Source organism: Callithrix jacchus, chromosome 22 (genome assembly GCF_049354715.1).
Source record: "Callithrix jacchus isolate 240 chromosome 22, calJac240_pri, whole genome shotgun sequence".
Classification (NCBI taxonomy): Eukaryota; Metazoa; Chordata; class Mammalia; order Primates; family Cebidae; genus Callithrix; species Callithrix jacchus.
Window position 1 is genome coordinate 7,163,547 of NC_133523.1, and position 274,598 is coordinate 7,438,144.

The following is a 274,598-nucleotide window of genomic DNA, read 5'->3' on the forward strand; positions in this document are numbered from 1 at the left end:
GGTCATCACACCGCTGCACTCCAGACTGGGTGACAGAGTGAAACCCTGTCTCAATAAATAAATAAATAGAATTGCTATAGTAATTCCACATAGTGATTTTAAAGCTGGGCTCATGTTCTTCATGCCTTTTAAATTCCTTCCTGTAGGAATAGATTTTTTTATTTTTTATTTTCACTTTCTTGGAGACAAGGTCTCGCTCTTTTGCCCAGGATGGAGTGCAGTGGTGCGATCACAACTCACTGCAGCCTCCAACTGCTGGGCTCAAGTGACCCTCTCACCTCAGTCCCCTGAGTAGCTGGGAAACAGGCTTGTGCTACCATGCCCAGCTAATAGACTTTTTAAATAACAGTGTTAAATTTTCAGAAAAATTGGGCCAGGCGCAGTGGCTCACACCTGTAATCCCAGCACTTTGGAGGGCCAACGCAGGCGGATCACAAGGTCAGGAGTTTAAGACCAGCTTCGTCAACATGGTGAAACCCCCATCTCTACTAAAGATACGAAAAATTAGCTGGATGTGGAGGCATAGCCTGTAATCCCAGCTACTCAGTAGGCTGAGGCAGGAGAATGGCTTGAAGCTAGGAGGCAGAGGTTGCAGTGCACTGAGATTGCACCACTGCACTCCAACCTTGGCGACAGGGTGAGACTCCATCTCAAAAAAAAAAAAAAATCAGAAAAATCAAGCAGATGGTACAGAGAGTTCGAGTACACTCATTCTCCCCCAACACATACACAATACAGTTTCCTCTTTTATTAACATCTTACCTTGGTATGGCACATTTGATACAATGAATGAACCAATTTTTTTTTTTTTTTTTTAAGAAGGGGTTTCACCATGTTGGTCAGACTGGTCTTGAACTCCCGACCTCAGGTGATCCGCCCGCCTTGGCCTCCAAAGTGCTTTGATTACAGGCGTGAGCCACCGCGCCTGGCCCAATTTTAAATTTTTTATTTATTTTTTAAATTTTTTTAGATGAGTCTCCCTTTGTTGCCCACACTGGAATGTAGTGGTGCGATCTGGGCTCACTGCAACCTCCACAACCCAGAATGAAACAATATTGATACATTTTTAGTAACTAAAGGCCCTTCTTCATTCAGTTTCTTCAGCTTTCCCTTACTGCCCTTTTCTGTCTCAGGATCCCATGTAGGATTTCATTCATTCATTCATTCATTTATTTGAGATGTCAACCAGGCTGGAGTGCAGTGGCGTGATCTCAGCTCCCTGCAACCTCCACCTCAAGGGTTCAAGCAATTCTCCTGCCTGAGCCTTCCAAGTAAGTCGGATTACAGGCTTACATCACCATGCCTGGCTAACTTTTTGTACTTTGAGTAGAGACGGGGTTTCGCCATGTTGGCCAGGCTGGTCTCGAACGCCTGACCTCAAGTGATCTGCCTGCCTCAGCCTCCCAAAGGGCTGGGATTACAGGATGAGCCACCACACCCAGCCTCACATGACATTGAATCTTCACATCTCCTTCCATTCAGTTTCTCAGGCTTTTCTTGTTTTTGATGACTTTGACTGTTTTGAGGACTGGGTGGGTATATTGTAGATGCCTCTTTATTGGAACTTTTCTGATATTTTTCTTATGGTTAAAAACAGACCATGGATTTGGAGGAGGAAGATCACAGTGGCAAAATATAGTTTTCATTGTATATTTTCATTGTATACTAGGCTGGGCACAGTGACTCACCCCTGTAATCCCAGCACTTTGGGAGGCTGAGATGGGTGGATCACCTGAGGTCAAGAGTTCGTAACCAGCCTGGCCAACATGGTGTAACCCCGTTTCTACTAAAAATACAAAACCTCGCTGGGCATGGTGGTGAACATCTGTAATCCTAACTACTCAGGAATCTGAGGCAGGAGAAGTGCTTGAACCCAGGAGGCAGAGATTGCTGTGACCCGAGATTGCACCATTGCACTCCAGCCTGGGCAACAAGAGCAAAACTTCATCTCAAAAAAAAAAAAAAAAAAAAAGTACATACTAGCTAAGAGCAGTGGCTCACACCTGTAATCCCAGCACTTTAGGAGGCCAAGGAGGGCAGATCACTTGAGCCCAGGAGTTCAAGATCAGACTGGGAAACATGGTGAAACCCCGTCTCTACAGAAATTAGGGCCAGGCTCGGTGGGTCACGCCTGTAATCCCAGCACTTTGGGAGGCCGAGGCAGGCGAATTACTTGAGGTCAGGCATTCGAGACCAGCCTGGCCAACATGGTGAAACCCCATCTCTATTAAAAAGACAAAAATGAGTCAGGCGTAGTGGCATGCCCCTGTCATCCCAGCTACTTGGGAGGCTGAGGCAGAAGGATCCCTTGAACCCAAGAGGCGGAGGTTTCAGGGAGCCCAGATGTTGCCACAGCACTCCAACCTGGGGGACAAAGGGAGACTTTGTCTCAAAAAAAGAAAAATTAGCCAGGTGTGGTGACACCTGCCCATAGTCTCACCTACTTGGGAGGCTGAGGCAGGAGGATCACTTGAGCCTAGGAGGTGGAGGCTGCAGTGAGCTGTGATTGAACCACTGCACACCAGTCTGGGTAACACAGCAAGACCCTGTCTGAAAGAAACAAAAAAGCACATACTAATACGCAATTTCTGACTGTCAAGGTTGTCTTTGACCGTCAGCTGGAGTAGTGTGTTAGGTTTCTCAACTGTAAAATTGTTTTCCCCCCTTTTCTCCTTCTATACTGTATTCTTTGGAAGGAAGGCACCCCATGTAACCTACACGTAAGGATTAGGGAGTTAGTTCCACTCCTTGAGGGCAAAGCATCTACATGAATTATCTGAAATTCTTCTGCAGGGGAAGAAGTCCCTCATCCCCTGTTATGAAATTATGTGCTCTTTTATTTTTTGAGACAGGGTCTCTCTCTGTTGCCCAGGCTGAAGTGTACTCATTCAAACACAGCTTACTGCAGCCTCCCTGTCTCAAGCAAGCCTCTCACCTCAGCCTCCTGAATAGCTGGGATTACAGGTATGCACCACCATGCCCAGCTAATTTATTTAATTTTTAGTAGAGATGGGGGGCTCTGCTATGTTGCCCAGGCTGATCTGGAACTCCTGGCCTCAAGCGATCCTCTCACCTCAGCCTCCCAAAGTGTTGGGATTACAGACATGAGCCACCATGCCAGGCCTGCTCATTTCTTTTTTTTCTTTTTATTTTTTTTTGAGATGGAGTCTTGCTCTTGTTGTCCAGGCTGGAGTGCAATGTCACAATCTCGGCTCACTGCAACCTCTGCCTTCCAGATTCAAGCGATTCTTCTGCCTCAGTCTCCTGCATAGCTGGGATTACAGGTGCCCGTCACCATACCCAACTAATTTTTGTATTTTTAGTAGAGACTGGGTTTCACCATGTTGGTTAGGCTGGTCTTGAACTTCTGACCTCAGGCAATCCAGCTGCCTCAGCCTCCCAAAGTGCTGGGATTACAGACATGAGCCACCATGCCTGGCCTGCTCATTTCTTGACATCAGTATGGAGTCACAAATATTCATTTTATACTTTGAATTAAAATCATCCAATATCTTTATTGTTTTTTTTTTTGACAGAGTCTCTCTCTGTCACTCAGGCTGTTATACGGTGGTATAGTTGTAGCTTGTTGTACCTTCAAACTCCTGGGCTCAAAGGATCCTCCCGCCTCAGCCTCCCAAGCAGCTGGGACCAGAGGCACGCACCACCACACCTGGCTAATTTTAAAATTATTTTATCAGCTGAGGCAACATAGTGAAACCCCATCTCTACTAAAAATACAAAAATTGAGCCAGGGTGTGGTGGCATGCACCTGTAGTCCCAGCTACTCGGGAGGCTGAGGCAGGAGACTAGCTTGAAATCGGGAGGCAAAGGTTGCAGTGAGCCAAGATCGAGCTACTGCACTCCAGCCTGGGCAACAGAACAAGACTCTGTCTCAAAAAACCAAATACAAAAAAACACACAAAAAATAATAAAAGCAAAAAAATTAGCCAGTATGGGTTTAAAAAAGAAGAAGAAGAAGAAGAAACAAAATACAAAAACATACAAAAAAATTAGCCGGCATGGTGGCGCGTGCCTATAGTCCCAGCTACTTGGAAGACTAAGGCAGGAGGCTCGCTTGAATCTGGGAGGTGGAAGTTGTAGTGAGTCGAGATGGCACCATTGCTCTCTAGCCTGGACAACAAGAGTGGAACTCCGTCTCAGAAAAAAAAAAAAAGTGGTCCTTCACCAGGGAGAGTTTGGGCAGCAAAAAGCACCCTCCAGCATCTCCTTCCCTCACTCCAGGGATGGTAACCTCCCTTGAGCACCAGCTTGGTCCTTCCCCAGGGCCTTTGTCCTTGCAGTTCGCTCTGCCTGGAATGCTCTTCCTCCACCTGCTTCTTTTCCTCGTCCCATTCCCTGTCCTCCCTCTCCCTCCTCCTCAAAGAAGCTGGCCCCGACCACTGCCCCTGAGAAAGTAGCTCCCACCCTGACTGCCAATAGTGCCCCTGCTGGACTGTGTGATTGTCCCACTATTTCATCCCTAGCTGAAATGATCTCCTTCATCCATATTATTTTATTGCATCTAAAGAAAACTCCTGCAGCTGTCAGGAGGCACAGGGACAGGGCTGGCCCCTGGCATGCAAGCTATTTGTTTTTTTGTTTTTTGTTTCGAGGCTGACCTCAAGCAATCCTCCTGCCTCGGCCTCCCAGAGTGCTGGGGTTACAGGTGTGAGACACTGGGGCCAGCATGTTGGGTTGTTGGTTTGGTTTTGTTTTGAGACAGGATCTTGCTCTGTTGCCCAGGCTGGAGTGTAGTGGTGTCATCGTGACTTGGTTCACTGCAACCTCAACCTCTGAGGCTCAAGGGATTCTCCTGACTCAGCTACTCTCCTACCTGTGTAGCTAGGACTACAGGTGTGGGCCACCATGCCCGGCGAATTTTTTGCAAGTTTTGTAGAATTGGGGTTTCTCAGGCTGGGTGTGGTGGTTCATGCCTGTAATCCCAGCACTTTGGGAGGCCAAGGCAGGCAGATCACCTGAGGTCGAGAGTTGGAGACCAGCCTGACCCACATGGAGAAACCCTGTCTCTACTAAAAATACGAAAACTGGCCGGGCGTGGTGGTACATGCCTATAATCTCAGCTACTGGGGAGACTGAGGCAGCGGAATCCCTTGAACCAGGACCTATAATCCCAGCCTGGGCAACATAGCCAGACCCATCTCTATGTATTTCCTGGGTTCAAGCGATTCTCCCGCCTCAGCCTCCCGAGTGGCTGGCACTACAAGCTCGTAACACCAAGCCCAGCTAATTTTTTGTCTTTTTAGTAGAGACAGGGTTTCACAATGTTAGCCAGGATGGTCTGGACCTCCTGACCTCGTGATCTGCCTGCCTTGGCCTCCCAAAATGCTGGGATTACAGGCGTGAGCCACTGCGCCCTGCACACAAAATATTTTTTATTTTTTATTTCATTTTATTTTATTTTTAAAGATGGGGTTTCACCCTGATGGCCAGGCTGGTCTTGAACTTCTGATCTCTGGTGATCCACCCACCTTGGCCTCCCAAAGTGCTAGAATTACAGGTGTGAGCAACCGCACCCGGCCCAAAATATTTTTTAAATTAGCAGGGTGTATTGATGCACACCTGTAGTTCTAGCCACACAGGAGGCTGAGACAGGAGGAGGGCTTGAGCCCAGGAGTTCCAGTGTACAGTGAGCTATGATCACACCACTGCACTCCAGCCGGCAATAGAGCAAGACCTGATTTCTACTATATACATATATATTTTATATACGTATAATATTTACATATATTATATATATCTAAAGATATATAAATAATTCTTTTTTTTTTTTTTGAGACAGAGTCTCCCTCTGTTGCCCCAGCTGGAGTGCCGTGGCACGCTCTCAGCTCACTGCAACAACCTCCACCTCCTGGGTTCAAGTGATTCTCCTGTCTCAGCCTCCTGAGTAGCTGGGATTGCAGGTGCCCGCCACCACACCTGGCTAATTTTTGTATTTTTAGTAGAGATGGGGTTTCACCATATTGACCAGGCTTGTCTCAAACTCCTGATCTTGTGATCCACCTGCCTAAGCCTCCTAAAGTGCTGGGATTACAGGCATGAGCCACTGTGCCCGGCCAAAGAATTCTTTTGAAAGATTTCAGACATGTGTCCCTGAAGTCCCTAGGATGTGCTGATAATAAACTCCATCCTGGCCAGTCCCGGTGACTGACACCGGTAATCCCAGCACTTTGGGAGGAGGAGGTGGGCTAACCACTTTAGGTCAGGAGTTTGAGACCAGCCTGGGCAACATGGTGAAACCCCCTCTATATTACAAAAATTAGCTGGCAAGGTGGCAGGTGCCTGTAATCCCAGCTACTCGAGAAGCTGAGGCAGGAGAATTGCCAGCACCTGGGAGGCAGAGGTTGCAGTTAGACAAGATTGCACCACTGCACTCCAGCCTGGGCAAAAAGAGTGAGACTCCATCTCAGAAATAAAGAAATAAATAATAAAATAAACTCCATGCAATGATGCTGAATTTCAGAGGGGCAGGCCAACATGCGTCACTGCACAGATGCGGTGCTCAAAGCGGTGGCTCTCCCAAATCCCATCACCATCACTCACTTTGGGATAAAGGTTTGGAGAGAGGACCTCATCTTTCCTGTGCTCTGAGATCTCCACAACTACAGGCCTTACCCCATCCCATTTGAAAGTCATAGATGTTTTGTTTTTCTTTCTTTATTTTTGAGACAGAGTCTCACTCTGTTGCCCAGGCTGGAATGCAGTGGCACGATCTCAGCTGACTGCAACCTCCGACTCCCAGGTTCAAGTGATTCTCCCACGTCAGCCTCCTTAGTAGCTGGGATTGCAGGCATCCGCCACCACGCCTGGCTAATTTTTGTATTTTTAGTAGAGATGGGGTTTCGCCATGTTGCCCAGACTGGTCTTGAACTCCTGACCTCAGGTGATCTGCCCGCCTTGGCCTCCCAAAGTGCTGGGATTACAGGCGTGAGTCCCTGTGCCCATCCTGAAGGCTGTAGACATTGAGAGAAGGGTGAGCCAGCCTCACAATTGAAGGGCTGCAAAGTGGCTCAGCTGGTGGACCCTAGATCCTGTGACTTGGGCTCAAAACCTCCTTCCATTCTCCTTGGAGTATGGCTCCGTGTTCCTGTCTGTAAAATGGGTACAATCGTCATGATGCTGGCGTTGGCGTGAGGATTAACGAGATGCTGTCAGGCACATAACACACTCAGACATTGTCATCTGTGAGTGTGATCGCTGAACTGCACACACAGGCAGAATTCTGCAGGTAATTTTATGGGGTTTCATATACTCCCCCAAACCCAATCCTCAACTCCTGACCTATAAACCCTCTAATCCATCCCCACCCTCAGCTTAATAACCAGGCTCTGTCTAATGAGTTAGGAGGCGTGAGAGCCCAAAGAGCTCCAGGTGTGGGAGGAGGCGGGAGGCAGGGACTTAAGGTGGGCTGGAGGGGGGCTGAGGGAGGGGCCGCCCCACCATGCGCACAGGACAGCCAGTGTGTCTGAAGCTGCCTGGGCCGTAGAAACAGGCCCCCAGGGGCAGGTGGGATCTTGATTCCAGCTGGCAGTGTGTGGGTGGGGCAGTCTAGACCAGCCAGGCTTTCCAGTCTGCCCAGTGTGGGGGCTGGGCCCATGGAGGCTCCTGGAGGCAGGGGCAGGAGCACTCGGCCTGCACCGACACCTCTGGACCTGGACGGCCCCCCACCCATCCTTCCCAACCTGCAGCCCCTTCCCTGGGTGGGAAGCTGAACCTGTGCGTCCACCCGACATGTCCCTGGATTGTGTGTGAGCAAGTTACATTTGCTGCCTTTGCTGGGTCTGTCCTCAGGGTCCACAAGGTCATGGGAACCATCCCAGGAAAAGCAAACCCGCGTGTGAGCCGGCAGGACACGCCAAGATCACAGAGAGGCAGGAGGTGGCGGGCACACTCTTTGCTGCTGGAAATGCTTCCCGGTACCGGGAGGCCCAGGTCCCCAGATGGGGAAACTGAGGTCCAGTGGGGACAGGACCTTGTTTAGGTCCCTTGAAGAGGCTGGGACAGGAGCGGGGTGTGCGTCATCCATATCCACACCTGTGTTCCAACACATAGACTCTGGCCCTTTGCGTACCCACACCCACTCCTGCATGGGCACATCCTGACAGGAGGGCCCACGCCCCAGCTCCCCTCCCTTGGCACACCCACACCCATGCCTGCTCACATGCTCTAAACCATGAGACCCACGTCCCAAACACACGTGTGCAACATATGGTGGGGGACCCTGCAGTTTCAACAAAGAGCCAGCTCTGGGACCACCATCTGGGGTCAGGGGTCTTGGGGACCTGCATGCCACAGCGTCTTTCCATTTCATAGCTTTTTTTTTTTTTTTTTTTTGAGACAGAGTTTCACTCTTGTTACCCAGGCTGGAGTGCAGTGCTGTCATCTCAGCTCACTGCAACCTCACCTCCCGGGTTCAAGCGAGTCTCCTGCCTCAGCCTCCCGAGTACCTGGGATTACAGATGTGTGCCACCTCGCCTGGCAAATTTTGTATTTTTAGTAGAGACGGGGTTTCTCCATGTTGGCCAGGCTGGTCTCGAACTCCTGACCTCAGGTGATCCACCCACCTCAGCCACCCAAAGTACTGCAATTTTTTTTTTTTTGAGATAAAATCCTGCTCTGTTGCCCAGTCTAGAGGGCAGTGGCACAATCTCAACTCACTGCAACCTCCGCCTCCTGGGTTCAAGTGATCTCCTGCCTCAGCCTCCTAAGTAGCTGGAATTACAGGCACACGTGACCATGCCCAGCTAACTTGTATTTTTAGTAGAGATGGGGTTTCATCATGTTGGTCAGGCTGGTCTTGAACTCCTGACCTCAGGCAATCCGCCTGCCTTGGCCTCCCAAAGCACTGGGATTACAGGCATGAGCCACCACACCTAGCAGAAACAGGTATTCTTGCACTTACACTTGTTTTCATGCTTACACAATCTGTCACTCTCAGGGGATCACCAAATATTCAAATCCACAAAGATACTCATATGTAAACACACGTACAGGCACAAAAATATAGTCAAGAACTGCTCATCATAGATCACACGTCCACAGCCACATTACACACTCAGATACAGACCCACTGAGACACACACATCCTCACCTCCAGAGCCATCTCCCAGCTCATGCTGCAGATACCGGACGAACACACAAAGACAGTTGCAAATACACCCAGTACTGCCACACAAGCACACTCAGAGACACAAATAGCCACACTCCTGCAGAAATAGACACACTTTTTTTTGGAGATACAGTCTCATTCTGTTGCCCAAGCTGGACTGCAGTGGCGTGATCTTGGCCTCTACCTCCCCAGTTCAAGTGATTCTCCTGCCTCAACCCCCTGAGTACTTGAGATTACAAGCATGCACCATTATGCCTAATTTTTATTTATTTATTTATTTTTAGTAGAGCCGGGATTTCACTAAGTTGGCCAGGCTGCTCTTGAACTCCTGGCCTCAAGAGATCTACCCGCCTCAGCCTCGAAAAGTGCTGGGATTACAGGCCTGAGCCACCGAGCCTGGCCTGAAATACATTCTTTTTGTTGGTGGTGGTTAATTTTACTTTAAGTTCTGGGGTCCATGTGCAGATCTTGCAGGATTGTTACATAGGTATACACATGCCATGGTGGTTTGCTGCCTCCATTCCCCCATTACCTACAACAGGCATTTCTCCTAATGTTATCCCTCCCCAATCTCCCTACCCCCTGCTATCCCTCCCCTAGTTCCCCACCCCCCAACAGACCCCAGTGTGTGATGTTCCCCTCCCTGTGTCCATGTGTTCTCATTGTTCAACACCCACTTATGAGTGAGAACATGCGGTGTTCAGCGTTTGGTTTTCTGTTCTTGAATACACACATTCTTAACGTCTCTCCATACTCCTGCAATGACAGAGATGTCAAGCACTCCCTTATAAAACACACAAGTAAGTTTAGATGCACAGAGAAAGGCAAACTCACATGCACTCCAAAAACAGACACACACACACACACATGACTTCCATCCACCTATATAATACAGATCCTTGTACACACAACAAATTAAACACACACAAACACACTCACACGTGCCCACATACCCACACCCCTAGACATCCCCCAGTACACTTGGTCACCACCCAAATGCATTCAGAGATACACAGATATGAAGACACTCATACTTTTGTGCCTTCACCAACACAATCAGAAGCAGGTGCACTCAACCACACGCTGCCTGCCGGCCCGGCCTTCTTTGCAAGCACGTGCAGGAGCTCCTACGCCTAAGGGTAGCCACTGGGGCTGGCACACACAGAGGGTCCCTGATTCTCTCCAGTGCGCCAGGCGCGCGCACGCGCGCGCGCGCGCACACGCACACGCATACAGTCCTCCGCAAGCTCCCTCCACCGTCGCCGCAGTTTCCAGGCGCCTCCCACCCTGGTTGCTCCTTGCACTGTGCAGTGGGGGGGTCCGGGCGGGGCGCAGGGGTACGCCGCGGTCCAGGTGGGCGGGGCGCACCTGGGCTCCTCCCCGGGGGCGGGCCCGACGCAGCGTCGCCCGCGCAGGCGGCCGCACCTGGCTCAGCAGCGGCGGCGGCGGCAGTGGCAGCGGCAGCGGCAGCAGCGGCCCGGCCAGAGCGCGAGCGCGGCGCAGCCCAGCCCAGCCCGAGCGCGGACCCGGCGCCCGCAGCCCCGGCGCCGCCATGGTGGAGGCGGCGCCCCCCGGGCCCGGGCCGCTGCGGAGGACCTTCCTGGTACCGGAGATCAAGTCGCTGGACCAGTACGATTTCTCGCGGGCCAAGGCGGCGGCCAGCCTGGCGTGGGTGCTGCGGGCCGCGTTCGGGGGCGCAGGTACCGGGCTCGGGGGACCGGGGTGGGGGGCGGCGGGACGGGAGCGGCAGGTGCGGGGGGGGGGGCGGGGCGCCGGGCCGGGAAGGCCCGGGGCCGTGGGAACAATAGCGCCGGCCGCCGGGGTCCCGGGGCCGCCGAGCTTCCTGCTCGGCCCGGGCGGTGGACTTTGCCCCGCCGGCTGCAGGAGCGCCGTGGGGGTGGGGCCAGCGGCCCAGCTCCGCGCGGGGGTCCCCGGCGTCCCAGCCTCCAGGTGCGCGGGGCGGGGTCTGCGGGCCGGGTGGGGTCTCCCCCTGCTGGCCTCTGGTTCTCTCCTCCCGCACCCTCTGGGGCCTTCCCTTGCACGCCTTCCTCTCTTTTACACACATCACGCCCCTGCGAGGATATCTTCTCGGTCTCTTCCCCCGCCACACACCCTGGAGACCCAGACCTGGGCCTCGCTGGGGGGACTTAAGCGCTCAGGTCTCCACCACCGCACGCCCCCCAGGCCCAAGACAGACACCCTGCGTCGGCCTGCCTGCGCTGTGGGCGGCGACCGGGGAGCTCAGGGAACCCCCTCTTTCGCCTCCATAGCCCCCTCCAGCGCCCGGCAGCTGTGACTTATGGCCCCATTTTACTGGGGAGGTTAGTGAGCCCAGCCGAAGGGAAATGGCTAGTCTAAGATCGCCCGGGGCGGGGCCCCCCTTAGCTGCGGGGCCTTCTCCTATTAGGGCAGATCATTCACTCCCTCCCCCAGGCCCGCAAGCCTGAGAACCCGAGCCACCCGAATGGGGAGGATGCTGTAATCCCGGGTCCCTAGGATTAGAGGCCCTGGATACTCTGTCCCAGCTTTGGGCAGCTCCACAGCCCCAGGCCAGAGCTGGGATCAGGGCCTGGCCTTGGGGAAGACAGGGGTTATTTAAGGTCTGGGCCTTCCAGGGGGGAGTCGTGGGGGGAACACGATTTCCTCTCACTGGTTCTGTCCACTGGTGTTGGCACAGCCCATCCCCCCTCTCCGTGGCCTTCCCAGATCAACCTGTTCTGGGTGTGGGTCTCGGTGACAGCTGTCCGTCTCCTGGTTCCACCCCAGCCTGTCCCTCTTCCCTCTTTCTCCCAGTCTCTGCCTCTGTCTCTCTTTCGCGTTTCCAGGCATGCATGGCCCACTCTGGAGTCTGCCTGCCTCCAGATATTTGCTTGAGGAAGAAAGAGATTGGAGATGGGACAGCCTCAGCCTCTCACACGTAGGGTTACCAGGCTGTAGAGAACTCAGTGTGGAGAGTCAGAATTGAGTGTGAATCCCAGCTGCACCAGAATGCGCATTACCCCAATTATCTGAGCTTGTTTCCCCTTCTATTAAAGAAGGCATTTGCTCGCTGCTTTATCCGTTTTGCAGATGTTTGTGGGGCAGAGGCAATATGTGCAGGGCACTGCTTGGGTGATGGAGACCCCAGTTACCTCTTTGCAAGGTTGCTGGGAGGCATAAAAGCCACAGAGACCACACCTTCAAGTGGCACAGGGCACTTGATACATGCAAAACAGATGCTCGCTGCTGGTGTGATTGGTGGCGGGATATTTTAATGAATAATATTAACGCTATCCATTATCCCCTGGCCAGGATTCAGAGTAGAAATTACCATCCCATTTCGAAGTGAACTCTGACGAGGGGTGTTGATCCCAATGACCTGACTCACCCATTTCTGTTCTTGTTGACCTAGCTCCCTCTGCTGTGTGACACATGGCAGTGGCTGTCACTACCCTGAGGGTCAAATCCAATCTGTTCCCTGTTCAACTCCCCTAAAAAGAGGACGGGGGGCTGAAAGAAATGGGAGCAGAGTTCTACAAGATTCATGAGCTCTGGGACTCTTGACAGTATGATACCTATCAGGTGCGGGGCTGGGCGCACACGGTGTAAAGGAGATGGCAGGGGATGGATACAGGGCATAGGGGGATGGGCAGGAAACCAGATCTTAGGGAAGCTTGCAGTGGGGCCTCGGAGAGGAAATTCTTGAAACCTTCCAGAGAGGTAAGAGAGCCCACAGGAGGAAAGATTTGAGCCTGGAAGGATGAAGGATGCACTGAAGTGTGACACGGAGAAGAGGTGTGTGGGCAAAGGCTCGGAGTGTGGACCAGCAGGGAACTCTCAGAGAAGATGCAGGTCTTCGGGGTGGTGGTGGGAGGTACGGGAGGCTGCTGAGACTGAGGAAGGCCCTTCAGGCCCCTGGTTGTGGATCTGAGGGCACTGGGGAGCCATGGAAGGTGTTGGGAACTGACAAGGTCATGTATGCAGCGGCCCCATGGGAACAGTGATGGCTCAGAGGAAGGGATAGCTCTGGCCACTCCAAGGCACAGGTGTGAGAAGGCTGTGCAGAAATAAAAATGGAGCCCAAGTTCAGAGATTAGATAAGAAAGGGTTCCAAACCTGGCCAACACGGTGAAACCCCGTCTCTACTAAAAATACAAAAAATTAGCCTGGCATGATGGCGCATGCCTGGAGTGCCAGCTACTTGGGAGACTGAGGCAGGAGAATCTCTTGAACCCGGGAGGTGGAGGTTGCAGTGAGCCGAGATCCAGTCACTGCACTCCAGCCTGGGAAACACAGCCATGCAGTTCCTTATGCCTTCAGAACAGCTGTGTGATGTGTGAGGAAAACTGAGTTCATGTTGGACATTTTTATCCTGGGGAGGTTATCTCAGCTCTCCAAGCCTTGGTGTTCTCGTCTTTACAAGGGGTATAAGAATAAGCGTTGTAAGGATTAAATGACAGGGTACAGGGAAGGTCATGGTATAAATAAATAGGTGGGCTTGGTGGCATGCGCTTATAGTGCGAGCTATCTTGTAGTCCCTCCTGCCCTGTGCCCAGGAGTTCCAGGGTACAGTGAGCTATGATCATGCCACTGTACTCCAGCCTGGACAAGAGTGAGAAGACTCTGTCTCAATCAGTCATCCATCCATCCATACATACATATTTCTATCCATTCACCGATCCATTCATCCATCCATCCATTCATCCATCCATACATACATCTATCCATCCACCCACCCACCCATACATACGTACATTTATCCATTCATTCAACCACCCACCTACACATACATACATCTATCCATTCACCCACCCATCCATCCATCCACCCACCCACCTACCCACCCATACGTACGTACATCTATTTATCCACCCATCCATCCATACATCTACCCATTCACCCACCCATTCATCCATCCACCTATCCATTCATACATCTATCCATTCACCCATCATCCATCCATCCACCCATCCATCCATACTTCTACCCATTGACCCACCTATCCATCCATACATCCATCCATTCACCCATCATCTATCCATCCATACATCTACCCATTGACCCACCCATTCATCCATCCATCCACCCACCCACCCATATGTACATACATCTATCCCTCCATCCACCCATCCATCCATTCATCTACCCATTCACCCACCCATTCATCCATCTACCCATCTATCCATACATCTATCCATTCATCCACCCATCTCTACATACATCTATCCATCCATCCACCCATCTCTACATCCATCCATCCATCCATCCATCTTAGCTATGCTGTAGACCTGTGTTATTCAGTATGGTGGTCACCAGCCAGATGTGACTACTGAGTCACTTGAAATGTGGTTGATCTGAACGAAAATGTGCTATAAATGTAAAATATACTCAGAGTCCCAACGACTAGGTACAGAAACAAAAACTAGTGTAAAATATCTTATTAATACTATTTTTATGTTGATTACATGTTAAAATGATGAGTTGGATCTATATTGGGTTAATAAAATATATTATTAAATTCTTATTGTTTCTACATATGTAATGTGGCTACTAGAAAACCTGACTGCCTATGTGGGCTTGCATTATATGCATTATATTTCTTTTTTTTTTCTTTTTTTCTTTTTTTTGAGACGGAGTTTCACTCTTGTTACCCAGGCTGGAGTGCAATGGCGCGATCTCGGCTCACCGCAACCTCCGCCTCCTGGGTTCAGGCAATTCTCCGGCCTCAGCCTCCTGAGTAGCTGGGATTACAGGCACGGGCCACCATGCCCAGCTAATTTTTTGTATTTTTAGTAGAGACGGGGTTTCACCGTGTTGACCAGGATGGTCTCGATCTCTTGACCTCGTGATCCACCCGCCTCGGCCTCCGAAAGTGCTGGGATTATAGGCTTGAGCCACCGCACCCAGCCTCTTTTTTTCTTTTTGAGACAGCATCTTGCTCTGTGGCCCAGGCTGGAATGCGGTGGCATGATCTTGGCTCACCTCAGCCTCCATCCCCCAGCTTCAAGCGATTCTCATGCCTCAGCCTCCTGAGTAGCTGGGATTACAGGCACGCACTACCACGCCTGGCTAATTTTTGTATTTTTATTTTTCCTTTTTTTCTTTTCTTTTTTTTTTTTTTTTTTAATAGAGATGGGGTCTCGGTATCGGTATGTTGCCCAGGCTGGAGTGCAGTGGCTATTCACAGGCACGATCCCACTACTGATCAGCATGGGAGTTTTGACATGCTCCGTTTCTGACCTGGGCCGGTTCACCCCTCCTTAGGCAACCTGGTGGTCCCCCGCTCCCTGGAGTTCACCATATTGATGCTGAACTTAGTGCAGACACCTAATCGACATAGCGTACTATAGCCCAGAACTCCTGGGCTCAAGTGATCCTCCCACCTCAACCTCTCGAGTAGCTGGGACTACAGGCACGTGCCACCGTGCCCAGCTAATTTTTGTATTTTTAGTAGAGATGGGGTTTCACCATGTTGGCCAGGGTGGCCACATTGTATTTCTATAAGACAGCACTGTTCTGCTGTAAATAATGCTCAGTAAACCCTTTAGCCAAGTGTGGTAGCACATATCTGTAGTCCTAGCTACTAGGGAGGCTGAGGCGGGAAGGTCCCTTGAACTCAGGAGTTCAAGACCAGCCTGAACAACATAGTGAGACCCCATCTCTAAAATAAAGTAAGTAAATGGATAAATACAGTGGAGCTAGGTGTGGTGGCTCAAGCCTGTAATCCCAGCACTTTGGGAGGCTGAGGTGGGTGAGTCACTTGAGGTCGGGGTTGGAGACCAGCCTGACCAACATGGTGAAACCCTATCTCTACTAAAAAATATGAAAATTAGCGAGGTGTGGTAGCACATGCCTGTAACCCCAGCTACTTGGGAGGCTGAAGCAGGAGAATCGATGAACTTGGGAGGCAGAAGTTGCAGTGAGCCAAGATGGCACCATTGCACTCCAGCCTGGGTGACAGAGAGAGACTGTCTCGAAAAAAAGAAAAAGAAAATAAAAATTTTATAGTATAGGCCAGCATGATGGCTCACGCCTGTAATCCCAGCACTTTGAGAGGCCGAGGTGGGTGGATCACAAGGTCAGGAGTTCGAGAGCAGCCTGGCCAGCATAGTGAAACCTGTCTCTACTAAAAATACAAAAATTAGCTGGGCATGGTGGCAGGTGCCTGTAATCTCAGCTAGTCGGGAGGCTGAGGCAGAAGAATTGCTTGAACTCAGGAGGCGGAGGTTGCTTTGAGCTGAGATTGAGCCACTGCACTCCAGCCTGGACGACAGAGCAAGACTCTGTCATGAAAAAAAAAAATTATAGTATAAGGAAGTGGTTCTCAACTGGTGATGGTTTTGACACTTAATTGACATTTGGCAGTGTCTGGGGACATTTTCGGTTGTCATTCATTGGAAGGAATGTACTACAGGCATCTAGTAAGGAGAGACCAGAGATTTTGCTAAACATCTTACAGTGTACAGGACAGGACAGCCCCCCTGAATACAAAGAATTTTCCAGCCCCAAGTGCTGGAAGTACCAAGGCGGAAGAACATGAGTCTGTCGTAAGTGCCTGATAAATGTCAGGGTAGTCCTCGCTCAAGGTTTTGGTGTTTGTTTGTTTTTCTTTTTTTTTTTGAGATGGAGTTTTGCTCTTGTTGCCCAGGCTGGAGTGCCATGGCGCAATCTCAGCTCACCGTAACCTCTACTCCCGGGTTCAAGTGATTCACCTGCCTCAGCCTCCTCGGTAGCTGGGATTACAGGCACATGCCACCACCCTGGTGGATTTTGTGTTTTTAGTAGAGATGGGGTTTCTCCATGTTGGTCAGGCTGATCTCAAACTCCTGACCTCAACGATCCACTCGCCTTGGCCTCCTAAGAGGCTGGGATTACAGGCATGAGCTACCATGCCTGGCTTTTTTTTTTTTTTTTTTTTTGAGACGGAGTTTCGCTCTGTTGCCCAGGCTGGAGTGTAGTGGCATGATCTCGGCTTCCCAAGTTCAGGCGATTCTCCTGCCTCAGCCTCCTGAGTAGTTGGGATTAGAGGCACCCACCACCATGTCCAGCTAATTTAAAAAATTTTTAGTAGAGATGGGGTTTTGCCATGTTGGTCAGGCTGATCTCAAACTCCTGACCTCAACGATCCACTCGCCTCGGCCTCCCAAAATGCTGGGATTACAGACGTGAGCCACCTCGCCTGACCCTCTTTTTTTTTAAAGACAGAGTCTCATTCTTTTGCCCAGGCTGGAGTACAGTGGCACAATCTTGGCTCACTACAGCCTCTCTGCCTCCGAGTTCAAGGAATTCTCCTGCCTCAGCCTATTGAGTAGCTGAGACTACAGGCACATACTGCCACACTAATTTTTGTATTTTTAATAGAGACAGGTCTTCCTCATGTTGGCCAGGCTCGTCTTGAACTGCTGACCTCATGATCCACTGCAGCTTCCCAAAGTGCCAGGATTCCAGGCATGAGGCACCGTGCCCAGATTTTTTTTTTCTATCTTCAAGGCCCTGAGAAGTTCTGCAGCAAAGAAACGTGTGATTTTGCTGGTGGGAGCAAGACTTGCCCAGTGCCGGGGCTGGGGAGGTAGAGAGGAGGGTTTGGATCTGGGAGACATTAGGAAGTTGAAACCGAAGGACTCAGTAGATCTGGGGTGAGGGTGTAAAGAAAGGGAAGGAGGGTGATTTCTTACTGCCTTGAGGGCAGGGAGGAGGAGAGGTGGGTAGTAAGATGTTGAGCATTGTGGGAGATGCCCAGGGCTTGGTGGGGATCTCCGCTGGCCGACAGGCTGCAGCAGTTGTAGTCCTCAGGTGGCCCTGGATGCTGTCTCAGGGTAGGGTGGCCTGGGGTGGGTGTGGGGCTTGTCCATTTACAAGGAGACGCCAGTGGGAGGAAAGCTTCTGGAAGGAGGCACTGGGCAGAGAGCCCAGGCGAGATACGGGCCCGCAGATATGCTTTGGAGGCCCCTGCCGGCCTTGGGGAGGCCAGAAACCATAAGGGCAGAACCGAGCTTAGGGAAATTGAGGGAGAGGTGGAGTGGGGCTGGGAGGGCAGAGAGGAAGTGAGCCTGAAATATCTCTTCTTTCAAGGAGCTGAGCTGAGGGGCAGAAAGAAGGCCCAAGTCTACATGTGGGTGGCTCATTTTCTTTCTTTCTTTTTTGAGGCAGAGTTTTGCTCTGGTTGCCCAAGCTGGAGGGCAATGGCATGATCTCAGCTCACCGCAACGTCTGCCTCCTGGGTTCAAGTGATTCTCCTGCCTCAGCCTCCCGAGTAGCTAGCATTACAGGCACGTGCCACCACGCCCAGCTGATTTTATATTTTTTATTAGAGACTGGGTTTCTCCTAGTTGGTTGGGCTGGTCTCCAACTCCCGACCTCAGGGGATCCACCTGCTTCGGCCTCCCAAAGTGCTGGGATTATAGGCTTGAGCCACCGTGCCCGGCCCTTCCTTCCTTTATTGATTGATTGATTGACTGATTGCAACTGAGTCTTGTTGTGCAATGACACAATCTCGGCTCACTGCAACCTCTGCCTCCCAGGTTTAAGCGATTCTCCTGCCTCAACTTCCTGAGTAGCTGGGATTACAGGCATGTGCCACCATGCCCAGCTTATTTTTGTATTTTTAGTAGAGATGGAGTTTCACCATGTTGACAAGGCTGGTCTTGAACCCCTGACCTCAAAGGATCCGCCTGCCTTGGCCTCCCAAAGTGGTGAGATTACAGGCGTGAGCCACTGTATCCAGCCCCCACCCCATCTTTCAAACACACATACAAAACCCCAATATACAAAACAAGGCTGGGCACAGTGGCTCACACCTGTAATCCCAGCACTTTGGGAAGCCAAGGCAGGCAGATCACTTGAGGCCAAGAATTTGAGACCAGCCTGAGGAACATCATGAGACCTCCATCTCTACAAAAAATTTGAAAATTGGCTGGGTGTGGTGGCATGTGCCTGTGGTCCCGGCTACTTGGGAGGCTGAGGCAGGGAGGATCCCTTGAGCCTGGAAATTCCAGGTTGCAGTGAGCCATGATCATGCTACTGCACTCCAGCAAAAACTCAAACAAAGAAAGCTGTGCAGGCTGGGAACACCTGTAATCTCAGCACTTTGGGAGGCTGAGGTGGGCAGATCTCTTGAGACCAGGAGTTCGAGACCAGTCTGGCCAAAATGGTGAAACCCTGTCTCTATTAGAATACAAAAATTAGCCAGGTGTGGCAGTGTCACCCCTATAATTCCAGCTGCTCAGGAGGCTGAGGCCTAAGAATCATTTGAACCCGGGAGGCAGAGGTTGCAGCGAGCCGAGATTGCACCACTGCACTCTAGCCTGGGTGACAGAGAGAATTTTGTCTCCAAAAACCCCCACAAAAGCTGTGCAAAGTAGAACAAGAGCTGGACAGGCGACCCACTGTTGATTTCAGTCACCTCCTCCCCAACTCCTTCTTCTCTCCACTCTTGGTCCTATCTTGGGGGTTTCTGCCCCCATCCCCCTGTCCACCTGGGGCTTCCTCACACCTCTTCCCACTGTCCTATTCAGGGATCTCAGGCTGCCTATATGATGTGCCCTAACCATCCCCCTAAGCCCCAGACTCTCAATATAGTCTGCCTCAAGGATGTCCCCAAAGCCCCTCAACGTTCAGTTTCACCCCTTTACCTCCCTCTCCTCCTACACCCTACCTCATTCATCACCCCTCTGTTCCATCTTCCCCCTTAGACCCAGCAGGGCCCTGGCCACCTCCCTCTCTGTCCTTTGCCTCCCTTCAATCACTAGGTTTGGGTCACTCAACTCCCGACGTGCCTGTGGTGTACCCACCTCTGCTTGCCCGTGTGCCCCCGGCTCATCCCACCCTGCCTGCAAGCTGAGAGAGGGTGTCCAGTTTGCTATGTCTAACCCCGATCCTGGTGTTGAAGAGCCATGTGACCTGGGGCAAGGGACTTCCTTTCTCTGTGCCTCAGTTTCCTCCTCTGTAGCATAGAGGTTGCCAGTTGGGCCCTGGCTGCCTCCTAGCATTGACGTAAGGCTTCGGTAAGTCTACACCAGCAAGTGCAGGGAGGCTCTTACCATTGGGATTGCCATTGTTACTGTCTTTCCTGAGACCTACAAGAGCTAGGGGTTGTGGCCTGGGGTTGTGGGAAGCCTCCCCTCCTTTCCACTGTAAGCGCCCATCAGCTCCCTGAGGCACCGTGTTCTCTTCCACCCACTGGGCTTTGCATCTGCAGGCCCTTCTGCTGCCTACACCATCACCCTTTCCTCTAGCAAACTCCGGCGCATCTGCACTCTCAGCCCAGATCCCCTCTCTCCCTTCCTGATGCCATCCTCCCTGGTCCAGATCCACTCTTAATCTGGGCCATGTGATCGCGCGTGTGTGTGTGTTTCTGTGTATGTTGTATCTGCTAACCCTGACCTCCGTGTTTCCCCTCTATGCCCTCACAGAGCACGTACCCCCGGAGCTGTGGGAGCCCTTCTACACTGACCAATATGCGCAGGAGCACGTGAAGCCCCCAGTGACACGGCTGTTGCTCTCAGCCGAGCTCTACTGCAGGGCCTGGCGCCAGGCACTGCCACAGCTTGAAACACCCCCCAACCCCTCTGCACTGCTGGCCCTGCTGGCGCGGAGGGGCACTGTGCCTGCATTGCCTGAGCGTCCGGTGCGCGAAGCCGACCTGAGGCACCAGCCCATTCTCATGGTAGGCCCCGCCCCTGCCTGTTAGACCATGCCTACCATGCTAATCTCCTCCCCTCAAGCTCCTCCCACCAGGCCTGGCTTCTCCCGAGTTCCGTCCACCAGTCCTGGCTCCTCCTCTCAAGCTCTGTCCATTAAGCCTACCTCCTCCCATCAGGCTTGGCCCTCCCCCAGGTTCCTTCCACCAGGTCTGGCTCCTCCCCTCTAGCGCTAGCCATTAAGCCTAGATCCTCCAATCAGTCTTGTCACCGTCCCTTAAGCTCTGTCCATCAAACCTAACTCCTCCCACTAGTCCTGGCTCCTCCCCTCAAGTGCTGTCTATTAAGCCTAGCTCCACCCCCAGCCCTGGCTCCTCCCCTCAAGTGCTGTTCATTAAACCTAGCTCCTCCCCCCAGTCCTGGCTCCTCCCCTCAAGGTCTTCCCATCCAGCCTGGTCTCTCCCATGGAACCCAGCTTCCCGAAAAGGCCATACTCTGGCCCTTGAGGGTTTGCATACACAACCTATTCTATCTTTAGGCCTAAATCTGACTTCAGAGTCTCACCTATCATGCGTGGCTCTTCCAGGATTCCATTTCTGGTTCCTTCCCTTAAGGCCCCACCCATGAACCACTGGCCCCGCCCCTGCCAAGTCCAGGTTCTTCCTTTTCTCAGGCCCTTGGGGGCCAAGGCGCGCCTCAAGCATCTCTCGGGTCTCACCCTCCAGCCCTTGCCCCCACAGGGAGCCCACCTAGCTGTCATTGATGCCCTCATGGCTGCCTTTGCCTTCGAGTGGACAAAGACCCTGCCAGGTCCCTTGGCCCTCACGAGCTTGGAGCACAAGCTGCTTTTCTGGGTGGACACGGTAGGTGGGGTTGGGCCCAGGGTGGGTTCTGGGACCAGCATTGTCCAGTGGCCAGACCACTGACCACTTCCCTGCCCTCCAGACCGTCCGGCGGCTGCAGGAGAAGACAGAGCAGGAAGCGGCCCAGAGAGCCTCTCCAGCAGCTCCTGCAGACGGGGCGGCCCCAGCGCAGCCCTCGGTGAGGCCAGGGCATGGAACGGAGGGAAGGATGGAGGACGGGAGAGCTGGGAGGGCAGGGTGGCGCTGTGTTTCCCAGCCATTCCTGAAGTGGGGGGGAGGGCTAGAGGTGACACACACTCTCTTTCTTCCCCTCTCTGTCAATCTCTCTGTGCCCCGCCTGTCCCCTGCGCCGGTACCCGCTGCCCTCCTCTCTGCCTCTCTGGCCTCAGTGCCCTACGCGCTGGTACTGGAAGCTGGTTCCTGTAAGTGGGGCTGTCTGTCTGCCCCGTCTGCCTGCCCTGCTTGTAGCTCTGTCTGTCTGTATGTCTGTTTCTGCCTGCCTGTCTGCACGCCCTCCTACCTCCCTAAGTTGTGAGCAAAGGAGGTTGGACCCCAGCCCTGGGAGACAGGGAGAAACCCCTCTGTGAACCAAGAGAAGAGTAGAATCTTGGCCATTAAGAGGGCGGACCCCTCACCAGCGAACTGATGGATAGATGAACTTTTCCTCCAGTTTAGTCAGAAGGACGAACACTCCCCCTTCCCATTAATGAAGAGGGTGGGGCCTCCTGAGCCTGTCCCCTTAGCGATTGTGGGGAGACCACAGAAATTTCTGAAGAGGGGACCTGCAGACCGTCACACACGTGGATCCTGACCCTAGCAGGCAGGGTACCCTCTAGCCCAGAGGAAGGCCCACCAACCCAGAAGACAGAATAACCTTCCTGAGATACCCCCAGCTTCCCTCAAAAAAAAATCCCAGCTTTGAGGAGGAGGCCCATCCTTGAAGCTGGAAGTTGAAATGTCTCTCTTCCCTGACTGAGCTGTGTGACCTTGCAGAAATATCTAAACTCTGTGCTTCATATAAATTCCTCCCATAGCAGATAAACAAGGGGGACATGGGGGGGGTTTGGGTTGGCTGGGGTCCCCACTTTTGCTCACTCCTTCCCCCGACCCTGGGGCCTGGGTTGGGAGGTTCCCTTCCTGCCTACCTGCTTCCTTTGCATCCTTTCCCTAAGCTGGGGGCCTGGGTCTTTTGTGGGAGGAGGATTCCCCACATAGGAGGCTACTCTGTGGGGTCCCCTGGGGCTGGGAGGAGCTCGGGTTCTCAAAGCCGGCCACAGCAGTCAGGACCAGGGCTCAGGACCAGGGTCAGGGCTACCCCCTCCCCCCAAGGTGGGCTTGGGGGCCCAGCAGGTCAGCGCCCCTCCGCCTTGCTGATGGCTGCTCCTCTCCCCCCCAGCACGCAATTGCCTTCTGTTTGAAGGAGTCGGGGAGCAAACCCCCCATGGTAATGTATCCCCCGCCCCGGGGTCCCAGGAGTCCCTGTCCCCAGCCCTTGCTGCTGGCCTGGCTGCTCGAAGACATCTCCTCTGCCTCTCGCTGCTGCCCCTCCCCTGCTCCAGGCTGGCCCCCCACTCTGTCTCTGGGACCCCCAGCTTCCCGCCCCCTCATGGCGGAAACCCCAGGCCTCCCCGCCCAGCCTGCATGACCGCTGACCCAGGAGGCCAGCCTGACCACTCACCTGACCTGGCTCCCATCCACAGATCCGATACCGCAAGGACCGGGTGGTGGCACGGCGTGCCCCCTGCTTCCCAACAGTGACCAGCCTCCAGGACCTGGCCAGTGGGGCTGCACTGGCCGCCACCATCCATTGCTATTGTCCCCAGCTGCTTCGACTTGAGGGTGAGTAAATGGATGCAGACTAGACCTTGTGCAGGGGAGCTGGGCATCCTGAGTCCCAGCCCGCAGGTCCCAGCTCTAGGTCTTCGAGACCAGTAATGACACAGTGGTCTTGAGTGCAGCTTCCAGAATTGGCAGGCCTGAGTTTGTGTCTCTCTCTTTCCCAGTTAGCTGTGTGACCTCACAAAAGTGTCTAAACCTCTCTGTGCTTCCAAGAATTCATTCCTGCAGCAGATGAAATGTATGGAGTGTGGACTGTGTGCCAGACCTTGTTTTAGGCACTGGGGATCCAGCCAGAATAGAAACACACTCCCAACCTCACGGATGGCTTTAGCTGGGGGAGAAAGATACTAAGTTTATCCAGAAGTACTTTTTTTTTTTTTTGAGATGGAATCTTGCTCTGTTGCCCATGCTGGAGTGCACTGGCGCAATCTTGGCTCACTGCAACTTCCACCTCCTGGGTTCAAGTGATTCTCCTGCCTCAGTCTCCCAAGTAGCTGGGATTTCAGGCTCCCGCCACCATACCCAGCTAATTTTTTATATTTTTAGTAGAGACCAGGTTTCACTATGTTGGCCAGGCTGGTCTCAAACTCATCCGCCTGCCCCTGACCTCCCAAAGTCATAAGCCACTGCATCCAGCCATTGACTTTTGTTTCCCCTTGAGACGGAGTCTTGCTCTGTTGTCCAGGCTGGAATGCAACAGCATGATCTCAGCTCACTGCGACCTCCACCTGCTGGGTTCAGGCCATTCTCCTGCCTCAGTCTACCGAGTAGCTGGGACTACAGCCACATGCCACCACTCCCAGCTGATTTTGGTACTTTTAGTAGAGATGGGGTTTCACTGTGTTGGCCAGACTGGTCTCAAACTCCTGACCTTACGTGAAGCACCTGCCTTGGCCTCCCAAAGTGCTGGGATTTTGGATGTTGGCTATTCCTAAAGGCAATGCGTGGTCAGAAAAAGCCTTCTTTTTTTTTTTTTTTCCAAAAATTAAATTACAAGTTATAAATATAATTGTTTAAGTTATAAATTTAAAAATTTATAAAATAGAGATGGGGTCTTGCTATGTTGCCCATGCTGATCTTGAACTCCTGAGGTCAAACATCCTCCCGCCTCAGCCTCCCAAAGTGCTAAGATGGCAGGCGTGAGCCACCACACCTGGCATGGAAAAGCTTTTTGAGTTGGGGTCTTGTGGGAGAGTGTTCTAGAAAGATGCAAAGGCCTAAGGCAGAAGTCACCAACCTTTTTGGCTCCAGGGACCACTTTAGTGAAAGAGAATTTTTTTATGAACAGAAGCAGGGAGGTGGTTTTGGGATAATTTAAGCACATTCTTCTTTATTATGTACTTTATTTCCATTGTTATTCTCTTGTAATATATACTGAAATAATTCTACAACTCACCATCATGTGGCATCAGTGGGAGCCCTGAGCTTATTTTCCTGCAACTAGATGGTCCAGCTGGGGCTGATAGGAGACAGTGACAGATCATCAGGCATTAGATTCTCATTAGAAGCATGCAACCTGGATCCCTCCCATGTGGGGTTCACAGTAGGGTTCCCGCTCCTGTCAGAATCTAATGCCACCGCTGATCTGATGGAGGCAGGACTCAGGTGATCGTGGGAGTGATGGGGAGCAGTTGTAAATACAGATGAAGCTTTGCTCACTTGCCCTGGCTTACCTGCTGTGCGGCCCAGTTCCTAACAGGCTGCTCCACCACAGGGGGTTAAAGACCCCTGGCCTAAGGATGGTCTATCATAGAATTCAACTCTTGCCAGTTATGGTGGCTCACATCTGTAATCCCAGCACTTTGGGAAGCTGAGGCAGGTGGGTTACCAGGTCAGGAGTTCAAGACCAGCCTGGCCAACATGTTGAAACCCTGTCTCTACAAAAAATAAAAAATTAGCTGGGCATGGTAGTGGGCACCTGTAATCCAGCTATTTGGGAGGCTGAGGCAGGGAAGTGCTTGAACCCAGGAGGTGGAGGGGAGTTGAGATTGCACCACTGCACTCCAGCCTGGGCAACAAGAGTGAAACATGGTCTCAAAAAAAAAAAAAAAAAAAAAAAAAAAGCTGGGCTCGATGGCTTATGCCTGTAATCCTATGTAATCCTAGCACTTTGGGAGGCTGAGATGGACGGATCATGAGGTCAGGGGTTCAAGACCAGCCTGACCAATATGGTGAAACTCCATCTATAAAAATAAAATAAAGAATTCACTTCTCGAAGGGCACCTGGTAGAAGCTTGGCTCACAGGAGGTCTTCTGTGTGGGGGGATGCTCCTCCCTGGCTTCCATGGGGCCCCCATCCTCCTCCTCATAGAGTCGGGGACCCACTCCTCCCGTTCCCACAGAGGTATGCCTGAAGGACCCCATGTCTGTGGCGGACAGCCTGTACAACCTCCAGCTGGTGCAGGACTTCTGCGCTTCCCGCCTTCCTCGTGGCTGCCCCCTGTCCCTCGAGGACTTGCTCTACATCCCCCCGCCGCTCAAGGTAAGACCAGCCCAGGCATCTGGGGTTGGGGGTCCCCAGGGGTCCCGTCCACTGACTCGGCCTCCCACCTCCAGGTCAACTTGGTGGTGCTGCTGGCTGAGTTGTTCATGTGTTTTGAGGTGCTCAAGCCTGACTTCGTGCAAGGGAAGGACTTGCCGGATGGTCACGGTGAGGCCCTGGGGGCCAGGTGAGGAGGGGGCAGGAGAGCCAAACCTCACCTGACCCTCTGCTTTGTACCGCAGTCGCCTCCCCCAGGGGCACGGAGGCCCCCCCACCTCAGAACAACAGCGGCAGCAGGTACGGTCCGTGCACGGGATGAGTCTCCGGCATCATGGGTGGGGGGCTCCTGGTCCGCCCTGCTGGGCACTGGGTCGCAGCTGGGCGACGCCACTGTCTCCACCCTGGGGAGAGGCGGAGGACGAGTGGGGGTCCTGTGGCTGAAGTACGTCTCTCGGTACAGTTCTCCTGTCTTCAACTTCCGCCACCCACTCCTGTCACCTGGCGGCCCCCAGTCCCCACTCCGAGGATCCACAGGTGAGGAGGGGAGGTGGCTTCTGTCACGGGGAAACGTCCCACCCACAGACTGCCCCAGTGGGCCTCATGTTGTCTCCTCCTGGGCCTTCCAGTAGCCCCTCCATCAGGACCCCCTTGGGCATCCCAAGGTGACCCCCAGAATGGCTTCCCCAGAGGTCCCACAACACTCTGTAGTGACAGTAAATGGTCCCTGGTATCTGTTTTTGGAAACCTCTGGTCTCACTAGACACATAATGAGCCCTCAGTGACTCACCCAATGACCTTGTAGAGTTTGTCCCCAGATGCTGGCTGACCCCACCTGGGGTCCCCAGGGTCAATGTAGTGACCACTTACCACCTCCCCCAGGCTCCCTGAAGTCTTCCCCGTCCATGTCCCATATGGAGGCCCTGGGCAAGGCCTGGAACCGGCAGCTCAGGTGAGCGTACCTCACAGGCCAGGGTGCAGGGTGGAGCATGCTGGGCCCGGGTGGGGCCGAGGCTAGTCCCAGGGGCTGACCCCACCCTCTGGCCGCCCAGCCGTCCCCTCTCCCAGGCTGTGTCATTCAGCACCCCCTTTGGCCTGGACAGCGACGTGGATGTCGTCATGGGAGACCCTGTGCTCCTCCGCTCTGTGAGCTCGGACAGCCTGGGGCCCCCACGTCCGGCGCCAGCCAGGACCCCTGCCCAGCCCCCCCCGGAGCCTGGCGACCTGCCCACCATTGAGGAGGCTCTGCAGATCATCCACAGTGCCGAGCCCCGGCTGCTCCCAGATGGGGCGGCCGATGGCAGCTTCTACCTCCACTCCCCTGAGGGGACCTCCAAACCACTGTCCGACAAGCCCACCAAAGCACTGGTGTACATGCCACACCCCGAGACCCCCTCAAAACCATCTCCCTGTCTGGTGGGGGAGGCATTGAAACCGCCGGCCCCATCTGAGGGGTCCCCGAAGGCAGTGGCTTCGTCCCCAGCGGCCATCAACTCCGAGGTGAAAATGACCAGCTTTGCGGAACGCAAGAAACAGCTGGTGAAGGCAGAGGCTGAGGCTGGAGCAGGGTCCCCCACGTCCACTCCGCCCCCACCAGAGGCCCTGAGTTCAGAGATGAGTGAACTTGGTGCCCGGCTGGAGGAGAAACGAAGAGCCATTGAGGCTCAGAAGCGACGGATTGAGGCCATCTTTGCCAAGCACCGCCAGCGGCTGGGCAAAAGCGCCTTCCTGCAGGTGCAGCCAAGGGAAGCTTCTGGGGAGGCGGAAGTGGAGGCCGAGGCCGACCCAGGCCCAGTCCCTGGTGGGGAGCGGCCGGCGGGCGAGGGCCAGGGTGAGCCAACTTCACGGCCCAAGGCAGTGACCTTCTCGCCAGACTTGGGTCCGCTGCCCCCCGAGGGGTTGGGGGAATACAATCGAGCGGTCAGCAAACTGAGTGCTGCTTTAAGCTCGCTGCAGCGGGACATGCAGAGACTCACGGACCAGCAGCAGCGGCTCCTGGCTCCACCGGAGGCCCCTGGACCTGCCCCACCCCCTGCTGCATGGATCATCCCTGGCCCCACAACGACGGGGCCCAAAGCCTTGTCCCCCAGCCCCGCCCGGCGGGTCCCCACCACCCGGCGCAGCCCTGGGCCTGGGCCCAGCCAGTCACCCCGAAGCCCGAAACACACCCGGCCGGCGGAGCTGCGGCTGGCGCCCCTGACCAGGGTGCTCACACCACCCCACGACGTAGACAGCCTCCCCCACCTGCGCAAGTTCTCCCCGAGCCAGGTGCCTGTGCAGACGCGCTCCTCCATCCTCCTGGCAGAGGGGACGCCCCCCGAGGAGCCAGCCACCCGGCCCGGCCTCATCGAGATCCCGTTGGGCAGCCTGGCAGATCCCGCCGCTGAGGAAGAGGGAGACGGGAGTCCCCCTGGTGCTGAGGATTCCTTGGAAGAGGAGGCGTCTTCAGAGGGGGAGCCCCGAGCGGGGCTGGGATTCTTCTACAAGGTGAGTGCCTGAGCAGGCGGCTGGAGGGTCCTGGGCCTGGGTGGACGTGTGTGGAGGGAGAGGTTGACAACTGTTGGGCAAATAGGACTTTACTAAAGATGGTGGGTGGGTGGGGCCAGGTGTGAGTGGACAGAAGAGGTATGAGTGGCTAAGGTCTCCATGAGTTGGGGGAGAAAGGGAGAGGGACATTTATTTGCATGGTGTGGGACCTGCCTCCATCCCGGGCCATGGGATGTGACCCTGTCTGTTGGGTCAAGATTTCCACAGGGGCTGTGGGGGTGCAGCGGGCTGGGAGGTCTTCCTGTGGCTTAATGAGAGGCCCTTAGGTATGTCTGGGGGTGAGGGTTTTCCAGTGGGGGCTGACCCAGTCGAGTCCCTCCCAGACAAGGTATAGGTGACCAGACCGGGGGGACAGATAGATGTAGGGAACGGTGGACAAACAGGGAGGGGAGATGGATAGATGGGCGAGTGGCTGGTTGCATGGGGCGGACAGGACTAGGATCTTCAGGTTACCTCCTTGCTCATGCTCTCCTTCCCCCCATCGCCCCCAGCACAATCCTACCAGCCCTCTTTCCTGGTCTTTTCCCCACATCCACTGTCTCTCTATTCTCATGGCTCCCCCAGCTGGGGCCACCACCGTGTCTCACCTGGACACCTAGGGTCACCTTCCGACTGGTCTCTGCTACCCACCTCCATCCCAGGCCATTTTCCACTGAGCAGTTGGGGACATGGACCGCTGTCCTTACCCTTGCTTTTAAAATGAAAGTCAGCTGGGCGTGGTGGCTCATGCCTGTAATCCCAGCACTTTGGGAGGCCAAGGCAGGTGGATCACGAGGTCAAGAGTTTGAGACCAACCTGGCCAAGGGGGTGAAACCCTGTCTCTCTTAAAGATTAAAAAATTAGCCAGGTGTTGGGGCAGGCACCTGTAATGCCAGCTACTCAGGAGGCTGAGGCAGAGAATTGCTTAAATCCCAGACATGGAGGTTGCAATGAGCTGAGATCACGCCACTGCCCTCCAGTCTGGGTGACAGAGCGAGACTCTGTCTCAAAATAAATGAATAAATAAAAATAAAATGAACTTCCTTCCCAGGCCTTTGGGCTATGCTCACTTTCTTTTTTTGTGATGGAATCTCAATCTTGTCGCCTAGGCTGTAGTGCAATGGCGTGATCTGGGCTCATTGCAACCTCTACCTCCTGGGTTCAAGCAATTCTCCTATCTCAGCCTCTCAAGTAGCTGGGGCTACAAGAGCTTGCCACCACACCCGGCTAAATTTTTGTTACTTTCACTAAAGATGGGGTTTCACCAGATTGGCCAGGCTGGTCACAAACTTGTGACCTCAGGTGATCCACCAGCCTTGTCCTCCCAAAGTGCTGCAATGCAGGTGTGAGCCACCACGCCCAGCCCGTGGTGACTTCTCACTTCTGACTTAGTCCTGTGTCACTGTCCTGTGTCCCAGCCACACTGGCCCCCCTGCACTTCCACGACACCCCCAGTAGGTTTGCTCTGGCCTCAGGGCCGCAGCAGTAGCTGTCCTTTCTGCCTGGTAACACTCTACTCACCCTCAACACCTACCTAGTTAGGTTCTTGTCATTCTACAGGGTGCTTCATCCAGGAAGCCTTCCTAGGTGTCTCCAGGCCAGGCCAGGGTCCTCTCGAAGTGTAGTGGCTGTGCCCAACATGAGCTTTTGCTGGTGTTCACTGCTATCTAGTACCTGTCTTCCCTGTTGGGTTCAGCACTGTGTGTGAGCAGCACCCACCTGTACCCCCTCCTTGGCATGGGGCTGTGTATACAGTAGGCACCAACTAAACGCCTTTAGAACAGTGATCAGAACAAAAGCACAGGTGGCTGGCAGGCAGGCTGGGTGGACAGAAGATGGGCCTCCAACCATGCCACGGAAGGGGTAGCTGGCTGAACTCAGCATCTGTCCCCAGGATGAAGACAAGCCTGAGGATGAGATGGCCCAAAAGCGGGCCAGCCTGCTGGAGCGGCAGCAGCGGCGAGCAGAGGAGGCACGGCGGCGCAAGCAGTGGCAGGAGGTGGAGAAGGAACAGCGGAGGGAGGAGGCTGCAAGGTGAGGCCAGGTCTGCCCTGAACGCTGGCTCCTGGGCCTGTCTGCTGCCAGGGACCCCATGAGCGGTTGTGATGTGGATTTTCTGTGATCTGTAGGCTGGCCCATGAGGAGGCCCCTGGCCCAGCCCTAGCCGTGTCCACAGTCCCTGCAGCCCCCATGGCCACCCCGGCCCCTGCTGCCCGGGCTCCAGCCGAGGAGGAGGTGGGCCCCCGGCGGGGGGACTTCACGCGGCTGGAGTACGAGCGCCGGGCCCAGCTGAAGTTGATGGACGACCTTGATAAGGTGCTGCGGCCCCGGGCTGCTGGGTCCGGGGGCCCGGGTCGGGGCGGGCGGAGGGCGCCCCGGCCTCGCTCAGGTTGCTGTGACGACTCGGCCCTGGCGCGAAGCCCAGCACGCGGCCTGCTGGGTGAGGACCCTTGGGGGATGGGGCCTGCCCAGTGCCCTTTCCGGGGTTCACTGGGTGAGGCCCCCATGGGAAAAGGGAAGCAGGGGAGATGTAAGCAGGGGTACCGGGCAGGGATGAGTATGTGGGGTGACAGGAGGCCTCAGATGGGATTGGATGCTGTCTCTTGGGTAAAGACTTACATAGAGCACTATATGCGGTGGCTCATGCCTGTAATCCTGGCACTTTGGGAGGTGAGGTGGACAGATCACTTGGGATCAAGAGTTTGAGACCATCCTGGCTAACATGGTGAAACCTCATCTCTACTAATACAAAAGTTAGCCGGGCATGGTGGCATGCACCTGTAGACCCAGCTACAGGGGAGGCTGAGGTGGGAGAATCTCTTGAACCTGGGAGGCGGAGGTTGCAGTGAGCTGACATTGCGCCACTGCCCTCCAGCCTGGGGACAGAGCAAGACTCTCTCTCAAAAAAAAAAAAAAAACCACCAACAAAACCTTTGGGGGTATGTTTGGGGTGAGGTATTGCCAGTAGGGGCTGACCCAGTGCTGCTCCCTACCACCTGCCGGGCAGAGTACCCTTCCCCATAGATGTGTGGGAGGTGAGATTCTAGGGGGTCTGCAGAGGCCTGAGGGGTCTTGGGCAGGGCGGATTCCTGCTGTGTCCCCCCAAGCCTGCTGGACTGGGTGTTTGTGGAGGGCAGGGGCTTCCCGTGGCCACTGACCTGCACTCTCTCCCCAGGCTCTCGGCTGAGCAAAATCTATTCCCAGTCCACCCTGTCACTGTCCACTGTGGCCAACGAGGCCCCCAATAACCTCGGGGTGAAGAGGCCCACGTCTCGGTGAGTTCAGCCTGCACAGGCAAGGGCCGTGTGCTGGGAGCCTCCCAGAGCCTGGGAGGGGTGCAGGCATCTGGGTGAACCTGGAGGGCTGTGTGACTTGAGTGTGTGGCTAAGCCATGAAGAGATGGAGGGACGCGGGTGGGCACATGCACACGAGGGAGACCATACCTGGCAGACAGGACCCAAGCCTGGGCCTCGGTGTACCTGAACGCAGGCTGTCCTGAGGGAGGAAGGGAGGGCACTGCGTAGACTTGGGAGGGAGTTTTGCTTGTCACCCAGGCTGGGGTGCAGTGGCACAATCTTGGCTCACTGCAACCGCTGCTTCCCAGGTGCCTTAGCCTCCCGAAGTGCTGGGATTATAGGCATGAGCCATGATGCCCTTCTTTCCCCTGGCCCCTCTGCACATTGGGAGGCTTCCCCACCTCTGACCCCACCTCCATCCCATCCTTCCCCCACTGCAGGGCTCCCTCCCCGTCAGGCCTCATGTCCCCAAGCCGCCTGCCTGGCAGCCGTGAACGAGACTGGGAGAATGGCAGCAATGCCTCCTCCCCAGCGTCGGTGCCCGAGTACACAGGTAAGCAGGGGCTCTAGGTGCTGTGAGGAGCAACAGGTGCCCTCCTCCATGGCCCCTGCTCATTCCTACTATCCCACCCCCACCTCACCCTTTAGGTCCACGGCTGTACAAGGAGCCTAGTGCCAAGTCCAACAAGTTTATCATCCACAACGCCCTGTCACACTGCTGCCTGGCGGGAAAGGTGAATGAACCGCAGAAGAACCGCATTCTGGAGGTAAGCCCACCTACACATGGGAGTTACGGGCTGGTGGGGGGGTGGCCCGGCTTGGCCGGCTGACCATGTCCGGCACACCCGCCAGGAAATTGAGAAAAGCAAGGCCAACCACTTCCTGATCCTCTTTCGCGACTCGAGCTGCCAGTTCCGGGCGCTCTACACACTGTCAGGGGAGACAGAGGAGCTGTCACGGCTGGCGGGCTACGGGCCCCGGACCGTCACACCTGCCATGGTGGAAGGCATCTACAAGTACAACTCGGACCGCAAGCGCTTCACCCAGATCCCCGCCAAGACCATGTCCATGAGCGTCGATGCCTTCACCATCCAGGGACACCTCTGGCAGGGCAAGAAACCCGCCACGCCCAAGAGGGGCGGCAGCACCCCCAAATAGCCCCACTCGGGGCTGGGCCCCGTGTGCTGCGGCCACCGTCTCCCGGAGGACAGTGAGTGGGTGTTCCTGGGTCCTGTCTGTCCCCAGCCGTTTCTGGGTGGGGCTGGAGCCTCCACCCTCTGAGTCCAGTCCTGCTGTGGGGGCTGAGCTGGGAGGTTCAGGGACTCAGGGCTCAGCTCAGTCCCCTTGTCTGTCCTTCCCCACTTCTTGAATAAAATAATTTAAAGAGAAGTTGAGCCTTGTCCCCTCCAAGGCTGGCCGGGGTCCCACACTCCCTGGGCGTGTTTCCGGTCTCCTGTTCTTTCTCAAACCAACTCATGTTTTCTACCCCTATAATCTTCTAATGCAGCTGCTGCCACAGGGTCTGTGAGGGCCCTGCCTCCCTGCCATCACCCCCAGCCCCCACCCAGGGGTGTTTCGCTGGCCCTGCTTGCTGGATTCTGCGTGGCATTTGTTACTGGCCCTCACCGGCATTTGGTGTGGGGCCAAATTCTACGTCCACCCTGAGCCAGTGATTCTGGGTTTCTCTTCTCTGAGGATCCCGTTGCCCCTTGGCATGGCCTGGGCATCTCAGATGCAAGGCCCACCACACAACCCAGGCTGGCACTGGCTGCCCAGCTTCTGCCCAGTCCCACATAGCTCGGCTCTCCCGCTTCATTCACTCCTCTCCAGCCCCATCACCTCTCCACAAAGTCCAAGCCAACAGACCAAGCCGCCCCATGTCCCCAGCTGCCTCCTGCCGACACAGCAGCCTGTGTGACCCAGTCCAAGCACAAATCTGATTATATCCCTTGATGCTTAAAACCCCTTAATAGCCTAGAGCCTGATAATGGCTTCCCAGGCTTAGGACTAAGGACCACGCCCTGGTGCTGGGCCGTGCAGGACGTCTGGCACCCAGCCCCCCTCCAGGCACAGAAGAGCCTTACTAATCAGTTTCCAGAGCTGGGCCAGAGCCTGCCTGACTCCAAGGCTCGCTCTGACAGTGGGTGCCACCCTGGGAGGTGGCAGATGCCTGGGACAACAGAAGGGCTCTGAGAGGCAGGGGCTAGTGAGACCTGGGCAGCCAGGGACGGGATCACCCTTCCACAGCCATAGAGTCTCAAGGAGGTTTCTGGGCAGGACCCACTCCAAGGCCCCAGGCAGCGGAGGGACTGGCTGCCCGAGTCCAGAACTGGCTCTGCCGGGTGGGGCTGGGTGGTGTCTGGCCTGGGGCCCGGCCGCCCCACCTCCCGCAACAGCCAATCCGGGCCCAGGGCCAGGCACTCCTGAGCTGCAATCCCTCGGGCACCTGGGCAGCAGGAAGGAGGCTCAGACCATGATGTACAAACACGGCTGTATTGGGGGAAGGGAGGAGGGATGGGTCAGTCTTCTTTCAGGCTCCCGAACACGGCAGCTGGCACGCTCTGCTGCTCTAGCCGGACCTCTGTGGAGGAGGTGGGAGCCAGTCACCCTCCGGGCAGTGTCCTATCCTGAGGCCCGCCCTGCCCTGCTCCCCGCCAGGCACTCACCGTTGGGCTCCAGGTCCATCTCGTCCTCGTCCTCATCCTCGCCCAGCTGGATTTCCTCGGGGTTGACCTGCTGCGCCAGCTCTGCCAGCTCCTCCCTGGAGGCGTCGCTCCTGGGGACAGAACAAGCTGCCTCAGTTCCCCACCCCAGGACCCCGTGGGGCTGTCCCTGTCTTGTCCCCTCCCAGGACCTGCCCTCACCTCACGAACAGGATCTTGCTCTGGGCGCGCAGGGGCTGGTCTCGCTCTGCCTCGGCTGCCAGCTGTTCTGCACGCTGCTCCAACAGCTTCATGTCATCCATGCCGCTCTGCCCAGGGGCCAGGTCGGACACTGTGGGGTGAAAGCAGGGGCAACGGTGCCATGGGGGCCCCTCCCACACATCAGATGCCAAGCTGTCCTGGTCCCCCAGGCAATGGCCCTGCCCTCAAGGAGGTTCCCATGAAGCCCCAGGGCTCCCAGATCCAAAAAGGAAGGCCAGGTCAGGCTGAGATGCCCCAGCCGGCCAAGGTGAGCGATGGCTGCGTGCTCACCAGTGCCCGTGGCGCTGCCGGAGACCTTGAGCATCTGCGAGGCCATGAAGTTGACCTGTGTGTTGTATGTGGCCTGCACACTCCGCCGGATGCGCAGCATCTCCTTGACGGTGTCCTCGTTGCCATGCCGGACCTCAAAGTCCTTCCATGTCTGCCAGAACGCCCCGGTCGTCTGTGTGGGGGGCAGGGCAGGGCAGGTGCTCATGAGCTGGCTGGCTCCACCGTAGCCCCCAACCCAAATACCTGTTCTCCCACAGCCCCCAGCCCTACCCGGGGGTCGCAGATCTGGGAGCAGAAGCTGTAGATGGCCCGGGCGCGGTCGATCTCCCCCAGCTTGCACTCCATGTCTGCGAACCGCAGGCACATCTCACGTGCATGCTCATCGGACAGCACCTGCGCACGACGACGGGTCGGTGGGGGGTGGTTAGGGAGGCCAGGAAAGGTGAGGCCACGGGGAGTGAGGCCGGGGAAAGAGCCTGGGGGAGTGAGGCCTCAGAGAGTGAGACTGCAGGGAGTGAGGCCGGAAAGGGAGGCCAGGAGTGAGGCCACAAGGAGTGAGGCCTTGGGGAGTAAGGCCAGGGTGGAGTGAGAACAGGTTGGGCTGAGGCCAGGGGAAGTGAGGCCTCAGGAGAGTGAGGCCTTGGGAAGTGAGGCCAGGGGGAGTGAAGCCAGGGAGGAGTGAGGCCTCAGGAAGTAAGGCCAGTGGGAGTGAGGCCACAGGGAATAAGGCCAGGGGGAGTGAGGTCGGGAATGAGGTGCCGGGAGTGAGGCCTCAGGAAGTGACGCTGGGTACTGAGGCTGGGAGTGAGCCAGGGAGTGAGGGGGGCAGTGAGACCTAGGGTTGGAGTGAGGCTGGTGGGAAGGAGCAGTCATGTGGGAGGGTTGGGGGGTGAGGCTGCAGGGAGTGAAATGAGGGGGGTGAGACAGGGAGGGGGAGTGAGGCTGGGAGGAGTGAAGCCTCTGGGCAGTGAGGCCACAGGGACTGAAGCCACGGGGGAGTGAGGCCAGGGCGGGGGAAGGAGTGAGGCTGGGAGGGAGTGAGGCCGGGGGGGAAGAGTGAGGCTGGAGTGAAGGAGTAAGGCCTGGGGCAGTGAGGTGGGGTGGAGTAAGATGGAGGGGGAGTGAAGCCAGTGGGAGGGAGTGAGGTGGGGGAGTAGCTGAGGAGGTGAGGCTTTGAGGGGTGAGGCGGTGGCAGGGGGAGTGAGAGGCTGTCGGGGGTTGAGGCCGGGGGGAGTGAGGCCGCAAGGAGTAAGGCTGGGAGGCCTTGAGGAATGAGGCTGGGGACCTGGGGGGTGAGGTCTGGGGGTGTGTGGCCAGGAGGGATGGAGGGGGAGTGAGGCCAAGTGGGGTAAGACGGGTGGCATGAGGCTGGGGGGAGTGAGGCTGAAAGGGGTGAGGCCAAGAATGAGCCTGGGAGTGAGGCCGTGGGAGGGGGAGTGAGGCCGTGGCGGGGAAGGGAGTGAGGTGGGGGGCAGTGAGCACAGAATGCACAGGCAGTGAGGCAGGGGGAGGGTGAGGCGAGGAGGGGGTGTGAGGCCTTGGGAAGTGAGATGGGGTGGGTGAGACCAGGAGGCGTGAGGCCTAGGGGAGTGAGGCCACCGGGGAGTGAGGCCATGGGGGATAGTGAGGCAGGGGCGGGGAGGAGTGAATCAGTGTGGGGGGTAGGGGAGTGAAGTGGGGAGGAGGAGTAAGGTGGGGAGGCAGTGGCCATGAGAGATGTAAGCAGGGGTGACGCTGAGGGGGAAGGAGTAAGGTCGGGGGAGTGAAGTGGGGGAGAAGAAAGTTCAGGGGAGTGAAGCCAAGGATGGGGAGGGGAAGTGAGGCCAAGATGGGGTGAGGCCAGGGGGAGGGGGTGAGGCCGGGGGAGGGGGTGAGGCCTTGGGGGGAGTTAGGCCAGGGGGAGGCAGTAAGGCTTGTGGGGGTAGTGAGGCCAGGGTAGGGGAGTAAAGAGGGAGGCTGGGGGGAGTGAGATGGTGGCAGTGAGTCAGGGGGTTGGGGGAAGGAGTGCTGCCTCTGGGAATGAGGCCAGGGGCAGAGGCTGAGAGTGAGGACGAAGGGAGTCAGGTGGGAGAAGTGAGGCTGGGAGGCCTCCGGGAGTTAGGCCTGGGTCAGGGAGTGAAGCGGGGGAGGAGTGAAGCAGTGAAGGAGAAGGGCTATTCTAGGGGAGTGAAGGGAGGAGAAAGCCAGAGGAGGGAGAGTAGCCAAGGGGCATGTGAGGCCTCAGACGCTGAGGCCGGGTGGTAAGGCCATGCAGGGGAGGCTGAGGTGAGTGAGGCAGAGGGCTGGGGGAGTGAGGCCGGGGTTGGGGAGTGAGGCCTTGGCGGGGAGGCTGGGGTGAGTGAGGCAGGGGGATGGGAGTGAGGCCAGGCTGGGGGTAGTGAGTCCATGGGGAATAAATGAGGGGGTAGGCTCGGGGGCTCCCAACCACACCACAGCTATTCCGGAAGGCCCCTCCCCAGCCCCTCCCACCAGCCCGGCCCCCTTCGATGGGCACCTCGATGGCCTTCTGGTAGATGCCTCGGGTGTGGGTGACTCCGTAGATCTCGGCCGCCCGCTTGATGTAGATGTTGAACATGTCGTACTGCTGCGCAGGCTCCACGGCCCTGGTGGCGCGCTCGTACACGGCCATGGCATGCCGGGCCAGGCCCCACTCCTCCTCCAGCTGCGCATACAACAGGTACAAGGCTGTGTGGGGCAGCGGGGAGAGGGGAGCGTGGTCGGCCGGGGCTAGTCAGAAACCTGGCCTGCCTGCCCACCGCACTCCCTCTGCCCGCCTCACTCTTGGCATATTTTGGTGGGCAGCCATCCAGAGCCTGTTCAAACAGGTCCCGTGCCCGCTCCAGCTTGCGGCCCCCATAGCGGGCGATGAATTTGGTCAGGTAGGTGCTCCAGATGTCCGACACATTGGGCCACTTGAACAGCGAGATGCCGCGCTCATACGCCTGTTGCCAGAGGGGGAGTCACACGTTAAGAGTCTGTAGGTAGAGACCACTGGGAAGCTGGGATGTCCTTGGGTCACACCTGTAGGGAGCCTGCCAGGGTCTCGCTCAGGCCCTTCCCTGTCCATGCCTCCCTGTGCCTAATGACATTTATGGGGGTCTTTGCTCTGCACAATCTCCCTCTGAGAATCAAAAGAACAGGGGTGCCATGAGACCTGTGAAGCAAAGTCTGGTCCCATAGGAGGTGACATTATGGGTGACGGTGGGTGGCTCCCCAGCTCCGCTGACACTGGCTGCCAGTCCCCAGGGAGAAGGCCACACCCCCCCAGGCAGATGGGCAGGCAGCAGCATGTAGGCGCATGTACGACCTCCCCATTTGTGTATCTGCGTAAAGCCCACACGATCCATAGAAACACACAAACATGACCACTCTGGCCTCGGGACAGGACCTCAATATGGAGACATGCGCCTTGGGACAGGACCTTGACAAGGAGACACGCAAGACACCCCATGGCCCCCCTACAGGCCATCTCCTAAACTGTGAGGCAGGCAGAGACCACACACATTGGCACCAACACCCTCCCCACGAGTCATGGGTGTACATGGAAGCAGGACCCTGTACCCCCACAAAACATTGGTATGCTGAAATCTTAACCCATAGTATCTCAGGAGGTAGACTCCTTTGAAGACGAGATCATTAACTTAAACTGAGGGCATTAGGGGCTGCCTAATTGGTTATGACTGATATCCTTTCAAGAAGAAAAAATTTTAAATTTTAAATTTAAGAATTTTAAAAAGAAAAAATTTTGCTGGGCGAGGTGGCTCACACCTGTAATCCCAACACTTTGGGAGGCCAAGACAGGTGGATCACGAGGTCAGAAGTTCAAGACTAGCCTGACCAACAGCATAAAACCCCGTCTCTACTAAAAACACAAAAATTAGCCAGGTGCGGTGCCGCGAGCCTGTAATCCCATTCAGGAGGCCAAGGCAGGAGAACTGCTTGAACCCAGGAGGCAGAGGTTGCAGTGAGCAGATATGGTGCCACTGCATTCCAACCGTCTCAAAAAAAAAAGAAAAAAAGGAATTCCACAGTGACATACACAAAGAAAGAGCCACACAAAGCCACAGGGAAAAAGCAGCTATGTGTAAGCTGGAGAGAGAGGTCTCCGGAGGAACCAGCCCTGCCCAGGACTTGATCCCAAACTTCCAGCTGCCAGGACTCATAGAAGCTGGGTCTCTGCTGTTCAAGCCACCTAGTCTCTACTGTGTCTCAAAAGCCCCAGCAAACTTGTAAGCTGCTAAGGCCCCTGGGAAGAGACACGGCCATCCGGGGCCTCTGGGTCCGCCCTGGCCCCTCACCTTGAAGCTCTCCTCGAAGTATTTGTGCTCTTCCAGGAACATGGCATAGTTGATGACGATCTGGGGTGTTGCGATGCGCAGGTCCAGGATGCGGTCGTATACGGCCTTGGTGGACTGCAGGGATGGGGAGGGGACAGGTCGGAGCTGGCTCTGGAGCCAAGTCTGGGCCCCGGCCCTCCCTGGCCACAGGCAGCTCACCTGGAAGGTGCCGAGGCTCTCCTCCAGGTCAGCGAGCATGGACCACACCTTCAGTGACTTGTACACACGGTTCTGCACGGGCTCTGAGCCGTCAAAGTACTCAGCCCGGCGGGCAGGCAGCGCCGTGGCCTTCTGCAGAGGGAGAGGGTGGCTGGGGAGCTCAGGGGCTGTTCCCGGCCCTGGCCGTACAACCTGCAGCCCCCACCCCAAAGCCCAGGCCCATTCTCACCCGCAGCAGCCGCAGGGCCTCGTCATAGTTCTCGTGCCGGAGCTCCAGCTCCCCGCACTGACACCATACGCTTGCCAGGTCATCCACCTGCTTGAAGTTCACCTTGGTGGCCTTCTCCAGGATGACACGGGCCTGCCAGGGAGGACAGAGTCCAGGCTGAGACACATGCATGCACACACACACGTACACACAGGCACATGCAGCAGGGTGCTCACATCGTCCAGCTGCCCGTTGTCCTCATAAAACTTGGCAAATGCCACCCACAGTGTGTGGGGCTTGCCTGTGGCCTTGAAGGGGTCCACCGTCTGCACAGCCTCTGTGTAGGTGTTGATGATCTGGGACAGGAGGGAGGAGGAAGTCATATGGGACTCAGGACTCTGCAGGTGACTGGGGGGGCAGAGCTGTGGCTCTGAGGGGCAGGGCCTGGAGGGTGCCGTGGCCCCTGGGGGAAGAGGCCAGGAAGGAACAGTAGCTCTGAGGGGTGGGGCCAAGAGGGAGCTGTGGCCCCCTAAGGGTCGGGGCCAGGGCCAGGAGCACTGTGGCTCTGGGAGCAAGGCTAGGGCAAGACAAGAACCCCAAGATCAGAAGTAGAATAAGACCTACTAAGCACAGGTAGGCCCCTAGGAGGTGACATTATGGGTGAAGGTGGGTGGCTCCCCAGTCCTGCAGAAAACTGTGGCCCCGAGAGGCCAGGCCCCCATGGCCCTCAGGGGCAGGACTAGGACAGGCTTCACACACCTCCCGGGGGCGGCCCTGGTGCAGGGCAACACGCTTATGCCACTCGTGCACGTGGTGTGGGTTCTGGCGCAGCAGGACGCTGTTGAGGAGCAGGGGCCGCCGGCTGATGAGCTGCTCAAAGCGGGCTAGGCGCAGCTCCAGGTCCACATCGTCTGGGAGTCACGGACATGTTCATGAGAGGCAGAGGCCCAGGACGCAGATCCCCGCATGCCACCACCTCTGCTCCCAACCCTCACTCCACTCCAGACCCTAGCCAAGTTCTCTGGGCCCTACACACTCAGCTTGGGGATCTACCTGAGCCCCGCCCCTACCCCAGCAGATACCCCATCCTACTCCACTGTTCCCCTAGCCCTCTTGCCCTGCCAGGCTCTGACCCAGGCCTGAGACGTGACCCCATTCCTGGCTCCTCCAAGACCCCCACACCCCCTGCCTCCACCCAGCTTCCTTCCCGGGGCTGCTCCACCTAAGACATGCCCTGCCCCCACCTGCCAACGTCCATTCAGCTCTCTCCCCACCAGCCGGGTCCCCCAGAGGCTGACCCTCCTCCTCACGCCCCAGCTCTGAGGCGGTCTCCATCTTTGCAGCGATCATGCTCTCCTCGAACTGGGCGTAGCTGTCAAACACCTGTGTGAAGTCCCGCACGGTCATCACTGTCCGGATGGCCTCCTCGTACACGTCCCGAGCCTGTAGCGACCCAGGGAGGGGGAGTTAAGAGGAAACTGACACAGGGGACAGGCAGCAGCACCCTCAGCAGCAGCCCCACTCTGCAACCCCTGAGGGCCTTCCAGGCCCCCCCGCAGCACCTCTGGGCAGTGATCCCAGCACAGAGCCTCGGAGTCAAGTCTTCTCACCCCCTACGCTGCTGGGGTGATCCTGGGACCTCCTCAGTAAACCGGGTGACTGCCCTCTGTGCAGTGACCTCAAGGCTTGACTGAGACATGTGTGTGAAGCACTCGGCACCCAACAGGTAGCCAAAACCCCCCAGCGCCTATGGGTCCACCCTGCAGGGACCCTCACCTCAGCTCATCCTCGGAGAGCTCAGACTTTGCTCCAAAGCGCCCCTCTCCCCTGCCTGACCCTCTTCCCTAGTTCACCCATCCCCCTGCTGCTCACCGACCCCAGCTCAGGCCCCCCCTCTTTACCCAGCCCTGACGGGTCTTACCCTGCTGCCTCTGACAGCCTTGGCATACACATGTCCCTGGAAGGAGCGCTGGGAAATGCATGCCTGCTCCCACTCCACTGGTGGACCCCAGTCAGCAGCATTGCCAGCCCCTCTTTGGCTCAAAAGGCTCCCAACCTATTGTCTCTCGGTTCCTGTGATTCCCTGCTCTTGGCTCCAGCCCCATTCTGCTCCCACTGCCCCAGAGCTTCCTGCTCCAATGCCTGACAAGAGCCATAGTCAGCTGACCCCTGAGGGACTGGCCCTCACATGAGGTACCTACTCAGTGCTCTGCCTACATCACCGTGCTGACTGGTGACAGGGAGGGACTGCCACCTTGATTTTACAAATGAGGACATCAGGCTGGGTGCAGTGGCTCATGCCTATAATGTCAGCACTTTGGGAGGCCGAGGCTGGTGGATCACGAGGTCAAGAGATCGAGACCATCCTGGTCAACAAGGTGAAACCCCGTCTCTACTAAAAATATAAAAATTAGCTGGGCATGGTGGTGCGCACCTGTAGTCCCAGCTACTCGGGAGGCTGAGGTAGGAGAATTGCTTGAACCCAGGAGACGGAGGTTGTAGTGAGCCGAGATGGTGCCATTGCACTCCAGTCTGGGTAACAACAGTGAAACTCCGTCTCAAAAAAAAAAAAAAAAAAAAATGAGGACCTCCATCCTTAGTAGGGGCAAAGCCACACAGCCAGAGGGGAAACTTTGAGCGCAAGTCTGGCTGACTCTAGGGTTGGTGTGCTTGCGGGAAGGAATCGCCCCCTCCACTCACTCGGATGGCAATTGTGTGCAGGGACATGCATGTCTGTCACAAATACTATGTTTTCTTTTCCTTTTTTTTTTTTTTTTTTGAGATGGAGTCTCCCTCTTGTTGCCCAGGCTGGAGTGCAGTGGCGCCATCTCAGCTCACTGCAACCTCTGCCTCCTGCCTGCCTCAGCCTCCCAAGTACCTGGGATTACAGGCGCCTGCCACGCCTGGCTAATTTTTGTAATTTTGGTAGAGACAGGGTTTCACTATCTTGGCCAGGCTGATCTTGAACTCCTGCCTCAGCCAGGCTGACCTTGTGGTCCACCCGCCTCAGCCTCCCTAAGTGCTGGGAATACTGGCATGAGCCACCACCCCTGGACTGTTTTCTTTCTTTCTTTTTGAGATAGTGTTTCACTCTGCTGCCTAGACTAGAGTGCAGTGCTGTGATCTCAGCTCACTGCAACCTCCACTTTCCAGGTTCAAGTGATTCTCCTGCCTCAGCCTCCTCAGTAGCTGTAATTACAGGTGCCCACCACCATGCCCAGCAAATTTTTGCATTTTTAGTAGAGACGGGGTTTCACCATGTTGGCCAGGCTGGTCTTGAACTGCTGACCTCAAGTGATCCGCCCCCGCTCGGCCTCCCAAAGTGCTGGGATTATAGGCGTGCACCACCACACCTGGCCACACATGGCACATTTTCTGCCTGTGCGTGTGTCAATGTATGCCCCCGAGTGTCAGGAGTCCCCGGCCTGAACCCAGAGCCCCACGCGCCGGTGTGCACCTTCTCAAAGTGGCCGCTGCGGATGTAGTAGTCGGCGAGTGAACACCAGAGTTTGCCCAGTTGGTCAGTGAAGCGGGTGAGGCCCCCACGGATGATGGCGTCCACGTTGAGGGACTGGACCTTGTCCGGGTTCTGGGAGATGAGGTCGCACAGCTCGTGCCACAGCTGCAGGGCATGGGGTGGAAGGAGTCTCGAGCTCAGTCACAGAGCAGGCAGCCCTCCCACCCAGCTCCCGGTTCCCGGGAGGCCCACCTGGTAGTTGGACTTGCCGGCCTTGGACACGAAACGCTCGTCGTTCACCACTGTGGCCAGGCGCTGTGCAGCTTCATCCAGCCGGTCACTTGACTTGAGGTACTCGATGTACTCCTCTGCGCTCTCAGGACTCAGCTGGGGACCGACCCACCTCTCTGGCAGTCAGTGAGGTGGCAGGGCCACACCCACATCCCAAAATTCAGTGGCTCTGGGGCGCCCCCCACCCATTTACCACTGTCTTGGACAAAAGCAAGCCCTGTCAAACCAGCCTCAGCCCCACTGGTCCAGCCCTGGTTCCTACTGGTCTAGCATCAGCCCCATTGGGTTAGGCGCTTAACCCCCTATGGGTCCAGCCTGACTAGACCATCTTTGGACTTTCTGGGTTAGCTTTGACCCACAAGAACACAGCCTTGACTACAGTGGTCTAGCCTCAGTCCCAATGGTCCAGTCCTGGTCCTTTTGGGTTCGACTTTACCTTCCACCCATAATGGGTCCAGCCTTGGCTCCAATGGTCGAGCCTCAGTCCTGACTGGCCTAGCCTTGGCCCCTTTGGGTTAGCCTTGATCCCATGGGTCCAGCCTTGACTACTACTACTACTAAGAGACCTTAGGAAACAGGAATTGCCCAGGTGCAAGTCTCAGTTTAAGAGAATACGTGGGGCTGATTACTTGCAGCAAAGAGAGGCGACCCATGGAAGACACCACATTGGCTCTCAAAGCTTTTTCAAAGCACATGAGGCCTAAAGTAAGTGGGAGAGGTCCCATCAAGGCTTGGAGAGGGAGTGAAAGTGTTGGGAGGTCCTCATTCTTGGGTAGATGAGTGGGAAGGACACGGGCAGCCTATCCAGGCCCAAATCAGGGCATGGCATCTATGGCCAGGTGGAGACAGCACTGTTCTGTGATGATAGCTTCTCCTGGAAAAGCTGAGCCCAGCACCAGTGTAGTCAAGCCCAGGTGTCCAGCCTGGGCCCCATCGGTCTAGCCTCAATCCTGACTGTTCCAGCTTAGACTCCAAGTGTCACAGAACAGATACTGTAAGTTTGAACAAACCATGCCACACTCTCCACCCTGCCTGCTGTACATCCCCACAGTTCTCTCCACCTACTATTCTTGGCCCTCATGGCTGTGGTTTTATTCTGGTTCATGCCATCAGCTCATATGCATCTGTCTTCCTAGTGAGACTAAAAGGTACGTGCAGACAGGAAGTGTCGTAGTCACATGGTCCTCAGCACCCATCTCTATGCCTAATGCGAAACTGGTATAAGCAAACTGTTTGGAAAATAAACACAAGAATCATGAACAACAAAACACAAGTGTCTCCAGGAGCCTCTTCCCACATACTGTCTGTTAGGTGGCATCCTACACAGAGCTGGTGTCCCAGTGAGGCTGTTTCTGGAAACTCTAACCTGGGGAACTAGCACACCTGCTGGGCTCACCTTGAGGAAGCGCCGGTAGCCACGCACAGCTGTCTCGGGCAGTGGGTGTGAGCGCAGGAAGCGCAGATACAGGGGCCAAATTCGAGAGTGCTGTGTGATGGGCAGCGCCCGGAGGGCACGGTCGAAGGTGCGGCGGGTGTGTGTGACACGCCCCTGGTCCATCAGGAACTGGCAGTAATCTAGCCACAGACGGGGCATCTGGGGATATGGGGAGAGGCGGCTGGGGCTAAGCCATGGACTCCTTGACCTAGCCACAGACACTCGATGTCCTGTGGCTGAGCCACACCTAGGGCCACCACATAAATGCAGGGGGACCAAGAAACCCCCAGCTCCAGGACTGAATCCAACCCAACTTCCCATGCAGAGAAGCAACAGGACTCCAAGCCCCCATCCCTATTATACTGAGCCAGCCCCCACACCCACCCCACCCACCACCATGGACTGAGCCCCACCTCCCCACTCATCCCCTTGCCCAGGCCCAAACCTTGTGCATAAACACAAAGGCCCTCTCATGACAGTTGTTGACATCTTCATAGGCGGGGTCGGTCACACAGCGATGCTTCACCTGTGCCCGACGTGCCTTCAGGTATCGGTACCAGAGTTTGTAGCTGGGGAACAGGAGGTGACAGACGCTGATTGGTCAGCTTTATGGACCCTCCCAGAACCGCCTGCCCTGCCCCAGTTGGCAACTGTGAGAAGAAGGGGTATGGAGTGGGGGTGGTGGCATGTCTCAGCAATGACGGGACAGACTGGGACATCAGGGAAGGTGTGCTGACCCATCAAAGGATTTACAAGTCATCAATGGAACACAAAGCAATCACCTGGGACCTGTCTGCCAGTTTTGTTATAATGGGACCAGGTGGTGTGGGGGCTGGTGGGCAGGGCAGCTGGAGCCATTCCCACCTGCAAGGCAGGAGCTTGAGTGCCCGCTCGTACAGCTGATTGAGCCTGGGCTTCGGGGAGCCCTGTTTGAACTCAATGTAGCGAAGCCAGCATTTGACAGAGAACTGGTTCCGCATGATTTCTTCCTCATAGGGGAGGTCCTCTTCCTCCTGCCAGGGCCAGGGAATGGGAAGAAGAGAGACCTACCCTCAGAGCCTGTGTGCAGCACCACCCCACTACTAGGGCTCAGGTCCAAACTCTGGACTTTTACCCGGACCCCACCACCCACCAAGGAAGTCAGGTCACTGGATGCCCAGACACCGAGACACTGGTCCAGAACTTCACCTTCAGAATTCGACTCCCCACAACTGAACCCAAACCATCAGACTTCTGGTTTAGGGCTCTGGGCCAGGCATGAGTTCGCATCACCACCTGCTCTCTGCCCCAGATTATCTGACTCCTTAGACAGCAAGGCCCTGGCCCAGATGCCAGGCCTCTGTCCTGGACACCAGACCTCAGTTCTTCAAAACATGCCTCTTCAGCTGGGCACAGTGGCTCATGCTTGTAATCTCAGCACACTGGGAGGCTGAGGTGGTCAGATCACCTGAGGTCGGGAGTTTGAGACCAGCCTGACCAACCTAGAAAAACTCTGTCTCTACTAAATATACAAAATTGGCTGGGTTGCAGTGGCTCACGCCTGTAATCCCAGCACTATGAGAGAGCAAGGCAGGCAGATCACCTGAGGTGGGGAGTTCAAGACTAGTCTGACCAACATGGAGAAACCCTGTCTCTACCAAAATTACAAAATTAGCCGGGCGTGGTGGAACATGCCTGTAATCCTAGCTACTCGGGAGGCTGAGGCAGGAGAATTGCTTGAACCTGGGAGGCAAAGGTTGCAGTGAGCTGAGATCGTGCCACTGCACTACAGCCTGGGAACAAGAGGGAAACTCCACCTCAAAACAAACAAAATTAGCCGGGGGTGGTGGCACATGCCTGTAATCCCAGCTACTCCGGAGGCTGAGGCAGGAGAATTGCTTGAACCTGGGAAGCAGAGATTGCAGTGAGCCGAGACTGTGCCATTGCACTACAGCCTGGGCAACAAGAGCAAACCTCCGTCTCAAAAAAAAAAAAAAAAAAAAAAGTGCCTCTTCCCAGATACCAGGCCTTCTGCCTCTCAGGCTCCCCTTGTCACCACTCCAGGCCCAGATAACCAGACCTTTATCTCAGCCACCAGGGCTCTCAGATCCAGGTTCCAAAGCACTCTGCCCCAGAAGTTAAAAGCTAGGCTTTTATCTCATAAGAGGAGTTATGGTCCAGAAGTCAAGCCTGTAACTCTGGCCACCAACAATCTGATGAAGATGTCATGCCTCTACTCCAGACAGTAAATAATTCACTGGCCATCGCCTCACAAGCTCCACATCACCAGGGTTCTTCTAGCCTGACCCCCAAATCTTTACCCCAGAAACTGTAATGCTGCAGTCCAGGCCTAGACCGCTATCCAGAAAACCAAGCCTTCATCCCGGAAACCAGAGCCCGGGGTTCGTAATCACGCCTTTACTTCAAACACCGTTCTTTACCTCTCAAGATTCAGTTATGCCACCTCCCTCCTCACCCATTCCCTGAACGCCTCCATTTCCGCCCCTGGCTTGGGAAGCTAGACGCTTCACTTCGACAGTAGTTTTCTACTCAGGCCCCAAAATACACCACCATATCTTTACTCCTGGCCAGTCCTGTGCGGACATCACCATACGGTTTCTGTCCCGTTAGGGTTCCCAGCCCCGCCTGGCAGCTTTGGCCTAAATCCCCTTGGCGAACAGGCCTCGATCGCCTGCGGCGTCCAGGTCCCAATGCCCCAAGGCAGGCCACCCCCGGCAACTCTGCGGACTCACGAAGACAAGGTCCGGCCGCTCGGGCCGCGAGAGTCGCGCCATCACCACCATTTTCCTGGATGCCCAGGCACAGGCGAGAGTCGCGTATTTATGACGTCTAAAATTACGGCCCGCCTCTCCACGCCAGACCCATTTTCTATTGGTTAAATCCTTCTTGACTGACAGGCTCGCGTTACCGGCCCTCGTTTCGACGCCGCCAGCGACCGGAAGCAGATATCGGGCGCCCGAAGACTACGTCATGAAGACACACATTGGCCAATCAGCTTCAGTAGTGGAGCGTGCGAAACACCAATGAACTTCTGTCTTGCTGGAGTGTCGGCTTTGGGCGGAAGTGGCTTTCTTGACCGGGAGAAACGAGATGGGGGTGAAGGTGGAGGTATTTCGGGTCAGTGAACACAGGAGTGGGTTGGGAGGCTGGGCAGGGGATCTTCCCGGATCTGAGGATGAGGCTGGAGATCGGGGACTTTTCAAACGAAGAAGGCGCTCCAAGGAGAAAGCTCTTGAGATTTGAGAGGAACTTTTCTGGCTGGAAATCCAGGAGAGGGGACACTAGGTTGGGGGTTCTCGGATTTGGGCTTCTGGGTTTGGGGGCTGTGAGAGGGCTGGTGTGAGGAAGGACCTCAGAGAAGGGTGACCAGAGAAGGGGGCTCTAAAGAAGGAAAACTTAAGATCCTGGGGCAGCTCTCGGGCTCGTGGTGGGTGGGTGTCTCTGATAGGAAGACTCCTCTAGACTTAGAGAAGTAGAATTGAAGAGTGAGGCCTCCTGGGCTTGGGGGTGCTCCCGCGATCTTAAGTGTGGAAGGGTAATGAGATCTCCAGGAGATGCTTTTGAATGTAGCTGGGGCGGTGTGCGTGTGTGTGTGTGTGTGTCTGTCTGTCTGTCTTTGAGAGGAAGACTCCATTTCAGAGGGGACTTTCAGGAATTAGGCCTCCTGGATTATAGGAGTTACGCTTTAGGGCGTGAGGCTTGGGAGTTCTGGAGTTCTTGGGGAGGCCCTGAGGAGGAGCTCCTGGTTCCTGGACTCTACAGTAGAATGGGTCCCCCAGGCTCTGAGCAGCCTCTGCATGTTGCTTGTGGGGGGGGGGGGGGCGGGGAACTCACCTCACCCACCCTCTGCTATTCCAGATGATACTCTACCTCACTTTCCCTGTGGCTATGTTCTGGATTTCCAATCAGGCCGAGTGGTTTGAGAACGATGTCATACAGCGCAAGGTGGGCATAAGAGGAATGTCCAAGGGTTCATTGCAGAGGTGGGAGAGGGTGCGGGGCACCAATCTGCTGGGGACCCATGTCTGCCTCCCATGAGCCTACCTTGCCCTGGGTGTGGGGCTCTGGAGGCTCTTGACTCATGTCCCAGTTGTGATTTTTCCCTACAGAGGGAGCTATGGCCACCTGATAAGGTAAGCAATCTCCTGTTCTTCCTACCACAGGGATGGAGGAGGCTGGATTCCTGTGTCCAGGATGGGTTTCAGATGAAAATTTTAGGCCGAGTACAGTGGCTCATGCCTGTAATCCCAGGGCATGGGAGGCTGAGGCAGTGGATCACTTGAGGTCAGGAGTTCAAGACCAGCCTGGCCAACATGGTGGAACTCCATGTCTACAAAAATATCAAATTTAGCCAAGCATGGTGGCGGGCGCCTATAATCCCAGCTGCTCGGGGGGCTGAGGCAGGAGAATCACTTGAACCCAGGAGGCAAAGGTTACAGTGAGCCCAAGATTGTGCCACTGCACTCCAGCCTAGGCGACAGAGAATTCATCTCAAGAAAGGAAAGTTTTATCCTCGGCCATGAGTAGGGAACTGAGCAGAGGAGTGGGTGGTTTCCTTATTGCCTTCTCCTGGAAGAATGAAGCGGATCCCACTTGGATCCTGTTGTAATTGGCAGGGGACTTCCAGTAGAGACACTGAAACTTGAAGCCGTGGTCTGGGCAGGGTGGTGAGAGAATGGGAAAGGGATCTAGTCCCTGAGGTGTGCACCCCTCCACCCTTCCTGTCCCCCTTCACCCCTACTTCCCCGCCCCTAGCGTCAGGAGTTAGAAGAATTCAAAGAGAGGATACGGAAGCAGCGGGAGGAGAGGCTCCTTCGTGCTGCCCAGCGGAACTCCTGAGGCCTCCAAGTGGGCGTCCTAGCCCCTCCCCTGATGAAATATACACATACTCAGTTCCTTTTGCTCATGGAAGTGTTTTATTTCTTTTATCAGCTTTTGGGGGCCAAGTGAGGCCCAAGATGGCTCAGGCCCTCAGGGGGCTTGTGTTGGGGGTTGAGGGCTGCTGTTCCGACGGAAGCCAAGAGCAGTCGGGTCCTGAGGGGTGAGCAAGGGTTGGGGACTGAGGGTCCCAGCTCGTTTCTGTGCTCCGTCCTGTGGATGAAGAGGGGTCAACCAGGCGGAGGGCTCAAGAGCAGTGCCAGCCAGAGGTGGCAAACATTGGAGAGAGAGTGCTGGTGGGCACATGTCCCACCTCATCCTGAGGACTGGTCTGTGTCTGCCCTCAATATCTGCCATTTAGGGTGATATGTGAGTGTGAGGTGGCAGGTCTTGGGGTCCTCGCTGGGGTCTTGATCAGAACCCGAGCTTCATGTATGTATGACATCAACACATGTGAGTATGCAGATATATGTATCCTGTGCGTGAGCTCACATGCCCTCCTCCCTGGGATATCTTCCTAGAAAGGGGTCCTATTTTCTCCCTTTGGCCTCCCCAGAATCTTCAGACTTGGGGGCAGGAGCCACAGTTTCAGCCGTGGGTCTGACACTGGCATGGCCCCTGTATAACCTTGGGTCCCCCTACCCCATGCCTTGGCCTTGGTCCCCCTATCTGAAGTCAGGGTGGAGGATGGACAGGTGGGGCAGTCCCTATTCCCTCCTGGCTGGGGTGGGGGGCAGGATCGGAGAGCATGGCCTGGCAAGTATCTCCTCAGCACCGACAGAACATCACCTACCTTGGGCCCCACGGGCTGGAAGCCAGGCAGGTTGCTGACTGTCACACGTTGGTCATCCATGCGGCGGCCCTGGGTGCTGGCCAGCATGTCCATGAGGCTGTCCATCTCGGGTGTGGGGCCGCTCTCTGTGTGGATGTATACAGACTTCAGAGGACACAGCTGGACTGGCCCCCAACCCCACCCCTTCGCCCCATGCAGATGCTTCAGGGTGCACCACCACCTCCCACATGCCGTGCCCCCAGGCCTTCCAGATGACCACTCGCCCTGCACTCCCGCCCCGTTCATGCCCCATGGACAGCACCCCTGTGCCCACGCTCACCACTCTTGGTGGTCTGGCCTGGCCCGGCCTGCAGTGAACAGCGCTGCCCCTCCATCCGGTCACCCTGCACGTGGCTCAGCAGATTGAAGAAGCCCTCCTGGTCTGGGGAGCCCGCCTGAGGACAGACCTGCTCAGTCTGGTTGGCCCTTCAGCTTAGGGGCCCCTCCCCAGCCCTCCCAGCCCACTGGCTCCCACCCTGACCCCGGGGCCTGCCATCCCCTCTTCCTCAGATCTCACCATGGTCCCTGCCGATCCCCTCTGCAGAGCTGCTCTGAATGAGACATGAGTCTCCTTCCCAATCCCGGCCCCCACCCCAGCGGTCCCAGCCAGCAGTGCCACTTCACGTGGTGCCGCCTCAAGGGACAAGCTGCGATGCCAGCATCCCACCGTCCTAGATTGGGGCCTGAGGAGTGTGGCCTGAGAGCTGGGACACGAATCAGGGAAACACGGCCCAGGAGCCACCCCCAGGTCCCAGCATCTCCCATCAACAGGGGTCCACACGAAGAGCTCTGCCCTCTACCCTGGGGCCTGGCACTCAGACCTCCAAGCCCACCAGCCCCTGTCTGCAGCCATAAGTGGATCAGGGGGTCCTAGGAGACTCACTCGCTAATTAGGTGCCCTACAAACTAATTAGTCTTGTCAATTATGGGCTCTGAGACCTTGAGCTGGGGTTGGGGTGGGGGCAGGGCCCTCTCACCTCCGTACAGGGGCCTGAGCCTTCCTCTGTCTTCTCCTCCAGATCCATCATGTCACTGGACTCCAGTCACTTTCCTGCTGGCCTCTGTCCTAGCCCAGTGCCAGAGAGGGCCTTTTAAATGTCTGGGACGTGGGGGTGTGCCATCTCCAAATCCCTAGCTCATGCCCCATCTGCTCCCACCCAAGCTTAAGCCCCATAAAGATCATCCAGATAATTGTTTGCCCACAACGATGCCGGATCTGGCATGGGGGGTAGGGGGCAGGGTGACCTGAGCTTGGACCTCACTGGACCCAGCAGCAATGACCAGACCCCCAAGGACTGTCGGGTGTGGTGTCACAAAAGGCCTGAGCTGCATCCCGGAGAAGGCAGGATAGGGTAGTAGCCGGCTTGGGTGGGGACTTGCAGGTGTCCCCACCCAGCCACCCAGGTCTCCCTGCTGGCTCCTGGAAGGGCAGCTGCCACCTGCAATCAGTAGAGAAAGAGGAAGTTGGAGTCAAAGTCCCCTTCCCTGCCCCTCTCCCTCTCTATACCCTCCTCAGACACCCCCGGCCAGCCTAGCTCCAGCTCTGTCTCCTTGGCAGCAAGTCAAGGGGTCTCCCGGCCACCCTTCCCTCTACTCACTGTCCCTGGGGCCTGGCTGCTGGCCCAAGACCCCAAAACAAGAAAGTCTGGGATCTCTTGTCCCCATGCCACCCAGATGCCAAGTTGAGCTGTCTCCTCTAATTTATCACCCCAGCCCTAGGTGGGAACAGGAGGCAAATCTCCCTGGGGACAGAGGCAGGCAAGGAGGAGAGGATGTCCCTGCTTTCTCCCTCGAGCTGTTGTGGCTTTCCCTCAGTGCCCAAGGAGGGGATGTCACAGGGAGGTTCTCATCCCCTTCCCTGCCCTCCCCAAGACACCTTTACGGAAACCATCGAGAGTCTCACGTCAATGAATGGGCTGAGCTATCGCCACCTCTGCCCGAGGCTTCCCTGTTCCATCAAGGGCCAAGTTCACACCCTCTTCCTCCATGCAAGGAACTGTCCCCCTCCTCAGTGCATGTAGCTCTCTCCTTTCCTGGGACTCCCAGAGCAAAGTGTTACAGACCAAAAGGCTTAGAGCCACAAGGATTTGTTTTTATTTTACATACGTACATATACATATTTTATAGAGGTGAGGTCTCACTATATTGCCCAGGCTGGTCTCAAACTCCTGGGCTCATGTGATCCTCCCACCTGGGCCTCCCAAAGTACTGGGATTAGAAGCATGAGCCACCATGCTCAGCCTTTAAATTTTTTTTTTTTTTTTTGAGACAGAGTTTCACTCTTGTTACCCAGGCTGGAGTGCAATGGCGTGATCTCGGCTCACTGCAACATCCACCTCCTGGGTTCAGGCAATTCTCCTGCCTCAGCCTCCTGAGTAGCTGGGGTTACAGGCACACGCCACCGTGCCCAGCTAATTTTTTTGTATTTTTTTTAGTAGAGACGGGGGTTTCACCATGTTGACCAGGACGGTCTCAATCTCTTGACCTCGTGATCCACCTGCCTCGGCTTCCCAAAGTGCTGGGATTATAGGCATGAGCCACCACACCCGGCCTAAATTTTTTTTTCATGGAAAATGTATTGAGCCAACGTTCTGGAGCCCAGAAGCCTGAAATCAAGATGTCGGCAGAGCTGTGCTCCCTCTGAAAACTAGGTCTCAGGATCCCTCCTTGCCCCTCCCTGGCTTCTAGTAGTGGCCTGCTGTCCTTGGTGTCCTTGGCGTGTCATTGCACATCTTCAGTCCCTGCCTCTCGGTCACATGGCATTCTCTGTGTGTCCCAGTCTTCCTATAACCATCTTTTTTTTTTTTCCCCCAGCCACCTACACAGAATCAGGGAGACATCTGATGATCTTATGAGGACACCAGTGATGCTGCGTGAGGGGCCGCCTACTCCAGCATGATCTCATCCTCACCGCCAATATCTACAATGACCCCATTTCCAAATAAGGTCCAACTGGGAGATATTGGGGATTAGAACTTCATATCTTTTGGGAGTTGGGGTGGGATGGCTGGCCCTATCAACTCTCCCTCCCCGCAAGGGGTCAGGCTGAGAAGCTGGAGGTGATTCTGGCTTCCATCCTTCCCCCGCAGGACCTGGAGGGGCCCCTGCCTTCCCCTGCTCAAAACTCTTCCCTGGGCCCCAGTTGTTCTCAAGACAAAACCCAAATATCTTAGGGTTGTGGAAGTGTTCTAAAATGGATTGTGGTGATGAATGCACAACTCCAAAGACCCTAAAAGCCATTGACTTATGCACGATACATAGGTCAGCGAGTTACACGGTATGTGAATTATGTCTCAGTAAAGCTGTTTAAAAAGGGGGAAGGGGCAGGGTGCGGTGGCTCACACCTAAAGTCCTAACACTTTGGGAGGCCAAGGCAGGAGGATCTCTTGAGCCTGGGAGTTCGATACCAGTCTGGGAAACATAGAGAGACCCTGTCTCTTTAAAAAAAAAAAAAAAACTCAGCTGGGCAAGGTGGTGTGCACCTGTAGTCCCAGCTGCTTGGGAGGCTGAGGTGGAAGGATCCCTTGAGCTCAGGAAGTTGAGGCTGCAGTGAGCTATGATCATGCCTCTGCCCTCCAGCCTGAGCAACAGAGTGACATCCTGTCTCTTTACAAAACAAAAAACAAAAATGGGGAGGAGAGAGAAGAGGAATAAAGGAATAGGAAAGGAAGAAATAGCCACACTCCTTCCTAGGGTCGCCTGTGACAAAACCATCCTGGTTTGCCTGTGACTGTCCTGTTTTTAGCACTGAAAATCCTGCATCTTGGCACTGGGATGGGTCAGTCAGACCTCAACCTATAGAAGTCTGACCCCTACTGCCCCCACCCTCCCTCCAGCCTTCGTAAGTTCATGGCCCCTCCCTTCTCTACTGGACATTGCTATGGGGCTGCTTCTAGAATTCCTTTAGGGATAACACCTAAAGGCTCCTTCTTCAGAGAGGCCCTCGGGAGTCACCCTCAATAAAGTCCCCTCCTACCCCTGCCTTTCCTGGTACTCACTGTCACATCAGTTTATTTCCTTTAGGGCAGCACTGATCCTCTTCTTGTCTTCTTTTCTTTTCTTTCCTTTGAGACAGAGTTTCGCTCTTGTTGCCTAGGCTGGAGTGCAATGGCGCGATCTTGGCTCACCGATTCTCCACCTCCCAGGTTCAGGTGATTCTCTTGCCTCAGCCTCCCGAGTAGCTGCGATTACGTAGAGGGTAGATCCCGTAAGTGCTGGGGCAGGAGCCAAAAGCCTCAGCCTATTTCTATATAAATAATGAAGAAAGTAACTAGAAATATGACTGTAGTAGTTATTAGCTATTCACATGTGATCTTAGTTATTCATAGGTGATCCTAATTCTTTGACTAATGCCTCTCAGGTCGGAAGTGTGAACCTGGAGAGACACTGAAAGGAATGACCCAAAGGCAACACGCTTTAAGCCCTCTGTCCCGCCCAAATAAGGGCAGCTGGAGGGCGCCTTAGAGTCAGAGCTGGGAAAGTGCCCACTGTTTAGCCAGCTAGGGAAGGAGCTGTCCACGATGGCCGAGACGTCTCCTTCCCCAGAGGAGTTAGGAGAAAACTCGGCTCCTCCAAGCTCTTGCGGTAGGCCTGATGCTGTCAGGAAGGCCCACAGACATCTGGGGGCTTACCTGTCTCTATGTGATGCTGTGTTTCAGTGGTCACGTTCCACGTCCACTTTCACATTCCACTTCTGCACCTGGTTCCTTGTTTCTCAGAAGAGATAATCAGTAAAAGAATATGAATCTTAATGTCTTTGTTCTTTCCTAACAAGTATGGAAAAGTGCTGATGCATTAGGCTCCTTACCTCGTCTCGGCTACCCGAAAGTCTTGAGCCGCTACCTGTATGACACGTGGTGTACTTGACCCTATCACTGCCACGCCCTGTCTACCCTGCCCCCAGTCCCCGACCACCAAGACCACGCCCTACTTGCCCTACCCCAGTCACTGACCACCAAGGCTACGCCTACCTACCCTGCCCCCAGTCCCCGACCACCAAGACCACGCCCTGTCTACCCTGCCCCCAGTCACCGATCACCAAGTGCCAAGGTCTGGGCACTCAGGGTCACTGCAGGACTCTGCGATTTGGTTGGCAGTGGATCCCCAGGCCCAAACTCTCTTTCCTCTGTGTCTCATGTCTTCTATTTCTACAATTTCTCATCTCCACACCAGCAGAGAGGGGCTCACAGAACCCTATAGTGCTGGACCCTACAAGATTACAGACATGCACCATCACACCCGGCTAATTTTGTATTTTTAGTAGAGATGGGGTTTCTCCATGTTGGTCAGGCTGGTGGTCTCGAACCTGAGCAACAGAGTGACACCCTGTCTCTTTACAAAACAAAAACAAAAATGGGGAGGAGAGAGAAGAAGGAACAAAGGAATAGGAAAGGAAAGGAAAGGAAGAAATAGGTGATTCGCCTGCCTCGGCCTCCCAAAGTGCTGGGATTACAGGCAGGAGCCACCGCACCTGGCCGCATTAATCCTTTTCTATCTCCCTCAGGCCTCTGGGTCCCCCAGGCCCTATGTCCCATGTAAATGGCAGGGGCTTGGTACCTTTATCAACACGACCGCGTGAAGGAACCAGCTCAGACCACCAGGAGTCTATTTGCACACATACCTCCCAGCCACTGAAATTTCGAGTGTGGATGCGTGTGTGTTTGCCAGCATTTGAGGGTGTCACTCTCCCCATGTGTGTATCAGCATGTGAATTCGATTGTTGGCTCATGAGGGTAAATGTGGCTGCACCCGGAAGAGAGTAAGACTGTGACAAGCGCTCCCTGGGGACAGGCTCCTGGCTGGAATCCCAGGAGGCTCACTCGTCGTGGCCTTGGATTAGGGATCCCGCTAAGCCTCGGTTTCCTCCTCGGCAGCGCACTCCAGGTCGGGGGCACGGGCAGGACTGAATGACAATTACATCCAGGTGTCTGCACACAAGAGGTCTCCCATTCTCCTGAATCCATCAAAAGTTATCCAAGCTGCTGCTGCTTCTACGCTTTGAAGTACAGAAGGCAAGTGGGTCAAGATCCCAGACCCAGACAGTGGCGGCCTTGTGGCTTCGAGTGTGCACGGTGTATCTTGCCAACAAGAAACAGCCCGGGGACGCTGGAGGGGTTATTGCTCTGCGATTCTGCTTCGCACGCAAGCCAGGAAGTGTGTGTCTGAACTCCCATCTGTGAGCGTGTCGTCGAGGTGTGCCCCTCCAACGACTTCGTGCTCGGCAGCGCGGACGCACCTGCCCGACCTCCCCGCGGGAACTCAACTTCCTCGGCCTGGGCGAGAACCAACGGCGGGGTGGGGCCAGGTGCGCAGGGGGCGGGGCCAGGGCCCGCGGGGCGGGGTTCACGTGGGTGACGCGCGGGGCCACGCCCCCACCTTGGGACAGACCCGGAAGCGGCGGCGGCGCCCCTCTGGGAAGATGGCGCCCTCGGGGCTGAAGGCGGTGGTGGGGGAAAGTGAGTGCCTCTCCGGGGCCGGGCTCTGGCGTCCCCTGGGGGGCGGGGGGCGGGGGCACACGGGCTCTGGGACCCCGGGGTCGTGGCGTCTGGGAGTTCTGGGCCAGGCTGGGCGCTCCAGCAGCTGATCCTCGAGGGGACGGGCGGGGACGGGCGGGGACTGGGGCCCCAGTTGGACGTCCCTGCTCTGCAGTGCCGGAGCGGAACAAAATTGGGGGACCGGACTCCGGGGATCCAAAGGGGACGGGTAGAGAGTGGCGTAGGCTGGGGCTCAGACTCCTCAGCCTCCTAGAATACCTGCCGGGGCAGGAGGGTACAGCTTGATACCCACACTAGGATTTCTTGAGCCGGACAAAGCTCAGGAATTGGATTCTTGGGACCCCCCGGGACTCTGATCAGCGATCCCAGAGGCTATGAGCGCTCAGGGTACGTGTCCAGGCCCCACAGGGGTGATGTAGGGGGCGCCTTCCTCCTTGCCCCATCCCCAGGAGCCTCTTGAAGCTGGAGAAGCCAGTCGTCCAGGCCTCACGAGACCCGGTTCTTGGGGGAGGGGTGGAGGGCGTCTCCTTCTCCACCCGGGGAGTTCCGGCCTCAGCTGCTTCTTCCGCCCTGGCCGCCCTGATAACAGTGGACATGACACAGTGGACGTGGCTGGGCGGGGCCACCCCGTTACTTCTTTCCTCTCCCTCCTCTAGGCAGGGCAGTCGGTGGCTCAGACCCCCTTAATTGGGGGAGATTGGAAAAACAGTGATTTCATTTTACAGATGAGAAAACTGAGGCCGGAGGTCAGTGAGATAGCCACAGCTAGGCATGCCTCAGCTGGGAACCAGGGGTCCTACATTTTAGACCAGGGTCAGGGGACTGGCTGAAACTAGTGAGGACAGCAGGAAAACTTGAGATAGTAGGTGGAGAAGCCCATAGCCTAGTTCTAGAGGCAAATAGAGCTGTAGATGATCCTGGCTCTCCACTTTTCATGCATCTAAAACGTGTTATTGAGTGGCTACTTTTGCCCAGGCACTCTGCCATTTAGGCACTCAGGATGCTTAGGTGAATTGCATGTTGCCTAAGAATCTGTTCCCTGTCTGTGAATTGGAGGTGACCCCAGAAGCCACCTAACAGAACTGCGGGGTAAAAATACGTGTTTCCCATGCAGTGTCTCGTGTCTGTAATCCCAGCACTCTGGGAGGCTGAGGCAGGAGGACTGCTTGAGGCTAAGCGTTTGAGACCAGCCTGGGCAACATAGCAAGACCTCATCTGTACAGAAATAAAAATAAATTAGGTGTATGTGGTACACACACCTGTAGTCCCAGCTGCTCGGGAGGCTGAGGTGAGAGAATTGCTGGAGCCCAGGAGTTGGAGGCTGCAGTGAGCTATGATCACACCACTGTACTTCAGCCTAGATCACAGAGTGAGACCCTCTTCTCTTTTAAAAAAAAAAGTAGGCTGGGTGCAGTGGCTCACGCCTTTAATCCCAGCACTTTGGGAGGCCAAGGCGGGCAGATCACGAGGTCAAGAGATCAAGACCATCTGGCCAACATGGTGAAACCCTGTCTCTACTAAAATACAAAAATTAGCTGGGCGTCGCGGTATGCACCTGTAGTTCCAGCTACTCACGAGGCTGAGGCTTGAACCCGAGAGGTGGAGGTTACAGTGAGCCAAGATGGCACTACTTCACTCCAGCCTGGCACCTGGTGACTCAGTGAGACTCTGTCTAGAAAAAAAAAAAAAAGTAAATGTGAATTAAGATGGGGGTTCAGCCCCAAGGCTGAGAAGACTTAGGGCAGTGGTGGGACCAGAGAACCAGCATTCTGACCCCTCCCCTCCCTTCCCTGCAGAAATTCTGAGCGGAGTTATTCGGAGTGTCAAGAAGGATGGGGAGTGGAAGGTATGGGCAAGGCAAATGCCTCGGTACCCAGAGGTAGCCCCTGATCAGGCCCATGGGGAGCACCCTGAATGTGGAGACCCTGAGAACTGCCTGTCCACAGGGATGGAGTTGGGTGAATGGGTCCTGGGTCCTCCTGCCCAGCCAGCCCTTGAAACTGCCCCCCCACTGCCTTGGCCCCTCCTGGGGCCAGCTGTGGCCTCTTCCGCCTGCTTCTCCATCCATCTGTCCATCCATCTGGACAGGTGCTTATCATGGATCACCCAAGCATGCGCATCTTGTCTTCCTGCTGCAAAATGTCAGACATCCTAGCTGAGGGTATCACCAGTGAGTAAATGTGTCCCCAGTGAGATGGGACCTGAGTGTGGGACCCCCTGAATGTGCCCTGTTCCCAGGGTGCAGTACTGGAGTGTAGGATCCCCTCAAATCGTCCAGAACACCCAATTATACAGCTCTCTGCTGCACAGACAGCCCGGATCATGTGACCAAGTACATTTCCTAAATGTTGCAAGCTGACCTCGGGAGCCCATGGATTTCAGACCTCCCCTGCAGGACTCCTTGGCTGCAGTCCCTTCCTGACCATGCAGCCCCTGCATGGAGCCCTGTGTGGGACTCCCAGGGTGGACTCTGGATGTGGGGCCCCAAGAATGCAGAGCCTTCGATGGGTGATCCCAGGAGGTGCCCCAGTCACTTTGCCATTGAGGGAAAGGTGCTGAGGGAGCCTATCCTCCAAGAACCTCAGTTTCCCTGTCTGTAGAACCCCCAAGTGTGCAGAACCCCAAGTGTACAGAACCCTCCCGTGTGGCTCTTACTGGGTGACCCCCTAGGTGTGTTTCTCCTGCTGTCGCCCCTAAGCATCCAGCCCTCCTCCCCAAGCCTTCAACTCCCCACACCTGAGACTCCCCATGTGGCCCTGCCTGGATGCCACCCACCCGTGTCCCTTCCTTTATTCCTCCCAGTTGTTGAAGACATCAACAAACGGCGGGAACCCATTCCCAGCCTGGAGGCCATTTATTTGCTGAGCCCCACAGAGAAGGTGCCTACACGAGTGAGCGTGTGTATGTTCGTGCATGCGTGTGTATGTGAGTGAATGTGTGTGTGTGTGCGTGTGTACATGTTTGTGCATCTGTGTATGCGTGTGTGCATGTGTGCCCATGTGGATGCTGGTGTGCACATATGCATGACCCTGTCTATCCATGTTTGCATATGGTGGCAGATGGGCAGTGGCTGGGAGAGGGGGGCAGACAACGAGGCTGCGGGTGTAGGCTCAGGCCCAGAGAGTGACCCACCTTCCCCAGTCGGTTCAGGCCTTGATTGCAGACTTCCGGGGGACCCCGACCTTCACCTACAAAGCGGCCCATATCTTCTTCACCGACAGTGAGTGAGGGGAGCCCATGCTGTCAGGGGCTGGGGCGAGGAGATGTGGGGGCTGCTCTGGCCTGATGCCCCCCTCCTGCCTCACCCCAGCCTGCCCTGAGCCCCTGTTCAGTGAGCTGGGTCGCTCTCGTCTGGCAAAAGTGGTGAAGACATTGAAGGAGATTCACCTTGCCTTCCTCCCCTACGAGTCCCAGGTACGGCCCAGGCTCCTCCTGGGTAGGGGGTGGGGGTCTGTGACCAAATGTCTCGTTCCCTCAGAAACAGATACTGAGGCTGGGCGCTGTGGGAGGCCTGGGCAGGAGGATCACTTGGGGCCAGGAGTTTGAGACCAGCCTGGGTACAGAGCAAGACCCAGTCTTTAAAAAAAAAAAAAGTGGTATGCATCTGTAGTCCCAGCTACTCAGGAGGCTGGAGTGGGAGGATTGCTTGAGCACGGGAGGTCAAGGCTGCAGCGAGCTATGATTTCACCACTGTGCTCCAGCCTGGGCAACGGAGCGGAGATCCTGTCTCAAAAACAGATAAATGAGTGGAGGTTGGCGGGGCGCGGTGGCTCACGCCTATAATCCCAGCACTTTGGGAGGCTGAGGCAGGTGGGTCACGAGGTCAAGAGATCATCCTGGTCAACAAGGTGAAACCCCGTCTCTACTAAAAATACAAAAATTAGCTGGGCATGGTGGTGCACACCTGTAGTCCCAGTTACTTGGGAGGCTGAGGCAGGAGACTTGCTTGAACCCAGAAGGCAGAGGTTGCGGTCAGACGAGATCATGCCATTGCACTCCAGCCTGGGTAACAACAGTGAAACTCCATCTCAAAAAAAAAAAAAACAGATCAATGAAGTCCAAGGAGCACTTGCCTTGAGTTCTGTCCCGCTGGGCCCCTGCAGGGGGCAGCACAAAGCACACCACAGGGTTGTACAGCCCGCCTAAGGGATAGGGGCTGGGGTATTTATCCACTGACTCGCCAGTTCCTCCAGGCATTGGTTTGGGGGTCACCTGGGCCCCTGCCTACAAGTTAGCAAACCAGGCTTCAGGGACCAGGTGGCGGCAGCAGGAATTAGGGCAGGTGTGCACCTGCAGCGGCGACCCTGGCACATCTCTCCCCCTCCCCATCCAGGTGTTCTCCCTCGATGCCCCCCACAGTACCTACAACCTCTACTGCCCCTTCCGGGCAGGGGAGCGCATGCGGCAGCTTGAGGTGCTGGCCCAACAGATTGCCACACTGTGCGCCACGCTGCAGGAGTACCCGGCCATCCGCTACCGCAAGTGGGGACCCCATCCTGCCCCACCCCGATGCCGTCCCCCCCACCTTGAATGTGTGCAGCACCTAACCTTTAACCTCTCTTCTGACGCTAGCCCTCACCCTGGCCCCTAACTCCCACCTTAACCCCATCCTTGACCCCATACCTGATGATGTCCCCCCGTGTCTGACCTCCCCACCAGGGGCCCAGAGGACACAGCCCAGTTGGCCCACGCTGTCCTGGCCAAGCTGAACGCCTTCAAGGCAGACACTCCCAGTCTGGGCGAGGTGAAGGGGCATGCTGGGGAGGTGAGGGCACGTGCTGGGGAGGTGAGAGGCAGCTCCAGCTGGCTTAGGGTCAGTGGCTCCTTCCTACCCCAATGCCCACCCCAGGGCCCAGAGAAAACCCGCTCTCAGCTGCTCATCATGGACCGGGCAGCCGACCCCATCTCCCCACTGCTGCATGAACTCACATTCCAGGCCATGGCCTATGACCTGCTGGACATAGAGCAGGACACATACAGGTCTGCAGACTTGGAAGCCATCCCCACCCTTGCCACACACCTAGTTCCCGGTCAGCTCCCCTGACCCCCAGGCTCCCTCCTCCCTCCCCAGATATGAGACCACTGGGCTGTGTGAGGTGCGGGAGAAGGCCGTCCTACTGGATGAAGAGGATGACTTGTGGGCGGAGCTTCGCCACATGCACATCGCGGATGTGTCCAAGTGAGTGCACACGGGGACCAGGTCCCCCCATCCCCCACTGTGGGCCTGGTCGTGGCTCTGGGATCCCTGGCTGCTGCCAGGCATTCGGCCCTTGTGAGCGCCCCTCAACGTGACTCCAGACTGGCCTCCAATTTCACCCACCTCCCCATATGCCCCCTGAGTAGGCTTACCCATGGCCTAGTGCAGGGACGCAGGGCCCCTGGCTCCGGCTCTTCCCCCCGCTAACCTCACCCCTCCCCATCCTCATGGCCAGGAAGGTCACAGAGCTCCTGAAGACCTTCTGTGAGAGCAAGAGGCTGACCACAGACAAGGTAGGTGCAGACTGGGGTCACCACAGGTGCTGCTGGAGAAAAGCCCCTCCCCATGGGGGCAGGGACATAATCGGGATTTCCAGCCTGGAGTGGGTCCCAAGTAGGCATGGCCTGCCCCCCTCCCCCAGTCCCTGACCTCTTTCCCCTGCCTCCCCAGGCCAACATCAAAGACCTGTCCCACATCCTGAAAAAGATGCCGCAGTACCAGAAAGAGCTGAACAAGGTGCGCTCGGGTGGGCAGGCAGCAGGGATACTTTGGCCCCTCAAGCCCAAGCTCTGCGTTCTGCCTTGACTTGGCCTTCTAACCCCCTTAATCCCACCCTGCACCCCGCAGTATTCTACACACCTGCATCTAGCGGATGATTGCATGAAGCATTTCAAGGGCTCGGTAGAGAAGCTGTGTAGCGTGGAGCAGGTGGGGAGGGGCCGAACTGTAGAGATGGGAGACCTGGGGGAGGGGCAGGGCTTGTGGGGTGGTGGAGGGGCCTTGGAGAGAGGTGGGACCTGGGTGAGTGGTGGGGCTTTGGAGAGAGGTGGGACCTGGAGGGGAAAGGGGGTTCTGGAGATAAGTGGTCCTAGGATGAGGGTGTGGCCTGTGCATAGGTGGATAGGGCACTGGAGAGGTGGGACCTGGATGAGGGGCAGAGCCTTAGACAAGTGGTCCCAGGTGTGGCCTGTACATAGGTGGGTGGGACTTTGGAGAGATAGGCAGGACCTTGGACAGATGGGACCTGGGTGAGAGATGGAGCCTTGGGGAGGTGGGACCTGGGTAAGGAGCAGGGCCTGTGGAGAGACTGTCCCTGGACAGGGGTAGGACCTTGAGAGACCTGGTGTTGAGATGAGGTAGGACCCGAATGTCTTCTCACCAAGGATCCTGGGGACTTCCCTGGCCCGCCTACCCCCGGGGACGTCCCTGGCCCGCCTCTCCTGTCCCATTCCCTGACACATAGTGGCCGGTGGACGGCTGACCCCATGCCTGTAGGACCTGGCCATGGGCTCCGACGCGGAGGGGGAGAAGATCAAGGACTCCATGAAGCTGATTGTGCCGGTGCTGCTGGACGCGGCGGTGCCTGCCTATGACAAGATCCGGGTTCTGTTGCTCTACATCCTCCTTCGGAATGGTGAGTGGGGGCTGCGGGGCATCAGGATGCCCCCATTCGCCAGCATCTCCCACGGTCTTGGGAACCATTGAACCCCACAGCTCTCCCCGTGTCATTTCCAGTCACTGGCCTCACCAACCCCCCACAGCTACCCTCTGGACCCAGGGACCCTCCTCCATTGGCTTGGGGATTCCTCCACTGAGGTGGGGGCCCCCTGCTGATGCGGACACCCCCACATCTGTGATTCCTACAGATGTGGGGCTCCCTCGTCTCACCTAGAGGAGCCCGTCATCTATGCCCTCTAGGTTCCCCACTCTTGCTCACATTAGCCCAGGGTCTTGAGGCCCTCCCCACTGCAGGATTCACCCATCCGAATCCTGGGCGCTCCTCAGCCCACCCCAAAGTCCCCTAAACCCGGGAACCCACTTGGCCACCACCTCCACCCCACCCATCCCCGTGTCCCAGGCGTGAGTGAGGAGAACCTGGCCAAGCTGATCCAGCATGCCAATGTGCAGGCACACAGCAGCCTCATCCGAAACCTGGAGCAGCTGGGAGGCACTGTCACCAACCCCGGGGTATGCCAGGAGTGGGTGGGGGGGAGACCTCAGTCGAGGGTGCGGGGCACAGCCAGGGCCCTGCCAGTCAAGAGGGTGGGTGGTACACAGGCTTGGTGTGGTTCCTGGGGGACCCAAAGCAGTATGTCTGGTCTGGTCTGGGGCCCAGAGGATATGGGAGCCTTCCCCAATCCCAGCTCACAAGGTAGGCAGGAGGAGGGAGACGTGGGTGCTGCTGTGCTGGACTCCGAAGTGGTGCAGTGCAGGGCCGATGGTCTGAGTCCCAGAGGCAGGGAGTAGGGTCCCCAGCATAGGGGTGATGACACACTGTGTACCTTGGCTCCCGGGGTCTCCGAGGGTCCCCCCCACCCATCCACCTCCCACACACAGCCACTTCCTGTGCGTGCTTGACTCCGATGAGCCTCTCTCCTGTCTCTCTCTGGCCTTGTGTCCCCCACTTCCCTGACCCGTCCCCATCTCTCCACCATCTCTCATCCATCTCACTGTGTGCTGTTTCTCCATGTCCATCTCTCTGTCTCTTACCTTCTCCCGACCTTCCCCTTTCTCCCGGTTCTGTCTCGCTCCCCTCCCCTGTCCATCTTTCCTATTCATCTCTGGTCCCTCTCTGCCTTCATACCTTGTCCCACTGCGTCTTATCTCTCTCCCTATCTCTGTCTCTGTCTCTCTCCTCCCCTTCTCTCTCTCCCGCCTCCTCCTCTCTCTTTATGCCTCCTTCTCTCTCTTTCTGTCTGTCTCTCTCCCACCTTTTCTCTCCCCCCCACTTCTCTCTCTCTGTCTCTCTCTCCCTCTGATTCTCTCTCTTTGGCTCTCTCTGGCTGTCTTTCCCTTTTTCTCTGTCTCTCTCTCTCTGTTCCATTTCCCTGTCTTTGCCTGCCATCCCTCACCCCACCAGCCACACCAGGCCCAGGCCCTCTGTGACCAGCTTCCTTCCCCTCAATGCTCCCTCGGCCCTCCCTGCCCCACCCGTAGGGATCAGGGACCTCCAGCCGGCTGGAGCCAAGGGAGCGCATGGAGCCCACCTATCAGCTGTCCCGCTGGACCCCGGTCGTCAAGGACGTGATGGAGGTACTGGGTGGGCAGGTTGGGGGGGGGCCCAGTTCTCTGCATCAGTTGGTAGCTCAGCCTCCCCCTGCCTGAGGCGCTAAGCCTCAGGGCTTAAGGGCAAATCCTCATTGCTGGCATTCCCTTGGCACCGATCTGCTCTGCTGAGGGGGGCACCGAGCCCGCAGCTGAGGAATTGGGGCGACAGCAGGGCCTGTGCTGGGGAGCCTCACTTCCTTCCCACCCGCCTCCGCCCTCTCTAGTCTGTTCCCCTGCCCCCCAGGAGCCCCCCACCCCAGTCCTGGCCTTCCCAGGATCACAGGGCAGTAACATCCAATGGTGACTGGCTAGGGCCTGGCTTCCTGACGTCTTCCTTGTCCCTCTAAGAGCACCGGCCCCTCACTCTGCCAGAGACCTGGGCTGCATCCTCCCCATGGACCTTGAATACCTGGACTCCTGGGGCTCCAAGGGACTGAGGGCCCAGACTCTGGGGTCCAAAGGGCTAGGAGTATTGACTAATGGTCCCTAAGGGCCAGGAGGTCCCCAGGGAATTATGGGTCTAGATTTCTGGGTCCCTAAGGAGTTATGAGACTAGATTTGTGGGTCCCCAGTGAGTTATGGGTTTAGATTTCTAGGTCCTCATGGAATTATGGGTCTAGAATTCTGGGTCCCCAATGGACTAGAGGCCTGGACTCCTGGGTAGCCCACGGGTAGGAGGTGCAGATGGTGGTTGGTGTCGCCAGGATCTTGGCCCTGAATACCCTGTGGAGGCACTCCTCACCCTGGGCCTATTGCCTGGAGCTCCTCCCCTCACCCTCCCTCTTGGCTGCCAGGACGCTGTGGAGGACCGGCTGGACAGGAAGCTGTGGCCCTTCGTAACCGACCCCACCCCTGCAGCCAGCTCCCAGGCTGCTGTCAGGTGAGGTCTGGGGCCGCCCCCGCCCAGGCCCAGGTCCATGTTAGGTGGGTGGCCTGGCGGTGGTGACGGTCTCCTGCCTGGACTTTCTGCCCCTGCCCCACACAGTGCCCGCTTCGGTCACTGGCACAAGAACAAGGCTGGCATAGAGGCCCGGGCAGGCCCCCGACTCATAGTGTACGTCATGGGCGGCGTGGCCATGTCGGAGATGCGGGCTGCCTATGAGGTCACCAGAGCCACCGAGGGCAAGTGGGAGGTGCTCATTGGTAAGTCATCAGGACGGGGACCCTGGGGCTCTGGGGCTTGGGTTCCTGGGGGTTCGGGGGCTCTGGGGCTCAGGTTGCTGGGGGTTCGGGGGCTCTGGCGCTCGGGTTCCCCGGGGGCTCTGGGGCTCTGGCGCTCGGGTTCCCGGGGGTTTGGGGGCTCTGGGGCTTGGGTTCCTGGGGGTTCCCGGGGGTTCGAGGGCTCTGGCCTTTGGATCCCCTGGGGTTCGGGGGCTCTGGGACTCAGGTTCCCGGGGGTTTGGGGGTTCTGGCGCTCGGGTTCCTGGGGGCTGGCCTTGTATACTCAAGGCTTCTAGACTCGAGTCCTTGGCATCAGAAGCCTGGTTTGCTGAGGGACAGGGACAGATCTATACCAGCTGGGACCCTGGTGGGAGCCTGTCAAAGACTGAGGCAGCCCCCCGCCACCACCACAACATCCCCAAACCTCTGCTCCTGCCCAGGGTCCTCACACATCCTCACCCCAACCCGCTTCCTGGATGACCTGAAGACGCTGGACCAGAAGCTAGAGAATGTTCCCTTGCCCTGACCCCTGGCCCCTGCCCCCTACCCCTCTGTTTCCAGAGCAATAAAGTCTTCCTGTCTTTCTGCCAGCCAGCACCCACCTCACTTTCTTTCCACGGGAGCCCTTGGGAGTTGTGCTGAGCCAGGCCTGTGCCCCTATTATCCTCTCAGAAGGAGAATTTGCCTCCCCCTGCCCCCGAGGGCCTCAAACCCTCATGGAGGTTAAGAACTTGGACTCTTCCGTGCACTTTGAGAGGCCAGTGCTGGTGGACCACTCAAGGTCAGGAGTTCGAGGCCAACCTGGCCAATATGATGAAACCGCATCTCTTCAGATCTCATGAGACTTGAAATTTTAAAAAAAGAAATCCCATCTCTACTAAAAATACAAAACAACTAACCAGGTGTGGCTGCAGGCACCTGTAATCTCAGCTACTTGGGAGGGTGAGGCAGGAGAATTGGTTGAATCCAGGAGGTGGACACTGCAGTAAGCCAAGATCGCACCTCCACACTCCAGCCTCGGGGACAAAGCAAGACTCCTTCTCAAAAAAAAAAAAAAAAACAACTTGGACTCTCGTTTGAGTATCAGCTTAAAGATTTTCTAGCAGTAAGGCCCTGGCCAACATACGGGGTTCCCCATTAAAAACAGGGAGCCCAAAATAGCAGCTGCTTTGCAGAGGAGAGAATGGAGATGGCGCAGGAAGGCTGACAACGTGGAAGCGTGACGGCTTGACAGCTGCTGCTACTCCATTTTCGCTGGAACTAGTTAATATCGTTATTAACAAGCAGAATGGACCCTGGAGCTCCAACCCCCCAGAACTGTCCCAAGGGGACCTGTAGACTCCTGATGCCAGGAGTCGTGTTCTGCTTCTGGTGTATTCACGTGATGCACACAACAAACTCCCTTGCTTTCTCCTCCCAGCCCCACTGTGCCCGGCCTCCCTCCTAATTTTGAGGTTACAGATCTTTTTGAGAATTCAGGGAAATCTAAGGACACTCACCCCGGAAAAACTGCACACACAATTCACAGGTGAGGGCTGAGGAAAATGCAACCCCTCTGATTCAGCAATTCCATGATTAAGATTTATCCGAATTTCCCACCAGGGCAGAGATAGATGAGCAGAGTTGTGAAGGGGATGAGGTGTGGGAAAGAAAGTAGGTCGGCCGTGGACCCCTGGGGTCTGCCCGCCCTGGATATGCCTTGGCAGGGCCTCAGCAGGGACGTGTTTTAACTTAACAGGAGGCACAGGGAGTGGGAGGGAGGTGATTTTAATGTTTAAAACTTAAGCTCAAGGTCGGGCATGATGGCTCACACCTGCAACCCCAGCACTTTGGGAGGTTGAGGCCAGAGGATTGCTTGAGGCCAGGAGTTTCAGGCAAGCCTGGGCAACATAGCAAGATCCTAAATATATGTATTTTTGAGACAGGGTCTCACTGTGTCACCCAGACTGGAGTGCAGTGGCACAATTTCCGCTCACTGCAACCTCTGCCTCCTGGGTTCAACCGATTCTCCTGCCTGTCTCCCAAGGAGCTGGGACTACAGGAGCATGTCACCACACCCAGCTAATTTTTGTATTTTTAGTACAGACGGGTTTTCACCATGTTGGCCAGGCAAGTCTTAATCACTTAACCTCGTGATCTGCCTCCCTCGCCCCCTAAAGTGTTGAAATTACAGGCGTGAACCACTGCGCCCGGCCGATACTCTTTGTAAAAAAAATCTGAAAATGTAACCACGTCTAACTGGGTAGTTACTTGACACAAAAAAAATTATCTTTTCTAGATTAAGAAGAAAGAAAAAGAAAAATATTTAAACTTGGCTTCCTGGGAAGCCACAGTTTCGCTAGGGAACCAGCTTGTCTACGCACGCGCTGCGAGAGCGCCAGGGGGCGCTGCGGCGCAATTTCCGCGTTTCTTTGATCATCCGCGTCTGTAACTGGAGATGCGGTGACCCTAATTAGAGACGACAGGGAAGTAGGTCAGGGGTCATTCCGTGGTTCTCAGCAGAGATAAAAGTCTGTTGCTTAAACCGCCTCTGCCCCTACTTACCCAGATGATGTAATGTCTTAACACTAAAGGCAAATATTGAGTCTACAAATATTTATGTGTCCCTGTGGGCGGCGGCAGCTGACAATATCAGGCCCTAACAAGCATGAAATCAAGCCCCCTCAGCACGCGTTATTTAGATCATCAAAACCCTCCTGTGAGGATCGCTGGAGCCCAGGAGTTCGAGGCTGCAGTGAGCTGTGATTGTGCCACTGAACTTCACCCTGGGCGACAAAGAGAGACGTTGAGCTTAAAAAACAAAAACAAAAAAATACAAAAAAACGGCGTGGTGGCTCCTGCTTGCAATCCCAGCACTTTGGGAGGCCGAGGTGGGCGGATCATGAGGTCAAGAGATCAAGACCATCCTGGCCAACATGGTGAAACCCCACCTCTACTAAAGATACAAAAATTAGCTGGGTGTGGTGGTGTGCACCTATAGTCCCAGCTACTCGGGAGGCTGAGTCAGGAGAATAGCTTGAACCCAGGAGGTGGAGGTTGCAGTGAGCAGAGATGGTGCCATTGCACTCCAGCTTGGGATTTTGTCTTAAAACATAAATAAAAAATAAAATAAAATAATTAGCCAGATGTGGCGGCACTTGCTTTTGGTCCCAGCTACTTGGCAGGCTGAGGTGGGAGGATTGTTTGAGCCCAGGAGATTGAGGCTGCATTGAATTATGATCTTGGCACTTCACTCCAGCCTAGGCAACAGAGTGAGACCCTGTCTCACTTAAAAAAAAAAAAAATGTAGAGTAAAAAAGTTGTTAGCGGCCATCAATTATTTTGTTTGTTTTTGAGATGGAATTTTGCTCTTGTTGCCCAGGCAGGAGTATAGTGACACAATCTTGGCTCACTGCAACTTCCACCCCCCGTGTTCAAGCAATTCTCCTGCCTCAGCCTCCCAAGAAACTGGGACTACAAGCATGTGCCACCACACTGGGCTAATTTTTGCATTTTTAGTAGAGAAAAGGTCTCGCCATGTTGGCCAAGCTGGTCTTGAACTCCTGACCTCAAGTGATCCACTTGCCTCTGCCTCCTACAATGCTGGGATTATAGGTGTGAGCCACCACCTCCAGCCATCAATTCTTGATTTAATAATCTCTTGAAGGATTATGTCCAACGTTATCATTCCTTCCACTGGAATTAGCTATGGCTCTTCTGAAAAAAAAAAAAAAAAACTTTCTGCTTCCCCCAGGAACTAGTTGGTTTGTACAGAAAGTGACAATGTGATACATTGACTTCTGTATTCTTTGTGGAATGGCCTGAGGCAAGTGGTCACATGAGCTCAGCAGAGGAGCCTGGAGTGGGCACAGCCCTGAGGAGCCTGTGTGGCCACATTGGAAGCATATAGGAGGTACCCAGGAAAGATTGGCTGCCATAATAATCATGATCTAATTTACTATAGTAAAAGTAAATTTATTACTAATTATTATCATTCACGATTATGACTGCTGGGCGAGAACAATAGTGATCTCATGTATATGTGTGCATTACAGGGTGAGAGTTCTCCTTCCTGTGGTATACAGAAGATTCTACAAAAGAAACTCATTGAAATAGTGAGAGGAGGGCTGGCTCATGCCTGTAATCCCAGCACTTTAGGAGGCTGAGGTGGGCAGATCACCTGAGGTCAGGAGTTCAAGACCAGCCTGGCCAACATGGCTAAACTGTCTCTACTAAAAATACAAAAATTAGCTGGATGTGGTGGCAGGTGCCTGTAATCCCAGCTACTTGGGAGGCTGAGGTGGGAGAATTGCTTGAACCCAGGGGGCAGAGGTTGCAGTGAGCTGAGATCACACCACTGCACTCCAGCCTGGGCAATACAGTAAGACTTTGTCTCAAAATAAATTAATCAATAAAAAAAATACATGAGAGGACCGGTGCAGTGGCTCATGCTGCTAATCCCAGCATTCTAGGAGGCCTAGGTGAAATGATCATCTGAAGCTAGGAGTTTGAGACCAGCCTGGGCAACATAGCAGGACCCCTGCCTCTACAAAATTGTAGCTGCCCCTGGTGGTGCATGCCTTTAGTCCCAGCTACTTGGGAGGCTGAGGCAGGAGGATCACTTGAGTCCAGGAGGTGGAGGCTGCAGTGAGCTGTGATTGCACCACTGCACTCCAGCATGGGTGACAGCGCAAGACCTTATCTCCAAAAAACACAAGGGTCCAGGGTAAATTAAAGCTGAGGGCTGGGCCAGGAGCAGTGGTGTTAGCGACCCTGTCAGAGAAGCTGGGGAAAAAGGAAGCAGTGTTGGAGACCTGCAGAGGAGGCTTCATGGCCCCAGACAGGAAAAGGAGGTGATGTAACTCAATGAGCCAAGGAAATTTCATGGAAATAAGAAAGGTGCCAAAGAGAGGACACCCAGGGTGGGGTGGGGACCCAGACATGGAGGGGAGCTTCCCTTTAGTTTTTGTAAAGTTGCTCAAAAAACTTAAAACCCAAGTTGGCCAACAGCGCTGCAAGAACACTGTGAAAAGGTCTCTGGGTGAGGAAATGGCCTGCGAGAGCGGCGGGGCTCCAATCTCACTGGGTGAGGAAACAGCCTGCAGGGGGGGGGCTCCAATCCCACTGGGTGAGGAAACAGCCTGTGGGGGCGGGGGGGCTCCAATCCCACTGGGTGAGGAAACAGCCTGTGGGGGCGGGGGGGGGCTCCAATCCCACTGGGTGAGGAAACAGCCTGCGGGGGGGGGCTCCAATCCCACTGGGTGAGGAAACAGCCTGCGGGGGGGGGCTCCAATCCCACTGGGTGAGGAAACAACCTGCGGCGGGGGGGAGGCGGGGGGCTCCAATCTCACTGGGTGAGGAAATGACCTGCGAGCGGGCAGGCTCTGCTCTGCTGGGATCAGAGGCGACACTCTAGGGCTGTGGGTGGGCCGGCCAGAACAGCGAAGCCCTGGCACACAGAGGCTCTGTTTTAGTTCTTTCATTCCCTTTCTTTTGTTTTTTTTTTAGACAGAGTTTCGCTTTTTTGCCGAGGCTGGAGTGAAGGAATGTGATCCCTGCTCACTGCAACCTCCAGCCCCTGATTTCAAGCGATTCTCCTGCCTCAGTCTCCCAAATAGCTGGGATTACAGGCACCTGCCACCACATCCAGCTATTTTTTGTATTTTTAGTAGAGATGGGGTTTCACCATGCTGACCAGGCTGGTCTCGAACTCCTGACCTCAGGAGATCCACCCACCTCGGCCTCCCAAAGTGTTAGGATTACAAACATGAGCCATCGTGTTCATCCTCTTTTTCTTTTCTTTTCTTTCTTTTTTTTTTTTGAGGCAGAGTCTCACTCTGTCGCTCAGGCTGGAATGCAGTGGCACAATCTCAGCTCGCTGCAGCCTCTGCCCCCCGGGTTCAAGTGATTCTCCTGCCTCAGCCTCCCAAGCAGCTGGGTTTACAGGCAGGTGCCACCACACCCGGCTATTTTTGTATTTTTAGCAGAGAGAGGCTTTTGCCATGTTGCCTAGGTGAATCTCAAACTCCTAATCAGGCAGTCCACGCACCATCAGCCTCCTTCATTCCCTTCTGTGATGACTGTCTCTGTCTCTATTGGAGGGTGGGAAAGTCCTGGATAAAAGAACGAAGAGCAGGCTGAGCATGGTGGCTCACAACTGTAATCCCAGCACTCTAGGAGGCCAAAGCAGGGGGGTAGATCTCCTGAGGTCAGGAGTTCGAGACCAGCCTGGTCAACATGGTGAAAGCTCATCTCTACTAGAAGTACAAAAAATAGCTTCAGCCTGGGTGGGAGAGTGAGACTCTGTCTCAAAAAAAAAAAAAAAAAAAAGGCCAGGCAAGGTGCTCACACTTCTAATGCACTTTGGGAGCCTGAGGCGGGTGGATCACGAGGTCGAGTTTGAGACCAGCCTGGCCAAGATGGTGAAACCCAGTCTCTACTGAAAATACAAAAACCAGCCGGGCAGTGTCGGGCACCTGTAATCCCATCTACTTGGGAGGCTGAGGCAGGAGAATCGCTTGAACTGGGGATGTGGAGGTTGCCATGAGCACTGCTGCACTCCGGCCCGGCAACAGAGTGAGGCTCCGTCTTAACAAGAACAGCAAAAGAACCCTTTGTTCAAATAAGGCTTCAAGGACAGACGTATAGTGACAGAGGGGAGAACAAGCTGATAGCAGTTACGAATTTTCAGAAGGAAAACAGTTGCCGGGGAGGCAGAAAAATCCTCTCTGTGGCTTCAAGGAACAAAGAGGACATTTCCTTTGGGTCTTTAGGAAACCCCTTTCTTCCAACTATAATTTATTATTATTTTTGAGACGGAGTTTCGCTTTTGTTGCCCAGGCTGGAGTGCAATGGCGTAATCTTGGCTCACGGCAACCTCCGCCTCCCAGGTTCAAGCGATTCTCCTGTCTCAGCCTCCAGACTATAGTCGGGATTACAGGCACCCACCACCATGTCTGGCTAATTTTTGTACTTTTAGTAGAAATGGGGTTTTATTATGTTGGCCAGGCTGGTCTGGAACTCCTGACCTCGGGTGAACTGCCCACCTTGGAGTCCCAAAGTGCTGGGTTACAGGCTTGAGCCACTGCGCCCGGCCCATCTCTAATTTAAATTACAAGTATTTGGCCCGGCACAGTGGTGCATGCCTGTCATCTGTGCACTTTGGGAGACTGAAGAACAAGGATTTTGGCAACATCTGCCAGGATCAATTTTTTGAATTAACTGGTAGGGAGTGGTGGTTGCGTGTAGTTCCAGCTACTCAGGAGGCTGAGGCAACAGGATCTCTTGAGCTCGGGAGTTGGAGGAGGCAGTGAGCTCTAATGGCACCACTGCACTCCAGTATGGGAGACTGAGACTCAGTGAGACACCATCTCTAAAAAATAACGATAAATAAATAAATATGTATGTGGTGGTGATGGTTACAAGACTGTGCCGAATTTTACTATATATAAATGCTAACTTAATAAAACCTGATTTTTAGGAAACAATCCTTGGGGAAAACAAAATATAGAGCAAGCAAGTAGACAAATTTGCCAAAATGCATCAGACTCCATAACAGCAAACCAAAGACTGCCTGTTCTCACTTATAAGTAGGATCTAGGCTGGATGAAGTGACTCACGCCTGTAATTCCAGTACTGTGGGAGGCTGAGGTGGGTGGATCACCTGAGGTCGGGAGTTCGAGACCAGCCTGATCAACAAGAAGAAACCCTGTCTCTACTAAAAACACAAAAAATTTGGCGGCCGTAGTGGTGGGTGCCTGCAATCCCAGCTACTTGGGAGGCTGAGGCAGGAGAATCACTTGAACCTGGGAGGCGGAGGTTGCGGTGAGCTGAGATCACACCATTTTACTCCAGCCTGGACAACAAGAGCAAAACTCGGTCTCAAAAATAAATAAAGTAGAATCTAAACCTCAGGTACTCATGGATTTAAAGGTGGCAATAATGGACTTGGGACTACCAGGGAGCGCTGAAAAAAAGGGGCATGGGGATTGAAAAACTAACTGTTGGCCGGGCACGGTGGCTCACCTCTATAATGCCAGCACTTTGGGAGGCCGAGGCAGGTGGATCACGAGGTCAAGAGATCAAGACCATCCTGGTCAACAAGGTGAAACCCCGTCTCTACTAAAAATACAAAAATTAGCTGGGCATGGTGGTGCGCGCCTGTAGTCCCAGCTACTCGGGAGGCTGAGGCAGGAGAATTGCTTGAACCCAGAAGGCGGAGGTTGCGGTGAGCCGAGATCATGCCATTGCACTCCAGCCTGGGTAACAAGAGTGAAACTCTGTCTCAAAAAAAAAAAAAGAAAGAAAGAAAAAAGAAAAACTACTGTTGAATACTGTGCTCACCATCTGGGTGACAGAATCATTCATACCCCAAACTTCAGCATCATGCAATATACTCAGGTAGGAAACTCGCACAGGTGTCCACTAAGTGGAAATAAAAGTTGATACAAAGGGCCCTGGGCGCAGTGGCTCATACCTGTAATTCCAGCACTTTGGGAGGCCAAGGTGGGCAGATCACTTGTGGCCAGGAGTTCGAGACCAGCCTGGGCAACATGTCAAAACCATGTCTCAACTAAAAATACAAAAATTAGCCGAGTGTGGTGGTGGGTGGCTGTGGTCTCAGCCACTCAGGAGGCTGAGACAGCAGAATCACTTGAACCCGAGAGGCAAAGTTTCAGTGAGCCAAGATCGTGACACTGCACTCCAGCCTGGGCAACAAGAGTGAAATTGTCTCAAAAAAAAAAAAAAGTTGAAAAAGGAAAACAATGTATGAAACCAAATGCATAAGATAGGCACGTTCTACTGTATATAAATTACACATCAACAAAATGGATTTTCCAAAAATTACTGTTTCTGGGATTTTATGAGATAGCATTAGGTACAAAATTGAGGTCAGTAGAGCTCAATTTTACTGGTAGAAATCAGAGGAAGGATTTTCTTTCTTAGAAGCAAATTAAGCCGGGTGTAGTGGCTCATGCCTGTAATCCCAGCACTTTGGGAGGCAGAGAAGGGTGGATCACGAGGTCAGGAGTTAGAGACCAGCCTGGCCAATATGGTGAAACCCCGTCTCTATTAAAAATACAAAAATTAGCTGGGCATAGTGGCATGTGCCTGTAATCCCAGCTACTTGGGAGGCTGAGGCAAAAGAATCACTTGAACCCAGGAGGCAGAGGTTGCAGTGAGCTGAGATTGCGCCACTGCACTCCAGCCTGGGCAACAGGAGCAAGACTCTGTCTCAAAAAAAAAAAAGAGAGAGAGAGAGAAGAAGAAGAAGGAGGAGGAGGAGGAGAAGAAAATTAAGGGGCATATTGCCTTTTCCTGCTACTGAACCAAGAATTTTCTTTTTTTTTTTCTTTTTCCTTTTTTTTTTTTTTTTTTTTTTGAGACAGAGTTTCACTCTTGTTACCCAGGCTGGAGTGCAATGGCGCGATCTCAGCTCACCACAACCTCCGCCTCCTGGGTTCAGGCAATTCTCCTGCCTCAGCCTCCCGAATAGCTGGGACTACAGGCAAGCGCCACCGTGCCCAGGTAATTTTTTGTATTTTTAGTAGAGATGGGATTTCACCATGTTGACCAGGATGGTCTCAATCATTTGACCTTGTGATCCACCTGCCTCGGCCTCCCAAAGCACTGGGATTACAGGTGTGAGCCACCGTGCCTGGTCCACCAAGGGTTTTCAAACAGTGTCCCTAGGGAACCCTAGGGGTTCCATGGCCACTCTGCTTTCTCCTCAACCTGTAATCACAGCTGCCCACTTCTTTTGTGTCACTCAAAAGGTTTTACCCCAAGAGTTCTGTGACCAAAGGGTTTGAAAATCAGGGTTCTCAAAAATGATATTTTTTTCTTTTCCTTTTTCGAGATGGGATCTCGCTCTATTGTCCAGGCTGAAGTGCGGTGATGCCATGATAGCTCACTGCAGTCTCAGCCTTCCTGGGCTCCCGTGATCCTCACACTCCAGCCTCCTCAGTAGCTGGGACTACCAGCATCGACCACCACATCTAGCTGATTTTTTTCCATTTATTGATTGATTGAGAACGGGGCTCACTCTGTCACCCAGGCTGGAGTGCAGTGGTGCAATATCAGCTCACTGCAATCTCCACCTCCTGGGGTCAAGCAATTTTCCTGCCTCAGGTTACAGAGTAGCTCGGATTACGGGCATCTGCCACCATGCCCAGCTAATTTTTGTATTTTTAGTAGAGATGGGGTTTCGCCATGTTGGCCAGGCTGGTCTTGAACTCTTGACCTGAGATGATCTGCCTGCCTTGGCCTCCCAAAGTGCTGGGATTACAGGTGTGAACCACCGCACCTGGCCCTTTTCCTTTTATCTTTGTAGAGATGGGGTCTTGCTATGTTGTCCAGGGTGGTCTCAAGCTCCTGGTCTCTAGCCTTAGCTCCGACCCTCCTGCCTCAGCCTCCCCAAGCACTGGGATGACAGGCGTGAGCTACTGCACCTGGCAATAACATGGTTTCTGTCTCTTTCTGAGCTATGCTTTGTCCAGGGTGTGCCAAAGGGTAGCTCCAGGAAAGACAGATGTCCTGTCTTTTTTTTTTGAGACAGAGTTTTGCTCTGTCACCCAGGCCAGAGTGCAATGGCACGACCTTGGCTCACTGCAACCTCCGCCTCCTGGGTTCAAGTGAGTCTCCTGCCTCAGCCTCCTGAGCAGCCAGAACTACAGGCATAGGCCACCATGCCCGGCTAATTGTATTTTTTAGTAGAAACACGGTTTTACCATGTTGGTCAGGCTGTTCCTGAACTCCTGAACTCAGGTGATCCACGCCTCGGCCTCCAAAAGAGTTGGGATTATAGGCGTAAGCCACCACACCAGGCCCAGAAGTCCTGTCTTCAAGGAGGCAGGTTGAGTTGGGACTTGAGTATGGGGAAATATCTGGACAAGAAATGGACTTGAAAGTTCCTGCTGGGACCAGAGGAGAGGGAGAGCTTGTGGAATTCACTTTTCCCCTCCAGATTCCCCACCCCACAAATCTGCTTTCTCTTCCTCTAAATGGGCACACTCCACTCCATTCTGCCTCCGGGTCTTGGAACACACAGTTCTCTCCCTCCCCGCAGAAGGAGCTCCCTAACTGGTTCTCCTGGCTAACTCTTGTGCATCCTCCACCCCCCCACAAGACATCTTTTTCTCCCCGCAAAACGCTTTCTGGATTCTTCCATGTGGGGCTGATTGTTAGGTCAGATATTCTCACAGAAATGGGTTTTCTCCTTGGAAGATGGAATGGTCCTTGAGGCTGATGGCTGCGTGAGCATTCTATTTTTTTTTTCTTTTAGAGATGGGGGTCTTGCTCTGTTGCCCAGGCTGGAGTGGTGCCCTCATAGCTCACTGCAGCCTCTAACTCCTGGACTCAAGCCATCCTTCTGCCTCCACCTCTTGAGTAGCTGGGAATATGGGCAGGCACCACCATGCCTGCCTGTTTTCTTTTTCCTTTTTATTTTTTTTGAGATGGACTTTTGCTCTTGTTGCCCAGGCTGGAGTGCAATGGCACAATCTTGGCTCACTGAAATCTCCACCTCCCAGGTTCAAGTGATTCTCCTGCCTCAGCCTCCCGAGTAGCTGGGATTACAGGCACCCACCATCACGCCCAGCTCATTTTGTACTTTTAGTAGAGACAGGGTTTCTCCATGCTGGTCAGGCTGGTCTCAAACTCCCAACCTCAGGTGATCTACCTGCCTTGGCCTCCCCAAGTGCTGGGATTACAGGCATGCGCCAACACATCCAGCTAATTTTGTATTTTTAATAGAGACAGGGTTTCTCCATGTTGGTCAAGCTGGTCTTGAACTCCCAACCTCAGGCAATCTGCCCACCTCAGCCTCCCAAAGTGCTGGGATTATAGGTGTGAGCCACCACAGCTGGCGTCCTGCCTAATTTTTTCTTATGTTTTGTAGAGGGGGGGTGGGTCCTTACTGTGTTGGCCAGTAAGTACTGTGGTCTTGAACTCCTGGGCTCAAGCAATTTGCCCACCTTGGTCTCCTGAAGTGCTGACACAGGTGGATCACTTGAGGTCAGGAGTACAAGGCCAGCCTGACCAACATGGTGAAATCCCTTCTCTACGAAGAATGCAAAAATTAGTGCTGGGATTACAGGTGTGAGCCTGGCCATTTTATTGCTGTTTTGTTGCTGTCTGCCTTCCCCTGATTGACAAGGGCCAACTTGTCCTGGGCAAGGGCAGCAACCCTCAGCTTCCTGATGTATGCACAGTGCTTAATACAGCATATGGAACATAATAGTTGCTCGATAAATACTGCCCACACTTTGAACCTGTGTGCAGGTTGCATTTACACAGGGACAAAATTTTCATGAACCCCACCCCCTCCACCACCAGGAGCCTTTTATCATTACTATCTCTGATTCCCCAGGACACTTCCATCCTCATTTCCAACAGCATAAATTAGTTTTGCTTGCATTTCCTTTATTATTATTGAGATGAAGTCTCTCTCTGTTCCCCAGGCTGAAGTGCAGTGGCACGATCTTGGCTCACTGCAACCTCTACCTCTTGGTTCAAGCAACTCTCCTCATTCAGCATCCTGAGTAGCTGGGATTACAGGCATCTGCCAGTATAGTTAGCTAATTTTTGTATTTTTAGGTTGTTTTTTGTTTGTTTTTGTTTTTGTTTTTTGGAGACAGAATCTCATTCTTTTGCCCAGGGCTGAAGTGCATTGGCACGATATCGGCTCACGGCAACCTCCGCTTGCCGGGTTCAAGCGAGTATGTCTGGCTAATTTTTGCATTCTTAGCAGAGAAGGGGTTTCACCATGTTGGCCAGGCTGGTCTTGAATGCCTGACCTCAAGTGATCCACCCACCTTAGCCTCCCAAAGTGTTAGGAATACAGGCGTGAGCCACTGCGCCTGGCCTAATTTTTGTATTTTTAGTAGAGACAGGGTTTTACCCTGTCAGCAGTCTGGTCTTGAATTCCTGACTTCAAGTGATCCAGCCACCTCAACCTTCCAATGTGCTGGGATTACAAGCATGAGCCACCTCACCCGGTCTATTGTAATTATTATTATTTTGATACAGGGTCTCTCTCTGTCACCCAGGCTGGAGTCCAGTGTTCAATCATAGCTCACTGCAGCCTGAACCTTCCAGGCTCAATTCATCCTCCAGCCTCAGCCTCCTGAGTAGCTGGGACTACAGGTGTGCACACCATGCCTGGCTAATTTTGGTATTTTTTGGTAAAGACGGGGTCTCACCACGTTGCCCAGGCTGTCATCCTTTTTATTTTTTTTCGAGACAGAGTTTTACTCTTGTCACCCAGACTGGAAGGGCAGTTGCTCGGTCTCAACTCACTGCAACCTTTGCCTCCTGGGTTTAAGCGATTCTCCTGCCTCAGCCTCCCAAGTAGCTGGGATTACAGACGTGTGCCACCACACCCAGCTAATTTTGTCTTTTAAGTAGAGATGGGGTTTCACCATGTTGGCCGGGCTGCTCTCAAACTCCTGACATAAGGTGACCCACCCGCTTCAGCCTCCTGAAGTGCTGAGATTACAGGCATGAGCCACCATGCCCACCTGTCAATGTTTTAAGAAAATGTTATTTATGGACACTTTATGAAAATTATATGAATTTGAATTTTATATGATTTTTATTGTCACTAAACATTAAAAATTTTTTTGGTTAGGCACAGTGGCTCATGCCTGTAATCTCAGTGCTTTGGGAGGCTATGGTGGCAGGATCCCTTGAAGCCAGGAGTTTGAGACGAGCCTGGGCAATATAGTGAGATCCCACCACTACAAAAAATTTTTTAAATTCCTTAGGCCTGGTAGTCCCACCTACTAAAGAGGCTAAGGCTGGGGGATTGCTTGAGCCCCAGGCTTTGTCTTTAAAACAAACAACAAAAAAAAAGTTTTTTGGAGGGGGCAGAGGAGGAAAAAACAAAACAAAACTTTTTTCCCCTATGGTTTAAAAATGTGAAAACTGGCAGTGCCTCAAAAAGTTAAACATGGAATTACCATCTGATCAGTCAGTACTACTCCTGGGCACATGCCCAGAACTGAAAGCAGGAACTGCAAACAGACATTTGTACACAGATATGTTCACTCACAGCAGCCAAAGGCAGAAGCAGGCCAGCTGCAGTGGCTCGTGCCTGTAACCCAGCACTTCGGGAGGCCGAGGTGGGTGGATCACCTCATGTCAGGAGTTCAAGACCAGCCTGGCCAACATGGTGAAACCCCGTCTCTACTGAAAATATAACAAAAAAAAATTTGCCGGGTGTGATGGTGGGTGCCTGTATTCCTAGCTACTTGAGAGGCTGAGGCAGAAGAATCCTTGAACCTGGGAATTGGAGGTTGCAGTGAGTCAAGATCACACCACTGCACTCCAGCCTGGGCGACAACAGTGAAACTGTCTCAAAAAAAAAAAAAAAAAATGGCGGAAGCAACCCAAATGTCCATCAATGGATGAATGGGTAAACACAACGTGGTTCATCCATACAAGGGAATATAATGCAGCCATGAAAAGGAAAACAGTGCCTTTTTTAGAGGAAGTCTCAATCTTCGGCTAGGCTGGAGCACAGTGGCACAGTCTCAGCTCACTGCAACCTCCACCTCCTGGGTTCAAGCAATTCTCCTGCCTCAGCTTCCCGAGTAGCTGGGACTACAGGCACCTACCACCACACCTGGCTAATTTTTATATTTTTAGTAGAGATGGGGTTTCACTATGTTGGCCAAGATGGTCTTGATCTCTCAACCTTGTGATCTGCCCACCTCAGCCTCCCAGAGTGTTGGGATTACAGGTGTGTGCTACCGTGCTGGGCTGGGAAACAGTTCTGACACAGGCTACAGCATGGATAAACCTTGGGGACATTATACTCAGTGAAATAAGCCGGATACAAAAGGATTAACACTGTGTGATTCCACTCATAGAGGTCCCTAGAGTCGTCAGATCTGTAGAGATAGAAAGTAGGAGGCAGGCCTGGTGGCTCATGCCTGTAATCCCACCACTTTGGGAGGCTGAGGTGGGTGGATCACCTGAGGTCGGGAGTTCGAGACCAGCCTGACCAACATGGAGAAACCCTGTCTCTGCTAAAAATACAAAATTCGCTGGGTGTGGTGGCACAGGCCTGTAATCCCAGCTACTTAGGAGGCTGAGGCAGGAGGATCGCTTGAACCTGGGAGGCGGAGGTTGCAATGAGCCAAGATCGAGCCATTGCGCTCCAGCCTTGGCAATAAAAGCAAAACTCCGTCAAAAAAAAAAAAAGAAAGAAAGAAAGTAGGCTGGAGGGTGCCAGGGACTGGGGAGAGGGATAGGGAGTGAGTGTTCCATGGGGACGCAGTCTCAGTTTGGGAAGAGGAAAAAGTTCTGGAGCTGGATGGTGGTGGTGGCTGTACGCCAACATGCATGTGCTTAATGCTGCGGAATTGTGCACTGAAAAATGGTTACAGTGGGCTGGGCGTGGTGGCTCACGCGCGTAATCCCAACGCTTTGGGAGACCAAGGCAGATGCATCACTTCAGGTCAGGAGTTCGCCAACATGGTGAAACCCTGTCTCTATTAAAAATACAAACAATTAGTCGGGCATGGTGGTGGACACCTGTAGTCCCAGCTACTCAGGAGGCTGAGGCAGGAGAATTGTTTGAACCCCAGAGGGGGAGGTTACAGTGAGCCAAGATCATACCACTACTGTACTCCAGCCTGGGCAACAGAGTCAGACTCTTGTCTCAAACAAACAGAAACAATGGTTTGAATGGAACAGGGTGGTGCGTGCCTGCAGTCTCCACTACCCGGGAGTCCAAAGCGGGAGGACTACTTGAAGCCACATGTTTCAGACTAGCTTTGGCAACACACCCCACCCCCACCCCCATCTCAAAACAAAAAAACAGTTACAATGGTAAATTGCATGTTACCTGTATTTTACCACAACAAAAGTCCACTGTATTGGAAACAAAGAACAAACAAAAATATAATAACCATTCCTAACTCATTGGTGGTCCAAGAAGAAACATGGGCTGGACCTGGGCCCATGGCCAATGGCTTTCCAACTTCTTCTGTAGGTGATGCCAATTGATGGAATAAACCATGATTTTTTCCCCTTCTCCCTTCCTTCTCCCTTCTCCCTTCTCCCTTCTCCTCCCTTCTCCCTTCTCCCTTCTCCCTTCTCCCTTCTCCCTACTCCCTTCTCCCTTCTCCCTTCTCCCTTCTCCCTACTCCCTTCTCCCTTCTCCCTTCTCCCTTCTCCCTTCTCCCTTCTCCCTTCTCCCTTCTCCCTTCTCCCTCTCCCTTCTTCTCCCTTCTCTTCTCCCTTCTCCCTTCTTCTGGAATCTTGCTATGTTGCCCAAGCTAGTCACCAGGATAGAGTGCAGTGTCGTGACCTCAGCTCACTGCAACCTTCACCTCCCAGGTTCAGGCAATTCTCCCACCTCAGCCTCCCAAGTAGCTGGGATTACAGGTCTGAGCCACTGTGCCTGGCCATAAATCATGATTCTGTTTACCAGTTCTATTGCCCATAGGCATTTGGGTCTGAACACGATATGTCATTCTCACCCAGGGACAAAATTATTACTATTTTAGAGAAGTGGCCTTGCTCGGTTGCCCAGGCTGGAGTGGCGTGGTGTGATCATAGCTCACTGTAGCTTTGAACTCCCCAGCTCAAGCGATCCTATCCCCTCAGCCTGCTTGTCACCACCATGCCCAGCAAGAGACATTATTTTGCCACATTTGCATCAGCCAGCCTCACATGCAAACTTCTGCTTCTCCACCTGTTCCTCAAACCATAGCCCCTGGCATTACCCCTGGGGCACCATCTCCTGACCAGTCTCTGGACATAAAGAGGGAGGCCTTATTGGAAGCGGGGAGGCTTCCTCCTTCCTCCAGCCCTTAGAGGCTTCCTCTTGGCCCCAGATGTGGGACGGGAGGGTCAGGGACCCAGGAACTTATTAGCCAAGACGGGAAGCCCCACCCCCAGGCGCCTCAAATAAAGAGCTTCGGTGCAGGGATTTTTGTGTCAGATTGGTCAGCTGAGCCCACCGAGAGGGTAAGTGACAGCTGCTCCTGCCCTTGCCATCACACCAGCCGGGGCACTGGGTTGAAAGAGGGGCCTCCACCCCTGTCCCCCCAGAGATCCAGGGGTCCAGATCCCACTCCCTCCATGGCCAGATCCGCCCCACATGGGCAGGGCTAACCCAGCTGTGGGTCTCTTGGTTCCCTCTTTCAGCACCTGCAGGATGAAAGCTCTCTGTCTCCTCCTCCTCCCTGTCCTGGGGCTTCTGGTGTCTAGCAAGAAGCTGTGCTCCTTGGATGAAGCCATGGATGAGATGATCCAGGAGGGCACCAGCTCCCTAAGTGAGAACCCCCTGGGGCCAACCTCCCTAATTGTCTCAGAGACCTCACTGATCCCTGGCACAAACCTGACTTCATCCCAGCCCCAGCACTCACCAAATCTCATCCTCAAATCCAACCAGATCATAAATTCAACCCCAGCTCCACTCCCAACCCCTCCCTGCCCCATCCCCATTTTTATCCACAGCTCCAAACCCAATCCCCATTCTCACCCCAAATCTTTCCTTACTCCAAAACACCCAAGTCAAGACAGGATCCTGGAGGCTAGTGAGCGCCTATGCCCACAGGGACCCAGCTCCAAACCGCCAGGGCGTGCGTAGCGGGAGGATGGGGGAGGGGCTGTTTAGTCTCACAGCCCCTCCTTCCTCTCTCCCTCCTGCAGTATTTAAGGCAATAACGAACATTGGCCTGGAGTGTCAGAGCGTCACCTCCAGGGGGGACCTGGCTACTTGCCCCCAAAGTGAGTGCAGAAGCCTGTTGTCAAGGCGCCCATCTCTGTTCCAAGCCCCCTGGGAATGCCCCTTCCCCGCCACGTTCCCCAAGTCCAGCCTCTACTCCCCTAGGATCCTGGTCCTGACTCCCAGCCTTCTCCACCCACCATCTGGACACTGGTGTTCACCCTAACTCTGCCTCCAGTGCCCCTGAAGCTCCACCAGAAGCCCCAGGACAAGCACTGGAGTAGTTGGCGCCTCCAGCCGTCCTCGCCCCCGGCTCCCACCCCCAGGCCTCCAGCTCGGAGTCTAAGCTCCCCTGTTCCGGGCTGCAGGCTTCGCCGTTACCAGCTGCACATGTGGTTCTGCCTGTGGCTCGTGGGATGTGCGCGCCGAGACCACATGCCACTGCCAGTGCGCGGGCATGGACTGGACCGGAGCGCGCTGCTGTCGTCTGCGGTTCTGAGGTCGAGCGCGGCGCGTGCCCAGCGCGGGCGGAGGCGGCTCCAGGTCCGGAGGGGTGGGGGCGGAGCTGGAAATAAACCTGGAGATCATGATGATGATGATGATGATGATGGAGAAAATCTGAGCCCTGTGTGGTTTCTTTAGTAGGGCCAGAGGGACTGATCTAGCGTCTCCAAGAGCGGGGCGCGCAGATGCTGGATGGGGACGGGGACAGGGGACACCGCGACTTTTTACTGCCCCATCCCCCTTCCTCCTATGGGGTCTCCAACTGCTTCCTCCGAAAATAGGGCCTAAAGTTCCTCTAGTGAAGTCCCCGCCCAAGGCTCATGGTCGCCTTCGGGAGGGGACATCAGAAAGTGGACTGACAGGAAACTGACGGGAAGTGGAGCTCAGGTGGTAACGGGAGCCATGGGGAGCAGCTGTCAATACGGAGGAAGCGTCTCTCACTTGCCCCCCACTGTCTCCTGCTGTGCGGCCCAGTTCCTCAGGTCTGGTGGTTGGGACCCCTGCCACAGCTCTCTGGGGCACACATTCGGGTGATTCACGGTCCAGTTCTACAGGAAGCCTGCCCCAGGAGTCCTGCCATCCAGTCACTGATTTGCCACCAGACTTCAGAATTCCTAGCGCCTAGTCATCTGATAGGGATCCCAGACTCAAATGTCACATCTGGACAACAGATGATAGGGTGAGGTTTCAGTTTTCAGGATGTTTTGTACTCTCCTCCCACTGCCACCCACCCCCTGTGATGGCCCAGCCCCCTGTCTCATCCTGGTGGCCAGGGATTCCCTTGCCAGACCCTCTCTCCTCACTCCACTGTGGTCATGCGGGTGGGGTGGGACCACTGAGTCAGAAGTGTGGTCAGGGCCAGAGAGGGTGAGCCTAGTGCCTTGTGTGTGTCACTGCCCCTCATTGCTGTGTGTGTGTGTGTGTCTGTGTGTGTGTGTGTGTGTGTGTGTGTGTTGGGGGAGGGATACTCCATTGTCCCCAGAACTATTTGTCTCCAAGCCTCATCCAATAGCCCTGTATCTGGACCCTAAGAGGGATCTCTTCAGATTCCTCAATCCCAACACAGATACTCTCCTGTCCCAGAGTGCAGGCTTGGAGATCATATCTGCCCAGGTGACATGGACAGGAAGTCCCCTATTCGAGCCTCCATTTCCACATCAGCTAATGCCTAGATCCCCTGTGGTAGGCAAGATTATTCTCCTCCTTCCCCTCCCCCTCCCCCTCCCCCTCCCCCTCCTCCTCCTCCTCCCTTTCCCCTCCTCCTTCTTCTCCTCCTTCTTCTTGTTCTTCTCCTCCTCTTCATTCTTCCTCCTCTTCCTCCCCTTCTTCTTCTTGCCCTTCCTCCCCTCCTCCTTCTTCCTCTTTCTCCTCCTCCTCCTCCTTCTTCCTCTTGTTTCTTCTCCTCCTCCTCCTTCTTGTTCTTGTTCTTCTTCATCATCTTCTTCCTCCTCCTCCCCTTCTCCTCTTCCTCCTCTTCCTTTTTGAGATATAGTATCACTCTCTTATCTAGGCTGGAGTACAGTGGCACAATCTCAGCTCACTACAACCTCCACCTCCAGGTTCAAGCAATTCTCCTGCCTCAGCCTTCTAAGGAGCTGGGATTACAGGTGTGCACTATCATGGCTGGCTAATTTTTGTGTTGTTGTATACACAGGGATTTCACTATTTTGGCCAGGCTGGTCTTGAATTCCTGCCTCAGCCTTCCAAAGTGCTGGGATTACTGGTGTGAGCCACCAAGCCCGGCCAAGGCAAGATTCTTCCGCTTGCAAGTACAACAGACCCCACTTCGAACTGGCTTGAGCAAAATGGAAAGGAAGTTTCTGGTTTGTGTAACTGACAAGCCCAGGGTTAGAACAACAGGTTCAGATGTGGCTTAGAATCAGGGTCTCAAATGATGTCTCCAGGACCCAGACTACCTCTTTGATCTGATTTTCTCAGCACTGCCTTTACTCTCTTCCCTGTCACAGCTCCCATTACATCCTCCTATTTTGGCAGCCCTAGTGAAGTTTGGGGGGGGGGGGGGAAGAATGCTTTTCCCCCCTGGTTAAACCAATAAAAGTCCCAGACCAGAATTTCATTGGCTGGGTCTTGCTCAAATACCCACCTTTCTGCCCAATCTTAGATTCTGATTGGCTGAGTCTGGATCATTTGTCCACTGTAAACCAATCCTTAGCTTATGGTTGGCTGAACCTAGGATACATTTTCATATTTAAAAGAAAATTAAGAATATCCCCCATGAAAGGGACAGGTGCTGGTCAGGCAGCTTCACAGTTGTTTCCCACGTGACATGATTGCTGTGGGCCTCTGGTTTAGTGTGACCTTTTTCTCAGATGAGATCGGGTGCATTCAGGGTGGTATGGCCATAGACGTGTGACCTTTCTCTCAATGAAAGTCCAGAGCCTGGAGACAGATCTCACCCCACCCAAACCAGGAAAATTTGCAACGCTGTGGCTCCACCCCCTCATCTGTCCATCAAGGCAGAGCCCACATCCAATTGGTCCGTCTGCTCCATTAGAAAGCGGTCCTATAGCTCAATAACTGACTTATTTCTAAGACCAAATAGAGGAGCTGGCATGAAGTCATTATTCAATTGATCTTTCTTGGAGACGCAGGGTTTGGCAACACTTTAGGAAACAACGTGATCCTTGCGGGATCTCGACGCTCATTCCTCAGCATTCAAGTTGTCTCAAATTGAATCACATGTTTTAAACCGAAACATCATCACTTTCTGCACATAAGACAGAGTCTTATACTTGTGTGGGGTTTTTTTTTTTTAACCTAAAAGGGAGAAAACTAAAATTATCAAGACCTACACTGTCCATCAGCACCCTTGAGCACTTGAAAGGTAGCTAGTCCGAAGCGAGGTGTTCAGTCTATACACACTTGTTTTCGAAGACTTCGTGCCAAAAAAGGAATACAAATAGGCTCATTAATCATTTAAAAAATACTACCTTCGTGCTGAAATGATCATAGTTTGGGTATATTATGTTAATAAAAACAGTATTCAGATTTTTTCACATATTAGCATTCTTTTGGCTGACTTTTTTTTTTTTTTTTAGACGGAGTTTCGCTCTTGTTACCCAGACTGGAGTGCAATGGCACTATCTCAGCTCACTGCAACCTCCGCCTCCTGGGTTCAAGCAATTCTCCTGCCTCAGCCTCCTGAGTAGCTGGGACTACAGGCGCGCGCCACCATGCCCAGCTAATTTTTATATTTTTAGTAGAGACGGGGTTTCACCTTGTTGACAGGATGGTCTTGATCTCTTGACCTCGTGATCCACCCGCCTTGGCCTCCCAAAGTGCTGGGATTAGAGGCGTGAGCCACCACGCCCGGCCTTTTTTAGCCTTTTAATGTGGCGGCTAGAAATTTTTATTTTTTTTTATTTATTTATTGTAGACTGAATCTCCCTCTGTTGCCCAGGCTGAGTGCAATGGCATGACCTCGGCTCACTGCAGCCTCTGCCTCCCAGGTTCAAGAGAGTCTCCTGCCTCAGCCTCCCAAGTAGCTGGGATTACAGGCGCTCACCACCACACCTGGCTAATTTTTGTATTTTTAGTAGAGATGGGGTTTGACTATGTTGGCCAGGCTGGTTTCGAACTCCTTACCTCAGGTGATCCACCCGCCTCAGCCTCCCAAAGTGCTGGGATGACAGGTGTGAGCCACCATGCCCAGCCTCCTCCAAGGTTGCAAAAAAGCAGGGGGTTTGGGGAGGGAGGGAAGGATGTGGGTCTGCCCTCAGTCCCAGAGGTGGCTGTGGCCTTCCAGTGGTTAGTTCCTGTTGCCTCACAACTGTGCTTTTCCTCCCTGGGGCCTTGTAGAACTTCTTGGGGTGGAGCTGAGGGGTGGAACTGAGGCTGGGGAGAGGAAGGTGTTGGGAGAGCCAGGAAGCCTGGTTGCTCTTCCCCGAAAAGTTGAGACACTGAGGTGTCACAGCTTCTCTTTTGAGATCCGACTGCAGTTAGGAGGGTGAGGTCCATCCTGGTAGACAGACACACATAGACACACGGCTTTCTGTAACATTTCCAAGTGTCCAATTCCATCTCCCCGTCTAGGGGGTTTTCTTCTTGGTCCTTCCTGAGACCTCTTGGCTCCCAAGACCCTCTTGATCGGGGCAGGGATGAGAGTGCCCCAGGGTGGGAGAGTCGTGGATCGCTGAAAAGAGGAGGCTGCTCCCCCTCTTTCCTCCCCCTACCTTCAGCTTTCCTCATCTGCCTCGACACCTTCCGGTGGGTGGAGACGTGTATGGATCAATTTTCGGACTGGGGACCGTGGACGTGGAGGAAATCTACAAGCACCAGGAAGTCGAGATGCAGGCACCGGCCTTCAAAGAGAAGAAACGGGGGGTCCCAACCAAGAATCAAGGTTAGGAACCTCAAGGTGGAAGGGAGGGGTCGAGAAGGAGAGGTTGGGAGATCGGGGACGGGGGCTTACATCTGTAATCCCAGCACTTTGGGAGGCTGAGGCGGGAGGACTGAGTGAGCCCAGGAGTTAGAGACAAGCCTGGGCAACATCGGGAGACCCTGCCTCTAAAAAAATAAGAATAAAAAAGGGAGGGGTTCAGATGGGAGAGGTATGGGGTTAAAGGTGGGGGCCAAGGGCTCCTTCCCCTCCAAGATGTGTGTGTGTGTGTGTGTGTGTGTGTGTGTGTGGTGTGATAGCTCAAACCTTCATACACCTGCTCTGCTTAACCAAAAAGCAGATTTTAGCTTCTCACTTTTTATCTTTCATCCTCTGCAATTTATTGAGCGCAGAGGGTTGGGTAAACCAAGATCCCAGATCCCCTCTCCACACCACAGAGCTCTGAGCAGGTCTCCAAACCGCCCCCCTTCCCGTCCCCGCCACTACTCCCCACGCAGGTGCCCATGACCCAGACTATGAGAATATCACCTTGGCCTTCAAAAACCAGGACCAAGCGAAGAGTGGTTATTCACGACCCACGAGTCAAGGTGAGCAGACACCCACCTGCTCACATCCCATCACACCTTGGGAAGGGACAGGTAGGTGGGCATCTGTGGGGCCCCAGGCCTGAGACCTTTTGGCTCCTTGTGGAAGGGAGGAGGCGAAGGGGGAGGAAGAAGTGACAGCTGTTGATGTGTAATGAGGTCTGTTGCTGATGACGCTGTTGGGGAGTGCTGGTGAGGGTCTGTGATGGGGATGGTGTTAGGGAGGATCGCTGAGGGTGGCTGGTGGTGGCAGCGTTGCTGACGATGACGGTGAGCTGCATGGGCACAGCTGCTGATGGTTTTGGGAGGAGCAAGGCATCCATGGTGTTCGAGAAAATGAGGATGGTCTGAGTGGTGGTGCTGGCCCTGTGAGCTCACTTGGCTGCCTCTCTGCTCCAGTCCCATCGCAGTGCAGGCCACCCTCAGACTCTATCCAGATCCCCTGTTGGTTGTACAGAGCCATCCTGAGCGTGTACGCCCTCTTGGCCCTGGCCTTCATCCTCTGCATCATCCTCTCGGCCTTCATCTTGGTGAAGAGTGAGTGCTTGTTCTCTGGAGGAGGGTGCCAAGGGGCCTAGGCTGTCTCCCTTGCCCCTCTCCCTCTCTCCCTTGATGCTTCAAGGATTTTCCTGCCCTTCCTGAACAGATTCTGAGATGTCCAAGGAGCTAGTGGACTTAAAAAGGGACCTTTGGAGTGGTGAGTGGAGGGTCTGGGGGAGACCCATGGGGTAATGGTGGGGGTGTGGAGAGGGGTGGATGCACAGACAACCCTGTTTCATGCCCTCAGTCTCAAACTCCATGCAAACATGTGAGGAGAGGCAGAAGGAAGTCTGCAAGTCCATTAAGGAGAGCATCAAAGGGGTCACAAGCAAGGTGGAGAAATTAGAGACACAGTTACCAGGTGCCTGTGTAGTCCCGCCTTTGGTGGTGGGGGGGTGGACTTGTCACCAATGCCCGGCACCCAGTTGGGGGCAGGGGAGTCAGGGGAGGAGATAGCTGGGGTCCAACCCTCCCAAAGCTCAAGTTGCAGACAGGTGATGGATGTTACCCTCTGGGTCACTCCGTGGGTATTTAAAGGCTCCTGGGAGCCGGGTGCAGTCGCTCAAGCCTGTAATCCCAGCACTTTGAGAGGCTGAAGCAGGTGTATCACAAGGTCAGGAGTTTGAGACCGGCCTGGCCAACATGGTGAAAACCCTATCTCTACTGAAAATACACACACAAAAAAATATTAGCCAGGCATGGTGGCACATGCCTGTAATCCCAGCTACTCGGGAGGCTGAGGCAGGAGAATTGCTTGAACCAGGGAGGCAGAGGTTGCGGTGAGCCAAGATCACACCATTGAACTACAGCCTGGGTGACAGGGTGAGACTCTGTCTTTAAAAAAAAAAAAAAGAAGTCTCCTGGGAACCTCAAATCCGGGCGTGGGGCAGGGAGGGGGCTTCCAAGGAAGGTGGGGGCTTTGTTTGAGGTTCCAGCACAGCTTGACTGATCTGTACTCACTCAACCTTCCCCACCCACCAGATATAAAAAACATTGAGACAAAGGTACAGAGAATCTTGGAGGTGCTGGAGAAAACATCACGTAAGTTGCGGCCCCAGGGGGAGGTGGATGAGAGTGGCTGGGTGGGGCTTCTGATTTAGCCGCAGCTTCTCTCCCAGGGGTGGGATCTGTCTCACTATGGGTCTCTCCCCATCCCCAGAGTCCTCACATAAATAAAGGAGGGGACATTGTGGCAGCCAAAGCTACAGCTTGGAAGATGGGGTTGCACCTGCCGATGAAGACGGAATGACCCCCCGCCAGCCTAGTGTGAATTTGCCCCTCATCCTGCATATAGAAAAACCTTTAGTCATGGTGAATGAGTGTCTCAGAGCTGTTTGTGTGCGTGTGTGAGCATGTGCATGTGCGTGTGTGCATTTTGCCGAGGGTGGCCATTTCAATGTGTGCCCCAGAAAGGTGATGAATAGGACCGTGAGAATCACAGTGAGTGTGGCATGCGTGCCTGTGTCACATGACATGTATGAGTCGGCATGTCACAGTGGGTGGTTGTGTCGAGGACCTCCAGCAGATGTCACTCTGAGTGTGGGTATCGGTGACATGCATTGCACGGGCCCATCTCCCTGTTTGTGTAAACGTGCCTGAGTGTACTGAGGCATGTTGTGGGTCTACATGTCATGGGGGGGGAGATGTGCACACTATGGAAATGTATCTCTGTATGTATGAGTGTCACCGTGTGTGCCCTGTCACTACTACCTGCGCCTGGGTGAACGGCTGTGTCATTATGAGCGTGCTGACTTATGCCACCCTGTGTGTTCAGGGCACATGCACACAGTCATTTATTTCGGCACTCACATTTTGTGACTCATGAAGAGAAATAAAGAGAAAACAGCATCGCTATAGTGTCTGTTACTGGGGCAAGTGGAGGGGCTTTGGGACCTGGGAAGAGGGAGAGTCTGCATGTAACAAAGACCCTGATGCATGAGGGTGGGGGAAACTGAGTGCCCTGTGCGAGTACCTGTGGTTCCGTGAACGGGTAACTCATTCCCTGTGTCCCAGAGTGGGTGCCCTGAGTGTACAACATCTTCCTGAGTGCACCTGGGCCCATGGATATATACAAGCCATAAGCGTGTACCCACGTGTGTAATTGTGCCCGTGAGTGTATCTGCACCACTGAGCATGTATCCATAAGTGTACATAACCCTAATGTACTATGCCCACTGCTCATGCCTGTACTTGATTTTTTGGTTTTGTTTTTGAGACAGGGTGTCACTCTGTCACCTAGGCTGGAGTGCAGTGGTATGAGGCAGGGTCTCACTCTGTCACCTAGGCTGGAGTGCAGTGGTACAATCATGACTCATTGCAGCCTCTACCTCCTGGGCTCAGGCAATCCTCCTGCCTCAGCCTCCCGAGTAGCTAGGATTGCAGGTTCACACTACCACACTTGGCTAATTTTTTATAAAGAGGTGGAGTTTCCCTATGTTGGCCAGGCTGGTCTCAAACTCCTGGCGTCAAGTGATCATCTCATCTCGGCCTCCGAAAATGCTGGGATTACAGGCTAGAGCCACTGTGCCCGGCCACATGGATGCTCTCTGAGACAATAGAGCACAACCCCAAGGACATAGGAGTGCCTGCAAACGTGAGCAGGTGTGTCCACGCGCAAGGGAATACATGGACCCATTGTCATACGTATGCCCTGAGCAGGTGACCAGACCTGCAAGCGTCCCCTCCAGCGTGGGCCACCCAGAACCAGGGATACCCTGGCCACGCGCGGAGCTGCGATCACAGCCGCGGGCTACGATCGCAGCCTGGGTCCCACTTCGCGGACTCGCGCGCCCCTCTGCGGCGGCTCTCTAGCACCACCGCGCACGCCCCGCCCACACGCCCTCCCGTCGCGCGCCTGCGCACGCAGCGCCTTTTACGGCGCCGTAAAGCAGCTCGACCGAGCCGACAGCTGTGGTTCTAGGTGAGACCTCGCCAGCGTCCCCCACCCGTGCCGGGCCTCCTCCGCTCCCCAACCTTCCCAGCGGACCTATGGGTCCCGGGCTGGGTCTCGGCGTCCGCGATCCCAGATCCGCTCGCTTTGGTCTCTCTCAGGAGGCTGCGAGGAGGGTGGGTTTCTCCCCAGAGTAGAGGTCACTTCACCCACCCAAGTCGCAGCCCGGTGGTGGTGTCTTAATATCTCCCTCGCATCTCGTGTGCCCAGGGCTCTCCCCACGGACGGATCTGCATGCTGGGGCGGGGGCTGCCCGGAGCCCTTGGGACCTTCATCCCCGCTGGTCCTCCCCCTCCCACGCAGACCTCACTGGGGTCGGCTCAGCATCCTCAGACCACCCTACGCATGGTGGAGGCGGGGTTCTCAGCTGCCCCTCCGATCCCGTCTCGGTGCCTGACCCACCCTGTTTCTCTCCAGGAGCCCCGTACCCGATGTCCCTCTCCCTACACCCACAGCTGATGGGAGGACCACAGTTTCTCAGCATCTAGCTTCCTCTCTGGAGAGCACGGGAGGTGGGGCGGCGGGAGAGCGGGAGGCTCCCAACACCTTCTCTGGGCCCCTCCTCCCAGCCTTCAGAACCCAGGCCCTTCCCTGTCTCAAAGGACGGGGGCTTCCTGCGTGACACATCGGAGCTGCCCAAGGGCTTGGGGTTGGGGGTTCCCTGCCCCTCCTGCCTGGCCCCATGGCTCTCGCCTGTTCAGACCCCCAGCCCTCCTGGCCTTTGGTCTTGACGCGCTCCTACCCCGCTGTCAGCCTCCACCCCTTTTACTCTGGCTTTCCGCAAGGGGGGCGAGCGGGAAATTTCCCGAGGGTTGTCAGTGCTGGAGCGCATGGCGGAGCAGGGGCGACTGCCCATGTACCCTCATGGTGGCTCATCTTTGTCACCTCCCTGCCTTTGATCTGACGCCCCTCCCCCCATAAACTAGTTTTCTAGTTACTCCTGTAGGTGGTGGAGCTGGCAGGAAGGCGCTTTTCGCAATTGAATTGCCTGGGTGATCGAAGTGTGTGGCTTCCGTCGCCCTCATCTGTTACCCCTCGTCCTCATCTGTTACCCCTCGTGTCCCTCCTCTCTCTTTCCCTCACTTCCCCTAGCCTACTGCCTGCTGAAGGTATAAGCCTTCCCCCTTTCCTGAATTGTCTGGTTACGTGTAATCGAGGTGTGTTTCTGTTTTTGTTTTTGAGTCGGAGTTTCGCTCTTATTGCCCGGACTGGAGGGCAATGGCACGATCTCGGCTCACCGCAAGCTCCACCTCCCGTGTTGAAGAGATTCTCCTGCCTTAGCCTCCCAAGTAGCTGGGATTACAGGCATGCGCCATCACGCCTGGCTAATTTTGTATTTATAGTAGAGACGGGTTTCACTATGTTGATCAGGCTGGTCTCGAACTTCCGACCTCAGGTGATCCACCCACCTCGTTCTCCCAAAGTGTTGGGATTGTGGGCGTCAACCCACACCGCACCCGGCACATCGAGGCGTGTTTTATGCCCATATCTTTGCACGTGGGAAGTCAGCGCTGGAGCATACAATGGTGGTGTGGAGTGAGGGTGTCCTAGGGGCCCTCGCTGTTCTCACTCCTTCCCTCCCCGCCTGGTCCCCTTCCCATTGCCCCTAACACGCATGCTTCCTTGTCTCCCTGCAGGGCGGCGGTGGGATGGAGGCGCGCTTCACGCGCGGGAAGTCGGCTCTGCTGGAGCGCGCGCTGGCACGGCCGCGCACCGAGGTGAGCCTGAGCGCCTTCGCACTGCTATTCTCTGAGCTGGTGCAGCACTGCCAGAGCCGCGTCTTCTCCGTGGCTGAGCTGCAGGCGCGCCTAGCGGCCCTGGGCCGCCAGGTGGGAGCGCGTGTGCTGGATGCGCTCGTGGCTCGAGAAAAGGGGGCCCGGCGCGAGACCAAGGTGCTGGGCGCGCTGCTCTTCGTCAAAGGCTCAGTGTGGAAGGCGCTCTTCGGCAAGGAAGCGGACAAGCTGGAGCAGGCCAACGATGACGCGCGCACCTTCTACATCATCGAGCGTGAGCCGCTCATCAACACCTACATCTCCGTGCCCAAGGAGAACAGCACGCTCAACTGTGCCAGCTTCACAGCGGGCATCGTGGAGGCAGTGCTCACACACAGCGGCTTCCCTGCCAAGGTCACGGCGCACTGGCACAAGGGCACCACGCTCATGATCAAGTTCGAGGAGGCGGTCATCGCCCGAGACCGGGCCCTGGAGGGCCGCTAACCCCGCTGGAGATAAAGGATACAGAGAGCCCCCTCCCCAAGTGTGTCTTGTGTCTTGTGTGGGGACCTCAGGTCCACATGTGTTTATAATAGAGTGGGGTGGTGAGGGCGGGACTGGCCATAGGGTTGGGGGTTGAGTGAGGCCAGGAGTGGTGGTGGGGAGAAATAAACCAGACAGAAGGAGTTGGTGGGAAATGCTGGCAGGTTCTGGAACCACAGTTGGAGGCTGTCTGCAGGCTGAAGGGGGCATGGTGTTCTGGGAGAGGCATCAACACAAGACAGATGCCTTTAGACTTGGGGTGGGCAAACTGTGCAGAGGGCCAGATGGACAATATTTTATGCCATGTCGTCTCTCTTTTTTTTAATTTATTGAGATGGAATCTCTGTCACCTAGGCTGGAGTCCAGTGGCACAGTCTTGGCTCACTGCAACCTCCACCTCCTGGGTTCAAGCCATCCTCCTACCGCAGTCTCCTGAGTAGGGGGGATTACAGATGTCCACCACCACACCTGGCTGATTTTTTGTATTTTTAGTAGAGACGAGGTTTCACCGTGTTGGCCAGGCTGCTCAGCACTCTAAAGTTAATTTTAAAACCCAGAATGATACAAACATTTTCCGTGTTAAAATTTTCAAATAAGTGTGGTGCAGTGCTGCACACCTGGAGTCCCTGCTATTTAGGAGGCTGAGGCAGGAGGATTGCTTGAGGCCAGGGGATGGAGTCCAGCCTGGGCAACATAGTAAGACCTCACCTAAAAAAATTTAAAATAAGGCCAGGCGTGATGGCTCGTGTCTGTAATCCCAGCACTTTGGGAGGCTGAGGTGGGCAGATCATTTGAGGCTAGAAGTTCAAGACCAACCTGGCCAAAATGGCAAAACCCATCTTTACTAAAAATACAAAAATTAGCCGGGCGTGGTGGCAGACACGTGTAATCCCAGCTACTCGGGAGGCTAAGGCGGGAGGATCGCTTGAACCTGGGCAGCGGAGGTTGAAGTGAGTCAAGATGGAACCACTGGCACTCCAGCCTGGGCAACACAGTGAGACCCTGTCTTAGAAAAGAAAAAACAAGGTAATAGATCATGCCTCAGGTGATTCTTTCCCTTTTTGTTCATCACACTTGGTTCCTGACCACTTCTCCTCCCCAAGGAAAGTCTTTCCAGGTTTTTTGCGGGAAACCGTGATCCAACCTTCCCTGCTTCCTTTCCCCTGCCCCTAGGATGCGAGTAGACGGGTCTGTTCAGAAAAGGAACTGCAGGTGCTGTCGGCTGCGCTTTCCTCACTGGTTACGAGAAGGGCCAAAAGGGTCGCTGTCGCCTCTTCATTTGCTTAGGATGCTCCATTGGGCTGCCTGGGGGACCAGGGCTGAGGGCTTGGTGAGGGGGCAGTTTCAGTCATCCCAGCAAGAGGCATTGAGCAGGGTGGGCTTCAGCACATCGGGGAGAAGGTGGCGTCCCTAGGGTAAGTGAAACCATTGAGCAGCTGCCACGCATAGCCCAGGACTGATCCTGGAATAGCTGTTGGCTGGTGGAGGTGGAGGGAGGTACTAGGAGAGGGCTTGGGTAGGGTGACAGCCTGAATCTGGAATGAGGGGGAGGTGTCTATGGGGCCAGCAGATGCACAGGTCTGGGGGTTTGGGGTCTGCAGTTCTGGAGGGAGGTCTGTGTGTCAGAAGCCACAGTCCTGGATGGAGGACAGAGGGAGGGAAGCATGGTGTCTGAGAAGCTGGATTTCAGAGAAAAATGTGGGACACTTTGGGCTAAGCAGCCCCAGGCAGGTCCTCTGAGACCCTGGGGAGAGGAGCTTCCAGGACCTGCCAGGGCAGGGGCCAGAGGCAGGAGGCTAGAATGGCATGGGACCATTCTTCCGGGCTGTGAAGGGGGCCAAGTGAAGGAGGCCGGACAAATCCGGAGGGAGGAAGAGGGGCTGTGGGACTTCGTAAGCTGGGAGTGCAGGGCCCAGGGTCTATTCCCACTCACTGTCCCCACCTGGCCACCAAGGGTGGATTAGGGGGCATGAGGAGAAGGGATAGGTTTGAACAAGGTTATGAGGTTTGAACAGGTTTGAACAGGGTTATGAGGCTGGGCCCGAGTCTGGGGCAATGGAGGATGAAGAGAAAGGAGAGGAGCCTGTGGTCCAGCAGCTTCTGATCACAGCAGCTCTAACTTAGGGTGCTTTGGCCTGCAAGGAAGGCCTGCCCTGGACCCTCCAGACAGATGGGTGAAGAGGAGGATGATGATGAGCTGAGCACCAGCCTTTGGTGAGCTGGGCAAGCAGCATCACCTCATTTGACGGGCAGGTTCCAAAAGAAGTCATGTGCCCATGGTCACACAGATTTATTTTATATATATATATATATATATATGGAGAGAGAGAGATGGAGTCTCACTCTGTCACCCAGGCAGTGGTGCTGTCTCAGCCTCCTGGGTTCAAGCGATTCTCCTGCCTCAGCTTCCTGAGTAGCTGGGACTACAGGTGCTGGCCACCACGCCTAGCTAATTTTGTATTTTTAGTAAAGACAAACTTCCAACCTCAGGTGATCCACCTGCCTCAGCCTTCCAAGGTGCTGGGATTACAGGCTTGAGACACCACACCTGGGCTTCCCACAGTCTTTTCTTATGGATTTGGACTTGGAGATGGCATTGGGGGAAGGGAAGAGGCACAATGACCCCAGTGTTGGCCTGAGCCACTGGTAGAGGGGTGTGGTGAGGTATGCCCTGCACTCCTGGCCTCCCTCCCATGGCCTCAGGGGCATGGGCTGACCTTGTCCAAGCCTCAGGCTGTAGCACCTCATCCTCCCAGACCCTGAGTGGGGTTAACACCCCAGACCTGGAATGACCTCCAGTTGACGAGGCCAACTCCCCATCAGCCCGTACAGCCAGCCCAGCACTTACTGAGCGCCTCTGTGTACCAAGCCCTGTTCCGGGCACTTCCATGGGTGAACTCATGCCCTTCCTGCCTCAGGGTGGTCCGCTTCCTTCCCTACAATATTCCAAGGCACCACTGGACATCAGAGTCTTCATGTCCTGTACATTCTCCTTGTAATAAAGCAGGAAAAAATTAAAATGGGAGATAGAATTCTACTTCAGTTGCTCCTCAATTTGTTTCTTTTTTCTTTTTTGTTTTTGAGACGGAGTTTTGGTCTGTAGCCCAGGCTGGAGTGCAGTGGCGCAATCTTGGCTCACTGCAACCTCTGCCTCCTGGGTTTAAGTGATTCTCCTGCCTCAGCCTCCCAAATAGCTGGGATTATAGGTGCACACCACCACACCTGGCTAATTTTTGTATATTTTTTAGTAGAGATGGGGTTTCACCATGTTGGCCAGGCTGGTCTCCAACTCCTGGTCTCGAGTGATCCGCCCACTTGAGCCTCCCAAAGTGCTAGGATTAAGCATAAGCAACTTCCAGGTCCTGGAAGCCCCTCACCAAGCCCTCCCCAGGGTCTCAGAGGACCTGCCTGGGGCTGCTTAGCCCAAAGTGTCCCACATTTTTCTCTGAAATCCAGCTTCTCAGACACCATGCTTCCCTCCCTCTGTCCTCCATCCAGGACTGTGGCTTCTGACGCACAGACCTCCCTCCAGAACTGCAGACCCCAAACCCCCAGACCTGTGCATCTGCTGGCCCCATAGACACCTCCCCCTCATTCCAGATTCAGGCTGTCACCCTACCCAAGCCCTCTCCCAGTACCTCCCTCCACCTCCACCAGCCAACAGCTATTCCAGGATCAGTCCTGGGCTATGGGTGGCAGCTGCTCAATGGTTTCACTTACCCTAGGGACGCCACCTTCTCCCGGACATGCTGAAGCCCACCCTGCTCAATGCCTCTTGCTGGGATGACTGAAACTGCCCCCTCACCAAGCCCTCAGCCCTGGTCCCCCAGGCAGCCCAATGGAGCATCCTAAGCAAATGGAGAGGCGACAGTGACCCCTTTGGCCCTTCTCCTAACCAGTGAGCACCTGCAGTTCCTTTTCTGAACAGACCCGTCTACTCACATCCCAGGGGCAGGGGAAAGGAAGCAGGGAAGGTTGGATCACGGTTTCCCGCAAAAAACCTGGAAAGACTTTTCTTGGGGAGGAGAAGTGGTCAGGAACCAAGTGTGATGAACAAAAAGGGAAAGAATCACCCGAGGCGTGATGTATTACTAGGCATAAGCAACCATGTCTGGTTGCTCCCAATTTTCTTTTTCTTTCTTTTTTAAAGTCAGGGTCTCATTCTGTTGCTCAGGCTGGAGTACAGTGACGCAATCTTGGATCATTGCAGCGTCTGCCTCTGGGGTTTATCCTGCCTTAGCCCCCTGAGTAGCTAGGATTACAGGCATGTGCCACCACACCCAGCTAATTTATTTTTTTTTTTAGACTGAGTTTCACTCTTGTTACCCAGGCTGGAGTGCAATGGTGCGATCTCGGCTCACCACAACCTCCGCCTCCTGGGTTCAGGCAATTCTCCTGCCTCATCCTCTTGAGTAGCTGGGATTACAGGCACGCACCACCATGCCCAGCTAATTTTTTGTATTTTTAGTAGAGATGGGGTTTCACCATGTTGACCAGGATGGTCTCGATCTCTTGACCTCGTGATCCACCCGCCGCGGCCTCCCAAAGTGCTGGGATTACAGGCATGAGCCACTGCGGCCGGCCAAAGATCTGATGTCCCAATTTTCAAAGGTGGTCTCAGGCATCAGACTGGAACTCCCTGCTCCCATGTCCCACACCCAGAGACCAGACCCAGCCAGTCCTCCAAGAAGGGAACAAATGTGGGGGACATGATTGCATTTTACTGATGCAGGCTGGACAGGAGGACTCGCCGCCTGAGCAGGGGGTGCTCAGGTCCTGGGGTGCTGAGGACATGGGGGTGCATCTGGAGAGGGTGGTATTGGGGATACTCCCATCTGGACAGGGTGCTGTTGAGGGGCACTTCTGGGGAGGCAGGGGCTGCAGAGGAGCTGGGATGTGTCAGCTGCCTCCATTTGGGTGGAAGAAAATGTCACAGGGATTTTTCAGCCTCAAAGAGGCGTCCAGGCTGTGGCTGGGGATCTTCAGGGTTTCACTCTGGGCTGGCTGGGTCCATGCTCAAGGGTGGAGAGGGGCAGAGGGGGTAGGCAGGCGGCCATTTTGGTCTGGTTCTGAATCAGGTCCCGGGGACTCCGCGGAACCTTCCCTGGCTGGCAGCGTGCATGTGGCCAGCCGATCGCATACCCAGGTGCCCAGCTTACGGTCGCAGTAGATGTCGTTCCAGTCGCCAGAGCCCCGCATCATCACACAGTCTTCGCCCTGGTTCCGGTTGGTAGGCTCCTCTGGAGCCCAGTTGCTGGAGCAAAATGCTTTGGGTCAGTGGATGGGGTGGGGAGAAGGAGCCTGGTTCCCAGCAGCCTGGACAGAGCCCTCTGAGCCTGCGCCCTCCCTTCTCACCCCAGGTTCCGCCTTCCTGAGTCTGTGTTTGGGAACCTGTACCTCATTTCGGCGCCCCATACCCTACAGCCCAAGACTCACCCTTCTTTTTTTTTTTGATACAGAATCACTCTGTTGCCCAGGCTGGAGTATAGTGGTGTGATCGGGGCTCACTGCAACCTATACCTCCTGGGTTCAAGCGATTCTCCTGCCTCAGCCTGTCAAGAAGCTGGGATTACAGGTTCCCACCACTGTGCCCAGCTAATTTTTTTTTTTTTTTTTTTTTTGAGACTCTGTCACCCAGGCTGGAGTGCGGTGGCACGATCTTGGCTCACCGCAAGCTCCACCTCCTGGGTTCAAGCGATTCTCAGCCTTCCAAGTTGCTGGTACTACAGGTGTGTGTCACCACGCCTGGCTAATTTTTTGTATTTTTAGTAGAGACGGAGTTTCACCGTGTTAGCCAGGATGATCTTGATCTCCTGATCTCGTGATCCATTCGCCTCAGCCTCCCAAAGTCTTGGGATTACAGGCATGAGCCACTGCACCTGACTTAATTTTTGTTGTTTTGTTGTTGTTTGTAGATGGAGTCTCACTCTGTTGCGCAGGCTGGAGTGCTGTGACGCTATCTCAGCTCACCGCAACCTCTGCCTCCTGGGTTTAAGCAATTCTCCTGCCTCAGCCTCCTGAGTAGCTGGGACTATAGCCACCCACAACCACGCATGGCTAATTATTTTATTTTATTTTAGTAGAGATGGGTTTTCATTGCATTGCCAAGGCTGATCTCAAACTCCTGAGCCCAGGCAATCCACCCGCCTTGGCCTCCCAAAGTGCTAGGATTGCAGGCGTGAGCCATGGCGCCCGGCCAATATTTGCATTTTCAGTAGAGACAGGGTTTCGCCATGTTGACCAGGTTGGTTTCGAACTTCTGACAGGTGATCCATCCACCTCGGCCTCCCAAAGTGCTGGGATGACAGGTGTGAGCCACTGTGCCCAGCCAAAACTCACTCTTCTAATCTGTGCTTGGAACTTCCTCCCTGACCCCCTTCCTCTATATCCCCTCCTCCAGGCCAGGTTTCCCCCACCCCCTCTGGCTGTCCTCCCCTGCAACCTAGAGCCTTCTCTGAGCCCTCACCCCCTTCCCGAGAGGTTTATCCAGGGAGTTCCTCCCTCCACGGTATTCCCGCCTCCTCCCCTGGATCCCAGAGGTGTCCTCCTCACCTGTAGTCCACAGGGGTCCCGTCCATCCAGATAAACTCCCCCTTCAGGTCCAAGTTCCGAAGACCAATCCAGGAGCCCGTGCGGCTGGCGTGCTTGATCAGGAAGTCCTGGGGGGCAGGACAGGGCTGGAGGACTGGGACATGTGCCTGGGGCTTTCCAGCCCACCTCAAGAGGTCGGGTTGAGTGGGGTGGGGTCCCTCCCACCCTCGCTGTGCTGCCTACCACCTCTGCAGAGCCCGAGCCCACCTGCTCCTCATGGCTGTGGATGCTGACCAGCTGCCCTTCCATGTCTTCACAGGCGTACCGGGCGTGGACCCACTGCTTGGTGCCCTTGCCGAAGTAGTAGCACTTCTGTTGGAAACTGACCCAGTTTTCCGGGCACATGTTGCACACAAAGCCTGGGGTGGAGGAGAGGCTCAGGGGTGGTGCCGAGGGAGGTGCTGTGGGCATCCTGGGCAGAGGAGGTGGCAGCACCTCTTCTAGGGTCACTCCTGGGGTCCTGGCTAAAAGTAGACCCACCCCAGGACCTAATAGATGGCCTCACAGACTGTGTTCTTTGCTGGAGCGATGATACTGACCAGCTTCATGGAAGAAGTACTTCAGTCACCATGGCCACAAACACCTTCGTGGTTAGCAGAGCTGAGTGTCAACCCTCAACACCTCAACTACCGCCAGCATCTCCACAAACACCTCATGGCCAGAAGCGCTACAAACACCAACACCATCACCACACATTCATGTCCTCAGCTAGAGGTTTCTTCACCACCAACACCATGACCACAAACACATTCATGTCCAACAGTAGTTCAACCACCAACACCATCACCACAGACACCTCACACCTAGAATCCCTCGACCACCAACACCACGACCACAAACACATTCATATCCAACAATCATTCAACCACCAACACCATCACCGCAGACACCTCACACCTAGAATCCCTCGACCACCAACACCATGACCACAAACACATTCATGTCAAACAGTAGTTCAACCACCACCATCATCACCACAGACACCTCACACCTAGAATCCCTCAACCACCGACACCATGACCACAAACATTCATATCCAACAGTAGCTCAACCACCATCATCACCACAGACACCTCACAGCTAGAACCCCTCAACCACCAACACCATGACCACAAACACATTCATATCCAAAAACAGTTCAACCACCAACAACATCACCATCACCACAGACACCTCACAGCAAGAACCTCTCAACCACCAACACCATGACCACAAACACCTTTAAGTCCAACAACACTCAACCAGTATTATCACCTCACAGCTAGAACTCCTCAACCATCAACACCATGACCGCAAACACATTCATGACCAACAACACTTCAACCACCAACACCATCACCACAAGCACCACCACAAGCAGAAGCACCTTAAATCCATCATGGCTTGGCAACTCTTCAGTCACCAACACCATGACCACATCACTAGCTCCATAGCCAGCAGCAGCTCAGCCACAAATCCCATCACCACAAATGCCTCACAGCGAGCAGAGCATCAATCACTAACACCATCACCATCAACACCTCATAGTTAGCAATGCCCCAACTGCCACCAACAACACCATAAATCCATCCATGGCCAGCAACACTTCAATCACCAACATTATCACCACGTCACCAGTTCCACAGCTGGCAGCACCTCAGCCACAAGCACCATCACCAACAAAATTTTGACCAACCTCATCACCTGACACCTCATGCCAGTAGCACTTCAACCACCAACAGCAGCACCACAAATACCTCCAAGGCCAGAAGCACCTCAACCGCCATTATCATCACCTATGGCCAACACCACTTCAATCACCAACAACATTACCACCAACAACTCATGGCCAAAAATGCCACCAACATCATCATCACAAATGCCTCATGGCCAATAGTGCCTCAGCCACCAACACCACTATGACAAATGCCTCATAGCCAGTGAACATCAACCACCAACATCATCTCCACAAACACCTCCTCAACCACAATTATCATCACTATAAACACACCCATGATCAGCAACACCTCAGTCACCAACACCATGACCACATCACCAGTTCCACAGCCAGCAACACTGCAACCACAGTCACCACAAACACCTCACAACTAGAAGTACTTCAACCAGCAACACTATCACCACAAATACATTCATACATAACAACACATCAACTACTAACACCATCACCACACATTCATCTCCAGCACGTCAACCACCAACACCATCACCACAGACACATTCATGTCCAACAACACATCAACCAGGAATACCATCACCATGAACACATTCATTTCCATCAACCACCAACACCATCACCACAAACACATTCATGTCCAACAACACATCAACCACGAACACCATCACCATGAACACATTCATTTCCATCAACCACCAACACCATCACCACAAACACATTCATGTCCAACAACACATCAACCACCACCATCACCATGAACACATTCATTTCCATCAACCACCAACACCATCACCACAGACACATTCATGTCCAACAACACATCAACCACCACCATCACCATGAACACATTCATTTCCATCAACCACCAACACCATCACCACAGACACATTCATGTCCAACAATACATCAACCACGAACACCATCACCATGAACACATTCATTTCCATCAACCACCAACACCATCACCACAGACACATTCATGTCCAACAACACATCAACCACCACCATCATCACCATGAACACATTCATGTCCAACAACATGCAAACCACTACACCGTCACCACAAACACCTTACAGCTAGCAGAACGCCAATCACTAACACCTGCACCATCAACACTTCATGGTTAGCAACATTCCAGCTGACGCCAGTGTCACCACAAACACCTCATGGCCAGAAGCAGCTCAACCACCATTACCATAAATACATCCATGGCCCGCAACACTTCAACCACCCACATCATGACCAGGAGCACCTCAGTCACCAACACTGCCACCACAGACACATTCATATCTGACAACACTTCAACCACCATCACCACCATCACAAACACCTCATGGCCAACAGTGCCTCAGCCACCAACCCTATCATGACAAACACCTCATGACCAGCAGCACTTCAACTACCAACAGACCCCTCCAAGGTCAGTAACACCTTCATCACCAACATCATTACCAGAGGCACCCACCACCAGCAGCGACTTACCTCCACCACCCACACCACAGCCAATGCCGTCTTTACCAACCATACCAGCCAAGTCTTCATCACCAGCACCAACAGCAAAACCAGTGCTGTGGCCAAGTCCACTAGTGATTACTTTTCCCAAGTACCATCATCACCAGCAGCCCTGGTCATCTTCACTGGCAGTACCCCCAAAACCAGCACTCCTAGCCAATATCTGGAAAATTGAGATGATTTTTTTCTAGTGGGAGGCTTTGGTCAGGGAGCCAATGGGATTGCAGGACTGGGTTCCACAATCCCTCAATGTGGAGCCAGCTTGGTCTCTTTCTCCCCTTCCCCTCACCCCAAGGAGACCCCCAGACATTGTTGCTATCACCTCCCATTGGGAGGTTAAACCTGTTCTTACTGGATCAAGCCTTTCTTGCTTTAAAATAGATTTTCAGCAGTAGTGTGCACCTGTAATCCCAGCTACTTGGGAGGCTGAGGCAAGAGGACCATTTGAGCCCAGGAGTGTGAGACTAGCCTGGGCAACATAGCAAGAACACGCTTTAAAATAGATTTTCAGCAGTAGTGTGCACCTGTAATCCCAGCTACTTGGGAGGCTGAGGCAAGAGGACCATTTGAGCCCAGGACTGTGAGACTAGCCTGGGCAACATAGCAAGAACACGCTTTAAGAAAGTAGATTTTCCCACAGTGATATGCAGGGAGGGTTCCACAGCACTTGGACAGACATTTTCTGTTTTGTTTTGTTTTGAGACAGAATCTTTTTTTTTTTTAAAGATGGGGTTTCACCATATTGGTCAGGCTGGTCTCGAACTCCTGATCTCAGGTGATCCACCCACCTCAGCCTCCCAAAGTGTTGGGATTACAGGCATGAGCCACCAAACCCAGCTGAGACAGAATCTTGCTCTGTCACCCAGGCTGGAGTGCAGTGGTGCGATCTCGGCTCACTGCAACCTCCACCTCCCAGGTTCAAGCAATTCTCCTGCCTCAGCCTCCTGAGTAGCTGGGACTACAGGCGTCGACCACCACACTAGCTAATTTTTGTATTTTCAGTAGAGACGGGGTTTCACCATGTTGGTCAGGCTGGTCTCCAACTCAAACTCCTGACCTCAGATGATCCACCCACCTCGATCTCCCAAAGTGCTGGGATTACAGGCATGAGCCACCGCACCCGGCCATAATTTTCTTTTTTTAAATAGGCAGGGTCTCGCCATGTGGCTCAGGCCAGTCTCGAACTCCTGGGCTCAGGTGATCCTCCACCTTGGCCTCCCAAAATGCTGGGATTACAGGCACGCGTCACCGTGCCCAGCTAATTTTTTGTATCTTTAGTAGAGACGGGGTTTCACCGTGTTGACCAGGATGGTCTCGATCTCTTGACCTCGTGATCCACCCGCCTCAGCCTCCCAAAGTGCTGGGATTACAGGCATGAGCCACCACGCCCCCAGCCGATCAGATTTTTCTAAGAGACTTAGAGTCTGCACTAGCTCAAGTTGGGTGTGCTTCTCACCCATGAAATGGTAACCAGTACTCAGTCCTCTGGGGGCGCAGTGTTAAAACAGGAAGAGGTGGCCAGGTGTAGTGGCTCATATTTGTAATCCCAGTGATTTGGGAGGCCAAGATGAGAGGATCCCTTGAGCCCAGGAGTTTGAGGCTATAGTGAGCCGTGATTGTGCCACTGCACTCCAGCCTTGGTGACAGAACCAGGCCCTATCTCTAAACAAAAAAAAATCCCAAAACCCCCCAAACCAGGAAGAGGACATTTCTGAGCTCTTAAAGAAAACTTCAGGGGGGGCTGGGTGTGGTGGCTCATGCCTGTAATCCCAGCACTTTGGGAGGCTGAGGTGGGTGGATCACCTGAGGTCAGGAGATCGAGACCAGCCTGGCCAACATGGTAAAAGCCCATCTCTACTAAAAACACCAAAAATTAGCCAGGCGCAGCAGGTGCCTGTAATCCCAGCTACTCAGGAGGCTGAGACAGGAGAATCACTTGAACCCAGGAGGCTGCAGTGGGCCAAGATCATGCCACTGCACTCCAGCCTGGATGACAAGAGTGAAATTCCATCTCAAAAAAAAAAAAAAGAAAAGAAAAGAAAACTTGAGCAGAAGGTGTCTTGGTTGTTTGTTAGTCACTCAGAGATAATCTCAGAGCTGGGCCCAGATCCCAGGCTGTGGGGCTGTATTTGGGGGAGACTTCAGGGATTGGGGAAGAATTGGGAGGTGACCTGTCAGGAGTAGGCATGGTCCAGAGTGCCCCTTCCCCTGTGCCTCTCCCTGAGGAACCACCCTGAGGTTTCTGGCTGGGATTTCCAAAACCACACCACATCCCAGGGGATGGGACTTCATCACACCAAGCACAGAAACTTCCTCTTCTCTGCCCCAGTTAGGGCAGCTGGGGCTTCCCAGAGGTCAAAGACCAAAAATCAAAGGCAGGGGCATTGGTTGGGGGAATGGCAAGGCTGTAAAACCCCGGTTCCTAACCCACATTAATTTTTTGTTTTGAGACAGTCTCGCTCTGTCATCACCCAGGCTGGAGTGGCGCGATCTCAGCTCACTGCAACCTCCACCTCCCAGGTTCGTGATTCTCCTGCTTCAGCCTTCTGAGTAGCTGGGATTACAGGTGCCCATCACTACACCTGGCTAATTTTTGTGTTCTTAGTAGAGACAGGGTTTCACCATGTTGTTCAGGCTGGTCTTGAACTCCGACCTCATGATCTGCCCACCTCAGCCTCCCAAAGTGCTGGGATCACAGGTATGAGCCACCACACCTGGCCTAAATATGTTTCTTCCTTAGAGGCAAGGTCTCACTCTGTTGCCCAGGCTGGAGTGCAGTGGCTCAATCCTAGCTCACCACAGCCTCAAACTCCTGGGCTCAAGTGATCCTCCCACCTCAGCCTCCAAGTAGATGGGACTACAGGTACACATCACCACGTCTGGCTAATTTTTTCATTTTTTTGTTGCAGCAGGGTCTTGCTGTGCTGCCTAGGCTGGTCTCAAACTCCTGGACTCAAGTTACCCTCTTGCCTTGGCCTCCCAAAGTGCTGGGATTATAGGCGTGAGCCAGGGCACCTGGTCCCTAGCCCACATCAAGGACACAGTGACTGAATGGCTGCTCTCTCTGCAACCTGCTAGCCTCCTGGGGTCCACACTGCCTCCTCCATTACTGCCACCCCTGGGAAAGAGGCCACCATCTCCACTGTCCCATCACTACAGACTTTACTGGGCCCCCTGGCCTGGTCAGACAGTCTACCGTGAGGGCTATGCCCAGGGGAATCCTACAAATGACTCCTCACTAGAGCATGTCGAGCAGAGGACAGCAGCAAGAAGAGCCTAGCTGTGGTCACCACTGCGCTGCTTTAACCCAGAAGAGGAAAGAATTGTAGGAGCCCTCAAATCTGTGAAAAGAATCGGAACGGCCATTCTTACCAGGCAAAACGGCTCATACCTGTAATCTCAGCCTTTGGGGAGGCCAAGGTGAGAGGACTGCTGGAGCCCAGGAGTTCAGGACAAGCCTGGGCAACAGAGCGAGACCCTGTCGCTACAAAAAAAAAAAAAAAATTAGCTAAAGCCAGGTGCAGTGACTCATGCCTATAATTCCAGCACTTTGGGAGACTGAGGTGGATTTCTGGAGCTCACAAGTTCAACACAAACCTGGGTAACATAGTGAGACCCATGGCTACAAAAAATCAAAAATCGGCCAGGCATGGTGGCACACACTTGTAGTGTCAGCTACCCTGGAGGCTGAGGTGGGAGGATCTCTTGAGCCCAGGAGTTGAAGGCTGCAGTAAGCTAAGATTGTACCACTGCATTTCAGCCTGGGCAAAAGAGCAAGACCTCATCTCTCTCTCACTCTCTCTCTCTTTTTTTTTTTTTTTTTTTTTTTTTTTGAGGCAGAGTCTTGCTCTGTTGCCCAGCCTGGAGTGCAGTGGTGCAATCAAACAGAGTGCGATCTCAGCTCACTGCAACCTCTGCCTCCCAGGTTCAAGTGATTCTCGTGCCTCAGCCTCCCCAGTAGCTGGGATTACACGCCCACCACACCCAGCTTTTTTTTTTTTTTTTTTTTGAGATGGAGTCTTGCTCTGTCGCCCACGCTGGAGTGCAGTGGCACCATCTTGGCTCACCACGCCCGGCTAATTTTTGTATTTTTTAGTAGAGATGGGGTTTCACCATGTTGGTCAGGCTGGTCTTGACTTGAACTCCTGATTTCAGTTGACCCAGAGTAATCTCAGCCTCCCAAAGTGCTGGGATTACAGGCATGAGCCACCTCGCCTGGCCAAGATCCCATCTCTTGAAAAACAAAATAAGGGGTGCTTCGTGTGTGCCCCATGTGTCCTGCCCCATCAGAAACTTGGTCCTAACCCCGTCATCACACACACCTTTGCCTCACACCCAAGCACACTCCCTACCCTGCACTTTGACACTCAGGCCACACAAACGTATAGGCATGCTGCCTCACATCACACACGCTTGCGGTCGCTTGCATCTGCCAACACACCCGAGGCCCAGGTGCGGTCACACACCATCCCACGCAGAGACTCAACACTCACCTCTGGACACCTGCAGCTCCATCAGCAGCTTCCTCACCTCCTCCTGGAGTCTCCCCAGCGAATCCGAAGCTGCGTGCCTCTCATTCAATTCTTGGGGAGTCAAGGTGGGGGGCGGTGCTCAGAGGCCGACTCGCAGGCCCCCTCCTTGTCCCTTCCCTCCCCCATTGCCCCATCCCCTCCCAAACCTCACCCTGGGACTTGAAGCTGCTCAGATCTGCTTGAAGTCTATTCAGGTTCCAGTACATCTCAGAGTCTGGTGTGTGCAGGAGCGCAGGGCTGGTCTCAGGGATGATGTGTACAGGCCGAGGGCGTCCCCCAGCCTGACCCCCAGCCTCATGCTCCCCCAGGGCTCTGAGACACTCCCTCCTTTCCACCCAATCTGCCTTCATACCCCCAACCCCAGTCTCTCACCATATTTCATTCTCTGCTGTTCAGCTCGAAGTTCCTCCAGGCTCTGTGAAATCTCCGTGGCTGTTTGCAGGGGAGGGCCTTCGTGCTAAGCAGGTCCTCACTGTCTCCCCCATCTCCCCACACCCATTCCTTGGCCTCTCTGCCTGGGTTCCTTTTTATTCCCCCCCAAGATGAAGTCTTGCTCTGTCGCCCAGGCTGGAGTGCAGTGGTGAGAACTCGGCTCACCGCCACCTCTGCCTCCCAGGTTCAAGCAGTTAATCCTGCCTCAGCCTCCTGAGTAGCTGGGATTACAGGCACGTGCCAACATGCCCAGCTGATTTTTGTATTTTTAGTAGAGACAGTGTTGCACCATGTTGGTCAGGCTGGTCTCGAACTCCTAACATCATGATCCGCCTGCCTCAGCCTCCCAAAGTGCTGGGATTATAGATGTGAGCCACTTAGCCTGGCCTGCCTGGGTTCTAAAGACCACCTGCTCAGTTTGCAGTTCATGGGTGTGGGGGGGGCATGCTCTCGGTCCATGAAGTCATCCAAGACCCCCTTCCATTTCCCCCTGCAGACCCCAAGTCCAGGGGTCACTCACCCTGGGATTTCTGCGCCATCTGGTCACCCTGGTATCTTTCAAAGTACTTGGAAACTTGAGAGACTGCAGTGGCAGGAGAGAAGATATATCCCAGTAACCTCAAAGGCAGGTCCTTGGACCCCACCCATGCCCCAGACTCAGGGACCTGGTCACATAGTCACAACAGCTGCTGCTGCTTCTCACTCATTTATGCAAGAATATAATGAACCTGCCTAACTTTCCTTCACCAGGATTAACTATAAAAGCAATAGGCATCTACCAGAGCACTTCACAAATCTTAGAGCTTGCTTCTATCTCATGGTGCTAAAAATATGCCCATTTTACAGATGAGGAAACGGAGGCACAAAGCAGTTACAAACTTCTTATGCTATAGATGTGTAAGGCTGCGGATTTACAATGGCTCAACTTAAAATAGCTCGAGGTACAATGGCTCGACTTTACGATGATGTGAAAGAAATATGCACAATGGAAACCCTATTTCTCTTGCAATACTGGGCAGTGGTGGGGAGCCTAAGCCTTCGGGCAGCCACGCAGTTTTGACTTACACTATTTTCAATGTACTATGGGCTGATGGGGATATAACCCCATTGCAAGTGGAAGAGTATTTGTATTCAGATGCTATCAGGCAGTTTTCCAAGTTCCCTGGGTCCCCACCTTCCCTAGGACGGGGAGCAACTTATGCTGACCCGCAGTTCCTTAGAGAGGGGACACTGAGGCCCAGGGAGGAGCAGGATGAGAGCTGGGCATCCTAACCCTCACTCCCACCCCCCTCTACCTTGGCTCCTGCATACCGTTCCGGGCAGCTCTCTCTTCCAGCTGTTTCAGATTCTGTGTGTTGTCCCTGTCTGGAGAGGGAGAGAGAAGAGGCGTGGAGGGGGGAATTGTCAGGTGCCCCCACCTGCCTGCACCCACCTCCCAGCTGGGGATGGAGGGCTTGGGTAAAGCCGTAGTGTGCTGAAGGATGGAGGACAGAGACGCTGGGTGGGGTGAGGGGCTCTGGAGGACAGGCATGGGGAGAGCTGGCAGTGTCAAGGTGGGAGGTTGGGCTTTTGCGGTAAGTTGGCCTCCCCAGGCTCTGAGATGGGGGTGTGGGAGGAACACAGAGGGGCTTCGTGGGTAGGGGGGACCACATGGGACTAGGGGTGTCCTCACGCCATAGGAGAATCAGAGTCAGCAGCCCAGCCCACAGAGCAGCGGTCAGCAGCCCCAGCAGCATGGTCTGAGTCCAGTGCCTGCAGCACCCCTTCTTCCTGGAAAGCTCCTCGATCTCTGCCGGGCATGGAGGAACTGACTATGGGCGCAGGGTGAAGCTGGACTCTGGCTCTGTCTGTCTCCCCATTACCTAGAGCCCCTGACAGCCTGGGAGCCTGTCCAGAGCCCACACCACAGCAGAGGGTCTCAGTGGACCCCTAGCTCCCATATGCACAGCTTCCTTACCTGACTTAGATCTGGGTCACTATCCACAAACAGATCTGGGACCAAGTGCTAAGACTCCCTCAGCCCCCAACTAATGCCAGGTCCCCAGCCTCACTTCCAGGAGACTGGGTCCTGTTTTTTCCTTCCCCCCTTAACTCCAGCCCCCACCCTTACACCTCTTCACCTTCAAGCTCTACCCTGGTGCCTGTCCCCAACCCGGAACCCCTTCCCTAAATGTGGGACACCAAGTCCCAGTTCTCCCCAACATCAGAGTCACTCTCCAGCCCCTTTCCCAGTTACCACCCAACACCCAGACCTCCAAAGCTCACCCAGGCCCCACGCAACACCCGGACGGACCTCGAAAGATCTACCTGAATGTCCCACCCCAAGCCCCTGGCCCTCTGCACTCACCCTGGCTTGGAGGATTCATTATGCTAAATTCTGCTTGTTCCAAGTTCTTGTTCTACTTAGCCTCCGACTCTAGTGGACTCCCAGCTCCCTAGCTGGAGCCGTTTCTTTGTGGGGAGGGTGGGAGAAGGGTGTTAAGTCAGAAAAAGGAGGGGCCCTCAATTTCTTCTCCTTCCTGGCTCCCCACCAGGAAATTCAGTCCTGCATCACTTCCTTACCCATGCTCAGTTCCATTCTTAGAAATTCCTTCTCAGAGGGACTGGGAAGCCCCCTTCTCTCCTGGGTGAAAGGCTGTAGGGAAGCATCTTTGCTTCTGCCAGTGTTAGAACCAGAGGGTCCTCCTACCTGAATATTGACCTTCCTCCATGGCAGTCCTGCTTGGATTCTCCCGACGATGGGGCACTCGCTCCCTGACAAGGCAATCCACTCAGCGGGCACAGTCACAGCTCTGGCTGGAATCTGGGTTTGAATGATGGTTAGGGTGAGACGACAAGCCCTAGTTACCGGCACAGGGCAGCATCTGGGACTCTGGGGACTCCATGACCATTTGCTGATTTTGTTTAGTCTACAATCTGGAGTGAGTAAGGCGGTTAGTAGGGAGACACAGCTATTGTGGAGAGACAGCAGCTGTGATCAGAAGTGGGGCACCGCAGAGCCCATCACACTTGAGTTACACAGCAGGTGCAAGCATGTGATCTTGACAAATAGCTTAATTAACCTGGAAACTTCCTTCCTCCTCTGTAAAATGATGATACTGAGAATACCTATACTGCTGGTTGGTGAGCTGCGCTAAAAATGTCACCAGCTGTTATTCTAATTGCTTTGCCTGTGCAACCTCAGCCAAGGAGTCAACCATTCTCAGCCTCAATTTTCCCCTCTGTAAAATGGGCTGATGACAGCACCCAACTCATAAGGCCAAGAGAGGACCAAATGAGATCATGACATACCTGAGGCTTTTGGTGCCGTGCTGCACACAGTGGGTCTTCAGATCCTAAACGTTTATGAAGCATCTACTCTGTGCCATGTCCCACTGGGAAATGCTATGAGCCCATGACCCAGGCCTCAGCCTTCTCCTCTGCCAATGTGCCCAGGGCACCTGGAAAATGCTCTGACTTTACTTATTTATTTTGAAATGGAGTCTTACTCTGTTGCCCAGGCTGGAGTGCAGTGGCATGAACTCAGCTCACTGCAACTATCCACCTCCCAGGTTCAAGCAATTCTACTGTCTCAGCCTCCTAAGTAGCTGGAATTATGAACATATGCCACCATGCCCAGCTAATTTTTTTTTTGAAAGAAAGAGAGAAGGAGAGGAAGAAAGAAGAAAAAGAGGGAGAGAGAACGGGAATATTGCTTTATTCTAAAAATGGGTATTAATAATGGCTGATCAATATTTTGTGTATTTAAAGTGGAGAGCTCTATAAACATTTGTTAAGTTTACTTGTTCTGGATCTGTGTTCAAGTCCTGGATATCCTTATTAATTTTCTGTCTCATTGAGTCTAAATCTCTTTGGTATATACTTTTTGGTATATTTTTAGTAAGGCTAATACTGGTTGTTTCTGTGTGTAATGCCTCTTTCAGAAGCTCTTGTAAAGTCTTATGTATCTGGGTGTTAGAATCATTAGCTCTTATTGTTGCATTGATCCTTTTACCACTGTAACTTTGTTGCTTTGAAATCTATTTTATCAAATGAGAGAATTGCAACTCCTGCTTTTTGTTTAATTATTTTTGCTCTCCATTTGGTTGGTAAATCTTTCTCCAACCCTTTGTTTTGAGTCTTTGTGTATCTTTGGATATAAAATGGGTCTGGATGTAGCATACCATTAGGTTTTGGCTGTATCTTTTGATTGGGGGATTTAGTCGATTTAAATTTAGGGTTACTGCCATTTGATGTTAACTGGCTATTTTATCCATTCGTTGATGTAAATTCTTCTTTATGTTGATGCTCTTTACTTTTTGGTATATTTTTAGTAAGGCTAATACTGGTTGTTTCTGTGTGTAATGCCTCTTTCAGAAGCTCTTGTAAAGCAGGCCTGGTGATAATAAAATCTCTGAGTACTTGCTTGTTCATAAAAGATTTTATTTTTCCTTCAATTGTGAAGCTTAGTTTGGCTGGATATGAAATTCTGGGCTGAAAGTTCTGTTCTTTAAGGATGTTGAATATTGGCCCCCACTCTCTTCTGGCTTGTAAGGTTTCTGCTGAGAGATCTGCTGTAAGTCTGATAGGCTTCCCTTTGTGGGTAACCTGACCTTTTTCTCTGGCTGTCCTTAGTATTTTCTCCTTCTTTCAACCTGGTGAATTCTAACGATTATGTGCCTTGGGGTTGCTCTTCTTGAGGAATATCTTTGTGGTGTTCTCTGTATTACCTGGGGTTGAATAGTGTCCTGCTTTGCTAGATTGGGAAAATTTTCCTGAATAATATCCTGAAGAGTATTTTCCAGCTTGGATTCATTCTCTTCATCATATTCAGGTACACCAATCAAACGTAGATTAGGTCTTTTCACATAGTCCCATATTTCTTGGAGACTTTGCTCATTCCCTTTTATCCTTTTTTCTCTATTCTTGTCTTGTCATTTTATTTCATTAAGTTGGTCTTCGACCTCTGATATCCTTTCTTCTGCTTGATCAATTCGGCTATTCAAACTTGTGCATATTTCACTAAGTTCTCGTGTTGTATTTTTCAACTGCGTTAGTTCATTTATATTCCTCTCTCTATTGTCTATTCTTTTTAGCGTTTCGTCAAACCTTTTTTCAAAGTTCTTAGTTTCTTTACCTTGGGTTAGAACAAGTTCTTTTAACTCCCAGAAGTTTCTTATCATCCACCTTCTGAAGCCTACTTCAGATAATGGCACACAGTCCTTTTCCATCAGGGCTTGTTCCATTGCTGATGAAGAACTGCAATCCCCTGTAAAGGGAGAGGGGTTCTGATTTTGGGTATTCTCGGCCTTTTTAGGCTGATTTCTTCCCTTTATTATAAATTTATCCATCTGTCGTCTTTACAATTACCACCTTTCTAATTAGGTTTCTGAGTGGGCGTCCAATTTATTGATTCCCAGTGCTGGGATCCGAGCAACCCACTGCGCCGGCCAAAACAGCAGCGGTAAGACTGATGGTGCTCTTCTGCCCGGGAATCTCCGGTCTGGCTTCCTTCTTGAGTCTGCAACAAGCGGTTCTGCCTTCCCGGAGCTCCAAACACCAGTCAGTAGGGGAACCAGTTCCATTTATTCTGCATGAAGAGCTGCTGCGCCGGCCACAAGAGTCGCGCTGGCGACCCATGGGGCTCCTCCACTGGAAATCTTCTGGTCCGTGAGCGACGAAAATTCGTCTGAAAGTGTGGCATCCTCTTGTTCTCTGTGCTTTCACTGGGAGCTACAATCCCCAGCTGTTAGTGATCAACCATCTTGGATCCTAATTTTTATATTTTAGTAAAGACAGGTTTTGACCGTATTGATCAGGCTGGTCTCGAACTCCTGACCTCAGGTGATCCACCCATCTCAGCCTCCCAAAATGTTGGGATTACAGTCGTGAGCCACTGCACCTGACCAAGTCCTCTGACTTTATTTTATTTCATTTTATTTTTTGAGACGAAGTCTCGCTCTGTCACCAGGCTGGAGTGCAGTGGTGTGATCTCAGCTTACTGCAACCTCCACCTCCAGGGTTCAAGCAATTCTCCTGCCTCAGCCTCCCAAGTAGCTGGGACTACAGGTGTGTGCCACCATGCCTGGCTAATCTTTGTACTTTAGTAGAGACAGAGTTTCACCATATTGATCGAGCTGGTCTCAAACTTATGACCTCAGGTGATCCACGCACCTCAGCCTCCCAAAGTGCTGGGATTATGAGCATGAGCCACCGTGCCTGACCAAGTGCTCTGACTTTAAAGCATCTACTATGTGCTGAGGAGCATGAGACTTGGGGTCATTCAGGCCTGGAGGTCACCGGCTACCTTCTTTCACTGCCTGACTATAGGTAAGTCCCTTATCTCGGAGACTCAGGGAGGTGGGGGTGTGGGGCAGCCAGGCTCTCATGAGTGGCAGCTCAAGCTGGCCCTTTTGATATTGTGAGAAGAGTCCAGAGATGTCACCATTCTGGGACTCTGGCTGCAGGGGAGGCAGCCAGACAGACCTGAGCCAAGTCCCAGCTTCTCCCTGGGTGAGCAACTCAGTTTCCTCATCTGTAAATTGGGCGTATTCAAAGCACCGGCACACAGTAGGTGGTCAGTAAACCTACTGGCAGGATGCTGGGGGAGTGTCCCCATTCTGTGGGGCCTCTCTCAGTGGAACTGAGGCACCAAGAGGGAAAGTCATTTGTCCCCATCATGCAGTGGTGGAGCTGGGACTCAAACCCTAGACATTTGACCAGGGAGCCTATTTGCTCAATCACTGGAACACAGTCTCCTGGTGGCTGTCTGCTGGTAAGTGTCAGATGGCAGGATCCCAACTCCAGGCCTTCCTTCTAACCCAAGAGGTCCTGCCTCTGTCTAGAGCCTTCCATGGCTCCCCAGAGTCCTCTATGATCAGCTCAGCGCACTCACCAAGCTCATCTCAGACCAGATGGCCTGCTTTCACTTCCCCAAATCAGGATCTGAATGCCTCCAGATTCTGTCCACACTGTGGCCCCCACCCCACCACCGCCTACCACCTCCCTTCTTCTCTGGCTGTAACCTCTTCCTGGTCATCCCTCGAGGCTCAGCCCAAGGGCGCTTCGATCTCCACTTCCCAGGGCCAACCCCGACACACACAGATACGTACTCACGAAGCGGAGTTTGGAGCCTGTGTCCCTCCTCCCACTGGGGTCGACCAGAGAGATTGGCAGGGACTGTCGGGACAGGGGTTTAAGCAGGAAGAGAGGCACTTTCTTCAGAAAGCAGACCAGCTGACAGCCGCTATTTTCATAGACCTAAATATGGGCTTGCCACCCGGATAACGTGACACGCATGGCCTCTCCTGGCATTCCCCACACCCCAGTGAAGTCCGTGCTATTATTACCTCCACTTCTCAGGTAAGAGAATCGGGTGAGAACCAGAAATGCTAAGAAGAAAGTTCCCACAGGGCTGAAGGAGGTGCACGGTAGCATCAAGATTTGAACCAGGCGTATCGCAGACGGAATCATTATGCCACTATGGCAGATCGCATAGGGCCCTGGGGGGCCATGGAACGCTCTTGGCAGAAGTGGGACTTCTTGGATTAGAAGAACAGCCTGGAGTTGGGATCCTGCCACCCAACAGTAACCAGCAGACACTCCACCATGAGATTACGTCTCTCAATGATTGAGCAAATGTCCCATGTCCAGGTCCAATGTCCCAGGTTTGAGTACCAGCAAGAAGAAAGGCAAGAGGAGAGAGAGGCAGAGGAAGGGAAGAAAAAGACAGGAAAAAAGAGGGGAAGAAGGAGGAACAGGAGGGAAGGAGGGAAAGAGGAAAAAGAAAGATACGTGAGATAGCATTCAGTCAAATGTGGACAATTTTGGCCAGGTGTGGTGGCTCATGCCTGTAATCCCAGCACTTTGGGAGGCTGAGGTGGGAGGATCAGTTGAGCCTAGGAGTTCAAGACCAGCATGGGCAACATAGCAAGCTGTTGTCTCTACAAAAAAAGTATAAAAATTAGCAGGCATGGTGGGATTACACAAACACACCACCACGCCCACTAATCTTTTGTATTATTAGTAGTGATGGGGTTTTGCCAAGTTGTTCAGGCTGGTCTTGAACTCCTGGTCTCAGGTGAGCCACCCGCCTTGGCCTCCCAAAGTGCTGGGATTACAGGTGTGAGCCACCATGCCCAGCCCCTCCCTCCCTTCTTTACCATCTCAATTCTCGGCCAGATCAAGGTGGAGGGGACTTTTGGGGCTCAAAATGAACAGCCTCAGACCACCAGGGTCAGTTACTCACTCAACAGGCCTGCATCAAGGGCCACTTGGTTCAGAGTGACAGACAAGGCAGCATGGTCCCATGTTCTGGAGGGCAGGGTCCCGGGGGCATTCCAGCCAGGCCCCTCCCTGACACAGTGGGGATGTTCAGCCCCAGTGGATGGCCAGCCCAGCCGCCCCCACTGGTTGGGAGGTGGGTTGTAGGGGCACAGGTGGGCGTCTTCTGGAGTGAGAGAAGAAAGCCCTTCTCTGTTTCTTCCCTGAACGGCAACCACCTGCCCATGTCTTCTCTCTGCCTACAACCGTCCATGGCTCCCTTCTGCCCTGGACATGGGAGGTGGCCCACCCAGGAGTGGGGATTTAGAGTTCCCCAGTTGAGAGTGAGGAGAGGGTAAAGGATCAGGGGATGCATTTTGGAGAGGATAAGGAGGGTGGGCAAAGTGCCAAGGGGTCTTAGTAAATAGAAGGCTAGGTGGCATAGTGGCCAGAGCTGCAGATGCCTGACACACACTACCTGGGTTCAAATTCCTGGCTCTGCCGTTGAAGTGCTGCGTGACCTTTGGCAAGTTACTTAACCTCTCTGTGCTTCACATAAGGCAGCATTGATCACCAAAGCTTCAAATTCCTCGGGTGGTGGTGAAAATTAGATAGTCAATATGCACACGAGACACTAAGAACTGTGCCTGGCCAGGCATGGTGGCTCACACCTGTAAATCCTAACACTTCGGGAGGCTGAGGTGAGTGCATTACCTGAGGAGTTTGAGACTAGCCTGACCAACACATGGAAACCTCATCTCTTCCAAAAAATACAAAAATTATCCAAGAGTGGTGGCGGACACCTGTAATCACAGCTACTCGGGAGGTCGAGGCAGGAGAATTGCTTGAACCCAGGAGGTGGAGGTTGCAGTGAGCTGAGATCGCACCACTGCACTGCAGCCTGAGTGACAGGTTGAGACCCTGTCTCGACAAACAAACAAACAATCCCAGTACCCAGCATCTGTTGCTAAATTAAACTACAGAACAAAACCGTCTGTATTTTTTGAGAGACAGGGTCTCACTCTGCCTCCCAGGCTGGAGTGCAGTGGTGTGATCACGACTCACTGCAGCCTCAGCCTCCTGAGGTTCAAGACATCCTCCTAGCTTCACCTCCTGAGTAGCTGGGACCACAGGCACACACTACCGTGCCTGGTTAATTTTTAAATTTTTCTGTAGCGATAGGGTCTCACTATGTTTCCCAGGCTGGTCTCGAACTCCTGGGCTCAAGCAATCTTCCTGCCTCAGCCTCCCAAAGCAGGGGTTACAGGCATAAGCCACTGTGCCCAGCTGGAGTTTGGTGTTTCTGAGCTCTACAAGTGCAGGCGCCCCAGCCCAGCCCCACCCCACACCCCTGCCCCCTCCCCTGGCTCTACCTTCCCGGGTGCAAAAGCCCCGTCTCAGCTCAAACACTAGAATGCTCTGGGGCCCCAGGGACCCAGTCACGGGACTGCCCCACCTGCGTCCCCTCTGCGGTGTCAACACACCTCCTAGTCACTTCAGGCGAAAAACAAAACTGTGCGGATGTGGGCCCCAGATCTGTGGGTGTTGGTTCTTCTTTCAGATTTGGGATCCTCTGGGCGTTGGGGAAACGGTGTCTCTCTCCTCATTTGACCTAGATCAGGACTCAAAAGGAAGGAGTTTGGGGTATCCAGCAATGACGACCCTAACCCATCCCCAGCAGAGTTCTCATCCCAGCCTCCTGGCCCCCCCGGCCCTGACCGTAACTCTGGCTCAGCTACAACTCGATCCCCTCACCCTACGATGCTCTGATCCCAGCCCTAACCTTTGATTGGCACAGGACTAAGGCAGGTCCCAGGCTCTAATCACGGAACCTCCATAATGGGGACAGGACCTGGCTCTGTGTCCCAATGGGATGGAGCCTGGCAACCCTGACCCTAACTCCATCCCGACACAGCCCTGGGCTCCCCTACCCTTTTAACCTCTCCTGGGGTGACAAAGGGGAGAAGGAAAGGGTGTGGGGTTGAGGAGGAAGGGGAGGAAGGGCAGGAGGTGTGTCAAATCCAGAGGGGCTTCAAGGAGGAGGTGTGTTCAAAGCTGGGTTTCTCCCACACTGCACTGTTGGCTTTGGGGCTGATGATTCCTTGCTGGGTGCTGTCCTGTGCATTGTTGGATGTTTAGAAGCATCTCTGGCCACTTGTAGCCAAGAGTCATGACGGCTGAGAAGCTCTGCTTTGAAAACATGATTCTAGATCATGCTTTGGTTTGTTTACATTGTGGCAAAATATGCATAACATAAAATCTACCATCATAACCTTCTTTTTTTTTTTTTTTGAGACAGAGTCTTGCTCTGTCACTCAGGCTGGAGTGCAATGGCTCGATCTTGGCTCACCAAAACCTCCACCACCCACCACCCAGGTTCAAGCGATTCTCCTGCCTCAGCCTCCTGAATAGCTGGGATTACAGGTGTTCGCCACCACACCTGGCTAACTTTTTATATTTTAGTAGAGACGGGTTTCACCATATTGGCCAGGATGGTCTCAATCTCCTGATCTCGTGATCCGCCTGCCTCGGCCTCCCAAAGTGCTGGGATTACAGGCGTGAGCCACCACACCCAGCTGGAATTTGGAGTTTTTGAGCTCTGCAAGCTCTACAAGCCCAGGTGTCCCTCCTGGGACTGGGGCCCCCAGAGGCAAAACCTGCGCTCCTCTCCTAGCAGGGCCAGAAGGGCAGCCTGGAGTCACGGTCACACACACCCCTCTCCCTCCCCTTCCCGACCCTCACTAAGACAGAGAGCCCACCACCAGGAAGAGGAAAGCGGTGTGTGGGGTGAGAAGAGCCTGGAGCTGCACTTCTGCATTCCCGGAGCCTTGGGATCTAGAGCCCAGCTGTCTTGTTGGTGTAGATTGTGGCAGTGGGGCAGGGAGAGCTTGCAGGGACTGGTATTTGTGGCCGGGAGGGATGAGAGGGGACACAGAGATGGGCCTGTCCGCACCCTTCCCTCCAGATGGCCCCCTGGAACTCCAGGAGGGGGTTCCTGGATCCCCCTACTCATTGCCTCCCTGTCCCCTCCCCTCAAGGCCCCAAGATACTTCCAGGGACCAGAGAGCTGAGCCAGCAGGTCCTGGGACTCCAGAGAGCAGCCCAGGCACAGCCTGGGAGATTTGGGGATTTCTCTCCAAATGCCCTCAGAGACCCCAAAATCCTGGACTCCAGGCTCTATCCTCCCAGACCCTGGCCTTCACCTTCCTGGAGACCCAGGAAGCCAGGCCCCCAGACCCCATCCTCAGGGATCCAGGCTTAGTCTCTTAAAGATCCAGGAAGCCAGGGCCCCAGACCCCACCCTCAGGGACTCAGGCTTAGTCTCTTAAAGATCCAGGAAGCCAAGGCCCCAGACCCCACCCTCAGAGACCCAGGCTTAGTCTCTTAAAAACCCAGGCAGCCAGGCCCCCAGACCTCACCCTCAGGGACCCAGGCTTAGTCTCTTAAAAACCCAGGCAGCCAGGCCCCCAGACCCCTAGGAATTTGGTGTGGGAATCTCGTGTTTTTCTCCTCCATCCCTGCTGTTCTCATGCCAGTTTCTGGGTCTGCTAGGATGGTGTATGTCGGGGGGTGCTGCCTCTTTGTTGGACACACGTGGTCACTGTCCCCACTGGGTAACCCCTGATGTGGGTGAGTAAAGGCCATGGGGGCCCAGGCCAGCTGCACCTGTTTACCTGCTGTGTGACTTAATCCTCTCTGAGCCTCAGTTTCCTCATCTGTAAAATGGGGATAAACACAGTTCTCTCACATAGGATGCTGTGTGCATAAAGCCTTCAGCCCAATGCCAGATATGGGGAAGCTCTCAATACACAGGAGCATTTTTAGTGCAATTTCCTGAAAAACGTCTCTCCCATAATTAACCAGCTCCCAACCTGGCAGCCTACAAGGCTGTGTGTGGCTGACACCTTCCGCTCTCCACTGCCTCCTCTGTACGCCCCTCCAGTGGCAATGGCCTGCCTTTCTGTTTCATTTTTGGAGAGATGGTCTCGCTCTGTTGCCCAGGCTGGAGTGCAGTGATATGATCATGGCTCACTGCAGCCTCAACCTCCCGGGCTCAGGCGATCCTCCCACCTCAGCCTCCTGAGTAGCTTGGACTACAGGCATGCACCACCCCACCCAGCTAATGTTATTTTATTTTTAATTAATAAATTATTTAAAATGGAGTCTCACTCTGTCACCCAGGCTGGCGTGCAGTGGGATGATCTCAGCTCACTGCAATCTCCTCTACCCAGGTTCAAGCAATTCTCCTGCCTCAGCCTCCCGAGTAGCTGGGATTACAGGTACATGCCACCATGCCCGGCTAATTTTTTGTATTTTCAGTAGAGACAGGGTTTGGCCAGGCTGGTCTCGAACTCCTGACCTCGTGATCTGCCCGCCTCAGACTGCCAAAGTGCTGGGATCACAGGTGTAAGCCATCATGCCTGGCCACCAGCTAAGTATAATTTTTTTTTTGTAGAGACGAGTATTTCACTATGTTGCCCAGGCTGGTCTCCAGCTACTGGCCTTAAGCAATCCTCCTGCCTCAGCTTCCCAAAGCACTGGGATTACAGGCATGAGCCACCAGGTCCTGCTCTTTCTTCATTTTCACAGCCAGAAGCACAGCCTCTTCCAATCTCCCTCTGACTCTCATCCTCCTGCCTCTTCTTGTAAGGACTGATGACATGGGGCCACCTGGAGAATCAGGGCGATCTCCCATCTCAAGACCCTTAATGTAATTCCATCTTCAGACCCCCTTTGCCATAGAAGGAGAGCTAGTCACTGGTTCCAGGGATTAGGATGTAGGCATCTTTGGGGGGCTGTTATTCAGCTGACCACAAAACCCTAAGAGACTGATGCTGTTATTATTATTATTTTATGTTTGAGAGGAGTCTCACTCTGCTGCACAGGCTGGACTGCAGTGGCGTGATCTCGGCTCACTGCAGCCTCCTCGTCCCAGGTTCAAGTGATTCTCGTGCCTCCGCCTTTCCAGTAGCTGGGACCACAGTCGTGTGCCACCATGCTTGGCTAATTTTTGTCATTTTTAGTGGAGATGGGGTTTCCCTATGTTGGCCAAGCTGGACTTGAACTCCTGACCTTAAATAATCCACCTGCCTCGGCCTCCCAAAGTGCTGGGGTTACAGGAGTGAGCTACCGTGCCTGCCAAAACTCTGGGTGTTTTGTTGGCATCTGCTACATTCATCCTTCTGACCTGTGTCTGGCTCTGGGAATAGAAAGAAAAGAGACAGCAAAGGTAAGAATCCTCAGGGGGGTTGGGGGACAGAGCTGTTGAGGAGACTGTGCCTGCCCTCTTTGGAGAGCCCCCTGGGGACTTCCCCACACTCCCCAGCCTTCCTAGGAAGAAGCCCTCGGGATCTGAGGGGGTTTCCTGGGATCAGAGGGAGAGGGGTGGGAGGCTGATAAGAACAGACTACTCTGTCTCAAAGTCATGTCCTTGGAAAGTGGGGATACCATGGGGCTGGTCTACCCAGGAAACCCTAGCTGAGTTCCAAGATCACCAGCAATTTGATGACTGAGCCCCAGAGAGAGTTGCCCTGGGGTCACTCAGGGGACTATTGGTGGGGACCAATAAAAAGAATCAGGGAGCATCTGGGAGGTGCCCCTGTCTGCCTCCATGCCCTGCTTCCCAGCACAAGCCCCCTTTGGACTCTCCGAGGCAGACCCTACTTTCTCTCCCTGGACCCCATTCCCCAGGCTGGAAATGCAGTGGAGGGGGCATTGCTTTTCCAGAGTTGTTCATGTCAAACCTCACCACATGGGCATACCCTTTCTATCTGTCATCGCCCCCTCTTCCTGTGTCTGCCAGACTGTGGGCCCCAGGAGGGCAGCAACCATGACCTGAACCCAACATTTTACTATGATAATTTTCTTTTCTCTTCTCCTTCCTTACCTACTTCCTTCCTTCCTTTCTCTTTTTCTGAGACAGATTCTCACTGTGTTGCACAGGCTGGAATGTAGTGGTGCAATCTCAGCTCACTGGAACCTCTAACTCCCAAGTTTAAGTAATTCTCCTGCCTCAGTCTCCTGAGTAGCTGGGACTACAGGCATCCACCACCATGCCCAGCTAAATTTTGTATTTTTAGTAGTGATGGGATTTTTGCCATGTTGGCCAGGCTAGTCTTGAACTCCTGACCTCAGGTGATCCACCCACATTGGCCTCCCCAAGTGCTGGGATTACAGATGTGAGCCACCACACCTGGCCAAATTTTTTCTTTTTCCTAATTAAAAAATTTTTTTTGGCCAGTCATGGTGGCTCACGCCTGTAATCACAGTGCTTTGGGAGGCCAAGGCAGGAGGATGGCTTGAAGCCAGGTGTTTCAAGACCAGCCTGGGCAACATAGCAAGACCCCCATCTGTACAAAAAAAATTAGCCAAGCATGGTGCTGTGTGCCTGTAGTCCTGGCTACTTGGGAGACTGAGGTAGGAGGACCACTTGAGCCCAGGAGGTCAAGGCTGTAGTTAGTTATGATTGCACCACTGCATTCCAGCCTGGAGGACAGAGTGAAACTCTATCTCAAAAACAGTTTTCTAAAAATAATTTTTATTTTTAGGATTGAGTTTCTGTCTGGTGGGACAGGACAGATGGGTACCCTTAAGAATGTTCTTTCTTTCGGTTTTTGTTTTTCTTTCTTTATTTAGAGACAGGGTTTCGCTCTGTCACCCAGGCTGGAGTGCACCATCGTAGCTCACTACAGCCTCCAGCTCCTAGGCTCATGGGATCCTCCCACCTCAGCCTCCTGAGTACCTGGGACTACAGGCCTGTGCCACCACATCCAGCTAATTAAAAAGCATTTTTTGTTGTTGTTGTCAAAGAGATGGAATCTGGCTATGTTGCCCAGGCTGGTCTCTAACTCTTAGCTTCAAGTGGTCCTCACACCTCAGGCCTCCCAAAGTCATGGGATTACAGATGTGAATTGCCACGACCAGCTAATTTTTGTATTTTCAGTAGAGATCGGGTTTCACCATGTTGGCCAGGCTGGTCTCAAACTCCCAACCTCAGGTAATCTGCCTGCCTCTGCCTCCCAAGTGCTGGGATTACAGGCATGAGCCACAGCGCCTGGCCCCCAGAGTAGATTTTAAGTATTGTCACCATACACAAAAAAGATAAACATTCAGGGTGATATATATGTTGTTAATAAGCTTGATTTGGCCAGGCACAGTGGCTCACACCTGTAATCCCAGCACTTTGGGAGGCCAAGATGGGAGATCTCTTGAGCCCTGGAGACTAACCTGGGCAGCATGGCAAAACCTTGTCTCTACAAAAAATTCAAAAATTAGCCAGGTGTGGTGGCTCACACCTGTGGTCCCAGCTACTCGGGAGGCTGAAGGGGGAGGATCGCTTGAGCCTGGAACTTTAAGGCTGCAGTGAGCCATGATTGCACCACTGCACTCCAGCCTGGGTGACAGAGACCTGTCTCAAAAATAAAATAAAATGAATTTTAAAATTATAAAAATTTTTTAAAATGAACTTGATTTAGCCATTCCACATGGTACAGATATATTAAGATATCATGTTGTACACTATATATATATACACACACAATTTATGAATGTAAATATATAATGCGTAATTATGTTACATATAAATATATACAATTTATTATATAAAACACATAGTATATATAAATATATAATTTATGTAATATATGATACCTTATATAAATATCTAAATATATAATAAATATATAATATACATCAATATATAAAATATATACCTATGTAAAAATGATAAATATAATATAGATATATCATATTATATGTTATATAATTATAATTATGTAATATATTATTTATCAGTATGATATGTAAATATTTAATTTTTATGTAACATAAAATATAACATTTTAAAAATTAAGATATTTATTATATGCATTTAATATTATATACATTTAATATATGATGTAATGTATAATTGTTTATATAGTTATATACTATTGTTTATATGTTATAAATATATCTATTTCCAATATATTATATAAATATATTTATATATACATAGACACAAAATATAAAATATGTAATATAAATATTATATAATATGTCATTACATATGATACAATATGTTATAATATAATGTATTAGATAAATATTATGATATGACATTATATTAGCTAAATATATAGTATATTATATCATATAAGTATATATTATATCATAAAAATATAATATAATATATAATAATATATATTTATTATATATAACAATAATATACATCATAATATGTATATATTATGTATTATATTACATGTGTTATTAATATGTATATAGTTATGCTATGTATAATTAAATTATATAATATATAATTAGCAAGATTAATATAGTATATATGTTATTACATATTATATATTAAAAATATAATTATATCACATATTATATATTATTGCATATATTATATAAATAATGTATAACATAACATAAATACATATATTTATATATTGTGTGAGTATATATAGTGTATACAATTTACATTATATCTATTTATACACAATTATATGTATACTATACATACACACACACTTTTTATTTGTGAATAAAAAATAAATTAAGTAAATAGTTGCATTTAATGAAACACAGGAATCTCAAGTGTGTCTCCTTCAAGCTCCGACAAGTGCGTTGGTCTGTGTCACCCAAACGCCCACCCACATGCAGAGCATCACCCAGAAAGTCCTTCGCGGCCCCTCCCAGGCAATCCCTATCTCTGCTCCTGGCAACCGTTGTTTGCACTTTTTTTCCCACCCTAGAACTTCACAGAAACAGGCTCATCCAGTCCACACTCGCTGGTGGAACGCTGCTTTCCTTCAGCCTTAGGTTTTTCAAGTTCCTGTGTCAAGCGACCCTGACCTTGTATTTTGTTAGAACTTCAGGTCCTGGCATTAAATAAGTGCTCGAGAAATATCTGTGGACGAGAAAATGATTGCGTGAACGGAAGTGCCGCTTGTTGCTGGAGACTCGCCCTCCCACCCCCAGCTACCCACCTGCACTTCCTCTCCCGCCAGCCTTCTCCAACTGTCTGAAGACATCTCTAGAGACCCTTGTGGTGCAATCACCAACCTTCTGCTTGTTTCTTTTCAGGGGCTTTTGTTTGCTTGCTGGCGCTGTAATTCCAAATATCACAGACCCTTCGGACCCTGCTCCCCAACCCCCCATCTCATCCCATGAAAAGATAGGCTATCAAGCACACATGTCTTAGCACCTGCTTCCCACCTTTGTCCCTTATCTGCTCCAACTTCCAGCTTCACTTCCACCTCTCCTAGTCTGCTCTAAAATAAGTCCCTCCACCCCTTCAGGGTTTAGAACTGCTGAAGTTGGCTGGCTGGGGTGGCTCATGCCTATAATCCCTGCACATTGGGAGGCTGAGGCCAGAGAATAGCTTGAGGCCAGGAGTTTGAGCCTAGGCAACAACATAGCAAGACCTTGTCTCCACACAAAAAAATTAAAAATTAGCAGGGCATGGTGGCATGCACTTGTAGTCCCAGCTGCTCAGGAGGCTGAGGTGGGAGGATGGCTCAAGACCAGGAGTTGGAGGCTGCAGTGAACGTGATTGCACCACTGCACTCCAACCTGGACAACGGAAGGAGACCTTGTTGTGTTTTGTTTTTAAAAAAGAACAGGCCAGGTGTAGTGGCTCATGTCTATAATCTTTGGGAGGCCGAGGCAGGCAGACCACTTGAGGTTAGGAGTTTGAGACCAGTCTGGCCAACATGGTGAAACCCTGTCTCTACTAAAAATATAAAATTTAGCCAGGTGTAGTGGTGCATGCCTTTAGTCCCAGCTACTTGGGAGGTTAAGGCAGGAGAATGGCTTAAATCCAGGAGGCAGAGGTTGCAGTGAGGCGAGATCACGCCACTGCACTCACAAAGTGAGACCCCATCTCAAAAAAAAAAAAAAAAAAGACAAGAAGAATATTTATACATGAGTCAAGTGAAAATTAGGACTGGTTGAGACAAAGAGAGACATATGGATCCCCTAGATAAGTTGCCTGTATATATTTTTAGACAAGGAGAGGGTTACACTTATATCTTAGGTGGTAACTGACATGTTATGGGTGTTAAAGGTTTATTACAGGTGTTTCCAGCTGTTTTCATTGAGTTGAGTTACTCCCATGGGGGGTGTCCAGGTACTTACAGACCTATTAAGGCGTGCTATGAAATAGTCCCAGTGGTTACTGTTGTGATGTGGGTGAGCTCCAGCTAAGCTTTTGTATTAGTCAGCTATTGCTGTAGTAACAAATTATCTCAAATTTAGTGACTTCAGGCAACACAAACTTATCTCGATATTCTGAAGATCAGAACTCTGACATTGATCCCATTGGATTCATATTAAGACATTGGCACGGTTGTATCCTTCTGCAAGCTCTAGGAGAGAATTCATTTCCTTGCCTTTCCTAACTTCTAGAAGTGGCTGCTATTGTCTGAAAGTCTGTATCTTTCCAGAATTCATATGTTGAAACCTAATCCCCAAGATGACCGTATTAGAAGGTGGAGCCTTAAGGGGCTGATTAAGTCATGAGGGTGGGGCCCTCATGCATGGAATTAGTGCCCTCATCAGTCACCAGAGACTTCCTTGCCCCTTCCACCATGTGAAGATATGGCGAGAACACCGCCATCTCTGAACTGGGAAGAGAGCCCTCACAAGACACAGAATCTGTCAACATGTTGATCATGGACTTCCCAGCCTCCAGCATTGTGAGCAAAAAATGTGTGTTGTTTACAAATAACTCAGTTTATGATGTTTTGTTATAGCAGCCTGAACAGACTGAGACAGCCACTAATGTCCTTGGCTTGTGGGCCTTTTCTACAGTTGTTTTTTTTTTTTTTTTTTTGAGACAGAGTCTTACTCTGTTGCCCAAGCTAGAGTGCAGTGGTGCGATCATAGCTCACTGCAGCCTCCAACTCCTGGGCTCAAGAGATCCTTCCACCCTAGGCTCCTGAGTAGCTAGGACCCCAGTCATGTGCTACAATGTCCAGCTAAGTTTTAAAATTGTTTTTGTGTAGATGAGGTCTTCCTATATTGACCAGGCTAGTCTTGAATTTGTGGGTCCAAGAGATCTTCACACCTTGGCCTCCCAAAGTTCTAGGATTGCAGTAGTGCAATCTTGGCTCACTATAACCTCTGCCTCCTGGGTTCAAGCCATTCTCCTGCCTCCACCCCACAAGAAGCTGGGATTACAAGTGTACACCACCATGCCCAGCTAACTTTTTGTATTTTTAGTAGAGACGGGGTTTCACCATGTTGTCCAGGCTGGACACGAACTCCTGACCTCAGGGGATCCACCCACTTCAGCCTCCCAAAGTGCTAGGATTACAGATGTGAGCCACTGTGCCCGGTCTGCTTCCTCCATCTGTAAAGCCAGGGACAGTGTGTGCAACCCTCATATCACACACTCTGCCCTTCTTCTGGGGGACTTCCACCTCTCTGATTTTTTCTATCTCTCTCATTCACTTTTAAGGGCACCTGGCATTACATCAGGCCCACCTAGCTAACCGAAAATAATCTCCCCCATTTTAGGACTCCTTTTTTAAATTGATTTTTTGAGAGGGAGTCTGGCTCTGTCACCCAGGCTGGAGTGCAGTGGTGCGATCTTGGCTCACTGCAACTTCTGCCTTCTGGGTTCAAGAGATTCTCCTGCCTCAGCCTCCCAAGTAACTGGGATTGCAGGTGTGCACCACCACGCCTGGCTAATTTTTGTATTTTTAGTAGAGATGGGGTTTCACTATGTTGGCCAGGCCGGTCTTGAACTCCTAGCCTCAAGTGATCCCCATGCCTCAGCCTCCCTAAGTGCTGGGATTACAGGTGTGAGCCACCGCGCCCAGCCAGGACTCCATTTTAATCACATTTGCAAAATCCTTTTGTGATACCTACCCAAGGTGTAACGTATTCACAGACTTGAGGGATTAGCACAGGGAGGGCGTTATTCTACCTGCCACAGACCTTTCACGGTGTTCTGTGCAATTGCTGTTGTCCCCCAGGATTGTCACAGGCATATTTCAGGTCTTATAGGGGCTCTCTCAGAACCCCTGGGCACTCCAGGAAAGTGGGTCTGTCTTGAGACTGCTGACGGGGCTCAGCCTGGGTCTGGGCTCTGTCCCATCAGGTTCTTGGGAAATGTCACATGGCTTCTCAGGCACAGGCCACTGCCTGCACCCCCATCAGCCTTTTTTTTTTTCTTTTTGAGACGTGTTCTGTTACTCAGGTTGGAGGGCAGTGGCATGACCTCAGCTCACTGCAACCTCCACGTCCCAGGCTCAAGTGATCCTCCCACCTCAGCCTCCTAAGTAGCTGAGACCTCAGGCACACCTGGCTAATTTTCTGTATTTTTGATATAGACGAGGTTTCATTATGTTGTCCAGGCTGGTCCCAAACTCCTGACTCAGGCAATCAATCCACCTGCCTTGGCCTCCCAAGGTGCTGGGATTACAGGCATGAGCCACTGCACCCACCTTTAAAAAAAAAAAATAGAGAGAGGATCCTGTTCTGTCACCCAGGCTAGACTGCTGCAGTGATGTGATCATAGCTCATCGTAACCTTGAACTCCTGGGCTCAAGCCTCCTGCCTCGCCTCCTGAGTAGATAGGACTAATAGGCATGTACCACCATGCCCAGCTCATTTAATTTAAAATTATTCTTTTATAGAGATGGGGGTCTCACCGTGTTGCTCAGGCTGGGCTTGAACTCCTAGACTCAAGTGATTCTCGCACTTCCGCTTTCCAAAGTGTTGGGATTATAGGCGTGAGCCATCACGCTCAGCCACCTGTCATCCTTTAGAATAGTGTATCTTGCACGACCAATATTTCAGGAAAACAAAAGCCAACTGAAAGTCAAAGTCGGTTCCAGAAATAGAGATAGGCTCCAGAGATGCCTTTCTCCCCAGAGAAGTGGAATACTGGAGTGGAGAGTGTGGCCTGGGACCTGGGACCTGACTCTCTCATGCAGGGTCTTTATGGGCGTGCTGGAACACTGGTAGGTTAGAGCCGGGTGACTGGGAGGCAGGGCCTGTGAGCTGAGCATAAATGCAGATGGCAGGTGGTGAGGAGAGGATGGGCATTTCCAGGCCAGCCACTCAGCTGTCTGGGTTCCAGACCTGGGGCTCCCTTGGGCCCTGCTGTCGCAGAATATGAGCCAGGGGTACCAGGGACTCGAGGGCATGCTCCGGCCATGGAGAAGATTCCAGGGCAGTTCTAATGTAACTGTGGTCTCTAGGGTCTCTTCCAGGCTGGAGTGCAGTGGTGCAATCACAGCTCACTGTAACCTGAAATTTCTGGGCTCAAGCAATCCTTCTGCTTCAGCCTCCCAAGTAGATGAGAATACAGGTGTGCATCCCCATGCCCAGCCTTTTGTTTTTAATTTTTATTATTATTTTATTTTATTTAGTTTGAGATGGAGTCCCTCTCTGTCACCCCAGCTGGAGTGCAGTGGCACCATCTTGGCTCTGCAACCTCCCACTCCTGGGTTCAAGCGATTCTCTTGCCTCAGCCTCTGGAATATGTTGCCAGGCTGGAATGCAATGTTGTGATCTCGGCTCACTGCAACCTCTGTCTCCCAGATTCAAGTGATTCTCCCGCCTCAGCCTCCCAAGTAGCTGGGATTACAGGTGCGCACCACCACACCCAGCTAATTTTTTTGTATTTTTAGTAGAGATGGGGTTTCACCATGTTAGCCAGGCTGGTCTCAAACTCCTGACCTCAGGTGATCCTCCCACCTCGGCCTCCCAAAGTGCTGGGATTACAGGGATGAGTCACTGCACCTGGCCATGAAGTCTGTCATTCTGTCTCTGTTGCTCTTCAGTCAGTCCAGAGTCTCCACCTCATTGCCATTAAGTTTAATTAGAATCTGTCTGCATCTTCCAGACCATCAGTTAACCCAGCTCATCAAGCAATTAGACCTCTAGGTAAGTATGTCACAGTGATGCTGTCCCACCTGGGAGTCTATCTCAGCTGGCTCTTCCCTGTGCCATGATGGTGTAATGGTTAGCACCCAGTGTCAACTTGACCAGATGGAGGGAAGCCTGGGTGGCTGGTAAAGCATTGTTTCTGGGTGTGTCTGTGAGGGTGTTGCCAGAGGAGGTTGATATTTAGGTCAGTGGACTGGGAGAGGAAGACCCACCCTCAATGTGAGTGGGCACCATCCCATGACAGAAACATCAACCGTGAGGGTTGGAATTTACAACCACTTGGCCTCTGGGGACAGGAGGGGTCCTGGAGATGGTTCATTCACAAGGTCAATGATTCAGTCAATCCTGCCCATGTAATGAGACCCAAGTAAAAACTCCTGAGGCTGAGCAAGGTGGCTCATGCCTTTAATCCCAGCACTTTGGGAGGCCAAGGTGGGAGGATTGCTTGAGCTCAGGAGCTCAAGGCCAACCTGGACAATCTGGTGAAATCCTTTCTCTACAAAAAAATACAAAAAATAGCTGGGCAGGGTGGCATGTGCCTGTAGTTCCAGCTACTTGAGAGGCTGAGGGGTGACAGGATCACTTGAGCCCAGGAGGTTGAGGCTGCAGTGAACTATGATCATGCTACTCCACTCTGGCCTGAGCAAGAGAACAAGACCTGGTCTCAAAAAAAAAAAAACCAAACCAAACCAAAAACACACCTGAAACACTGAAGCAGTAATTGGATCAATTCTGCCTACATACTGAAACCCCAATAAAAGCTCAGGACACCAGACTCAGTGGAGCTGTGTTCATGGTACTGCATTCCAGCCCAGGTAACAAAGTGAGATCCTGCCTCAAAAAAAAAAAGAACCACAGGAGATCATCCTGGATTATCAGGGCAGGCCCTAAATGCAATCTCAAGGGTTCATATAAGAAAGAGGCAGACCAACCTGGGCAGCATAGTGAGACCCCCATCTCTACAAAAAAATCTAACAAATTAGCTGGGTGTGGTGGTGCGTGCCTATAGTCCCAGCTACTGGGGAGGCTAGGTGGGAGGATTTCCCAAGCCCAGGAGGTCGAGGCTGCAGTGAGCTATGATTGTGCCACTGCACTCCAGCCTAGGTGACAGAGCAAGACCTTGTCTCCAAAAAAAAAGGTGATTGTGAGTGGGATGCAGAGAGAGATTTGACACAGAAGTCATTGCCATGGCTGAAGCTAAATACTACTGCCTTTGAAGATGGAAGAAGAGTCCAGGAGTCAAGAAACATGAGGACAACAGCTCTAGAAGCTGGAAAAGGCAAAGAAACATTTTCCCTTTGATAGGTTTGGCTGGGTCCCTACCCAAATCTCACCTTGAATTGTAATAGTCCCCATGTCTCGAGGGTGGGGCCAGGTGAAGAAAATTGAATTACGTGGGCAGTTTCCCCTATACTTCTTGTGGTGGTGTATAAGTCTCTTGAGATCTGATGGTTTTACAAATGTGAGTTCCCCTGCACAAGTTCTCTTACCTGCTGCCATGTAAGACGTGCCTTTGCTCTTCCTTTGCTTTCTGCCATGATCGTGAGGCCTCCCCAGCCATGTGGAACTGCGAGTCCATTAAACCTCTTTCCTTTATAACTTACCCAGTCTCAGATATGTCTTTGTTCGCAGCATGGGAACGGACTAATACATCCTTAGACCTTGATTTTTGGTCAGTGAAATCCATTACAGTAGTGGTGGGAAACTCAAACCCTCTTCCAAGCCAACTGTGTCTGGAAGCAGCAGCCTTGCACTCAGTCCAGTAGGTAAGTTAATGAGCTCCTGGACTTGCCCAGTGCCTGCTCTAGACTGCAGGTGTAGAAGGATCAGAGGACTGGGGGGTTGACAGGTTACAGTGATGACGATTTCCACCTGGCCGGGGAATGTGACGGTGTTCCTTCTATTTCCAGCTCAGCTGATGCTGTTATACAGTCTGGCAGCCCTGGGGGCTCCCAGAAGTGTGCAGTTCTAGACTCAGCTCTGCACAGACCTAAAAGCTGCCATCTTGTCACTCCCCTGTTGAACCTGTCTTCATAGGAAATTCTTGGAGAGCCCCTAACTCTCCCTGATGGAAGCAAGTAACTGGGAATGTAGGGTGAATTCAGATCAAAAGTCCCTGGTTGAGAAAGCCAGGTTCTATGTAACATACACCCCTGTGTGAATTCAGCCATCTGTATACCTTCCAACCTCTGAGCCTTGCTTTTTTTTTTTTTTTTTTTTTTTTTTTGAGGCATGGTCTCATTGCTTTGCCCAGAATGGAGTACAGTAACTCTATAAACAGGCATGATCATTGCTCACTGCATTCTCAAACTCCTAGTCTTAAGCAATTCTCCCACCTCAGCCTCCTGAGTAGCTGGGACTACAAGCATGCACCACTATGTCCACACTCTCAGCCTTTCTCTTCCTGGGCCTTCTGCCTCCAAAGTCCTACCTTCTCAGCTTCATCTACTCAAATTCCATTATCCCTTGGAAAATCCACCGCCTTCTCTGGAATGTATTTCCTGACCAATCCATCCAATGGTCACAGGCCCTAGATGCATGGAGCAGAAGGGACCTGCTCATTCCATCAGCGTGCCCTGTCCCCCACCTGCCTCAAGGGCTTGTCTCAGGATGCTCATAATCTCCACGACGGGGTGATAGTCTTCTCAAGGACGGGTGCCACTGCTGCAGTATCTCAGGACAGTCGATCTCCCCAGGGACAAAGGCGGTTCCTCTTAATGTATCAGGTGTCCTCGCCATGCTTTCCTCCATTAAATTACTGGTTACTTGGTTCCTGTGCCCAGCTAGACCAGAATACAGAGGTCCCAGGGGAAGTAACTGCCTCTGACCCATTTCTGTGTCCCCAGCCTCCTCTGAGCCAAGCCCCATGCCAGGGACTGAGGAAGTAATGGTGTAGCGTGGGAAAGTGCCCCTATCTTCAAACCCTCCTGACCCAGTGCAAGTTACCCATCAAAGGCCAAGAGGTCGCTGAGAGAGGTCAGGGGTCCCTTGTAGGGATTAAACTAGGACACCCGGGATAAAGCACAGAAGATTTCGCCAGAGCCAGGAACCGGGATTAATTTCTCAAATACTTGATGCTTCCTCAGGCTGCAGAAACAGCTCCCAGTTTGGTGGAAAATGCGAGAAAACCGGATAGCTCCAGCGCTCAGTCACCTAACCTTGGCTAGGTAGAGAAGTGGAGTCACATCACCAGGACCTAGGAGCAGGGATTTTGGAGCTAATGGAGGTTAGGTTGGGTCTGCGTGTGTGGAGTTGGGATGAGGTTGTCACGGAGGTCCCAGAGCCCAGGCACTGGACTGCACAGGGCTCTGTTGGGCCGAGTGGTTCTCGGACTCAGTACTGACGAATGAGGAAGGAAAAAACTCTTTGGCAATCAGCTCCAGGAGCCAGGGAGGTGAGCAGCCCCCGGGATACCACGTGCTGCAATGGGCGTGGCTCCGGGTCACTGGGCGGAGTCAGCAGCTGCGCCTTTTCTCACAGATCCAGCCGAGATTGCTGCCACATGGTGCGTCGTTCCACAGCCCTGTGGGCAGCATCATGACACAGTCCTCGCTCCGTCCACAGTCACTGGGCTCTCCCCGATTCCAGTGGCTGCAGTGGTTGAGTGGGGGTGTTGCTGGGAAACCAGACTGAGGATGAACACGGGGTCCCCTACTTCCTCTCCAGGCTCTAGCCTGTTTATTGCTTGGGTCTACCTTAGACACCTCAACTGTCTAAACTGAGCATACACCTGGGATATAACTATTTTTTTCGAGATAATGCCTCGCTCTGTCATCCAGGCTGGAGTGCAGTCACGGCTCACTGCAACCTCCGCCTCCCGGTTTCAAGCGATTCATCTGCCTCAGCCTCCTGAGTAGCTGGGATTACAGGCGTGCGCCACCGCACCCGGCTAATTTTTGTATTTTTAGTAGAGACGGGGTTCACCATGTTGGTCAGGCTGGTCTCAAACTCCTGACTTCAGGTTATCCACCCGCCTGAGCCTCCCACAATGCTGGGATTACAGGCGTGAGCCACCGTACTTGGCTGATAACTTGTTAACGCCCAGAATTTAACCTGAGAACATTCCTGGAATCCAGCCTGCTCATCCCTAGGCATGGAGCCTCAGCCAAGGGGTCCCTGAGATTGGCCAAAGCATGTCCTCTAGAGTCTAACCTGTCTCCCTCCCCAGGTCTTACTAGGAGCCCTTCCCTCACCTGAAGGTGAGTGAGACTCCTCCGTCTACCCTCTGGTAGCCCTGAACCTTGTCCAGCTGGAGCACGGCCCTCAGGCCCAGCCAGTAACGGCGGCCACGCGTGTTCCAAGTCAGAAAGCCCTAGAAAGGAGGGGACATCTGAGCCTGCGCGGAGTCCGCCCCGCTCCGCCACCTGGCCACGCCCCCTCCCCCTGCGCTCCTGCTCATCCAGGTCCCCAACGAACACCAGGTGCGCGCTGGCATGCGCGCAGTGACTCAGCGCCGCCGCCCAGGTGGTCTTTGGCACAGAGAAAAAGCAGCAGGACCCCTCGAAGGGCAGCCACGACTGGGGGCATGGCTCGCAGGAGCCTGCGAGGTGGCGAGGGTCACAGAGGTCGAGGGCATCCAGGAGGAGCACACCGAGAAGATGCAGTGGGGTAGGGGTTCTGTTCCGCGGGCTCAGGGGTGGAGACCCAGAACCAGGCCGAGGTCCAAGAGGGGCAGGGTCCACTTACACCTCACAGCCCGCCCCGCCCCCACCACTCCGGTCTCGCTCACTGTTCTGGAACCTCACGGCCTCCAGGGCCCGGAACAGCTCAGTGCGGACGTTCTCGCGGTCCCTGCCGGCTTTGGCCAAGCCCTGGGTCACTACGGGGTGAAGGGAGCGGGGATTATGGCTGGGGTCAAGACCAGGAGCAGGGTCATGACTAGCTAACGATCAGAACCCCATCTGTGGTCATGGTACCCTCAGTGCCAGCGTCCAGGATGGCACAGGGTCAAGGGCGGTGACAACTGGGCAGGGTCTGGCACCAGGAGTCGCGGTCAAGATCAGAGTCCAGCGTCAGGGTCAGGACGGGGTGCACAATCGGGGTCGGGGATCGGCACTCAGGACCGGGTCGGGGTCGAACGGTCGCTGGGCGCGGCCAGGGCTCAGGGCTGGGGTTGTGTCGGGCCCTCACCGCGCTCACGCAGTTCCCGCAGGGCGCTCTCCTGCTCCATCAGCTTCGCCTGCGCCTCCCCAGGCTCGGCGCGCGTGGTCTGCAGCTTCGCCTGTGTCCCCGAGCCTGGGAGGGGCCAGGGTGGCGAGGATGTGGCGGGACTTTGGAGACCACCCCTCCCCGCCCCATCCGCCGCAGGCCCCGTCCCCGGTCCCCCTCCCATCCCGGTCACAAGCCCCCTCCTCTGCGCCCACAGCCTCGGCCGCGCCCCCTCACAGCAGCTGTGGCAAGCTCCGACCTCCTCCTTCAGGGCACTCAGCACCGTCGTCTGCTGGGAGGCTGGAACGACCCCGCCCCAAAACGCACGCCGGCCGGGTCACTTGGGAGGACTTGGGAGGACTTGGGAGACCCGTTTCCCCACCCCGGCGCCAGCCTCAGGGACCATAGGCCCCCACGCAGCCGAGACTCCATCTCCGGGGTCTCAGGCCCTCCCACCTCGCACACCCTGTGGGCCCAAGCGTCCCGCTCTGCACGCACCGTTTGTCCTCAGCGCGTCCGGGCCCCAGAGCCGCGCAGCGCGCTCCGTGGAGGCTGCGGAGAGAGGCTCCTGCAGGCGAGGCCAGGGACTCGGGAATCCTCTCCTCGCCCGGGAGGTGCGTGGTCCCCCAACTCCGCGGCAGGCATACAGCGCACACGATGTGCGCACACGCCGTTGGAATTAAACGCGCAGCTACTTGCACACATATGCACGCCATGTGCACACGCGTGAGTGCACACGGTCCGAAGATGTACACACACTCTGCTCACACTCAGACCCGGGCAGGGAGCCGTGGAGTGGGGGGTTTTGTGTCTCCAGGGGGGCCAGACGCAACCCTTCCCCATTGAGGGTCACTCACCCTTGGACAATAGGATGCTCAGAATCAGCCCACAGGACTATGGCGACGAGGACAGTCAGGGCCAGGAAGAGGGGTCTCCGGCTCCAGTGCTCCCAGAGTCTCCAGTGCCCTGGGCGAAGAAGCACAGAATGCTGTTTCTCCCAGGAAACTGAGATTCCGAGATGTTAAGTAACACAGCTTCTAAGTGGCAGAGTTGGAATTGGACCCTGGTCCAACTGGCTCTGTGTCCTGTGGTGTCTCTTCTGCACCCACGACCCTGGCCCGTCTTGGCTCTTCCCTCCCCTCCCCCATTAAGCCCTAGACACTGGGGCAGGAATAAGGGGGTCTTGTTGCTCATACCTCCAGGGACCTCCTCGGAGCTGCCGCCCCAGTTGCTGTACCTGGTTGTGTCCATGGCGGTGCAAACACCCAGACCTGGGCAGAGATAAAAATTTCACCCTCGTCCTCACGGGACCTACCCACTCCCTTCCTTCCTTCCCATTTTCTTGACCTCAGTTCCCGGCAACGGGAACCCATGGACCAATCACAGGATTGGGTCCTTTCTGGGCTGGGCTGGGGGAGAGGCAGGGCGGTTCCAGGTCCTGGTGGCTGCAGCTCCATCCCCAGGCTGGTCCTGGAGGCTTCTCTTGGACCCCCCTCTTATGGGCCTGGGGCTGAGTTTCCACCTGAAAGGAACACACTGAACCCTATCCAGTTGTAACCCCTGCTGGCTCCGAGAAACCCCCATCAGGTGTAGCCCCCCCCCACCAGGCCAGTTCATCTTCCTCCTCGACTCCCCTGTAGGTGCCTGCAGAGTCTGGGTCTGAACCTGACCTTGATCCAGTCCCTCTGGACCAGAAGAAAACCAACAGGTTTGATGGAAAGGTGGTCAGCTGAGCTGCAGGCCTCTACCATGGAGTGGGCATAGCAGGTCGCTCCTAGAAGCATTAGTTTTCACCTTTGGGTAAAGGAGATAGTGATGGGCCTTGCTCGTGAAGATGCTGTGATAAATAAATGAGATGATCTTGGTGGCTCACGCCTGTAACCCCTGTACTTTGGGAGGCCGGTGTGGAAGGATCCCTGAGCTCAGGAGTTCTAGACCAGCCTGGGCAACATAGCAAGACCCTCATCTGTAAAAAAAAAAAAAAAAAAAAAAATAGGAAGAAGAGAAATAAAAGGGAAAAAAATAGAAAAGAGAAAGAAAATGAGGTTCTACATGTCTAGGTAGCACCATCTCAGGAACATAAAAAATGCTCACTGAGCTGGGTGCGGTGACTCACGCTTATAATCCCAGCACTTTGGGAGACGGAGGTGGGCAGATCATGAGGTCAGGAGATCAAGACCATCCTAGTCACCATGGTGAAAAACTGTCTGTACCAAAAACACAAAAATTAGCTGGGTGTGGTGGCTCGCACCTGTAGTCCCGGCTACTCGGGAGGCTGAGGCAGAAGAATTGCTTGAACCCGGGAGGCAGACATTGCAGTGAGCTGAGATCACCTCACTTTACTCCAGCCTGGGACAGAGTGAGACTCTGTCTCAAAACAAAAAAAGAAAAGAAAAGAAAAAAACAACAACGCTCAATGTTCATGCATTCTTTCAACAAACATTGAACCTGTGCTGTATCTCAGGCATTGATCTTGGAACTGGGACCACATCAGAGAAAAAATAAGGAAAGAGCTAATATTCTAGAAGGAGTGTGTGAAGACAGACTCCATAGTCAGCGTCATAAACATCATTGAAAACAAGTTGTATAGCTCAGTAGTTCTCAGCCAGGGGCAATTATGCCCACCAGGGGACGTTTGGCAATGACTGGAGACACTTTTGGTTGTCACAGCATGGGTGGTGTGTGTGTGTGTGTGTGTGTGTGTGTGTGTGTGTGTGTGTGTTAGTGTTCCAGGCATCTGGTGGGTAGAGATCAAGGATTCTGCTCAAAACCCTACAATGCACAGGACATCCCCCATAGCAAATAATGATCTGGCTCCAAATGTCCATAGTGCAAAAGGTGGGAACCCTAGTATACTATATCCAAAAGGCATAGTTGCTATGACAAAAATGAAGGGAAGAAAAGGTTTAGTAGGATAAGTGCTTGGCAGGACTGGGTGGGCAGTAAGCAGTGGTCAGGTGACCAGGGTGGCCGGGGCCAGCCTCACCGAGGAGGTGAAATGTTGAGCACTTAACAGAATGTTCCAGCCCCTCTTGTAGATACATAAGCACACCCCATCTCCTTGAACCTCTTGAAAACCCTTATCCATTTTTTCATTTAAAAATTTGGGGAGCCAAGGCAGGAGGATCTCCAGACTAGCCTGGGCAACATAGCAAGACCCCATCTGTACAAAATATTTTTTTAATTAGCTGGGCATGGTGGTGTGTACCAGTAGTCCCAGCTACTCAGAACTGAGGCTGGAGGATCGCTTGAGCCCAGTAGTTCAAGGCTGCAGTGAGCTGTGATTGCACCCACTGCACTCCAGCCTAGGCAACAGAGCGAGACCCTGTCTCGAAAATAAATAAATACATAAATAAATTTTATTTGCTGTCTATTTCCTGCCTCTTCTTCCAGGAATGAGAGGCATTCACAATAAAATGAAATAAAAAGACAAGAGGATTTTGTAAAAGGAAGATGGAAGGGAAAGGAAGGTGAGGAAGAAAACACACATCTAAAAGACAAGCCTTGTACACAAAACTCAGACCAGGGTGTCAGATGTCATGACAGCATCTCCTGGCTTTGCTGTGGCAGAGAATAGGGTCAGACACCCAGCAATGTGCAATGGACTCTTCCAGAGTCGTGTTTTCGTGGGGGCAGGAGTAGGGGGATGTGTAGAAGTAAGTCCTCACACAACCTTCCACAAATGCATCACCATCGGCTGTCACTCAGTGGAGAGCAGACGGCTTCCTGGCTCAGGGAGTGGAAGTGAAAACCCATGGGATTCCACAATCTCTGTCCAAGGCAACCATCAGAGTGTGTTCTGGGGAAAGGATTTACATGGAAGTAGTTCATCGACCCTTACGGAGGAGATAGAATTCGTTCATTTGATAAATTGGAGGAGGTTTTCTGGAATAGAGAGCATGGGGTGTGTGGGTTCAAGGACATGCGTGCTGTGAACACAGAAAGGGGGCACACCAGGAACAGGGCACAGCCAAGGCAAAGGCAAGGGGGCAGGAAAGTGGGGCTGTGCTGGTTACACCTGTGGCTGAAGCTGCCTTGGCGAGCCAAGGTGGAGCTGTCCGGCTCAGCGAGGAAGCCAGAAGGCTGCCCATCAATGTCCCATGCCCAGACCTCAATGTGAGAGGGGAAGAGAGGTCCTAGAAGGAGGCAGCAGACCTCTACCCTCTATCCCTGGCCCAGGACGGGGAAGGGAGAACTGTTTCTCAGGTGGGTGGAGAACATGTAACCAGGGAATTTGAAGACAATATGATGAGTCTGGGAAGTATAGGAGACTGTGAGGACCATTGGAGACAGAGGCTGAGCCTGGAGGGCTTCCTGGAGGAGGTGATGCCTGGGGAAGGAGTCAGAATTATTCCGGAGGAGATCGATACATTAAAGAATGGTCCCAACATGGTATCAGCACATGCAAAGATTGGGAAAGTAAGGGAATAGGACTTGTTGGAGAAGCTGAGACTAATTCAGGGGCAATCATCTGGGGCGAGGGTGTCAGCTGGGGTCACATCATACAAGGACTTGAATAGCAGAGACAAGAGGTTTGGATGAATGTGGGAAGAAGGTGAACGTCACAGGATTCAGCTCCAAGGCCATGACCACTCTGGTTTCCATCCTCTGCAGAGATAAGATGGTGGCTGTAACCAGGACAGCAGCCCACTGCAATGGCGTGTGGCACATTGGTTGTTGCTGTGAATTTTGGCTTTCTTTTTTTTTGTTATTATAAAGTATGCAAAGAGGAAAGCAGGCAAAAGTGAAAACGCTTATTCCTTCCACTCGGCTTTTTCAGGTTTTGACATCTTCACATATTTCATGTCTTCTTAAAAGTAAAACATCATAACAAATCATAGCAAATACAGTGGAGGTCCCTTGTACCCCATCCTGCTCCTGTTCCCCTCCCCAAGGCAGCTGCCCTCCCAGACTCGGTGTTTATTCCATTTACAAGTGCTTTAGTTACACGTCTTCCCATGGCCGATATATCGCGCTGTTTTGCACATCCGGGAGCTTTATTCAAATGTCGTCACATGGTCCATATCCTTCCGCAACTGGTTTGTGTCCTTTTCACATTACAATTTACGAGATATGTCAATTCAACACTCATTCTTCATTTAAAACAAAGATAAGCACAAAAAATAAATGCTTAGTAAACAGAGGACAGGATAAAGCTTCCTTAATTTGAGAAGTGGCAGTTTCCAGGATCCTACAGAAATGTTTTCCTTAATAGTGAAACGTGAGAACCATTTTTTGTAAGAACCAGAACAAATTTAAAATGTCCACGGTGTGGTGGGTTGAACAGTGTCCCCCAAAAGAAGTGCTGGGGCTGACTGCGGTGGCTCACCCCTGTAATCCCATGCCAGGCAGGGGAAGTGCTTAAGACCAGGAGTTGGAGACCAGCCTGGACAACACAGCAAGACCCCATCTGTAAAAAAACAATTCAGCTGGGCATGCTGGCACATGCTTGTAGTCCCAACTACTCAGGAGGCTGAGGCAGGGCGATCTCACATCACTACACTCCAGTCTGGGCAACAGAGAGAGAGCCTCTTTTTTTTTCAGACAGGGTCTCACTCTGCCCAGTGGCAAAATCACATTTCACTGCAGACTTGAGGCAAGAGAATTGCTTGAACCTGGGAGGCAGAGGTTGCAGTGAGCTGGGATCACACCATTACACTCCAGCCTGGGTGACAGAGTGAGACTCTCAAAAAAAAAAAAGACACAAGATAAGTTGCCCCAAAGAACACTCAGTATTTTAAAGAAGTTGATACTCCCAAAATTAATTTATAAATGTACTGCTTTAGTGAATTCCTATAATTCGTGTTGCATCCACACCCATTTTGAATTGGTCTCCCATGTCTCATACCGGAAGCAGGGTTTAGTCACTCTGGACACCATTTCTAGCTCACCTCCTCCCAGTTCCTCAATGTGATGGATCCAGATATCTGCTTTATTCAACTTTCCCACAGTGACCACTTGCCTGTGAGACAGCTGGACATGCCCGACTTAATTAGCCCTGCAGATGCCCCCCTCCACCTGGCATCCTGCACAGACTGTGCAGAAACATTGCAGTGATCACCTCTCAGCCACAGTGGGACCTCCTAGAACCCATGCCTACTTGCCTTAAACCCACCAAATAAATTCCCACCAGAAATCTGTTTGGATAAAGACCGCAGTGAATGAGTCGGCCCATGGATCTCTCCCTTTTCCCTCTTCCCCATAAGCACTCTCTGACCTCCATGCTGTGTGTGGCCACTGAACCATGTGCCATGTACCCTCCAGGTCCTGTAAGTAATAAAATCTTTATTTCCATCTGTGTCTCTCATAATAACTGAAGGGGTGCCCTCCATCCTAAAGGTCCTCAATTTTAAAAATGCCGCCCCATAAAAATACTAAATAGATTTTTTTTGACACAGAATCTCACCCTGTCACCCAGGCTAGAGTACAGTGGCATGATCTCGGCTCACTGCAACCTCTGCCTCCCAGGTTCAAGTGATCCTTCAGCCTCAGCCTCCCAAGTACCTGAGATTACAGGTGGCTGCCACCATACCTGGCTAGTTTTTGTTTTGTTTTGTTTTTTGAGACGGAGTTTCGCTGTTGTTACCCAGGCTGGAGTGCAATGGCACGATCTTGGCTCAGTGCAACCTCCACCTCCTGGGTTCAGGCAATTCTCCTGCCTCAGCCTCCTGAGTAGCTGGGATTACAGGCATGCGCCACCATGCCCAGCTAATTTTTTTTATTTTTAGTAGAGATGGGGTTTCACCATGTTGACCAGGATGGTCTCGATCTCTTGACCTCGTGATCCACCCGCCTTGGCCTCCCAAAGAGCTGGGATTACAGGCTTGAGCCACCGCACCTGGCCTGTTTTTAGTAGAGACAGGGTTTCACCATGTTGGCCAGGCTCGTCTCGAACTCCTGATCTCAAGTGATCCACCAGCTCAGCCTCTCAAAGTGCTAGGATTACAGGCATGATTACCACATCTGACCTAAAAGAGTTTTTGATAGAGTTTTCTTATTATGGTAAAATATGCATAAAATCTATCAGTGTAACCTTTTTTTTTTTTTTTTTTTTTTGAGATAGAATCTCACTGTCACCCAGGCCTGAGTACAGTGGTGCAATCTCAGCTCACTGCAACTGCCACCTCCCAGGTTCAAGTGATTTTCCTGCCTCAGACTCCTGAGTAGCTCAGATTACCAGTGCCTGCCAACATGCCTGGCTAATTTTTGTTTGTTTGTTTGGTTGGTTGGTTGGTTGGTTTTGTTTTGAGATGGAGTCTTGCCCTGTCACTAGGCTGGAGTGCAGTGGCACAATCTTGGCTCACTGCAACCTCCGCCTCCCAGGTTCAGTCAATTTTCCCGCCTCAGCCTCCCGAGTAGCTGGGATTACAGGTGCACACCACCACACCCCACTAATTTTTGTATTTTTACTAGACACAGGGTTTCACCATGTTGGCCAGGCTAGTCTTGAACTCCAGACCTCTAGTGATCTGCCCCTTGGCCTCTTAAAAAGAGTTACATTGTAACTTACATTGTAACTCTTTTTAAGTATATGATTCAGTGCCTCCCATCATTGTAACCATTTCTAAGTGTATGATTCAGTTACCTCGGTGCATTCACATTATTGGGGGACCATCATCACCAACTTTCTCCACCTTTTTTCACCTTCTCGAACTAAATCTCTGTCCCATTAAACACTAACTCCCCATTCCTTTCCCTTCCTAGCCCCAGATAACCACCATTCTGCTTTCTTTCACCGGGAATTTATCTGGATGCCTCATGTAAAAAGAATCCTAAAGGGTGGAATCCTAAACAGGCTTTCGGGTCTTTTTCAAACTTTTTACTTTGCAATTGTTTTAGATTTACAGATGAGTTACAAAGAAAGCACAGAGCCATCTCTAAATCCTTTGCCCAGCGTCCTTTAATGTGAACATCTCACATTGCTGTCAAACATTTGTGAAAACGAAGAAATTAATATGGGCACTGTGAACCCGGGAAATCTGACACAGGTCTCAGTTCCTACATAAAATTTAGGAAGTTTATTTTGCCAAGGTTGAGGACGCATGCCCATGACGCAGCCTCAGCAGGTCCTGAAGATGTGTGGCCAAGGTGGTCAGAGCACAGATTTGGATTTTTTGTTTTGTTTGGTTTTGGTTTTTTCGAGACAAAGTCTCATTCTTGTTGCCCAGGCTGGAGTGAAATGGTGCCATCTCGGGTTCATGCGATTCTCCCAGCTCAGCCTCCTAAGTAGCTGGGATCAGAGGCACCTGCCACCACGCTTGGCTAATTTTTGTATTTTTAGTAGAGATGGGGTTTCGCCATGTTGGCCAGGCTGGTCTTGAGCTCCTGACTTTAGGCAATCCACCTGCTTCAGCCTCCCAAAGTGCTGGGATTGCAGGCGTGAGCCACCACACCCAGCCCCACAGTTCTGTTTATACATCTTAGGGATACGTGAGACATCAGTCAACATATATAAGATGAACATTGGTTCGGTCTGGAAAGGCGGGACAACTTGAATGGGGAGGTGGCTTCCAGGTTGTAGGTAGATAAAAGACAAATGGTTGCATTCTTCAGAGTTTCTGATTAGCCTCTCCAAAGGAGGCAATCAGATATGCATTTATCTTAGTGAGCAGACGAGTGACTTTGAATAGCATGAGGGGTAAGTTGACCCTAAGCAGTTCCCAGCTTGAATTCTCCCTTTAGCATAGTGATTTTGGGGGCCTGAGATATTTTCTTTCACAGCACAGTACTCTCATACTGCTATAGGCCTCATTCGGATTTCACTAGTTTTTCCATGAGTGTCCTTTTTCTGTGGTAAGATCCCATCCATGATCCCACATCGCATTCAGTCAGTGACAGAGTTCACTAGGGCTGCTGAAACTGAGCACCACTGGCTGGGCAGAGGGGACTTAAATAACAGGAATTCATTATCTCCCAGTTCTAGAGGCTGGAAGTCCAGGATCAAGGTGTGTGTGTGGAGGGGGTGGCTTCCTTCTCGGCTGTGGGGGAAGGATCTCCTGCAGACATCTCTTCTTGGTTTATGCCTGGCCCCATTCTCCCTGTGTCTTCAACTGTCTTCCCTCTGTGTGTCTGTGTCCACATTCCCCATTTAGAAGGACACCAGTCACACTGGATTAGGATTCACTCTTATGCGCTCAACTTAATCACCTTGTTCCAGATACTGGTACATTTTAAGGTATTGGGGGTTAGGTCTTTAACATATGAATTTGCAGGGGAAACACAATTTAGCTCGTATTGAGGTGGGAGAGGTAGTCAAGGAAACAACCATGTTCTTGGGATGCAGAGACCAGGGACTTGTCCTTTTTTTTTTGAGACAAAGTTTTGCTCTGTCACCCAGGCTGGAGTGCAGTGGCACAATCTCAGCTCACTGCAACCCCCGCCTCCTGGGTTTGAGTGATTCTCATGCCTCAGCCTCCCAAGTAGCTGGGACTACAGCCATGCATCACCACACCTGGTGAATGTTTTTGCATTTTTAGTAGAAACGGGATTTCACCATGTTGATCAGGCTGGTCTCAAACTCCTGACCTAGTGATGTGCCCACCTTGGCCTCCCAAAGTGCTGGGATTACAGGCGTGAGATACCATACCCAGCTGGGACTTTTGCTTTTAGAGAGCATGTGCATTTTAATTTTTTCTGTCCTCAAACTGACCCTTTGCTCATAATAATAGTAAAAAACAAACAAACAAACAAACAAACACATCCCTGGTAGAGCTTTAAGATGCTAATAAGCTGGGCACAGTGGCTCACACCTGTAATTTCAGCACTTTGGGATGCTGAGGCGGGTGGATCACGAGGTCAGGAGTTTGAGACCAGCCTGGCCAACAGGGAGGCTGAGACAGGAGAATTGCTTGAACCCGGGAGGCGGAGGTTGCAGTGAGCCAAGATTTTGCCACTGCACTCCAGCCTGGGCAACAGAGAGAGACTCCATCTCAAAAAAAAAAAAAAAAAAAAAATGCTAATGAGATACGGGTCAAGCATATACAAGCTACTGCGCATGTCCCCCAGACAAGAATAAGCACGTGCAGCTACTGCACATGCGCACCCAGAAGACCACCCAGAACATGCTTGTAACGCCTCGTCTCTTCCCACCTCCTTATGAATAACCATGTAAAACTCCCAAAAAGGCAGTTTCTCTGGCACTCACCCTTAAGAGCAGCCTGCACTGAACTCTCTCAGGGTGCAGGTCTATTCTGGCACTTAACTTTCAAACTATTCTTTTTCTTTGGGAATACATTCCTCTATGCTGCACTTCTTTTGCTGTGTGTTCCTTGTTTAAATTCTTTTAAACCGAGAAGGTCTCACCATGACCATCAGCAATGTCAGTCATCACGTCTCCATCTCCTCTAAAGGATGGCAGTTTTCATGTCTCTGCTTGTCTTTCAAGACATTAACAGATTTAAAAAGTATCAATCAGGCATTGTGTTGAAGGGTGTATGGTTTGGGTTTTACTAGTTTCTCTCTCTCTCTCTCTCTCTCTCTTTGATTGAGTCTTGCTCTGTCACCAGGCTAGAGTTCAGTGGCATGATCTCAGCTCGCTGCAACCTCCACCTCCCGGGTTCAAGCTGTTCTCCTGCTCAGCCTTCACAGTAGCTGGGATTACAAGCACACGCCACCACACCAAGCTAATTTTTGTATTTTTAGTAGAGATGGGGTTTCACCATGTGGGCCAGGATGGTCTCGATCTTTTGATTTCGTGATCCACCCACCTCAGCCTCCCAAAGTGCTGAGCCACTGTGCCCAGCCCTTTTTTTATTTTTGAGAGTGTTTCACTCTGCTGCCCAGGCTGGAGTACAGTGGTGCAATCTTGGCTCACTGCAGCCTCTGCCTCCTGGGTACAAGCAATTCTTCTGCCTCAGCCTCCCAAGTAGCTGGGACTAGAGGCGCTCACCACCATGCCTGGCTAATTTTTTGTGTTTTTAATAGAGATGGGGTTCCACCATGTTGACCAGGCTTGTCTCGGACTCCTGACCTCTGGTGATCCACCCACCTAAGCCTCCCAAAGTGCTGAGATTACAGGCATGAGCCATCACACCTGGGCTTTTCTAGTGTTTGCTGATGATTAGAGTGAGGCTGTCTGTTTGCAGTTAAGAATATGACAAAGGTGAGGTGCCCTTCTAATCACCTCCTATCGGGGGGCGGTATATGATAGCCACGTGAACGTGGCTATCTACCAGGTTTCTCCACTATGGAGTCACTATTGTTGCCTTTCCACACTCTCTTCCATGCATTGTCAATGGGGTTGATACTGCTCCCAAGGGGAAGAAAACTGATTCTTGGCCGGGTGTGGTGGCTCATGCCTGTAATCCCCGCTCTCTGGGAAGCCAAGGCAGGTGGATCACCTGAGGTCAGGAGTTCAAGACCAGCCTGACCAACATGGCGAAACCCTGTGTCTACTAAAAATACAAAACTTGGCCCAGCGTGGTGGTGCGCGTCTGTAATCCCAGCTACTTGGCAGGCTGAGGCAGGAGGATCTCTTGAACCCAAGAGTCCCAGACCAGACCATGTCTCTACAAAAAATATTTTAAAAATGCCAGGTGTGGTGGTGCATGTCTCTAGTTCCAGTTACATAGGAGGCTGAGGTGGGAGGATTGCTTGAGCCTGGGAGATTGAGGCTTCAGTGAGCTGTGATCATACTACCGCACTCCAGCCTGGGTGACAGAGTGAGACCGTCTCTCTCTCTCTCACACACACACACACACACACACACACACACACAAACGAGCCATGCCTATCAGTTATCAAAATATTATAAGCTGGCTTGCGTTTCTCCAGATGCAGAGCTTGAGATAAGGATTTGGATACAAGTAGTGTATCTGGGAGGAGATTCCAAGAAGCACCAGCAGAGGAGGGGGAAGTGAAAAGAGTCAAGTAGGGAAAGGAAGGAAGCCGATTCAGAGGCACCAGTGAGCTTATGACCCATGTGGGCAACTGGACTCAGTCCCTCTGGGAGCCTCTGCACTCCAGGGACATGGTACAGACAAGCCTTACAGTACCGTTCTCTGTTGAAGGTTGACTCTAAATGAGATGGAATTCAGCTTTCAAACTGTTTATGAAGGAATGTCCGTGCAGTCAACACTCGTAGAAGGGAGGTAGCATTTGTAGAGTCTTTTTTTACACCAAAATATTCTCTAACACTGGCTACCTGGAATTAGCACCACATTCCACAAGTTACAAAGCCCGGTTCCTCAGGAAGAATCCTTTTTCAGATCTGAGGTACAGAGGGAGTGCCCAGGCCACTTATACTTCCACTTGCCAAACAAAAATTGGGGGTTCTCACAACTCCTTTCAGATCCAGTAATTTGCCAGAATGACTCACAGAACTCAGGAAAACATTTTTCTTATGCTCTTACCAAACTGATTTGGGTCTGTTTACCGATGTGTAAATGGAAATAGATTTTGTAGAGATAAAAGTTTACTTCAAGTCAGCCAAGCAAGGAGACAGGAGTCTGGCTCAAATCTGTCTCTCTGAGCTGGGGCTGGTACAGATTTTATATACAGAGGGTAGTGAGGTGTAACCTAACTGGATCATGTAATGAGGTGATGTGGGAGGCTTGATCTGATTGGGTCATGCCATGGCATGATGTCAGGGTACAATCTGATTGGATCATAGATCATGCCATGTGATGTCCGCTTCTTAATTCAGTCCCCGTTAGTTGGATCGAACCCTTAGGTTCTGCCCGCGCCTGCTGGCTTGGTTCATCTGGGCATGATCAAGGTACATAATTGCAACCTGGGAATCTGTGGCAACTGAAAAATAACTGGCCATTTTGTTACACAAAGCCGAACCAGACTGGGCTAGTTCTGTGGTTACACTCTTTACCAGTTTATTACAGCCCAAGAGAAGAGATGCATGGGAGAAAAGACGATGTGAGGGTGGAAGGGGTTGTGTGGAGCCTCCATGCCCTCCCTGGGTGCCATTGGTTGACTGGGGGAATTAATTCCCTGGTGCTTCCAGCCTGCAAGATGAGCTCTTGCAACCAGCAAGTCCCTAGTCAAAGGGGTGCAGGGGCTGGTAGACAGAAATTGAGCAGATGGTAGTTTGTATGGATGAGATAAAGCCCCCAGGGGATGTGGCAGCTACCCATGGCGATCCAAATACTCTAATTTCCAAAAGAAAGACAGAGTAGATTAATGGAACACACCAAACCCACCCTCCAAAGGCATCCCACACCAGGTGACTTATAAAGCTCCAAGAATGAGTCAGAAAAATAAACTTTACACTAGGGGACCTTGGATACATTAGAAGAATGACAGACTGGACCCAGGCCCATAGAGGATGAAGAATTTGACAGAGGCCAGGCACAGTGGCTCATGCCTGTAATCCCAGCACTTTGGGAGGGCAAGACTATCAGATCGCCTGAGCTCAGGAGTTCCAGATCAGTTTGGGCAATAAAGCAAAACCTTGTCTCTACAAAAAAAAAAAAAAAAAATTAAAAATTAGCAGGGCTTGACACAGGCCTATGGTCCCAGCTACTCAGGAGGCTGAGGTGGGAGAACTGCTTGAGCCCAAAAGGCTGAGGCTGCAATGAGCAGTGATTGTGCCACTGCATTTCAGCCTGGGCAACAGACACCCTGTCTCACAAAACAAAACAAAAATAGAGAATCTGGCCAGGTGTGGTGGTTTATGCCTGTAATCTCAGCACTTTGGGAGTCAGGGGCAGGCAGATTCCAAGGTCAGGAGTTCGAGACCAGCCTGACCAAAATGGAGAAACCCCATCTCTACTGAAAATACAAAAAATTGGAGGGCCATGGTGGTGCACACTTGTAATCCCAGCTACTCAGGAGGCTGACACAGAAGAATCACTTGAACCTGGGAGGTGGAGGGTGCAGTGAGCCGAGATGGCACCACTGCACTCCAGCCTGGGCAAGAGAGCAAGACTCTGTTTCAAAAAAAAAAAAAGAAGAAGAAGAAGAAGAAGAAAGAAGAAGAAGAAGAATCTGATAGAGAACAGTCCCAGAGACTGTAGGTCCAAGGATGGAGAGGAGGAAACCTGGCTGAAGAGTGGTGAATTTCGGCTACGCTGCGTGGGCAGTCAGGGGTGCAGACACGGAGGGGGGAAGCCACCCTTCATCCCTGGAGCAGGAGGCTGCGGACTTTTTGCAGATCCAGAATTTGGCGGCACTACATTTGTCGTCGTTCCAGCCATTGCCGTTAAATTCCACACAGTCTTCCTCCCCGATATTGTTGGGCTCTCCTCTGTTCCAATACCGCCTGAGGCTGCAAAGCCCATGTGGAATGTGAGCCTCTGCCCCCGACTACTGTATGAGCTGTGTTTCTACCTTCTGTAATCTAGATGCTTTTTTTTTTTTGAGATGGAGTCTCGCTCTTGTAACCCAGGCTGGTGTGCAGTGGTGTGATCTCAGCTCACTGCAACCTCTGCCTCCCCGGTTCAAGAGATTCCCCTGCCTCAGCCTCCCCAGTAGCTGGCAGTACACACCATGCCCAGCTAAATTTTGTATTTGTAGTAGAGACGGGGTTTGATCATGTTAGCCAGGATGGTCTCGATCTTCTGACCCCGTGATCTACCCACCTCAGCCTCCCAAAGTGCTGGGAATATAGGTGTGAGCCACCTCACCTGGACAATTGGTCAATGCTTTTTTTTTTTTTTTGAGACAGAGTCTCACTCTTGTCACCCAGGCTGGATGCAGTGGCATGATCTCAGCTCATTGCAACCTCTGTCTCCTGGGTTCAAGTGATTCTCCTGCCTCATCCTCCCAAGTAGCTGGGACTACAGGCACCTGCCACCATACCCAGCTAATTTTTGTACTTTTAGTAGAGACAGGGTTTCACCACGTTGGCCAGGCTGGTCTCGAACTCCTGACCTCAGGTGATCCACCCAAGCCAAGTGTCAAGCAGCTAGGGACAGAACCTCCTCCCTCCAGAGCCTGCCGATATATGATTCATACCTGCCAATCCTAAGCCTGCTTGCCTGGCCCTGTCTGTTCCTTCCCACAGAATCTAAAATAAAAGCTCTGGCTGATACTCCCCACTCTCTGCCTCATGACTCACCTGGTGTTTCATCTGCAGTGATGTGTCCTCTCTCTAGGGATGTGTCGATATGACAGGTTGCAATGGCAGGTGTCTCCTGAGCTGGGGCCTTACTACACCTCAGACTTCCTATTAATACACATCCTTTCTTTTTTATTTTTTCTTTTTCTTTTTGAGATGGAGTCTTGCACTGTCACCCAGGCTGGAGTGCCATGGTGCAATCTCAGCTCACTGTAACCTCCATCTCCCAGGTTCAAGTGATTCTCCTGCCTCAGCCTCCTGAGTAACTGGGACTACAGGTGTGTGCCACCATACTGGGTTAATTTTTGTATTTTTAGTAGAGATGGGGTTTCACTATGTTGAGCAGGCTGGTCTCAAACTCCTGACCTCAGGTATCCACCCACCTCAGTCTCTCAAAGTGCTGGGATTACAGGCATGAGCCACCGCACCCAGTCTGATACACTATCTTTTAACACACCCACCTGGGTGGCAGGCTCCTCCTGCAGCTCTGCTGGTGGAATTTTAGGCACCTGCTATCCTGTCTGGAGGTGGGTATGAAGACCACCTTTCTCAACTCAGTAAAAACCCCAGATTCTTGAATCTAGGGTGTCAGAGAGTGGGGGAGAATTCCCAGGAAAAGTTCAAGTCAGGTTTCAGGACCCCAGCCCCACTGGATAGGATGTCCCCTTCTCCCGGGATCTACCTGGGTGACAGAGGTGAGCCATCCACCCATTGCCACGTATTTTCCTCATGTAGGTCTGAAAGTCCCATCCAGGCCAAGCGGTTGCTTCTGGAAGACTGCAGCTGTAGGAAGTTCTGGAGGGTAGAGGAGGAGTCAGGAGAGGGTTCTGCTTCCCACTTTCCAGGCTCCACCTCCCCATCTCTTGGCAGGAAGTTCTGCTTGTAGGCTAACCTTCAGCCTTCCCATATTCTGGGTCCTAAGCACCCCCCCATGTCTGAGTCTCTCACATGTGTATCCCACAACACATGTGTCCTGACATGCAGGCATCCATGCACAGCTGACCTCTCCTCACGCACTCTTGCTAATCCTGCATGTCTATCTATTTCACATGTTCCATGCATGCCAACACAAATTTACTCATAACTGGGCTTAATGTATTGGAGCCAAATCCAACCGTTTCCTAATTGCTGGTCAGGAACATCTCCTTTCAGCTCTGCACGATGTTTCAGCTCTGCACACTGACGTTTGAAATCAGCTGCCACGGGAATATTTACACCAGGGAAATTAGCCAACATGACACATCAGGACTTTCCCCCACAGAGAGCTGGTTGTTAAACACTTGCGGCACACCACTGGGGTTACTTATATTTCATATTTTCCCCAGAACATTCACACGTGTTCAGATCTAGTTTGTATCTGCTCTAAGGGTGCTTGGGACACCCTCATTCATATCCTTCTCCTCCCATCTTTCCAAGTGGAGCAAAGCCCCTCTTCTGCAAAATCCTCTCTGAGAATCTCCTCTCTGGTTGGCCAGAAGCCATGCCCCAGGCCAGGCCAGGGACCCCCAGCAGGTGTACCTGCTCCTCATCACTTTTGATCACGACGAGCTGGGCCCCCGCTTCCTGGCAAGCAGTGATGGAGTCGTGCCAGTTGCGCTGGGAGTTAGACATGAAGTAACAGTTTCCTTGGAAGAATGTCCATTCCCAGGGACAGGGGCGGCACAGGCGTTCTGTTGGGGGACGCTGGTCATGAGTGGACTCAGATTAGGTTACCCATGTTCCTGTGTGTTCCCAGCCTTCAAGACCTTGAGAATAGGGGCCCTTCCTTGACTGTCCACACTGGGTGGACCATTTCCCTCCCCACTTCCTGAGACCCTCCCCCATCCCCAGGAGCACCCAGGAGTCCTGGCCCCATCTCCTCCAGACTAGGAAAAGTCAGGGCTTTAGAGCTCAGAACAGAAGATGAGAGACTAGCTAGCTTAACTGCGTGCCTACCACATACCTGGCCCACTGCGAACACTGAGTGAGATCATCACTGTTAATCTGTGTTCTCATTTCACAGAGGAGAAAACTGAGACTCAGAGAGGGTCTGTGACTCAAGCAAAGTCATACCACATGGAAACACTCCCAGGCCCAGCACCCCGGCATCTGTCCACTCACCCACTGCAGCCTTAAGCTGGGCCAGATCCTGGGAGGTCTCCTGCATAGACTGCTCCTGCCTCTGGGAGCTGGGGTTCTTGGAGACTGAGCAAGGAAGGAAACTGTAATTATTTATTTCTTTCTTTCTTGAGATGGAGTCTTGCTCTGTTGCCCAGGCTGGAGTGCAGTGACACAATCTCGGCTCATTGCAACCTCCGCCTTCTGGGTTCAAGCAATTCTCCTGCCTCAGCCTCCTTAGTAGTTGGGATTACAGGTGCACACCACTACGCCTGACTAAATTTTTTTTTTTTTTTTTTCGTAGAGATGGGATTTCACCATGTTGGTCAGGCTGGTCTCGAACTCCCAACATCATGATCCACCCACCTCGGCCTCCCAAAGTGCTGGGATTATAGGCATGAGCCACCACGCCCAGCCTTAGAAACACCTGCTGTGTACCATGCCCTGCACTGGCCCCTAAGGATATAATTTCTGAGCACCAAAATCTTGCTTAAACTCTTTTGTGGATAAGAAAAACTGACACCCAGAGATGGCAGCACGCAAGGGCCAGGAGAGCCAGGTTCCTCCTTCCCTCCCCCACCCTGGAGGTGGGAGCGGTCCTGGGGTGAGGCCCCTAGACACCTAACGGGAAAGAAGACCAGCTTTTAGGCTCTTGCTCCTCCTGAACTTGGCCATCTACAGCAGAACCAGGCCTGGGAGGACAGGACGCTCAGAGCCTGCAGCTGACCTTGGATAAGGATGGCCACTAGGAGCCCAGTGAAGAGAGTGAAGGAGAGGAGCAGCAGCACCAGCGGCGCATGGCCCAGACACCCTGCAGGAGAAAACATTGCTTGGTTTCAGCATGCCAATGTCCAAGCCTCAGCCTGGCCCAGGGAAACCCAGGCCCCAGCCCCCACCTCCTTAGGACCCAGGAGTCCAGGATCCTCCTCCCACCTCCTCAGGATTCAGGAGTCCAGACCCCAGCCTCCACCTCCCTAGGACTCAGGAGTGGAGGAATGAAGCCCTCCCAGATCCTGGGAGTGACTGCCCCAGCCCTCACCTCCCCAGGACCCGGGAACCCAGGCCCAAGCTCCCATCTCTCCATGTCCCAGGAGTCCAGACTCCAACCTCCACCTCCCTCAGACCCAGGAGTCCAAGCCCCCAGACCCCACCTCCCCAAGACCCAGCCCATAAACCCCACCTTCCCAGGACCCTGAAACCCAGCCCCCAGCCTCCACCTCTTCAAGTCTCAGTAGTCCAGACCCCAGCCCCTGCCTCTGTAGGACCCAGGAGTGCAGGCTCCAGCTCCTTCCACCCCAGGTCCCAGGAATCTAGGCCCCACCCCCCACCTCCACAAGACCCAGCCCCTACCTCCTATCTCCTCATGTCCTAGAAGTCCAGACCCCAGCCACCAGTTCTCCAGGACCCAGGAACCCAGGCCCTAGCCTCCACCTCCCCGGGTTCCAGGAGTCCAGGCTCCAGCCACCAGCTCCCCAGGACTCAGGAGTCTGGGAGGCTCTATGTCCTCCTCTCTTCCAACTAACTCTTCTCTACCTGCTAAGCTCTTGTAGCCTCGAGTCTGTCGGAATCCAAAGTCTCTTGGAAAAAAATTCATACCGCTGGTTATCAGCTCTTCCTCTTCTGAATGGATAAACAAGAACTCAGAGCCTGGGCAGGCTGAGGCCAGGTCTGGCCCTCCCCTTCCCCAAACCAGGACCCCAGAGCCCCAACTCGACCTCACCGAAGAGGCCCAGTGGCTGTGCCCTTGGTTCCTTGGAGTCGCTCATGTTTGCCAACTGTCCCTCAATGTCCAGAACTTCTTATTTCCCACCTCATGATCCTCACTCCCTAAATCTCTTCTTGTGGAGGAAGAAAAACAGGAAACTGGGGAGGGATGTAACACCCGAAAGGCTAGTGGGAGGGGGCAGAGCATGAGATGGCCCTGACTTGCCGAAGTTTCGAGGAGCTGGTGGGGGATGGTCTGAGGTTGACAGGGAGAAGGATTTGTCCACTCATGGCATCGCTGAGCTGTGCAATGCTTTTAATGAAATCCAGTAAGTTTGCATGAAAAGTGACTTGGTTATGCCCCTCCAGCTAGGACAGGGATGGGCAGGCAGTGCCCCTAGTTCCTGGAACCATCATTCCCCTGACCACCAGGCTTGGTTGCCTTGCTCTGCTGATGTCCTCATTTATGAGAATTTCTGCTGACTTTGGGAGTTGGGGCTGAATCATAATTGCTTGTTTATTTAACGCCTGTAACAGTCAAGCACTTTTCAAGCAAGTTTATAAACTCATTCGTTTGAATCTTCCTACCCCCGGTAGATCATATGATTTCCATTTTGCAGATGGGGGATACCGAAGTACAATGAGGTCAGGTAACTGGCCCAAGGTCACACAGCTGGTAAACTGGACAGCTGGGGTTTGAACTCAGATGGTCTGCCTCCACGGCTAAAACTGTTAGCCAAAGACAGTCAAATGGCATCAAGGAGGAAAGAAAAGATTCATAATGGCTTTGGGCTGGGTGCGGTGGCTCATGCCTGTAATCCCAGAACTTTGGGAGGACGAGGTAGGAGGATCGTGAGGTCAGGAGTTTGAGACCAGCCTGGCCAATATGGTGAAACCCTGTCCCTGCTAAAAATACAAAAATTAGCCAGGTGTGGTGGCGCGTGCCTATAGTCCCCACTACTCGGGAGGCTGAGGCAGAAGAATCGCTTGAACCCAAGAGGCAGAGCTTGCAGTGAGTCGAGATCCTGCCATTGCATTCCAGGCTGGGTGACAAAGAGAGACTGTCTCAAAAAAAAAAAAAAAAAGATTCATAATGGCTTCGAATTGTTCCCAAATTCCTAAATTTGGTTATTTCCAAATTGGAACAACCTGTGTGGCCACCAGCAGTTGAATAAAAACTATATATGTCAGAAGTCCTAGCCAGAGCAATCAGGCAAGAGAAAGAATAAAAGGTATCCCAATTGGAAAAGAAGTCAAACTCCCTTTCTTCACTGATGACGCGATTCCACATGTGAAAACCCTGAAGATTCCACCAAAAGTCTCCTGGAACTGATAAACGACTTCAGTACAGTTTTAGCATTAAAAAAATCAATGTTCAAAAATCAGTAACATTTCTATACACCAACATTCAGGCTGACAGCCAAATCAAGAAAGCAATTCCAGCCAGGTGCGGTGGCTCACGCCTGTAAGCCCAGCATTTTGGGAGGCCGAGGTGGGCAGATCACTTGAGTTTAGGAGTTTGAGACCAGCCTGGCCAACATGGTGAAACCACATCTCTACTAAAAATACAAAATGAGTTGGGTGTGGTAGCGTATGCCTGTAATCCCAGCTGCTCAGGAGGCTGAAGCAAGAGAATTGTTTGAATCAGGGAGGTGGAAGTTGCAGTGAGCCAAGACCGCACCACTACACTCCAGCCTGGGTGACAGACCAAGAATCCATCTCAAGAGAAAAAAAAGAATGCAATTCCATTAACAGTAGTCACACACACACACACAATTATCTAGGAATGCATCTAACCATGGAGGTGAAAGATCTCTACAAGGAGAACTACTAAACAGTGCTTAAAGAAATCAGACGGCACCAACAAATGAAGAAACAGTCCATGCTTGGTATGGTTTGGCTTTGTGTCTCCACACAAATCTCACCTTGAATTGAAAGCATTTATGCGGCCAAGAAACATATGAAAAAAAGCTCATCATCACTGGTCATTAGAGAAATGCAAACCAAAACCACAAGGAGACACCACCTCACGCCAGTCAGAATGGCAATCCTTTAAAAGTCAGGAGACAGCAGATGCTGGAGAGGATGTGGAGAAATAGGAACACTTTTACAGTGTTGGTGGGAGTGTCAATTAGTTCAACCACTGTGGAAGACAGTGTGGCGATTCCTCAAGGACCTAGAACCAGAAATCCATTTGACCCAGCAATCCCATTACTGGGTATAAACCCAAAGGATTATGAATCACTCTACTATAAAAACACATGCACATGTATGTTCATTGCAGCACTGCTTACAATAGCAAAAACTTGGAACCAACCCAAATGCCCATCAATGACAGACTGGATAAAGAAAATGTGGCATAAATATATATCATGGAATACTACGCAGCCATAAAAAGGTGTGCATTCATGTCCTTTGCAGGGACATGGATGAAGCTGGAAACCATCATTCTCAGCAAACTAACACAGGATCAGAAAACCAAACATTGCATGTTCTCACTCATACGTGGGAGTTGAACAGTGAGACCACATGGACACAGGGAGGGGGACATCACACACTGGGGCCTGTGGGGGGTTGGGAGGCAAGGGGAGTGAGAGCTTTAGGACAAATACCTAATGTATGCAGGGCTTAAAAATAGATAATGGGTTGATGGGTACAGCAACCACCATGGCACATGGATGCCTACGTAACAAACCTGCACATTCTGTACATGTACCCCAGAACTTAAAGTTGAATAAAATTAAATTTACAAAACAGAAAGCAAAGGCTGAGCTTGGTGGCTCAGGCCTGTAATCCCAGCACTTTGGGAGGCTGAGGCAGGAGGATTGCTTGAGCCCAGGAGTCCCAGTCCAGTCTGGGCAATACAGGGAGATCCCATCTCTACAAAGAATTTTTAAAATCAGCGGAGCATGGTGGTGCATGCCTAAAGTCCCAGCTACTTATGGGGTTGAGGTGGGAGGAACACTGGAGCAAGGAAGGTTGAGGCTGCAGGGAGCCCTGATTGTGTCCACTGCATTCCAGCTGGGTGACAGAGGAAAAGGAAACCCTGATTCCAAAAAAGAAAAAAGAAAAAGAATTGAAAGCAACGACTCAGAGATATTTGCACTCTCATGTTCACAGCAACGTAATTCACAAGAGCCGAAAGGCAGATGCAATCCAACTGTCTGCTGACAGAGGAATGGATAAACAAAATGTGACATAACCATCCAATGACATATTATTTACCCTTTAAAAAGGAAGGGCATGCTGACACATGCTATGACATGATGAACCTTGAGGACATATGCTAAGTGAAGTAAGCCAGCCATAATGAGACAAAGGCTTCCATTCATACAGGGTCCCTAGAGTCACCGGATTCATAGAGACAGAAAGTAGAATGGTGGGTGCCAGAGGCTGGGGAGGGGGAAATGGGGAGTGAGTGTTTCCTGGGGACAGAGTTTCACTTGGGAAGATGAAGAAGTTTGCAAGATGCATGGTGGTCATGATTGCACGACAACATGAATGTACTTTGTAAAAGAAAAGAACATTTCATAGGCTGGGCACAGTAATCCTAGCACGTTGGGAGGCCGAGCCGGGTGGATCACCTGAGGTCAGGAGTTTAAGACCAGCCTGGCCAACATGGTGAAACCCTGCTGCTACTAAAAATACAAAAAAATTGCCAAGCTTGGTGGCGAGTACCCATAATTCCAGCTACTCAGGAGGCTGAGGCAGGACAATGGCTTTAGCCCAGGAAGCACAGGTTGCAATAAGCCGAGATCTCGCCACTGCACTCCTGCCTGGGAGACAGAGTGAGAGTCAGTCTTAAAAAAAAGAAGGAAGGAAGGAAGGAAGGAAGGAAGGAAGGAAGGAAGGAAGGAAGGAAGGAAGGAGAGAGAGAGAGAGAGAGAGAGAGAGAGAGAGAGAGAGAGAGAGAGAGAGAGAGAGAGAGAGAGAGACTCTAAATCTAGGATGCCAAGGGGGAAGTTATGCCCTGGAGTCATGTAGCTTGTTGAGAATGCTCATAATTCTGCTTCTTAAATTACAGATTAACTCTTTTCCTCATTGTTCTTTTCTACTAAAAACACAAACATTAGCCGGGTATGGTGGCAGATGCCTGTAATCCCAGCTCCTCAGGAGGCTGAGGCAGGAGAATCGCTTGAACTAGGGAGGCAGAGGTTCCAGTGAGTTGAGATCACACCACTGTATTCCAGCCTGGGTGATAAAGCAAGACTCTACCAAAAAAAAAAAAAAAAAAAAAAAAAAATCAGTACATTCACAAGGCTGTGCAACCATCGTCTCGAGTTTCAAAACATTCCAACATTCCAACACCCCTAAAGGAAACCTATCCACACCTGCCTCATTCTCCCTTACAACAACCCCTGGTAACCATTAATCTGCTTTCTGCCTCTATGGATTTGCCTAATTTGGATATTTCATATACATAAAATTGTACAATATGTGACTTTTTGTGTCTAGCTTTTTTTCTCTCAGCATGATAGTTTTAAGGTTGATCTATATGTTGTAGCATGTGTCTAAATTTTATTTATTTTTTAAGATTGATTACAAACTATCTCATTGTAATGAACCAGTGGCATTTGTCTGGGGTAACACCAAGGGTGCCTCACGCCGAGGAAATTGAGAGTGCCGACACACACAAGGAGTCAGCTTAAGAGCAGAGGTTTAGGGCCGGGCACAGTGGCTCACGCCTGTAATCCCAGCACTCTGGGAGGCCGAGGTGGGTGGATCACTTAAGGTCAGGAGTTCGAGACCAGCCTGGCTGACCTGGTGAAACCCCGTCTCTACTAAAAATACAAAAATTAACTGGGCGTGGTGGCACGTCCCTGTAATCCCAGCTACTCGGGAAACTGAGGCAAAAGAATCACTTGAACCTGGGAGGCAGAGGTTGCAGTGAGCCGAGATTGCACCACTGCACTCCAGCCTGGATGACAGCAAGACCCTGTCTCAAAAAAAAAAAAAACAAAAGCAGAGGTTTAATAGGCAAAAGAAAGCAAAAAGAGAATAGCTGTCTCTTCTGCAGAGAGAGGGGGATCCTGGGTGGGTCTTCCAGTTCCTTGGTGAAATGCACAGGGTTTCACAGATGAGCCTGAGGAGGCGGTGTCTGATTTACATAGGGGACAAGAGATTGGTAGAACCAGGTGTGTCATTTGCATAGCGTGAAGAAGCTGACGGCCCCACCCTAATCCTTTGTTATGCAGACGGTTCTCTACCTGGCTGGCACCCCGTTGCCTGCGCTTTCCTGTGGCGGTGGTTGACAAAGAAGAGAAAAGAGGGAGCCTCCATGTTGGTTACACCTGACTACCTTTTCTATTGGCACAGCTGTTAGCATTTACCTATGCAAGCTTTTATTTGAGACGGAGTTTTCGCTCTTGTTGCCCAGGCTGGAGTGCAAGGCACGATCTCGGCTCCTGGCAACCTCTGCCTCCCAGGTTCAAGCAAGTCTCCTGCCTCAGCCTCCTGAGTAGCTGAGATGACAGGCATTTGCCACCATGCCTGGCTAATTTTGTGTTTTTAGTAGATGGGATTTCTTCTTGTTGGTCAGGCTGGTCTCAACTGTTGGTCAGGCTCATCAGCTCCAGAGGTGGGGTGCAGACACCAGACCCAATTGATGACTAGATGAAACAGGGCCAAGGTTGAAGCAGCTTTCCATAAAGACATGCCACTAGAGTGCCCTGTCAGTTCACCATTGTGTTGGAAATAGATGCTTGATGCTGCAAAGAAAAATCAGCACTGAGACAGAGGTTCTCTTAGCAAGGCAATCTTTACTTTCTGCAGAAAGGGTGCTTCTGTTAGCTATCTTAACACAAGAGTACAACGAACAAAGGAAAAGCAGTCATATTTATCTTCTGCAAGATAAAAATACCTTTTCTGCAAGAAGTAAAGATTGCCTTGCTGAGAGATCCTTTGTCCCAGTGCTGACTTTTCTTTGGAGCATTGCCAAAGCAATATCCAGAAATTACTGCTCCTTTCTATGGCGATAACTCAGACAAACTGGAAGTCACCACTTCTTTTCTAGAAATCTCTGCATAATTTGCCACTTAATTTTCACATAATTAAAAGGGTATAAATATGCCACAGAACTGTTTCTGGGCTGCTACTCTAGACACACTGTCTGTGGATTAGTTCTGCTCTGAAAGAAGCAGTATCTCTGCTGCTGCTGTGCATGGCCACTTCAATAAAAGTTGCCGTCTAGGCCAGGCACGGTGGCTCACATCTGTAATCCCAACACTCTGGGAGGCCAACACAGGTGGATCACCTGAGGTCAGGAGTTCAAGACCAGCCTGACCAAAATGGTGAAACCCCATCTCTACTAAAAATACAAAAATGAGGCTGGGTGAGGTGGCTCATATCTGTAATCCCTGCACTTTGGGAGGCTAAGGCGGGTGGATCACCTGAGGTCAGGAGTTAAAGACCAGCCTGGCCAACCTGATGAAACCCCGTCTCTACTAAAAATACAAAAATTAGCTGGGTGTGGTGGTGGGCACCTGTAATCCCAGCTATTCAGGAGGCTGAGGCAGGAGAATCACTTGAACCCAGTAGATGGAGGTTGCAATAAACTGAGATTTACTACAGCCTGGGTGACAGAGCGAGACTTCATCTCAAAAAAAAAAAAAAAAAAAATTAGCCAGGCCTCGTGGCACATGCCTGTAGTCCCACTTACTCGGGAGGCTGAGGCCGGAGAACTGCTTGAACCCAGGAGGCAGAGGTTGCAGCAAGCTGAGATTGTGCCACTGCACTCCAGCCTAGGTGACAGAGTGAAACTCTGTCTCAAAAAAAAAAAAAAAAAAGCCGGGTGCAGTGGCTCATGCCTGTAATCCCAGCACTTTGGGAGACTTAGGCAGGAGGATCATGAGGTCAGGAGTTCAAGACCAGCCTGACCAACGTAGTGAAACGCTGTCTCTAATAAAAATACAAAAACTAGCTGGGCACAGTGGCAGGTGCCTGTAATCCTGGCTACTTGGGACGCTGAAGCAGGAGGATCGCTTGAACCTGGGAGTCTGAGGTTACAGTGAGCCAGGATTGCATCACTGCACTCTAGGCTGGGCAACACAGCAAGACCCTGTCTTTAAAAAAATAAAAAGTCCTTTGGTTTCCACCTACTCACAGGTAGATTTTCAAAATTCCATTGAAGGATTTCCAAATAGATTTTAAAACAAACTTGACAAGCTCATTATTTGGAATGTAATAAAGAGGTTATATTCTTTAGCTGGGAATAAATAGCAAAGCTACAACTGGGGACAGTAACCTCTTGAAATGGGAAGATGGGAACAGAATGAGCCTTAGTTTTCACCATAGGGACTGATATGCTGTGGTTCTGTGTGCACACATGACTTATTCCACAGTAAATAAAAACCTTTAAAGCCAGAATAGATTAAAAAATCATCTAAAAATTGCACAAAAATACTGGAGAACATTTTGATAGAGAAGAGCCATAACCAGGCAGGGAACTGTGGCTCATCCCTATAAACTCAGGACTTTGGGAGGCTGAGGCAGGAGGATGAGTTGAGCCTGGGAGTTCAAGACCATCATGGGCAACACAGTGAGACACCATCTCTAAAAAAACATTTAAGAGTAGCTAGATATGGTGATGCACACATGTGGTCCCAGCTACACAGGAGGCTGAGGTGGGAGGATCCCTGGAGCCCATGAGATCAAGGCTGCAGTGAGCCATGACTGCACCACCACTGCACTTCAGCCTGGGTGGCAGAGGCTTGTCTCACACTCAAAAAGAGCCATGCCTGGTAATTATCAAAATATATTATAAGCTTGGCTTGAGTTCCTCCCAAAGCAGAGCTTGAGACAAGGATTTGGATATAAGTAGCTTATCAGGGAGGAGATTCCAAGAAGCACCAGCAGGGGATGGGAAAAATGAAGAGAAGCAGGTAGAAAAGGGAAGGAACCCAATGCAAAGGCATCAATGGGCTTATTATGACTGAAAATGCCAACTGGGCTCAATTCCCCTGGGAGCCTCTGGGAGCTGACAGAACAAGCCTCACAGTTCCTCAGCCCGTTGAAGAACAATTTCCATCAACTCTAAGTAAGATGGAAATTGCAAGCTGTCTATGAAGGACCATCTTTGAGGTCAACATCAGTAGAAGGGAAGTGAATTTTAATGGGGTCTTATTTACACCAAAAAAGTTATCTAACACTAGCTTCCTGGAGTTAGCACCACATTCCACAAGTGAAAGGGCTAGGTCCCAAAAGACTGACCCTACTTCAGACACCAGGTGCAAAGACACTGCCTTTGCACGGTCTATCCACACTTCTGCCAGGCTGGCAAAAAATTGGGGGTTCCCCAAGTTCCTCTCAGGTTCAGTAATTTCCTAGAATGATTTAGAGAACTCAGAAAAACATTATGCTTAGGTTACCGAACTAAATTGCTCAGTTTGCCTGCTCACAGTGGAAAACCAGACGCTGAACCACTGGGGTTTTGTAGAGAGAAAAATTTATCGCAAGGCAGCCAAGCAAGGACACGGCCGTCTGGCCCTTATCCGTCTCTCCAAGCTGGGAGCTGTGGCCGATTTTATACACAGAGGGTAGTGAGGTGTGATATGATTGGATCTTTTAATGAGGGAATTCAGGAGGCTTGATCTGATTGGATCACACCAAGGAGTAATGCCAGGGCTCAATCTGATTGGATCACGGATCATGTGATATCCACTTCTTAACTCAGTCCCTGTTGCTCGGTCTGAGCACGTAGGTTCTAACTGGGTTCACACATTTGGTTCAAATCTGGGCGTGCTCACGGGTAGTAACTTGCTACCTGGGGGTCCATGGCAACTGAAAAACAACTTGCCATTTTATTACACAAAGACTGGGCTGGATCTGCGGTTACAATGTTTGCCAGTTTATGATAAAAGGGTACAACTGGGGGGCGGGGTGGTGCCGGCAAGATGGCTGCGCCCAAGAAGATGATATTTCCAGAGAAACCACGCCACAAAAAGTACAGGGCTGCCCTGAAGAAGGAGAAACCAAAGAAACACCGGCAGGGACTTGTTCGACTGAGAGACTCAGGACTCTCACAGGAGGACAAGGAGGGGGAGAGGGAGGGGGAGGGGGAGGGAGAGGGGAGGGGAGGGAGAGGAGAGAGGGAGAAGGGGGAGAAGAGGGGAGGGTAGGGAGAGGCGGAGGGGAGGAGGGAGGAGGAGACTTTTATTGAAGAACAACTAGAAGAGAAACTATTGGAAAAGGAGAGGCAAAGATTACTTGAGAGAAAGGTTGCTGAGAAAGCAGGAAGCACAAGAAGAATTCAGAATAAAGACGGAAAAGGAAGAAGCGGCTAGAAAACAGCAAGAAGAACAAGAGAGAAAGTTAAAGCAACAATGGGAAGAACAGTAGAGGAAGAGAGAGAAGAGCAGGAGCAGAAACGACAGGAGAAGAAAGAAAAACAGAAGCTGTGCAGAAGATGCTGGATCAGGCTGAACATGAGTTGGAAAATGGCTCCACATGGCAAAATCCAAAAATCAGCCGCGAATTTCAGAGTAAGGGAGAAGGATGGAGCTAATTGTCCCTTCTAGAGCAAAACAGGAGCTTGCAGATTTGGAGATGGATGTTCACGTAAACATAATTTCCCAACATCCAGCCCCGCCATTATTATTATTATTATTATTGAGATGGAGCTTTGCTCTTGTTGCCCAGGCTGGAGTGCAATGGCATGATCTCAACTCACCACAACCTCTGCCTCCCAGGTTCTAGCGACTGTCCTGCCTCAGCCTCCCGAGTAGCTGGGATTACAGGCATGCACCACCACGCCCTGGGAGTTTGTATTTTTAGTAGAAACGGGGTTGCCCATGTTAATCAAGTTGGTCTTGAACTCCTGACCTCAGGTGATCCACCCACCTCGGCCTCCCAAAGTGCTGCTACCCTTCTTATTGAGACCATGTTTATAATGTTTGGGATGGAGCAGTGTAGGAGGAATGACTATGACCCTGACGCCATCCTGGAGGACAGCAAGGAAGAAACCTACCCACAATTCCTAGATTTCTATGAGGATGTGCTGCCCGAGTTCAAGAACGTGGGGAGAGTGATTCAGCTCAGGGTCAGCTGCAACTTGAAACCTCACCTGAGGGGCAATATATATGTTCACTACCAGTTGGAAGCAGAATAACAAGCAGCCCTTTCTCTGTTTAACAAACGATGGTATACAGGACCACACCTTCAATGTGAATTCTGCCCAGTGATCCGGTGGAAAATGGCGATTTGTAGTTCGTTTGAAAAACAACAACATCCGACAGGAAAACACTGCAATTTTCTCCCTGTGTTCAGAAATCCCATCAGTGAATTCTGGGAAGTGAATAGAGACACATCTGCTTATCTCTGAATCGGACTGCCTCCTCTTTTGGCAAGAACTCCGAGGAGGGAGAGGATGGGCCACCACGACGAATACTCCTACAAAAGAAATGGGGAATCCGAGAGGAAAAGGAGTAGTCACAGGGGAAGAAATCTCACAAGCACACATCAGTGAGTCAGGAGAGGCACGGTTCAAAGTAGAGGAAGAAACAGGCACCACAGCAGGGGCCGGGGCAGCTGGAGCCAGAGCCGCAGGAGCCATTGCAGCCAGAGCCAAAGTTCCTCTAGATCCCGAAGTCGTGGCAGGAGGACATCAGTTCGTAGAGTCAGAACTGTTCAGACTCCCAGATCCAAATAAACTTGTTTTATTCTTTAAAAAATAATAGACCAGGCATAGTGGCTCACACCTGTAATCCCAACACTTTGGGAGGCCGAGATGGGCGGATCACCTTGAGGTCGAGAGTTTGAGACCAGCCTGACCAACAGGGAGAAACGCCATCTCTACTAAAAATACAAAAAATTATCTGGGTGTGGTGGTACATGCCTGTAGTCCCAGCTACTGGGGAGGCTGAGGCAGGAGAATTACTTGAACCTGGGAGACAGAGGTTGTGGTGAGCCGAGATTGCACCATGGCACTCCAGCCTGGGCAACTAGAGTGAAACTCTGTCTCAAAAAATAATAATATTAATAAATGCTACAACTTAGAAACAGCCCAATGGAAGCCATGTATAGGACCAAAGAAGGTGTGGGAGGTGGAAGGGATTACATGGAGCCTCCATGCCCTCTTGGGATGCCATTGGTAGATGGGAAATCAATTCCCTGGTGTTTCCAGCCTGTAAAATGAGCATTTGCAACCAGTAAGTCCCAGTCAAAGGGGTGCAGGAGGGGGTAGGTGAAAGTTGAACAGAGGGTAGGTTTGGATGTATGAGATAATGCCCCAGGGGACAAGGAAACTACACATGGCAACCAATTCTTATCTCTTAAGGGAAGAGAGAGCAGATTCATGGGACACAAGCCCACCCTGCAAAGGCATCCCACACCAGCTCATTTGTAAAGCTCCAAGGATGGACCAGAAAAACAAGCTCTACACCAGGGGAAATTGGAAGTATGACAAGAAGGACAGAATGGGACCCAGCCTTCTAAAGGAGGATGAATCTGACAGAGAACAGTCCCAGAGATTTTGTGAAGGTCCAAGGATGGAGAGAAGAAACTGCAGCTTCAAAGTGCATGTCCACCCAAATTTACTCCTAACTGGGCTTAATACATTGGATCCAGAACCAGCCATTTCCTAATTGCTGGTCACGCACATCTCCTTTCAGCTCTGCACTGAATGACATCACATTGATGTTTGAAATCAGCCACGGCGGGAATATTTGTACCAGGGTAATGGGCAAACACAACACATCAGGACTTTTTCCCCCAGAGAGCTGGGTGAAATTCTGCTACCCAGCATGGGGATTTGAGGTGGTAGGGGCTCAGGAGAGAAGCCTTTCTTCATCCCTGGAGCAGGAGGCTGCGGACTTTTTGCAGATCCAGAATTTGGCGGCGCTACATCTGTCGTCGTTCCAGCCATTGCCGTTAAATTCCGCGCAGTCTTCCTCCCCGATATTGTTGGGCTCTCCTTGGTTCCAATACCGCCTGAGGCTGCAAAGCCCATGTGGAATGTGAGCCTCTGCCCTGCCTACTGTACGAGCTGTTTCTACCTTCTGTAATCTGTGATCTTGATGCTTCAACGTTGGCCCTGCCTGTGTATGCTGGCCATGAATTGCTCTGCACTCCCTATAATATGCCTGAGTGCCTTGATTCCTGCCTCTCTTGTCACAATCTGTCCTTGGGTGGACTCCACTACTGAGGGTGTGATTTTCAAATACAATTCAACCAACCTGGAGTCCACACCCCCAACCACCTGCCTTATTGGGCTCTTGTACTCTAAGTCACTATCCTATGCTAATCACCCCAAGCCCCGGTATCAGGCAGCCCCTATGCCCCCGAGCCCCAAAAATGCTTCATACTTGCCAATCCTAAGCCTGCTTGTCTGACCTTGACCTTTCCTTTCCATATAAACCATAATAAAGGTTCTAGCCCACAGCCCCCCACTCCCCATCACTCTGCCTCATAAAAGACCCTGGTGCTTGGCCAGGAGGCTCACAGCTGTGATGTGTTCTCTCTCTCTGGGGAGCTGTGAATATGAGAAGCTATTCCCAATAGCAATTGTCTCCTAAACTGGTGGCCTTACTAGACCTCAGATTTCCTATTATTACACTATATTTTAACACACCCACCCTCGAGGCAAGCTCCCCCTGCAGGTCTCTGCCATGCCATCTGCAGGTGGGTATGAAGACCACCTTCCTCAACTCAGTAAACACCCCAGATTCTTGGGTCTAGGGTGTCAGGGAGTGGGGGAGGATCCCAAGGGAAAGTTCAAGTCAGGTTTCAGGACCCCAGTCCCACTGGATAGGATGTCCCCTTCTCCTGGGATCTACCTGGGTGACAGAGGTGAGCCATCCACCCACTGCCATGTGCCTTCCTGCTTTAGGTCTGAAAGTCCCATCCAGGCCAAGCGGTTGCTTCTGGAAGACTGCAGCTGTAGGAAGTTCTGGAGGGTAGAGGAGGAGTCAGGAGAGGGTTCTGCTTCCCACTTTCCAGGCTCCACCTCCCCATCTCTTGGCAGGAAGTTCTGCTTGTAGGCTAACCTTCAGCCTTCCCATATTCTGGGTCCTAAGCACCCCCCCATGTCTGAGTCTCTCACATGTGTATCCCACAACACATGTGTCCTGACATGCAGGCATCCATGCACAGCTGGCCTCTCCTCACGCACTCTTGCTAATCCTGCATGTCTATCCATTTCACATGTTCCATGCATGCCAACACAAATTTACTCATAACTGGGCTTAATGTATTGGAGCCAAATCCAACCGTTTCCTAATTGCTGGTCAGGAACATCTCCTTTTAGCTCTGCACTGAGTGACATCACATTGATTTTTGAAATTAGCGGCAGTGGGAATATTTACACCAGGGAAATTGGCAAACATGACACATCAGGATTTTTTCCCCCAGAGAGCTGGTTGTTAAACACTTGCAGCACGCCACTGGGGTTTGCTTACATTTGATGTTTTGTTTTGTTTTTTTGAGATGGAGTTTCACTCTTATCACCCAAGCTGGAGTGCAATGGCATAATCTCAGCTCACTGCAACTTCCACCTCCCAGGTTCAAGCAATCCACCCACCTCAGCCTCCCAAAGTGCTGGGATTACAGGCGACTGCCACCACACCTGGCTAATTTTTGTATTTTTCAGTTGAGACGGGGTTTCAACATGTTGGCCAGGCTGGTCCTGAAGTCCTGACCTCAGGTGATCCACCTGCCTCAGCCACCCAAAGTGCTGGAATTACAGGCGTGAGCCACTGCAGCCCGCCACATTTGATGTTTTTTCCACATATTCAGATCCAGTTTGTATCTGCTCAGAGGGTACTTGGGATGCCCTCATTCATATCCTTCTCCTCCCATCTTTCCAAGTGGAGCAAAGCCCCTCTTCTGCAAAATCCTCTCTGAGAATCTCCTCTCTGGTTGGCCAGAAGCCATGCCCCAGGCCAGGCCAGGGACCCCACCAGGTGTACCTGCTCCTCATCACTTTTGATTATGACAAGCTGGGCCCCCACTTCCTGGCAGGCGGTGACAGAGTTGGGCCAGTTGCGCTGGGAGTTAGAAATGAAGTAACAGTTTCCTTGGAAGAATGTCCATTCCCAGGGACAGGGGCGGCACAGGCGTTCTGTTGGGAAAGCCTGCTCAGATCAAGTTGCCCATATTCCTGTATCTGCCCAACCTTCAAGCCCTTGAGAATCAGAGCCCTTCCTTGACTGTCCATGCTGGGTGGACCATTTCCCTCCCCACTTCCTGAGTCCCTCCCCCATCTTCATGAGAACGCATGAGTCCTGGCCCCATCTCCTCCAGACTAGGAGAAGTAGGGGCTTTAGAGCTCAGAACAGAAGGTGGGGGACAGGCTTACCTGAGTAGCTACTGTGTACCTGGCCCACTGTGAACACTGAGTGCAATGATCACAGTTACCCTGTGTTCTCATTGCACAGATGAGTAAACTGAGGCTCAGATAGGGTTGGTGACTCAAGCAAACTCACACCACACAATGACCATCTCAGGCCCAAGGATCCCTGGTTCCAGGAACTCACCCACTGCAGCCTTCAGCTGGGTCAGTTCCTGGTAGATCTCTTGTTGCTTGGATTTCTCTGGGAGCTTACCCACTGCAGCCTTCAACTCGGTCAGTTTCTGGTAGATCTGCTGCTTGGATTTCTCTGGCAACTCACCCACTGCAGCCTTCAGCTGCAACAGTTCCTGGTAGATCTCCTGTTGCTTGGACCTGTCTGGCAACTCACTTACTGCAGCCTTCAGCCGTGTCAGCTCCTGGTAGATTTCCTGCTGCTTGGATTTCTCTGGGAGCTCACCCACTGCGGCCTTCAGCCGTGTCAGCTCCTGGTAGACCTCCTGTTGCTTGGATTTCTCTGGGAGCTCACCCACTGCGGCCTTCAGCTGGGTCAGCTCCTGGTAGATCTCCTCTTGCTTGGATTTCTCTGGGAGCTCACCCACTGCAGCCTTCAGCCAGGTCAGTTCCTGGTAGATCTCCTCTTGCTTGGATTGTCCCTGACTTATGGAGCTGGGGACCTTGGACACTGGGCCAAGAAGAAAAGAAAGAACTGCAATTATTAAACACCAACTGTGTGCCAAGCCCTGAACTGACCCCCATAGGGACCTCATTTGTGAGAGCCAAGGTCTTGTTTAATCCACTTTGAAGAGGAGGAAAACTGACACCCAGAGAAGGCAACACAGAAGGCCAAGGAGAGCCAGGTTCTTTCCTTCCTCCTCCTCCTCCTCCTCCTCCTCCTTCTCTCCTGCCCTAGAGTGGGGAGGGGCTGTGGGAGAGGCCTCTGTAAACCCCAAGGGACAACATCTTGGCTCTCAGCCCCACCTCCCTCCCAGACCTGGCCACTCAGGGCTCTGTTCACAGCCAAAAGGCCAGGCCTGGGGACCCCAGACCTCAGAACCTGCCCCTGACCTTGAACAAGGATGGCCACCAGGACCCCAGCCAAGAGTGTGAAGGAGAGGAGTTGCAGCACCAGGGGGCCGTGACCAAGACACCCTGAGAGAGGATACGTGCATCAGCCTGCCAGTGTCCCCAGCTGTGCCTGGCCCGGGGAGAGCCTGGCCTCAATCCCTCAGCACCCCAGGACCCAGGAACCCAGTCCCCAGCCTCCCCCTCCCCAAGTCCCAAGAGCTTAGGTCCCAGCCCCCACCTCCCCAGGTCCCAGGAACCCAGGTACCTGCTTCCACCTCCCCAGGACCCAGGAATCCAGGCCTCAGCCTCTAAATACCCAGGTCTCAGGAACCCAGACCCCTGCCCCCACATCCCCAGGACCCAGGAACCAAGGTCCCAGCCTCTCCTTCCACAAATCCCAGTAACCCAGACACCTGCTCCCACCTCCCCAGGTCTCAAGAATCTGGGTCCCAGCCCCTACATCCCCAGGTCCCAGAAATCAAGGCCCAAGCCCCCACCTCCCTAGGTGGCTGGATTTCTCTGGACCCAGGAGTCCAGGCCCAAGCCCCCACCTCCCCAGGACCCAGGAGTCCAGGCCCCCGCCCTCACCTCCCCAGGACCCAGGAGTCCAGGCCCCCGCCCTCACCTCCCCAGGACCCAGGAGTCCAGGCCCCCGCCCTCACCTCCCCAGGACCCAGGAGTCCAGGCCCCCGCCCTCACCTCCCCAGGACCCAGGAGTCCAGGCCCCTGCCCTCACCTCCCCAGGACCCTGGAACCCAGTCTCCAACTTCTATCTCACCAGAACCCAGGAGCCTTGGCCCAGCCTCCACCTTCCCAGGGACCAGGAATTCAGGCCCCACGCCCCACAGTCCCAGGACCCAGGAGTCCAGGAGTCTTTGTTCTCTCCTCCCTGCCTGCTAACTCCTCTCTACCTGCTAAGCTCTTGTAGCCTCGAGTCTGTTGGAATCCAAGTTCTTCCTCCTCTGAATGGATAGACATGAATTCAGAGCCTAGGCAGGCTGAGACCAGGGCTGGCCATCTCTTCCCACTTCCCAGAATCCCAGCATCCCAACCCAGCCTCACCCAGGAAGCCCATCTGCTGTAATCTTGGTTCCTGGGAGTCACTCATGTTGCCCCAGAGTCCCCCAGTGTCCCCCAGTGTCCAGAACTGCTGGGGACCACAGCTTTTATTTCTCGCCCTGCAATCTTTACTTCCTAAATCTACTCTCCCACAGGAAGAGAAACAGGAAGTCGGGTAGGGACCTATCACCCAAAAGGCTAGTGGAAGGGGTCAGAACATGAGATGGGCTGGATCATTCAAGAATTTCGGGGAGGGGGTGGGGAATGGTCTCTGGTTGACGGGGAGAAGGGCCCATCCACTCATGGCATGGCTGAGCAGTAGGATGATTTTAATGAAATCTGATAAATTCTAAGAGAAAGGTAATTTGTTATACCCCCTCCACCCAGGACAAGGGTGGGCAGGTAGCACCCCCAGTTCCTGGAAGCACTGTCCATTGTGACCTCCTGGCTTTCCTGCCTTGGGCCGCTGTTGTCTTCATTTTTGGGGATTCCTGCTGACTTTGGAATGTACTTTTCCAACAGCCTTATAAACGCATTCATTTAATCTTCCTCCTCTTCAGTAGATCATATGACCTCCAACGCACGGATGGGGCAACTGAGGAGGCACTGAGAGGTTAGATAACTTGCCCAAGGTCACACCGCTGGTAAATGGTGGAGCTGAGACTTTAACCCAGACAGTCTGCCTCCACAGTGCACACTTTTAACCAAAGAGTGAAACAATATCAAAAAGGAAAGAAAAGATTCATAGCAGCTTTATTTAGAACAATCTGAAATTAGAACAACCCCTGTGCCCACCAGCAGGTGAATGATAACAAATATAATGGCATATTCAGAGATTGGAATACTATACAGCAATAAAAAAGCAAAGTACTGATACATTTAATAACGCAGATGAATCTCACAAAACAGTGAAAGGACTCAAACAGAGTACATACTCCAAGATTTAATTTTATATGAATTTTGAGAGCAGGCAGAACAAACCTTTGAAGGAGACTCAGAATGGGAATTATCTGGAAGGAGCAGGTGGGGGTTGACAAGGGAGTGTCTGTATTCTGAAAATGTTCTATATTTTGATCATAGAGATGTGCCTGTAACCACATATGTGTTAAATCTCAATTTAAAGACAGAAAATACATACATGCATCATAACCAAATAGTGGTTTTGACCTAATCTTTACTTTGTATTTTTTAAATTTTTTATTTTAGAAGAATTTTGGATTTATGGAAAAGTTGCAGATGTAGGAAAGAGATTTCCCATACGTTAATCCCTAACCTAGGGATCCCTGACGCAAATCCAGTTTCTCCTCATGATAACATTTGTTTGGTAACGAGGTAGGGACAGGCAAAACGTGTTTTCTAGTCACAACCCTGCAGACCGTACAGAATCTGGTCCAGATGAGATGATGTGAAGAAACCAGCAGGAACCAGCAGATGGCAACAAAAGCAATCCCTGGCTGCCTCATTGCTTACTGGCATGGGATGCTCCCATCAGTGCCATGACGGTTTACCAATGCCATGGCGATGACCCAGAAGTTACCACCTCTTTCCCTGGAAACAGCCTGGAAGTCACTGCCTTTTTCCTAGAAACTATTCTAAAGAAACTGTCCCTCAATTTGCATGGACCCACTCCTTAACTGACATGTAACTGAAAGTGGGTTGACACGAGTATAAACAGAATTGCCAAAAGCTTGTACGTTGTTGACTCTGTGCCCTGCCTATGAGTTAGCCTTGCTTCACAAGGAGCAATCCCATTAAATAAAAAAATCTCTGTCTGACATCATGGCTCACCCTTGAATTCTTCTTGAGTGAAGCCAAGCACCCTCCCAGGCTAAGTCCCAAGTTTGGGTTCATCTGTCCTGCAACCTTTGGCGACCACGAAGGGATAAAGACGATGAACAAGAGGCAGTGACCGATGCAGCACTGCTGGTGGTAATTGGCAGTGAGACGGCGAGACAGTGGTGATCACTGAAGAATTAGAAAGACAGCAGAGACGATGGCAATTGGTGATGGGCAGAGAGGTGAATCAGTGAGAGATGGCAAGACAGCAAGATGGCAACTGGCAAGGCAGAAAGAGGTGGCGATGGGTGATCGGTGGTCAGTGGGACAGAGAGGTGGTGATTGGAGGGTGATGGAGATGTGGTAATCAAAGGCAGACAGACAGGTGGTGCATTCGTATGCTTCAGGCCGCTGATAAAGACATACTTGACACTGGGCACTTTATAAGAAAAAGAGGTTTACTGGACTCACAGCTCAACATAGGGAGGCCTCACAGTCATGGTGGAAGGCAAAAGGTAAGTCTTACATGGCAGCAGACAAGAGGGAATGAGAGAGGCAAGTGAAAGGGGTTTCCCCTTATAAAACCATCAGGTCAGCCAGGCGCGGTGGCTCACGTCTGCAATCCCAGCACTTTGGGAAGTCAACGTAGGCAGATCACCTGAGGTCAGGAATTTGAGACCAGCCTGACCAACATGGAGAAACCCCGTCTCTACTAAAAATATAAAACGTTAGCTGGGCGTGCTGGCACATGCCTGTGATCCCAGCTACTTGGGAGGCTGAGGCAGGAGAATTGCTTGAACCCAGGAGGTGGAGGTTTTGGTGAGCTGAAATCGTGCCATTGCACTCCAGCCTGGGCAATAAGAGTGAAACTCTGTCTCAAAAAAAAAAAGAAAAGGAAGGAAATGATGGAAAGAAGGAAAGAGAGAGAGAAAGAAAGAAAGGATGGAGGGAGAGAGAGGAGGGGGGAAGGGAAGGGGAGGGGGGAGAAGGGGAGGGGAGGGGGGAGAGGAGGGGAGGGGGAGAGAAGGGGAGGGGGGAGGGGGAAGGGGAGAAGGGAGAGGAGGGGAGGGGGAAGGGGAGGGGGAAGGGGAGGAGGGAGAGGAGGGGAAGGAGAGGAGAAAGGGAGGGGAGGGGAGGGGAGGGGAGGGGAGGGGAGGGGAGGGGAGGGGAGGGGAGGGGAGGGGAGGGGAGGGGAGGGGAGGGACACAGCCAACCCATATGAGGTGGTGATCAGCAGTCAGCAGGATGATGATTGGTGAGACAGAGAGGCAGCAGTTAATGAGAGACAGCAAGAGAGCCATCAGCACTACGGTGATCAAAACTGCAAAGCCCATAACGCTAGTCAAGGACTCTTTTAGGAACTCTCGTCTTCCCTCGCAGGCAATGGAGCTGAGCAGATGAACATGCAGCCACAGCACCATCATGTAATGTGGAACCTGCCACTCTGACCAGCAGGCCAATAGGTTTCTGGTCCCCACACTGGTCCCCTGTGACAGCTGAGTTGGCCCAAGCTGGGAAACCTGGGGACCTGGCCTTGGAGGAGGCCCCAAGTTGGAGATCTGGCTTCTGTAGATAGGTGAGTGTCCACTCTGCCCCCACTCCACAATACTGGGTGAGCCAGGAAATAAGACTTTTGGCTAGATAGTCAATTCAAAGTCTCCCATAGCACATCTGACCAACTTCGTTCTTATCCCCCCTTTTCTTGGTCCTTTCTCCTCTAATGTCATTTTATTTTTCCATCAGCCATTTTATTATTTTATTTTATCCTGAAATGTATCATGATTTTGTTTACAGTTTTAGTTTTTTTGTTTTTCTTTGTTTGTTTTGAGACAGAGTCTCGCTCTGTCACCCTGGAGTGCAGTGGCATGATCTCAACTCACTGCAACCTTTGCCTCCTGGGTTCAAGAGAACACATCTGGCTAATTTTTGTATTTTTAGTAGAGATAGTTTTCCCATGTTTACCAGGCTGCTCTCAAACCCCTGACCTCGAGTGATCCACCTCCCTTGGCCTCCCAAAGTGCTGGGACTACAGGCGTGAGCCACTGTGCCCAGTCTTGATTATAGTTTTTGCTATGACTCCTGGTGAACTGTATGTGGACAGTTGTTTAAGACAGAACCCTTTTCTGTGAGGTGTCCAGGGATTTATCCATTTCCTCTAGGTCTTCTAATTTGGTTAGCATATAGTTGTTCATAATAGTCTCTGATGATTCTTTTTCTGTGTATTTCTGTGGTTTATCTCCTTTATGATTCTGATTTTGTTTATTTGGGCCTTCTCTCTTTTTTTCTTGGTTAGTCTAGATAGTGGTTTTTCAATTTTGACTATCTTTCAAAAAAGAAAAACAACTTTTCATGTCATTGATGCTTTGTGTTTTTTTCTTTCTTTATTTCATTTAGTTCTATTCTGATATGTGCTATTTCCTTCCACCTAATTTTGGGTTTGGTTTTACATTTCTAGTTCCTTGAGGTATAGTCCTAGATTATTTATTTGAAATCTTTCTACTTTTCTGATATAGTCATTTTGTTTGTTTTCCATTTTCTTGTTTTTAAGATGGGGTCTTGCTATGTTGCCCAGGCTGGTCTTGAACTCCTGAGCTCAAGCAATCCTCCCACCTTGGCCTCCCAAAGGGATTACAAGCATGAGCCACTGCGCCTGGCCCTGATGTAGGCATTTATTGCTATAAACTTTTCTTTTAGCATTACTTTTCTTGTATCCCATAGGTTTTGGTGTGCTCTGTTTCCAGTTTGATTTGTTTCAAGAATTTTTAAAATTTATTTCTTAAGGTCTTCATTGAGCCAGTGGTTGTTCAAGAGCATATTCTTTAATTTCCACGTATCTGTACAGCAGCGTGAGAATGAACTAATATAGTATTCTTGCCTGACAGTTTCTTTCTTTCAGCACTCTGAATATACCATCCCATTCTCTCCTGGCCTTTAAGTTTTCTGCTGCGAAGTCTACTGTTAGTCTGATAAGGGGGTTCTTGTATGTGACTAGATGCTTTTCTCTGACTGTTTTTAGAATTCTTTCCTTGTCTTTGTCTTTTGACAGTTTGACTATAATGTGCCTTAGAGAAGTCCTTTTGGCTTGTTATCTATTTGGAATTCTCTGAGCATCCTATATTTGGATGTCTAAATCTCTTCCTAGCCATGAGAAGTTTTCAGTTACTGTTACTTTTTTGTCAGTTATTTTGTTCAATAGGTGTTCTATGCCTTTTCCCTCTTATACACCCAAAATTTAAATATTTGGTCACTTTATAATGTCCCATATATCATATAGGTTTTATTCATTCTTTTTATGCTTTATTCTCTTTCTGTTTTTGTCTGACTAGATTATTTCAAAAGTCCTGTCTTCAAGTTCTGGAATTGTTTCTTCTACTTCATCTACTCTATTTTTGTAGATGTGTGTGTGTGTGTGTGTGTGTGTGTGTGTGTGTGTGTGTGTGTTTCTTTTTTTGAGACAGAATTTCACTCTTGTGCCCAGGTTGGAGTTCAGTGGTGTGATCTTGGCTCACCACAACCTCCACTTCCTGAGTTCGAGTGATTCTCCTGCCTTAGCCTCCTGAGTAGCTGGGATTACAGGCATGCATCACCACTCCTGGCTAATTTTTGTATTTTTAGTAGAGACAGGGTTTCTCCACGTTGGTCAGGCTGGTCTCCAACTCCTGCCTGACCTCAGGTGATCCACTTGCCTCGGCCTCCCAAAGTGCTGGAATTACAGGCATGTGCCACCATGCCTGGCCTGCGCCACCATGCCTGGCCTGCTCTCGACTATATTTTTTATTTCACTCATTGAATTCTTCAGTTCCAGGATTTCTGTTTGGTTCCTTTTTATGATTTCCATTTCTTTGGTGAATTTCTCATTCATATTCTGAATTTTGTTCCTGATTTCTTTGTATTTTTAATTTTTGAGATGGGGTGTCACTGTGTTGCTCAGGCTGGCCTAGAACTCCTGGGCTCAAGGGACCCTATTGCTTAGTGAGGATTACAGGTGTGCATCACCACACTCGGGTGCTCTTTGTATTGTTTATCTGCGATCTCATGTATTTAATTGAGCTTCCTTAAGATTATTATTTTGAATTATTCTTCAGGCAATTTCACAAGTTTCTTTTTCATTGGAATCTGTTACTGGAGGATTATTGTGTTCCTTTGAAGGTGTCATATTTCCTTGCTTTTCATGTTTCTTGTGTTCTTACATTGATATCTACGTATGTGGTATAGCAGTTGCTTCTTCCAATTTTTTGGATTGGCTTTCATAGAGAAAGACTTTTTCCTGTTGATGTATCTATGGTGTTAGTTGGGTAAGTCACTTTAGCTTTGATTGGGTGCATGTAGCTGTGTAGTCTCTGTATAATTTCTTTAACTATAAACATCATGAGTGGTATCTGTAAATTCCTCAGTGTCTTAGGCTGCAGTTGTTAGCACAGGCTGCAGTGAGGCTTTGCTAGGGATAGGAGTGCCAGTTGGGCCATTCCTTGGATCCCGGTGGTGGCAGCAGCAGGCTGGGTGTACCTGGGCCTGGGCCCCTGGGAGGTATACACAGATGACAATAGTGGCGGACAAGGTCGGGTGAACCCCAGGTCTTCAGAGAGCATGCTTAGGTACTGGTGGCAGTTGTGCTGGGCTGTTTTTTGACATGGAGTTTCACCTTTTGACCCAGGCTGGAGAGCAATGGCATGCTCTCAGCCCACTGCAGCCTCCGCCTCCTGGCTTCAAGCGATTATCCTGCTTCAGCCTCCCAAGTAGTTGAGATTACAGGCATGCACCACCACATCCAGCTAATTTTGTATTTTTAGTACAGATGGGGTTTCAGCATGTTGGTCAGGTTGGTCTCAAACTCCTGACCTCAGGTGATCCACCCACCTCAGCCTCCCAAGGTGCTGGATTACAGATGTGAGCCACCATGCCCAGCCTGGTCTTGGCCTGTTGTTAGGCCTCTGGACAGTACATGCACATGCCTAGGGTGATGAGGCAAAGCAATCCCCAGGACCCCTGGCAGTATGCTTGGGCACTTGGAGGACAGTGCCAGGCCATGCAGGCCCATCCTCAGCCCCCCCAGTGGCATTCATGCATGCAGGCTGTGACGGGCAGGGAAAGGCAGAGTGCTTGGGTGGTGGTGGCTGCCGTGATGGCAGATGGGAAGAGCCTGTTCTCATGGGATGAGCAGGTGCAAGGTGGCCCTGCTGCTAGGGGCAGGGGTTTGCTGTCAATGGCAGCAGCCTCAGGAAGGTGTCTCTCAGATTCTGGGGAGCAAGTGCTTTGCCTGCCTTTGTCCTGGGGACAGGCTCCCCACTGTGCTGTATGGCCTGTTCGACACTGTGTGGGCTGCAGTGCTGGGACCCTGCTATTTCCTAGGTCCAACCACTGTGGCACTGCGGTGGTTTTCTGCATAGATGTGAGGGGATGTCCGTCGGACTCTGGGACATGGAGATGCAGGGGCAGTTGGGTCCCAGGCCAGGATGTAGTCTGGTCAGGGCTGGGTTCTCCAAATGGCACCATACTGCAACTGCTTGTGCCTTGGGGGATGTGGGGAACCCAGTGTCAGCTCCCTCTCATGAGTAATGTTGTCACATAAACTCCAAGCCGCACCTTATACTGGTCTCAAGGCCCATGAGGGTTGAGGAGCTCTCAGCTCAATTCCACAACTAGGATTTCAGGAGTTCATGGTGGGAATGTGGACTGCTGAAGATCTCTCACCCTCTTCCTGCGCTGCGAAGCCCCTCGGTGCTCCCAGCTGATCCAGGCTGGGCCAGCTGCCTTGCTTCCCTCCCTCCAGGCCACAGATGTTTCCTATCACTTCTCTGCTGAATACTAGTGTTCTCTCTTAGTTGCTCTACTCAAAGCATAATTATCTACCCACAATTTAATTCTTCTTTGGTGAAGAGACGAGTGACAGATGCCTCTAGTCAGCCATCATGAACTGCCTGTGTATTTACCATTTAAAATTGATATATAACACTTTCACTATACAGTACACAAGTCGTAAATATATAGTTCAAAAGATTTTGACATATGGACCAGGCACAGTGGCTCACACCTGTAATCCCAGCATTTTGGGAGGCCGAGGCAGATGGATCACTTGAGGTTAGAAGTTCAAGACCAGCCTGGCCAACATGGTGAAGCCCCATCTCTACAAAAAAAATTAGCCAGGTATGGTGGAACACACCTGCAATCCCAGCTGCTCAGGAGGCTGAGGCTGGAGAATCGCCTGAATCTGGAAGGCGGAGGTTGCAGTGAGCCAATGTGTTACTACTGCACTCCAACCTGGGCAACATGACAAGACTCTGTCTCCAATAAATAAACAAATAAAACACAAAAATTAGCCAGATATGGTGGCACATGCCTATAGTCACAGCTACTCAGGAGGGTGAGGCAGAAGAATCACTTGAACCTGGGAGGTGGAGGCTGCAGTGAGCTGAGATCATGCCACTGCACTCCAGCCTGGGTGACAGAGCAAGACTGACTCAAAAAAAAAAGAGAAAGAAAAAAATTTTTGACATATAAATTCATGCATGCAGCCACTTCTCAGATCAAAATAGGGAACATTGTCAGCAGAAAACTTCCTTCTACCCCATTTTACACCCAACCCTTCCAGAGAGCCCCGAATTTGAGTTCCATCAAAGGTTAGTTCTTCTGCCTATTCTGTAAACTCATGTGAACTCAAAAATCTTACAAAATGTATTCATTCTGTCTCGGTTTCTTAACTCTTGTGAGAGTCATCCAAATTGTTGCATTTATCAGTACTCTGCTTTTTCATTACTGTATAGAATTCCACTCTGACTATGCCATGATATTGGTTTTCATTCACCTGCTGGTGGCAACATGGGTTGTTCCAATTTGGGATATTCTGACTAAAGTTACTATAAATCTTTTATTTTGCTCTAGATGCTATTGGACCCTCCTTGGTTAACTAGGTGGAGTGTGGAGGCAAACTGCCTGGATCCAAATCTCAGCTCCGGATCCAAGATGGCCGACCACTAACAGCTCAGGATTGTAGCTCCCAGTGAAAGCCCAGAGAACGAGACGACGCCACACTTTTAGACAAATTTTCGTCACTCACCGATCAGCCGATTCCCAGTGGAGGAGCCCCACAGGTCGCCAGCGCGACTCTTGTGGCCGCCACAGCGGTTTTGCCGGCGTCTCGGCGCAGCAGCTCTTCATGCAGAGCCAACAGGACTGCTTCCCCTACTGACCAGAGTTTGGAGCTCCGGGAAGTCAGAGCCGCTTGTTGCGGACTCAAGAGGGAAGCCAGACCAGAGATTCCCGGGCAGAAGAGCACCATCAGTCTCACCGCTGCTATTTAGGCTGCCACAGTGGGTTGCTCGGATCCCAACACTGGGAATCAATAAGTCGGACGTCGACTCAGAAAACTAATTAGAAAGGCGGTTCATCTACAATGAAGGGAAAAAAACAGCCTAAGAAGGCCGAGTATACTCAAAATCAGAACCCATCAGCAACGGAACAAGCCCTGATGGAAAAGGACTCATCAGCAACCGAACAAGCCCTGATGGAAAAGGACTCATCAGTAACAGAACAAGCCCTGATGGAAAAGGACTGTGTTCCATTATCTGAAGTAGGCTTTAAAAGGTGGATGATAAGAAACTTCTGGGAGTTAAAGGAACTCGTTCTAACCCAATGTAAAGAAACTAAGAACTTGGAAAAAAGGTTAGATGAAATGTTGAAAAGAATAGACAATATAGAGAGGAATACAAATGAACTTATGGAGTTGAAAAATACAACACGTGAACTTAGTGAAATATGTACAAGCTTAAACAGCCGAATGGATCAAGCAGAAGAAAGGGTATCAGAGTTCGAAGACCAACTTAATGAAACAAAACAAGACAAGAATAGAGAAAAAAGGATAAAAAGGAATGAGCAAAGTCTCCAAGAAATATGGGACTATGTGAAAAGACCTAATATACGCTTGATTGGTGTACCTGAATGTGATGGAGAGAATGAATTCAAGATGGAAAATACTCTCCAGGACATTATCCAGGAAAATTTTCCTAATTTAGCAAAGCAGGACACTATTCAACCCCAGGCAATACAGAGAACACCACAAAGATATTCCTCAAGAAGACCAACCCCAAGGCACATAATCGTTAGATTCACCAAGATCGAAACGAAGGAGAAAATATTAAGGGCAGCCAGAGAGAAAGATCAAGTTACCCATAAAGGTAAGCCTATTAGGCTTACAGCAGATCTCTCAACGGAAACCCTACAAGCTAGAAGAGAGTGGGGGCCAATATTCAATATACTTAATCAACAGAACTTTCAGCCCAGAATTTCATATCCTGCCAATTTAAGCTTTACATTTGAAGGAAAAATAAAATGTTTTAGGAACAAGCAAGTACTCAGAGATTTTATTACCACCAGGCCTGCTTTACAAGAACTTCTAAAAGAAGCACTATACACAGAAAGGAACAACCAGTATGACCCTTTCTAAAAATACACCAAAAAGTAAAGAGCATTAACATAAAGAAGAATTTTTATCAACAAAAGGACAAAATAGCCAGTTAATATCAAACGGCAGCCACCCTAAATTTAAATCGACCAAATCTCCCAATCAAAAGATACAGACAAAATCTAACGGTATATCCAAAGATATACATAGACTCAAAATAAAGGGTTGGAAAAAAAAATGTACCAACCAAATGGAGAGCAAAAATAAATAAATAAAAACCAGGAGTTGCAATTTTCACATTTGACAAAATAGATTTCAAAGCTACAAGAATAAAAGGATTAATGTAATAAGAGATCTTAACACCCAGATACATAAGACCCATAATGAGATTTAGATTCAACGAGACAGAAAATTGATAACGATATCTGGGACTGGAACTAAGATCCAGAACAAATAAACTCAATAGAGCTCTCCATTTTAAACACACAAAATATACATTATCCACAAAATCTAACGATATATCTAAAGATATACAAAGACTCAAAACAAGGGGATGGAAAAAAACTCACCAACCAAATGGAAAGCAAAAATAAATAAATAAAAAGCAGGAGTTGCAATTTTCACACTCAATAAAATAGATTTCAAAGCTACAAGGATGCAAGGGTAAAAGGATTAATGCAACAATAAGAGATCTTAACACCCAGATACATAAGACACATAATGAGATTTAGATTCAACGAGACAACAAATTGATAACGATATCCAGGACTTGAACTCAGAGCCAGAACAAATAAACACAATAGAGTTCTCCATTTTAAACACATAAAATATGCATTAACCACTTTAAACACTCAAAATATTGATCGGCCATTATTGAAACCCATTTTAGGAATGAAGTAATATTCCTTTTTCCCTCTTTTTCTTTTTTTCCCCTTCTTCTTCTCAAAAAAAATAAAAAATAAATAAAAAAACAAATCTCAGCTCCACCACTTGCCAGCTGTGTGACCTTGGGTTAGTTTCCTAATCTCACCGTGCCTCAGTTTCCCCCATCTGTAAACTGGAGGTCACATGATCTACTGCAGGGCAGGAAAGCTAAATGAATAAGTTTACAATGCTATTGGACACGTGCCTATCATAGGTATTAAATAAATAAGCAGTTATTTCACGCCTGTAATACCAGCACTGTGGGAGGCTGAGGAGTTCAAGACCAGCCTGACCAACATGTTGAAACCCCGTCTCCACTAAAAATACAAAAATTAACTGGGCGTGGTGATGAGTGTCTATAATCTCAGCTATTTGGGAGGCCGAGGTAGGAGAATTGCTTGAACCCAGGAGGCAGAGGTTGCAGTGAGCCAAGATGGTGCCACTGCACTCCAGCCTGGGCAACAGAGTAAGACACTGTCTCAAAAACAAAACAGAAAAACAAGCAATTATCATTTATCTCCAACTCCCAACATCAAAGGCAATCCTCATGAATGAGAGCATCAGCAGACCAGGGCAGCAGATCCTGGAGGTCAGAGGGGATGGTGGTTCCAGGAACTAGGGGTACTGCCTGCCCACCCCTGCCCTAGGTGGAGGGGCCTAATAAAGTAATGTTCCATTAGAATGAATTGGATTTTATTAAAAGCGTCCCCATCCTCTCCAGCATCTGTTGTCTCCAGATTTTTTAATGATCGCCATTCTAACTGGCATGAAGTGGCATCTCAATGTGGTTTTGATTTGCATTTCTCTAATAATCAGTGGCGATGAGCATTTTTTCATGTTTTTTGGCCTCAGAAATGCCAGATGTGGGTGACGGGGGGATGGAGGCAGCAAACCACATTGCCAGGTGTGTACGTAGGCAGCAATCCTGCGTGATCTGCACATGTACCCCAGAACCTAAAGTACAATAAAAAAATTAAAATTAAAATGAATTAAGTAAAACTTTATTACAAGCTTGTCCTATTTTGTGCAAAACTGTTTAAAAAAAAAAAAGCATCCTACTGCTCAGCCATGCCAGGAGCAGATGAATCCTTCTCTCTGTCAACCCCAGACCATCCCCCAGCACCTTCCTGAAATTCCTGCAAGGTCAGGCCAATTTCAGGTTCTGACTCCCCTCACTAGCCTTTCTGGTGATGTGATCTTACCCAGCTTCCTGTTTGTCTTCCTGAGGGACAGTAGATTTAAGGAGTGAGGATCTGAGAGCTCTTATGGCTATGAGTCTGCTGAGATTGAAAGTCTCTTGAAAAAAGCCTGATTCCACTGGTTGTCAGATCTTCTGAATGAACAGACATCAGCTCAGAGCCTGGGCCATCCCTTCCCGCTGGATCCCAGAGTCCCAACCCAGCCTTACCCAGGTCCAGCTGTTGCACCCTTGGTTCCTTGGAGTCACTCATGTTTTCCTGCTGTCCCCAAGCATTCACTCCTGGGGATCACAGCTTTTATATCCACCCTCAGATCCTCACTCCTTAAATCTACTGTACCTCAGGAAGACAGGCTGGGGTCCTGCAGCTCTGACTTAGGCTTTCTTTGGGGACCCTCCCCAACTCCCTGACCGTGCAGGACTAAGAGTTTGGGGTTTTTACTGAGTTGAGGAAGGTGGTCTTCATACCCACCTCCAGACAGGATAAAAGGTGCCTAGAATTCCACCAGCAGAGCTGCGGGAAGAGCTTGCCCCATGGGTGGGTGTGTTAAAATACAGTGTATTAATAAGAAATCTGAGGGCTAGTAAGCCCACCAGCTCAGGAGATAATCACCATTGTGAGTAGCTCCTCATATGCACAGGTCCCTAGAGAGTCCATACTTCATGACAGGGGGCCATCTGGGGAAGTACCAGGGTCTGTCATGAGGTAGAGTCAGGGAGGGGACTGTGGGCCAGAGCCTTTATTATGGTTTCTATGGGAAAGAAGGGCAAGACCAGGCAAGCAGACTTAAGACGAGGCAGATGTGAAGCATTTTGTGGGTTCTGGGCATAGAAGCTGCCCCTAGCTATCTGACCCCTGGCCTTGGGGCGATTAAGGCGGAAGGACAGTGGCGGGAAGTACAAGAGTCGGATAAGGCAGGTGGTCGGGGTGTAGACTCCAGACTGGTTGGTTTGTATTTGAAAATCACGCCCTCAGTAGGAGTCCTCACAAGGCTGGGGTGCAGCGAGGGAGGCAGGAACTCAAGGCAACCTGACTCAAGCATATTCTGAGGTGTGGAGGGCAGTACATATCCAGCATACACACGTAGGGCAGATGTTAAAGCATCACAATTACAGAAGGTAGAAATGTGGCTCCTCTACTGGGCAGGGCAGAGCTTAGCGTTCTGCAGGGGCTATGCAGCTCCCGGCAGTACCGGAACAGTGGCAAGCCCAGCAATCTCGGGAATGAAGACTGCAGAATTCAGCGGCAGTGACTGGAACGACAGCTGATGTAATATTGTCAAATTCTGGATCTGCAGGGAGCCCACAGCCTGCTTCAGGGATGAAGCGTTGTTTTCCTCCTACCCCATTGCGGTATAGCAGAACTTCACCCACTTGTAAGCCAGCATTCCTTCTCTCCACCCTTGGACCTTCACACATGCCCTGAGACAATTCTCTGTCACATTAGGAGCCTGAGTCTCATTCTGTCCTGATGCCTCCAAGTTCCCCTGGTGTAGAGCTTGTGTTCCTGGCCCATCCTTGGAGCTTTAGAAGTGACCTGGTGTGGGATGCATTTAGCGGGTGGGCTTGGTGCATTCCATGAATCTACTCTCTCTTCCTTTTGGAGATTAGAGTATTTGGATTGCCATGTGTAGCTGCCATGTCCCCTGGGGGTTTATCTCATCCATGCAAACTACCATCTGCTCTACTTCCATCTACACCCCATGCACCCCTTTGAGTGGGGACTTGCTGGTTGAAGGAGTTCATCTTGCAGGCTGGAAGCACTAGGGAATTAATTCCACCAGTCAACCAATGGCACCCGGAGAGGGAGGGCTTGGAGGCTCCACACAACCCCTTCCACCCCCACATCTTTCTTTGTCCTGTACATGGCTTCCATTTGGCTGTTTCTGTGTTGTACCCTTTATAATAAAGTGGTAAATGTAACTGTAAATCCAGCCTAATCTGGTTCAATTCTGTATAATAAAATGGCGAGTTGGGCCGGGCACAGTGGCTCACTCCTGAAATCCCAGCACTTTGGGAGGCCAAGGTGGGCAGATCATGAGGTCAGGAGATCAAGACCATCCTGGCCAACATGGTGAAATGCCATCTCTACTAAAAATACAAAAATTAGCTGGGCATGGTGGTGCGCCCCCGTAGTCCCAGCTACTTGGGAGGCTGAGGCAGGAGAATCACTTGAACCCAGGAGGCAGAGGTTGCAGTGAGCCAAGATTGTGCCACTGCACTCCAGCCTGGCGACAGAGCAAGACCGTGTCTCAACAACAACAACAACAAAAGGTCGAGTTGCTTTTCAGTTGCCATAGATCCCCAGGATGCAAGATATGTAGGCTGGTCATGCTCAGATGAACCAAGCAGGCAACTATGGGTGGAACCTATGTGCTTAGACTAAGGAAGGGGACTGAGTTAAAAAGTGAACACCATGTGGCATGAACCATGATCCCATCGGACTGAGCCCTGGCATCACCCCGTGGCATGATCCAGTTAGGCTAAGCCTCCCACATCACCTCATTGCATGATCCAGTCAGGTTGCACCTCACTGCCCTCTGTGTATAAAATCTCTCCCAGCCCCCGGCTCAGAGAGACAGATTTGAACCAGACTCCAGTCTTCTTGCTTGGCTGCCTTGCATACACTTTTCTCTCTATAAAAACCTGGCCAGGTGTGGTAGCTTGCGCCTGTAATCCCAGCACTTTGGGAGGCTGAAGCAGGTGGATCACCTGAGGTCAGGAGTTTGAGACCAGCCTGGCCAACACCGTGAAACCCTGACTCTACTGAAAATACAAAAAGTAGCTGGGTCTGGTGGCAGGCCCCTGTAAGCCCAGGTACTCAGGAGGCTGAGGTAGGAGAATTCCTTGAATGTCTCAGGTTGAGACATTTCCCCAATTGCACCCCAAAATGAAATACCAATGCATAAGATTTTGTGGGGTAGGGCTGAGCTTTGGAGAGCGCCAAGACCTGGTGATAGCTGAGATTCTCTTTGACCCTCAAAGAAATAGTTTTCTTCCCCTTGGGAGCTATGTGAACCCTGTTGAGGCATGGAAGAGCGTATGGAAGAACAGAAAGAGCGACTCTATAGTGGAGAAACCTGGCAGATATCACCTTAACCAAGGCTGGCATTCTGGCATTGTCAATCAAAAGGCATGTTCACATGGATATCACACCCACACCCCCGTAGGATATGACTAGAAAGGCACCTAACCTTTGTGATAGTCTTTTTTTTTTTTTTTTTTGAGATGGAGTATCTCTGGCACTCAGGCTGAGTACAGTGGCTTGATCTCAGCTCACTGCAACCTTCACCTCCCAGGCTCAAGTGATTCTCCAGCCTCAGCCTCCTGAAGACCTGAGATCACCAGCATGCACCACCACATCCTGGTAATTTCTGTATTGTTAGTACAGACGAGGTTTCACCACACTGGGCAGGCTGGTCTCGAACTCCTGACTTCAGGTGATCCATCCGCCTCGGCCTCCCAAAGAACTGGGATTACAGGCATGATTCAGGGAAGGAGTTTGAGACCAGCCTGGCCAGCATGGTGAAACCCCAACTCTACCGAAAACACAAAAATTAGCTGGGTGTGGTGGCATGCACCTGTAGTACTGGCTACTTGGGAGGCTGAGGCATGAGGATCGCTTGAACCCAGGAGGCAGAGGTATGGAATCACTGAGGTATGGTATCACTGCACTCAGCCTGTGATATTCTTAACTCCAAACTAACAACTTCTCTCTAATCATTCGAAAACGCTAGAAAAATCCAAGTCAAAAATCATTCAACACAAATGCCTGACGAACACTCTAAAATCTGTCAGTATCATGAAAGACAAGAAACCCGTTGGCATTTGCAGGAGATGAAGAAGATGTGATGAGTGACACGAACTGAATCGTGTCCCCCAACAATTTCATATGTTGAAGTTCTAACCCCTAGTACCTCAAAGTGTACTTGTAACTGAAAATAGGGTCTTCACAGCGGTGACTAAGCTAAAATGTGGTGATGAGAATGGGTTCTAACCCAATGTAACTAGTGTCCTTTTTTTGTTTGTGTTTTGGTTTTTGGTGTTTTTTTGTTTTTTTTCTTTTTTTGAGACAGAGTCATGCTCTGGCTCCCAGACTGGAGTGCAGTGGCTCGATCTCAGCTCACTACAACCTCCGCCTCCCAGGTTCAAGCGATTCTCCTGCCTCAGCTTCCTGATTAGCTGGGATTACAGGTGCCTGCCACCACCCCTGGCTAATTTTTGCATCGTTAATACATGTTGATCTCGATCTCCTGACCTCAAGTGATCCTGCCACCTCAGCCTCCCAAAGTACTGGGATTACAGGCATGAGACACTCTGTCTGACCTATGATGGATGTCCTTCTAAAATGGGGAAATACAGTCACAGACACACACAGAGGGAAAACAGTTGAGGACACAGGGAGGAGGGGACCAGACATAAACCAAGAAGAGGTGCCTGTAATAGATCCTTCACCCACAGCCCAGAAGGGAGCAACCCCGCCAACACGCTGATCCTGAACTTCCAGCCCCTAGAGCTGGCAGAGAATGAATTTCTGTTCTTTAAGCCCCCTCTGCCCAGCCAGTGGTGCTCACTTACAACCTCTCTGGTGAACTGAGTCATTGACTCAGGATGTGGGTTCCTGGGTGGGATTTTGCCACAGAAAAAAGACATCTGGCTGGGCATGGTGGCTCATGCCTGTAATCCTAGCACTTTGGGAGGCCGAGGTGGGCAGATCCCAAGGTCAGGAGATCAAGACCAACCTGGCTAACACGATGAAACCCTGTCTCTACTAAAAATACAAAAAAAATTAGCTGGGCGTGGTGGCACGTGCCTGTAGTCCCAGCTACTCTGGAGGCTGAAGCAGGAGAATCACTTGAACCCAGAAGGTGGAGGTTGCAGTGAGCGGAGATGCTGCCACTGCACTCCAGCCTGGGAGACAGAGCGAGACTCCGCCTCAAAAAAAAAAGATGTTCACATTAAAGGAAGCTGGGCAAAGCATATAGAGAAGGCTCTGTAACTTATCTGTAAACTGAAAACGACTGCAAAGTAAAACATTTGAAAAAAGACTCAAAAAACCTATTTAGGATTCCACTCTCCAGGATTCCATTTCTATGAGCTACCCAGAGAAACTTACAATGAAAGAAAGTAGAATGGTAATTACCAGGGACTGGGGAGAAACAGGATAGGAACTTAGTGTTTCATAGGGATGATGTTTTAGTTTGGAAAGTTTGCACAATTTTTAAAAAGCTCTATTGAAAAATTCCATTTAGGGCCAGGCGTAGTGGCTCATGCCTGTAATACCAGCACTTTGGGAGGTGGAGGCAGGTGAGTCAGGAGGTCTGGAGTTCAACACCAGCCTAACCAACATGGTGAAACTCCATCTCTACTAAAAATACAAAAAACTAACTGGGTGTGGTGGTGCATGCCTGTAATCACAGCTACTTGGGAGACTGAGGCAAGAGAATCACTTAAACCCAGGAGGTAGAGGTCGCAGTGAGCTGAAATCACGGCACTCCAGCCTGGGCAACGAGAGAGAGAAAGAGAGACGAAGAAAGGAAGAAAGGAAGAAAAAAAGAAAGAAAGAAGAAAGAGAGAGAGAAAGAAAGAAAGAAAGAAAGAAAGAAAGAAAGAAAGAAAGAAGAAGGAAGGAAGGAAGGAAGGAAGGAAGGAAGGAAGGAAGGAAGGAAGGAAGGAAGGAAGGAAGGAAGGAAAGAAAGAAAGAAGGAAAGAAAGAGGACACACACACACACAGGTCAGGGAGAGCTTTTGCAGGGAGACAGATGGGGAGCAACCAGTGTGACAATGCCATTATTGCGTCCAGGGTGTTATCCAAACAGCTTTCCCTCAGGGAGTTTTAATTGGTAGCTTTAATGAGAGCAGGGATGAGTGTCAGGAGGTCATGCTGTGATTGACAGGGGGTCACTGCAGCATGTCTGCAGTCTGTGCAAGATGTGAATGGGGGGTGTCTGGGGGGTCTGCAGAGCCAAGCAATAGGCTGTGTCCAGCTGCCCCACAGACAAATGGTCCTCAGGGGAAGTTGGACAAAGCAGATATCTGGATGGACCACATTGAGGAACTGGGAGCAGGTGGGGAACTGGAAAGTGTGTCAAGGGTGACTGAGCCCTGCTTTTGGAAGGAGAGTCCATGATATTCAGAATGGTGCTGATGCTACACAAATGATAGGACTTCACTACAGCTTTCGATTTATATGTTAAGTTTGGAAGAAATAACCTTTCTGAAATGCCGAGTGTTGCCGGGCACTCGTTCTGTCGTTCTTTATTCAGACCTTAGTTAAGCCTAGAGCTTTACCTTATTCTTATGACGATTCTTTCGTGTTTAAAAGCTGTTCTTGCACTTCGAAGAGGGTTTGTTTTCTCCTGTGTTTGCAAATACTCGTTACTTCAACCTCAGGAAGCTGCTCCTTTAATAGACAAATCTTGCAGAGAGCTCTAATTACTCCAGAAGTTAAGTCTCTAGAACTTCCTAGATACGCGACCACAGCTTCAAACTACAGTCAACTTTGACTCTTGCTTTCAGTAGTTATAGATTTTATTTATTTATTTATCTCTCTTTTTTTGAGTCAAGGTCTTGCTCTGTTGCCTGGGCTGGAGTGGAATGGCATGGTCCTGGCTCACTGCAGCCCCAACACCCCAGGCTCAATTCCTCCCGCTTCAGCCTCCCAAGTAGCTGGAACTACAGATGTGCACCACCACACTCAGCTAATGTTTGTATTTTTTGTAGAGACGGGGTCTCCCTATGTTGCGTAGGCTGAAGAGGCAATCCTCTCACCTTGACCTTCCAAAGTGCTGGGACTCACAGATGTGAGCTCCTGTGCCCGGGCTTCTTTTTAATTTCTTTGTTGTTGTTGCCGTTGGCTCTGTTTCTGATGACTGAACCCGGGAAGTGGAGGTTGCAGTGAGCAGAGGTCATGCCACTGCTCTCGAGCCTGGACGACAGAGAGACACCATCTCAAAAAGAAAAAAAAAGCTTACATTTGCCTTTATTGTTGGTATATATTTATGGGGTACAGCTGTAATTTTGTTGCATGCATAGATTTCATAATAGTGAAGTTATACTCATAATGTTTATACATACTTGGAGTGTGTGTGTGTGTATAATTGAATCAAATCATTTCTGCTTCTCTCAGCTCTAGGCTACTAAGAATCTGGTCTGCTGCTGCCTGTACAATGAGTTTATTACTGATTCATTTCATATGTGTATTCACCACACTTTGCCTGCTTGGGGTCATGTAGGTTACCTCCAACTCTGCTACTGTAAACAACACTGTGCTGAACATCCTTATAAATGCCCTTGGGGAAACCTTCTCTAAAAAGCATCTCTTTTAAAAATATCAGAGGGCATATGCCACCTGTATTTCACTACATGCTTCCAGATTGTTTTTCAAATTACTGGACTAGTTTATACTTCTACTGGCAGTGAGCAATAGTTCCCACTTCCTCACATCTTCACCAACACTTAATACTATGCACCTTTTTAATGGTTGCCATTTTAGTTGGCATAAGGTGGTACCTCATTACTTTTTCTACAATTAAGCAGACATTAAGCTTTCCTCAAATATGTGCTCAATCTTTGGCTTCTTCTATGAATTGTCTCTTCATTCCCCTGGCCGATTTTTCTATTGATTTACTGATTTTTGTGGGGGTTTTTTGGTTGTTTTTTCATTTGTGTTTTTGTTTTTTGAGACAATCTTGCTCTGGCACCTGGGCTGGAGTGCACTGGCACAGTCTTAGCTCCTTGCAACCTCCTCCTCCCAAGTTCAAGTGATTCTCCAGCCTCAGCCTCCTGAGTAGCTGGGATCAAGTGTGTCCCACCATACCTGGCTAATTGTTGTATTTTCAGTAGAGATGAGATTTCATCATGTTGGCGAGGCTGATCTCAAACTCCTGACCTCAAATGATCCACATGCCTTGGCCTGGTTTTACCACGTTGGCCAGGCTGGTCTAGAACTAACTCCTAACTCCTGACTTCAGGTGATCCACCCACCTTGGCTTCCCAAAGTGCTGGGATCACAAGCGTGCTGTTATATTAATTCTTCTGACATCTGGAAACATTAGCTATCTTTATCTAAATCCTTTTTATAGTATTATCTAATTAAATTTTTTCTCTGCAAATGTCTTATACTATTTTTTGTTTGTTTCTTCTTGAGACAGAGTCTTGCTCTGTCATTCAGGCTGGAGTGCAGTGGCACTATCATAGCTCACTGCAGCCTGGAGTCTAGACCTCCTGGGCTCAAGTTGTTCTCCCACCTCAGTCTTCAGAGTAGCTGGGACCACAGGCACATGCCACTACATCTGACTACCTTTTGTATTTTTTGTAGAGAGGAGGGTCTCACCATGTTGCCCAGGCTGCTCTTGAACTCTTGGGCTCAAGCAATCTACCTGCCTCGGCCTCTCAAAGAGCCAGGATTACAGGTGTCACCCACCACACCTGACCTCTGGTGCACTGATTCTTAGATACACAATAATTTGAGTTGCTATTTTAGAGGCTTTATTTTCCATTAACTTTCTAGTTTTTTGTTGCTATTAATTTTAGTAATATGATCACTCTGTGCAATCTTCTTAGTTGCAACGTTTACATTTATTCTTCTATGTAGGTGATAATATTATTTTAAAATACCTGGCACGTGACAGGTATTCAGTGTTTGTTGAAAGAATGCATGAACATTGAGAGTTTTTGATGAGCCCAAGATGGTGCTAGGTAGACATGCATAACTTCGTTTGTTTATCACAGTGTTTCTTTGAAAGAGGTCCCATCACTGTACTCTTTTCAGGGTTGGTAAAAGAAAATTGGGGCTTGTAGGCTGGGTGCAATGACTCACACCTGTAATCCTAGCACTTTGGGAGGTCAAAGAGGGTGGATCACCTGAGGTCAGGAGTTCAAGACCAGCCTGTCCTACATGGTGAAACCCCATCTCTACTAAAAATACAAAAATTAGCCAAGCGTGGTGACAGCACCTGTAATTCCAGCTACTCGGGAGGCTGAGGGAGAATTGCTTGAACCTGGGAGGCGGAGGTTGCAGTGAGACGAGAGAGAGGCTCCTGCAGGAGCCTGAGACTCAGGAGATGGAGCCTCGGGTGCGTAGGGGCCCTATGGTCCTTGAGGCTGGCCCGGGCTGGGGAAGGGGGTCCCCTGAGTCCTCCCAAGTGACCCGGCGGGCGTGTGTTTTGGGACCGGGTCGTTCCAGCCTCCAAGCAGATGGCGGTGCTGAGTGCCCTGAAGGAGGAGGTCTGAGCTTGCCATAGCTGCTGTGAGGGGCCACGGCCGAGGCTGTGGGCGCAGAGGCGGGGGCTTGTGACCGGGATGGGAGGCGGACCCGGGACAGGACCTGCGGCGGGTGGGGTGGGGCGGGGTGGTCTCCAAAGTCCCACCACATCCTCGCTGCCCTGGCCCCTCTCTCCCCGCCGCTCCCAGGCTCGGGGACGCAGGCAAGCCGCAGACCAAGCGCGCGGAGCTTGGGGAGGCGCAGGCGAAGCTGATGGAGCAGGAGAGCTCCCTGCGCGAACTGCGTGAGCGCGGTGAGGGCCGGACGCAACCCCAGCCCTGAGCCCTGGCCGCGCCCCCCAGTCCCGACCCTATCTTAAGTGCCGACACCCGACCCGGATCAGGCACCTCGTCCTGTCCCTGACGCTGGATTCCGACCGTGACTCCGACTCCTAGCGCCGGCCACAGCCGGACCCTGCCTGGTTGTAACCGCCCTTGACCCTTTGCCATCCTGGACCTTGGCACCCAGGGTACAATGACCACGGACAGGGGTCCTGACCTTTAGCTAGTCATTACCCTGCTCCTGACCTTGACCCCAGCCAAAATCCCCGCTCCCTTGACCCCGCAGTGACTCCCTTGGCCGAAGCCGGCAGGGATCGCGAGAACGTCCGCACTGAACTGTTACGGGCGCTGGAGGCCGTGAAGCTCCAGCACAGTGAGCCAGGCCGGATGGGGGTGGCAAGGTGGGGCTGCAGGGATGTAAGTGAACTCTGCCCGTATGCCTCGCCGGACCCCCTCTTTGACCTTGGCCTGGTCCTGTGGTTCCACCCCTGGCCCCGTGGGGCCAAACCCCTAACCCTTGCATCCTCTCGGTGCGCTCTCCCTGGAAACGCTCGACCTTTCTTACCCTCGACCCCTCAGGCTCCTGTGAGCCGTACCGCACGTCGTGGATGCCCTTCGGGGGGGCTTCTGCTACTATTTCTCTGTGCCGAAGACCACGTGGGCAGAGGCGCAGCACCACTGCGCGGATGTCAGCGCACACCTGGTGACGTGGCCTGGAGGAGCAGGTGCGCAGAGGGAAGGGGCGTTCACCCGAGGGGGCGTGGCCGGGCGGTAGGGCGGGGCGAGAGGAGACAGGTCGGGCGGACTCTGCAGGCTCAGGTGTCTCCTTTCTAGGACCTCCTGAGTCGTCACACTAGCGGCCCAGAATATGGATCAACCTCAGGGCCATGCAACACCTGCGCAAGGTTCAAGGCTACCGGTGGGTGGACGGAGTCCCACTCAGCTTCCGGTAGGGGAAGGGCTCCTGGTGAAGCCTGGGGGTCACAGGTTAGACTCTAGACGACGTGCTTTGAGGCCGAGGCGGGCAGATCACCTGAGGTCAGGAGTTCAAGACCAGCATGAGCAACGCGGTGAAACCCGTCTCTACTAAAAGTACAAAAAATTAGCCAGTGTGGTGGGGGCACGCCTGTAATCCCAGCTAACCCGGGAGGCTGAGGCACGAGAATCCTTGAACCCGGGAGGCAGAGATTGCAGTGAGCCGAGATCACTCCACTGCACTCCAACCTGGGCGACAGAGCAAGACTAAGCAAAAAAAAAAAAAAAAAAAGAGCTGGGCGAGGTGGCTCAGGCCTGTAATCCCAGCACTTTGGGAGGCCAAGGCGGGCAGATCACCTGAAGTCGGGAGCTCAAGACCAACCTGACCAAAATGGAGAAACCCCATTTCTACTAAAAATACAAGCTTAGCTGGGCATGGTGATGCATGCATGTAATCCCAGCTACTCGGGAGGCTGAGGCAGGAGAATCGCTTGAACCGGGAGGTGGAGGTTGCCGTGAACTGAGATGGCACTATTGTACTCCAGCCTGGGCAATAAGAGTGAAACTCCATCTAAAAAAAAAAAAAAAAAGACATGCTTTGGCCAGATCTCAGAGACCCCTTGGCTAGGGCTCCATGCTTAGGGATGGGCAGGCTGGACCCTAGGAACTGCCATTGGATTAAATTCTGGGGTTAGTAAATTATATCCCAAGTGTATGCCCAGATTAGACACTTGGGTTGTCTAGGGTAGACCCAAGCAATAAACAGGCTACAGCCTGGGAAGGAAGGCAGGACCTCGGGTTCATCCTCGGCCTAGATTCCCAGCAACACCCCCATTCAACCACTGCAGCCACTGGTTACAGGGGAAACCCAGTGAATCTTGGGGACATGAGGACTGTGTCATGTTTCTGAGCACAACCTACCATGTGATGAGAAGTCTGGCTGGATCTGTGAGAAGAGGTGTGGCTATGGACCCCACCCAGTGCCCCAGAGCCATGTCCAGTGCCCAGTGGGGTGCTGTCCATTATTCCGGCTCCTGAAACCCACTGCCAGGGATTTTATTTTCCCCTCCCACCACTACTGAGAACCAATCAGCCCTGTCCAGTGCCTGCACCTCTGCTCTGACCTCATGCAGACCTAACCTAACCCAACCTTCACTGGCTCCAAAAATTTCCATTTCTTGATGTAGGGCTGTTGGCCCCACAGGGTCGTGGGGTGTCCCTTATGCTATGCCGAAGTGCAGGATTTAAGAATTAAAGAGACAGGACACTGAAGAACTGGTGAAGAACATCTGGACTTGGGGGGCCATGGCACAAATGAGCAGAAATAGATGAGGCCCTGAACATGCAGAATCGTCTGTATTTATTAGGTACAAGAAGGGGGAAGGGTCATAAGTGAGGACATCATCTATAGGCTTAGTGATAGGGCATACACAATCACGTGAGTCACAAGCCACGGGACCACCCCATTATGTCACCTGGGCAGAGAGGTGGGCCGTGCACAGTAGGGGGCCGTGCCGTGTGCAGTAGTAGAGGGTCATGTACAGAAAAGGGGTCCATCCCATTAGGTCACCGAGGCAGGGAGGTGGGCTGTGTGCAACAGGTGTCGTGCACAACACTTATCTGGGGGCTGGAGACTTCAAAGGGTTTCTAATAGAAGGATACTGCAAGCCAGTGCAGTGGGAGCTGACAGACTTGTGCTATTCTCTTAAGATATTAATGGGAGGATGACTTGAGCTAGCACAGAGTGAGAAAAGACCGACAGGGTGTACAGCCGCCATGACTGGTCACACCAGGGGGTTCTTCTCCCTCGGTTACTTGCAGAATCTCAGGCCTGAGGCCGACTTTCCACAGGAACTGGATGCAGGTGCTACAACCCCTTTATCAGGAGGAGAGGCTCCTGCTCCAAGCCTGCCACGAAGCATATGCCCTTTCAGGCAGGGACGCCACCGCCTGGGTCTTTGGTTCTTGTCCTGGTCCGGCTGTTTCCCCATGTACTGCTTCTGTTCTGTGACTGCTCTAGGCATTCCTCCTGCTACAAACCCCTATATGGTTATATGGAAGGATTCTGTAAATCAGCACTAAATGTGTCAGTACAGCACCGACTACATCCGTTGTATGATTATATAGAAAGAGTATATGGGACTAAGTATGATTATATATATATAAGCTAGATATAAGTAAGCAGTGAGTTATACTTTAGGCTCTAATTGTGCCTGGGGTCTGCACAGTTCTCCTTCCTCCGTGCCCGTGGGGGGTGTTACCCACACTGGATCCCAGTGGTCTGACCCCACCTCTCCTCCTAGCCAAGGTCAGCAGACTGAGGGAAGGAGCTCTTTGGTCTTCCTGCACATTCCCCCAAAAGGGAAAATTGTACTTCCTGCAAAGCTCTCTTTGCAACCTGGGGGAGCATCAATAAAGACTTGAGAAATGGATCCAGGCTCCTGGCTCTGGAGAGCTCTTCTTTTTGTTTGGATTTATTTATTTATTTATTTATTTATTTATTTATATTGAGATGGAGGCTCACTCTGTCACCCAGGCTGGAGTGCAGTGGCACAATCTGAGCTTATTGCAATCTCCACCTCCCAGGTTCAAGGGATTCTTGTACTTCAGCCTCCTGAGTAGCTGGGATTAAAGGCGTGTGCTGCCATGCCCAGCTAATTTTGTATTTTTCAGTAGAGATGGGGTTTCACCATGTTGCCCAGGATGGTCTCAAATTACTGACCTAAAGTGATCCATCTGCCTCAGCCTCCCAAGTAGCTGGGACTATAGGCATGCACGACCCCACCCGGCTCATTTTTGTATTTCTTTGTAGAGATGGGGTTTCACCATGTTGCCCAAGCTGGTCTCAAACTCTTGGACTCAAGCGATCCACCCACCTCAGCCTCCCAAAGTGCTTGGACTACAGACATGAGCTACCATGCCCAGCCATCTGGTGAGCTCTTCTAAACTTCATCCCAAGAGACTCTCCTGTCTCAGTCTCCCAAGTTGCTGGGATTACAGGCACCCGCCACCATGCCCAGCTAATTTCTGTATTGTCAGTAGAGACGGGGTTTCACCATATTGGCCAGGCTGGTCTCGAACTCCTGACCTCAGGTGACCCACCTGCCTCGGCCTCCCAAAGTGTGATTGCAGGTGTGAGCCACCACACCTGGCCAGGAAAGAGGAGTTTTAAACAGGAGAGAGAGTGTCACCACCTCATTAATGAGTGGAAATAAGACAGAAAGGGGGTCTGTCGGTCGCAAGAGGAAGTAGATACTGCCCTTGGTGGTTCCAGGAGAGTAATTGGAGGTGGGTCGGCCACAAGAGGGTAAGAGGAAGCAGGTGAAGGCAGGAGTAACAACGCTTTTTCTTTTTTATTTTCGAGACAGGGTCTTGCTCTGTTGCCCAGGCTGGAGAGCAGTGGTACAATCACACAGCTCACTGTAACCTCCATCTCCCTGGGCTCAAGTCATCCTTCCACCTCAGCCCCCCAAGTAGCTGGAACCACAGGCGCACATCACTGTGCCCGACTAATTTTTGTATTTTTTGTAGACACAGGATTTCTCCACATTGCCCAGGCTGTTCTCAAACTCCTGACCTCAAGTGATCCACCTACCTTGGCCTCCCAAAGTGCTGGGATTATAGGCCGCTGCACTCAGCCTGACAACTCTTTTTCTATTCTTTTCTTTTTTTTTTTTTTTTCTTTATTTCATTTTGTAGAAAGGGGAGTGTCAGGCCAGGCATCATGGCTCACACCTGTAATCCTAACATTTTGGGAGGCTGAGGCAGGCGAATTGCCTGAGCTCAGGAGTTCAAAACCAGCCTGGGCAACAGGGTGAAACCCTGTCTCTACTAAAAATACAAAAAAATTAGCTGGGTGTGGTGGCGCACACCTGTAGTCCAGCTACTCGGGAGGCTGAGGCAGGAGAATTGCTTGAACCTGCGAGGCGGAGGTTGCAGTAAACCAAGATTGCACCATTGCACTTCAGCCTGGGCGACAGAGCAAGACTCCATCTCCAAAAAAAAGAAAGAAAGAAAAGAAAAGAAAAAGGAGTGTCAGTATATTGCCCAGCCTGGATTCAAACTTGTGGGCTCAAGCAGTCCTCCCACCTCGGCCTCCGCAGTAACTGGGACCAAGCACTACCACACTCAGTCCCTTTTTCAGGAAGTTTGGTGACACCTAGAGGATGAAAATAGGTGTTGTTGTTTTTTTTTCCTAAGAGGAGAAAAGCCAGCCTGTGTTCCTGGAAGTCTCACTGTGCCAGGACCTGAGGCTCAGCTCATCTGCACCACCAGGAAATGCAGCCCTCAGAGCTGCAGCAACGGCTGACCCAGGAGTCAATTCTCCTTCTGGGAGATCTGGAGGCCAGCAGTGCCAGGAGGGGCTAAGACTCAATGTGAGAGAAATGAGCAAACCTAGCGGGGCAGGGTGGCTCACGCCTGTAATCCCAGCACTTTGGGAGACTGAGGTGAGTGGATCACTTGAGGTCAGGAGTTTGAGAACAGCCCAGCCAACATGGTAAAACTCTGTCTCTACTAAAAAAAAATTTTTTTAATTGCTGTCTGTGGTGGTACACACCTGTAGTCCCAGCTACTCGGGAGGCTGAGGCACAACAATCGCTTTAACCTGGAAGGTGGAGGTTGCAGTGGGCTGAGATCGTGCCACTGCACTCCAGCCTGGGCAACAGAGCAAGACTCTGTCTCAAAAACAAACAAAAAATGACCAAACCCATAGATAGGATGGCGATGAGCTCTGCAGAGCATGGGAAATGCTTGGGAGAAGGAGGAGGACAGCATGCCGGGCGGAGGACACAGTCAATGCAAAGGCAAAGAGCCAGGAGTATGCACTCTGTTCTTAGTTTCTTATTTATTTAGAGACAAAGTCTTGCTCTGTCACACAGGCTGGAATGCACTGGTGCAACCATAGCTCACTGCAGCCTTGAACTCCTGGGCTCAAGCGATCCTGCTGCCTCAGCCTGCTGAGTAGCTAGGAGTGCAGGTGCACACCACTGCTACAGACGGGGTCTCAATCCAGACCCCAAGAGAGGGTTCTTGGATCTCACGCAAGAAAGAATTCAGGGCGAGTTCATAAAGTGAAAGCAAGTATATTAGGAAAGTAATCGAATAAAAGAATGGCTCCAGGCCGGGCGCGGTGGCTCAAGCCTGTAATCCCAGCACTTTGGTAGGCCGAGGCGGGTGGATCACGAGGTTAAGAGATCGAGACCATCCTGGTCAACATGGTGAAACCCCGTCTCTACTACAAATACAAAAAATTAGCTGGGCATGGTGGCGCATGCCTGTAATCCCAGCTACTCGGGAGGCTGAGGCAGGAGAATTGCCTGAACCCAGGAGGCAGAGGTTGCGGTGAGCCGAGATTGCACCATTGCACTCCAGCCTGGGTAACAAGAGCGAAACTCTGTCTCAAAAAAAAAAAAAGAATGGCTCCTCCACAGACAGAGCAGCCCCGAGGGCTGCCGGTTGCCCATTTTTATGGTTATTTCTTGAAGATATGCTAAACAAGGGGCGGATTATTCATGCCTCCCCTTTTTAGACTATACGGGGTAACTTCCTGATGTTGCCGTGGCCTTTGTACACTGTCATGGCACTGGTAGGAGCGTAGCAGTGAGGATGACCAGAGGTCACTCTCTACACCATCTTGGTTTTGATCGGCTTCTTTACTGCAAGCTGTTTTATCGGCAAGGTCTTTATAATCTGTTTTGTGCCAACCTCCCATCTCATCCTGTGAAGAATACCTAACCATCTGGTAACGCAGCCCCGTAGGCCTCAGCCTTATTTCACCTAGCTCCCATTCGAGACGGAGTTCCTCTAGTTCACACACCTCTGACACCACCACGTCTGGCTAATTAAAAAATGTTTTGGCTGGGCATAGTGGTTTACGCCTGTAATCCCAACACTTTGGGAGGCCGAGGCAGATGGATCACCTGAGGTCAGGAGTTCGAGACCAGCCTGGCCAACATGGTAAAACCCCATCTCTACTAAAAATACAAAAATTAGCCAGGCATGGTGGTGCATGTCTGTAATCCCAGCTACTTGGGAGGCTGAGGCAGGAGAAGTGCTTGAACCCAGGAGGTGGAGGGCGGAGCTTCCAGTGACCTGAGATCATGCCATTGCACTCCAGCCTGGGCGACAGGAGCAAACCTATCTCAAAAAACAATAAAAAATAAATTTAAAAATTGCACATACAAGGTCTTGCTATGTTGCCCAGGCTTATCTCAAACTCCTGACCTCAAGTGATCCTCCCACCTCGGCCTCCCAAAGTGCCAGGATTATAGATGTGATAATCATGCCTGGCTGGTCTCTGTTCCAACAACCTGCGGTTGAAGCTGCCTAAGGGTCTGGGTAGCACTGTCTGGCCTGGCAGGAAACTCAGAAGGCCACTGTTCCCTAATTCCTGCCCACAGCCCACAGCAGTCCCTTCCTGAATGGAAGTGAGAAGGCAAAAAGGCATCAGGCTCCAGGCTCTCTGGCCCAGGGAAAAACATAAGCCCCATTCCAGGGGGTGTGCCCAGAACTGCAAAGGGCCCTGCTTGGTCCAACAGAAAGCCACAATCTCCTTCCCACGCTGGCCCCGGCACGCTGCTCCAAGCTTGGTCTGCGGACGTTAGCTGAGGTTCTGGAGTCTGCTGCCTGGCCTTCGTGTCCCAGGAAAGGAGGCTGAGTCTCTAGAGCAGCAGGTGGTGCCTGTCTGAGCCACGGGGACATGAATGTGGTCTGAGCTGGGGCAGATCTTCAGGGAAAGCCTCCTACTCTCAGGTCAAAGCTAGGGCGTGGCAGAGTCTGTGCAGCCTAAGAAGTTTGGAAAGGGACTCCAAGTGGGTTCCTGAGACTGGGCGAAGCGGTTCTTGCCTGTAATCCCAACACTTTGGGAGGCCACGGTGGGGGGGAATGACCTGAGGTTGGGAGTTCAAGACCAGTCTGACCAACATGAAGAAACCCGCCTCTACTAAAAATACAAAAATTACCTGGGCATGATGGTGCACTCCTGTAATCCCAGCTACTCGGGAGGCTGAGGCAGGAGAATCGCTTGAACCTGGGAGGCGGAGGTTGTGATGAGCTGAGCTCACACCATTGCACTCCAGCCTGGGTGACAAGAGCAAAACTCCATCTCAAAAAAAAAAAGAAGAAGAAGAAGACTTCCTGGAGGAGGTGGTATCAGATGACAATGAGATTTGTTAGTAAAAGAGGTGGGCCAGGCGTGGTGGTTCATGCCTGCAATCCAGCACTGTGGGAGGCCAAAGTGGGTGGAATGCTTGAGCTCAGGAGTTTGACACCAACTGGGGCAACATAGTGAGACCCTGCCTCCACAAAATAATAATAATAATACAAAAATTAGCCAGTCGTGGATGTAGCATGCCTGTAGTCCCAGCTGCTTGGGAGGCTAAGGTGGGAGGATTGCCTGAGCCTGGGATGTCGAGGCTGCCGTGAGCCATGATCATGTCACTGCACTCAACACTGGGCAATAAACAGAGACCATGTCTCAAAAAGAGAGAGAAAGAAAGAGGGACGGAGAGAGAGAGGTGAGGCCAGGAGCAGTGGCTCATGTCTGTAATCCCAGCACTTTGGGAGGCCATGGTGAAAGGATTACTTGAGCATAGGAGCTGGAGACCAGTCTGGGCCACATAGCAAGACCCTGTCTCCACACAAAAAATACAAAAATTAGGAGTGGTGGTGTACAGCTGTAGCCCCAGGCAGGCTGAAGTGAAAGAACCACCTAAGCCTGGGGAGGTCGAGCCTCCAGTGAGCTGTGACTATACCGCTGTACTCCAGCTTTCCAGCCCAGGTAACAGAGCAAGACACTGTTTAAAAAAAAAAAGAAAGAAAGAAAAGCTGGCCGGGTGCGGTGGCTCACACCTGTAATCCCAGCACTTTGGGAGGCTGAGGCGGGTGGATCACAAGGTCAGGAGATCGAGACCATCCTGGCCAACATGGTAAAACCCCATTTCTACCAAAATACAAAAAATTAGCCAGGCATGGCGGTGCATGTCTTTAGTCCCAGCTACTTCGGAGGCTGAGGCAGGAGAATGGCTTGTACCCGGGAGGTGGAGGTTGCAGTGAGCCGAGATTGAGCCATTGCCCTCCAGCCTGATGACACAGCAAGACTCTGTCTCAAAAAAAAAAAAAAAAAAGAAAAGAAAAGAAAAAGAAAGAAATAGCTGGGCATGACAGTGTGTCTCTGTAGTCCCAGCTACTCAGGAGGCTGAGGCAGGAAGACTGCTTGAGCCCAGGAGCAAGAGGTGGCAGTGAGCTGTGATCACACCACTGCACTCCAGCCTGAGTGACAGAGCGAGACCCTATCTCAAAGACAGAAAGAGGCGTGAGATAATGGAGGTGAATGTGGGATGGAGGAGATGTGTGTCTGTGTATGGTGTCAAAGTTGAACCAGGAGGCCGGGCACAGGGCTCACGCCTGTAATCCCAGCACTCTGGGAGGCCGAGGTGGGTAGATCACAAGGTCAGGAGTTCAAGACCAGCCTGGCCAAGATGGTGAAACACCATCTCTACTAAAAAACACAAAAATGAGCCAGGCGAGGTGGCAAGTGCCTATAATCTCAGCTATTCAGGAGGCTGAGGTAGGAGAATTGCTTGAACCTGGGGTGTGGAGGTTGCAGTGAGCAGAGATCGCGCCATTATGCTCCAGCCTGGGCAAGAGAGTGAGACTCCATCTTGAAAAAAAAAAGTTGAACCAGGAAGTGGTGTGGAGCCAACATTTTACTCACTGACTTAGTTTGTTCACTAGACATTTGTTGAGCACGTACTAAGTGCAAGGCTCTGATGGACACCAGGTCTACAGCACGAATCAGGCTAACACTATCCCCCACTGGGAGCTCATAGTCAGAACAGGGGAAACAGATCAAAAAGCAGGGAAATGCTGCACAGGATGTGTACAAGGGGCTGGGAGAGCCCAGAGTAGGCACCTGAATCCAGGGTGACTTCCTGGAGGAGGTTTCATGTATAGCGAATGAAGGATGAATGCTACAAAGAGAAATGGAACACAGCTATGGGAGAAAGAGCGTTTTCAATGGGAGGGATCAGCTATACAAAAATTAAGGAAGTCAGGCTGGGCGTGGTGGCTCATGCCTATAATCCCAGCACTTTGAAAGGCCAAGGCAGGTGAACCATCTGAGGTCATGAGTTCAAGACCAGCCTGGCCAATGTGGTGAAACCCTATCTCTAATAAAAATACAAAAATCAGCCAGGTATGGTGATGCACACTTGTAATCTCAGCTGCTCCTAAGGCTGAGGCAGGAGAATCGCTGGAACCCAAGAGATAGAGGTTGCAGTGAGTCGAGGTTGCACCATTGCACTCCAGCCTGGGCAACAAAGGTGAAACTTTGTCTCAAAAAAAAATCAGGAAGTCAAAAAACGGATGTAATCTTTTGGAGGAACTGAAAGTTATCCAGTGAAACCTAAAAGCCTCAGAAGGGAAAACAGAGGGCTTGTCCCCAATCCAATCCCAAGACACTGAGCACCAGGCAAAAGGGCTGATAGCTGATTCATATGAGAGAATACCCCACCCAGGAGAAAATATCATGTTTGGCTTATGGCTGGGGGCAGGGAGTTGATGTTCTCCTTCCGCCAATGTGTCTCTAGAGCTGAGAAAGTCCCCACCCCTTCAGGAAGCCCAGCTAAGCACAAAAAGCATATCAAGCTGTGCAGACCTGACCTTGGACCTCGGCTCTGCCTCTTGCTGGGTCGGCATGAGCAGGTCATCCGAAATCTCTGAGCCTCAGTTTTCCCCATCTGTGAAATGGCAACACAGACCTACTTAACAGGGCTGTCGTGAAAAAGACCCTTGCTCAGGTCTCTTGGCACCACATAGGTGCCCAATAAATGTCATTTCCCTCCCACCCCCTTCTTTTTCTTTTTTTAAAATTTTGAGAGGGAGTTTCGCTCTTGTTGCCCAGGCTGGAGTGCAATGACATGATTTCAGCCCACTGCAACCTCCACCTCCTGGGTTCAAGGGATTCTCCTGCCTCGGCCTTCCAAGTAGCCGGGATTACAGGAATGCACCACCACACCCAGCTGATGTTTGTGTGTGTGTGTGTGTGTGGCTTTTTTTTAGTAGAGATGGGGTTTCACCATGTTGGCCAGGCTGGTCTCGAACTCCTGACCTCAGGTGATCCGCCCACCTTGACCTCCCAAAGTGCTCGGATTACAGGCGTGAGCTACTGCGCCCAATCCCACCCCTTTTCCTTTAAGAAATAAAGTCTCCTCCAAAAGATTTACCACCTATTCCCAGTGGATCTCCCACAGTCTGTCAACCATTCCACCAATGAGGTCATTCTGGTCACGTCAACCACTTCTGCACCACAAACAAACAAGCAATACTAATTTATCAGTTTATTCCTTTAACATACATTGATGCAGTAAAAGAACCTACCACAAGCCAGGTGCTGTTCTTGACCCTGAGAATATAGCAGTGAGGAAAACACATTCCATCTCCTCCCTTTGATCAGCCCACCCCTAGTTTCTTTGTAAACAACCTTTGTAAATAATCATTTATTTGTTTGTACCTGTAATATCAGCACTTTGAGAGGCCAAGGGGAGAGGATTGCTTGAGGCCATGAATTTGAGACCAGCCTGGGCGACATAGCAAGACACTATCTATACAAAAAATTACAAAATTGGCTGGGCACAGGGGCTTATGTCTGTAATCTCAGCAATTTGGGAGGCAATATTCCTCCCAAAGGAATATCTTTCAAAAATTTGAATATTTGAAAGATATTGAAATTTTGAATATCCTTCAAAATTTATATAGAAATAAGTGTGTGTGTGTGTGTGTGTGTGTGCATGTGTGCACACCCATTTATCTACTAAGGGCTCTTTGGAAAAATGAGACCAGCCTGGACAACACAGCAAGACCCCATCTGTACAAAAAATTTAAAAATTAGCCAGGCACGGTGGCATGCTCCTGTAGTCCTAGCTACTCAGGAGGCTGAGGCAGGATTGGGGGGGAAAAAGCCTGGAACATCTAGTTAGGCCAAAAAGGAAGGAAAAACGATCAGCAAAAAACCCGATAGGAATGCGTTAAAGGGACCCAGAAGCCGGAGAGAAAAGCTTTCACTGGCCAAATTAAAGATAATTTAAGCATCAAAGGGGAAAAAAAAAGAAAGTCAGCAAAATGACAGAGTAAAATTTGCCTTTCTACAAAAGCAATGAAAAAAATGGTAAAATTTGACAGAATCAACATTTTCACAACTCTGGAAATTAACCAAAAGCCTGCAGTAATTTGCAGAGCATTTAGTTTAAAAAACACACATACACATTAAAAAAACAGCAAGCTCTATAGAATTTTAACTCACTCTAGTCTTAATCCCAGCTCTCCAGCTCAGAGTAGCCTTGAAAAACTAGCAGCCCACAATCTTGATACCATCGGGAAAAGAACAGATTTGCAGGTCTTTCAAAGCTTCATTCAGGAAGAATCTTTATTTATTTATTTATTTATTTTTGAGACAGAGTCTCGTTTTGTCACCCAGGCTGGAGTGCAGTGGCATGATCTCAGCTCACTGCAACCTCCACCTCCTGGGTTCAAACGATTCTCCTGCCTCAGCCTCCCGAGTAGCTGGGACTACAGGTACCTGCCACTATGCCTGACTAATTTTTGTGTTTTCAGTACAGTCAGGGTTTCAGCAGGTTGGCCGGGCTGGTCTCAAACTCCTGACCTCAGGTGATCCACCCGCCTCGGACTCCCAGAGTGCTGGGATTACAAAACATGAGTCACTGTGCCTGGCCAAGAAGAGTCATTTTTTGACCTGTTTGATAGTACTCTGGAACACCCTGCTCTGAAAGGCCTGGCCTCACTTGAACTTGTCCAGTGCTGAATATTTCTCCCCAGGACCTACTTGTTAAATGTTTTAACATCACAGCTGCCTGTGGCAATAGTAAACAGTTGGGGCAGATACTAGGCTAATGAAAAATCTTAAAAGGAAAAATGAAGGCATTAGATGTCCCAAAGAACTTTTGAAAAATTCTGACATATTTCTGGGGACATGGAAGGCCACACGCACATGTGCATGTTTAGAAAAGACCTGAGGCAGCTCTAAGCTCACACCAATGGCTGACTTTGAGGCTCTGTTCAAACAGGAGGTGAGAGTTAAAGCAGAGTTGTCGATTTCCTGGGTGAGTGTTGAAGGTGTGGCCCTAATATGTACACAGAGCTCTTTGGCAAAGACTGGGAGACTTTTGATTCCAGACATTCAAGGAAATCTCTGTCCAATCATTAGCCAACCATGAAGCTAACTGAGCAGAGACTTCAGTGGCCATGCATGAGAGAAAAGAAGTAGTTCAGAAAAGTCATTAAATAGGCTGGGCATGGTGGCTCACACCCATGATCCCAGCACTTTGGGAGGCCAAGGTGGGTGGATCACCTGAGGTCAGGAGTTCAAGACCCGCCTGGTCAACCTGGTGAAACCCCATCTCTCTTAAAAATCCAAATTAGCTGGGTGTGGTGGAACGTGCCTGTAATCTCAGCTACTCAGGAGGCTGAGACAGTAGAATCGCTTGAACCTTGGAGGCAGAGGTTGCGGTGAACTAAGATCACACCACTGCACTCCAGCCTGGAGGACAGAGCAAGACTCTGTCTCAAAAAAAAAAAGTTATTAAACAAATAACAACTATAGCAAACAGCAATATAGCAATAAATCCTGAGAAGAAAGGAAACTCTGATTTTCATAGTTCTATGTTTCATTTTTAACAAAAATTATAAAACATGCAAAGAAACAAGCTAATATTACCCCTACATCGGGGGGAGGGGTATTACATAGAAACTGTTCTTGAGAAAGCCCAGAAGTTGTACTTCTTAGACAAAGACTTTAAATCAACCATGTTAAATATGTTCAAAGAGCGTAAAGGAAATTATATCTAAAGATCTTAAGAAGGGCAGGTGCAGTGGCTTACTTTTGTAATCCCAGCACTTTGGGAGGCCAGAATCGATTGAGGCCAAGAGTTTGATACAAGCCTGGGCAACATAGTGAGACCCCATTTCTACAAAATAAGCAATTTTTAAAACTAACCAAGCATGGTGGTGCACACCTATAGTTGCAGCTACTAGGAAGGCTGAGGTGAGAAGACCACTTGAGTCCAGGAACTCAGGGTCATAATGAGCCATGATCATGCCACTGGACTCAAGCCTGGGCAACAGAGCAAGGCCCTGTCTCATAAGCAAAGAAGAACTAAAGAAAAGTATTAGAATAATGTGTCTCCAAATAGAGAATATCAATAAGAGATGGAAATTATAAAAAGGAAACATACAGAAATTTGGGAGTTGAAAAGTACAGTATCTGAAATGAATATTTCACTAGATCTTGGCAGATTTAAAGAAAGTCTCTGCAAACGTAATACATCAATTGAGGTTATCCAGCTTGATAAACAGAAAGAAAAAGAAGTGAGGAAAAATTAACAGAGCCTCAGAGTCTTGTGGGGAACCATATACTAAAAGTCTCAGAGGGAGAAGAGAGAAAGAAAGGAGTGTAAAGAATGCCTGAGAAGTAATAGTTGTACACTTTGCAAATGTTATGAAAAGTGTTAGTCTACACATTCAGAAGCTCAGAAAACTTCAATTAGCATAAACTCAAAGAGCTTCACACCAAGATAGATCATAATCACACTTTTGAAAGTCAAAGACAAAGGAAGAATCCAGAAAGCAGCAAGGGAGACATATCTCATTACATACAAGAGATTCTCAGCGAGATTAACAGTTGATTTGTCAACAGACACCATGGAGACCAAAAGGCAGTGGGATGACACATCCAAGGTGCTAAAAAAGAAAAACCATCAACCAAGAATTCTATATACAGCAAAACTACATTTTTTCAGCCATAAACAGGAAGGAAGCACTGATGTATGCCACAACATAGATGAAACTTTAAAACATTACGCTCAATGAAAGAAGCCAGATGCAGAAAGCCACATATTGTGAGACTCCATTTATATGAAATGTCCTGAATAGGCAAATCCATAGAGACACAAAGCAGATTAATGTTTTCCAAGGCTACAGGGAGGCAGGAATGTGGAGTGACTGTTTAGTAAGTATGCGGGGGCTGGGCATGGTGTCTCATGCCTATCATCCCAGTACTTTGGGAGGCCAAGGGAGGAGGATTACGTTAGGCTAGGAGTTTGAGACCAGTCTGGGCAACATAGCAAGACCCCCCATTTCTACAAAACATTTAAAAATTAGCTGGGCGTGGTGACACGTGCCTATAGACCCAGGTACTCAAGAGGCTGAGGCTGCACTCAACCACGATCATGCCACTGTGTTCACCCTGGGTGACAGAGGAAGACCTTCTCTCAAAAATAAATAAATAAATAAATAAATAAGTATGGGGTGCTCTTTTGGGGTGATGAGAGTGTCCTGGAAATAGATAGTGCTGATGGCTGCACAACATTCTGAACATACTAAATGACACTGAATTGTATACTTTAAATGATATGCTTTAAATGGTCACATTTATGTTATGTGTATTTTACTACAATAAAGGAAATGAAGGGAAACCTTTAGGATGAAATGAAAGAACACTAGACTGTAACTCAAATCCAGATGAAAGGCCAGGCATGGTGACTCATGCCTGTAATCCCAGCACTTTGGGAGGCCAAGGCAGGCAGATCACTTGAGGTCAGGAGTTTGAGACCTGCCTGGCCAACATGGTAAAACCCCATCTCTATCAAAAACATACAAAAATTAGCTGGGTGTGGTGTTGTGTGCCTGTATTTCCAGCTACTTGAAAGGCTGAGGTAGGAGAATCGCTTGAACCCAGGAGGCAGAGGTTGCCGTCAGCTGAGATTGTACCACTGCCCTCCAGTCTGGGTGACATAGTGAGACCCTGTCTCAAAAAAAAATCCACATGAAGAAATAAAGAACACTCTCCTACCACTGGCATTTTCTGCAATCACCTCCCAAATAAATTTCTTTTGTCCTCAAATTTGGGTCTGCTTAATGTAGTGGACTTGGGCAACTTGCCTAGGTTGGAATCCCAGCCCTACCACTTAGAAGCTGTGTGACCACAATTGTAGACTTCTCTGCGTCTCAATTTTCTCCTCTGTAAAGCAGGATAATAACTGTGCTTTTCTCGTAGTGTTATTGTGAAGACTGTTAGTGTCGCCCTCCCCTGCCTGTCAAAGGCCACCAGAATCACACGTGATTGAACAAATGTCTTGTCTTGCCCTGTCTTGTCTTTTCCTTTCCTTTCTTTTCTTTGCTTTGAGACAGTCTCGCTCTGTTACCCAGGCTGGAGTGTAGTGGCGCAATCTCGACTCACTGCAACCTCCATCCCCCAAATTCAAGCAATTCTCCTACCTCAGCCTCCCAAGTAGCTGGGACTACAGGCGCATGCCATTGTACCCAGCTAGTTTTTGTATTTTTAGTAAAAACAGGGTTTCACCATGTTGGCCAGGCTGGTCTCAAACTCCTGGCTGCAAGTGCTCCTGCCTGCCTCAGCCTCCCAAAGTGCTGGGATTGCAGGTGCAAGCCACTGTTTGCCCCCGCCCCACTCCCCAGGATTTTTCTGTTCCTCGGAAGCTCCAACTCACACCAGACTACTATTCCCAGAGATCAGTCCTGGGGAGAAAATCAGGTAGTGGCAGCAAACCCCAAGACTTTGGTTCTCAGTCTCCCACACTGACAGACCAGGGGCAGCCAGCTCAGGGATTGTCCCTTCCTGATTCTTTGACCCCACCAGCCCTGGCCTCATACCTGCGCTCCTGCTTTAGTTAATATACCCCATAACCCATCACAAACCATGTCTGGTGGGGTCCTCAGCCCCTTCCCACCCAGGAATTAGAGGACAATGTTGATGAGATTGACTTCAGCTACAGACTCCAAAAATCCAGTCAACTTGTGATTTTGTCAGGACTATGAAATGCCAAGCACATAAGCTGGCTTTAAAGGAAGAAAAGAGACCAGGCGCAGTGGCTCAAGCCTGTAATCTCAGTGCTTTGGGAGGCCAAGGCAGAAGAATTTCTTGAGCCCAGGAATTTGACAGGAGCCTGAACAATATAGCAAGAAGAACTCATCTCTATTAAAAAAAAAAAAATTTTTTTTTTGAAACAGAGTCTTGCTCTGTTGCCCAGGCTGGAGTACAGTGTCAAAATATCAGCTCACTATAACCTCTGCCTTCTGGATTCAAGCAATTCTCCTGCCTCAGCCTCCCTAGTAGCTGGAATTACAGGCCTGAGCCACCACGCCCAGCCTGGGGGGTTTATCAACAGTTCCAGAATGTTAGCAGGTGCAATAGAGACAGGAGGAGGGAGGGAGAGGCTGAGAGAGCTTACAGAGGCCAGGACCATGCATGGATGCCAGTCACTGCTTGCAAGACCACACAGAATCCTCTACTACAGAGAAAGTTGAGATCTCAGACCTTAGGAAGTCCTGACACACACTTCCCTGGGTTCAGCCCTCCCTTCCCCATTCTAAACTTAGGATGTCTACCTGGGCAAGGTGGCTGATGCCTGTAATCCCAGCATTTTGGGAGGCCAAAGTGGGAGAACCTGGAACCAGGAGTTCCAGACCAGCCTGAGAAAGACCCCAGTCTCTACTAAATAATTAGCCGAGCACAGTGGGTGCACGCCTGTAGTCCCAGCTACTTGAGAGATTGAGGCGGGAGGATCACTGGAGTGCAGGAGTTCGAGGCTGCGGTGAGCTGTTTGCATCACTGCACTGCAGCCTGGGACAGAAAGCTAGACCCTGTCTCTCAAAAATAAATAAATAAAAACACACTTATGACGTCACCCTCTCTGCTATGATAAGGTCCCTCTCTGCCCCACCCACTTCAGGGCCCATCCCTGCATCTTGGGGAGGAAATATGTCCATTTTGCTCAGTCTTGCCCGCTGTCAGTAACTGTCCCTACTACATATTCCTCTCTAGCTTGAGGGATTCTCCACCCCTCCCTTCTCTGTTACGAGGGCCCATTCATTCATTCATTCATTCATCAAACGTTATAAGCAGTTCCCGCGCTGGGGACCCAAAAGAGACCCGACCTAGGCTCCGCATTCCGACTCCGCGAGGAGCTATCAGCCTGGGAGGATGGGGCATGGGAGGAGGGCCTATCCCTCCCCACGATCACCGCGCGTTCCGAGCTTTGATGGAGCAACACACGGCGCTGTGGGCTTCAGAGAAGACATTTAACCTGGCCTGGACTAGGACAGGGGACGGGCCTGACTCTTTAATGGGACCCCCCTCCCCCCAATCCCAACCGCCCGGTCTCCAGCACAGAACTGGATTCCTGGAGGATACAGTGCCATCACGTCCCTCTTAGTCTTCGGGATTTCTGGCCACGCCCCCTCTCAGCCCCAACCCACGAGCCCCTCCCTAACCTGACCCCGCCCCATCCCTGGCCTAAGCCCCACCCTCCTTTAGCCCCACCCGTATTTCATTCAACCCAGGCCTCAAGCCCCACCGCCCAGGACGCCAATGCGCGCACCAATCTCACATACCCATTAGTCAGAGAGTGCCACTTCCCCGCCCTCCTTTAGTATCATTGGTTCCCTAGGTGTCAATCTTCGTTATAGCTCCCCCAACAGTTGCCAGGGCCCAGGTTTGAGGGACAGATAATAATGAACGTCTCGGGATGTCTCGTTATTGGGCAGAAAGCCCGGCTCTGGGCGGGGCTTAGTGCCAAACGCTTGGCCGCGTCTACCTAGTGTTCCTCAGGGCCGCAGTCTTTCCTCAGAGACACACCCCTTCCTTCCTTGCTATTGGCTTTATCACGTGTTCATCAACAGGATTCCTCATTCCGATACGCAAAGCTACTGGTCCTTCATTGTTTCCCTCATTTCAATTCGCTCTCTCCTCAGAGGCGGCAACCTTCTGACCGTAGTCAGGGCCCGCCTCACGAAATGGCCACGGAGTGGTCAGACACCCCGTCACTCCTGACTTGTGGGCGGAGCCAGATTGCTTAGGGGAGGCGAATTGGCGGACGGGGCCTCGGGGGCGGGGCAGCGGCTCCTGTCAGCGGGTGAAATGGCAGCGGCGGAGCCGGCGGCGGCCGCGGTCCCGGGGGGCGGCTGAGGGGGCCGGGCCGGGGCTACGAGGCGAACGGCGTGGCTGGGATCCGGCGGCGCAGCCGGGAGCGGCGAGGCTCGGCACCGCGATGGCGGCGCGCTCGGCGCAGGTAGGGCGGCGCGGGCCGGGCCTGCCGGGCGCCTGTTCAGGCCGGCGGCTCCGCGATGCGGCCCGCGGGGAACTGGCAGGACAGGGACTCGGGCCGTCGTGCCCCAGACCCCGTGCTGAGAGCCTCGGCATCCCCAGCCCAGGACCCTCGGGGGACCCTGGCCCCTGCTCACCCGCGTTGCGGATCCCTCCGGACCCTCCCCGGGATCCCCTGCATGATCCCCCTCCCCCACTCCAGCCCCTCCCCGTGAGGACCTCGCAGGCCCAGGACCCCCGTCCACCCTTTGCACTGACCCTCAGGACTCCTCTCCGGGAACCTCTTCAGGGGTCCCCATCCCCCACACTCCGCCGGTCAGTCCCCCTCAAGCGCCCCCCAAGCCCAAGAACCCCCGCCCACCTTCTGCCCTGATCTCTCAGGACCCCTCCCTTGTGGACAACACTTGCCATCCCCTCTCCGCACCCCCTCACTTCACATCCTCCTATCTTCGGCCTAGAACTGCCCCCACCTCTCCCCAAGGAGACTAGCCTCAAGGCCCTACCCGCCCCCCATGCTGACCCCACAGGACCCCTCTCTGGCCTCTGTAAATCGGACTTCCTACCCCTGCTCACAGCCCTCAGCTCAGCCTGCTAGCCCATCTCCCAACCCAGCTGCCCCATGCCCAAGGGCACCCCTAAACATCACTCCCCGGCGTCCACCCAGCACACTCTGGTAGCTCCACTGATCCTGCCCCATCTGGATCTTGGCTTCCTGAAAAATCCACCCATGCTCAAGACCTGCCAATGGATATTCCGAACCACCCCACTCCCCATTCAGAGCCACCCATCTTTCTGAAAACCCCAATCTCTCTCTCTCTCTCTCTCTCTCTCTCTCTCACACACACACACACACACACACACACACACAGCCGGTCACTTAGATCCCCCAGCACACAGAGAAAAACTTAAGAGCTCCAACACAGACCCCAGGCATATCTGCCCCTGCCCCCACCCATTCAATATCTCTGTACCCCTCCTCAGATTCCACCTGTCCAGGCCCTCCCAGAGCCCCCAGCAGCTCCCCCAGCTCAAGCAGAGACTCCAGACACCTTGAGGTGCCTGCCTCGCCTTGGGAAGCCAGTCTGCCCCTCCACCAAGCTGGCGCCCACATTGGGGCCCTGGAGGGTGGCAGGGCCCCAGAATGCCCCAGCAACTGCCCCTGTGGGAACTTGCCCCAGGCCTCTGCTGAGTTACCCATTCTTCCCTGCTGTGCCCTTTCAAAGGGAAGGACGCTCACTTTCTCTCCTACACTAGTGTCCCAAAGGAACCGCTGCCCGCCCCCGATTTATGCCACCTCCTGGAGGGAAGGGAGGGGGTTCAGACAGCTCCTGGCTTTGGTCCTGAAGTCTGCCCAGACGGGTAAGACCAGCCTCCTGACCCCATCACGCCTGCTGGCCTCAAATGGCAGAGCCAGCAGGGCAGTCCAGGCAGCTCCTCGGAGCTGGCCCTGGCGGCCCGAGCAAGTTGTTTCACCCACAGCCAGTGTATTTGGCCAAGACAGAATAGCTTCCTTCTCTCTGGCATTTGAGACCCAGTGGGGCTGGGTCGGGGCCTGCTATAAGCAGGCAGCTTTGTTAAGGAATATTTTCAGAAGGGAAAAATGTGCTGAAGAGGCTCTGGTGGAAGGTGAATGAGTTGTCTGCTTCGTTTTATTCCCCCTCAGCCAGGCTGTGATTGAGTGAGAGGACCCACGTTCCTGTGTCTTTCCATCTTATGTGGCTCTTCCTGTCCATCCTGCCTCCCTCTTCACCCCAGCCCCAGCCTCCTGGTCCAACCTGTAGGTTCCCCTGGGCTTCTGTGGTCAGCGGCGGGTGGTTTGGAAGGGATTGCAGGTGGCTTGGCCCTGGCACAGGGATGAGATGAGACAGGAGAGGAGACGCTGGTGCGACACTGTGGCCAGGACTGCAGGGGGCGAGGAGGAGCTGGACCAGTCCAGCCCCACGCAGCCTGGGCACCATGCGTCTGGGGTCCTTCTGACAACATAACTGTGCTCAGAAAGCCTGAGGCAAAAAGCCCAGGCTTCCTTGTGGATATTACTCTGGACCGCCCCGGGAAAAAGTTGAGTTAGGCTCAGTGCCTCAACTTCCCCATCTGGAAACTGGGGTTGGGGAGAGTGGCTAAATCCTTAGGACAGAACTTGGAACTGCAGGGAAGCCAGGAGGCTAGGGTGTGGCCCTGCGTGTTCACCGGGTGCTGTGGGGATGGGATGGTGTCCTATGGGTGCCTGTAAATCACTGGCCACCCAGGTCCCTGCTGGGGTCTTAGGTGACACCTCATTGGATAGTGGCCATCTTCCTACGGCTGAGCTGTATTGCAGGGAGCCAGCTCGAATTAGAGCTGGGAGGATGAAGATGAGAGACAGTCTGTTGCAGGATTTGTGGTTATGTACAGGGGTTTCCCGGAAGGATCACGGCGGGTGGGGTGGGCATGAGGGGCTATCAGATAGCCATCCTGAGACGCAGCATCTACCTCTGACCCCCCACCTAGACCTCTGACACCCCACATAGACCTCTGATGCTGGGTAGGAAGAGGTTTGTTCTATCCACTTGCTGAAGGAAGGCTTGGAGGAAAAGACTCCTGAAGGTCACGTGGTGTCTCTTATGCACAGGAAACTAAACTCCACAGCCTCCCTAGGGTTGAGTTTTGTGCAGAGACGGTGAGCTTTGAAGGCTCTCTGGGAATGACTGTGAACTCTGTAGGAAACCACCAGGAGGGCTTGTCAGCGATACGAACACAGTTTTCCCTGAGACTGGGCTCATGGAGGTGCATCTTTGCTTGTGTGCTTTGAGAGGTGCGTGAAGATGAGGAGGAATGTATATTTCCATTTCCTCTTGCAGAATAGAGATGCCAGTTGTTACAGGGAAGCCCTGGGCATGGAGTCGGATGCTGGGGTATAAAGGAATGTAAAGTGTGTAAAATGTGGTCCCTGCCCTGCATCTAAAGCCCCTCTCGCTGGCATGCGACAGCCCCCGCCCACGTGCTCAGCACCATGCCAAGAACCATTGACATATTATCTATCTCGTTTAATCTTCCCAACAACTCGGAGGAACCAGGATTCCAGTGCCCGCCCTTGCCATCATGGCCTGCTGCCTGCTGCTGGGAGCTCGAGACAGAATTATGTACAGCAGGCTGCAGTGGGAGCCTAGAAAAAAGGCCCGATGCCTCCCTGGGGTGTTGGGGAAGGCACAGTGGGGATGACTTATGGACCGGGTCACAGGCAGGCATGGCAGGAAAGGGTGTTCCAGGTAGCAGAAGTGCTTGCACAGAGGCCCAGGAGGCAGGAGCAAACGTGGCGTTCAGGGAGGCGTGTCCCTGCACATCCTTTGATGAGCTTCTTCCTACAAGCCCTTGTGTCCCCATTGCGATCTGTATACTTGGCACACACCGTGAGGGGCTCCCCAGCAAGGGGGATCTCTAGTTGGGAGAACTTGAAAAGGCAGTAAACCTGCTCTACCCAGGGAAGACTGCAGCACACGCATGCTGGAAATCCAGGCAATAGAAGGAAGGAGATTCGTTTAGGAGAACTAACTCAACCCATTAGGGTCAGGGAGGAAACTTACCCTTTTGAGGGAGATTGGGAAGGCCTCATTGTCATGACTCACCTGCACTTTCATTCATTTCTCAGCATGCCATGATGTGCTTGTGAGAGTGTTTCACTGAAATCTGAGGCCCAGCGCAGTGGCTCATGCCTGTAACATCGGCACTTTGGGAAGCTGAGGCGGGAGGATCACCTGAGGTCAGGAGTTCGAGACCAGCCTGGCCAACATGGTGAAACCCCATCTCTACTAAAAATACAAAAAAATTAACAGGTGTGGTGGTACACACCTGTAGTCCCAGCTACTCAGGAAGCTGAGGCAAGAGAATTGCTTATACCTGGGAGGCTGAGGTTGCAGTAAGCCAAGATCATGCCACTGCACTTCCGCCTGGGCCAGAGAGCGAGACGTCATCTCAAAAAAACAAATTAAAGTTAAAACAAAATTTAAGGCCGAATGCCATGGCTCACACCTGTAATCCCAGCACTTTGGGAGGCTGAGGCAGGTGAATCACCTGTGGTCAGGAGTTCGAGACTAGCCTGACCAATATGGAGGAAACTCCATCTCTACTAAAAATACAAAATTAGCCAGGCGTGGTGGCACATGCCTGTAATCTCAGCTACTGGGGAGGCTGAGGCTGGAGTATTGCCTGAACCCAGAAGGCGGAGGTTGCGGTGAGCCGAGATCACACTATTGCATTCCAGGCTGGGCAACAAGAGTGAAACTCCATCTCAAAAAAAAAAAGTTTTTTTTAAGAAAAATGAGGGATTTGCCAGAAGGAAACTATTATAACAGCCAAAAGTAATCTGGTGAAATTACAAGAGAGAAAACATTCTTTTTAAGTCAGAAAGGATTCCGCAGGTCAGAATGCTTCACCGCTCTGATTTTAGCCCAAAGGTGTGTGCTGCTGTTGCTACTATTGTTACCAAAAACAGTGATTCTAGTTTTACTGTGTTTAATCTTTAAACAGGATTACCACAGAAAGGGATGGCCCGTTGAAGAGGGGAAGTTTATTTATCCGACAAATATGGGATGCCTCTTAGACTCTACAGATGCAATAGTGGGCTAGACAGTGCCAGCTGCTGCCCCGGTGGAACTTTCCATCGAGGGGAATAAATATCACAGACCAGGCTGGTCTTAAGCACATGACAGGTTTCAGCTCATTGATTCCTGTGAGGTACAAAACCTGTGAGGTTGATACTGTCATTAGCCCTGTTTTCAGATAAAGAAACTGAGGCAGGCCAAGTGCAGTGGCTCACACCTATAATCCCAGCACTTTGAGAGGCCAAGTCAGGGAGATCACTTGAGGCCAGGAGTTTGAGACCAACCTGGGCAACATAGTGAGACTGTCTCTCTGCAATAATAATAATATAACAAAATTTTCTGGACATGGTGGCAAGTGCCTGTAGTCCCAGCTACCTGGGAGGCTGAGGCAGGAGGATCACTTGAGCTCAGGAGTTGGAGGCTGCAGTGGGCTATGATTGTGCCACTATACTGCAGCCTGGGGAACCAGAGAAAGACCCTGTCTCTAAAAATAAAATAAAAATAAACAAACAAACATTGAGGCAAGGCTGGGCAGTGGCTCACACCTGTAATCCTAGCACTTTGAGAGGCAGAGGCGGGCGGATTACCTGAGGTTGGGAGTTCGAGACCAGCCTGACCAACAGAGTGAAACCCCATCTCTACTAAAAATGCAAAAATTAGCCAGACGTGGTGGTGCGTGCCTGTGATCCCAGCTACTCAGGAGGCTGAGGCAGGAGAATTGCTTGAACATGGGAGGCAGTGGTTGCAGTGGGCCGAGATCATGCCATTGCACTTCAGCCTGGGTGACAGAGTGAGACTGTGTCTCAAAAAAAAAAAAAGAAAAAAAAATGAAAGCAAAATACTTCATACCCAAGATCACAACGATAGAAAGGGGTAGAGGAGGCCAGGTGTAGTGGCTCACGCCTATAATCCCAGCACTTTGGGAGGCTGAGCCGGATGCATCACCCAAGGTCAGGAGTTCGAGACCAGCCTGGTCAACATGGTGAAACCCTGTCTCTACTGAAAATACAAAAAGTAGCCAGGGCTGGTGGCAGGCATCTGTAATCTCAGCTACTTGGGAGGCTGAGGCAGGAAAATTGCTTGAATTCAGGAGGCAGAGGATGCAGTGAGCCAAGATCATGCCACTGCACTTCAGCCTGGGTGACAGAAGGAGACTCAGTTTCAAAAAAGAATAAAAGAAAAGAAAGGGGTAGAGGAGGGATTTAAACCCAGGCTGCAAGCTCTGAAGTTCTCACCTGGAGCCAAGAGATCTGGGATAACAACCTGCACTCCAAGGCCAGGGATATGGAACCCTCCAGAGCCATGTGGAGGAACAGCTAGACCGGGCACAAGAAGAGATCGGGCAGGGACCTCTGAATTCCAGCCGCTGTTCTTGATATCCAAGGGGCAGCTCAGCTGTCAGTTGCCCACCCACCCCTTGCCAAGGAAGAGGGGACCTAAGGTGCAAAGTTGGGCCACTTCTCCAGGGGTCAGAGCCAGCCAGGACAGCAGCAGTCTGCCAGCCCCCAGCAACAGTCTGTCAGGCAGGACAAACCGGAGTCACGTGGCATCTTTTGAGGCTTTAGATTCAGAAATGAGTCTGTGTTCCTGGCAATCATTACAGAAATGTGGGGTAGGGCCGGGCGCAGTGGCTCACACCTGTAATTCCAGCACTTTGGGAGGCCAAGGCAGGTGAATCACCTGAGATCAGGAGTTTGAGACCAATCTGGCCAACATGGCGAAATACTATCTCTACTAAAAATACAAAAATTAGCTGGGTGTGGTGGCGGGTGCCTGTAATCCCAGCTACTCTGAGCAGGAGAAGTGCTTTAACCCAGGAGGCGGAGGTTACACTGAGCCGAGATGGCGCCACTGCACTCCAGGCTGGGTGACAGAGTGAGACTCCATCTCAGAAAAGAAAAAAAGGAAGAAATGGGGGTAGAGGAGAAAGGGAAACAACATTGAAAGAAAACTTGGGGTCTTCATTGCTGTCTCTGAAAATGCCACAGACTGAAAGATGTGTCATATGCTCTTGCCCTCTCCCTGTTGAAAAATAATGACTGTTTTCACCGAATACCCCCTGCACTTGGGGTTTTATGTACGTGTATCATTCCCAAAGTAAAAGAACGCAGAGAGAGCTGCAGCCCCGCAGGTGGACTTAGGACAAAGGTTGTACAGTCAGAAATCCAAGTTCAAATCCTTCTTCCTCTCTAGCCTAATAAAGGGACTCTGTGTGCCATATGGCACTTGTGTATTAAAGCCATCATTGGCTTTTCTGCTTACACTATACAGATATTTCTTTTCCTTTTTCTTTTTTTGAGGTGGAGTCTCACTCTGTCATCCAGGCTGGAGTGCGGTGGCACAGTTTTAGCTCACCACAAACTCTGCCTCTTGGGTCAAGCAATCCTCCTGCCTCAGCCTCCTGAGTAGCTAGGATTATAGGCATGTGCCACTATGCCCAGCTAATTTTTTTGTATTTTTAATAGAGATAGGGTTTGACCATGTTGGCCAGGCTGGTCTCGAACTCCTGATCTCAAGTGATCCACTCACCTCGGCCTCCCAAATTGCTGGGACTACAGGTGTGAGCTACCACGCCCGGCCTTTATTATTATTTTTAAAATAGACTTGGGCTGAAGCAGAAGGATCCCCTGTGGCCAGGAGTTCAAGACCAACCTGGGCAACAGAGTGAGACCCCTGTCTCAAAAATAAAATTAAATTAAATAAGACTGTATTTTGTAGAACTCTTTGAGATTTATAGAACAACTGAGGACAATACGGAGAGTTTCCACGTGCCCCACACCCAGTCTTCCCTATAGTTAATGTCTTCCATTAATATGATATATCGTAATTAATGGGCCAGTATTGATACATCATTATTAACTGAAGTCCACACTTTATTCAGATTTCCTTTGTTTTTTCCCAGTAACCTTTCTCCATCCCAGGATCCCACATGGCACTTAGTCGTCATCGTCTCCTAACCTCCTCTGGATCATGACAGTTTCTCAGACTTCCCTTGCTTTTTGTGACCTTGACAGGTTTTTGTTTTTGTTTTTGTTTTTTTGTTTTGTTTTGAGATGGAGTCTCGCTCTTATTGCTCAGGCTGAAGTACAATGACGTGATCTCGTCTCACAGCAAACTCCGCCTCCCGGGTTCAAGTGACTCTCCTGCCTCAGCCTCCAGAGTAGCTGGGATTACAGGTGCATGCCACCACACCCGGCTAACTTTGTATTTTTAGTAGAAATGGGGTTTCTCCATGTTGGTTATGCTGGTCTCGAACTCCTTACTTCAGGCGATCTGCCCACCTCAGCCTCCCAAAGTGCTGGGATTATAGGTGTTAGTCCAGCCAACCGTGACAGAGGAGGGCTGAGTAGGTGTTAGGTGTTTTGTGGAATGTCGTCTGATCCTGATTTATCTGGTGTTTTTCCTTTTTTTTTTTTTTTTTGAGACGGAATCTCGCTCTGTCACCCAGGCTGGAGTGCAGTGGTGTGATCTCGGCTCACTGCCACTTCGGCCTCCTGGGTTCAAGCCATTTTCCTGCCTCAGCTTCCTGAGTAGCTGGGATTACAGGTGTGTGCCACCACACCCGGCTAATATCTTTTTTTATATATAGAGACAGGGTTTCACCATGTTGGCCAGGTTGGTCTCGAACTCCTGACCTCAAGTGATCTGCCCACCTCGGCCTCCCAAAATGCTGGGATTACAGGTGTCAGCCACCGCGCCCAGCCTCTCTGGTGTTTTTCTCATGGTTGGACTGGGGGTTTGAGGAAGAAGATCACAGGGGTGAAAGATCCTTCCTGTCACATCCTATCAAGGGTATGCATTAGCCACGTGACTTATCACTGTTGATGTTGACCTTGATCTGCTGCCTGAGTGACATGGAAAGTTTCATCTTCATTTATTCAGCAAACATTTGTTGAGCATGTACTGAATGCCAGATGGTGCATCAGGGGCTCAGAGTAGAGAATAGAGAGGCTCTTGCCCTCAAATCATGCATGACCCTATAGGGCGGGCGGGCAGCCAGGTATAGACATAATTGTCATAGAACGTGCATTGGGCTTGGGTGAGAGCAGGAGGGTAGGTGTTTTCAGGGAGAGAGAGGGAAGAAGTAAGCCAGGGTGCTGGACGAAGGGAGGTTGACACGGAAGTTTTCACAAAAAGAATGGCCAAACCAGCTGGGCACAGTCCCAGCACTTTGAGGAGCCGAGGCGGGAGGATTACTTGAGCCCAGGTCAAGGCTGCAGTGAACAGTGAGCTATGATCATACCACTGCACTCCAGCTGGGGAGACACAGCAAAACCCTGTCTCTAAAAAGAAAAAAAATCCAAACCAGGTCTTGGAGAATGTCCTTCCAGTCAGAGGGAACAGAGTGTGCACAGACAACGGCAAGAGGAGACCCATGTGCCTGGAGGACTGAGTGTGCCAGGCAGGGATGCAGAAAGAGGTGAGGCTGGGAAGGGCGCACATGTCTTGCAAAGACATCTGGGCTCCTTCTTACCATTGGGAGCTGCTAAAGGGTCTTGGGCAGGCACATGATCTGGCTAGAGCTGCAGTTCTGTATGGTTCTGGTGGCCCCGTGGACAGAGCATCAGAAAGGACAGAAAGCCCAATAGATGTGGCAGGCCCCATCAAGACAGCAGCTTCGGCTGAGCAGGGTGGCTCACACCTGTAATCCCAGCACTCTGGAAGGCTGAGGCAGGAGGATCACTTGAAGCCAGGAGTTTAAGAGCAGTCTGGGCAACATAGTGAGACCCCATGTCTATGAAAAAGTAGAACAATTAGCAAGGCATGGTGGCGAATGTGAGGCCGGGCTTATTCACTCCTGTAATCCCAGCACTTTGGGAGGCTGAGGCAGGTGGATCACCTGAGGTCAGGAGTTCAAGACCAGCCTAACCAACATGGCAAAACCCCATCTCCACTAAAAATAAAGTTAGCCAGGCATGGTGGCGCATGCCTGTAATCCCAGCTACTCAGGGGGCTGAGGCAGGAGAATTGATTGAACTTGGGAGGCGGAGGTTGCAGTGAGCCAAGATTGCACCATTGCACTCCAGCCTGGGCACAAGAGCGAAATCCGTCTCAAAAAAAAAAAAATTCACCCACTAATGCTTACAGTTCGGTGGCATTCATTCCAATTGTGGTAACCATCACCACTATCTAATTCCAGGACATTTCTATCACCCAAAAAGAAACCCTATACCCATAAGCAGTTTCTCCCCACTCCTCGCTCCCCCGGTCTCTGGTGACCACAAATCCACTTTGTGTGTCTATGGATTGGCCTGTTCTGGACATTCCATATAAAGGGAGTCACACACTGTGTGGCCTTTCGTGTCTGGCTTCTCTCACTGAGCGCCATGTTTTCAAAGTTCATCCATGCTGTGGCCTGTGTCGGTGCTTCACTCCTCTTCATGGCTAATATTCCACTGTCTGGGCGGACCCTGTTTTATTGGTCCATTCACCGCTGATGGACATTTGAATTGTTTCTGCTTTTTGGCTTTTGTGAGTAACGCTGCTATGAACAGATGTTTGCCATTCTCTTGCGTTGATCCCTAGGAGTGGATTTGCCAAGTCGCATGGTGACAATGTGTTTAAGTTTTTGAGGAACCCCCTGGCTGTTCTCCATCCTACGGTATCATTTACTGCAAGCGTTTATCTCAATCTGTGAAGGAGAGTCTGGGTGATTATTTTTTGGTATCTGCCTCGGACGCTCCGAGAGGGCAGGGGTGATTCCTGCCCTGGTGGGGGAAACACAGAACATGCAATGCTGGGTAAGCTGCGGGCAACTCTGGCAACTTTGGCCAGTTCTTGAGAGAAAGGAAAGCTGGTGACTTACATTTGGTCATGTAAGCCCCAAGAGTGAGATCGCCAAGGCATCAAGGAGCAAGGCCAAGGCAGGACCTGGGGAAGAAGAGGTGCCACACAGGGGACTGAGTAGTCCTGGCCAGAGACAGAAGGGAAGCCAGGAGCCCAGCCCTCATCAGCCAGCAGGGGCTTCAGGAAGGAGGAAGCATGCCCGGAGGAGGAGGGGGCTTCAGGAAGGGGGCTTCAAGAAGGAGGAAGCGTGCCCGGCAGTGCCCCCAAGAGGGACAGCGAAAGGGAGGTTCAAAATGCCCAGCATTCCAGCACTTTCCATCCCCACACCTCCCATGACCCCCTTTCCAGTGCTCTGACCTGGTTCAGCTTCCTAAGCTATGATCGGCCTTGTGGAGGTGTGGCTGGAGGGGGTGCTGTCAGGGACAGGGGCCAGGACCTCCCTTCAGATGGCTGAGGAACAGTTGAGGTGAAGCACCGAAGTAAAGGACATGGAGAGGCTGTGACCCAGACCCAGAGGCCAATGGGTGGGTCGCCAAGGCTCATGCTCATTTAGCAGGGGGAGATGGAAAAGGGGCCTTCCTGCAACGTTCCCTGCCATGTCTCCTGCCAAGACAGTGCCTGGCCCTCAGGTGGCCCTCAGTTAGCACCAGAAAGGAGTGACTGGGCCAGCAAGAGTCATAGCACCGTCAAGGGAGTGCAGGGCTGCCCACAGAGTCAGGACAGCAGCCCGCCTCCATCCCAAACCCGCTCTGTTCCCAGAGGGTGAGGGCTGCTCCGAGCAGGAAGTGTGTGTGAGGGTGTATGTGTAGAGAGGTGGAAATCAATGTGTGTGTTTGAGTGTGGGTGGGTGAGAGTGTGTGTCAGTATGTTTTGAGAGGTATGAGAGTATGTGTGTATATTGATTGTGTGTGTGAGTGTATGTCCTGTGCATGTGTATGAGGTGTGTACTGAGTGTGTGTGTGAATATGCATGGGTGTGTATTATGTACATATATATGTGCTAGTGTGTGAATGTGTATAGATATATGTGTATCCAGGTGTGTGTATGTGTGCATGTATGTAAACGTGCATGGATATGTGTGTATCAAGTGTGTACATGTGAAAATGTGTGAATGTACATAGGTGTGTATCAAGTGTGTGCATGGATGTGTGTATGAATTGTGTGCATATCAAGTGTGTGTGAATGTGTATGGGTATGTGTATATCGAATGTGTGTGTGTGTATGCATGTGAAGGTACATGGGTGTATGTGTATCCATGTGTGAATGTATGCAAATATGCATGAGCATGTACGTATCAAGTTTGTGCATGTATGTGAAGGTACTGAGTATATCTGAGTGTGTGTGTGTGTGTGAATGTGCATGGGTATGTGTGTATCAAGTGTGTGCATGTGAACATGTGTATGTCGAGTGTGTGGACATAAATATGTATAGGTGTATGTGTATCTAAGTGTGTTCATGTGTGAGTGTGTATGAATGCATGGGTGTGTATTGTGTGAACGTGTGTATGCTTGTGAAGGTACTGGGTGTGTGTATCTGAGTGTGTGTGTATGAATATGCATAAGCATATGTGTGTCAAGTGTGTGCATGTGTGTGTGAATGTGTAGAGGTGTGTGAGCATGTGTGTGTGAATAGGCATAGATGTGTGTATCCGAGTGTGTATGTGTGTATGTGTGAGAGTTCGTATGTGAGTGAGTGTGGGTGTGAATGAGTATGTGTACATGTATGAAGGAGTGGGGGTGGCTGTGAAGTGTGTGAGAGTGCATGTGTGTTGTGCATGTGCACATGCTTCAGGAGGATGGTTTCCAGTGTTGAGAGAGTCTGAGGATGAGTGGAGAGAAAGTTCTGGTGGGATCAGAAGGTTCCTGCCTCTCAGACTGCAAGTTTCAGCCCTGCTTATTTAATATATTTCACTTCTTGTATGAAATACACACACATACCTGATAAACAGCTGAACAACCTCTGCTAGTGGACAGCTCCTGGGTTTGGGGATTTTAAAAATCAGAAACTGAGGCTCAGGCAGAGATTGGGTGGGGCCGATGCCCTGGGCTTGGGTTTCCTTGGTTCCAAAGTTCTCACTGCCCCCCAACTCCATCTGTGGTTCTGAAGCCTCGCCTCTACCACCTCCTCCCCATTCTCCCAGCTCTGAAGCTGCCCTCCCAGCCCCTCCCCACCCAGAGAGGTCCTTCTGATCAGCACTTCTCATCCACAGCCCCCGTTTCTGCCCTGCTGGCTTCAGACTTTGACTCTTTGGGAGGCCCTGGAGCAGCCCCCACTGTCCCTGTCTTGAGAATGATTAACTCCTGGTTAGGTGGTGCCCAGCAGCTTGGTCTTTGGGGCAGGTGGCCCCAGCCCACTTGGCAATGAGAGAGTTCCTTTCACTCACCAAAATCCAAAACCCTCAGCACCTGGCAAACTAGGGGAACACTTGAGGAACCAAGGTAGAACCAGCAGCCCTGGGGAGCCACAGAGGCCTGGAGGAGGGCTCTGGGTCTCTATGAGGTGAAAAAAAAATGGCACACCTCCCCCAACCCCATTCCAGGAGGACTGGGGTGGCCAGGGTCAAGTCTCCCCAATCTATGGGCCCCCAGGGGTTGGTTGGGGGCTGAGTCTGGGCTGTGGGAATGTGCCCAGTGACCCAGCAGTAGTCAGGCAGGTACGGAGTGGTCTGCTGTGGTCCTGCCAGTGTCCCCCTGCTGCCTGGGGTTCCGGATGTCCCCACTCCAAGGACCCAGCAAAGCCCTCTCTGTAGGTAAAGCTGTCAGCGAGGTCAGGTGGGGCCAAGTGGCACAGAGCATGCTGGGCAGTGGGCGGGGGATGAGGGGTCATGCAAATAAGGAGGTGGGAGCAGGGTTTCCTTCCTGCCACCAGGACCCTAGGTATCCTCATCTTCTCAGATGCTGGGGGCCAGCCTGGGCTCACCTGGAAGAAGCATAAAGGAACATCATCCCCAGCCCCTGCCTCCACTCTCATAGCCGCTCCTTTTTCCCAGATCCCCCCACTAGGGGTCCCCTGGCCATCAGCCCCCACACAGGCCACAGTAGAACCCAGGAACCCTGGCCCCAGGATGGACAGTGAGAGCCAATGCCCATGGGGCTGTCACTAAGTGTCAGGCTCTGTTCTGACCACGTTATGTGCAGTCACATGCTGAGTTTCCACAGCCACCCTTGAGGCTAGGTCCTGTATGATCTCAGTATATGGAGGCTCAAAAATGCCGAGTGACTGGCCCAAGGTCACACAGCTGGTCGAGGGGAAGCCACCCTTCAGACGCAGATCCATTTGAGCCCAGGGCCTTTGTTTCTACATGGCACTGATCTGCCTCTACCAGGCTGGCAGAAGCCGAGATGCCAGTGTCCTTGAAGCCCCCATTAAGGTCAGGCCAGATGACACCACAAAAGAATAGGAGAGATGTGCCTGGGACTTACCCAATACGTGGCAGGCTGAGATCTGGATACAGATCGGAGCCCACAGCTCTGGTTCTGTGTCTGCCAGGGTGTAGATTCCCAGCACTCTGCCACGTCCCTGGCTTCCCAGCTCAAGGGGAGTCAACTCTTTTGGCCGTTGGCAGCGCCAGACAATTAACAGTCGAGAGTAATTGCTCCTGACCGTGCCAGCAGCCCACTTTGGTTGATGAGATGGGGAAAGTCAGACATTGATGTGGGGCTCCTGGGGCAGGCTGCGGAGGGATGGACACTGAGCTGTTAGGAAGGGCCAGTGAAGCAGGGCTCCTGCACCCCGAGGTCCCAACAGAGTCCCGTGGAGCCCTGAGTGATGGGGAGCCTCCACCCCGGACTCTGCTCCAGACTCAGGAGTGTCGAGTTGAGCCTTGGCCTTCATGCCCAGGGACAACAGGATGGCTTGGGTCCTGGCAATGGTCCTCCTGTCTCCATCCAGACATCCAGCCTGGCTACACAGGCAGGCATCCCAATTGCCAGGGTCTCCAACAGAAGGGGCAGCATGGCTGTCACCTGGGCTGGGGTGCATAGGGATGAGGGGTGCACAGAGCAGGGGGACCCAGAGGTGAGAAGCCCAGGGTGAGGAAATGTCCCAAGGGTGGGCAAGTAGGACAGGGTGGGCCACCCAATGCTGACCATGTGTGTCTCTGGCCCCCAGACAGAGCTGTGAACCAACCCCGTTTGTGGCTAACAAGTTCACACACCATGGCGAGCCCCACTCTGAGCCCCGACTCCTCATCCCAGGAGGCCCTGTCAGCCCCCACCTGCTCACCCACCTCTGACTCCGAGAACCTCAGCCCCGATGAGCTAGAGCTGCTGGCCAAGCTAGAAGAGCAGAACCGGTGAGTTGGGGCTAAGGTGGAATCTTGGGGTGCAGCCTGGGCCCCCACAGGAGTTCCTAGGTGTGAGTGCCCCTCACATTCAGAGCCAGACCCAGCGTGTGCAAGGAGACAGCCACCTCCAGATGCTGGATGAGGGACACCTCCTTTCATCCTCCCAACCCTGGCTGAACATACGTGTCTCCACCCCATTGACATGAGACCGAGGGTTTGAGAGATCAACCTAATCTGTGAATCCTCCATGGTTGATAGAGCCAGGAGTAGAGGAACTGTTGAGTCAGACCTTCCTGCTTTCCTCCTCTGGCCCTGCCCCCATTTAAAATGCAGGTTTTAGGCTGGACATGGTGGCTCATGCCTACAATCCACTTTGGGAGGCTGAGGTGGGCGGATCCCCTTAGGTCAGGAGTTTGAGGCCAGCCTGGCTCACATGGAGAAACCCTGTCTCTATTAAAAATACAAAAATTAGCCGGGCATGGGGGTGGGTGCCTGTAACCCAGCTACTTGGGAGGCTGAGGCAGGAGAATCGCTTGAACCCAGGAGACGGAGGTTGCAGTGAGCCAAGATCAAACCACTGCACTCCAGTCTGGGCGACAGAGCAAGACTCTGTCTCCAAAATAAAAAAAGAAAAAGAGAGACCTAATCCCTGGTGTCCTCTTAGATCCCTGGGAGGACAGGCTGGTTCCCCAAGGTTTCCTGTCCCCAGGAAGTCACTGGTGCCCCCTCCGCTGGCCCTTCCTGCCCAGGCTCCTGGAGGCCGACTCCAAGTCCATGCGTTCCATGAATGGCTCGAGGCGGAACAGCGGCTCCTCACTGGTGTCTAGCTCCTCGGCCTCCTCCAACCTGAGCCACCTGGAGGAGGACACATGGATCCTGTGGGGCCGGATCGCCAACGAGTGGGAGGAGTGGCGGCGCCGGAAGGAGAAGCTGCTCAAGGTGGGGGATGCCCAGGCAGGCAGGGCAGGGCCAAGGGTGTGGGCTGGTAGCACAGTCACTCAGCCACCTGGCAGTGCCAGGGTCTGTAGGGCTCCAGCCTGGGCACAGCAGCAGCAGTGGAGATGTGCAGGCACTTTCAGGGTGTCCTGCCAGGGCACAGGGACAGGAGAGAGTGAGTGAGGGTGGCGCTGGACAGGCCCTGTACCTTGGGTGCCCATATGCTTGCTGCCCTGGAGTGCCCACAAAGGATTGGGGCGCGGTGGCTCATGCCTTGAATCCCAGAACTTTGGGCGGCTGAGGTGGGAGGATTGCTTGAGGCCAAGAGTTCGAGGCCAGCCTGGGCAACATAGTAAGACTCTAACTCTATAAAAAGTTTAAAAATTAGCCAGGTAGATTCGCCCACCACCACCCGGCACTGCCTCAGTAAAATTTAAAAACAAAGAAAAAAGAAATTAGCCATGTAGGCCAGGCACAGTGGCTTCCACCTGTAATTCCAGCACTTTGGGAGGCCGAAGGGGACGGATCACTTGAGGTCAGGAGTTTGAGACCAGCCTAGACAATATGGTGAAACCCCATCTTACTAAAAATCTAAAAGTTAGCTGGGTGTGGTGCCATGCACCTGTAATCCCAGCTACTTGGGAGCAGAGGCAGGAGAATCACTTGAATCCAGGAGGCAAGAGGTTGCAGTGAGCCAAGATCGCACCACTGCACTCAAGCCTGGGTGACAGAGTGAGACCCTGTCTCTAAAAAAAGAAAAAAAAAAAAGAATTGGGCACCATGAGTTCTGTGCCACACTCGAGGTCTGGATGAGCCACGCCTGAGAAGCCAGGCCGGGTGGCCACAGGGAGGCTGCACTGGGACAGAGTCCAGCCTGGCCTCCCACTCCCGTGGCCAGGAGCTGATCCGAAAGGGCATCCCGCACCACTTCCGGGCCATCGTGTGGCAGCTTCTGTGCAGTGCCACGGACATGCCAGTCAAGAACCAATACTCCGAGTTGCTCAAGATGTCCTCGCCGTGCGAGAAGCTGATCCGCAGGGACATCGCCCGCACCTACCCGGAACACGAGTTCTTCAAGGGCCAGGACAGCCTGGGCCAGGAGGTCCTCTTCAACGTCATGAAGGTGAGCCCAGGGACTCCCCACTCCCTTGGTCTCAAAGGAAGGAGCAGTTCCCCTGTTCACTGGCTGTGCTAGGCAGCAGGACCCTGCGCTGAGGATTCGCCATTCCCTTCCAGGCATACTCGCTGGTGGACCGGGAGGTAGGCTACTGCCAGGGCAGCGCCTTCATCGTGGGGCTGCTCCTCATGCAGGTAGGTGGCTGGGGGGTAGCTGGGCTCCTGCCAGATGACAGCCTACCCTGAGCTCAGTCCCCAAGAGGTGGACAGAAGTGTCATGGCCTCTTTCCAGCATCCCACTAGGGGCAGATCCTTCCTCTCCATCCACACCCATGACCTCTGCCCAGCGAGGGGCACCTGTCTGGTTGGGTCCTGTCCGCTATATTATCTAGGACAGAGACAGGGTTTGCAGGGACAGGTTATCTCTTTCTGCCACCTCTCAGGGTTGGACAGGAACCTCAGGCTGGGAACTTCGGTCATCCAGCATGGTGTTTATGGGTCTTGGGGGTCTCCTCCAGAGAAACCAGAAGGCTTAGGACAGGGAGAAAGGATGCAGCTGGGAGTGGACAGGAGGTATACTAACCGGGTGGGTGGTGGCAGTGGCCAGCCCTGGGTTCAAGTCCAGCTCCATTATTCCCTGCCGAGTAGCCCCTGACAGGTGACTTCAGCCTCAGGTTTTCCTTCAGCAAAACAGCAAGTGGGGCCACAGGGACAGCAGTGTGTCATGAGGGTCTAGGGAGCCAGGTACTGACACAAACATGGGCCCCTGTACCCCAGGGCCCTGATGAGCAGTGAGATGCCCCTCTCCCCTGCCCTGAATCCCCCCACCTGCCCGTCCTCCCTAGATGCCCGAGGAGGAGGCCTTCTGTGTGTTTGTGCGGCTGATGCAGGAATACCGGCTTCGGGAGCTCTTCAAGCCCAGCATGGCTGAGCTTGGGCTCTGCATCTATCAGTTTGAGTATATGCTGCAGGTGAGCAGGGCCCCAGGTGAGCAGGGCCACAGGTGGGCAGGGCCCCAGAAGGGCAAGGCTGGCACCCCAGGCATCTCTTGGACTGAAAATTCCAAGCCTGTGAAATCACACCTGGGTGTTCCAACTCCAAAAGGCGCTCCTCTCCCCATGCAGCCGTGCCCTGAAGGATGCTTGGAGGGACAGGAGAGCCACCACTTCAGGGGTGCTCACAGGACTGCTGAGGCAGCGGTCAGGACAGGCTGACATGGGGCACACCCTAGGCCACCCACCTGTCTGTGCATCTGAGTGTGGTGGAAGGAGGGAAAGGGTTGTCTGCCTGCTTGATTACCGGAGAGCTGCAGATGTCTGTTTATAAATAGCAGCCCCCGCAGGGCCTGCTCCTGTCTGGCAGACAGAGCTGCTGAGGCCACGTGCGAACACACACACACACACACACACACACACACACACACAGGCCTGCCCCAGCTGCTATGGCAGGTGGGGCTGTGCAGTCATTCCTGGATGTGACAGCCCTGCTCCCCTGGCCTGGAGCATCGGCAGTGCTGTAGCCTAAGGGGACCTGGTAGTGCCACAAGCGGGAGGCCTGGGCTGCAGAGAAGACGCCACCCCACCCAGACTGGGTAGTGGAGTTCTCCCACAGCCAAGCTTGCAAACCCAGGGCGCAGAGAGCCCCTGGTGATGGCAGGAAGCCCAGGATCCTAACGCCTTCCCCAGCCTCAGTTTCCCCAGCTGTCTGCCACTTTCTGGCTGTCTGGAGTTCAGGCCAGTCAAATACAGCTTGCACAAAGCTTTATGCTGGGGGCTGAGAGAGGTACATCGACTGGCGGTTTACGTAACAGGGTGAGGGTGGGGCTTCCCCCAGGGCTTGGGACTGCCACTCGCCTGTGTTCCACCTCTGGTTCTCTGGGTGTTTGTGGGGAGTGATCCAACTCCCCTAGCCTCAGACATACCCTCTCAGGCTGCCTTGAGGACCCCATGAGCTGCCACGAGCACATGGCCTACCTAGGGCAGGCCCCCGACACACACAGCTCTTGCCACCCCTGCCTGGTCCTTGCCCCCTGCTGCTCAAAGCTCTGGGGTACTTCGGCTTCCCCAAGACAGAGTGCTGAGGGAGCGCCATGAAGGGAGCCTCAGGTTACCCTGCGCAGGTCCAGGAAGGCTCCCTGGAGGTGGGAACACTGAGGCCCAGCACCCCTGGGTGGGAGGGCATCCCCCTCACTGTGCCCACCCGGCCTCCCACCCCTCCAGGAGCAGCTCCCAGACCTCAACACCCACTTCCGCTCCCAAAGCTTCCACACATCTATGTATGCCTCGTCCTGGTTCCTCACACTGTTCCTGACTACCTTCCCACTCCCAGTTGCCACCCGGGTCTTCGACATCTTCATGTATGAGGTGAGGACCAGTGGGGCTAGGGAGGGCAGAGAGCAGCCTGGGGGTGGCTGGAACAGGAGCCTCCCTGCCCTCCTCCCACTGCCTTTGCCACCTTTGCAGGGGCTGGAGATCGTGTTCCGAGTGGGCCTCGCCCTGCTGCAGGTGAACCAGACGGAGCTGATGCAGCTGGACATGGAGGGGATGTCCCAGGTGGGCCGGAGGGTCAGGGCTGGTGGGGCTGCCCCCATCCAGGGGCTCCAGATCACAGGATGCCCTCTCAAGTGACAGAAAGGGCCTGGCTTCAAGGGCGGAAGGTGGTGTGCCTGACGTCCCTAATCTGTTCCCATCTGCTCTGGTCCCCTGAGGTCTCCCTAAGGGACCAGAGGACCCCACCAGGCTCTGCCAGACACAGTCCAGGGCCAGCAGCCTGGCTGCAGGGAGATAGAGGCCCAGGCCCAGGCTGAGCCCTGGGAGGCCCACTGCCACCTCCTGCCCCCAACCCTGCAGGTGGCCCAAAGCCTGATGGCAAATCATGAGTCTGGCTGACCATGAGGGCCTCCCTACTCTGCCCCTGGCCTGGTGAAGGCACAGGAGGAAGTGTGGGGTCTGGACAACCTCACACCTTGCCCTGCCCCAGCCCGGCCTGCCGGGATGCCCTGCTGCTGGCCAGCCTGCCTCCCACCACCATTTCTCTACCATTCGGCCCCCTGCCCCCTCCCGGCATTCTCCAGCTGGTGCTTCAGGGAAGAATGCACAAAGGCCACGGTTGTGTCCATGAACACGGGCGGGCATTGTCCACAGCTGCCAGAGTGGCCCAGCTGGACCGGGAATGGGAACCATGTCCCCCTCAGCCTATCTTAACCCTTTGCACAGGGCCCCAGCATGCCCACCCTCCTTCCCCCATGAAGGTCACCTGTGTCAGCTCCCCAACCCTCAGCCTTCACTCCCAGGACAGCCCCCTTGGTCTGCCCTTCTTTTTTTCTTTTTCTTTCTTTCTTTTTTTTTTTTTTTTAGTCAGAGTTGCTCTGTGGCCCAGGCTAGAGTGCAATGGCCCAGTCTTGGCTCACCTCAACCTCCACCTCTGGGTTCAAGAGATTCTCCTGCCTCTGCCTCCCGAGTAGCTGGGATTACAGGCATGTACTATTATGCCTGACTAATTTTTGTATTTTTTAGCAGAGACAGGGTTTCTCCATGTTGGTCAGGCTGGTCTTGAACTCCTGACCTCAGGTGATCCACCCGCCTCGGCCTCCCAAAGTTCTGGGATTACAGATGTGAGCCACCGCACCCAGCCTATTGTTTGTTTGTTTGTTTGTTTTGTAGATATGGGGTCTCACTATGTTGCCCACGCTGGTCTCAAACTCCTGGGCTCAAGCGACTCCCCACCACCTCAGCCTCTTAAATCATCGGGATCACAGGCATGAGCCACCACAGCCAGCATCTGCCTTGCTTTTCTTCTGGAACCAAGGCCCTGGCTGCAGGCAGCCCCGCATTCCCTCTCCTCACACTCAGTCTTTCTGTTGCTCCACAAACACTGAGGACATGGCGTAGAGGACATGGCGACAGCCCAGGCAGACTGGTTCCTACCCCCACCCCAGAACAGCAGGGCTCAGGCGTCCCTGGTGGTTACGGCCTTCATGTCCGTGACCTGGTGACCGGCTGTGTCCCCACAGTACTTCCAGAGAGTGATCCCCCACCAGTTCGACAGCTGCCCAGACAAGCTCGTCCTCAAAGCCTACCAGGTCAAGTACAACCCCAAGAAGATGAAGAGGTTGGTGCCTGCTGGATGACCAGGGTACTGGTGGGAAGGGGTACGTCCCGAGGACATGACAGTAACCACAGGGCCCTCCCACTCTGCAGGCTGGAGAAGGAGTATGCAGCTATGAAGAGCAAGGAGATGGAGGAGCAGATCGAGATTAAAGTGAGTCCAGGGGCCCAGGGGCAAGGACAAGGAGGGGAGGCCCCTGGACTCACTTTAATCTAAAGAATGGCCGCTAGGGGGCAGGCCTGACCAGCGCACAGGCAGGCCTGGCCGTCCTTGGCGGACAGGCCTCTGCCCACCTGCACCGTCCTTCACCTGTTAGGCCAGTGTGTGAGCGCCTCCCCTGTCTGACACTGTGGTAACCAAGACAGTCAAGGTCCCCTACCCTGCTGGGGCGCCCCAGCATCATGGGAAAGCAGTCAATAAACCACTAAACTAGAGTGGACTCTAAATGCTCCAGACGAGGATGTGCACACGGCGGGCAAGGCTGACCTGGGTAGAGGCTCCTGGCCCGGGGGGCAGCAGTGTGCCTGGGGCTGGAGGAATTTTAAGAAGGCTGCAGTGGAGGAGCCCCCAAGCAGGGCCCAGACACCAGGGTGTGTAGGGCAGGGTGCAGGCGCTCATCCGGGGCCCCTGGTTCCTGGGGCATCTCGCCCACCAGCCCTGCTAGGTCAGGGGGTTCCCGGACTGTGCAAAGCTGCTCTCTCCTTCCCTGTGCGTTCTTCCCTTTTCAGGTGATTTTAATTGCTCAACAAGCATTTATTGCCAGGCGGGGTGGTTCACACCTGTAAACCCAGCACTTTGGGAGGCCAAGGCAGGTGGATCACTTGAGGTCAGGAGTTCAAGACCATCCTGGCCAACATGGTGAAACCCCATCTCTACTAAAAATCCAAAAATTAGCTGGGCGTTATGGTGCATGCCTGTAATCCCAGCTACTCAGGAGGCTGAGGCAGGAGAATTACTTGAACCCAGGAGGCAGAGATTGCAGTGAACTGAGATCACACCACTGCACCCAGCTTGGGCAACAGAGATTTCATCTCAAAAAAAAGGTTCAATTCATTCACTTCAGAGGACAAAAAGACAAAAGAAAAAAAAAGACATTTATTGAGCACCTGCTGTGTACAAAAGTCACAGCTGAGACTGAGGGCACCCCAGTGCAGTGATAGGAACAGACACACACAAACCCAACACAGCTGGGCTTCATCCTCTTCAGGGGCATAGCCACACAGTGGCTAACACTAGAGCCCAACAGACCAGGGTTCAAATCCAGCTCCAACAGGCACAGTGGCTCACACTTGTAATCCCAACACTTTGGGAGGCCCAGGTGGGAGGGCAGCTTGAGGCCAAGAGTTGGAGACCAGCCTGGGCAACATAGCAAAACCCCATCTCTACAAAAATATTAAAATAAATACAAAAGGTACATGCAGCTTCTGCAAGGATGGCTGTGCTTGATGCTGAAGCACATCAGGTTGAAGCCAGAGAGATAACAGGGAAAGCCAGGGATCAGGGCAGCAGATTGCTATGAGGATCAGAGACCTGTGCCCAAAATTGCTCTGACCCAGCCGAGCTGAGGGACTAGGGCAATGCCCTGCCACACTTTGACGACTTACTTTCCTCACATGACTTGTGTCAATGACTATGAAGTCTGTGGTTCTCTCTGACTGAATTTGCTTCCTGGGAATGTTCTGGGTGTTTCCATCACCTTTTCTTCCCAGAAGAAACCCAGGAAATATTCTGTGTGACCTGCAATGTGGCAGGACCCTCACTCACCCATCAATCCAAACAATTTCTGCACTACCTTTGTATCAAGCAGGGGCGTGCAGGTAGACAAGATGCAACTCATTTGCAAACCTCACCCGCTCCCCAGAGATTCCTGGGAGACCCTAAAGTACAAATATCTTTTTTGTTTGTTTTCTTTTGAAGACAGATTCTCACTCTGTCGCCCAGGATGGAGTACAGTGGTGTGATCTCAACTTACTGCAACCTCCACCTCCCAGGTTCAAGTGATTCTCCTGCCTCCGCCTCCAGAGTAGCTGGGATTACAGGCATTCGCCACCAGCCTGGCTAATTTTTCTGTTTTTACTAGAGGCTAGTCTCAAACTCCTGACCTCAGGTGATCCGCCTGCCTCAGCCTCCCAAAGTGCTGGGATTACAGCAGGCATGAGCCACTATGCCCGGCCTAAAACTGCAAATATCTAACCAAAATCCCTAAGAACAGAATGGAAGGCAAGAGCAAGGGAGATGTCTTCGAAACCCCAGCCACCCAGCCAAGGAACAGTGAAAACCAAAGGGGACAGCTTGCTCTCGGCCAAGTCATGGGAATGTAATTGTCGAGGCAGGATGAGTGATCAGCACCCTGGACCCAGATTCCAAGAGGCGCCTGTCCCCAGAATTGAACCCAGGCTCTTGGAGCAAAGCAGTGAGGGGTGGGTGGGGGCTTTGAGACATCGGCTTCCCCCACAACCCTGAGCAGACTGACCCACGGGTGGGATGGAGTCTTTTAGGGGGGTGTGGGTACTGACCGGCCCCCAAACACACACACACACACACATACACACACACACGGCCACGAATGCACTCACTGTTATTTTTACTGAACCCAGGTTTGTTTTAAAACTTTTAAAAAAAAAAAAATCAAGCCAGTCTGAACAGGAATTGGCCCTGTTTTCTGAAATCACCGACCAAGAACGTAAGATGCTGGCTGAGCCCTTACCGGAAAAGTGGCCTGGCCCTAAGGGCCACTTTAGGATGGGTGAATGAGGGGAGCATGTAGATAGATGTGGGGGGGGGGCGGACTATGACATGCTCTCCCCCCAATCCCATAGAGGCTTCGGACGGAGAACCGGCTCCTGAAACAGCGAATTGAAACCCTAGAGAAGGTGAGGGTCATGGCCACCTTGGGGACCAGATCGTCGTGGGGCGTGGTCCACCATGCGGGGTGTGGCCGCCAACCTGGGGACCGAATCCTCCGAGCCTTTTCCTCTCTGGAGAACTAAGTAGTCCTACCCTCCTGCCTCAGGCCCAAGATCCGACCCGATTTGGGGTGTCCTATAACTGGGGGCGACGATTTGGGGTGTCCTATAACTGGGGGCGACTCGTATTGTGATTAATCCTGGAGTGCGGGCGAGTTAAAACTCGCAGTGGCCTGCAGCCACGGGAATCCATTTGTGTTCCGCGCCCTCCGCAGCTGCGCGGACGGGGAGGGGTGAGGAGGAGGGAGAACTGCTGCTTTGATGGCCACAAGGCACCCCACCCTGTAATTTGGAAGTCTCGCCCTTAAAGGAAAGGAAATCGAGTGGAGGAGGAGCATGGCGCCATGGTGGGGAGCCGCAGCCCGGACTCTGCTCCCCAACGTGTTAAGGATGGGGGTGGAATCGGGGCTCACTGAGCCCCAGACCCGGGACCCCCACTTCCTGCTCCTCACTCGTCCTCATTTGACCCTCCACTAGCCACGGGAAGTGGGTCGGCAACCGGATTTGATCGCTCTCACTCCAAAGCCTTGTTCTGCCTTAAAATTAAAACTCACCCCTCTCCTCCCCTACTATCTGGGAGGTCCGCAGGAAGCCGAAATTCCCCCCGCCCCCCACAGTTTTTCCAGCCAGCCGCCTCCCGGCTGGCCCTGGAGGGTGAGACAGTGGGTTTCCCAGCCCTAAGGCCTCCTCCGCAGCCGCGGACACCCCCGACCTCCCCGCTCACACCGAACCCCTGTCCAGGACGGAGCTGGCTCTGGCTTTGGTCTTCCTCCGGGTCCTCTCCTGCTGGTTCTCTGGTCTTCCCTCCTCTCTCCCCCGCTTCTAGAGATAGTCCACTGCGTTAGTGACAAGCGGTTCTTGTCTGTCTCCCTTCTCCTGTCCCCGCGCCTTCCGCTCTGCCTCCTCCCCCTGTCGCTGGGAATCCCCTTCGCCGGGTAGGAGAGCGCTGCTCTGGCTGATAGGTTAATCCAGGTACTGTAGCTTTTTATCCCCTCTCCGGATTCCTTCCTGGCCCCTTCCCTGCACCCTGCACACGACAGCCAGTAACCACCTATTCCTTGCCATCCTGCGGGCAGGCCTGGCGCCATGCATGGGGCAGCTGGGGACCGCTTCTGGGGGATACAGAGGCTTCCTGGAGGGCGGGGCATGTGAAGTTGGGAGAAGCGTGTGTATGGAGGGGGTGTCTGTGAGTATGTTTGGGTGTGAATGTCCACATGCATGTACAGAAAGCTTCCTCCAGGCAACACAGGATGGGGACCTAGGAGGGCTGGGGAACCTAAGAGGAGATTCACATCAGGCCCTGGTGTGTGCAGTTCTGAGATCACACACACACACACACACACACACACACACACACACAGGCACCCTGGCCCTCACGCTGCTGCTCTCTGCTCCTACCTGCAATGCCTGCTCCCACCTTCTCTAGCTCACCTGCTCCTGCTGCCACCTCATCTTGAATGGCTTTATCTGGAAGCTCCCACCCGCCACCTGGTGGCCTTTGAGCCTGGAATGGGGCCCAAATTGGGTAGGGGATGAAGATGAGGTGGGGGGGAAAGGGGTCTTAGCCCCAGACAGGTGGAGGCCCCAGACTCCAGGACTGGAGAAGATGCCCCTGGGAGAGGTGAATGCCCCCAGGAGCCCAGCTCTGTCCTGCCGGGACCTCAGCTGTCCCCAGATCCTCACCCTCACCGGCAGAGTCCGGCATGAATAGGCACAGGTGGCCTCGCTGTGCCCCTGCTCCTGGATAAGGACCCCCACCTGGAGCAGAGACCAAGAGACAGAATGGGGAAGGAGATGGAGCTCTCCAAGCCCAGGGCTGGCTCTGTTCCTCCAGGCTCCTCCAGGTGCCCTACTCCTGCCTGTCCCCCACCCACGTCCCCAGGCCCAGTGGGGCGCCCATCCCAGGCTCTGAGTATGGGAGGCCTCCCTCACTTCCCCACTCCTCCACTCTCTGGACCTCCCCCTGTGGCGGGAGGCAGGGCCTGGGGTGGGAGCCGATGGTCACGGCCTCCCCCTCCCCCGGTCCTCGCTGTGCTCAGGGGCAAGTGACACGGGCGCAGGAGGCGGAGGAGAACTACGTCATCAAGCGGGAGCTGGCGGTGGTGCGGCAGCAGTGCAGCTCGGCGGCTGAAGACCTGCAGAAGGCGCAGAGCACTATCCGACAGCTGCAGGAGCAGCAGGTACGAGTGCGGGGGCCGGGCCGCCGAGGGCACGCCCCGCGCCCCCGCCCCGCGGTTTTCTTTCAGAGCTCAGGTCTGCTCGGTCTCAGCGCCTGGCCCTCCTGTTCCTTTCTGGGGTAAGGGAACCCAGAGACAAGCCAGATTCTACCCCAGCAGCTCCACATTCCGGGACATCCTGATCTCCCGTCACTCAGGGGGCCTCACCCACCATGTGGTTGGGACCATGACTACCCAGTCCCCTTTCAGAATGTCTCCTTTCCTGCCACATTGGTGGGGTATCTGACTTCCCAGTCCCCAGACTCAGCACGGAGGCCTCTGACAGACCGGGTGGTCCCTGCAGGGTTCCCTCCGTGTCTCAGGCAGCAGATAGGGCTGTGACTCCTTATGGAGGCCCTTGCCTCTCCCCAGGCTCTGAAGGATTGTTGGGTGTTCCCTGGGGGCCAGCCATGAAGAATGGGAGCAGGGCAGTCTGAGGCTCTTTGGGGAGCTCTGAGGCGGCAGGGTGAGGCTGATGGGGCACCCTGAATCTCCTGTGGGCCATCAACTTTGGATCCCGTGATGGGCAGGCCCACGATCTGGGGCCCCACCCCAAGATCTGCTTCTCCTGAAAGCTGGTAGAACTTAACTGCGACACAGTGAGGTGGCTCACACCTGTAATCTCAGCACTTTGGGAGGCCGAGGAGGCCCTGGAGGGTGGGACAGTCGGCCTTCTAGATACCTGAGGTCTGGAGTTCCAGACCACCCTGGCCAACATGAGACACCCCATCTTGACTAAAAATACAAAAATTAGCCACCCATGGTGGTGGGTGCCTATATTCCCAGCTACTCAGGAGGCTGAGGTAGGAGAATCACTAGCATCAGGGAGGAGGAGCTTGCAGTGAGCTGAGATGGCACCATTATTGCACTCCAGCCTAGACAAGAAAACAAGACTTGATCTAAAAAAAAAAAAAAAAAAAAAAAGAACTTTGCAGCTGCACCCAGCAGTTGGCCTTCCTGATAGCCTGATAGCAGGGACCACTGGACCCTGCAGGTCCACAGCAACACATGCCCTGGAGAGGCAGGGAGGGATGCTATAGGCCCTGCTGCCATCCTGGCCTGACCCAGCAGGGCCTGGCAGTGGGCTGTGGATTGGAGAAACCACGGGGTGCTTGAGAAAGAAGAGCCATCCAATACAGAGGTGCCCCCTCCACCCCCAGGCCAATTCCTGGCCTTGGCCCAGGAATTCTAGCTGATCCACTGCTCCAGGGGAGGGGGAGGGGAGGGGAAGCTGTTTCTCACTGTTTCTCACTTGTCCCCATGAACCACATCGGTATGATGCTGGCGTTGTAGCCCTCACAGTCTTTGAGCGCTCTTGTCCCACCTTGCTCTGAGGCAGCATGGACATTAGGGAAACTGAGTCTGGGTTGATCCCACCCACCACATGATGCCCACTTTGAGACCAGCCAGAGAGACTCTGCCAGCCATCCCTGAGTTCCGGCCTTGGGGGATGCAGAGATCAGGGAGGCCCAGGGCCATCTCCTCAGGCCCAAAGGGAGGCCACTGCAGGCAAGATGAGGTGGCCCAGAGGAGCCACAGTCTAGCAGGAGGCTATCTGGGCCAAGGCAGGGCCACTGTCAAACATGGATCTCAGAGACCCACAGGAAGAGGATGGGTGGCTGGGAGGGCCAAGGCAGTCCCCCAGAGAACTGCCCTGCCAGGTTACGGGGCCAGTGAGAGCGACCTCGGCTCCCACCCCAGGGGCAAGGTGTCCTTTTTCAGGTCCAGGTGGCAGTGTCCATCACTCAGGGGGCCTCACCCACCATGTGGCTGGGACCATGACTACCCAGCAGGAACCCATCTCCCACTCTCACCAGTGAGCCCAGAAAACCACAGTCTCTGGGGTCCCTTGGGGCATCTGAAGGTCAATCAAGTCCCCTTTCAGAATGTCTCCTCTGTTCAGCCTTTCCAGGGAAGAAGCTGGACCAGGCCAGCTGCGTGAGTGCCAGGACCTCTAGGCCCTCTGCTCTGAGCATCAGGGTGTCCAGCCCAGGACACCCCAAGCCTGGGCCCCCTTCTCTGCTGAAGGGCACTGGGGGGGCTTCCCATCCCCCAGCTATGGCCTGTGGCCCCACACAGCTCTCTGCCTCCCTCAGGAGAACCCACGCCTCACAGAGGACTTCGTGTCCCACCTGGAGACAGAGCTGGAGCAGTCAAGGCTTCGGGAGACAGAGACACTGGGGGCCCTTCGGGAGATGCAGGACAAGGTTCTCGACATGGAAAAGGTATGATGGGGAGGCAGGCAGGCAGGCGTCGGGGGGACCCTGGGGCACAGGAGGGGTTCTGGGTAAGCTTTGGGGGTGACCCAGGTCAGAATCCCCCACCCCCATGCACACATGCATACATATGCGCACACACAGCATGACCTCATATGGGGCATGCCTACCCTCCTGTATTAGGCAAACTCCAGCAACATGGTGGCTTCTATGAGCTTCCTGGACACCCCCATCCCACCTGTGCATGTTTTCCCCAGGTACTGGGTTCCAGGAAGGCAGGAGGGAGAGAGGGGGATGGGGGAGGGGGACAAGAAGGACAGAAAGGAAGACCCAGGCCCATTAGGTCTGCCTCCCTGCACATTGCTATGGTGACACCATCCCAGGCCTTCTGGGTCCCTCCCCAACTGCTCTCTGAGTTAGCACTGAGTCTGCTCTCCCACAGAACGCCCAGAGGAAGGACAGCACCCAGGGACCCATTTGCACATTCAGCAGGAGCCATGCCCCACCCCCTCAAGCCTGCACTATTTTGGGATTCCTCCCAAATGGAGGACTGAGAGGCCATCTGCTTCCAGGTCTCCATCACCAGCCAAGAGCTAGGCTCCCCTCCCACCTCCCTCCACTTCACAGGGAAGTGTGCCTCTAGTACACGCTCTAGATCCGTCCCAGCCCTAGACCCAAACACGGGTCAGTGCAGACTTCATCCAGAAAGCTGAGTTTGGGTCCTGAAGCACAACTTGTCCATCACGAGCCCTGGGATGCCAGGATAGCAAGATTCCATCTTAAAAAAAGGAGCCTGTTCCCAGGAAGAGGGACTGCCTGGCCTGGTGTGGCCTGGCCTGGGGGCTGGAGGGCAGACAGGGTGTTTCTGCTAGGGCAGGTCCTCCATCTGATCATGTCCCTGAGTGGGTGGATCTCAGACCTGGGGGTTCTTAGCAGTCACGTGTGTGCAGGTCGCACCTTTATGGGGGTTGCCCCAGGACAGCCCTGTGAGAGTAGGTGCTGTTACCACACCCATTTTACAGCCGAGGAGCTCCAGCCGGGTTCCACAGGCGGTCAGCTCCCTGTCGGCCTTGTCCAGGGCACCGCCCTCCACCATCTGAGCTGCCCAAGGCAGAGATCAGAAGGAAATGTGGCTGGGGACGTTGGTCCCGCAGGAAGAGCCAAGCAGCTGTGCTGCTCCGCCAGGCCCTGACCCCTCTCTCCCCGCAGAGGAATAGCTCGCTGCCCGACGAGAACAACGTGGCGCAGCTGCAGGAGGAGCTGAAGGCGCTCAAGGTGCGAGAGGGCCAGGCGGTGGCCTCGACTCGGGAGCTGAAACTGCAGCTGCAGGAGCTCTCGGACACCTGGCAGGTGAGGGCCAGGTGGGTGCCGGCGGGCAAAGCACCCCCCCGGGGGCCGTCCCCTCGGGGTTCTTGGGCAGAGGTTGACCGCCGGCCTCTTTACATCACCCCCCAGGCCCATCTGGCCCGCGGCGGCCGCTGGAAGGAGTCCCCACGGAAGCTCGTCCTGGGCGAGCTGCAGGATGAGCTGATGAGCGTGCGTCTGCGCGAGGCCCAGGCCCTGGCCGAGGGCCGCGAGCTGCGGCAGCGCGTGGTGGAACTCGAAACGCAGGTGGGTGGGGGGGGGGCGGAGCTGCCCGTGGGGGGAGGGGCGTGGTGTCAGTGACAGGCCCCTGGATTAGGCTCTGACCACCGCTGTCCTCCCTACTCCCTTCCTCCCACCCCCAGGACCACATCCACCGCAACCTTCTGAACCGCGTGGAGGCGGAGCGCGCGGCGCTGCAGGAGAAGCTGCAGTACCTGGCGGCACAGAACAAGGGGCTGCAGACGCAGCTCAGCGAAAGCCGCCGCAAGCAGGCCGAGGCCGAGTGCAAGGTACCTTTCCTCGGGGCCCTGCCCTGCCCGTGGCACCGCCCCCAAACGCTTCTCTACCTGCGGCCTCGCACCCAATCCGCCCCTGCCCGTGGTCCCCCTCCGCCCACTGACCCGCCCTCCTTTCCTCGACCCCAGAGCAAGGAGGAGGTGATGGCGGTGCGACTGCGGGAGGCGGACAGCATGGCTGCGGTGGCCGAGATGCGGCAGCGCATCGCCGAGCTGGAGATTCAGGTGAAAGGCGAGGGCGGGGCCGGGGTCAGGGACTGGGCCGGACCCCCGACCCAGCCTGGCGCTGACCCCTCGTGACCTGGCCCCACCTGGCAGAGGGAGGAGGGCCGCATCCAGGGCCAGCTGAACCACTCAGACTCATCGCAGTACATCCGAGAGCTCAAGGACCAAATCGAGGAACTGAAGGCCGAGGTGAGCCGGCCCGGGGATGCCGGGGACAGGCCTGGGTGTCGTCGGCCTGGGACGAGCCGAGCGCCGGTGCCTTGCGGAGGATGTGGCTGGGAGGGCGGGACAGAAGGCTGGTCTACGCCTGCAGCGCCCGTCCCCTGCCCCAGGTGCGGCTGCTGAAGGGACCGCCGCCCTTCGAGGACCCGCTGGCTTTTGATGGGCTGAGCCTGGCGCGGCACCTGGACGAGGACTCGCTGCCGTCGTCAGACGAGGAGCTACTCGGCGTAGGTGTGGGCGCGGCCCTGCAGGACGCCTTGTATCCTCTGTCCCCGCGGGATGCGCGTTTCTTCAGCCATCTGGAAAGGCCGGCCAAGGACAGCGAGGGCAGCTCAGACAGCGACCCCGATGAGCTGGCCGCGCCCTACAGCCAGGGCCTGGACAACTGAGGCTGTGCCCCAAGCGCCCGGAGGCGGGAGGCCGCAGCCAGGGGGGCACCCGGGCCGTCCGCATTCTGCCCCCCACCTGCCGCACTTGACAAACTCCGTGCCTCTGTGGCTCAGCCGCCCCGAAAGCGAGGCCCAGCAAGGCAGCACAGAGGGCAGGGTCCGGCCTGGGGCTCCTCAGGACCCCAGGGCAGGCTCTCCCTCCTCAGCAGTGTTTACCCATCTTGATCTGTACCCCTCCAGGCCCTCTGGCATTCTAGGGGTGCCTGGAGGGGCTGACTGCCCTCTTAACAGGAGGGCAGAGGGCTGGGGACAGACGACCCAGAGGTCCCAGCACTGAATGAGCAGGCAGCTCCCAGCTCCCAGCAGGCTTCCTTCTGGGACAGGGGCGGCACAACTGGGAAGCACCCAGAAGCTAGATGAGACGTGAGGAAGGAGGGCGCCAGCTCTGGGCTGGACATCAGCACCCCACGACACCCTTGGGAGGAGGTGACCCTTGACTAGCCCCTGGCTGTCTCTAGGGGAATCAGGCTGCTGGGGACAGAAGGCCAGGCCGGCCTCTCCTGCCTGGTGCAGGCACCATGGCCCCTGCAGCAGAAACCAAAGTCCCCCCTACTGTGTGCTGGGCCGCCTGGGGAGTGAGTGGCCAGCGGGAAGTCTCCCTGCTTCTCTGGGGCCAGAGCAGCTTCAAGGAAGTGAAGAGACCCTTCTCCCCAGCACCCTACATCTTCCTCTGGGACACACTCGTGCCCCGTATCCTGGCCAGTGATGGAGGGGTATCTCTGTGGGGGTCCTTGGCCTCCATCAGTAGTACTTTCCTTTCTTCCTGTGTCCCCAGCCCCACCCTCAGCCAGGGCCAGGCCCCCGGGCAGGACCTTCCCAGTGGAGTGGCCTCCCCTAACCTCCTCCTGGTGGTCCCGTGGTCTCTGCTGAATCAGAGCTGAGAACGGTGCCAAAATCCAACGATGCCCCCCAGGCCCCTTCCTCCCTGCTCCCCACCCCCCTGGGTCTCATGACCCTGGGGGCTGACCCCCTCGGTGCTCCTGGAGCCTCCAGTAGAGTAGCGTCACAAGCAATCTCCCTGGCGCTTCCTAGGGTGGGGACCCCTGCTCTGTCCCCCCTTCCTGCCCGCCCACTCTTCAGTGTTATGAAGCCTGGGGACTGGGGCAGGCACCCTCGGGGCTCTCCCACACGTCCCCCACACTGCCCACCACCATTTTGCACACTGCCTGTTCACTCCACATGTCGCCCAGGCAGAAAGATGGAAAATAAAGTGTATTTACAGAGTCACGGACTGGCCTGAGGGCTGGAAGGGGAATCACAAGCAGCGGTAGGTCCCCAGCCCTGGGATTGAAAACCATGCTGAGGGAAGGCAGGGCTGTCCTTGCCCTCAGGAGCTCCCCACAGTCTCATAGAATGGGGGTGGGAGAGGACAGAAGGGCATTCAATTTGGGGGCAGGGCCTGGTTTCCCACCTTGGTGAATCAACTTGGGCCTCTCCTAAAGGAGAGAGAGGCACACTGAACTGCTGGGCTTCAGGAAGCATAGGACCCAGTTGCATGCATTCTGCTCACACTTCCAGGGGCATCCTGGGGTGCTCTGCCCTGGGCATGGCTCTGAGGGGGTCTCTAGTAGAGCAGAGGAGACAGGCACTGGGCAATGGGGAGCTTGCATTAATGTGGTAAGTGCTCAGTAGACAAATGTGCAGGGAGATCCGGGAAGGCTTCCTGGAGGAGGTGGTGTCAGGACATCTTCCAGGTAAAAAAGCATGAAGATCCAACCAGCAGGAGGCATACGGTTCCCAGGAAGGAGGAACAGGAAAGTCTGGGCGTGCAAGATCAAGAAGGGACTGCTCACATCAGGAGAGGCATTTTGGGCTTTGGACTGGGGGCTATGGGGAGCCCATGGAGGACTTAGGTGAGAGGGCCCCATCAGATGGACCACAGAGTCTGTGAGGGAGGCTAGTGCAGGGAGGACAGTGAGTGGGGGATAGAAAGAGTCCTTTGTAGGGTTCCCCACAGAGTTGCTGCAGAGTCCCAGCTGTTGGGCAGCAGTGGTAGGGAGGGGCGGAGGACAGAGCCAGGCCAGGAGTGGCAAGGCAAAACTTCCTAGAGATAGAAACTTTTTTTTTGAGACGTAGTCTCACTCTGTCGCCCAGGCTGAAGTGCAGTGGCATGACCTCAGTTCACTGCAACCTCCATCTCCCGGGTTCCAATGATTCTCCTCCCTCAGCCTCCCAAGTAGTTGGAAGTACAGGCACCTGTGACCATACCTGGCTAATTTTTTTTATTTTTATTTTTAGTAGAGATGGCATTTCACCATGTTGGCCAGGCTGGTCTCAAACTCCTGACCACAGGTGATCCACCCACCTCAGCCTCCCAAAGTGCCAGGATTACGGGCATGAGCCACTCAGCTTGGCCCCTAGAGGCAGAAGCTTAATTGGGTTCAGGCAGATGCCAGCCAGGGCCTGCCCTCTGCACCCAGTGTGGGTCCACAAAGTACCCCTGTCCCCATGCCAAGTGCCCCATGCCCCCAACACAGCCAAACAGAGGACATGACCCTGGTTGTCCCACACACTGTCCTATCATGCGACAGCTCTCCTGGCCACACACAAGGTACAGATGTAACCCTGAGACCCTGACAGTCACTGTCCATGCCTCCTGCTCCCACAGTAATTCCACCGCTGCTGGCTCCCCAGATTGGGGCAGGACCCCAGAGGACAGTCTGAGGTTCTTCCCTGTCCTTCCTGGCAGCTGGCCTTGAGCCCCTGGATGGCCAGCATGTCAGGAGTCAGCCTTAGGCTTGTTTCAGAGTCTGGAAACAAGGACTCCCAGGTCCCCATCCCCACCAGGGCCCAGCTTGAGAGGACCCCTCTATGATTTGCCACAAAACTCTGAATTTGACTGAGGGACTGTGCTGGTGTACTCCTCCTCTAGCTTCCAGGGGTGCAGGTGGCAGTGCCCGTCCAGGCCAGAGCCCATTTCTCCTCAGACCCCAGGCTGGAAGGTGCCTTCTCTGGGATGGGGACAGACAGAGCTTGCTGGTCTGTGATTGACAGGAACCAGGCCACAGGAGGGCATAAGGGTACTGGGTCCAGGGGCAGAGGCAGGGCTGAGGGCCCAATGCCAGATCCCACTGTCTTCTTACCCACTTGGGGATGTGCCATCATTCTTGGTACCATGCAGGAGACTCGGTGGTGGTGGTGGGGGGCTATCAGGGGAGGTCTTTGTAGGGGCAGTTGGGAACAGGGAGAGACCAGGCTCGGGCTGAGAAGCTCCAGGGTCAAGGTGACTGAGATGGGAGTTAGAGTTGGGGTTAGTTGGGAGAGGAAGGGCAGCAAACTGGTTAGAAGGGGCCCGTGAAGACATTTGGGAATCTGATAATGCCTGAGGAAGGCAACAGGGAAAGGATGCCCGTGGGGGTGGGATGCCCCACGTGGCACTTCGAGGACACCCGGAGAGAAGGTACAGTGTGAGGACTACCCCGTCTCCATCTCCCACTCAGCCCTGGAAGAGGCCACTTTGTCCTGCAATCCCCCACCAGAGCAGTTGTCCCGGGACCCTACACCCACTGAGGGGCCATGGGAAGGGGCCCAAGTCCTTGCCTTGGCGCCCTCCGAGCTTCCTACCTGTTCCCCTGGAGTGCCAGTTCCCTGCATCGAGTTTGAAAAGTGTTCCAGGCCAGGTGTGGTGGCTCACACCTACAATTCCAGCACTTTGGGAGTCTGAGGCCAGCAGATCACCTGAGGTCAGGAGTTTGAGACCAGCCTGGCCAACATGGTAAAACCATGTCTCTACCAAAAATACAAAAGTTAGCTGGGTATGGTGGCATGTGCCTATATCCCAGCTACTCGGGAGGCTGAGGTAAGGGAACCACTTGAACCCTGAAGGTGGTGGTTGCAGTGAGCCAGGATTGCGCCATTGCATTCCAGCCTGGGCAAACAGAGCAAAACTTCGTCTCAAAAGAGTAACAAATAGGCCGAGCATGGTGGCTCACGCCTCTAATCCCAGCACTTCGGGAGGCCGAGGCGGGCGGATTACGAGGTCAAGAGATCAAGACCATCCTGGCCAACATGGTGAAACCCAGTATCTACTAAAAATACAAAACTTAGCTGGGCATGGTGGCACATGCGTCCCAGCCACTTGGGAGAATAAGGCAGGAGAATCACTTGATGCAGGAGGCAGTGAACTGAGATCGCGCCATTGCACTCCAGCCTGGTGACAGAGCAAGACTCGGTCTCAAAAACAAAATAAATAAATAAAATAGAAAAGTGTTCCAGTCGCTCCTTCACCTCGGCCACACACTGGCTCATCTACTTCGGCGCACAGCCCCAGCCAGGCCCCTCCTGTGCCAAACGTTTCCACCAGAAGTCGGATACCAAGAAGCCCAACTTCACTCAAGCGGATGGGTGCACCGAACCAGATGGCTTGGACTTCACAGGGACCCACCGTAGCCCCACCTGGCCTGCCCCTTCTCTCCCACAAGAGGAAAACCGCTTTTTATCCAGAGCTCCAACCGGTTCTCGCACAGCCTTCAGCAAGGTCTTACCTGGCCTGGTCCCCCGCGCCGCTCAACCCCAACCCCGGCCCTCGAGGCGACAGAGAAGGTGTGCAGGCCCCGGTGTCCCAGTTTTATTGCAAACTCAGGCTGTGAGGGGTGGGCAATACACTGGACACGGGGCGGGGCTCGGGGAAAGGGGTGTGTCCTAGACCAAAGGGGCGGAGCTCGAGAGGAGGGCCTAGGTCAAAGCTGTGGGTAGATCTCGAGCCTCCGAGGCCAAAGGCAGGGGTGGAGCCTGGGCCGAAAGACTCAGGCTGTAAGGGGCCGAGACCGATCCACCGAGCGTTTCTCCAGGGCAGTGGAGGCGGGGTCTAAGACAAACAGGCCTAGCCGGAGGAGCAGATCCTAAGGCAGGGGTGGGATGTAGCAAGCGGGGCTGTGGTCTGTCTCAGTGGAAGGTCTCCACCTCCACCACGGTCCAGTCACCCTGCGGGGATGCCACGTCGTCCGGAGAGAAGCTTGTGACCGAGGTGATGCTGGCACGGGACTCGTCCAGGGGAGACAGCAGTTCTGCCCAGCGGCCGAGTTCCGCGTCGCTGAGTGCAGCTCGGGCGCCCCCCGTGACGCCACCACCACCTGCGCCTCCTGGGCCCCCGCCGCTGCCGCCAGCGGCACCCTCGGCCGCCGCCAGAAGCAGGGTCCGGCTCAGCAGGTGCTGCACGACGCTCGCCTGCAGCGCCCCCAGTGGCAGCTCGCCCAGGCGCGCCTGCTTTGGGCTCCGGGAGGACGCCGCCGCCCCGGCTCCTGCCGCCGCCTTCCCACCGCCGGCGCCGGGCCCGGGCCCGGGCCCCGGATCCAGGGCGCCTGAGGCGGAGGTCCCCGACTCGGGCCCTTCAGTCTCGTAGATGGTGCACAGACCCTCAGCAGAGCCTGGTCCGGCAGCGGGAGGCCACGGCAGCTGCGCACCTGCGGGGAGAGACGCCAGGTGGGCCCGGACGTGATAAGCCACGCCCCCGTCTAAAGGTCCCGCCCCCTTGCCTAAGCTCCGCCCGGACCCAGCTGTACCGACCACGAGCTGCGAAGCCCCGCCTCCAACCCCATCCACAGCCAGGCCGGGTCTGAGGTGCCCCTTACCTGGGGCTCCGCGGAGCGCCAGCGGTGGAGCGGGGCCTCGGCTCCAGGCGGCCGGGTGGCAGGCGGCAAGCTCTGCGTCGGGAGGCGGGGAAGCTGCGGCACCGCCTTCGGGCCCGCTGTCGTAGCCTCGCAGCTCCTCCGGAGTGCTCGTGGCGCTGCTGCTGTGGCCGGCAAGGTCCGGGCCGCTCAGCGTGCTGGACGGGCTGCGCGAGGGCGGCGGCGGCGGGCCAGGGGCCAGCGCCAGGGTCAGCCGTGGACCCGAGACGGAGGTATCTGGACCCGGGGTTGGGGGACGGCGTGGGGCCTGCCGGGTGGGTGAGACAGGCGGAGAGGGAGGGACCTGGAGAAGGGGCGCGGCTAGAGTGGGTGGGGCCTGTGGAGGAGGCGTGGCTAAAGGAGAGATTGGGGGTGAGGCGGAGGGAGAGAAAGGGGCCTGCCCAGGGAGTGAGGTAGCGGGAGAGGGAGGAGCCTGCAGAGGAGGCGCGGCCAAAAGAGACATTGGAGGTGAGGCAGGGGGAGAGGGCGGGACCTGAAGAGGAGGTGCGGCAAGAGGGGGTGGGACCTGTCGAGGGGGCGTGGCCAAAGGAGACACTGTGGGAGAGCCAGGGGGAGAAGGTGGGGCCTGCAGAGGTACGGCCAGAGGGGGTGGGGTTTGTGGAGGGGGCATGGCCGAAGGAGACACTCTGGGTGAGGCAGGGAGAGAGGAAGGGGCCTGCAGAAGGAACGTGGCCAGAGCAGTTGGGGCCTGTGGAGAGGGTGTGGCCAAAGGAGACAGAGGAGGTGAGGCAGGGGGAGAGGGAGAGGGAGAGGTCTGCAGAGGAGTCAAGGCCAGGGCAGGTGGGGCCTGTGGAGGGGGCGTGGCCAAAGGGGACAGGTGGGGAGAGGGCAGGCCCTCCAAAGGGGGTGAGACTAGAGCAAGTGGGGCTTGTGGAAGAGGCAGGGCTATGGAAGATGGGGTCCCCGGAGGGGGCGTGGTCAATGGGGAAGGTGTTCCTTGCAGAGGTTGTGGAGCTGGACAAGGTGGAGTCTCCAGATGGAGTGTGGACAGGGAAGAAGCAGCAGTCTGCAGAGGAGGCGGGGCTAGAAAAGGTGGGTTCTCCAGTGGTGGCGTGGTCAGGGAAGCAGGAGGGGCCTGCAGAGAGGGCGGGGCTAGGGAAGATTGGGTCTCCATAATGGGAGCGATCAGGGAAGAGGGAGGTGCCTGAGGAGGGTGGGAGGCCAGAGAAGATGGAGCCTGCAGAGGGGGTGAAGCAGGAAGAGTAGAGGCCAGCCGAGGAGGCGAGGCCAAAGAAGATTGGGTTTGACTAGGGGACATCGTCAGGAAAGGTGTGGCCTGCAGACGGGGTGAGCCTAAAGAAGTTGTGGCCTGCAGAGATGACAAACCTGGAGAGGAAGGTGCCTGCATTGACGGTGAGGTCAGAGAATGTGGAACCTGTATTGGGTGAATGGTCTGGAGAGAGGGCGGAGCCTGCATAGGGGGCGTGGTCAGAGACGGTGGGACCTGTGGGTGGGACGGGGCCAGGGGCGAGGGCGGGGCCGGCAGGGGCGGTGGGGCCAAAAGAGAGGGAGGAACTAGAGGAGGATCCTGCAGAGAGACTGTGGTCAGAGGAGAGGGAGAGGCCTGCAGAGGCAATGTGGCCAGAAGTGGAGAGTTCTCCGGAGGAAGAGTGGCCAGAGTGTGGGGCATGGCCTGGGGAAGGTGGGGCGATGGGGAAGGACTGGCCTGCGGAGGGGGCGTGGTCAGAGCAGAAAGTCCTGGCCGAGGGATTGTGGCCAGGATAGAGGCCGGATTCCCCAGAGATGTTGCTGGAGAAACAGGGCCTTGTAGAGGAGAGATGGCTAACAGAGGAGGTGTGCCCAAGGGAGAGAGGAGAGTCGGAAGAGAGGGCAACGCCGGATTAGCCTGGGTGGGAGGCATACTCTGCAGAGGGGACGAAACTGATGGAGAGAATGGAGCCACAAAAGCGGCTGTGACCAGGGGAGACACGCCTGCTTCTGGAAAGGATGTCACCGGCTTTGTGGGTGGAGCTTGCGAGGGGGGCGTAGCTGGTGGCGAGGGGAGGGTCTGTAGAGAGGGTGGAGCAGAGAGATAAGGAGGGGCTAGAGAAAGGGGCGTGGCCAGCGGACAGGTAAGGTTCTGCGGGTGGGGCGTGGCCGGCGGGGTGGGCAGGGCCTGACTTTGGGGCGCGGCTGGCGGAGGGGGAGTGGCCGGTGGAGAGGGAGGGAACGTCGCTGGCAGGGGAGGGGCTGCGTTGCAGGGAGGTGGTATGGGTCTCGCTTTGGTTGCCGGTGGAGAGGGTGTGGCCAAATGAGAGGAAGAAAGAGGGCCCAGTACTGGGGCTGAGTCCTTCTTTGAGGGTGTGGCCTGCGGGGGACGCGGGGCCTGGAGCCCTTTCGACTTGGGCTGCGAGGGATGCGCAGGAGCCCTGGGTGTTCCGCGGGCTGAGGGCCCAGAACGGGCTGGAGAGGAGAGAGGGGTGGTGCTGGAGCTCAGGGGATGCGAGGCCGGCCTCTGGAGACCCCCACCGGCGCTGGGCCGCCTCCTGGCAGCCGGGCTTGGCTCGGTGGTGCTGTGCTCCGAGGCGCTGCTCACTGATTTCCGGGGGCCCTCTGTTGGGGGCCGTGGCCGGGCACTCGGAGCTGGCCGGGGGAGCCCCACCTCAGTGCCCGCAGCCCGGGACCGACGGGCCACGGCCGGGGAGGGGGTTCCTGGGGTAGGCCCAGAAGCGTCTGGAGAAAAAGTAGAAGGCCAAGGGTCACCGATACCTCTGAGCCGGCCCCCCTCGCTGCCAGGAACCCCTCTCCTCTCCAGGTCACGTACCTCTTCGTGCCCCAGCGCTCAGGGCACTCCTTCTGGGAACCTCTGTAGCTTTTCCTCTGGCCACAGTTTCCTCCGCTGGGGTCCGGAGTCCCTTCTGGCCAAGAGGGCCTGGCCTGGAGACAGAAGGGCCACGCTCAGGGTATAGCCCTAGGTCCTTGTTTGGCTTCCCAAGCCTCTATTTTCCCATCTGTGAAATGGGCATGCATCCTCTATGAGGACCAATAATGGCTTTCACCTAATTTGTGCCCAGTGACCTGGACACAAGTGCTCCCACGCCCCAACTTGTGTAAAATAAAAGGTTCCAGACTCTGTGATGCTAACCCTGGCTTAGGGGACTGGGGGAGAGGGAGCATATTACCTGGTGGTCCCGCTGGCGCGTCCTAGGCTAGAAACAGGACCTGGGCTGGTGTTCTTGGCAGGAGGAACACGCTCGCCTCTCCCAGAGGCTGGGGGTCTGGAGGCTGCAGGGAGAAGGCCGAGTCAAAGGTGCCCCGGAGAGGTGGTGGTGGAGGGGGGATGGGGCAGGTAGTAGGAGCAATGAGGAGAGAAGATGGGGTCAGAGCTGAGGAAGGAGGCTGGGGTACCTGGGTTCCGAGAACTTGTCCCAGCACTCCGAGTTGGTCCCGCCCTGGGAGCAGACTCGGGAAGAGTGGCCCCGCCGGTGCCCCCGGCTCGCTCTGCCAGACGCCTTCGCCCCGCAGCTTCCGCAGCTCCCAGAACTCGGAGGGCTGCGGGGGTTACTGGGGGAGGGGGTCGAGGAGAGCCTGGAGGCCTGGGGGTCAGAAGTCCAGGAAGGCGACCAGCTGGTGTCCGCACGGCGCCTCCTGCCTTCACCTTGTCCCTCTTGTCCATCTTGCACCTGAAGAGACAAACCGATCCTCATCCCAGGTTCTGGACAGCTATGCCGCCTCCAGACACCTGGACCCTGGCACCTTGATGCCCTTTCCCAGCATCGCCAACCATGGATACCCAAACCTCGGCCTCGGCTTCCATCTGCTCGGCTCCCACGCACCCACACCCACTCGCCAGCCCCGCTGCTCTTCGCTGTCCCCAAGTCCCAACCCCCAGCGCTTTTTCCTAAAGCGGAGAGGCCCTGCCCACCCCAGCCCGCCGCCTTCCCCGCCTCAGCTCCAATTCAGGACGGACTCCACACCCCTACCCCTCGCCCCCTCAGGGATCCATACCGCCAGCCTCTAGAGCAGGGGACTACCACAAGCTCCAGATGCGGGAGACCGAAGTGCACGCCCGGGTCTCCCCGCCCTCTCCAGCGGCCTCCCCCGGCCTTCCCGAGGGATGCCTGCACCTGCCGGGAAGCAGAGCGGCCCCGCTGCCCGCGAACGGGCTCCGGGAGACAAAGAGCTGCGTCCGGGCCCGACCCCTCCCCCAGCTGGGCCTGGCCCGCGCCCGGCCTCTCCACCTGCTCACGTCGCGCTCACCTCCGGCTCTGGCCTCCCGCCGCTCCTCGCAGGGTTGCCTGGGGTGGGGCCCGGGCCGGAGCGATGCTGCGGCCGCCAGCGGCGAGAAGGCGAGGCGAGGGGAGGGGGCTGCAGGCGGCGGCGCAGGGGGAGCCGAGCCGGTCCCGCCCCTCGGGCGCGGGCGGGGGAGCCGGGGGCGCGCGCTCGATCTGGACCCGGGAGCGCGGCCGGCGGAAGCGCGCCGAGGGGGATGGGGGAGAAGCGCGCGTTGGAGAGAGGGACAGCTTCTCTGCGGTCCAGGAGAAGCCTGTTTCCCCAGCTACGCCTGAGGACCCCAAAGAGCCAACGATTGGGACTGGGAGCAAATCCCTGGGGTCCTCCACTGTCCTCCCCAACACATACACCTGCCCCGACCCACACCACAACCACCTGGCGACCAAGGACCGTCTGGACGCGGATAGGCTGGTCCCTGGCAACCAGGAGGCGGTACCACCGCGCCGCTGGCCCACCGACCAATCCGGAAGCTCAGTGGCCGTGGCACTGTCCTGTCCTTCGCGTCTGCGAAATCCAGGCCGCCCAGGGTCTCTGGAGGGTAGCTGCTCCCCTCACACCCTAAGGTGCTCCCCAGACCCCAGGAAAGCCCTTATCTGGTGGGGGTTTGGGAGACTGCTAGGAGAATGCTGCCCTGGGAATTTCAGGGATGCAAGGGGACCCCAGACTTTGGGGAAGAGAGAAAGAAAGGAGGACTAGGAGGGAGAGCGACAGGAAACACAGAATCTAGTGAGAGGTGACCCAGGCGTCTTGCAGGGTAGAGCACCTCCACCCTCCACACCCTCCCAGCTCAAGGGAGGTCAAGTCAGCAGAGGCTTCCTGGCAGAGCTGGCCTTCCAGAGGACAAGGTTATGTTGACCTGGGAGGTGTGAAAACAAGTACATAAAGCCAGGTGCGGTGGATCATGCCTGTAATCCCATCACTTTGGGAAGCTGAGGCGAGCGGATCATTGACTCAAAAGCTCCAGGCCAGCCTCACCAACATGGTGAAACCCATCTCTACCAAAAACTACGAAAATTAGCTGGGCATGCTGGGGAGCACCTGTAATCCCAGCTACTTGGGAGGCTAAGGCAGGAGAATCGCTTAAACGCGGGAGGCGGGGGTTGCAGTGAGCCAACATCGTGCCATTGCACTCCAGCCTAGGTGGCAGAGCAAGACTGTCTCAAAACAAAACAACCAACAAAAAAAAAAACAAGTTCATGAAGGGCAGAGAATATCCTGTACAAGTGTCCCCGCCCAGCCAGAGCAAGTGGGAGGTGTCTTGGTGACTTCAGCCAGAGCAGGGGACTCCGCTGGAGAGCTGTGCTCCAGGACTGTGGCATGGAGAGGGTGGGAGCCTGAAGGTGGAGATGGACATTCCTCAGCTCCCTCTCCATATGAGAGTCTGGCCTTGTCACCCCTGTCGCCCAAGTCCCCTCCTCATACAGCGTTCATGAGCTTTCCACCTGGATGTCTCATCCCTTCAGACTCACAGCCACTCCTTACCCTATTCCAGAAAACCATCGCCCTCTGCCCCATTGACAACCCATTGATATGCACAGTTCACTCCCTCCTGAACCTCACGGGGCCTCCATGCACAGGAAACAGATAATGCAACTTGGCATTGAGTGAACTGGGGTGGGGTGGGGGAAATTGTGCCCATTTGAGGTTGCAGAAATGGAGGGTAGAGAAAAATGGCAGAAGTGAGTGTCCTGCTTTGGCCTCCGAATTGGATCATTCGAGGCCTTATCTTCTCCCTCAGTTTACCAATGATCACCAGTGTGAACCCCTTGTGGCATGACACCAGTCTGGTTCCCTGTCTACCCACCCATACCCATTGCCTCCTCCCAAGTCATGTCCACCTACACGGATCCCTGCCCTCCTATTTATTTTTTTATGTAGAGATCAGGTCTCGCTCTGTCACCCAGGTTGGAGTGCAGTGGCACGACCTTGGCTCACTGCAACCTCCGCCTCCCAGATTCAAGTGATTCCCCTGCCTCAGCCTCCTGAGTAGCCAGAACTACAGGTGCTTGCCAGCACACCCAGCTAATTTTTGTATATTTAGTGGAGACGGGGTTTCACCATGTTGGCCAAGCTGGTCTCAAACTCCTGACCTCATGATCGGCCCACCTCGGCCTCCCAAAGTGCCGGGATTACAGGCATGAGCCACAGTACCTGGCCTATATATTTATTTTTGAGACAGGATCTCACTCTGTCACCCAGGCTGGAGTGCAGTGACACGATCATCACAGCTTCACAGCTCACTGCAGCCTCGAACTCCCAGGCTCCAATGATCCTCCCACCTCAGCTTCCCAAGAAACTGAGACTATGTGGGAGGCTGATGCAGGTGGATCACTTGAGGACAAGAGTTCCAGACCAGCCTAGCCAACATGCTGAAACTTCATCTCTACTAAAAATACAAAAAATTAGCTGGGTGTGGTGGCACATTCCTGTAGTCCCAGCTACTCAGGAGACTGAGGCACTAGAATCACTTGAACCCAGGAGGCAGGGGTTGCAGTGAGCCAAGATCATGCCACTGTACTCCAGCCTGCATGATAGACCAAGACTTCTTCTCAAAACCAAAACAGACTGGACGCAGTGGCTCACGCCTGTAATCCCAGCATTTTGGGAGGCTGAGGCAGGCAGATCGAGGTCAAGAGTTTGAGACCAGCCTGGCCAACATGGTGAAAGCCCATCTTTACTAAAAATACAAAAAGTAGCCAGGCACGGTGGTGTGCACGTGTAGTCCCTGCTACTCAGGAGGCTGAGGCAGGAGAATCGCTTGAACCTGGGAGGCGGAGGTTGCAGTGAACTGAGATGGCGCCACTACACTCAGTCTGAGTGACAGAGCAAGACTCCATCTCAAAAGGAAAAAAAAGAAAAAACCAAGTATCTGGGACTAAAGGCTACCCAGGCTTTTTTTTTTTTTTTTTTTTTTTTTTTCATCTTCCTTCCCTGCCCCCTCACCAAGCTAAATTTTAAATTTTTTGTAGAAAAACAGGGTCTTGCTATGTTGCCCAGCCTGGTCTCAAACTCCTGGACTCAAGTGACACTTCCACCTCAGCCTTCCAAAGTGCTGGAATTACAGACAGGAGCCACCTCACTCAGCCTCTCCTGTCTTCTGACTATGATGCAAGAGTTCCTCCAGGGTACACGAAACCCACCCTGTAATTAATTGGGATCTGGACTCTGCCCTCTTATAAAAACACTCCCAAAACCTCCATCCACAGAAGGATGAGTAACATGAATCAAAGTGTCCCCTATAATGGAATGAAACTTGGCAATAGAAAGGAACAGACTACAGCTACGCTCAAAACAGGGACTAATCTCAAAAGCACGCCAAACAAAGGAAGCCACAAAAAGCACACACTGTATGATTCCATTTATAGAACATTCTAGAAAACACAAGCTAATCTGTAGTGACAGACAGCACATCAGTGGTTGCTTGGAACAGGCCGGGAGGGATGCTGGATGAACTACCCAGCATAGCCACTGGCTCAGGTGAGGGCCAGGTGACTGTAGTTCCAGCTACTGGGGAGGCTAAGGTGGGAAAATCCCCTTGAGCCCAGAAGTTTGAGTCCAGCCAGGGAAACATAAAGAGACCCCATCTGTAAAAGAAAAATAAATAAATAACAAATACAGGCCGGGAGCGGTGGCTCACGCCTATAATGCCAGCACTTTGGGAGGCCGAGGTAGGTGGATCACGAGGTCAAGAGATCGAGACCATCCTGGTCAACGAGGTGAAACTCCGTCTCTACTAAAAATACAAAAATTAGCTGGGCATGGTGGTGCATGCCTGTAATCCCAGCTACTCTGGAGGCTGAGGCAGGAGAATTGCTTGAACCCGGGAGGCGGAGGTTGCGGTGAGCCGAAGATCGTGCCATTGCACTCCAGCCTGGGTAACAAGAGCGAAACTCCGTCTCAAAAAAAAAAAAAAATACATATATATTTTTAAACTGCAAGTTTTTTTGTTTGAGACAGAGTCTTGCTGTGTTGCCCAGGCTGGAGAGCAATGGTTCAGTCTCAGCTCACTGCAACCTCCACCGCCCAGGTTCAAGCAATTCTCCTGCCTCAGCCTCCGAAGTAGCTGGGATTACAGACACGTGCCACCATGCACAGCTAATTTTGTATTTTTAGTAGAGATGGGGTTTTGCCATGTTGGCCAGGCCAGTTTCGAACTACTGGCCTCAAGTGATCCACCCACCTCAGCCTCCCAAAATGCTGAGATTACAGTTGTGAGCCATTGTGCAGGGACATACTTTGTTTAAGCTAGTAAATTTGGGGGTAATTTGTTACAAAGTAATAGTTAACTCACATTCTAAAATCTTAGAAGCTGGGTAGTAAATAACAAGTACTGAAGCCGAGCGTATTGTCTCAGGACTGTAATCCCAACACTTTGGGAGGCTGAGGAAGGCAGGTGAATCACCTGAGGTCAGGAGTTCGAGACCAGCCTGGCCAACGTGCTAAAATCCCATCTCTGTTAAAAATACAAAAATTAGCCGGGTGTGGTGGCCAGTGCCTGTAATCCCAGCTACTCAGGAGGCTGAGATAGGAGACTCGCTTGAACCCAGCAGGCGGAGGTTGCGGAGGTTGCAGTGGGCCAAGATCGAACCACTGCACTCCAGCCTGGGAGACAGAGAAAGACTCCATCTCAAAAAAAAAAAGCTTATTTCAGCATGTGGTTGCAAACAAATCCCCAGGGGATGAATCCCAAGAAGCCTCTCAGAAGACAGGAAGTAGGCCGGGCGTGGTGGCTCATGCCTGTAATCCCGGCACTTTGGGAGGCCAAGATGGGAGGATCTGCTTGAGCCCAGGAGTTTGAGACCAGACTGGCCAACATAGCAACACCCTGTCTCTACAATAAATAAGTAAAGAATTCACCAGATGTGGTGGTACATGCCTGTGGACCCAGCTACTTGGAAGAAGAGTGAGGCAGGAGGATCACCTGAGGCCAGGAGTTCACGGCTGCAGTGAGCTAGGATCACACCACTGCATGCCAGCCTGGGCAACAGAGGGAGAAAAAAAAAAGGAATGAAGAAGGAGGAGGAGGAGGAAACAAGAAGGAGAAGGAGGAGGGGAAGAAAGAAAGAGGAAGGAAGAAAGGAAGAAAAAGAAGAGAGAGAAAGGAAAAGAAGAAGGTAGGGTTTAGTGGCGCATGCCTGTAATTCCAGCACTTTGGGAAGCTGAGGCAGGAAAATCGTTTGAACCCAGGAGGCGGAGGTTGCAGTGAGCCCAGATCCTGCCATTGCACTCCAGCCTGGGCAGGACTCTATCTCAAAAAATAAAATAAAATAAAGAGGAAGACAGAAAGAATCACTCCAAGGAGAGACAGCCTTTCTCAAAGGTCCCTTCCTTAAAGAGGTCTTCAAGGAAACCCTCATCCCCTGCTACCCCTTCACCTTGTTTGCTTATATACACAACAGTTGTCACAGACTGGCAATACCTTGTTCTTTCTTCCTTTTTTTTTTTGAGACAGAGTTTCTTGTTGCCCAGATTGGAGTGCAATGGCTCACCACAACCTCTGCCTCCCAGGTTCAAGCAATTTTCCTGCCTCAGCCTCCCCAGTAGCTGGGATTATGGACATGCGCCACTAATTACATCCAGCTAATTTTGGTTTTTTTCGTTTTTTTTTTGGAGACGGAGTTTCGCTCTTGTTACCCAGGCTGGAGTGCAATGGCGCAATCTCGGCTCACTGCAACCTCCGCCTCCTGGGTTCAGGCAATTCTCCTGCCTCAGCCTCCTGAGTAGCTGGGATTACAGGCACGCGCCACCATGCCCAGCTAATTTTTTGTATCTTTAGTAGAGACGGGGTTTCACCACGTTGACCAGGATGGTCTCGATATCTTGACCTCGTGATCCACCCGCCTTGGCCTCCCAAGGTGTTGGGATTACAGGTGTGAGTCACCTCGCCAAGCCTTGTTTGCTTGTTTTTAAGAGCTGTATTCGGCTGGGTGTGGTGGCTCACACCTGTAATCTCAGCACTTGGGGAGGCCGAGGCAGGTAGATCAGCTGAGGTTGGGAGTTTGAGACCAGGCTGACCAGCATGGAGAAACCCTGTCTCTACTAAAAGTACAAAATGAGCTGGATGTGGTGGTGCATGCCTGTAATCCCAGCTACTTGGGAGGCTGAGGCAGGAGAATCACTTGAACCTGGGAGGCGGAGGTTGCAGTGAACTGAGATCGTGCCTCTGGCACTCCAGCCTGGGCAAAAAGAACAAGACTCCATCTCAAAAAAAGAAAGAAAAAAGGCTGACTGCAGTGGCTCACGTCTGTAATCCCAGCACTTTGGGAGGCCAAGACAGGCGGACCACAAGATCAGGAGTTTGAGACCAGCCTGACCAACAGGGTGAAACCCCATCTCTACTAAAAACACAAAAATTAGCTGGGCATGGTGTCGGGCACCTGTAATCCCAGCTACTCAGGAGGCTGAGGCAGGGGAATCACTAGAACCCAGGAGGCGGAGGTGGTGGTGAGCCAAGATCGTGCTACTGCACTCCAGCCTGGGTAACAGAGCAAGACTTTGTCTAAAAAAGCCAGTTCTGTGTGGCCACCCAGGCTGGTGTGCAGTGGTGCAATCACAGCTCACTGTAGCCCCCAGCTCCCGGGCTCAGCAATCCTCCTGTCTCAACCTCTCAAGTAGGTGGGACTACAGGTGCACACCCCACACCTGGCTCATTTTTATTCACTTATTTACTTATGTTTGAGATGGAGTCTCGCTCTGTCACCCAGGCTGGAGTGAAGTGGCGCCATCTCAGCTCACTGTAATCTCTGCCTCCAGGTTCAATCAATTATCCTTCCTCAGCCTCCGGAGTAGCTGGGATTACAGATATGTGCCACTATGCCCAACTAATTTTTCTATCATTTTTATTTATTTATGTATTTACTGTAGAGATGGGATCTCACTATGTTGCTCAGGATGATCTCAAACTCCTGGGCTCAAGCGATCCACCCACCTTGGTCAGCCTCCCAGATTGCTGGGATTAAAGGCATGAACCACCTCACCTGGTGTCATTCATCTGTCTCCAAGCTAGGTTTCTCTCTCTCAGGACCGAAGCACTCACAGAGTCGGGAACCCTGCTCATCCTCGCCTGCAGGAAGCTTCAGGTGCTCTTAAAGATCTACCAAACGTGTAAGGAACGTTTGTTTTTGGACTCCCTGTGGTGGTGCCCAGAGGATCCCTGACTTATGAGTTTCCAACCCTAGAAGGTTTGGGTCTCATGCTGTCTGTAAGACCTGGTCAATGTCAGGACTTCTTTTACCCCGTCGGGGATGACTTTCCCTCTCCCACCCTAAGTCCAGGTAGGAACATTTCTATGGATGGTTTTTATTTTGTTTTGTCTTGTTTTGATTTGTGATGTAGTCTCATTCTGTCACCCAGGCTGGAGGGTGGTGGTTCGATCTTGGCTCGCTGCAACCTCTGCCTTCCGGGTTCAAGCGATTCTCCTGTCTCAGCTTCCCAAGTAGCTGGGATTACAGGCTTGAGTCACCATGCCCAGCTAATTTTTGTATTTTTAGTAGAGACAGGGTTTCACCATGTTGGCTAGGCTGGTCTCAGGTGATCTGCTCACCTTGGCCTCCCAAAGTGCTGGGATTACAGGTGTGAGCCACCATGCGCAGCCCAACTCTTCAGCACCCGGTATCCTAGGCAGTCTCCCATCCAAGTACTAACCAGGTCTGACCCTGCTTAGCTTCCAAGATCAGACAAGATCAGGCACTTTCAGGGTGTTATGGCCACAGACATATCCATGGTGTTTCAGACCAAGAGCCAATCAAGGTCCAACTCCACAGGTTTACTCATCTAAGACTCAGCTCAGGCCTCCCTAGGTGGGGTGGCCAGGGTAGGGGTGGGGAGGCAGGGAAGCTGGGCTCTGAGAGCCCTCTAGCCACTGTGGTCCCCCACCCCCCACCTGGAGGGCAGGTCACAAGGTTAGACAGGAGGGCATTCCCACTCTATTCAACTTCCATTGGTTCAGCCCAGTTCCTGCCCCATGGCCAGAGCTCCAAGGGAGAAGCTCTCCCCTCCCCTCTCCTCTCTTCCCCCAATTCCACTCCCAGCACCTGAAGACTCAAGTCACCTGTGCCTTGATCGGGCTTTAAGGCCTGGTGACTGGGCCTTGGGGAGCTGGAGGAAGCCTTTCCACACCTTTTGTTGAGACAGGGTTTTGCTTGGTCACCCAGGCTGGAGCGAAGCGGCATGATCATAGCTTGCTGCAGCCTCTCGACTTCCCAGATTCAGGTGATCCTCCCACCTCAGCCTCCAGAGTAGCTGGAACTACAGGCACACACCACCACACCTGGCTAATTTTTAAAATTTTGTGTTTTTTAGGTTTTAACGTTTTTGGTAGAGCTACGGTCCCACTATATTGTTGAGGCTGGTTTCAGACTCCTGGGCTCAAGATATCCTTCTGCCTTGGCCTCCCAAAGTGTTGGGATTACAGGCATGAGTCACAGAGCCGGACCTCCACTCTTTCTTGACAAGGTCTGTAAAAGCAGGTTCCCAGAAGGGTGGCGGTAGAGTGGCTTTGGGAGTTCAGGGTCTCCAGCTTTCTCATTTTCCCCTGCCGCCATGGTCCAGAAAGACTGCAGAGTTGCAAAGTTCTAAGACCCCCGCATCTCCCGCCAGCGCCGAGCCCACCGGGGCAGAGTAGGATACCACCACTCTCTCTCCCTCAACCCCGCAGATCCCGCGGCGCCCGGAGCAGGGTCGACCTGGGTGCGCCTGCGGCGAGGCGGGGCCGAGTCGTCCGGGGGCGGGGCGGGACGGGGCAGCTCCCGGGCTCCTGTCCCCGCCTGCCCTGACTCACCCTCGCGGCCCGCCCAGGAACTCTGCGGGAGTCCCGGCTGCTCCGCTTTGCCGCTTTCAGGGATCCAGGAGTTGGGCCCAGCGTCCCTCCCGGAATAGTGAGTAGGTGGCTCTTTGCCTCTGGGCACCCCGAGGTGGCGGGGTGGGAGTCGGGCTGGGAGTCCCAGGGCAGAGCCGCTCCAGGTGCGCTGGCCTTGTGGCTGGGGCGGGCCGCCAGGACACACCAGGAGTGAGTCGGGGTGCGGGCGCGGGCAAAGGGAAACCTGACCCACGAGGTGCTGGTCCTGGGAGCCCGGCAGGCCTGGCCAGCGTCTCCAGATGAAGATCAACAGGCTGGATTTGACTTTGGGGGTCTCCACCACTTTCCCTTCCCCTTGGCATCTGGGAAGACATTGACAACTCATCCCGGGGAGCTCCTCAGAGCCCCAGAACCTACCACTTGGGATGGGTTCAACCAAGCCTGACCTCTGGTGCTCTTGAACTTATAGATGTTCAGACCTTCACGTCTGTTAGGAGAGGCAGCTTGGGAAAGACCCGGCTGGGAGTCCACAAGCCTGGGGCCTGGCCCGGGATGGGCTACAAAGATGCCACCCTCCCCCACTCTAGACCCTCAGTTTCTCCTTTGTATAAAAAGTTGAGGCTCAGCTGGAGACCGTTGTTTATGCCGGCAATCCCAGCACTTTGGGAGGCCAAGGTGGGCGGGTCATCTGAGGTCAGGTGTTGGAGACCATGACCAACATGGTGAAACCCCATCTCTTCTAAAAATACATAAATTAGCCAGGTGTGGTGGCGCACCTCTAGTCCCATCTACTTGGGAGGCTGAGGCATGAGAGTCACTTGGACTCCAGAGGTGGAGGTTGCAGTGAGCTGAGATTGCAGCACTGCACTCCAGCCTGGGTGACAGAGCAAGACTCCATCTCAAAAAAAAAAGTCTGAGGCCAGGTGGAGTGGTTCATGCCTTTAATCCCAGCACTTTGGGAGGCTGAGGTAGGAGGATCACTTGGGCTCAGGAGTTCGAGACCAGCCTGGGCAACATAGTGAAACCCCATTTCTACAAAAAATGGCTGGGCATGGTAGTGCACACCTGTAGCCTCATCTACTGGGGAGGCTGCTTCCAGCTCTTCCATTCCCAGGGACCCAGGAAGGGTTGGCAGGAGGATCACTTGAGCCCAGGAGCTCGAGGCTGCAGTGAGCTATGATTGCACCACTGAACTTCCAGCCTGGGTGACAAAGCAAGAACCTATCTCATAAAAAAAAAATGGTTGGAACATGTGTTCTTCGAAACCTCTCAGGGCTTATAACTGTCGCATGCTTCTTCCTTCTCCTTGGCCTCTTAGCATGGGCTGTGGGTGGGGAGGGTCTCACTCTCCCACCCTTCCCGAAGCAGGAACTCACCACCACATTTTTTGTAGGTAAGTGGCTTGAGGAGGACCTGGGAGGGAGGAGGGGTGAGGCATGGGTGTATGGAGCCAGAGCTGGTGGGGGCCACATGGTCTTAGCGGGCAAGACCTCGCAGCCTGGCCTGCTGCAACGCCACACCGCTCTTAGGTGCTTTTGGCAAAGATGCTGTGCCTTTTTTGTTGTTGTTTATTTGATTTTTGAGATAGAGTCTTGCTCTGTCACCCAGGTTGGTGTGCAGTGGTGCAATCATGATTCATTGCAACATCCTGCCTCAGCTTCCCCAATAGCTGGGATTATAGGTGCCCACCACAGTGGCCAGCTAATTTTGTAGTTTTGGTAGACACAGGGTTTCATCAAGTTGGCCACGCTGGTTTCGATCTCCTGAACTCAATGATCTGCCCGTCTTGGCCTCCCAAATCGCTGGGATTATAGGCGTGAGCCACCGCACCCAGCAAGATGCTGTATTTTAGTGAGAAGCTGTCTCTCAAGAAGGAACAGGGTGCTTGCTATCCTACAGGCAGGACTTGGAGCTTGGATAGGTCAGGCTTTGAAGGCCACTTGGAACTGTAGAAGCTTGAGCAAGTTATTTCTCTTCCCTGAGTCTGGAAAGCAGAGTCCCCAAATCCATGCTGCCTGAGTTTGGATAAAATGAGGCGTTGAGAGTGTCTGTGGAGGAAGTTAAGCGTGGTCCCTGTGGTTGCATTTTCCCTGGCTCTGCCCCAATTCTTCGAGCTCCTCTTTCTGGATCTTCCCACCAGCCCTGCTCAGACAAAGTGGGAGCCTGTCTTGTCTGTGGAAATTTAATGGCAGGTTTGGGATGATCAAGTTTGAGTCATGGAGACAGATAATGATAGCCCTGTGGCTGCCCCCAGTCCCCTGAATGTTTCTGTCTTCTTGTCCGTGATTGTGCACCTGGGATGGGTGTTGGTGGAGCTTACACCAGGGTGGACAGGAAGTTGGTCCCTGCGTGTGTGTGTGTGTGTGTGTGTGTGTGTGTGTGTTGTGTGATTTCTTCTGCAGCCTCCAGAGTAAGGAGGGTTTTTTTGTTTGTTTTTTATTTTTTTATTTATTTTTTTATTTTTTTCTTTTTTTAAGAGACGGGGTTTCTCCATGTTAGGCTGGTCTCGAACTCCCAACCTCAGGTGATCCGCCCACCTTGGCCTCCCAAAGTGCTAGGATTACAGGTGTGAGCCACTGCGCCTGGCCCATTTTTTTTGAGATGAAGTCTTGCTCTTTCACTAGTCTGGAATACAGTGGCAGCTCACTGCAACCTCTATCTCTGGGGTGCAAGCGATTCCCCTACCTCAGTCTCCTGAGTAGCTGGTATTACAGACAGGCATTACCACACCCGGCTAATTTTTTTTTTTTTTTTTTTTTTTTTAGTATAAATGTGGTTTCACCATGACCAGGCTGGCCCCAATCTCCTGACCTCATGATCTGCCCGTCTCGGCCTCCCGAAGTGCTGGGATTACAGGAGTGAGCCACCTCACCTGACTTTTTTCTTTTCTTCTTTTTTCTTTCTTTTTGAGACCAAGTCTCACTCTGTTGCTTAGGCTGCAGTGAGTGCAATGGCACGGTCTCGGCTCACTGCAACCTCTGCCTCCCAGGTTCAAGTGATTCTCCTGCCTCAGCAACCTGAATCTCTGGGACTATACGTGCCTGCCACTTTGCCCAGCTAATTTTTTTTTTTTTTCCTAGAGACAGAGTTTCACTGTTTTAGCCAGGATAGTCTAGATCTTCTGACCTCATGATCCTCCCACCTTGGCCTCCCAAAGTGCTGGGATTACAGGCGTGATTCACCACGCCCAGCTTTATTTATTTTTGAGAGAGTCTCACTCTGTTGTCCAAGCTGGAGTGCAGTGGTGAGATCTCAGCTCATTGCACTTCTGTCTGCTGAGTTCAAGCGATTTTCCTGCCTCAGCCTCCCAAGTAGCTGGGACTACAGGTGCCCACCACCATGCCTGGTTAATTGTTTTTGTATTTTTAGTGGAGACGGGGTTTTACCATGTTGGCTAGGCTGGTCTCGAATTCCTGACTTCAAATGATCTGCCCACCTTGGCCTCCCAAAGTGCTGGGATTACAGGCAAGAGCCACTGTGCCCGGCCCAAGTCAGTAGTGTTTTATTTTCTGTTTTTAAGATAGGCTGTTGCTCTGTTGCCCAGGCTGGTTCATGGCTCACTGCAGTCTCTAACTCCTGGGTTCAAGCAATCCTCCCACCTCAGCCTTCCGAATAGCTAGGATTACAGGCATGCACCAGCACACCTGGCTAATTTTGTATTTTTAGTAGAGATGGGATTTCTCCATGTTGGTCAGGTGGTCTCAAACTCCCGACCCCATGTGATCCACCTGCCTTGGCCTCCCAAAGTGCTGGGATTACAGGCGTAAGCTGCCGTGCCTGGCTTTTTTTTTTTTTTTTTTTTTTTTGAGACAGGGTCTTGCTCTGTTACCCAGGCTGGGGTGCAGTAGTACAGTCTTAGCTGACTGCAACCTCTGTCTCTCCGGTTCAAGGAATTATCTACCATGACCAGCTAATTTACATATTTTTCCTTCACCATCTTGGTCAGTTTGGCTAGTCTCAAACTCCTCACCTTAAGTGATCCACCCACTTTGGCCTCCCAAAGTATACTTGGCTTTTTGTATAGGGCAGGGGGTGTGAAAGAATGTGAGGGGCGGGCCATGGTGTGAGGGACCCTGTGCTCTGAGCACTCTCTTGCACATATCTGGGTCTGGCTGAATCACCACCTGAGTCAGGGGACCCATGACATTTTAGGCTTCATGGTGAGTCTGGGTGTGGGCAGGCTATACCAACCCCGTTGCCTGCCTATTCAATCCCCCAGACCAGAGTAGGGGCCTCTGAGGAGGTAAAAGGATGTGGTCTTTGGGTACTGCCTGGCCCTTAGCCTGGTGAGTGGAGCCTGCATCCTACCTTGTTTTTACCCAGAAGTCACCCGAAAGTATTTGGGAGGCACAAAAACTGCAAAGGGAGGCTCAGACATGTCAGAGCTGTTGGCCAAGTTGTGGGTCGGGGGTCAGAGTTTCCCTAGATTCTTCCTGGAGAGATGGGTGGGCAGCCAGAGAGAACCCTGTGATGGGCTGGATGCTCTCCTTCCTGGCCCAACCCCTGTGCCCAGTTACAGATTATCTTTTTTGTTTGTTTTTGTTGTTTGTTTTTTGAGATGGAGTCTCACTCTTGTCACCCAGGCTGCAGTGCACTGGCACGATCTCGGTTCACTGCAACATCCACCTCCCAGGATCAAGACCCTCTCACTTCAGCCTCCAAAGTAGCTAAGATTACAGGTGTGTGTGCCACCACACCTTGTTAATTTTGTGTGTATTTTTAGTAGACCCTGGGTTTCACGATTTTGGTCAGGCTGGTCTCGAACTCCTAGCCTCAAGTGATCCATCGCCTCAGCTTCCCAAAGTGCTGGCATTACAGGTGTGAGCCACCATGTCCAGCCTGTTACAGATGATCTATCTGGATAAGGACAAGAGACTCCCAGGACTGGGGGAATTTGATGTTGGCAGAAGTGGGTGGTCTAGGGGTCCCTACCCTCCTTGTCCCACCTCCAGCCTCTGGGGAAGTGGCTGCCTGCCTGGGAGAGCAACATCTCAGCTCATGCCCCATACGCCAGTGTGAGTTGTGGCTGGCCTGTCTGCATCTCCAATAATGATACCTTGCTCTAAAATGAGACCCTGGGAACACACAGAGTGGGCCAGCCAGGAGCCTGGCAGCACAGCCCTGGCCTGCTTGTAGGTGTCACCTGACAGCTTTCCATTTGCAAGTCCCCTCCCCCTCCAACATCCTGGCACCAATTGCCGCCTCTCAGAGCCCCAGTCTCTGGTTTCTGCCTGTGATTCGGGCTGTAGCACCTGTAGAAACTCAGTTGTCCTTGTCACCCCGTCCCCCAGGGCTGACTAGCCTTTAGCTTGGCCACTCCCTGTCCCTGGGCCTTGGTAATCAGAGCCAGGCTCCAGCCGGCTTTTCTGGTTAGGGGTTGGAGGTGGTACCCGGAGTGCCCCTGGAGGGGGTGGGGGGCCCACACCCCGGAAGTCCTGAGCCTTGGAATGCTCCCAGGTCTGGTGCTGGTGACAGCTGGGGCTGGCCCAGATGCCGAGCATCTGCGGTCAGGGAGGATCAGGGCAGATGTTTTCAGGCCTTGGTGTCAGGGGTGGGAGAGGGATGCATGGCTTTGGAGGGGGCACACGGTAAGACTGGAGGGTGGCGGCCCTGTGGACTACCCCTCCTGTGCTCTTCAAGGTCAAACAAGTCAGATCAGGAGCAGGGGTGCCCAGAGGGGAAGAGTGGCTGCTTGGTTCTGGGAAGGAGGTGACATCTCCATGGAGGGTGACCGAGGCCAGGCTAAGAGGTAAGTGGGGGCACACACCTCAGGTTCAGGAAAGTGTGGGCAGGCAGGGTCACGGGCTGATGAGGAGCACGGACCTGCCCATGTCTGGCTCCTCTGGGACCCCCTGCAGAGCCTCCCATCCTGAGGGTCTCTGCACCCCCTGTCTTGCCCCTCCCACAGGCAGCATGATCCCTGTGGCCGAGTTCAAGCAGTTCACGGAACAGCAGCCTGCATTCAAGGTGCTCAAACCCTGGTGGGACGTGCTGGCCGAGTACCTAACTGTGGCCATGCTCATGATCGGGGTCTTTGGCTGTACCCTCCAGGTGAGGGGCTCCCCTGGGAAGGGGGCATGACCAGAGGGGCGGGGCAGGGCTGTGGAGAAGTCCTGAAGCCTTCCCATCACCCAAGAGAGTGAGAAAGGAAGCTGAAGACAGAGCCCCACTCAGAAACCAATCCATACTGCTTAACTTCCTTACCTCCAGACCAGGAGTAGCAGTGTCCTCCATGTTGCTATGCCATTCCTTTTTTTTTTTTTTTTTTGAGACAGAATCTCTTTCTGTTGCCCAGGCTGGAGCGCAGTGTCATGATCTCAGCTCACTGCAAATTCCACCTCCCCAGTACAAGTGATTCTCCTGACTCAGCTTCCTAAGTAGTTGGGATTATAGGTGTCTGCCACCATGCCTGACTAATTTTTTTTTTTTAAAGATGGGGTTTCACCATGTTGGCCAGGATGGTCTCGATCTCCTGACCCCATGATCCACCCGCCTCAGCCTCCAAAAGTGCTGGGATTACAGTTGTGAGCCACCAAGCCTGGCTGCCTGGCTAATTTTTATAGTTTTTTAGTGGAGACCAGGTTTCACAGTATTGACCAGGCTGGTCTCCGACTCCTGATCTTAAGTCATCTGCCTGTATGGGCCCCCAAACTGCTAGGATTACAGGCATGAGCCACCTTGCCTGGCCTTTTCTTTCTTTCTTCCTTTCTTTTTTTTTTTTTTAAAGAAGGAGTCTCATCATGCTCTGTCGCCCAGGCTGGAGTGCAGTGGCACAATCTCAGCTCAGCCACCTTGCCTGGCCTTTTCTTTCTTTCTTTCTTTTTTTTTTTTTTAAAGAAGGAGTCTCATCGTGCTCTGTCGCCCAGGCTGGAGTGCAGTGGCACAATCTCAGCTCTGAAAGAAACAGGCCAGGCTCGGTGGCTCACACCTGTAATCCTGGCACTTTGGGAGGTTGAGGTGGGAGTATCACTTGAGGCTAGGAGTTCAAGACCAGCCTGGCCAACATGGTGAAAACCCATCTTTACTAAAATTACAAATATTAGCTGAGTATGGTGGCAGACACCTGTAATCTCAGCTACTTGGAAGGCTGAGGCAGGAGAATTGCTTGAACCTGGGAGGTGGAGGCTGCACTGAGCTGAGATCCTGCCACTACACTCCAGCCTGGGAGACAGAGTGGGACTCCACCAAAAAAAAACAAAACAAAAACCAGACATGGTCTTATTCTCTCATGCAGGCTGGAGTACAGTGGCATGATCATAGCTCACTGCAGCCTTGCAGCTAGGATTATAGGCACACACAACCATGCACAGCTAATTTTTAAATTTCTTGTTGATCCGGGAGTCTTGCTATGTTGCCCAGGCTGGTCTCGAACTCTTGGCCTCAAAGCGATCCTCCCACCTCAGCCTCCCAAAGTGCTGGGATTAGAAGTGTGAGCCATGGTGCCCAGCTCCATTCTTTCAAAATGCTCAATTTCATCCCTGGAATCAGGAAAGGACTGCAGTTGCTGTGTGAGTTTGTTACTTCTGCTGTAACAAAGTAGCAGGGATTGAGGGGCTTAAACACCAGAAATGTATCCTTTTCCAGTTGGCCGGAAGTCTGAGATCAAGGTGCCAGTTGATAGTAAGGGAGAATCTTCCAAGCCTCCTTCCTAGATTCTCGTAGCTCCAGGCATTCCTTGGCGGTAGATAACATTCTCCCGTTTTTTGTTTTTTGTTTTTTTTTGAGATGGAGTCTTGCTCTGTCACCCAGGCTGGAGTGCAGTGGCATGATCTCAGCTCACTGCAACCTCCACTTCCCAGGTTCAAGTGATTCTCCTGTCTAAGCCTCCCGAGTAGCTGAGATTACAGGTGCACGTGCCATCACACCCAGCTAATTTTTGTGTTTTTAGTAGAGACGGGGTTTCACCATGTTGGCCAAGCTGGTCTCAAACTCCTGACCTTGTGATCCACACTCCTCGGCCTCCCAAAATACTGGGATTACAAGCATAAGCCACCAAACCTGGTCTTTTTTTTTTTTTTTTTGAGACAGCATTTTTGCTGGGCATGGTGGCTCTAGCCTGTAATCCCAGCACTTTGGGAGGGCGAGGTAGGTGGATCACCTCAGGTCAGGAGTTCAAGATCAGCCTGGCCAATATGGTGAAACTCTGCCTTTATTAAAAATACCTCCCCCCTCAAAAAAAAAAAATTACTTGGGCATGGTGGTGGGTGCCTGTAATCTCAGCTACTCAGGAGGTTGAGGCAGGAGAATCGCTTGAATCCAGGAGGCAGAGGTTGCACCATTGCACTCCAGCCTGAGCAACAAGAGCAAAACTGTGTCTCAAAACAAAAGAGAGACAGTGTTTTTAAAGCAAGCTCTGTCACCTAGGCTAGAGTGCAGTGGTGCAATCATAGCTCACTGTAACCTTGTACTCCTGGCCTCAAACAATCCTCCCCTACCACCCCTGCTTGACACCCCCCCCCCCAACTGCCTTGGAAATCATTGGGATTACAAGCCTGAGCCACCGCACCCAGCCTCTCCCTGTATCCTCACGTCATATTCCCTCTGTGTGTCTTTCTCTGGCTCTAAATTTCCTTTCTCCAAGGATGCAGTCATACTGGGCCCACCCTACAGGTTTTGTCTGAACTTGACTACCTCTGCAGAGACCCTATTTCCAAACAGGAGCCACCTGAAGCAGCTCAAATAATGCCACATTCACAAGGATTCAGAGTTGGAACTTCAACATCTTTTGGGGGGACATGATTCAACCCAGTTCCTTTTCTCAGACAAAGAACAGTGCTTTGTCAGGTGTGGTGACTCATGCCTGTAATTCCAGCACTTTGGGAAGCTGAGGCAGGGGATCACTTGAGGCCAGGAGTTTGAGACTAGCCTGGCATGGTTGTGTATGCCCATAGCCCCAACTACTCAGGGGGCTGAGGCAGGAGAATCGCTTGATCCTGGGATGGGGAGGTTGCAGTGAACTAAGATCGCACCACTGCATGGCAGCCTGGGTGACAGAGGGAGACTTGGTCTCAAAAAAAGGGAAAAAAACCAAGACCAGTGCTTAAAGGTTTAATAAAACTCTTCCAAAGTCACAGCTGGCTTGGTGACAGTCAGAGACGGGTTGCGGGGGGGAGTCTCCCACCATCTACCTTTTTTTTTTTTTTTTTTTCATTTTCCTCATTCTCTCTCTTTTTAAAATTTTTTATTTTTGAGACGGAGTCTGACTCTGTTGCCTAGGCTGGAGTGCAATGGCATGATCTTGGCTCACTGCAACCCCCACCTCCTGGGTTCAAGCAATTCTCCTGCCTTAGCCTCCTGAGTAGCTGGGATTACAGGTATCCACCACCATGCCCTGCTAATTTTTGTATTTTTAGTAGTGACAGGGTTTCACGATGTTGGCCAGGATGGTCTTGAACTCCTGACCTCAAGTGATCTGCCCGTCTCGGCCTCCCAAAGTGCTGGGATGACAGCCCTTTTTCTCTTTTGCTCCTCAGGTAACACAGGACAAAATCATCTGTCTGCCCAATCATGAGCCCCAGGAGAACTTATCAGAGGCCCCGTGCCAGCAGTTGCTGCCTCGCGGGGTCCCTGAGCAGATGGGGGCCCTGCAGGAGGTGAAAGGCCTTAAGAACAACCTGGACCTGCAGCAGTACAGCTTCATTAACCAGCTGTGCTATGAGACGGCCTTACACTGGTACGCCAAGTACTTCCCCTATCTTGTGGTCATTCACACACTCATCTTCATGGTCTGCACCAGCTTCTGGTTCAAGTTCCCTGGCACCAGCTCCAAGATCGAACACTTCATCTCCATCCTGGGCAAGTGTTTCGACTCTCCATGGACCACAAGGGCCCTGTCCGAGGTCTCCGGGGAGAACCAGAAGGGCCCAGCTGCTGCTGGACGGGCCACAGCAACTGTAGCAGCCATGGCAGGGGCCGGGCCAGGGAAGGCAGGGGAAGGTGAGAAGGAGAAAGTGCTGGTGGAACCAGAGAAGGTGGTGACCGAGCCTCCGGTTGTCACCCTGCTGGACAAAAAGGAGGGTGAGCAAGCCAAAGCCCTGTTTGAGAAGGTGAAGAAGTTCCGCATGCACGTGGAGGAGGGCGACATCCTGTACACCATGTACATCCGGCAGACGGTGCTGAAGGTGTGTAAGTTTCTGGCCATCCTGGTCTACAACCTGGTCTATGTGGAGAAGATCAGTTTCCTGGTGGCCTGCAGGGTGGAGACGTCGGAGGTCACGGGCTATGCCAGCTTCTGCTGCAACCACACCAAGGCCCACCTCTTCTCCAAGCTGGCCTTCTGTTACATCTCCTTCGTGTGCATCTATGGGCTCACCTGCATCTACACGCTCTACTGGCTCTTCCATCGGCCCCTCAAGGAGTACTCCTTCCGTTCCGTCCGGGAGGAGACTGGCATGGGGGACATTCCCGACGTCAAGAATGACTTCGCCTTCATGCTGCACCTCATTGATCAGTACGACTCGCTCTACTCCAAGCGCTTTGCCGTCTTCCTGTCCGAGGTCAGCGAAAGCCGCCTAAAGCAGCTCAATCTCAACCACGAGTGGACGCCCGAGAAGCTTCGGCAGAAGCTGCAGCGCAACGCGGGGGGCCGGCTGGAGCTGGCCCTCTGCATGCTTCCGGGACTGCCCGACACTGTCTTCGAGCTCGGTGAGGTGGAGTCGCTCAGGCTGGAGGCCATCTGTGATATCACCTTCCCCCCGGGGCTGTCGCAACTGGTGCACTTGCAGGAGCTCAGCTTGCTCCACTCGCCTGCCAGGCTACCCTTCTCCTTGCAGGTCTTCCTGCGGGACCACCTGAAGGTGATGCGTGTCAAATGTGAGGAGCTCCGCGAGGTGCCGCTTTGGGTGTTTGGGCTGCGCAGCTTGGAGGAGCTGCACCTGGAGGGGCTCTTCCCCCAGGAGCTGGCTCGGGCAGCCACCCTGGAGAGCCTCCGGGAGCTGAAGCAGCTCAAGGTATTGTCCCTCCGAAGCAATGCCGGGAAGGTGCCGGCCAGTGTGACTGACGTTGCCGGTCACCTGCAGAGGCTCAGCCTGCACAATGATGGGGCCCGCCTGGTGGCCCTGAACAGCCTCAAGAAGCTGGTGGCATTGCGGGAGCTGGAGCTGGTGGCTTGCGGGCTGGAGCGCATTCCCCACGCTGTGTTCAGCCTGGGCTCGCTGCAGGAACTCGACCTCAAGGACAACCACCTGCGCTCCATCGAGGAAATCCTCAGCTTCCAGCACTGCCGGAAGCTGGTCACGCTTAGGCTGTGGCACAACCAGATCGCCTACGTCCCCGAGCATGTGCGCAAGCTCAAAAGCCTGGAGCAGCTCTACCTGAGCTACAACAAGTTGGAGACCCTGCCCTCCCAGCTTGGCCTGTGCTCGGGCCTCCGTCTGCTGGATGTGTCCCACAACGGGCTTCACTCCCTGCCGCCTGAGGTGGGCCTCCTGCAGAACCTACAGCACCTGGCCCTCTCCTACAATGCCCTGGAT

The 274,598-nt window shown here is 52.8% G+C and overlaps 15 protein-coding genes, 3 long non-coding RNA genes and 1 pseudogene across 51 annotated transcripts in view; 11 read left to right on the forward strand and 8 right to left on the reverse strand.

The window, feature by feature from the left end:
* The first annotated feature begins 10,559 nt into the window (after window positions 1-10,559).
* CAMSAP3 (calmodulin regulated spectrin associated protein family member 3) lies at window positions 10,560-33,137 on the forward strand. Of its 9 annotated transcripts, none has more exons than XM_035286947.3 (19): window positions 10,560-10,827; window positions 20,518-20,771; window positions 21,471-21,608; window positions 21,691-21,786; window positions 21,998-22,030; window positions 23,005-23,052; window positions 23,309-23,447; window positions 25,790-25,929; window positions 26,004-26,097; window positions 26,172-26,226; window positions 26,390-26,463; window positions 26,809-26,878; window positions 26,979-28,413; window positions 30,347-30,486; window positions 30,582-30,892; window positions 31,628-31,727; window positions 32,189-32,301; window positions 32,397-32,515; window positions 32,601-33,137. In XM_035286947.3, exons 1-19 carry the CDS (start codon window positions 10,680-10,682, stop codon window positions 32,904-32,906), a joined length of 3,813 nt encoding a protein of 1,270 aa, XP_035142838.1. In that variant the 5' UTR covers window positions 10,560-10,679; the 3' UTR covers window positions 32,907-33,137. The 9 variants fall into 9 exon arrangements, with proteins under 9 accessions (XP_035142838.1, XP_035142844.1, XP_035142839.1 ...); XM_035286953.3 differs by having other exon boundaries at window positions 27,030-28,413; XM_035286948.3 differs by having other exon boundaries at window positions 21,486-21,608.
* A 1,085-nt stretch (window positions 33,138-34,222) lies between these two features.
* Window positions 34,223-47,628, reverse strand: XAB2 (XPA binding protein 2). 2 transcript variants are annotated; one of them, XM_035286956.3, is made up of 19 exons: window positions 47,562-47,628; window positions 45,694-45,842; window positions 45,275-45,398; window positions 44,791-44,988; window positions 43,356-43,490; window positions 43,104-43,268; window positions 40,945-41,089; window positions 40,406-40,557; window positions 39,883-40,002; window positions 39,668-39,799; window positions 39,439-39,570; window positions 39,241-39,354; window positions 37,722-37,884; window positions 37,437-37,627; window positions 35,213-35,335; window positions 34,943-35,114; window positions 34,613-34,742; window positions 34,415-34,524; window positions 34,223-34,329 (listed from the first exon to the last, which is right to left on the reverse strand). In XM_035286956.3, the coding sequence occupies exons 1-19, from the start codon at window positions 47,610-47,612 to the stop codon at window positions 34,268-34,270; spliced, it is 2,568 nt and encodes an 855-aa protein (XP_035142847.1). In that variant the 5' UTR covers window positions 47,613-47,628; the 3' UTR covers window positions 34,223-34,267. The 2 variants fall into 2 exon arrangements, with proteins under 2 accessions (XP_035142847.1, XP_035142848.1); XM_035286957.3 differs by lacking the exon at window positions 45,694-45,842.
* Window positions 47,629-47,878: 250 nt separating this feature from the next.
* On the forward strand, window positions 47,879-49,735 carry PET100 (PET100 cytochrome c oxidase chaperone). Its single transcript, XM_002761668.7, has 4 exons — window positions 47,879-47,946; window positions 48,688-48,774; window positions 48,939-48,962; window positions 49,585-49,735. The coding sequence occupies exons 1-4, from the start codon at window positions 47,920-47,922 to the stop codon at window positions 49,666-49,668; spliced, it is 222 nt and encodes a 73-aa protein (XP_002761714.1). The 5' UTR covers window positions 47,879-47,919; the 3' UTR covers window positions 49,669-49,735.
* On the reverse strand, window positions 49,723-51,606 carry PCP2 (Purkinje cell protein 2). Of its 4 annotated transcripts, none has more exons than XM_054250422.2 (4): window positions 51,517-51,606; window positions 50,820-50,934; window positions 50,501-50,625; window positions 49,723-49,920 (listed from the first exon to the last, which is right to left on the reverse strand). In XM_054250422.2, exons 1-4 carry the CDS (start codon window positions 51,565-51,567, stop codon window positions 49,801-49,803), a joined length of 411 nt encoding a protein of 136 aa, XP_054106397.1. In that variant the 5' UTR covers window positions 51,568-51,606; the 3' UTR covers window positions 49,723-49,800. The 4 variants fall into 4 exon arrangements, with proteins under 4 accessions (XP_054106397.1, XP_035142851.1, XP_008985357.1 ...); XM_035286960.3 differs by having other exon boundaries at window positions 50,820-50,946; XM_008987109.5 differs by lacking the exon at window positions 51,517-51,606 and adding an exon at window positions 51,057-51,096.
* A 1,746-nt stretch (window positions 51,607-53,352) lies between these two features.
* Window positions 53,353-56,170, forward strand: LOC144580834 (uncharacterized). Its single transcript, XR_013531040.1, has 3 exons — window positions 53,353-53,485; window positions 54,615-54,690; window positions 56,043-56,170. It is a non-coding gene; the product is annotated as an uncharacterized LOC144580834 (long non-coding RNA).
* Window positions 54,584-56,296, reverse strand: LOC144580833 (uncharacterized). 2 transcript variants are annotated; one of them, XR_013531039.1, is made up of 3 exons: window positions 56,160-56,296; window positions 55,171-55,252; window positions 54,584-54,720 (listed from the first exon to the last, which is right to left on the reverse strand). It is a non-coding gene; the product is annotated as an uncharacterized LOC144580833 (long non-coding RNA). The 2 variants fall into 2 exon arrangements; XR_013531038.1 differs by having other exon boundaries at window positions 56,096-56,229.
* Window positions 56,297-56,922: 626 nt separating this feature from the next.
* On the forward strand, window positions 56,923-67,029 carry STXBP2 (syntaxin binding protein 2). 5 transcript variants are annotated; one of them, XM_078360402.1, is made up of 20 exons: window positions 56,923-56,994; window positions 57,331-57,420; window positions 58,830-58,879; window positions 59,122-59,203; window positions 59,836-59,912; window positions 60,175-60,253; window positions 60,344-60,447; window positions 61,367-61,515; window positions 61,693-61,777; window positions 61,883-62,013; window positions 62,105-62,212; window positions 62,466-62,523; window positions 62,681-62,746; window positions 62,858-62,938; window positions 63,506-63,644; window positions 64,089-64,198; window positions 65,168-65,263; window positions 66,073-66,158; window positions 66,264-66,421; window positions 66,880-67,029. In XM_078360402.1, the coding sequence occupies exons 2-20, from the start codon at window positions 57,408-57,410 to the stop codon at window positions 66,963-66,965; spliced, it is 1,758 nt and encodes a 585-aa protein (XP_078216528.1). In that variant the 5' UTR covers window positions 56,923-56,994; window positions 57,331-57,407; the 3' UTR covers window positions 66,966-67,029. The 5 variants fall into 5 exon arrangements, with proteins under 5 accessions (XP_078216528.1, XP_008985358.2, XP_008985361.2 ...); XM_008987110.5 differs by lacking the exon at window positions 57,331-57,420; XM_008987113.5 differs by lacking the exons at window positions 57,331-57,420; window positions 62,858-62,938.
* A 16,549-nt stretch (window positions 67,030-83,578) lies between these two features.
* Window positions 83,579-84,710, forward strand: RETN (resistin). The gene is made up of 3 exons (XM_002761674.6): window positions 83,579-83,706; window positions 84,086-84,163; window positions 84,470-84,710. Exons 1-3 carry the CDS (start codon window positions 83,589-83,591, stop codon window positions 84,598-84,600), a joined length of 327 nt encoding a protein of 108 aa, XP_002761720.1. The 5' UTR covers window positions 83,579-83,588; the 3' UTR covers window positions 84,601-84,710.
* Window positions 84,711-88,880: 4,170 nt separating this feature from the next.
* MCEMP1 (mast cell expressed membrane protein 1) lies at window positions 88,881-93,009 on the forward strand. Its single transcript, XM_078359589.1, has 7 exons — window positions 88,881-88,968; window positions 89,463-89,552; window positions 89,949-90,086; window positions 90,196-90,246; window positions 90,337-90,450; window positions 91,071-91,130; window positions 92,777-93,009. The coding sequence occupies exons 1-7, from the start codon at window positions 88,914-88,916 to the stop codon at window positions 93,007-93,009; spliced, it is 741 nt and encodes a 246-aa protein (XP_078215715.1). The 5' UTR covers window positions 88,881-88,913.
* Window positions 92,972-95,290, forward strand: TRAPPC5 (trafficking protein particle complex subunit 5). 2 transcript variants are annotated; one of them, XM_002761669.6, is made up of 2 exons: window positions 92,972-93,155; window positions 94,677-95,290. In XM_002761669.6, exons 1-2 carry the CDS (start codon window positions 93,078-93,080, stop codon window positions 95,253-95,255), a joined length of 657 nt encoding a protein of 218 aa, XP_002761715.2. In that variant the 5' UTR covers window positions 92,972-93,077; the 3' UTR covers window positions 95,256-95,290. The 2 variants fall into 2 exon arrangements, with proteins under 2 accessions (XP_002761715.2, XP_078216960.1); XM_078360834.1 differs by having other exon boundaries at window positions 92,972-93,009.
* Window positions 95,291-99,982: 4,692 nt separating this feature from the next.
* On the reverse strand, window positions 99,983-117,205 carry FCER2 (Fc epsilon receptor II). 3 transcript variants are annotated; one of them, XM_035285924.3, is made up of 11 exons: window positions 117,129-117,205; window positions 112,727-112,840; window positions 111,710-111,826; window positions 111,349-111,402; window positions 110,558-110,620; window positions 109,978-110,037; window positions 109,757-109,819; window positions 109,567-109,656; window positions 102,093-102,244; window positions 101,847-101,953; window positions 99,983-100,548 (listed from the first exon to the last, which is right to left on the reverse strand). In XM_035285924.3, exons 2-11 carry the CDS (start codon window positions 112,746-112,748, stop codon window positions 100,311-100,313), a joined length of 966 nt encoding a protein of 321 aa, XP_035141815.1. In that variant the 5' UTR covers window positions 112,749-112,840; window positions 117,129-117,205; the 3' UTR covers window positions 99,983-100,310. The 3 variants fall into 3 exon arrangements, with proteins under 3 accessions (XP_035141815.1, XP_035141814.1, XP_035141816.1); XM_035285923.3 differs by lacking the exon at window positions 117,129-117,205 and having other exon boundaries at window positions 112,727-113,057; XM_035285925.3 differs by lacking the exon at window positions 117,129-117,205 and having other exon boundaries at window positions 112,385-113,057.
* Window positions 117,206-135,214: 18,009 nt separating this feature from the next.
* Window positions 135,215-138,586, reverse strand: CLEC4G (C-type lectin domain family 4 member G). Its single transcript, XM_008988392.6, is given in 10 exon segments — window positions 135,215-135,756; window positions 136,359-136,477; window positions 136,530-136,705; window positions 136,895-136,984; window positions 137,296-137,400; window positions 137,551-137,613; window positions 137,812-137,865; window positions 138,171-138,196; window positions 138,198-138,279; window positions 138,510-138,586. Coding segments are annotated over 10 exon segments (906 nt in total). The 5' UTR covers window positions 138,565-138,586; the 3' UTR covers window positions 135,215-135,620.
* On the forward strand, window positions 136,952-138,334 carry LOC144580930 (uncharacterized). The gene is made up of 3 exons (XR_013531267.1): window positions 136,952-137,182; window positions 137,531-137,927; window positions 138,184-138,334. It is a non-coding gene; the product is annotated as an uncharacterized LOC144580930 (long non-coding RNA).
* A 12,744-nt stretch (window positions 138,587-151,330) lies between the features above and the next one.
* CD209 (CD209 molecule) lies at window positions 151,331-156,186 on the reverse strand (the record flags this gene model as incomplete). The annotated part of the gene is given in 7 exon segments (NM_001267770.1): window positions 151,331-151,531; window positions 153,006-153,118; window positions 153,842-153,993; window positions 154,424-154,507; window positions 155,148-155,231; window positions 155,954-156,040; window positions 156,141-156,186. Coding segments are annotated over 7 exon segments (767 nt in total), but the record flags the coding sequence as incomplete, so codon positions are not given.
* An 8,770-nt stretch (window positions 156,187-164,956) lies between these two features.
* On the forward strand, window positions 164,957-166,797 carry LOC100409711 (U2 small nuclear ribonucleoprotein auxiliary factor 35 kDa subunit-related protein 2-like; annotated as a pseudogene).
* On the reverse strand, window positions 166,364-172,615 carry LOC100410070 (CD209 molecule). The gene is made up of 7 exons (XM_002761676.6): window positions 172,536-172,615; window positions 172,385-172,435; window positions 171,474-171,557; window positions 170,593-171,090; window positions 170,026-170,177; window positions 168,895-169,007; window positions 166,364-168,055 (listed from the first exon to the last, which is right to left on the reverse strand). The coding sequence occupies exons 1-7, from the start codon at window positions 172,579-172,581 to the stop codon at window positions 167,887-167,889; spliced, it is 1,113 nt and encodes a 370-aa protein (XP_002761722.3). The 5' UTR covers window positions 172,582-172,615; the 3' UTR covers window positions 166,364-167,886.
* A 40,659-nt stretch (window positions 172,616-213,274) lies between these two features.
* Window positions 213,275-245,697, forward strand: EVI5L (ecotropic viral integration site 5 like). Of its 8 annotated transcripts, none has more exons than XM_035283951.3 (21): window positions 213,275-213,453; window positions 222,375-222,485; window positions 227,963-228,146; window positions 228,887-229,076; window positions 229,972-230,196; window positions 230,310-230,384; window positions 231,035-231,160; window positions 232,409-232,552; window positions 232,652-232,741; window positions 234,202-234,299; window positions 234,389-234,449; window positions 237,116-237,169; window positions 238,202-238,234; window positions 239,302-239,442; window positions 241,575-241,703; window positions 242,904-243,044; window positions 243,150-243,305; window positions 243,422-243,568; window positions 243,704-243,799; window positions 243,893-243,988; window positions 244,132-245,697. In XM_035283951.3, exons 3-21 carry the CDS (start codon window positions 228,010-228,012, stop codon window positions 244,408-244,410), a joined length of 2,418 nt encoding a protein of 805 aa, XP_035139842.1. In that variant the 5' UTR covers window positions 213,275-213,453; window positions 222,375-222,485; window positions 227,963-228,009; the 3' UTR covers window positions 244,411-245,697. The 8 variants fall into 8 exon arrangements, with proteins under 8 accessions (XP_035139842.1, XP_035139839.1, XP_035139840.1 ...); XM_035283948.3 differs by having other exon boundaries at window positions 227,967-228,146; XM_035283949.3 differs by lacking the exon at window positions 238,202-238,234 and having other exon boundaries at window positions 227,967-228,146.
* Window positions 245,698-249,015: 3,318 nt separating this feature from the next.
* PRR36 (proline rich 36) lies at window positions 249,016-254,725 on the reverse strand. 2 transcript variants are annotated; one of them, XM_008987120.5, is made up of 6 exons: window positions 254,298-254,725; window positions 253,446-253,720; window positions 253,220-253,322; window positions 252,862-252,974; window positions 250,041-252,770; window positions 249,016-249,872 (listed from the first exon to the last, which is right to left on the reverse strand). In XM_008987120.5, the coding sequence occupies exons 2-6, from the start codon at window positions 253,711-253,713 to the stop codon at window positions 249,355-249,357; spliced, it is 3,732 nt and encodes a 1,243-aa protein (XP_008985368.2). In that variant the 5' UTR covers window positions 253,714-253,720; window positions 254,298-254,725; the 3' UTR covers window positions 249,016-249,354. The 2 variants fall into 2 exon arrangements, with proteins under 2 accessions (XP_008985368.2, XP_035140109.2); XM_035284218.3 differs by lacking the exon at window positions 254,298-254,725 and adding an exon at window positions 254,046-254,214.
* Window positions 254,726-263,102: 8,377 nt separating this feature from the next.
* The window catches only part of LRRC8E (leucine rich repeat containing 8 VRAC subunit E), a 12,876-nt gene continuing 1,380 nt past the window's right edge, over window positions 263,103-274,598 (forward strand). Inside the window, exons 1-5 of one of the 6 annotated variants that reach the window (XM_078360406.1) lie at window positions 263,103-263,206; window positions 267,711-267,806; window positions 268,768-268,876; window positions 269,036-269,178; window positions 272,601-274,598. The exon at window positions 272,601-274,598 is cut by the window's right edge and continues 1,380 nt beyond it. In XM_078360406.1, coding sequence (XP_078216532.1) covers window positions 269,041-269,178; window positions 272,601-274,598 — 2,136 coding nt within the window. In that variant the 5' untranslated portion in view covers window positions 263,103-263,206; window positions 267,711-267,806; window positions 268,768-268,876; window positions 269,036-269,040. Of the gene's footprint in view, window positions 263,211-267,710; window positions 267,807-268,767; window positions 268,877-269,035; window positions 269,179-272,600 lie in introns of all 6 variants that reach the window. The other 5 variants (XM_035284222.2, XM_035284221.2, XM_054249426.2 and 2 more) reach the window with 5 other exon arrangements.

What these genes read in the sequence shown, in the direction of transcription:
- EVI5L (XM_035283948.3), top strand. Translation starts at nt 222,385, where the DNA reads ATGTCCTTCCAGTCAGAGGGAACAGAGTGTGCACAGACAACGGCAAGA. An exon ending in AGGCAGGGATGCAGAAAGAG is followed by an intron (nt 222,486 to 227,966) that starts GTGAGGCTGGGA and finishes GCCCCCAGACAG; the next exon opens with AGCTGTGAACCAACCCCGTT. An exon ending in AGGAGCAGATCGAGATTAAA is followed by an intron (nt 234,450 to 237,115) that starts GTGAGTCCAGGG and finishes CCAATCCCATAG; the next exon opens with AGGCTTCGGACGGAGAACCG.
- PRR36 (XM_008987120.5), bottom strand. Translation starts at nt 253,713, where the DNA reads ATGGACAAGAGGGACAAGGTGAAGGCAGGAGGCGCCGTGCGGACACCA. An exon ending in GACAAGTTCTCGGAACCCAG is followed by an intron (nt 253,323 to 253,445) that starts GTACCCCAGCCT and finishes TTCTCCCTGCAG; the next exon opens with CCTCCAGACCCCCAGCCTCT. An exon ending in GAGCGCTGGGGCACGAAGAG is followed by an intron (nt 252,771 to 252,861) that starts GTACGTGACCTG and finishes CTTTTTCTCCAG; the next exon opens with ACGCTTCTGGGCCTACCCCA.
- MCEMP1 (XM_078359589.1), top strand. Translation starts at nt 88,914, where the DNA reads ATGCAGGCACCGGCCTTCAAAGAGAAGAAACGGGGGGTCCCAACCAAG. An exon ending in TTCACGACCCACGAGTCAAG is followed by an intron (nt 89,553 to 89,948) that starts GTGAGCAGACAC and finishes TCTCTGCTCCAG; the next exon opens with TCCCATCGCAGTGCAGGCCA. An exon ending in GGTGCTGGAGAAAACATCAC is followed by an intron (nt 91,131 to 92,776) that starts GTAAGTTGCGGC and finishes CGTCCCCTCCAG; the next exon opens with CGTGGGCCACCCAGAACCAG.
- RETN (XM_002761674.6), top strand. Translation starts at nt 83,589, where the DNA reads ATGAAAGCTCTCTGTCTCCTCCTCCTCCCTGTCCTGGGGCTTCTGGTG. An exon ending in GGAGGGCACCAGCTCCCTAA is followed by an intron (nt 83,707 to 84,085) that starts GTGAGAACCCCC and finishes TCCCTCCTGCAG; the next exon opens with TATTTAAGGCAATAACGAAC. An exon ending in CCTGGCTACTTGCCCCCAAA is followed by an intron (nt 84,164 to 84,469) that starts GTGAGTGCAGAA and finishes TCCGGGCTGCAG; the next exon opens with GCTTCGCCGTTACCAGCTGC.
- PET100 (XM_002761668.7), top strand. Translation starts at nt 47,920, where the DNA reads ATGGGGGTGAAGGTGGAGGTATTTCGG. An exon ending in TGAAGGTGGAGGTATTTCGG is followed by an intron (nt 47,947 to 48,687) that starts GTCAGTGAACAC and finishes CTGCTATTCCAG; the next exon opens with ATGATACTCTACCTCACTTT. An exon ending in AGCTATGGCCACCTGATAAG is followed by an intron (nt 48,963 to 49,584) that starts GTAAGCAATCTC and finishes CCCCGCCCCTAG; the next exon opens with CGTCAGGAGTTAGAAGAATT.
- STXBP2 (XM_008987110.5), top strand. Translation starts at nt 56,958, where the DNA reads ATGGCGCCCTCGGGGCTGAAGGCGGTGGTGGGGGAAA. An exon ending in CTACATCCTCCTTCGGAATG is followed by an intron (nt 63,645 to 64,088) that starts GTGAGTGGGGGC and finishes CCCGTGTCCCAG; the next exon opens with GCGTGAGTGAGGAGAACCTG. An exon ending in GCACTGTCACCAACCCCGGG is followed by an intron (nt 64,199 to 65,167) that starts GTATGCCAGGAG and finishes CCCCACCCGTAG; the next exon opens with GGATCAGGGACCTCCAGCCG.
- XAB2 (XM_035286956.3), bottom strand. Translation starts at nt 47,612, where the DNA reads ATGGTGGTGATGGCGCGACTCTCGCGGCCCGAGCGGCCGGACCTTGTC. An exon ending in GCTACCGGCGCTTCCTCAAG is followed by an intron (nt 43,491 to 44,790) that starts GTGAGCCCAGCA and finishes GTCGGTCCCCAG; the next exon opens with CTGAGTCCTGAGAGCGCAGA. An exon ending in GATGGACCTGGAGCCCAACG is followed by an intron (nt 34,330 to 34,414) that starts GTGAGTGCCTGG and finishes CCTCCTCCACAG; the next exon opens with AGGTCCGGCTAGAGCAGCAG.
- FCER2 (XM_035285924.3), bottom strand. Translation starts at nt 112,748, where the DNA reads ATGGAGGAAGGTCAATATTCAG. An exon ending in AGAGAGAGCTGCCCGGAACG is followed by an intron (nt 110,621 to 111,348) that starts GTATGCAGGAGC and finishes CTGCCACTGCAG; the next exon opens with TCTCTCAAGTTTCCAAGTAC. An exon ending in GGAGCTGCAGGTGTCCAGAG is followed by an intron (nt 102,245 to 109,566) that starts GTGAGTGTTGAG and finishes CCTCCACCCCAG; the next exon opens with GCTTTGTGTGCAACATGTGC.
- TRAPPC5 (XM_002761669.6), top strand. Translation starts at nt 93,078, where the DNA reads ATGGGTCCCGGGCTGGGTCTCGGCGTCCGCGATCCCAGATCCGCTCGC. An exon ending in CTCAGGAGGCTGCGAGGAGG is followed by an intron (nt 93,156 to 94,676) that starts GTGGGTTTCTCC and finishes GTCTCCCTGCAG; the next exon opens with GGCGGCGGTGGGATGGAGGC.
- CAMSAP3 (XM_035286947.3), top strand. Translation starts at nt 10,680, where the DNA reads ATGGTGGAGGCGGCGCCCCCCGGGCCCGGGCCGCTGCGGAGGACCTTC. An exon ending in GGCCGCGTTCGGGGGCGCAG is followed by an intron (nt 10,828 to 20,517) that starts GTACCGGGCTCG and finishes ATGCCCTCACAG; the next exon opens with AGCACGTACCCCCGGAGCTG. An exon ending in CCCACTCCGAGGATCCACAG is followed by an intron (nt 26,464 to 26,808) that starts GTGAGGAGGGGA and finishes CACCTCCCCCAG; the next exon opens with GCTCCCTGAAGTCTTCCCCG.
- PCP2 (XM_035286960.3), bottom strand. Translation starts at nt 51,567, where the DNA reads ATGATGGATCTGGAGGAGAAGACAGAGGAAGGCTCAGGCCCCTGTACG. An exon ending in GCTCAGGCCCCTGTACGGAG is followed by an intron (nt 50,947 to 51,516) that starts GTGAGAGGGCCC and finishes CAGACTGAGCAG; the next exon opens with GTCTGTCCTCAGGCGGGCTC. An exon ending in TCCAGCCCGTGGGGCCCAAG is followed by an intron (nt 49,921 to 50,500) that starts GTAGGTGATGTT and finishes CTTCATCCACAG; the next exon opens with GACGGAGCACAGAAACGAGC.
- LOC100410070 (XM_002761676.6), bottom strand. Translation starts at nt 172,581, where the DNA reads ATGAGTGACTCCCAGGAACCAAGATTACAGCAGATGGGCTTCCTGG. An exon ending in GGTGGCCATCCTTGTTCAAG is followed by an intron (nt 171,091 to 171,473) that starts GTCAGGGGCAGG and finishes TTCTTGGCCCAG; the next exon opens with TGTCCAAGGTCCCCAGCTCC. An exon ending in TCAAAAGTGATGAGGAGCAG is followed by an intron (nt 169,008 to 170,025) that starts GTACACCTGGTG and finishes TCTACCCTCCAG; the next exon opens with AACTTCCTACAGCTGCAGTC.